At 38.8% G+C, this 288358-nt stretch overlaps 8 protein-coding genes across 15 annotated transcripts in view; 2 read left to right on the top strand and 6 right to left on the bottom strand.

Annotated features, from left to right (window-relative positions):
* The window catches only part of MYO3B (myosin IIIB), a 133931-nt gene extending 118266 nt beyond the window's left edge, over positions 1 to 15665 (bottom strand). Inside the window, exons 1-4 of the mRNA XM_070754928.1 lie at positions 15519 to 15665; positions 13744 to 13878; positions 5637 to 5741; positions 5286 to 5385 (exon numbers count right to left, since the gene is read on the bottom strand). Coding sequence (XP_070611029.1) covers positions 5286 to 5385; positions 5637 to 5741; positions 13744 to 13878; positions 15519 to 15665 — 487 coding nt within the window. The remainder of the gene's footprint in view (positions 1 to 5285; positions 5386 to 5636; positions 5742 to 13743; positions 13879 to 15518) is intronic.
* Positions 15666 to 74120: 58455 nt separating this feature from the next.
* Positions 74121 to 76992, bottom strand: LOC139159846 (tigger transposable element-derived protein 1-like). The gene is made up of 2 exons (XM_070737274.1): positions 76241 to 76992; positions 74121 to 75598 (listed from the first exon to the last, which is right to left on the bottom strand). Exons 1-2 carry the CDS (start codon positions 76983 to 76985, stop codon positions 74181 to 74183), a joined length of 2163 nt encoding a protein of 720 aa, XP_070593375.1. The 5' UTR covers positions 76986 to 76992; the 3' UTR covers positions 74121 to 74180.
* Positions 76993 to 90071: 13079 nt separating this feature from the next.
* UBR3 (ubiquitin protein ligase E3 component n-recognin 3) lies at positions 90072 to 203803 on the bottom strand. Of its 2 annotated transcripts, none has more exons than XM_070731718.1 (39): positions 203259 to 203803; positions 197188 to 197327; positions 195404 to 195562; positions 191398 to 191541; positions 190863 to 190912; positions 184682 to 184748; positions 183441 to 183571; positions 178300 to 178528; positions 176499 to 176678; positions 176153 to 176286; positions 175527 to 175613; positions 174546 to 174611; positions 174370 to 174459; positions 172278 to 172406; positions 172133 to 172185; positions 168767 to 168900; positions 165188 to 165273; positions 164299 to 164440; positions 163768 to 163864; positions 162667 to 162808; positions 162170 to 162274; positions 160408 to 160581; positions 157690 to 158150; positions 150394 to 150482; positions 146666 to 146815; positions 146020 to 146153; positions 141797 to 141907; positions 136105 to 136317; positions 134876 to 135012; positions 129164 to 129249; positions 107187 to 107292; positions 103897 to 103997; positions 100633 to 100757; positions 95122 to 95229; positions 94855 to 94980; positions 94600 to 94776; positions 93482 to 93691; positions 92913 to 93052; positions 90072 to 92534 (listed from the first exon to the last, which is right to left on the bottom strand). In XM_070731718.1, exons 1-39 carry the CDS (start codon positions 203720 to 203722, stop codon positions 92417 to 92419), a joined length of 5595 nt encoding a protein of 1864 aa, XP_070587819.1. In that variant the 5' UTR covers positions 203723 to 203803; the 3' UTR covers positions 90072 to 92416. The 2 variants fall into 2 exon arrangements, with proteins under 2 accessions (XP_070587819.1, XP_070587820.1); XM_070731719.1 differs by having other exon boundaries at positions 136117 to 136317.
* A 2098-nt stretch (positions 203804 to 205901) lies between these two features.
* Positions 205902 to 221969, top strand: METTL5 (methyltransferase 5, N6-adenosine). 3 transcript variants are annotated; one of them, XM_070731717.1, is made up of 8 exons: positions 205902 to 205987; positions 207644 to 207753; positions 208340 to 208454; positions 217440 to 217621; positions 219010 to 219092; positions 219374 to 219425; positions 219996 to 220045; positions 221844 to 221969. In XM_070731717.1, exons 2-8 carry the CDS (start codon positions 207645 to 207647, stop codon positions 221910 to 221912), a joined length of 660 nt encoding a protein of 219 aa, XP_070587818.1. In that variant the 5' UTR covers positions 205902 to 205987; position 207644; the 3' UTR covers positions 221913 to 221969. The 3 variants fall into 3 exon arrangements, with proteins under 3 accessions (XP_070587818.1, XP_070587816.1, XP_070587817.1); XM_070731715.1 differs by lacking the exon at positions 205902 to 205987 and adding an exon at positions 206544 to 206749; XM_070731716.1 differs by lacking the exon at positions 205902 to 205987 and adding an exon at positions 206747 to 207085.
* Positions 221504 to 239599, bottom strand: SSB (small RNA binding exonuclease protection factor La). 3 transcript variants are annotated; one of them, XM_070731713.1, is made up of 12 exons: positions 239499 to 239599; positions 235253 to 235327; positions 234149 to 234252; positions 232525 to 232699; positions 230597 to 230704; positions 230401 to 230501; positions 229332 to 229403; positions 229204 to 229246; positions 227002 to 227142; positions 225184 to 225370; positions 222548 to 222676; positions 221504 to 222059 (listed from the first exon to the last, which is right to left on the bottom strand). In XM_070731713.1, the coding sequence occupies exons 2-12, from the start codon at positions 235316 to 235318 to the stop codon at positions 221959 to 221961; spliced, it is 1227 nt and encodes a 408-aa protein (XP_070587814.1). In that variant the 5' UTR covers positions 235319 to 235327; positions 239499 to 239599; the 3' UTR covers positions 221504 to 221958. The 3 variants fall into 3 exon arrangements, with proteins under 3 accessions (XP_070587814.1, XP_070587812.1, XP_070587815.1); XM_070731711.1 differs by having other exon boundaries at positions 239425 to 239574; XM_070731714.1 differs by having other exon boundaries at positions 239100 to 239509.
* A 6455-nt stretch (positions 239600 to 246054) lies between these two features.
* Positions 246055 to 254586, bottom strand: KLHL23 (kelch like family member 23). Its single transcript, XM_070754812.1, has 4 exons — positions 254577 to 254586; positions 251706 to 252920; positions 249679 to 249831; positions 246055 to 246407 (listed from the first exon to the last, which is right to left on the bottom strand). The coding sequence occupies exons 2-4, from the start codon at positions 252916 to 252918 to the stop codon at positions 246055 to 246057; spliced, it is 1719 nt and encodes a 572-aa protein (XP_070610913.1). The 5' UTR covers positions 252919 to 252920; positions 254577 to 254586.
* Positions 254587 to 258094: 3508 nt separating this feature from the next.
* PHOSPHO2 (phosphatase, orphan 2) lies at positions 258095 to 264063 on the bottom strand. Of its 3 annotated transcripts, none has more exons than XR_011557281.1 (3): positions 263509 to 264063; positions 262104 to 262194; positions 258095 to 260749 (listed from the first exon to the last, which is right to left on the bottom strand). XR_011557281.1 is itself a non-coding variant. In XM_070731710.1 (2 exons), exon 2 carries the CDS (start codon positions 260725 to 260727, stop codon positions 260002 to 260004), a length of 726 nt encoding a protein of 241 aa, XP_070587811.1. In that variant the 5' UTR covers positions 260728 to 260749; positions 262104 to 262191; the 3' UTR covers positions 258095 to 260001. The 3 variants fall into 3 exon arrangements, 1 of the variants encoding a protein (XP_070587811.1); XR_011557282.1 differs by having other exon boundaries at positions 263933 to 263995; XM_070731710.1 differs by lacking the exon at positions 263509 to 264063 and having other exon boundaries at positions 262104 to 262191.
* A 24-nt stretch (positions 264064 to 264087) lies between these two features.
* CFAP210 (cilia and flagella associated protein 210) lies at positions 264088 to 280169 on the top strand. The gene is made up of 9 exons (XM_070731708.1): positions 264088 to 264252; positions 266760 to 266977; positions 267403 to 267576; positions 267674 to 267867; positions 270523 to 270679; positions 272916 to 273055; positions 277337 to 277529; positions 278517 to 278681; positions 279516 to 280169. The coding sequence occupies exons 1-9, from the start codon at positions 264186 to 264188 to the stop codon at positions 279840 to 279842; spliced, it is 1635 nt and encodes a 544-aa protein (XP_070587809.1). The 5' UTR covers positions 264088 to 264185; the 3' UTR covers positions 279843 to 280169.
* Positions 280170 to 288358: the final 8189 nt, after the last annotated feature.

Here is a 288358-nt window from a genome sequence, read left to right as displayed (position 1 = left end):
CGATGGTTTTCAAATGTCCGCTGAGATCCTTTGGTACTGCACCCAGCGTGCCAAGTACCACTGGGACCACTTTCACTGGCTTATGCCAGAGTCGTTGCAGCTCGATTTTTAGATATTATTATTATTATTATTATTATTATTATTATTATTATTATTATTATTTTAGAGGCAGCCTTAAAGAAGATGGGGGGTGTCAACCTATTTTCCAAAGCACTAGGGGGCAAGAGAAGAAGCAAGGGATGGAAACTGAACAAAGAGAGAAGAACCTAGAACTAAGAAGAAATTTCCTGACAGTGAGAACACTCAACTAGTGGGACAATTTGCCTTTAAAATTTGTGGGTGGTCCAAAACTGGAGTCTTTTAAGAACTGGACAACCATTGTATAAAATGGTATTAGCATTTACACTTATATACTGCTTCACAGTGCTTTACAGCCCTCTCTAAGCGGTTTACAGAGAGTAAGTATACTGTCCCCAACAATCTGGGTCCTCATTTTACCGACCTTGGAAGGATGGAAGGCTGAGTCAACCTTGAGCCTACTGAAATTCGATCTGCCAAACTGCAGGCAGCCGGTAATCAGCAGAAGTAGCTTGCAGTACTGCTCTCTAACCACTGCACCACCGCGTCTCTATCGTGTCTCTCTGAGTAGGAGGTTGAAATAAAGGACCTCCAAGGTTTCTTCCAATTCTGTTATTCTGTGTGTGCGTGTGTGCGTTTGCGTTTGTGTGTGTGTAAAAGGAAGGGGATTTTTTTTTAGAAAAAATTATCCAGTGTGCGTACAGTACTGTACTTGCCTCACTGGTAGATACTGTGGTTTGGATATTTTGTTTGACAGATTCCTATCGATCAGTTGAAAGAGAAGAATGATTGGCATGCTGATTCATCACCTTTCCAAGGTCACTAGGAGTGAAGATGATTGGCAGATCAATTTCAAATTCTGCTGGAGAAATTTGCAAGTGATTTTCTCTCATTTACCCTTGGTTAGTTGATTTTTTTTTAATGGCTATGTGCTTTGCTGTGTACTAATAAAGTTCATATTACATATTCCAAACATTTCTCTAAGGCTAGAGGTTACTGTATGTGAGATTTTTTTTAAAAACAGACTTAAACAATTTTTCACCAGTTTTGAAAGGGCAATAGAAGCTTTCATAACTTTCAGCAAACCGCAAATCCCCACATCCTCTGAGGACAAAAACTGAGAAGGGAAAATAGATCAGATCAATTTCCCTCTGTCCATCCACTCCCCACACACATGCTGAAATCTAAAAGACTGCTGGTTTTAGATGTGGACTTAACTGATGATCGTAAAATGAACATTGCATATAATTTCAATTTAAGCATTGGTTTTGCAAAGCACACAAATTTAACCCTGCTGTTCTGTTCGGGTCGTATGTGACCCGAAACCAAGTTTGAGTCCCCTGTAAAACATTTTCCCTGCATATCTGAAACTTGAAATTTCATGACTTTTCATCATTTCAGGGGTTCTCTCTATGACAATTTTTTTTGGGGGGTGGGGGGCTTAGTTTTTGCTGGGCAAAAAAAGTTACAAATCTTCTGTTCGGGTCACATACGACCATAGTTCCCTCTAAGCTGAGCAGTGAGCAATCGCTCACTTAAAAATCATCATCAACTCAGAGTTTTCCAAACCTGCCCAGAAGCCGAGAGGGAAAGAGTGAGAGGGAAGGAGAGAGAGAGGAAGAGAGGAAGAGAGAGAAACAGATAGAAAAAAGAGAGGAAGGAAAAGAGAAAGAAAAAGAATGGGAGTAAGGAAGAGAGAAAGAAAATCAAAATCTAGTTTGAAACTAGCTCAACTATTTAAGTGGCATTTTGATATTGATAGAGTTGCCCTATTATGAGCTCACTGTTATAGACACACAGTACAGTATTTTATTTTGAAATTCTTTCAGGCAAAACAGGGTGGGTTTTTTATTTATTTGCTTGCTTGCTTGCTTGCTTGCTAGCTTGCTAGCTTGCTTGCTTGCTTGCTTGCTTGCTTGCTTGCTTGCTTGCTTGCTTGCTTGCTTGCTTGCTTGCTTGCTTGCTTGCTTGCTTGCTTGCTTGCTTGTTTGTTTATTATTTTTTTGCCGCCCAGTCCCAAAGGGACTGCCGGTCAGACACTATACTTTTCCGCCCACCCCAAAAAAAATTAGAGGGAACACTGCATACGACCCGGACCGAAAACTCTTCATTTGAAGTGCTTATGTTTGGTCAATTTGAAAACTTTTTTCACTTGGAAAGTAGTCTGAACATTTCTGCACACAATGATATGAAAATTGAAATGAAAAAAGTAAATCTTATTGGTTTATTTTGCGGATATAATGCATGCCCCCCCCCCGTTTTTGTGATTTTTTTTCAATTTATGGATAGTTTTGCTTGCAAAATCCATTCTATTTTACTAAAGTTAGTGTGGGATTGGTAGCTTGAACATTTCTGAATATAAGAAAAATATAAAGGAACTGAAAAAAATGATTCTTATTGGTTTTTTAACATCAGAAATAAGGCCTCCCCCCCCCCTCGGCTGCTTGCATCCATTTTCACTTTTTATTTTTTTATGCTCCAAATCCGAAATATTCTTTAAAATCTTAGGCATTAATTTACTCAATTTAACAATGCTGATCATCAAAAAAATATTTGTGGGGGTGGGGGAAAAATGTTTTTTCTGGGCAAAAAAAAAGTCACGTTTACTCTGTTCGGGTCATATAGACCCAGACCAAAATGATTTTTTTTAGGTACTTGATACCTTTTCAACTGGAAAACTAGTTTGAACATTTATGAACATAATGATATGAAAATTGAACTGGAAAAATTGAGACTTATATTTTTATTTTGATCAAAAAGCCCCTCCCCCCATCCTTTCTGAATTTCGTGTCAATTTCTATTTTTTAAGGCTGAACTGAAAAAAATGATTCTTATTGGTTTATTTTTGAATATAAAACCATATTGTCTTGTACTCGAGTATAAGCCTACTCGAGTATAAGCCTATTTGAGTATAAGCATGGGGGCCCATTTATGTGCAAAATAAACCAATATGCCTCAATTTTTCCAGTTCAATTTTCATATCATTATGTTCAGAAATGTTCAAGCTACAAATCCCACACCAACTTTAGTAAAATAGAATGTATTTTGCTAGCAAAACTGTCCATAAAGTGAAGACTATTTCAAAAAAACGGGGGGGCATGCATTTCATCAACAAAATAAACCAATATGCATCAATTTTTCCAGTTCAATTTTCATATCATTATGTTCAGAAATGTTCAAGCTACCAATCCCACACCAACTTTAGTAAAATAGAATGGATTTTGCAAGCAAAACTAAATTGAAAAAAATTTACAAAAACGGGGGGGGGGGGCGTGCATTATATCTGCAAAATAAACCAATAAGATTTACTTTTTTCATTTCAATTTTCATATCATTGTGTGCAGAAATGTTCAGACTACTTTCCAAGTGAAAAAAGTTTTCAAATTGACCAAACATAAGCACTTCAAATGAAGAGTTTTCGGTCCGGGTCGTATGTGACCCGAACAGAAGATTTGTAACTTTTTTCGAACAGAACAGCAGGGTTGAAATAAATGACTATTTGTACAGTTGAAGTGCTATAAATATGTATATCACACACACACAAACACCAGGCAGTAACCACTCCCAACCCCATGACTTCTTTTATACACTCCACTCTCTAAATAAAGTATAGCTAATTTCACAAACACCTTCCCACTCTTGCTTCATTTTGATCTTGTGTTCCTCTGTGGAAATGCAACAAGGCAATTATGTGCAAAACACAGAAAAAAACCTTAAGTTTACCAATGTTATTCTCTTTCTAGCCTTTTTTCCCCCTGAACAACATTGTTTCTTTTGGCACTGATGCCGATTTCCTACAGCTCATTCTAGCAGCTAGTGCTAATTATTACCCTAAGAACATGGCACCAGATGAATAGTGATTTCTACCATTTGCTGTTGAAGGCATGCAGCCCTCCTTCAGTGGGTCGACCTCTGGGAAGGCACAGGGTGCCGTGATTGCCACATCAGAATGAAGCAACAGAGAGAAAGTTTTCTCAATGAGACGACCTCTGTTAAATCAAGATCGCTCCTTTTATTGTATTTCACTTTTCCTGACATGTGGTACAGAATAACCAATTCGCGAACGCCACATACATTAAGCCATCCCCCTACTACCATTCACTCATGCATCATATAAGGCTTCCCTTGTGGCTTCCCTATAGGTAATTAACGGAAGCTCCATTCTTTGCCTTTTCCTGGATTGTGTGTTTACTGGTGATTGAGAGTAAGGCATATATTTCCTTATATGGAAGTTAGCTATAGGTTTTCTTCATGTTGTATTTCCACATGGTCATGGATCCTGCAACTTGCTTATTCAGCCTGGATTTTGCTGCTTTTTATAGAGGAAGAATAAGGTTTTATTCGGCACCCAATTAGGCTAAAATATCACTCTTCAGCAATATTCCATTCCAAATTTCAGTGCCTATGAATTTATGATTACAACAGCTGTTAAAGAGGTTAGTAATGAAGCTGTTGCTTTAGTCCAAGTGTTTGTCCAAATTCTACTTTAAAAGGAGTATTTTTTTTACTACAGGCTCTGTGGGTGTGGCTTGGTGGGCGTGGCTTGGCGGGTGTGGCAGGGAAAGGATAGTACAAAATCTCTATTCCAACCCCACTCCAGGAGAAGGATACTGCAAAATCCCCATTCCCACCCCAATCTGGGGCCTGCCAGAGATGCAGAGGTGGGTTTCTCTCAGGTTGGACTGATTCTATGGAACCTGTAGCAGGAATTCCCCCCCCCCCCCCGCTCACCAAACTGGGAGCTATTGCCAGCTGGCCATGCCCCCAAACCAGCTCTCTCACCTGTGGCATCGCCATCTTGGTTTTGTTTTTTGTTTTGTTATTTGCTTCTGTGCATGTGCAGAAGCCAGGTTTTTGTCACTGTGCATGCGGACCCATGCAACGTGCAACACACTTGCACCCACATGGGGCGGGAGGAAGTGACACGAGGGTCAGGTAAGTTAGAACCCACCCCTGCCAGTTCTCTGAACTACTCAAAATTTCTGCTACCAGTTCTCCATAACCTGTCAGAACCTGCTGGATCTCACCCCTGTTTTAGGCCCAGAGTACCATTTTAGTTTTCAGATAAGAGGGTATACATGTTTTGAAGGCTAACTGAGAGCAATATTCTTTTTTTCATTTGCACAAAACTATTCATTTTCTGGACAAGGAAGGAAGGAAGGAAGGAAGGAAGGAAGGAAGGAAGGAAGGAAGGAAGGAAGGATTACCAAAGTCAACAAGCTTGACTCCTCCCTCTGTTGTCAGGAGAATGTTGTTCCCCTTGACGTCACGATGAATGATGCGGTTGTTGTGCAAATGTTGAAGACCCTAAGTATCCATAATAAGAAAAAAGAGAGAGAGAGAGAAAGTTTTTACTTATATATTTATATAATGTCCCTAACAGGGGAAAAAAATCTGTCCTTGCACTGTAGGAACTTCTGTCTACCATATCACAGTCTCTCAACACAATCACTTACTGCAGAAAACAGACAACAATTTCCCCCTTTTACCTGGACAGTGTGTCAGAATGGCTAAATTCCATCCTATTTTGTCATTAGAAATAAAATATGTATCCTTACCAGAAGGGCACCTCTTAAGATGTATGAGATTATTGCTTCATCCAACTTTTGCCCACTCTTCAGTAGGCCTTTGACAAGTTCTGTGACCGAGCCTCCATTACATAGCTGTCAAGGGGACAGAAGAGGAACAAGGGAAATGAAACAAGGCCTCTGTTACTCAACAAGCATGTCTAGATCATAATCCCTACAGGTGAGCAACTACTTGCACAGAAAACACAGTAATGGAAATCAGTCATTACAAACATTCACAGAAGGTATTTCCAAATAATAGCCAAGATCTATTCTAGACACTTTTGGATTTCCAACATGATATCTTCAGGGGTGAGTTCCAACTTACCATTCATTCATTCATTCATTCATTCATTCATTCATTCATTCATTCATTCATTCATTAGATTTGTATGCCACCCCTCTCCGGAGACTCGGAGTGGCAGGTACCTTGCTGCAGGTTCGCTCCCTTTCACGCCTTGTGGGTGCCCCTCATGGGTGTGCCTCATAGTTGCGCATGCCCTTTGCACACGTGTGCATGTGCAGTAATGAAAAATACAACCCAACACACACACACCAAAAAAAGCCCCAAAAAGGATAGCACCCAAATGCACAGTGCTGGAACTCGGCTTTTGCACATGTTGAGAAGGGGGGGGAATTCAAAAGAAATTATCTTTTGGGGGGGGAAGATGGTGGGTCCCATGGACCACTTCAGTGACATCATCATAACATCACCAGTGCATCACTACCAGTTCAGGGGAACCAGTCCGAACCAGGAGGAAGCCACCACTGGGCAGCTTTATTGTGAAGGCATACAAATGTGCTGATTACATTTTCTTGCATGGACAAGAAGGAAAATTAAATCTGTGTTTATTTTTAGGCAAGTTTTCTCCAAATCAGTGTCTTCAAGATATATTAAATATATTATTAGACTACAATTCCCATTATTCTACTGAAAGCTAGAGAGGCTGTGCCAGTGATCAGAGAAGGCAGTTCTAGGCTTTTCCTAGTCACCACAATTCAAGAGGGAGTCTTAGCACAGAAGCTCCAATAAGCTATGATATGGATATAAGGCAGTTTCTTGTATGGCTTTCTAGCTAAATATAACTGATATTTATTTGTTTTTCTTTTCTTTTCTTTTTTGTGATTATCTTGGATTAATAGATATTATTGTCATCTGCTAACAGGCCTTAATTTAAAATCAAAAGAAATAAAAACATTGACAATAAAAAAATAATGGACACACAAGATTGTAGTAGACCAAGCACATCTAATTCAGTATTGTCTATGTGAATTCATATGGCTGAAAGGCCACAAGAAAACATTTTAGTTTTCTTCTATTTACTGGTGGTAAATATATATTGGCGCAGTGGTTAGGACGCAATATTGCAGGCTGACTCTGACCATACAGCAAGAGTTCGATCCTGACTGGCTCAAAGTTGACTCAGCATTCCATTTTTCCAAGATCAGTAAAATGAGGACTCAGATGGGGGCAATAGGCTGTATTGTGCACTATGACGTGGTATGCAAGTGCTATTGCTAAAACTATTGCTACTTTCCCTTAGCTATGATACCAGAGGTTGAACCCAAGATATTCTGCATGTACTTTTCACAATTAATTCAGGATGCTTTTTTAATACATTGTTTTTATTTTCAATGGCTTAAAAACCTATCAGATCTGTACAGTCACAATAACTGGTGTTGTCTTTATGAATCTGTGTTTTTCAAAACTTTTTGGATGCAAAAAGAAAGAATAAGATGTCTCTGTTTTTTCTCTTCGATATGTGATGCATTTGATAACTGGGAAGCCACAAATGGGAGTCATTTGAAATGTTCGCTCTATCAGTGCTTCTGCTAGCAGGCAATATGAGATGGAGAGCACCCATATCTCTCTATGCTCAGTCCTGATGTCTATTCTGCCAAGAGCTAAGAAAGAACTTTTCAGATCAAGAGAAAAGCAACCTTTTGCAAACATGTTCACATTACTTGTATACCATGTATTTAAAGAAACGGGAGGGGGGGAGATTAAAACCTTTCTAAATGTACTTTTCTATATCATTAATCACCCACATCACTCCCACAATGATATTTTTATCCACAATCTATTTGTTTTTCTGCATTCTGTTCACTAGAAGCATACTAGCGGTAAAAAGTGCTAATGCCGTAAGCCAGAAGTATACTGTTGTGACTGGTCCACGTCTGGCTCAGCTGGTCATGGATTTCAAGGACCAGGAGGCTGATGCATATTGGTACCCTAGGTCCAGAGGTGAGCTGCTGCCAGAATGACTAATTGTGTGAAGCTCCGCATCTTTGGAATACAAATGCGGGATTATGCGCAATTATGCTTCCTGCACCTGGGCAAAAAGCAAAATTGCACACAGGGATATGCATGTGAGCACATTTCAGTGAGATTTTTTGCTTCCCAGCATGCGGGAAATCAAAAAAAACTCACCGAAACGCATCCGCATGTGTCCTCCTGTGTGCAATTTTGCTACCTGCCCAGGTGCATGAAGCATAATTGTGCTCAATCCCATACTCGCATTACAGAGCCGTGGAGCTGCGCGCAATTCCGTTCCGGCAGCAGCCCACCCCTACCTAGGCCAGTGTTCTTGTCACCTGAGTCTGAAAGGGAAAGTGAGGGGGAGTTAGAGACTGAGGATCAAGTAGAGACTGTAGCACCCCCAGTTATGGTATTGAGTGAGTCAGAGGAGGAAGATGAATTAGTGGATGAGCCCTTGTTAGACACCAGAGTTAGAAGATCTATGTCCAAAAAAGAGTATTTGAAAAGAATGGGGTCTTGGCATTAGTAGCTCTAGGGAACACTTGGTCATGCCTTGTCACTATATAAGGGACAGTATGGGGATAAGTGGGCATGGTGAACCATGTTCGTAAAAATCATGGCCGTGTGGGAGCTCCGGAGTTCAAGAAACACTTTGCTTGCAGATCACTAACCCATGTAAGCTCATCGTCATGTAATCTCATCATCTGAAAGAACCATGGAGAACTGTAAGTCTGTTTGACTGACAGAATCACTTCAAAGGAATTCCCCTAATTGAGCTTTGGCTTCCAGTCCGGGACCTGTTTTTATCTTAGAGGAAATTTAGCTGATAATACTGTCAGAATGAACTAAATTAAATTTGGAACTATTTAACCAGTTTTTTAACCTGAATGTTTTGTAATCAATATACCTTTTAAGTATTATCCTGTGAGTGTGTAGACTTTTTATTCTGATAGGTGGGTGGTCTAGACCAGTGATGATGAACCTTTCTTCCCTCGGGTGCCGAAAGAGCACGCATGTGCACTATTGTGCATGTGTGAGTGCCCACATCCATAATTAAATGCCTGGGGTGGGTGAAAACAGCTTGCTTATTTATTTATTTATTCATTCATTCATTCATTCATTCATTTATTCATTCATTCATTCAATTTTTATGCCGCCCTTCTCCTTAGACTCAGGGCTGTTTACAACGTGTTAGCAATAGCACTTTTTAACAGAGCCAGCCTATTGCCCCCACAATTCAGGTCCTCATTTTACCCACCTCGGAAGGATGGAAGGCTGAGTCAACCTTGAGCCGGTGATGAGATTTGAACCGCTGACCTACAGATCTACAATCAGCTTCAGTTGCCAGCAGTATAGCACTCTACTTGCTGTGCCACCCCGGCTTCCCCCCCCTCCCCCCCGAGTCCCTCTGGAAACCAGAAATGGCCTGTTTCCTAACTTCTGGTGGGCCCAGTAGGTTCGTGTTTCACCCTCCCCAGACTCCAAATGATTCCCTGGAGCTGTGGAAAGGTAACACCACCACCCCAATACTCTCTAGAAGCCAAAAATGCTCTCCCAGAGCCTCTGCAATAGCCCAAAATCATCTGGCCAGCACACACATGCATGTTGGAGCTGAGCTAGAGCAACAGTTCACGTGCCAGCAGATATGGCTCTGTGTGCCACCTATGGCACCCGTGCCATAGGTTCGCCATTACTGGTCTAGACAGAACATATACAACTTGTCTCCACTTGATGAGATTCTTGCACCTTTAACAAAGGGGTGGGGCCCACATTCAATGTAGGTGTTGGCTTAAATTAAAACATACAGTATATTTCTTCAAAGCTCCTCTGAGCATCTACTTACTACTGGATTCATGACAAACCTTTATGTTGGATGGAGGATACCATGCAACCTTTCTATGCAGGTTGCATCATTCTGGGGAACAAACTAGTTTTGAAACACTACATGCAACCCCTAGGCACCAGAATAATACAAGTTGTGCTTGAATTAAGTCCACAATTGAGCCCAGGATTCCTGTGGAGGAGACATTTGTTAAGTGAGTTTATGACCTTTGTTGCCCTGGTTGTTAAGTGAATCCAACTTCCCCGTTGACCTCGGCTATCAGAAGGTTACAAAAGATGATCACAAGACCCTGGGACACTGCAACCATCATAAATGTGATTCAGTTGCCAAGCATCTGAATTTTGATCATGTGACCATGGGGATGCTGCAATGGTCATAAGGTGAAAACCAGTTATAAGTCACATTTTTCTGCACCGTTATAACCTTGAATGGTCACTATATGAACTGTCAAGGACTACCTGTACCTATCTTGATTTTAGACCATGACAGTTGCCTATTCTAAAAGAAGGAACATTTCTTCACAGCAGGACAAAAGATCATTAACTATACATCTGTTGTGCACAATTAGCAATGGATCCAGAGGACGCAGAGACAGTTGAGGCACGGTAGAAGTGAACTTGTGTTCCTGGCGCCTGAGCCTGAGAGCAAAGAGGATATGTTGTCAGAGGCTGAAGAGCAACTAGGGCCTTCTGCACCTCCTGAGATGAGTGACTCAGGAGGAGAAGAGAAGCCTCTTCTTGATTCTAGAACTCACAAGGCCTATGGGAGGCAATAGTGGTTACTCAGGAGGAGGCTTACTTATGAGTAGCACTGCTGGCTACTGGGCCACACTCTGAGATTATTTAAGGCAGAGTCACATGATGCATTGGTGCAGAGAACAATGCCATTTTGACTCTTGCTGTATCTTTTGTCTCCAGCTTGTGATTTTAAAAGAACCACATTCTTGTCTACATTGTTTATCTATCTATCTATCTATCTATCTATCTATCTATCCATTCTATCTATCATCTATCTATCTATCTATCTATCTATCTATCTATTTATTAGATTTGTATGCCGCCCCTCTCCGGGCTTCCAGATAATCTCTGTAAGTCTACTATAAGGAATTCTGTTACAATCTATTAATTACTGTTGTGTTTACCTATTCTTGGAACTCTGGCCAGCTGCTAAGACATTATTAGCAATGTGGTGAAGACTTTATTAGATTTTACTTGCTTTTAGAAGAGACAGTAAATGGTTAATATTGGAAGGAAGACAAGCAGGAAACTCCAGGGTTACAAAATGAAAAGACCAACTGAGGAGAAGGGGGTAACAAATAGAGGTGCCCTTCTTAATTGACCAAGAGTCAGACCCAGTTTGAGGGACCCAATTTTCTTCTGACTTCTATCTAGTTTGAGTTTGTCCTCCCAACTGAAATATGGTTTCTTCCAGATGTGTTGAAATGCATTCTCCACTAACCCCAGTTAGATTATGATTGGTTCAAACTAGCCAAAAAGAGATGGCAATTTCAGCCCAACTTTTCTCAAGGGCACAACGTTGCAGCAGTCTGGTTTAGCTAATAGGCCTTCAGTTATGATGGATCCAGGTGTTTAAAAAGACCAGGAGCGTGGAAAATATTGCTGGTGATTTATAATCCTGGCAGAATTATGATTCCCTGGGGACAATTAAGGACATTTACAGTGCAATTTTATCTGTGCCCATATAGGTTCATCTTATTAAGTTCACATTGGAAAGAATATATGGTTTCACCAAAGAAAGCAATGAAAGCTTCAATGAAAAGGAATAAAAGTGGGAAAAATAACACTTGCTGCCCACAGATAATACTGCAAATCCTGATATACAGACTATACAGCAAGGATAGCTATGCTAACATTTTACATCTATTTTCCAACAGGGGCCAATTGTTTTTGACTTCTAAAACATTCAGAAGACAATGCAATACAATATTCTGTTTCATTGTTGTTTCATTTTCAAAGACAACTGAGATTTTTTTTAAAAAATGCAGTTTGAAGAATTAATTCAGTATTTCCCCCTTTACAGTCTAAAATAGAAATGAGGAGATTTTAATATTTTTAATAAAATTATTATTAAAGATTATAATACCAAAAAGTAATATAAATTAAAAGAAAAAGAAAGGACAAAAGAAAGGGTAGAAGATATAGAAAAGAAATAAAAGAAATAAAAAAGAAAACAAAAGTAAAGATGTAGTAAATAAAATAAAATAAATACATTAAAAAGTGGTTTTTCACCTTCAAGATTATATGCTGCAACATCCTGCCTGTCGGCGACTACTTCAGCTTCAACCACAACAACACAAGAACACACAACAGATTTAAACTTAATATTAACCGCTCCAAACTTGACTGTAAAAAATACGACTTCAGTAACCGAGTTGATGAAGCGTGGAACTCATTACCGGACTCCATAGTGTCATCCCCAAACCCCCAACACTTTACCCTTGGATTGTCCACAATTGACCCTTCCAGATTCCTAAGAGGTCAGTAAGGGGCGTGCATAAGTGCACTAGAGTGCCTTCCGTCCCCTGTCCTATTCCTCTCCTATATCTCCTATACCATTCTTCTTTTCTTATATTTCTTCTATTCTTTAATTGATATATTTTATTCCTATTTCTTCTATTCTTTCTTAGATATATTTTTCTATGATTATATCCTCTATAACCTTCATTATGTATTTACTATATGTATACCCAATATAACCTTCATTGTATAATGGACAAAATCAATCAATCAATCAAATCAATCAATAGCAAATCCATAAAGCATCATAATTTCAGCAAAAGTCCATTAAAGGTTACCAGATATATCATTTTAAACCTTGATCAAATAAACCAATATTGTATTCTTTCCTTTTATTTCTAACAATCTTTAGTCCAGTCATATCCTATCCTAAACTTGATTTCTTTTCATTTTTTTGATTGTTGTCTTCTGTATATTCTTTTCAATTATGAAAACTTTATCTGGATTTATGTATGTAGTATAATATATTTTTCCATATCTTTCTTATATCTGTCACTTGTAAATCTACTTTCAGTTTAGTCTTAATCTTGTTAGGTTAATTTCTTCTTCTTCTATAACATATTTTAGACACAATCTGTCCATTGAAACAGGTGTCTCTTTTGACATTATTAATAATAATTTATCACTCCATTTTTTAAAACAAAATGTCCTTTAATATGTCCTATATTAGAATATGTTGCTTGCTGAGGAATTTTGGGAGTTGAAGTGCTTTGCACTAGCTGAGGAATTCTGGGAGTTGAAGACCACAAGTCTTAAAGTTGCCAAGTTTGGAGACCTCTAGCTTAGAAGGAAAGAACCACAATGCACACACCACTTGCTCCAAGGCTGTGGATGTGACCAGGGGTGGGCAGCAGGCAGGACGGGATGGAACACAGTTCCACCGGCGGAAATGAAGTTATGTGCCCAGCTCCAGCTGACTATCCCCCCCTCCCATCCTCCTCCTCGGAAAGCAGCAGGAAGACCAGCACCAGCAGGAGTTGCAGGGAGTCCATTTCCTCCACCCTCTTTTCTCAACAGCTGATCAGCACCCATTTGTCTAGCAACCCAGCCTGAGGCAGGGGGCGATCTAGGAAGGAGAGCACGGGAAATGCAAAGCAAATTGTTATCCCAGACAGCAACACTGGTGAGGTTGTAAGTTGAGGACTTAACAGTTCACTTGAATGATGATGATCGTTCATGCCACTCCTACCCAGTCACTTGACCACATCCACAAAATAAGCCATATCCACAGTGTGGTGGTAAAAATTTTGGCTGCCCATTACTGGATGTGACCTCCCATTTTTTGAAGTCTACATGTCTTAAGTTTGCCAAGGTTAGAGGTCCCTGTTCTAAACAAAGCCCCTTTGTGATGGAGTGAAGTACCATAACTATCCCCACTAAAAACAAACATGCATTTAGGCCTACTTCCACAACACAACACTTTTTCTCGTTAAGATTTAGCAACGTAAAATGTCTTACCTCAAGAACAAGCCAGAGCTGTCCACCCACATACCGATCTGCCTTGTAAAACATTCCATAAAATTTAACCACATTGGGATGGTTAGGAAGAAATTGTAAGATGTTATACTCTGCTTCAATCTCCTCGTCCATGTCCTATGTTGGAGACACACAGAGCACCCATGTCATAAATATCAACTAGGAAGAAAGAGCCCTCCAATTTGTTTCCGCCAGTGATACTATCAACTCTTCCGAAAAGGCCATGTGCAATCTTCCAGCAAACGACTCAAGGAGAGTTATAAAACTTCCTACAGTTTTAGGAGTATATTGCAAAATTTTAAAATGTTAAGAGTTATTCAAGCAATAATAAAAACATGTTAGTTTGTGAGAAGTTTAGAGCATTAAAGTATTCAGGCTGTATTGTTACAGGCAAATAATAGAGGGAAAGTCTGATTTAATTCTGAGCTTCTTTGTTCAATACAATTGTTACATTCTGTACTGCAGTCACATTTTGCTAACTTTTACTTGCCTTGAACCTATATAAATGTATATACAGTAATATAAATTTAATAAATAAATAAAATAAACTTTTTACCTCCATGGAACCATTTTATGTTCTTCTTACAAATCTCCAGCTTGATTATAAGCTTTACTTATATAGTGTCATCAACCTGCACCGGTTGCCAATTAGTTTCTGGACACAATTCACAAAGTGTTGGTGATGACCTATAAGGCCCTACATGGCATCGGACCAGAATACCTACAGGACCGCCTTCTGCTGCATGAATTCCATTAGGTCCCACAGAGTTGGCCTTCTCCGGGTCCCATCGACTAAACAATGTCATCTGGCGGGGCCTAGGGGAAGAGCCTTCTCTGTGGCAGCCCCGGCCCTCTGGAATCAATTCCCCCCAGAGATTCAAACTGCCCCCGCCCTCCTCTCCTTCCACAAGACTCTAAAGATTTATCTATGTCGCCAGGCATGGGGCAATTAACGTATCCCCTTTTCTGACCATTAAGAGTTATGTGTGGTTGTGACTGTATTGTATTGATTGATTTTTAATGTTAGAAGATTTAGTCATAGTTTTTAATTATTAGATTTGTACTGTACTGTTTTTGCTGTTGTGAGCCGCCCCGAGTCTTCGGAGAGGGGCGGATACAAGTCTAATAAATTATTATTAATTTTTTTTTTTAGCGTGGTTACAAACTTGCGTTTATTTCAAGCAAAGACTTCCAGTATCTTACAAAGCTAAATATTTGAAAAATATTTTCAAAACAATATATCTCAATAAAACGGGATAGGCGATGGCGTTTCCTTATAGACATCTTTGAATAAAGCATGGCTCTTTATTGCAATACACCCAGAAAGCTGAGTAACTTAGGTGTCCTCGGATAACCTTCCTTCCCTTTGCATTCGAAAAATGTATTTGAGTTTACAAAAAGCAAAAAAAAAAAAAGCAGCAATATGATTTAGTTTTCAGAAACCCAAAACTTTATCAAATTCCAAAATGCAAGCATTACAGAATATGAGATTAGATCAATGGACTCCAGCCTTGTATTTTCCCTACTGAACAGGATTGAATAGGTAAAATTTTTTTTTTAAAAAGTTTGAATTAATTTGGGACTCAATGCAATTTTGAAATAACTGCCTTGTTTTCTATCATCGTGTGCATCACATAACTAAAGTTCACTTTCAAAACGTTTCCATTTTATCTAATCAAAATAGATGCTCCACAGCCTCTTGTGTATTCATAGTATAAAAAGCTTGTTAACTGTTTTAAATTGTGTTCTTCACTCACATTAATAGGATCTAGAATCTTCACGGCTGCCAAGCTGCCATCCTTCTTATTAGTAACTTTATAGACTTTACCATATGTTCCTTTTCCAATCGTCTCAATGATTTCCCAGGTATCTGTGGGATCAGGTAACGATTCCAGTCCAATCATATTCTGATTATACTGAAGCACCCCATAGAGTGGTTTCCTGGGAGAAATATGATAAGAAAGCAGTTGAATAGGTGTCATAGTTATAGTTAATCAGTTGATTCAGCAACTCACAAGGCTAACTTTAGAAAGCAATATCTTGGTGGCTATGATGGAAGCTTTCATAAAAGAATATTATCTGACTGTTTTGCCAAACATGTGGGCAAAATTGTAATGACATACAGAGGAACAGTCATGCAATTTCCTGCAACCATTAAGATTTGGAAATCATATTAGGTGTTTGTTCATGGTGGCTTAGTGGAGGTGGGCTTTCATATAATACTTCTTCAGAAGATGGAGGAGATGGAGACTACATCCCAAACTAGCTAACAAATGAGTTTTGGAACATTTTGCCTAATATGGCACACTTATAACCAAAGCTCAGATTTTTCCCAAGTATATTTCCCAAGTATATTCCCAAGTAAACTGATTTAACTATTGCCCATAAAATCATACATAACAATGTCCCTGTTAGCGACTAATTCACCTTTAACAGCAACAATACAAGAGCATGCAATAGATACAAAATAAAGTTTGGAGCAATTTCAGCAATAGAGTGGTCAACGCCTGGAATTCACTACCGGACTCTCTTATTTCCTCCCCCAATCCCCCAATTTTCAACCTTACATTATCTACAATAGACCTCTCCCCTTTTCTAAGAAGTCTGTAAGGGGCATGCATAAGTGCACCTTCGTGCCTACTGTCCCTGTCCTAATGTCTTTTTTTCTTTTTTATCTCTATACTTTTATTATGTTAAACATAATATAAGTATAAATACCACAATACTATACTTGTATGACAAATAAAATAAATAAATAAATAAATAAATAAATTCATACAGTTCTCTACAAACGGGGATCTTTAAACTAGAGCCTACCCTGCAAACCAACATGTACTGATAGCATCCCACCAATGATATATTATATGCAGTATACAGGACAACTTCAACAGCTTGACTTTCCCCACCTTAAAACAGCTTCCCCAGATCTACAGCTTCCAGATACACAGAGGAACAGAACAGATAATTTCTACCCAAGACTTTCCCCTGAAAAATGATGCTGAAAAAAAAGACAAACTCTTTCTTTATACTCTAAAAACTTCCAGCTGTCCAAAGAAGTTGACCTAAATCAACCATGATGTTCTTTAAAGGTTGAAAAGAATGCCAGAACCTATTTTATCTTCAGTTACAGAGAAATTTAATCCCTTTCTTAAGAAAGATGAGGCTATAGATACCATTTGTTATTGCACAGATGCACTCTCTTTGCTCCAAGCATGCTGTGCAATGAAAAGAGCTAGTCAATCTCACATTCTTAATATTCTTAAGGATTAACCTGACAGTAGAGGTACATCTGTCAAACGAACAACGCATCCATAAAACAAAAAGGGTATGGCAAATTTTTACATTATCGTTCTGATTAAGGGGTGTATCTGACAATATTCAGTCCCAATTTTTGAAAACAAATTTATTTGTTAGATTTATATCCTACCAAACTCATATATCCATTCCAGATTAAAGCAAAGAGAAAACAGAGGTGCATTTCAAAACATTCATCACATTAGAAACATTAGAAAAATGTATATGATAACACTTATGGCTTATGGTATGAGACATTTCAGTTGTAATGATATTATGGTCATCTAGCTACTCTTCCTAATCTTCTTATGTCAAATACATATTATGATTTTTTATAACTTTGTCATTAGTAATAATAAGAGCTTAGTAATAATAATAACCACCCAGAACTGGAATCTCAAACTAGCGGCCTGCAGGCCAGATGCATTACAGATGCAGGCCACGCCCATCCCAGCTCCGCCAAGGAAAAAACACTGTGACACGTCACATGATGGCAATGTGGCTCAGTGAATTTGACACACATGACCCAGAGTAACTTAGCAATATAAAAATTGAATAAATGTTAATAATCATAAAAAATAAAAACACAGTCATACATCAATATCTGTGATGCACTGGTGATTTGCCTAGTTTGGGTAATGAAACTTCTAAGAGTCCTCGGAGAGGGAAACTTCTAAGAGTCCTTGGAGAGTGTTGTGGTTAGCTCTGGCCCAGCTCCTGCCCCAAGGAATGTGCAGGTGGATGTGGGGGAGACATCCACATGCTGCAGGCCTGTTTTGCTCCCAGTGGAATCTGCCGACGAAGTCTCCTCTGCCCAAGGAGGCCTGAGTGACAGGGAAGAGGAGAGTTTGGCAGACAGCCCAGGAGGCGATCAATCATCTATATCATCTTTGGATTCTGAACAAGAACTTATGATGGACCCACGCATGCGTAGAGTGATGCATAGGAAGCAACAACTAAAGGATTATTACAAGAGAAAATGAGGCCACCTGTGGTTGGGTGGGGCTGCTGTAATTAGTGCTGCTGCTATAAATAGCAGCGTGTGAGCTTGGCCTTTGTGGAGAATTATCTGATCGTTGTGTTTCATGAATATCTTGCTGACTACGGCCTTTGTTTGTTGACTTTTCACCACTTTGAAACCAAAGCAGAGCAAAGTGTGTTTCACTTCATGGAAGAAGAAGGGCTGTGACTTTCTTCACAGCTGCAAGCTAAGTACTTACGAACTGATAAGGGATTTGTACAAACTACCAGGTTGTTTTGGGACGAGTGCTCTTTGCAATACAAAAAGAGGGCTTAGTTTATTTTGAATTTTGTGATAAAGAACATTGTTTTGAATTTTCAAATGTGTATGTGTCTGAAATTTGTACCTTTGAATTTTTGGGAGGCTCCTACCAGAGAGTCCGGCAGAACAGAGAGGGGTGGCATAGAAATCCAATTAATAAATAAGTAAATTAATAAATAAGTAAATTAATAAATATGAGAAAACAAGCTCAGTGAGCATCAAGGACCTGCACATCAATATCTGCCTTCTCTAGATCCTTTGGATAAAATACCAGATCCAGTTTAAGCATCTAGCTGACTGTGCAATGCACCAAAATAATAATGTAAAAGCCATAAGATTTTCAAAGGGTTGGGATCAGGAATGTCAATGAGGATTATCCCCCCAAGCCTCACATAGGAAGAAAGAGATCTGGTTCAGAATTTGAAATGATAAATATTGCTCAATATTTTTTCATTTAAGGTTGTAAAATTAATCAATTAATAATTCAAATAAGATATTTATTTTTCAGTAGTTTGAGTTTCCCTAAACACAGCCGTGTTATTGACAACAGATAAAAGAAAATAAAGGAAAACATGACATTAACATAAGAAGCATTGAGGAGAAAACAGAAGACCATAATGAACATTGTGCCCCTGAGCCTCTCAGTATCTAAAATAGACTGGTAGTAGCAATTGCTTCATTTAAATCTATTTTTCTCCAAGGAGTTAAAAATGATGTTAATGCCTCTCTTCTGTGCCCATTTGATCCTCATAATAATCCTGCAAATTCATTTAAGCAAAAAGGTAGTCAGTGGAAAGGAGCCATTAAAATTGACAACATACAAGGGTCAAAACGTAGGTCTTCTCAATCTTAAACTTGGATCATCTGGATACCAAGAATGGATGAGTTCAAACTGAGGCTCATTTCTAGTCACAAATCTATACTGGTGGCACACGCTTTCAATTTTTGACACTCTCTCTAACCTATTCTGTTCTTCTCAATAACATTTCATTTCTCTGGCCTTGCAGATTCATTTTCTTTCAACGCGTTTGACACAACTGACAGGAATGAGGAATGAGATTACACTGAGAAGCATCACAGATGCCACTAACAAGTGGCAATGACACACCTGCGTTTCCACAGCCAAACAACTTAAAAAGCTACATACCCATGAGACTGAAGACGACAAGGAGAAGAAGAAAAAAGCAGAGAAGAATTCCAGAAGAACACCAAAGATAAGAATGTAGCAGATGTGAAAAGAATAAAAGGGCACTGAACAGTACAAAAACACACAGTATTCATGTGCAGTGATATTTTAACTATCCTGTTTCCCTGAAATAAGTCACCCCCGAAAATAAGATATAGGAGAGGTTTCGTAAAATTGCCTAATATAAGGCATCTCCTGAAAGAAAGACATAGGAGATATTTCGTTTCACAACATTCCCGAACAGAACATATATAACATGTATTTGAAGAAAGTATAATTGTTGTACATGGAAATAATGGTACGGTAGTAGTAAGAAATTCTTGATAGGATTCACACTTTGTCTGGTTATGCTGGTTTGTGATGACAACTACTGTGTACAGTATATAATAAATTTTCTTTTTTTTTGTTCAGCAATAAATGTGAATTCTGCTTCATTGAAAAAAATAAAATGTAGCACATCTTTGGGAGCAAAAATTAATATAAGACGCTGTCTTATTTTTGGGGAAACAGGGTAATTGGTTTAATTAATAAATATACTAGTGCTGATAATAACCAGCAAAGGATAAATGGTTTGGCTTTTTTCACTATAGGAGAGACCAACAGTTCCTTAAGCTGGGACACTCTATCAAAAATCACTTCCAGGTTCACAATACCAGAGAGAAAATGAATAAATCAAACCATCAGGGCAGAATTACATCAGCATTTCAGAAGCAGTGAGTTTACAAAAGAAGATCTCCAACTCTCGTGTCTCCTACACTGTCCATTTTTCTTATTTGTGTCACACACTAGAGCAGTGTTTCCCAACCTTGGCAACTTGAAGATATTTGGACTTCAACTCCCAGAATTCCCAGCATTCGCTGGCTGGGGAATTCTGGGAGTTGAAGTCCAAATATCTTCAAGTTGCCAAGGTTGGGAAACACTGCAGTAGAGGATAAGTGTCTTGCACCACTAAGCAAGAACCAGACTATTCCTTCTGATCGACTGTGATCTTTCAGCACTAGCTTTTTAAAATGGTAGGTATTTTTATAATCAGCCTTCCAGCAGAAGAGGCATTAATAGGTCCTTAGCATCATAAGCCTTCTGGAGAGAGACAGCCACAATCCGAAATTAGTTTGGAGCTTAGTTAATCATTGAGGTTTTATTGGGCAATCTTGATGTGAAATACTAAGCATTTTATTTCATTTTAGAATCTAAAGTAGCCAGAGCAGATAGTCCCAGTATTTTCAAATGATACTCTGGTGTGCTGAAGCAGAAATAATTTTTTAAATGGTCCATATGTATAATACACAGTGATACTGAGAACATATGCGGTGCAAATTAGCTCTGGTCTGTCTTCTTTCACGAGACCAGAAACGACCAGATGCCTTGATCCAATAGCAGTAGTTAATTGTAGACATGTCTTACAGCAGAATAAAATAGCTTAATATTAATGTTGCAGTAACATGTAGTAATCTATGTGTGCATTTCTGAATGCTTACATGCATGCTATGCATTTTAAGTATCCACAAATTACATAGGACACCTTTCAATGTCTATGATTAGGGAGCTATTATATCATCCAATTCCACACACACACACACACACACACACACACACACAGAGGGAGATCTAAAACATTTAATTCAGTGTTTGGAGTAGACAGTCTTATAAAAACAATTAGGATCTTGACTACTGTAGGTGAGAAATAATAAATATCAAACGTACTGTATTTCCTTCTGAAATGATACCAGTTGCCAGACGGTCTCTCCAAAACAGCAGTCCCAAACCATATTGTCACCAGCAACTGGTTTTGTGGAAGACAATTTTTCCACGGAGGGGAGGGGAAGGAGCACACAATTACAGTCGATCCCGTACTTGTGCAGTTTTCCTTGCCTGCCACTCGCCACCAACTGTGTGGCCTGGTTTCTAACAGATCATAAACCAGTACCAGTCTGCAGCTTGGGGGTTGGGGCCCCTGTTCTAAAATATGTATATGCTTTATTTTAACATCAAAAACGTCATCAAAAAAGCACAACAAAAAATCTTTTTTCTGCGCCAGCTCAGAAAGCTCAAACTGCCCAAGGAGCTGCTGATACAGTTCTACAGAGGACTCATTGAGTCTGTCATCTGCACCTCTATAACTGTCTGGTTTGGTGCTGCAACCCAACGAGACAGGCACAGACTTCAGCAGATAATCAGAACTGCAGAAAAAACAATCACTGCCAACCTGCCTCCCATTGAGGAGTTGTAGTTTATAAATCAATATAAGCAAAATATATACATCCCCAAAAGAGGGCTGCGAAAATATTTACTGACCCCTCGCATCCTGGACATAAATTGTTTCAACTCCTACCCTCAAAATGATGCTATAGAGCACTGCACACCAAGACAACTAGGCACAGGAACAGTTTTTGCCTGAACACCATCATTCTGCTAAACAAATAATTTCCTCACCACTTTCAAACTATTCATTAAAGCTGCATTACTATTACTATTAGTTTTTCTCATCATTCCTATCCATCCATCTCCTCCCACTTATGACTGTATGACTGTAACTTGTTGCATGTATCCTTATGATTTATATTAATATTGATTGTTTCCTGATTGCTTATTTGAACCCTGACAATCATTAAATGCTGTACCTCATGATTCTTGACAAATGTATATTTTCTCTTTATGTACATTGAGAGTATATGCATCAAAGACAAATTCCTTTTGTGTCCAAACAATAAAGAATTGCTCGGACACAAGCAATTGGTCAATAAAAAATTCTATTCTATTCTATTTTGCAAAAAGAAATAATAATAATAATAATAATAATAATAATAATAATAATAATAATAATAGACATCCTGATTGTGGAGAAAAAGAAAGTATGGATAATTGACATTGCAATCCCAGGGGACAGCAGAATTGAGGAGAAGCAGCTAGAGAAATTAGTGAAATACGAAGATCTAAAAATCGAGCTGCAACGACTCTGGCATAAGCCAGTGAAAGTAGCCCCAGTGGTACTTGGCACACTGGGCGCAGGGCCAAAGGATCTCAGCGGACATTTGAAAACCATCGGAATTGACAAAATCTCCATCTGTCAATTGCAAAAGGCCGCTTTACTGGGATCGGCAAACGTAATTCGCCGCTACATCACGCAGTCCTAGGTGCTTGGGAAGTGCCCAACTGGTGATGAAATGCGAAATTCAGCATAGTGATCTCATTTGCTGTGTTGTATTGACATAATAATAATAATAGTAATAATAATAATAATAATTATTATTATTATTATTATTATTATTATTATTTATTAGATTTGTATGCCGCCCCTCTCCGAGGACTCACACACAGGCAAACAAAACCATAGTGTTGACTTTTGCTTACCCGTGCCATAGGTTCGTCATCACTGCTATAGGGGGAATGAAATGTTCTGAATTTCTCTTGAATAGTCCATTCCCAAATATGTAAGCTTTGCACAGTCCTACCACCAAGAGATGGAGACACAAAACCTGACAGTTTTTATACATACTGAAGTTGTACAGTGTCAAGATAAGAGAGAAAAACCATTTCAACCTGGGTAAAACTATCCCTTTCATCGCCTTGGAAGGAATATTTGGCCCTCTGTCAACAACTAAATAAAAATATATTCCTTGAGGATCTATTGAATTTTCAAAAAAGAAAAGGTTGTTGTGAGCCTGGAAGGAAAGAATCAACAAATATGCTGTTTGTGCAATTCTAATTTGATAAAAAGCAGACTTTCACAAATATATGGGTATTTTTCTTCAATCAATTTTTATTTGGTGATTGACAGATAGAAAATCACAATTATTCAGATTTTTTTTAAAGGAAAAACTATTGTTCTAAAATATCTAAAAATGATTATTTTATTTTATTTATTTATTTTATTTATTTTATTTATTTATTTATTTTTATTTGTTTGTTTGTTTGTTCAGTATACAAATACATAGGAAGAAAATAAACATGTGCTAATATATATAAGGGTAAAGGTGAACTTAGAGGAGAGGATATATGAAAGGAAGAGAATATATATGATAGGTGAAAGAGAAGAAAGACAATTGGACAGGGGACGAAAGGCACACCAGTGCACTTATGCACTGTATGGCTTAATGTACAAACTTAATGTACAAACTGTATGGCTTAATGTACAAACTATAGCTATAGCTATGGTCAAACAAGTAAAATCAGATTGATCTGATTAAAAAAACTTCAGATAAACAAATCTGAATGACCAGGGTGTTTAATATGGAATGTAGATAATAATTCCTGGTGCACATTTGGGTACAGGGCAGGGGACGATACAAAATTATGTTTTTCCATTGTTTCAATTATTCACCCACCACATCTGAACACAGTCTCTGTTCAATCTCTGATCTTTTGGTATCTCCCTTTACTAACAGTTGTTTGAAGGGCATTGAGTCTGGCCATAAGTAAACCCCTTCAAAGATGAAAATCCAGGCAGTAGTTTCTGTTTTAAGTAGGCCAGCTTCAGGCTGAAATACCACTTTCAAAATGCAATTTGAAAAATTGATCTCAAGAACTTGGATTGACCTGTAAGGGCCCAAATGAACCCCAAAAAGAGGTTGGACTCAGATCATAGCTGAAAAGACTCACTACACATATGTGCAGAATTCCACACTACACATATGTGTGGAATTCCTTTGGGAAAGCAAAAATATTGTAAAATCAACACTGTTTTTGTGTATTTAGGGGTAACATAATCTGTGTGAGGCTTTTGATTGCCTGTACCATGGAAAACAATGCCCAGATATGTAAATTGCTCTTTGAGTGATTATTTAGGCACCAAACATGTGCCTTAGAGCACTAAGCAAAAAGCATGATCTTAGTTTGGTCATTCTTCTCAATAATGCTCAGCAAATGTGTAAAGTTCCTATTTTATGCCAATCTACAGTATGTCACAGAAGTGACAGCACATTTACACTGTTATACATGATGTATACAGAGTTCCCTCACCACTTAGTGGTTCACCTTTCACGGACTCGGTGCATTGCGGGTTTTTGTATGCAAGCTACTTGTACTGATCACCGGCTGCCAGCAGTTTGGCAGATCAAATCTCTCTTCCTGAATCGCACATAAACAGTGGTGTGCAACAGAGAAAGAGAGAGAGGCACAAAATTCGGCCTGACTCCTCTCTCCCGTACTCCCTCTCTCTCTCTCTCCCGCGCTGAAGCAATAAGCCATCGCTTCTGCTGCTGCCACAAATGCATGAAAGAGAGAAGAAAGGCGCCTCGAGGACAATCCCAGCGTCCAATCGGAGCACGGCTCTTGCAGCTTGGGATCTGTAGTTTCATTTCATTTCATTTGTTTGAGGCTGGTTGCAACTTTTCCAGAGAGCGAGGACAGTTGTTAACCACGGCGCAAAGCTGCCCCTTTCTCTTCTTCCTGCTGCAGGCGAGGTTGAGTTCACAGGGTAGCTCACTCGCTTGCTCACCTGCCTGCCTTTTACCCTCAGAGAGAGCAGGAGATGTAGCCAGACAAAGCTACGTTTGCTCATCAGACAAGTGGGGAGAGAGCTTTGCAGACACGGAAAGGAGAAGAGCTGGCGACAGAGCGTGTCACAGACGTAGGGATTGCCCTCAAATTCAATTTTTGGGCTAATTTGTTCCCTGTACGCTACTTCACGGATTTTCATTTATCACGGGTGGTCCTGGAACATAACAACCGCGATAAACGAGGGAACACTGTACTCACTACTTGACACTGTAGCCTAGTGTCATTTCTTCTGTGTTGTCACATGAAAAGATATATTAAATATTTACAAAATGTGAGGGGTTGTAGTCACTTCTATGACCTACTGTACATATGAGAAAGTAGTAGGACATCATCTACATACAGAACAACAGAGTCTGTTTCCCAATTTTGACAGGTAAAGAGATGGACTGCAGTTAGCTTACAGCAGTGATGGGCTCCTACAGGAACGGTCAGGAACACAATTCCGGTAGCAAAATTTGGAGCTTCACCCCAGAGCACCCAATTTGCATTGAAATATATTGAAACAAAATGCATAAGCCACGCCCACAATGTGGTAGTAAAAATTTTGGTAGCCCATCACTGGGTTGCAGGAGAGTTAATATATAGATTAAAAAGAAAAGAAATTAGAAAAAACACCGTAGTCTGTCCCTCTTCTTGACAGTAATTTTATTGTTGCGGTGTCCATATGCACGTTCATCTGGAGTTTTCACATTTCATGAATATAAGAATGAGTAATCTTTTATTAACTGAGAAACAGTTCAATTCCTTCTATAGTTTAGATCTGGAGATGAAATCAAATCCACATATAAGATCAATAAACACTATGCAGAATGATGAACGATTTCCAGGGGAGTACAGTATTTCTCAACTAAATTAACTACAGAATTAAAGCATAGTCAATATTTATGGAGATTTTCAGTCATCCAGATCATGGTTGGAACTTTCAGCAGTTCCAAGAAGGTTTCATATGCATTCGCACTATTCAGGAGACGCTGAGGACACAGAAAACCTCCAATGGCCTCAACAAATCTCAGAAAGACTGCTAGTGACCAAACAACTGCAAGGAATATAAATTCTTCCATTCTCCACTATTCAATCTGAAATGAAGATGCTTCTTGGATGAGAAGCCAAACATCTTCAAGGAAAAACCAAGAAAGTCCAGTTGCTTTTTGAAAAAGCACCTTAGGGGCAGTACGGTCAATAATTGAATAGCTCCTTCCTTCCTTCCTCCCTCCCTCTCTCCCTCCCTCTCTCCCTCCCTCCCTCCCTCCCCCCCCCCCTCCCTTTCCAACCTGGAACCAAATTATCAAATTGTAATTTTCCCCCTTCCCAACAACCTTGACATTTTAGAAAAAAGGAAAAACATAGAATAGGATAGAATAGGATAGGATAGAATAGAATAGAATTCTTTATTGCCCAAGTGTGATTGGACACACAAGGAATTTGTCTTTGGTGCAGAATAGATGCTCTTTTTTTTAATGAAATAAAAGATACATTTGTCAAGAATCATGAGGTACAATGTATAATTCATTGCATATATTATATTTTCTTGCACTTTGAAATTTCTGCCATTGAAATAACAGTGAACAAGAACACACACTTCTTTATTCCATATATTTCAGTAGACCAGACACAAAAAAATGCTTCTGGGTTGGCTGTGTGGAAACAATCTGGCTATATTATATCCAAATGACTTAAAATGAAACATCTGCTTATTCTTTCATTCGTTTAGGATTTTAAATTTTGTTGCCATTATCTTCAGACAGGATCAGTAGATAAAACAACCCACAGCTACGTGAGCAGATTGTCTAAGGCTAAGCAATCTAACAATTCCAGATTGTTAGAACATCTGTGAGGTGTCATATGCAGAAATTCAAAATGCTCAGAAAATATATGAACAAATTATAAATATCTCAGGCATTCTTCTATACTCCTTTTGATAAAAATAACCCTCCAGAAGAAAACCTTGCCTGCCTCTATACTATGTGGAAATCACATTGTCTTCCACTGAACCTTTGGTCAACAAACACTGAGGGTTCAGGTGAAGCTTAATCAAAAATCAGAGTTTGGGAATCTTGTGAGCGGACTTCCAATTCCTTAACCTTTTCTTAAGCAGTAACTTTGAAAGCTCCAATTCAGAAATAGGGCATAGAAGAAATCAATTTCTTAATTTAAATTACCCTAAGGGTGGTGGGGAGTATATTCCACTGAGGAAATATTTCTAGCATTCTTCACAATCATGAGTGAAGACAAATGACAATCTGAGCAACAGGATACTATAGCTTTGGCGCCTATTTGGTCCAATTTGAGGAGTGCAGGCTTTTAGTCATTGTAGCAGCAGCTCCAATTTACAATGATATGTTTTGTTTTGTTTCTCTTTTTTAAAGAAAAGATATTAAATTTTTCTCTCAATTTTCTCCACAAGAATAGTAAATGAGTTAACTTTTTTTTTTTTTAAAGGTATGATATGGGCAGAATCACAGCTTTTATCTTTCCTTCTTTTTGCATATAGAAAAAGGAAATAATCATGCAAAACAACCTCCAAATAGCCTGAAAGGACCCAAGGTGAGCTAGCCTCTCTTCTAAGAGTGGCAAAGTCCAGTTGGAACAAATAACTTTAAATCAGTGGTTCTCAACCTTTCTAATGCCGTGATCCCTTAATACAGTTTCTCATGATGACTCCCAACCATAAGTCTAGCGCCAATTCTCCCAACAGAGCTTTAAGCTGATTGGCAGGAAGGTCAGAGGGGCACCCCCACTGTAAACGCCTGATTGGTCGGATTGTAAAAATATGTTCCAAGGCTCCAGAATAGAAGCTTTAGTTCCTAACACCATGGAAAATTTGTCTTTTCCCATGGTTTTAGGCGACCCCCTATGAAACGGTGGTTTGACTACCAAAGGATTCCCGACCCCCAGGTTGAGAACCACTGTTTGAAATCATGCCTCACAGTCAGGCCTTGAAAAAGACGAGTTCATCAAGCTCAGCCCTTTGTTGAACTGATGAGAAGTGGACAAGATAAAGAAGGGGAAAGTTCTACTCACTATAATCTAACTTCTATTACTCATTGCAAAGCCTGACTAAATCCATCCTTGCTACAAAATACCATTTTCCCCAAAATAAGACCTCCCCTAATAATAAGCCCAATTGAGCTTTTGAGTGCATGGCAATAAGGCCAAGCACTTATTTTAAGGTTCAAAAAAAATATAAGACAGGGTCTTATTTTCGAGAAAACATGATAGCTGCAAAAAGAAGTTAATGTCAACAAGGGGACACAATCTGAAGTTAGTTGGGGGAAAGATCAAAAGCAACATGAGAAAATATTATTTTACTGAAAGAGTAGTAGATCCTTGGAACAAACTTCCAGCAGACGTGGTTGGTAAATCCACAGTAACTGAATTTAAACATGCTTGGGATAAACATATATCCATTGTAAGATAAAATACAGGAAATAGTATAAGGGCAGACTAGATGGACCATGAGGTCTTTTTCTGCCGTCAGTCTTCTATTTTCTATGTCATTCATCACTCCATGTATATCCTCTTTTACAGGGTCTCCAGTCAAACTTGCAACATGGTGAACCATGCCTTTCTGAAGCCTCCCATCTTCTCATACATATACATTCATGGGATGCAGAAACCCCATGGCTATGAGATTTTCTCCTGCTTTCCCGAGGAGATGCTAGTTACAAAACCTAATGTGTTATCAGTCTTTACAAACATAATGGAGAGCAACCATAATTCCATAAATTTATCAGATCCAGACAGGGAACCTAGACTTTCTAACGACCAAGATACAAGACAACTATGCTACAATTTACACACAAATCATATTCAGCCATTTAGTGAATCAACACAAATAGTATTAAAATAACATTATGAAATTATTTACCTCGTAGTTATAGTGCTATTCTCAATTCCTTATTCTATATCGGAAGCAATCCATTTCCAGTTATGTGGGATATGAATTAGTCATTACTCTAATGATTCTATTAAGTAAATTAGATTTTTTTTTTCCCTGCAACCAGCTCAAACATTTTAGAGTTAAAGTATGCAATACCACCAAAACTTGCTGTTTGAATAACTCAGCTAAAATTCCTCAAGCTAAATAACAAACAATACACGCAAGGAAAGGAGGGTATATCTGACACATTCGTCAGCTAGTCGTTTTCATGTTTTTAATGTTACTGATTAACAGAATATCTAGCCATCCCCAAACTTCCTCAGTTTTAAGCTTGATGTTGAAACTAAATTTGATCATCTCCCACAGCTTTTCATTTCATTTGCAGGTGACAAATTAAATGACAGCGAACTCTCTTTTCTTATATGGAAATCAATTATCAGGTGAAGTTTTTCTACATCTCCCCAACGGCCATTTAACAGCTGGAACAAAACAGTTGTTGACGACCGACAGATTTATACAATCTCAAGAGAAAACCCAGAACACTACAGCACCACCATGACTTTTCTAATCAAAATCAGCCTCTCATCACCAACAAACAAGCGGGAAGCATTTGAGAAGATTGGAAAAACAGATCTCCAAAGCCAGGGTTCTGGAAAGGCCATCATTACTGATCTAATAGAAGTGACCTATTTTCCTGAAGCCAGCTTACATTGTGTCGGACATTTTCGTTGCCAAGAAAGCAGGAGACGTCCTCAGCACTTAACAGGCTTTCCCCTCTCAGGCTCCTAGCTTCCAGACGTGCCGGAAAGAAGCGATCCTTCAACGCGCCTTCCCAATTTGCCCTCCATCGCACTGCATAGCTCACTCAAGAGCCTCATCATAAAGCATGCCGAGAAACCGGTAGGGCCTCCAGCAGCTTCTGTTCATTATCGTTACAGATTAATGTGACACTAATTGGTCCTGAGCCTGATCCTTTTATTGAGTCTTTTGCAGGTATGGAGCTAGGGAATAAAAGCCACTGAGCTATTAACTGACCACGGACCAGCGCCAGCTATTTTCTTCCTTTATTTAATGCTGTCGCTTATTGCTTTCCAATCCACTATTCCTTCAAAGGTCAGCATGGTAAAGTGGCATATTTATTAGTTTCCACTTTCCAGGGGATTTCCCCCCCCCCCTTTAAAATGCTCATTTTGAAGGGAAGAAAGAAAAATAGTTGTAAATGGAAGGAGTCCTAAATGTCAGGTTGTCCTCGCTCAAAGTGAAATATTTCACTGTCAAGCTACTTCTTATGAATTCCCAGCATGGATGCTATATCATAGCATGATATCAATTTACATAATTTCTCTTCTCAAAGTGGTTTCAAATACTAATAATATGTGTGTAAGATAGACTCACTCAATTTTAAGTTCCTTGTGTGGCTGTCTCTTTTTTTCTTTTTTCCCCTCTATGAAGTGACTTATCAAAAGATGCCCTGTGTTAATATTCATAAGTTAAAAATATTTGGTAATTTCTCAGAGCTTTCATTTTGTTGTTGGAATTTTAATTCCAGAGAGACAAAAGGCAGCTCCATAAACAAATTCCTGCAAATTTCTGCCCTGCCTAAGACTGAAAGAAGATAGCAGTGGAATACTAGTAAGTAATAATTTACTTGCATCAGCAGCGAGTTGGAAAATTAAATTAAATTAAGTCAGGACTGAATAGAAGGTGGTTGGTTTATGAGATGGGAAAAGTCTAACAGTCAGGCACATTACAACCCATATTATCATTAGAAAGAGGGGAAGAAATTGCTTGATTTTGCATTTTAATGGGAAGTTGTTCCATCCATGCACTCCCAAGTCTATGAATAAACTGTAACACAACTATATGGCAAAACTTTATCATGGTAAAGTTTCCAGCTAAACAACCTTGCACCAAAAGGCTTCATATATCATGGGAAAGTGCATTTAAAAAGTACTATATTGAGTACAATTGCTTTCAAAAGCCTAGGGCAGTGATGGCGAACCTTTTTTCCCTTGGATGCCGAAAGAGTATGGGTGCGCGGATCAGAGTTCTTTTCAGGTGGGGAGGGGAAGTAGAATGTCTCACTCCTTAGCATCAGAACGTGTTAATATAACAGTGCATAAGAAATGCTAATGATCTGATGGTCATTTCAAAAAAATCCTTTCTTAGTGAGTACCTACAAGCCAAGAGGAACATACGAGCCAAGTTTTAAGTTTGTAAGTTTTACAGTTCTGGAGATTTTGTGATGAGTGAGTGGTATTTGGCTTTTATAGAGAGAGAGATTGGAAATGTATATCCAATTATGCTCAAATTTTCATTTGGGTTTTCCTAAAAATGGAAAATGAGATGAACAAGATTGAACTTAACTTTTGAAAAACTAGAAATAAGCAAAACCCAGTTGAATAGATTTACTCTTCTGTATAATTAAGCAATAGTTTAATGGTAACTGCTTACATGGACATTTTTATGCAGTAGCAGAGGGAAAGCAGGACATTTTGCCAGTAGTTTTAAGTTAGTGTAACTGTCCAAGAAACACAGAAAGGAAAAAAAGTGGGAGAACTCCTGCTAAAAATAATGGAACAACAGTAAAAACAGCAACAAAGAAAATTGACCCAGAGTTCTTTAAGATGGAAAGCCACATAAATCTTTTTTTAAACAGATAAATAAATTAGAGTCCTTTGACAATAAATGTGGCGTGATTGAGGGAGCAAAAGAAAAACAGTGAATCTTGAAATGTCGAAAACACAAGGAGTTCATTCCAAGGGAAAGCTGGAACGATGATGATGACGATGATGATGATGAGTGTAAATACTTTTTACAAGTTAGTGAGGGAATGAAATTAAGACAGATTCCATCAAAAGGGATGGACAAATAGAAACACACTAGAATATGAAAGAAAAATATAAAAGATAATTCATGCTCATTGACTGGATAATTAGAATCTAGGTTCAATCCCAGCATGAGATGGGGACAGATGGTTGTGGCACAAATGCTATGGAGAAGAAAGCTGGATGGATTTCTTAAAGAAAATGAAAACACTAAGTGGTAATTTTTATTTTAAAAAACAAACAAAGGGAAATACATCTCCTTTGAAACTCAGAGAAGCAAAACTAACTGAAGAAAGTGAAAATAAGGGCCCATTTTCCATTTACAAACCCGAGACTCCGAAACTGTAACCGGGAAAGGCAGGGAGAAGCCTCCGTGGGGCCTCTCTAGGAATCTCCTGGAAGGAAACAGGGCCGGAAAAGGTGGGGAGAAGCCTCTGTGGGGCCTCTTTAGGAATCTCCTGGGAGGAAACAGGGCCTCCACCCTCCCTGTGGTTTCCCCAATTGCACGCATTAGAGTGATACCTTGTCTTACGAACTTAATTGGTTCCAGGACGAGGTTCGTAAGGTGAAAAGTTGGTAAGACGAAAAAATGTTTCCCATAGGAATCAATGGAAAAGCGATTAATGCATTCACTCCTTTTGCCAGCTGAAGCACCCATTTTCACGCTGGTGGTATTCCTCTGAGGCTCCCCTCCATGGAAAACCCCACTTTTGGACTTCCGCGTTTTTGCAATGCTGCAAGGGAATCCCACCAGTGCAAAAACGGGTGCTTCACTGGCAACGGAAGTCCGGAGGCGGGATATCCCAGCAGCGGTGGTGGGTTCGTAAGGTGAAAATAGTTTGGAAGAAGAGGCAAAAAAATCTTAAACCCCCGGGTTCATATCTTGAAAATTTTGTATGCCGAGGGGTTCGTAAGACGAGGTATCACTGTATTTGCTTTTACATTGATTCCTATGGGAAAAATTGCTTCTTTTACAAACTTTTCTACTTAAGAACCTGGTCACGGAATAAATTAAGTTCATAAGTAGAGGTACCACTGTACGCCAATACCAGCTATTTTGTACATATTTGACCAACAAACAAACGAACAAGATAAAGGACAAGGGGCAGCAAGAAGGGGGAGCTCTCCCACTGCTACATCCTTTTCATCTCCCTCCTCCATTGTTGGCCTTACATGGCAGCAGTTTTAACTAGAAGAATCCCTGTTCTCCTTCCCTACATCCTCTCCTCCTCACCGCCCACCCCCCAGGCAAGCTGTATAGTTCTACATGGCATGCTAGAAACATACAAACATAGAAGACTGACGGCAGAAAAAGACCTCATGGTCCATCTAGTCTGCCCTTATACTATTTCCTGTATTTTATCTTACAATGGATATATGTTTATCCCAGGCATGTTTAAATTCAGTTACTGTGGATTTACCAACCACGTCTGCTGGAAGTTTGTTCCAAGGATCTACTACTCTTTCAGTGAAATAATATTTCCTCACGTTGCTTTTGATCTTTCCCCCAACTAACTTCAGATTGTGTCCCCTTGTTCTTTTGTTCACTTTCCTATTAAAAACACTTCCTCCTGAACCTTATTCAACCCTTTAACATATTTAAATGTTTCGATCATGTCCCCCCTTTTCCTTCTGTCCTCCAGACTATACAGATTGAGTTCATTAAGTCTTTCCTGATACGTTTTGTACTTTAGACCTTCCACAATTCTTGTAGCCCGTCTTTGGACCCGTTCAATTTTGTCAATATCTTTTTGTAGGTGAGGTCTCCAGAACTGAATACAGTACTCCAAATGTGGTCTCACCAGCACTCTATATACGGGGATCACAATCTCCCTCTTCCTGCTTGTTATACCTCTAGCTATGCAGCCAAGCATCCTACTTGCTTTTCCTACCGCCCGACCACACTGCTCACCCATTTTGAGACTGTCAGAAATCACTACCCCTAAATCCTTCTCTTCTGAAGTTTTTGCTAACACAGAACTGCCAATGCAATACTCAGATTGAGGATTCCTTTTCCCCAAGTGCATTATTTTACATTTGGAAACATTAAACTGCAGTTTCCATTGCTTTGACCATTTATCTAGTAAAGCTAAATCATTTACCATATTACAGACCCCTCCAGGAATATCAACCCTATTGCACACTTTAGAGTCATCGGTTTGCAAATAGGCAAACCTTCCCTACCAAACCTTCCCCTATGTCACTCACAAACATATTAAAAAGAATAGGACCCAGAACAGACCCTTGTGGCACACCGCTTGTAACCTGACTCTGCTCAGAATAGTCGCCATTAACAATAACTCTCTGATGTCTATGCTTCAGCCAGCTGCAAATCCATTGAACTATCCAGGGATTAAGTCCAATCTTCACTAATTTATCTATCAGCTCTTTATGTGGAACCATATCAAAGGCTTTGCTGAAGTCCAGATAGGCAATATCCACGGCACCACCTTCATCCAACACCTTTGTGACATAGTCAAAGAAATCAATGAGATTAGTTAAGAATAAAAGCCATCCTTCCACAGCAGAAAGATGGAGATGGAGAGATGGAAGTGTGTGTAAAACAAAACACTTTGCCTATGATAGTCTTTCTGCCAAGGGTAAAAAAGTAAGAGCTTGTCCTTTCTAAAGGATAAAGGATACCCCACTATTCCAGAATCCCATGTTGTATTTTTCCATGTTATATACAAACATAGGCAAACGTACACACTCGGGGGAAACAACGGATTATTTTGAGGTTCTCTATTTCATAGATGGGATTTCCATGAATGATGACTTCTGCCCCTCTATTTATTATGGTGCTTTTGTCCTTCCTATATCAAAGAACGAGAAGGTGATTTTCAGTAATGAATTATTCATATTCTGTGCCGTTGTGCCATTTGATATATTCTGAAATATTTAGGGAGCCATTTAATTCACTAATGATAAGTGAGCCAATTCTCAGAAGTGATAAGCTACTAAAGACCTGCATTTTTTTTAAAAAAGGGCTGTGCTGTTTTTGTTGTAGCAGGTGACAGTCTCAAAATGATGGGAATTTAGGCTTGGTATCTGTCTTAGATACAGTAATATCTAGCCAATCTTTTTTGGGTTGGGAAACTTGGCTACATCAGGCCTGTCTAATGCTGGGAGTGGAAGCCACCAGGAGATCTCAAAGTGAATGGGAGATCAGGAATTTCAGCCATATATAGAGGAAAACAACTAGAAGCTCCTATGTCCAGGAAACTTCACCTCTTAAGTCATCAGGAATCTCACTTTACATTGTGAAGACAGTGCCTTGATCAACCTATGACAAGCAGATAAAAACAAGTAGAAGCATTGTTCTGAATCATTTTTCATTAAAAAAGAACAGAACTGCGGAAATGGCCATTTTTCTCTACCAAAACAAAAATATGTTTTAGCAAGCTATATACTGTTATACTAACAGTGCAACTTCCATATTAATTCAATAAGTATTGAATCCAATTGAAATAATCACTTTACTATCTGTTCCAAATCATTTGACACAATTGCTTGTCAATTATTTTAAATAATTCAATTATTCCATTTATAGTTCTATATCTATATGTATAGTTCTAAATATAGCTAGTTCTGTATCACTTCCCAAGTCAAGAATCTCACAAAGACCTATACAATAGCAGATTAAAATAGCAGATATAATTATCAAGGAAAAGCTACTTAACAATTAAACTAAGCACAGCAATCCTTCCCCAAATGTGTGAGTTCATGCTGTGCCATATTTCGTGATCTTGTGTGACAAAACATCTCAGATTTTGCTTTTCTTACAAAATACAGACCCTTAAAAAAATTGTTTCAACTCTGATGCAAAAGAAATTCCTTCCTAAAAAGACCAGAAAAGTATTTCTTATTGTGGGATGTTTTGGTCAATTTTCCATATTCCTTATCTTTACCCCTCGCATCCTGGACATAAATTGTTTCAACTCCCACCTTCAAAACATCACTATATAGCACTGCACACCAAGACAACTAGTCTGCGGAGAGGGGCGGCATACAAATCTGATTAAACTTGAAACTTGAAACTAGACACAAGAACGGGTTTTTTTCCATACACCATCACTCTGCTAAACAAATAATTTCCTCACCACTGCCAAACTATTCACTAAGGCTGCATTATTATTGCTACTAGTTTATTACTACTAGTTTATTATTACTACTAGTTTACTATCACCAATCTCCTCCCACTTATGACTATATGACTGTAACTTGTTGCTGTAGCCTTATGATTTATATTAATATTGATTGTTTCCTGATTGCTTATTTGAACTCTATGACAATCATTAAGTGTTGTACCTCATGATTTTTGACAAATGTATATTTTCTGTTATGTATGCTGAGAACATATGCACCAAAGACAAATTCCTTGTATGTCCAATCACACTTGGCCAATAAAGAATTCTATTCTATTCTATTCTATCACTCTTATACTCCGCTTTTAGTAACCATTAACAAACAAACTGAGTTTGATGACCCCAATTTCTAGGTCTTAACCACCTCATTTTTTTCAGAACTAGTGAATTTCACCTGCAAAAGCTGATCAGATAATTAAACGATATCTAGGCCATCTCTGGCTCCCTAAATCCTGGGATCTTGGAGTTGAAAGGGCCATGTTCAACTGTCAACTGTCTGTTCTGGGCTGGGATCTAAATTAAAGCATGTGAGGTATTTTTATGTTACTATGGAGTCATGAATATATCAGCCAAATCCATTGCTCTGAATTGACTATCATTTGGGGCTGCTGCGAACCAAGACATTCATGGTTCTTTTAGAAGCCAAAGTACCACCTAGTACTATGTGTCTATGGACATTCTCAGTCATCCAGGTCATGGCTGTCCCATTAGTCTTTTTCAACAAGAAAGTCCAATTACCCCTTGAAAAAGCACCTAGCCTGAATTTTGATCATGTGACCATGGGGATGCTGCCACAATTGTGTGAAAAACAGTCATGAGTCACTTTTTTTCAGTGCCGGTAACGATCACTCTAAACAAATGGTTGTAAATTGAGGACTACCTGTAGTTGAATGGGGAATCACCTAAGAATATCAGGCCTATTTACTAGATAAGGAAGCTTTTTTAAACCCTAAAAGAAGAGTGTGATAAAACATATCCATGATGCTGTTGAGGCACTCTGGAGACATCCCAAATAAAGATTAACTGGAGGTTATCTTATGTTTTACAATATACTGCGATTCTAGGTAACATTATTGTGATGAGAAAAGTTTTAATCAATGTGTGAGGATTCAAATTGTACACTATACAGGCAGGGGCAGGCTACCATTCCCAGCCCTACCAGAACAGGCCAGGAGTGCGCCCCCACTTTCCCCAGCTTCTGCGTACACACATGTGCAGAAGCTGAATCTCATGCAAGTGCAATTTCTGGGTTTTTTCGCTTCTGCGCATGCGCAGAAGTGAAAAATCCTGGAAATGGGCGAACAAGTAAGTACCCACTTGCCGCTGTCCACCGCCATTTGCCCCACCACCGCCCGCTTGCCACTGTTTGCCTTGCTCTTGGGGCGAACGGTGGCAGCGCAGACAGTGGGGGGAGATGGCGTGAGAGGCGAGGGAGGGGCTTGCGGTGGGGGAAGGCAGTGCTCACAGCGGGGGAAGGAAGGGCTCACGGTGGGAGAAGGAAGGGCTCATGGCAGGGGAAGGCAACATGGGGCTACCTTTGAAAAATTTTCGGAAACTTCAGATCATGCAGAATGCAGCTGCGAGAGCAATCATGGGCTTTCCCAAATATGCCCATGTTACACCAACACTCCGCAGTCTGCATTGGTTGCCGATCAGTTTCCGGTCACAATTCAAAGTGTTGGTTATGACCTATAAAGCCCTTCATGGCACCGGACCAGATTATCTCAGGGACCGCCTTGTGTTGCACGAATCCCAGCGACCAGTTAGGTCCCACAGAGTGGGTCTTCTGGGGTCCCATCAACTAAACAATGCCGCTTGGCGGGACCCAGGGGAAGAGCCTTCTCTGTGGCGGCCCCGGCCCTCTGGAACCAACTCCCCCCAGAGATTAGAATTGCCCCACCCTCCTTGCCTTTCGTAAGCTGCTTAAAACCCACCTTTGCCGCCAGGCATGGGGGAATTGAGATTCCCTTTCCCCCTAGGCCTTTAAAATTTTATGCATGGTATGTCTGTATGTATGTTTGGTTTTTTATATTAATGGGTTTTTAATCGTTTTTAGTATTGGATTATAATTGTGCGCTGTTTTATGGTTGCTGTTAGCCGCCCCGAGTCTTCGGAGAGGGGCAGCATATAAATCCAATAAATAAATAAATAAAAATAAACGCTTGCAATGGAGCAGGGCAGGCATAGGTCCAGGGAAGCACCGGTGGTGTGTGCACACACGTGCACGCCCAGCATCACCACTGAAGCTAGACTACGTCCTACATTGCCGCCACCGGAACCGCGTTCTCCACCATTTAGGGTTGGGCCCACCTCTGTACACAGGTAACTTAGAAAGCCAAAGGGTACAAAAACCACTCCTTGCTTGCTCTTTCGCTCTCCACCCCTCTCTCTCACTACACACACACACACACACACACACACACACACACACACATACACACAGAGTCAGCACTTTCTTCATGGTCAAAGATGAAATTGCTGCAAAAATGATTAGTCTGGCCAACCTTTTCAGAAAAGATTCAGTAATAAACCTGTTTACCAAAATGCAAATACCCCTATAAAGCTAAGAAATAATGCACCTACCTTTCAGTTTTGTTCTTCCTTACATTAAACAAGTATTATCAGGAAATAAAGAATCCCTCATATTTTGCTCACTGGTGATTATACTCAAGTGAATTATGAAAGAATTCAGATACACCCCTGCCAATACAAGTACATATGAGTGATATTCTAAGCCTTGAGTGTTACTGTAACCTGTCTGATTAAATATTCATACTGATCTGTCATTAAGGTTAGCTAAAAGATTTTGAAGGGGGGGAGAAAGGGGAGGTCTTATAGGAGCTGTGCTAACAAAAACAAAATGGAAAACAATCCCACATTTATTTATTTATTAGATTATATTATTATACAATAGATCTGTATAAGACAACCTGGATCTATTAGAGAAATGAATATTTTATTGCAAACTTACGTAATTTTAATAGTATTGTTCTGCTATAATGATAATTGAATAAGCTGTACCACACCACCACCCAGCCTGGTGGTGGAGTCCTCCCAGCTCTGTGTACTGATGGATTTATTTATTTATTTATTTATTTATTTATTTATTTTTATTTTGTCCAATACATAATACACATTGAAGAGAAAGATATGTAATAATATAAGTAAAGAAAAGAATAGAAGAAAAGATATAAAAGTATAAGTGAACATATTTGAAAGGAAGAAAAGGTAAGGAGAGACAATTGGACAGGGGATGGAAGGCACACTGGTGCACTTATGCACGCCCCTTATTGACCTCTAAGGAACCTGGAGAGGTCAATCGTGGATAGTCTAAGGGGAAAATGTTGGGGGTTAGGGGTTGACACTACTGAGTCTGGTAATGAGTTCCACGCTTCGACAACTTGGTTGCTGAAGTCAAATTTTTACAGTCAAGTTTGGAGCGGTTAATATTAAGTTTGAATCTGTTGCGTGCTCTTGTGTTGTTGCGATTGAAGCTGAAATAGTCATTGACAGGTAGAATGTTGCAGCATATGATCTTGTGGGCAATACTTAGATTGTGTTTTAGGCGACGTAGTTCTAAGCTTTCTAGACCTAGGATTGATAGTCTGCTTTCGTAGGGTATTCTGTTTCGAGTGGAGGAGTGAAGGGCTCTTCTGGTGAAATATCTTTGGACATTTTCAAGGGTGTTGATGTCCGCGATGTTACAATGCCTTGTGAGTTGGGTCTAGGGTGGCTTGGGAATTGATAGCCATCATGACAACTATTGGCTTGCCTCAAGTTATCATGGTCCTTTCCAAAGTTTTTACTACCTCACTGTGGGTGTGGTTTATGCAAGGCACCCTGCATTTTCTTTCAACATCTTTCAGTGCAAATTGGGTGCTCTGGGGTGGAGCTCCATTTTCGCCACCCCACTGCATCTCCCCCCTCTCCATCTGGGCAGTAGCCCATTCCTGGTCCTTTCCCACATAAAGGACCACACTTTCAATCTGGTTTTCACCTTGGAGCAATGTGGCTCACAGTCTGGCACTCAATGCGCGATCCTTGAATCCAACATGATTGTCCATATAGTTCTACTGATCAGAACCATTAATAGATCATTGGTAGCACAAAATCTTAGAACCTTTTCGCTGCTGGTGTCCATGCCTAATTATCTACTGATTCTTTTTTAAAGAGGCCAATACTGATTTTTAATCCCGAGCTGAGTTTTTAGAGTTTAAGGTGTGTCCCTAAATTAAATGTTCCTAAATGTTACTATTTTGGTTATACCCTGAAGAAGTTGGGAAGTTTTCACTCCAGTCTGACAGAATTTAATTTACTGATCTTTAAATTATTCAGACTTTGGGAAGGATTGCTTTGAAATGCTGCATAAAATGCAGCTGCCAGTGGTTCAGCAGTTCAATTGCCACTGGCTCAAAGCTGACTCAGTCTTCCAGCCTTCCGAGGTTGGTAAAATGAGGACCCAGATTGTTGGGGGCAATAGGCGGACTCTGTAAACCACTTAGAGAGGGCTGTAAAAGCACCGTGAAGCAGTGAATCTAAGTTCAATTGCTATTGCTACAAAATAGTTCAAATAAACAGCAAAGGGCTTTTCGTGACTTAAGGTATCAATGCAATTTATTGCGCACTTATGATGCTTATTTGATCATTGAATATTGGTTTTAATTTTTGTAGTGGGCCCTTATACTGTTGTATTTTTCTTGATGTATTGTACATTATCCAAAATTTGCCAAGGCTGGAATGGATTGTAATAGGGACCTATTTAAATAAAGAGAATAAAGAAAGAGAGTAACAAGGAATCTCTAGCCTTCCTCCTTTTATCTGAGTAATGCACAATGCTACCAACAGAGGAAAAGTTTTGTTGCTTAGGGTTGAAATGTGGGGGGGTTTGTGCTGAGCGTGGATGTTTCATTACCGAAATTAGGTAACATAATCAGTGCTAGTAGGGAGTGGGGTTTACTCACATTTTATATTATAGTTCTGTGGTGGTTAATCTTTTTTGTAATTACATAAGAAAGTAAGAAGAGCCATGCTGAATCAGGCCAAAGCCCATCGAGTCCAGCATTCTGTGTCACACAGTGGCCCACCAATTGTCCATGGGGATCTTGAGCAGAAAGAGAAGGCAAGACCCTCCCTTTCCCCTGACTCCCAACAAATGGTACTCAAGGGAATCCTGCCTGCCTCAACCAACATAGAAGCGACACATGGACATCCTTTTCAATAACCACCGATACACTTGGCATCCATGAATCTGTCTAATCCTGCCTTGTGCATCAAAACCGGAGTGTGTATGCATGCCGGAGTGCTGGAACCTGAAAGAGAGCAGCTGGCCAGTGCTCATGTGCCCGGTGGCCAATAGCAATAGCATTTGGACTTATATACCGCTTCACAGTGCTTTTACAGCCCTCTGTAAGAGATTTACAGAATCAGCCTATTGCCCCCAACAATTTGGGTCCACATTTTACCCACCTCGGAAGGATGCAAGGCTGAGTCAACCTTGAGCCGGTGGTGAGATCTGAACTGCTGAACTGCAGCTAGCAGTTAGTTGAAGTAGCCTACATTGCTGCACTCTAACCACTCTGCCACCACGCCTCTTCCGGGTTCCAGCACACACATGCATGTACTACATGGGATGGGGATGGGAGAGGAAATCATCATCATCATCACCATCATTATCATTATCATATTACGGCTTGTCACCAAGTTGGTTATCTGTTTATCATATTACGGCTTGTCACCAAGTTGGTTATCTGTTTATCTGTTTATCTGGCTTTTTTCTCCACTTATTGGGTTATTATTATATTTTTATCCTGCCTTTTAAATATATAAATCAATAGCAATAGCACTTAGACTTATATACCACTTCACAGTGCTTTACAGCCCTCTCTAAGCAGTTTATAGAGTCAGCATATTGCCCCCAACAATCTGGGTCCTCATTTTACCCACCTCGGAAGGAGGAAAGGCTGAGTCGATCTTGAGCCTGGTGAGATTTGAACTGCTGAACTACAGCCAGCAGTCAGCAGAAGCAGCTTGCAGTACTGCACTCTAACCACTGCGCCACCAAGGCTCATAAATCACATACCTAAAACTCCTGCTTCTCATAACATGCAATCTCCAACTTATGGCAGAAAAGCTTTTTGTGGTGATACATTTCAGATTGAAAGCAAACCAGCATGTTAAAAGCAGTTTTGTTTTTTGGGGGGTTTTTGGGGGGGGGGAAGCAAATGTGCCGTGAACCTTTACTGCTTGAGAATTTGGTGTTGATTGCTGGTTTGTTCTTCCAGCTGAACATGCCGTGTTTGCATCCATTTTGTTTGTGGTCCTCCTGCTGTGTGCAGCATGGGGTTGATTACTGACCCTGGTCTCCAGGATGTTCCCATCCTCTCGGAAGCTTGGGTGATAGGATATCCCAGCCTCATCTGAAACAACGAGCCGTTCCGCTGTGCTCAAGGTCCCTACAGGGCTGTTTCTCCTTCTTCAGTCGACAGCCCTGCTTTTTGCTTGCCTTTCGTTAAAGAACAGATTTTGGAACTAGACACAATGTGGGTTTCCTCACTGACAAAATAACAGTAACGAGTCCTCTTGAGAACTTTGGCGGTCATGCTTCTAAGTCTCAGGGCTCTGATTGAAAGAAGAGAATGAACATCTTGGGAAGATTCAGGGCTTTTCTTGGAATGGCGAGGCTCGCAGTCCCTGAAGTGTCCTGTTCTTTTGTATCCCCCTGATACGCGCCTGGATTGTGTATCCCTTTATAAAAATAGCATTTGCGGTTGATCTGATTATCAAGATGTGTCAGCTGCTTCCCAGGCAATTAAAAACCGGATTTCAATAAGCAGGAGTTGCTTGCAGGAAATGCTGCAAGTCCTTGAAATTACGAGATAAAAGTATTATAGACACAATGATAAGAAATGTGACCAATGTCATTTTACCACCCAAAATAAAACAGCAGGCACCGTTTGCACTTATAATTATTAATAAAGGTTAATAAATATTAACCTTTAAAATGCATCTTAAAAGCCTGTCCAAAAATTGCCTAACAAACTCTAAACTATCCAATTATTGGATTATATTCTAATTACATATACAGTGGTACCTCCACTTAGGAACTTAATTCTTAAAACTTAAATGACCAGGTTCTTAAGTAGAAAAGTTTGTAAGAAGAAGCAATTTTTCCCCATAGGAATCAATGTAAAAGCAAATAATGTGTGTGATTGGGGAAACCACAGGGAGGGTGGAGGCCCTGTTTCTTCCCAGGAGATTCCTAGAGAGGCCCCATGGAGGCTTCTCCCCACCTTTTCCAGCACTGTTTCTTCCCAGGAGATTCCTAGAGAGGCCCCACAGAGGCTTCTCCCCGCCTTTTCCGGCCCTATTTCCTCCCAGGAGATTCCTAGAGAAGCCCCACAGAGGTTTCTCCCTGCCTTTTCCAGCTACAGTTTCGGAGGCTCGGGTTTGTAAATGGAAAATGGTTCTTGATAAGAGGGAAAAAAACCTTGAACACCAGTTCTTATCTAGAAAAGTTTGTAAGTAGAGGCGTTCTTAGGTAGAGGTACAGTACTACTGTATTCATATACTGTATATGATGCACACATAATCAGGTACACAGAAATAACTGGGCTGAAGGGTTTGATTGGCTGAGAATCAGAGTTCCTGTTCTGATTTTTTATTTTAAATCTCTGCTTTGTATTTTGTGATCTTCTCAGACTAGGGAGTCATTAGTCCAATTCTCTGAATGGCCCAATATATCATGTCTCATGGGACATTTACATTAGGCTTTGTCTCTTTGTAAGAGAATAAATCAGAAATGTCAGACAGTCATTCACTGCTAAGGCTGTGCAAAAGTTGTAAACTTCATTTGTGTTATTATTGCTCAGGCACAAATGGAAAAGATTGCCTCGCCTGAGAATAAAACACAATTAATCAATAAGTACTTATTTCTTTTGACTGAAGGTAGGGAAGGAAAGGTTAGCTCAAGGGCAAGAACAATGGAACAAAATTACTATCCAACTTCTTAAACTGAGTGACATGTAAAGACAGAAACCTCTTATTGGTGTGCCATAATTAGACTGTTACATTATTCAAAGCCTGTTTCAGGCATTTAAAATAATTAAGAATCAGAAAAAGCCATTTTTCCTATGAGGCTATTTATTCCCTAGGTTATTTATTTTGGAAATATACAGGCATATGTAAAATAATTCCCAATAAAAGCAAATGATATCTATGCTATAAAATATAGAAACATAGAAACATAGAAGATTGATGGCAGAAAAAGACCTCATGGTCCATCTAGTCTGCCCTTATACTATTTCCTGTATTTTATCTTAGGGTGGATATGTGTTTATCCCAGGCATGTTTAAATTCAGTTACTGTGGATTTACAGTACAATTTACAATACAATATAGAATAAAGTATTAAAAGCTCAATTGCAAGAAAACAGGAAACCATATGCAAATAATGCATCAACTGACTCTAATCTCCCTAGAAAGTTCTTTAAATTTACTTAAACTGGAAGTAAACAATCCAGATCAGGAGTCGGTTCCTCTCGGTTCAGACCAGATTGCCTGACCCGTTAGAGACCAGCTGGTGATAAAAGAATGCTATTGTAAATATTGTAACTTATATCAGATAGTACAAAACTATGCAGACTTTGGTAAATAGTAATTAATGATAGTTTTTTCTTCCTTTCACTATTTCTTTTTTATTACCTTTTCTTAATATGATCGACAAGACTTGTATTTAAATTTCTTAGACTTCTGAAAAGTACGGAGCAGCTTGGGCTCCTTTTTTATGTTATGTGTTTTTGTATGTGTCTTTTTCTTGTCGTGGAATTAAAAATAAATAATAAATTAATTAAAAAAGAGATCCGCTGGTGACATGATGATGGCATCACGGATCCAGTTTGGTCGGTGCCGGGCCATGAGCGCTGCCATCTTTGGGGAGGGTAGCAATTTTTTCTGTGTTTGGATGGTTTCTCCTCTTCCGCTGCTTGAAAAAGAGCCCTCGTACCTACCCTCATTTTAATAACTGACTTATTTCTTCGCCCGAAGCTGATCAACTGATCAACTCCTCAGCTGTGTTTTGGGCTGAATCCTGCTACTGAGCATGCGCGGAAGCAAAATTGTATGAGGGGACGAACACACGTGTACATGAAACGTCGCGATGTGAACTGGTGGCAAAGGTAAGTGGGACCCACCCCCGATCCAGATGGTCTTCCTTGGACAATAAACATTCCACTAGGGACAAAAATCAGCTGCTCAATCAAACATTTGATGAGCCCCAAATGGTTGACAGGAACAGCTTGGAGGTTCTTTCAGACAATCAGATGAATGAACTTTTCCATCCTTTGTCAAAATGCAACCATCTTCACCTTATTAGATTTGTGCCTGTACAATATTGTTTTATCGCTTGTTGTGAGCCGCCCCGAGTCTTCGGAGAGGGGCGGCATACAAATCTAATAAATTATTATTATTATTATTATTATTATTATTATTATTATTATTATTATTATTATTATTTTGGGTCGATGGCATAAGGCCCATAGCTGCCATTAAATTCCAATAATCCTTACATGGATACTCAGATTCTTCCAGAAGTCTGAGCCCTTGAAGCAGATAGTTTTTTGAGTGGCTGATATTTATGCCCATGTGCTGCCATTAGCCGTCTTACTAGAAATAGGTATCAAGGCTTTTCTTCCTAACATTAAATTAAAAAATCCATCTGAAGGCAGAAGAATAAGCAGATATCAAGATTAATTTCTTAAGAATGAATTCAGTTAAAAACATACTGCCAGTTGGACTAAGGCTGATGTGCCATGGGGTGAGCACAGGAATAATGAGATTTAAATTTAATAGATTTGTACAGGTAGTGCTCGACCTACGACCACAATTTCTGTTGTTAAGTGAGACATTTGTTAAGTGAATTTAGCCTAATTTTGCCACCTTTCTTGCCACAGTTGTTTCGTGAACCACAGCAGTAAATAAGTTAGTTAACCCAGTTGTTAAGTGAATCTGACTTTGCTTGGCGGAAGGTCGAAGTGTCCTCTGAGACACTACAACCATCATAAACATGAACCAGTTGCCAAACATTTGAATTTTGATCATATGATCACGGGGATCCTACAAAGATTATAACTGTGAAAAATGATCATGGCGGGGCCCAGGGGAAGAGCCTTCTCTGTGGTGGCCCTGGCCCTCTGGAACCAACTCCCCCCAGGGATTAGAATAGCCCCCACCCTCCCTGCCTTTCGTAAGCTCCTCAAAACCCACCTCTGCCGTCAGGCATGGGGGAACTAAGATAATCTTTCCCCCTAGGCTTCTACAATTTATGCATGGTTTGTTTGTATGTATGATTGGTTTTATAACAAGGGTTTTTAGCTGTTTTAGTATTGGACTTTTACATTCTGTTTTTGTCACTGTTGTTAGCCGCCCCGAGTCCACGGAGAGGGGCGGCATACAAATCCATAAATAAATAATTTTTTCAGTGACGTTGTAACTTTGAACTGCCTCTAAATCAACTGTTGTAAGTGGGGGACTACCTGTACAGTAATACCTCATGATACGAACTTAATTGGTGCAAGGAGGAGGTTCGTAAGACGAAAGGTTTGTAAGACGAAACATTGTTTCCCATAGGAAACAATGTAAAGTCAATTAATCCGTGCAACCAAACCCCCCCCCCCCCGCAAAAAAAAGGCTTTCGGCGACTGCTGGGAAGCCGCGCGGCTGTTTTAAAAGGTGACAGCCGGCCTGGGGGGCTTCCCAGCACCCCCCCGAACTCGGGTTCAGAGTTCGGGGGGGTGCTGGCAAGCCCCCCAGGCCGGCTGCGACCTTTTAAAACAGCCGCGCCGCTTCCCAGCTGTCTCCTGAAGCCGAACGCTAAAGCCGAACTTCCACGTTCGGCTTCAGGAGACAGCTGGGAAGCGGCGCGGCTGTTTTAAAAGGTGACAGCCGGGCTGGGGGGCTTCCCAGCAACCTCCCGAACCGAACCCGGGGTTCAGAAAAATTTTGCCTCTTCTTACGAACTTTGTTCGAGTTACGAACGGGCGTTCGGGAGGCTTCTGGGAAGCCCCGCCGCCCGGCTGTCACCTTTTAAAACAGCCGCGTGGCTTCCCAGCAGTCTCCGAACGCCGGTTCGTAACTCAAAAAAAGTTTGTAAGAAGAGGCAAAAATTTTCTGAACCCCGGGTTCGTATCACGAGTTGTTCGTAAGACGAGGGGTTCGTATCTTGAGGTACCACTGTATTCTCTTTCTTCTTTCTCGAGTCTTCGGAGAGGGGCGGCATACAAATCTAATTAATAATAATAATAATAATAATAATTATTATTATTATTATTATTATTATTATTATTTCTTTCTTCTTTCCTTCCTTCCTTCCTTCCTTCCTCCCTCACTTCCCCCCCCTCTCTTTCTCTCTTTCCCTCCACAAACTTCTATGCATGCTTGACCATATATTATACAGTATCCCTTTCAGATATCCCTTTCAGGAATACCCAATTTATCCAAGTTCTGGGATCAAAGATTATTATGCCACTATTCTTGAAGTCTTTCAGGTATAATTATTCCAAATAAACAAAACAAATACATAAGTCATGCAAGATTAGTCATATTGGAGGATATTGGCCTCAGGTCTTCCACATTCCCTTTCACAATGTGTGAATCTATTTCTCACGCCAAGAATGCTCTGGCTCCCCTTTTGAGCTGAGATATGTGTTTATCTCAAAAGGAGTTTGTTTTTGTCAAGGGCATAGACATCTGTCATTTAGCAGGCTTGGATTTTTTACACAGATGGACAACTTTGCCTAGCCTTGTAAAAATGTGCTAATCTAAACGACATTTTGCCATGCAAGGATGAAGATCACCTTAGCGCAACAGCCCCAACTGTCCTGTTTTCAGCTGAGTTCATGGTTTGTAGTAGAAACTGATCCAAGTTCGTTGACCTTTCTGCTAATGGAACCCCCATTCCTCCTGTCTCTTCTATCTCAGGCGCATAAATTTTGAAACATAGGGAGTAATTTTGTTGTGAGTGGAATGGTCATGAGAATTGCAGTGGACACGGAGTAAGCACACGGACACAGAACTGGGAGTTATTGGTCACTTTATTTATTAAACCTAGGACCTGCAGAGGTAAAATGAAAGAGGACCGAACTGCTGTTCCCAAAAACATTCCTGGGCAACTATGGGTGATAGCCCCCTGCTGAGCAAGGGAAGGTCCCCTTAACCTTGAACTTGGACTTGAACTTGACCCTCCCTTGCCCGCTGCCATACCCATGCATGTGGGGAGGCTCACCCACCCAGGTTGTTGTCCCTGGGCATGCGGGGGTGAGCCCCAGGGGCATCTCGCCTCCATAACCCGGGCCGGCCCAGCCTTGTAATCATGGTGAGGAGTGGCCCATCACTAATAGGTGCCCAAGGGAGGTGCCCAAGGGACATCACACAGTTGCTGCTTTTTCCAATTATTTCCGCCCCTTACCGCCTATTCCCCATGACTGAAGGGATGAGAGAACAAATTAACTTTCCAAATTCTGGCCGAATTAACCTAACCCTATTGAGAATAGATGCTGGATACCCCCTAGCTGTCCCCCTTCCCAGCTACCAGTGTGGAGTAGGTGAAAAAATGGCCATAGTCTAAAAAATTCCTACTCGACCCATGGAGGCGACCCAAGTCACACTGCATCTAAGAGAAGGGCAAACTAGGCCAGCGGTCTCACAAAAAAAAGGAGGGAGCAAGCAGCGTGCAAGCCCTTTTATACAGAGGGTTGCCGCTCGTCCCCCAGGAAGCTCGTCATGCCCTGCGACAGGCGCAGGGCATGCTGGGGAGGGGGCCATGTATTCAGCTCATGTGCCAATGTCCCCCTCCCCCTGCACACAGACCGCCAGCATCCTGTGTGCTCCCACCACCACCGTAAACGCCGCCGGCTGTTTGGTGGCCAACAGTTCCTTGTGTTTCTTCAAGAATTGTTCTCCCTCTAAAAAATATTGGCTTGGTCCCAGGGACTAATGTTGGAATGGCCAAGAGCTGGAAGCCAATAATTACGATCTAAAATTTACTTTAGTACAAGCTATATAACGATAATAATAATGAATTTTCTATGTCACTTTTTGATATATACAATAAAGAGAAAATATAAGGACTCCTATGTGGTATAGTAGTGGTCCCCAAGCTTTTTGGCATCAGTGACTGTTTTCGAAGAAGATAATTTTTCCACAGATCGAGGCGATGGGAGGACTGAACAGCCTAGATCCCAAACATGCACAATTTCACTCGCCCACAATTCTGTGGCCCAGTTCCTAACCTTCCATGGCCTGGAATTAGTCCACGGCCCTGGAGTCAGTGTCTCTGTGCTGTAGAATTACATAAAGTAAATAAATTTTCGCAAATTTTTTTCCATAGCTAAAGGGACCTCTGGTATAGCAATTTTTAATAGCAGCAATTATGAACAATGAGAAAACTAAAGGGAAAAAAAACATTGCCCTTTGGTTAAATTAGCTTTTTGAAATAATCGTACAGGCAATATCCCTTAGCCACAGAGTCAATTCAGAACAAATGAAACATTTATTTCACTCTGAATTAGCTTTGTGAGGACCTGCAGTTTTGACCAGAATAATGAAATATACTGCTCAAAAAAATAAAGAGAACACTCAAATAATACATCCTAGATCTGAATGAATTTCATTGAATACTTTGTTCTGTACAAAGTTGAATGTACACAACAGCATGTGAAATTGATTGTCAGTCAGTGTTGCTTCCTAAGTGGACAGTTTGATTTCACAGAAGTTTGATTCACTTGGAGTTATATTGTGTTGTTTAAGTGTTCCCTTTATTTTTTTGATCAGTGTATATTCTCATTATTAAAACAGAAGTTTAAAATGAAAGTGAACCATGAATTTAGTTCTTATAAGAGCAAGGAGGGAAGGCACAGGAACCACACTATGGACAAAACAGGTCAGCAAAGGAGTAAAACAAGTCTTTTTACTTTCCCCTTATTTATGTATGGTGAGGCTGGATTAGAAGGAAAGCATAGTTTCAAAGATGGAGGAAAAAATATCTAGCAATGTGCAATGCTGATGAAATTACCCTGATTCAGGGGCAGTGCACATCTGTGGCATGCATCCCACCACCAATTTCAGTTCCCCACATGCTCAGGACCACAGCTGAAGAGCTTCTCAGCTGTGCTTCAGACAAAGAATAAAGTTCGGCATTAAGATGAGGGCGAGTGGGAGGGTTTCCTCTGACATGGAGATGCTGGAAAAAAATCACCGGAAATTGCATCATCAGTGGGTTCCAGTGGCTCTGGACCTCACCAGAAGGAACCCACCACTGCCCTCATTGTTGAAAATACAAATGAACTGTAAACTCTGTAAAGAAACCAGCAATCAAGAAACGTAATGCAGTCTAGGACTTGGTGGCTTAGCAATGAAGAACCTGGAAAAGCCTTGATACATCCATACCTACAAATGCAAGGGTGGGCTGTTGCCCGGATGGAGGGCCACACTGTAGGCATGGCTTATGCAGGATGCCCTGCATTTTATTTCAACATATTTCAATGCAAATTGGGTACTCTGGGGTGGAGCTCCATTTTCGCTACCCCATTGCGTTCTCCCCATCCAGGAAGTAGCCCAACCCTGGGCCCGCCCCACTATTTGAGAAGCACTGGCTTAAGCCAATAAGGTCTGTCCCTCACTTGTTTCTTATTTTGCAAGCTGGTTGGCTGGGCCACTTAGCATCTTTGGCACAGCTCCTTCAACGTCTCAGGTCAAGAACTTTTTTCAAAATGTTATCTTACCCACTTTGAGATGCTTCATAGGGCTTGCAATCCTGAGCTGGGACTGGAAGAAAAAACAAACCAAACAGAGAGACAGCAAGCCTGGGAAAAATATTGTTGTAAGAGCATGACCGCTGCTTTGAAGACATCTGAGACCTCGGCCACTGCTCCAGCCGTCTCTCCAGCCCAGCAGCTGTGAAGGGCACGAGGGTCCTTGTGTACATGACACTTCCGTTGTAACATAGTGCCACAGCGTAAGGAGGTGGAGAGTTGACGATGAGGATTTCAGGGGGGAAAAATGGGCTCCGCTTCGGCTTCCTGCCTGTTGTACCTTTTGTTAGCCATATGCTGCATTAAACAAGAAGCACTGTTTCTTGTAAGAAATAAACCGGGAAGAGATAAAGGTTTTAATAATTAACAAGAATTTGAGCAGGGACTTGGAAATGCAATGCAGAAAGAGAGAAAGTCAAATAAAGTAGCACAACTTTAAATATAAAAAAGTTTTTCTGAGGCCAAGATCACAATATTGGCTGCACGGTGAAATGAAAGTTTTTAGTTGGTGAGGGGAGCATATTTCCAAATGAACGCACAAAGCATTGGGACCCTCCTCCCTGGGGAAGGGTCAAAATTCAAACTAATTTTTTATTTTAAAAAATTCAAACCTAAAGACTGCCCAAGGAGCGGCTGGTACAGTTCTACAAAGGAATTATTGAGTCTGTCATTTGCTCCTTTATAATGGTCTGGTTTGGCATAGCAACCAAACAAGACAGAGATTGCAATGAATAGTTAGGACTGTAGAAAAAAAAAACCAATTGCTACCAACCTGCCTTCCATTGAGGACATGTATACTGCATGAGCCAGAAAGAGGCCATGAAAATATCCACAGACCCCTCGCCTCCTGGACATATGAGGGACAGAGATATGCCGACATAAAAATCTAAGAAATGATGATAATAATAATAATAATAATAATAATAATAATAATAATAATAATAACAACAACAACAACAACAATAACAACAAAACAACAACAACAATATAATAATAATAATAATAATAATAATAATAATAATAATAATAATAATAATAATAATAATGTTCTGCCGGCATGTCCCAACCACCCGTAATTACAGGGTAATTAGTCCAGAAAGACACCCACCACACAATAGAAGGAAAACCAAAAGTGTTTATCAACAGAAAAGCAGAAAAAACTCCCTTTTAAAATGCCAAAGGGATTTTCTGATACACACAAGGCACAGGTTAATTGCAATCCAATTTCTCACCCAGTAACTGGGAAATTGAGTCCAAATTCCAAAATCCAGAAAGTCCACACACAGGCTTGAATAGGGAAACAGCAAAACCACAATCTTGACAAACTATGAATCAGATAAACTTCCACAAGGCTAAATCAGCACGCTGCTCTTTTTATCTGTAGCACTAATTACAGCAGCCCCACCCAACCACAGATGGCCTCACTTATCTCCTGTAATAATCCTTCAGTTGTTCTCTTCTATGCATCACTCTCCGCATGCGTGGGTCTGTCATATGTTCTTGTTCAGAATCCAGGGATGATAAGGAAGATTGATCTACTCCTGGGCTGTCTGCCAAACTCCCCCCTTCCCTGCTACTCACGCTTCCTTGGTCAGTGGAGACTTCGTTGGCAGATTCTATCAGGAGCACAACAGGCCTATGGCATGTGGATGTTTCCCCCACATCCACATCCACATTCCTTGGGGCAGGAGCTGGGCCAGAGCTAACCACAACAAATAATAATAATAATAATAATAATAATAATAATAATAATAAGTGTTTCAACTTCTTCCTTCAAGATGACACTATAGGGCAAGGGTGTCAGACTCAATTTCATTTTAGGGCTGCCTCAGGGTTTGTGTTTGAACTTGGGGGGAGGCCAGGGGGCATGATTAGGAGTGTGGTCAGCTTGACATCATCCATGTCAGGGCACCTGTGGTGACCCAAATGCTCTGGAAGCAGAAATGGGCTCTGAAACTCTGTTTTAGGCTGCGATAATCTCCTGCAACCCTCTGCCAGTGAAAATGGAGCTCAGGAGGCCTCCCAACTTCCATTTTCACTGGCAGAGGCATCATGGGCTAATCCTTTGCTGTTTCCAGGGTGGCCTCGCAGGCCAGATCTAAGCACCCTATGGGTCGAATCCATCCCCTGAGCCTTGATGTGGAAACGCCGTGTGCACATGCATGTGTACACACTCATCAGGGCCACGCTCCAGAAAAACCGAACCTCTGGGTTCTAAACATGCATGCTTGCCTGACCAAGCTGGCCAGCGCACATGTGCAGGCTGGTTTTCGGCACTGCCATGCATCTGAAGGGGTCACACACCGGAAAAACTGAACTTCCGGGTTCTGGAACACATGCGCATCCCACAACCAGCTGGCCAGTGTGCATGTTCATATCGGTTTTCAGCACTGCTGCACGCATAAAGGGCAGCTGATTGTCGTGCACACATGTGCACCAGAAACCTAGAAGATAAACAGGGAAGGCTTCTCATGCCATTATGGGCACGTGCGCCATAGGTTTACCTTCAGGAGTATATACAGTGTGTGTTTGTTTGTTTGTTTGTGTGTTTATTTATTTAATTTATATGCCGCCCAAATCCCAGAGGACTCTGGGCTGCTTACAGAAAAAGCAGTTTAAACCAGTGTTTCCCAACCTTGGCAACTTGAAGATATTTGGACTTCAACTCCCAGAATTCCCCAGCCAGCGAATGCTGGCTGGGGACTTCTGGCAGTTGAAGTCCAAATATCTTCAAGTTGCCAAGGTTGGGAAACACTGGTTTAAAAGAACAATTTAAAAACCCTTATTAAAAACATTCATATCCTTTGTGGCTGGATCTAAAAGAGGTTTCATTTGATCAATGGCCCCAGGACGGCCAGCAGAGCCAGGTCTTCAAGGCTTTCTAGACGGCCAGTAGGGTGGGGCCAGTACAGATCTCAGGAGGTAGCAGGTTCCAGAGAGCCTGTGCCACCACAGAGAAGGCCCTCCCCCATAGCCCTGCCAAATGACACTGCTTAGCCAACAGGACCCGGGGAAGGCCAAACTTGTGGGCCCTTATCGGTCGTTTGGAGCTGTGTGGCAGGAGGTGGTCCCAAAGATAGTCTGGCCCTGAGCCATAGAGATTTATAGGTAATAACCAACACCTTGAATTGCATCTGGAGACCGATTGAAAGCCAGTACAGCTCACGGAGAGTTGGTGTGATGTGGATGCTCCTAGGTGCACCCACAACAGCTGGCATGGTTGCATTCTGACTAGTTGTAGTCTTCGAACACTTTTCAAGGGTAGAACGCATTGCAATTATATATATATATCACACACACACACACACACACACACACACACACACATACAGTGAAGGGCTACCAAATTTTTTACTACCACACTGTGGGCGTGGCTTATGCAGGATGCCCTGCATTTTCTTTCAACATCTTTCTGTGCAAATTGGGTGCTCTCGGGTGGTACACCATTTTCGCTACCCCACTGCGTTCCTTTATTTCTGATTGCAAGTTGGGCATTATCGAAACACCTGTGGGGAATCTTAAGTCATACGCAGTTGCAAAGGGAATCAGAATGCTCATAATTTATTTATTATTTATTTATTTATTGGATTTGTATGCCGCCCCTCTCCATAGACTCGGGGCAGCTAACAACAATAATAAAAACAGCATGTAAATCCAATACTACAAAAACTAAAAAAAACCTTATTTTAAAACCAATCATACCTACAAACAAACATACCATGCATAAATTGTAAAGGCCTAGGGGGAAAGAGTATCTCAGACTTCTTATTTAATTTAATTCTTATTTAATTCTTTGTACTGATTTTCATCCAACATTCAGGAAGAAGCATTTTATTTTTAAAAATTAATATTAAAAATGGCATCAATGAAACATTGCTGTTCAGCTGTATGGAGTTTAACTACCGGTACTGTTAATTTACGAGAGAAAGGGTTTCCTAACTTCACTACAAACATACATGTCTATAGATATCCCAGATACACTGGATATCTGAAGAGGGCGAGGACATGGACAATTGGAAAGAAAAACAAATGAAGAAAGACTGGTTTTTCAACAAATCAACAAATCTTTATTTTCAAGAACATAATACTAGTGATAATATAGTAGAAACTATGATGATACGCTTTCCAAATTTCACCATAGAAATATATGATGAGTCGTGCAGTCTACAGATCTGAGTGCTGCTAGATTGAAGGAGCTGTTTACTAAAATCAAGAAATAAATACGGTAAATCTATGTTGACAAGTTTGCTGAAGGACAAGGGAAAGAAAGCAATGGACAATTGACAAAGCCATCGTCCAAAATTAACAAAAAAACCAATATACTTATAAAGCCAGAAGGCCTTTTAAGGCTATATCTGCTAAAATGAAGGACATGAGGAGAACAAGTCCTCCATTTGGTGGACATCTGCTAATTCTAATAGTACTTATATACAATGGCATCCTTTTACAGTGCTTTTACAGCAGTTTACAGAGTCAACATCAGGTATGCAGAACCAGTGGAAAAATTTTGGTCAAGTACACAGAACTGGTAGAAATATTTTAATTTTTTTCCTTTTTTTCCCCTTTTGGGCTCTGGGTATGTTTTTCTTATCACAGTAAATGAGGTTGAATGTTTATAATTTTAGAAGAGCTGTGCGTGTGTGTGTACATACACATACAGTTTATATAGTAGATAATGTATATTTTTATGTCCCTGTGTGTAATATGTATGTAAATATATGGCATATATACATACAATTACATAGTATATTTTGGATGTTTAGTAATAGTAAATAGATAGGGAAATTGTATCTCTTTGAGGCGAGGACAGGCCAGGTACCCTAACCCAAACCTTATTGTGAGTGACATCAAGCTGGCCAACTTTAAGCCTTTAAGCCGGTCACATGAATCTCAAGCCACTCCCACCTGGTCACATGGCCAGCAAGCCACACCCACAAAATAAGCCATGCCCACAGTGTGGTAGTAAAAAATTTTGGAGCCCTTCACTGGTCAGTACATTGCCCCCAACAATCTGCGTCCTCATTTTTATCCACCCCGGAAGGATGGAAAGATGAGTCAACCTTGAACCTGGTGAGATTTGAACTTCTGAACCGCTAGTGGTCGGCACAAGTAGACCATTTCAATGGCATTAAAAATCTCAGTCCCCAAAATGCATTCTGCTTTAAGCAAAGCCATTCAAAAAAATTCTATATTTTTAATACGTATCAATAAAATATCAATGGATACATACATTGTTTTTCACAACAAGTATACAAATATAAATGCAGACCTTTTCAAACAATAACAGGAGGGAAACAAAATCATACAATCTAAGAAAAGGGAGACAGATATTAATTTTAGTGCGTACTAAAATTAACTAATCTGAAGATGACCCACGTTTTCTAAAATTTGCCACACCTTGTCCTAGGGCTGCAACCCACAATTGTCAAGTTAAACCCCCAACAAACACACACACACACACCAATCCCAGTTATCCCTGGTTCTGCCCCATTCCAGTTTCAAATGAACTTGTACAAGAATGCAAAAGGCGCAATTGTCAGAGAGCCAAAGTCATATATTTAGTGCAATGGCTGAATGGAGATTTGAACCTGGAATTTATTTGATTGTTTCCACTATGTGCCCAGTAAAGTGATGATCAACATTCAAGAACATTTGGTGCAGCCCTTTCTGTTATTACTGTGCGGCTTCCATTTGCACTTGCATTTCCAATAACTATTCTCCAAAGAGTTTTTAAAACTGCTTGAATTGTTTTAATGACTCTCCCAGCTGAGGAGCACACATGTCTGAGTGTGTGTGTGGTGGGCGTATTCATCCTCAGTGTTATTTCCCAGACTTTTCACACATCTGGAGTGAGTTCAGAGGAGGGCGATAAAGGTGATTGATGGTACTAAAAACCCATTCCCACAAGGAACCAGGCAGGTATAGTTTGGGAGAAGAAGGCTGCAAAAGCACTTGCTATCCATCTTTAAATACTGTCAGGAAATGTCACACAAATGTCAGTGTTGATTTTGATTCCGTGACAGTGAAACTCATCGTTTAAAGTAGGGGTTCCTAAAGTCATCAGCTCATCAACTCATGCAGTTTCAGATAATTCACCAGCCTTCAAACTTTTATTATATGAAAATAATTTAATAAATACGACTTTAATGGTACTATGACTTAGCTTTATTGTCATTTTAAATGTACACTAATTAGCATACATTAAAATGAATTGTTGTTGCATACAGCTCTCAAAGGGTCACCACCTCCAATATACACTACATAAACATGACAAACAGACAAACAAACAAACAAATATGCATATGCCCACATACCCACATGACACAGTGAAACAACACAGCCTAGTTTAGAAGTATATATGTACATGGTGAGAAAAATAAACCTCGCGAGTTTACCAGATGGATGACATAGGGAACAAAGCTGTTACACAATCTGGTAGTCTTGCTAGAAATACTTTGAAACCTCCTCCCAGAGGAAGTTTCAACAGAAACAGGGCATAAAGTGGGTGTATGGGATCTCTAACAATGCTTTGAGCTCTAAGTACAAAGCACATATGAACAATAACAATAAGAGAAACAATGCAAGGCCATCCTTGCTGGCCATTGAATCCAGGATCTTGTCACCTCATCTTCAGAACTAGGACTATGGTGGAGCTCTACAGGAGTCCTATGGCGTAGAGGTTAAAGAGCATTATTGCAGACAAACTCTGTCCACAGCCAGTAGTTTGATCCTGGCAGGCTCAAGGTTGACTCAGCCTTCCATTCTTCTGAGGTAAGTAAACTGAGGATCCAAATTGTTGAGAGCAATATGCTGACAATGCAAAAGATATTACACTGGATATACAAATGAAACTGGGATGATGTCTTAATAATTAAAAAGGATATTGAACTGGTAAACGAAAAGAGAACTTAGGTAACTTTCTTAGTTTGGATTTATAAGAGATATATTAATTCTGAAAGATTTTGTGAAAAGGGACAAAGGAAAAAAATAAAGAAAACAAGTTCTAGGTCTAGGATTTCATTTAAAGTGGTTAAAGTTCAACTTTATTAAAAGTAAAAGGAGGGAATATAAAGTTAGTTTATTTGACCAAGGTTAAAATAGATATGTTATTATATATGGTGATTCTTAATGAACTTTTACTGTGATCCGTACTGAAGAACAAGGTATTGAGGATTTGTTTATAGATAAAACATGAGATATGAACTGAAGAGATTGTTGCATGTAAAAGGTGATAAGTTGTTAAAATTGTTTACGGTTATGACAAAGGTGAAAGTCATGTCTTTTTATATTTCTTTCCTCTTTTTTTGCTAAATTGTTTTTTCTTTTTTTCTTTCTATATTATTTTTCTTTACGTTCTGTTTTTTGTTGTTGTTCTTTTGTAGTTTGTCTTAGTCTTTACCTATTTAGCTATAAATTTTAGTGAAATTATACGGATAGGAAAAAAAATTGTAATTCAAGGTTGAACTGTGGGATTTTGATGCTCTCTGAGCTTAGTGGTTTTCTTACAAATGTTTCATTATCACACTAAGTAACATCACCAGTGCTAGCAAATTATGATGTTACCTAGTTGGTAATGAAACATCTGCCAGAAAACCACCAAACTCAGAGAGCACCAAGGAACCCATAAAATCATTGTATATACAAAAAAGGGAACACCCCTGCCCTCCAACACTACAATAAAAACTGACAAATACAAAGAAGTTAGAATGGATATACTTAAAGTAACTAAATTGTTTTAGAAGTGCTGGTGAAGAGCAAGAGACTGATAATTATCTTCCATTTAATTAGAGGAATTGGATGATTACACAATGATCTTATGATTCAGTTAAGAAGATGTGAGAGAAAGGATACTTTCAAATAACTTTGTCCCCAACTACCTTTTGTTAAGTTAAATTCAGAACCAGTATGTACAAACAGCAAAGTTACAGTATGTCTTCAATAAAACTGGTTACATAAGGGGAGGGGAGCGAAGGAGGAAGGAAGGAAGGAAGGAAGGAAGGAAGGAAGGAAGGAAGGAAGCTATTGCTATGCCATTACTTGCTGTTTTGGAATCAGCTGCTGCCGCTAACATTTGTATCTCAGTTGGATTGCCTGGAAGCAAGCAAGCAGAAGCCACCCCATGTGACAGAATGACTCCATCAAGTTCTCCATCCAGATTCCAACTGTTTAAATTAATTGTATCCTGCAGAGCTGTGCAGACTCTGCTCAGCAGAAGAGGTGCCTGCAAATGATAAGTGTTGTCTGGCTGATAGGTTTGCAATGTGTTCCAATTGTTTGATGATGGTTATCATGGATGGGGCCAGTCCTAATGCAAGAAGTAGAAGTGGAACTTCTGGGAATGTCCCAGTTCTCCTTGGTTGTTCTTGCTGTTCCTGTTGGTGAGAGCTTTGAACCCAAAGCACATTTTTCCCCCAATAGTGTATGTGATGGAATTATCTACGAAGGTCTCCAATTAAAATCCTTTTATTCTCTACAGGCTCGAAGCGAGCGGATAAACACTTTCACTGTAGACGCGAGTTAACAGAAGAAGCGCGTAAGACAAGTAGCGCTTCTATTTAAAGACTTTCCCTCAGCAACAGCCGGCGGCTGACAGCTCTTCCATTTTGGCGCCCTCTACAGCAACCAATAGGAAGCAGGTAAACAATGCCTATGGTTTCTTTCAATTCTGCTTAACAACTCTTGTTTAACAAGTTAACCCAGATACAGAACATTATAGAACATTACAGAATTTACAGGATTTAACACCCCTCCCCCTTCTGGATGATTTTACAGGTATTATTCGGACAAATAAGTAACGAAGTCTTCCAGGTGAGGCGGTCTTCGTGAGGTCCGATCTGACCGTCTAGGGTCGCTCATGACTTGTGTGTCCACCGACGAAGATGGTTCCTCTCGTCCCGCAGACGCATTGCTTCCATGTCCAGGAGATGGCAGAGCAGAGGCAGCGCTGGAATGGCTATTTCCCCCAGGTAAGTCCCAATCAACTGGTTCCGGGTTCCTGCTAGCCCTTGCGAAATTCCCTGTGGGGAGGGGATGAGTGTTATCTTTATGTCCTTCACTCTCGGCTTTCTCCACTCTCCCCCTAATGTGGTCAATGTGCCTCTTCCAGAGGCGGCCATCTAGTAATTTGACCATATATGTTTTGGGACCTGTTTGATCTTGCACAATGCCACTTTCCCAATGCTTTCCCGCATCAAAATTTTTAACATATACTTTTTGTCCCACAGCCACTGATCGCTCAGGCATTAACACATTGTCCTGTTTTAATTTGATGTAGGAGGGGTGCAGCCTATCAAGGGGGGATCTTAACCTTCTCCCCATTAACAACTCAGCAGGGCTTTTCCCAGTAGTCAGACTAGGCGTTATGTGTTGGGTCAGCAAGAACGTATCTAATCTTTCCTGGATGTCACCTGGAGCTGACCTCTTAATGGCCTCTTTGGCCACGCGAACATAACGTTCTGCTGCTCCATTAGACCACGCTGCGTGGGGCGATGTGAGTGCATGCCGGACTCCAAGATCAGCTAGGAACACTTCAAACTGCTTAGATGTAAATTGGGGCCCATTGTCTGAGACTAATATGTCTGGGCACCCATGCGTTGTGAATAACTTCCTTAATACATGTATTACTGCTGATGATGTGGTAGATGTTAATAACACTATTTCAAGCCATCTTGAGTACGCATCAATCACGATTAGAAACATATTATTCCCCACTGGTCCGGCCAAATCAATGTGCAACCTAGACCATGGCCCTTGGGGACTGTCCCACTGTGCAGGGGTGGTTTTAGGCGGGTCTGGTCGCGTTTCTTGGCACTGGCCACATGTTGCCACCCAGTTCTCTATTCCTTTATCCAAGCCAGGCCACCACAAATATCCCCTTGCCAATGCTTTCATCCTCACCACCCCTGGGTGTCCCTCATGCAGCATTTTCATAACCCGAGGCCTCAGGGCAGTGGGAATAACTACTCTCTCCCCCCAGAGTATGCAGTCATGCATAACCGATAGCTCCAGCTGCTTCGTTTTGAATTCTCCTACTAAGGGATCGTCCCCATTTGCTGGCCAGCCTTTCAGAATGTAATTTAAAATCCTGCTCAAAATCTTATCCCGCCTAGTTTCCAATGCCACCTCTCTGGCAGTGACCACAGGAGTCTTATCTAATTCAATAAGGAGCACCTCTGATGCTGGCGCTGGGTCTTCTACTCTCTGTCCCAATGGACAGCGACTAAGGCCGTCTGCGTGATTAATAGTAGATCCCCCTTTATGAATGAGCTTGTAATCATATGCAGCTAGAAAAATAGCCCACCTGGACATACGGGGAGACATGAAAGGAGGAGTCGGCCGTCCTGTGGCCAGCAGACCCAAGAGAGGCTTGTGGTCTGTTACTAATTGGAAAGGTCTCCCTAACAAATAATGGTGAAATTTTTTCACCCCAGCTACCAATGCCAAAGCTTCCTTGTCAATCTGCGCGTAATTGCGCTCAGCCCCAGATAACGTTCTCGAAAAATAGGCAATTGGCGCTTCCTGACCATTAGGAAAGATATGGGCTAACACTCCGCCCACCCCGTACGGAGAAGCGTCGTATGTGAGCCTCAAGGGAAGTGTTGAGCTGTATTGCACTACTAAGCTATGGGACGACAAAAGATCTTTAACAGCATTAAACGCCCGTTGTTCCTTCTCACCCCACCGCCAATCAGTCCCTTTGTGGAGTAGCCTATGGAGCGGTTCAGCTGCGGAGGCTTTCTGTCTTAGAAAGACAGCGTAAAAATTTAATAGCCCCAAAAAGGCTTGCAGCTCCGCCTTACAAGTTAGGGCAGGGGCTTCTTTAATGGCTCTCACTTTTTCTTCCGTGGGGTGAATGCCCTCAGCATCTATACGAAATCCCAAGAATTCGACTGATGGGGTTCCCCACACACATTTTTCTGGTTTCAGCCACAAACCCTTGTCTCTTAATCTCGTGAGCACTTGTCTAATTCGACTATGCAGCTGGGCAGAGTTGTCACCACAAATCAATATATCATCAAAGTAAGGGACCACCCCATCAAGGCCCCCCAATAAGCGCTCCATCAACCGTTGGAATATACCAGGAGCAACACTAACCCCGAATTGTAGGCGCGTACATTTGAAAGCACCCCTGTGCGTTACAATAGTCTGCGATAAGGCAGTGGCTTCGTCTACTGTTAATTGCTGGTATGCCTGGGCAAGGTCCAGCCTCGCGAAGATTTTCCCAGAACCTAATGTGTGCAACAGCTGTTGCACTACTGGAATGGGATACGAGTTGTGCTGTAGTGCCTTATTAATGGTTGACTTATAATCTGCACAAACTCGAAGCGACCCATCTGGCTTTAGTGGGGTTACAATTGGGGTTTCCCAGGGGGCATGTTCCACTGGAACCAGTATGCCTTGTGCTTGAAGTTTAGTTAATTGCTCATCTAGCTTACTGAGCAAGGGCAAGGGCACCCTGCGAGGTTTTAATCTAACGGGAGGAACAGCAGGATCTAAAGAAAAAGAAATAGGAGGCCCTTTAAAGGTACCCAGACCAGCACGGAAGACCTCAGGAAATTCAGTCACAAAATTAGGGACAGTAGAACATGTCAATTTGTTAAGACCCGTGACTGCTAGCCCCAAAGGTGCCATCCAGTCCAACCCTAGAAGGGAATGATTAGCCCCGTCCACAACTAACAGGGGGAGAACATGGTGCACATTTCTGAAGGTTATAGGAACCCTGGTTTTACCCAAAACCCTAATAGGGTGACCCTGGAAGTCATTGATAGCAATGTCCAAAGGTTGCAAATCATCCCGTGCCAAACCTGGTACATACAAATGCAATTTATGCCATGGCATTAGTGTATATTTTGAGCCTGTGTCCAACTCCATATGGCACGGCTGATGGTTTAAGAAGAGGGGGACAACAATTTTATTAGGGGCAGGAGGGTAAACTCCAGAGCCACTGAAAAAGCGGTTACCTCTGGCATTCCAAGGACGGCGGTAACCCCGTCCTTGTGGCCGGAAAGGACGGTAGGCTCGTGGAGCAGCAAAGGAAGGCTGTTGACCTTGTGGGGAAGAGATGTCATCTGGCAAGGCAGCTCGGCAAGCGGCGGCGATGTGGCCTCTCTTCTCACATCTGTAGCAAAAGGCGTCCTTAAAGGGGCAGCGAGACCGTTGATGTTGACCTCTGCACCCGGCGCAGGCAGGAAAAGTTGATCGGGCTTGTCTGTCTGGCGGCCCTCGTAGGTAGCAGCAGTGTTCATTGTAGTCCTCATAGTCGGAGAGCTGAACTTCAGGTAGGCGGCGAACCGAGGCACGCTGAGTGTCTGCTATCTTAAAAACAGTTTGCAGCTTGTCATTGGATTTTAAATCAGCTGCTGCAGCCTCAGCTACCTCAGCTGTCTGAGCAGCCTTAATCACGTCTTGTAATGAGGAATCTTCAGTTGCCAAGAGCTTATTCCTTATGGTGACGTTCCGCATCCCAAAAATAAGGGCGTCTGTCAATCTCGCTTCAGGATTGTCAAATTGACATTTCGCCAAAATAGTGCGCAGCCGGGTTGCGAACTGGTTAATCGATTCCCCATCCGATTGAGACATACGTGAGAACTGGTGCCTATAAACTATTGGCGGCTTAGTCGGCTTAAAATGGGCAGCCAATTTTGTTTGTAAAGTAGCCCATGGCACAGAATTAGGAGGGTCGGGATCTGTCAAAGTCCCGGCTAATTCAAATATATGCGTGCCGCAATAATTCAAAAATAAGGCACGTTTCCTGCTGTCCTCAGCAGTATGCAGACTGGCAGCTTCCAGAAATATTTCAAATTTAGCCATGTAGGCTGACCAAGTCGACCTTTCCGGGTCAAACAACTCCGGAGGTTGAATAAGTGAAGGGGTCGACATATTGATTTTTTTCCTAAAAAAAAATCACCGCTAAGACCCTCGTCGCCAATGTAATAACCGAGAAACACGGTCTCCAATTAAAATCCTTTTATTCTCTACAGGCTCGAAGCGAGCGGATAAACACTTTCACTGTAGACGCGAGTTAACAGAAGAAGCGCGTAAGACAAGTAGCGCTTCTATTTAAAGACTTTCCCTCAGCAACAGCCGGCGGCTGACAGCTCTTCCATTTTGGCGCCCTCTACAGCAACCAATAGGAAGCAGGTAAACAATGCCTATGGTTTCTTTCAATTCTGCTTAACAACTCTTGTTTAACAAGTTAACCCAGATACAGAACATTATAGAACATTACAGAATTTACAGGATTTAACAGTAGACTTATTTATTTATTTATTTATTTTATTTGTAAACAAATGCAAGGAAACAGGACACATGAAAAAATGGCACAAATATGCACACACACACCCTTAGGGAACCTCTTAACAAACATTCAAGGTCCATGGTAGACAGTTTAAGGTAAACTGTATGGGAGTTAGAGAAACTAACAAGAGGATCAGGTAAAGTGTTCCAGACGTTTACTACTCTATTGCAGAAGTCATATTTTCTGCAATCAAGATTAAAGTGGAATACATTTAGTTTGTATCTATTGATAGCCCTAGTGTTATTGCGGTTGAAATTAAAGTAGTCGTTAACAGGTAGGACATTAAGGTAAATGATCTTGTGTACTAAGCTTAGGTCAGAACATAGACAGCATAGTTCAAGGTTATCCAGGCTTAAAATTTCAAGTCTACTGGAATAAGGATTAGTATTGTGAGCAGAAGAGTACTCTTCTTGTAAAATAGCCCTGGACCCTCTCTAATGTGTTAATGTTTGAAATATAGTGTGGGTTCCAGGATAGGTCTGGCAAAGGTTTTGTATGCCCTAGTTAGAAGTATAACTTCTATAACTTCTATAACTAGAAGCATATAAATCCAATAAATGAATGAATGAATGAATGAATGAATAACATTATCAGAGAGAAAACTTCATAAAATAAGATTGACAACTCTTAATCCCTTTTTAGCAATGTTGTTACAGTGAGGGGCCTTAGATCTTTTGAAATGAGTACACCAAGCTCCTTGACAGAACATGGGTCATTTTTTAGATTGTTTCCATCCAGCTTGTATTTGATATTCTGATTTTTATTGCCAATGTGAAGGCCTGAGCATTTGTTAACAAAGATTTCAAGTTGACCATTCAGATACATGATATAGGGCGTTTTGTAGGGTAGTAGAATTGTCTGTGGTATTAGTTTTACATTGCCAGCAAAAAGGACGCAGCTGCTTACAATATCATCACAAAGGTCATTTATATATAGCAGAAATAGTGTTGGTCCTAGAACACTGCCTTGGGGAACACCACTATTAACTGGTGCATTTCTAATTTTAACTATTTGTTGCCTGTTTGATAGGAAAACAGCTATCCATTTGTGCAAGGATCCAGAAATGCCATAATAACTTCATTTTAAAAGAGGTTTGTCCTGTACCACAGAATCAAAAGCTTTGCAGAGGTTTATGTAGATTGCATCTATTGCTTTCGTCTGGTCAAGTTGAGAGGTCCAAATGTTTTTGCAATGTATGAGTTGCAGATTACAGCTTGATTTTCCCCCCCCCCCCCTGGAAGGAGAGTTGTATCTGTGTGCAGGTAAATTTAAGTGGACACCAGCTGAGAGGGAGAAAGTGGGCAGGTGATATCTCACCTCCTTCCACATGAAGAAGTCATCTGAACAGCATGAGACTCTGGATGCATTTACCACAATTATCTCTGCAGAGACAAAAGTAAGATGCTGGCTTTTTGTCATTAACATTGGCAGCTTCAGTAATACCACCCGATAGCACCTTCCAAACATGGTAATGTATTCAAAAAGAAAAGTTCAATGTCATGTTAGCCTGGTAGGAAGCCATGACTCAGTTTTTTCCTGAATGCTGTCACTGCAAGGAAGGTCGACATGACCTTACACAGTGTATCAAACTGCAAGTAGGAGGTTAAATTTTAAAAAAAAGAAATGGCCTTTCTGTAAAGTGTTTTACTTTGTTAGTTTTCTTTATTTTAAAAAATGAACTCATTATACATGTAGAAAGATTTTATTTTTCCCCAACTTTGCAAAATCAAATTAACATGTGTATACATTCCAAAATTACAAGAAACACAGCCTTTCAATAAAACAAATCTTTTATACTAGGTATATAATGCCCAAATCAAAGCTACTTACATGAAGTAGTAAGTGATGTGGAATTTTAATTATCCTGACATCTGTTGGGAAATAATGATGTCAAGAATGTCCTTCCAGGAAATTCCTGTCTTGTGTTGTTGACAGTTTCTTCCTTTTCCTTTAGAGAGTGTAGGAAAGCTTGAAAGTATTGATTAGCATTGAGTTGATATTAACCAATAGTGAAGATTTAATTGAGGAGATAAACATGGCAGGAACACTAATGGAAAGTGACTGTATAATGTGGAGTTCCTGATTTTTAAAGGAAGCCAAAGATAACTATTATTATGGAGACAGCGCTAATGATGGGAAAGGAAAGAGAAGGACCAGCAGTTAAGTTGGACAGAGCCAGTTTCAACAGTGATGGGTGTACTCTTGGAAAATCTGAAAGATCAAGGGACAGATTGTCATATAGAAAATCTATCTATGTGGTTGTTAAGACTCAACAGCAATTTGATGGCATGTAATCTATCAATCAAAAGTTGGTCCTAATCACTTATCTAGGATTTTCATAGACTTAAGAGCAAGGATAAACGGGATACTAGGGTCCAAAAAATAAGTGTCAGAAGTAGACATGAATGCAAAAGGGGCAAATATCATTTGAGATTACATCACTAAAAAAGTTTCCTTTAAGACATGGGTTCTCAAAATACGGCTGGCGGGCTGCATGTGGCCCGCCATAGCCATTAATCTGGCCCACTTACACCATGAGGCTGCCCCGCCCACATCACCCCACCCACCCTTCAGCAGAACCAGGACTTGCCTTTGGGAGCTGGAACTGAAAGGTAACCTTGGCTTGCAGAATGCTTCGGTGGGGGGAGGATGTGAAAGGAGCCCCCAAAACAGGTGAAAACAGCCCGTTTTTGTTCTGCCTATTTTTGGACTGCAGAATGCTACTGGAGCTGGAAGGGTGAAAAACTGGGGGCTGGTGAAAATCAGGAGGTAAAAATGGTGGAATCTTTTATATTATAGGATGGAATACACAATATTGCTTCCAGCAGCAGGCAATATTTATACCTGAAAAAATGCTCCACGTGGAAAAGAAAAAGAACTAACCTTCGTCTAAGTTTTAAAGCACATCTTTAACATATCTGAGAATATCGTATCTTATTTGTATTTGAGCCATCACTACAGTATTTCTGTTCCTGTTAAGTCTGTATAACCAATGTAAAACTCTGTAAAAGAAAGATTTTGTAAATACTGTTCCTAACTATGAATAAACCTTGGCCGCGTCTGATTGGCTAAGACGCACGGCCGTTTCTTTTAGGCGCGAGCCTTTAAAGTATAAATAGGGCTGTTTTGACACTGACAGCTCAGATGCGTTCCTTGCTGAAGTCACTTGCGGAGAGCTGAATAAACGGAACCATCTTGTACTCCGGTCTGAGTCTCATTCATTTCACTGGCGACGAGAGAACGAAGAATCCACGAGTCAAGCATGAATAACCTCCAGATCGGCCGGGCTCCCGACTACTTCGACCCCGAGAAGTCGTCCTGGGACGCCTACATGGCGAAATTTGAAATCTTCCTAGAAGCGGCAGGAATGGGAGAAGCCGAAGACGACAGGAAGCGGGCGATCTTCTTAAACTATTGCGGGACTGAGATTTTTGACCTCGTCCAAACGCTCACCGACCCGCTTCCAGCTAAATTTGCCAAATGCAAAAAAATGTAAGATATTCTTAATGTTAGCATTTGAACACAAATTTTTAAGATGGAAAACATTATTTTGGAGTAAGCAAACGTAGAAACGTTCAGTGCACCTCTGGGGGGTGGGGGGGGAGAAGGAATGTAGATTATTAATAGTTGACCATACAATTTTGCAGCTAGTGTTTGTAGATAGTCTTTACATCATTATGTAATAAATGTATAAATGTATAGATAAGAGATAATTTATAGATAACAGATACATTTATTAAAAATATGATTAATGGGGATAGCAAGTAGAATGGTTTTATTCGTGATATACCGCAACCCATAACAGGCACATGAGGCTGTGCAACTACATTTTATGCAGCTGACCTTGGGACTATCACTTTTCTAATGAAAAATATTATATTCAAACCGTTGGGAAAATCCTTCCAAAGACATCATCATAGCTTTGCAAGCAGGCAATGCTGGAACTATGTGATTCTTTATAATGAGTTTCATTATACATTAAAAAGGTGGAAAATCTTTTGCAAATGAGTGGAAATTAACTTCTAGATTAAATTACATTGGTAATATATCTGATTCCTCATGCATGAACCGAAAACACTGAAGCTGCATTTCTGAGTTCTTCCCATGTTCCTCTTAGCTGTATCCTGTTTGCTATTTCTGTTTTAATTATATTCTTTCCAAAACATTTCTGTTTTAATTATCTTCTTTCCAAAACATTTACCAGTAACCTATTGATAGAGCTTCCCTCTGATTTAGGAACAATTTTCAAAGAATTTTTAATAGTCCATGCATTAGATGGGAATCGACAGCACACTTCAAGGACTTTCTCATTACAGAAGGATGGAAGTCACTCCCTAAATTCCATTTTTGATGTTCTTGACAAGAACTGGAATTAAAAAAATAATTTCTTTTGTCCCCAATTTCTGTTATATAATCCCAGGGCTTGAGTTCTGGAGCACTCCTCCATGGATCACTTTTAGACACCTTATTCTTGAACTTTTATTGAATGACATTTTCTTCTATTGTCTACATTTGACAAAAGCGCAAGTCAAATAAACAGATCTTTTTTCTGGCACATTTGCAAATTGTTGTCTTCTTAAAGGGCATGTCTTCTACAATCTGATTGACAGGAGTGTAGTTTAGCCATACAAATACCTGATTCTCAGTTTCTAATGTTTTGGTTAGTAAATAAAAGTTTCAGCATTTAATGTTGCTAATCCATACAATTTTGAAAGCTTTGAACATTTCCCAGGTTAAGAAAAGTTCAATAGAGCACATCAAGTTTGGGCCCCAGCTTTTTCTGATGGGTTAGTTAGTTTAGTTAGTTAGTTAGTTAGATAGTTAGTTAGTTAGTTATTAGATTTGTATGCCGCCCCTCTATTAGAGGGGTTAGACAAGGCAACATCTTCAAGATCCATCAGTTTGATTCCACTGATCCAAGATAATCTATTTCAGTCTTCCCAGCTGTTTGAAATGTGATATACAGTACAATACTCTGCTGCTAAAGTTTCCCAAGTTTTCTACCCTACAACTTCCTTGACATTTACCCATATTAATTTCCATTTATTATTAAGCTGTTCAAATATTGCTAAAATCTGTTACCAAAGGGATTTAGATTTAACCCAGCAACAGATCCCTCATTCCTTGGAATGACTGGCATTAGCTTTCAAGACTTTTTCAGAGTTATTTGAGCACTCAGCCAAAGATCCATTGCTTGAAAAACATATATATAGGTAGTCCTCAACTTACAACCACAATCGAGCCAAAATTTTCTGTTGCTAAATGACAGAGTTAAGTGAATTTTGCGCCAGTTGTTAAGTGAACCAATGATGCTGTTAAGCTAGTAACATGGTTGCCAAATGAATTGGACTTTGCTTGTCAGATTGCAAAAGTTGATAACGTGACCCCAAAACAATGCAACTGTCGTAAATATTTGTCCATTGCCAAGCATCTGAATTTTGATCACGTGGCTAAGGGGCGGCTGCAGTGGTTGTAAGCCCAAAAAACAGTCATTAAGTCCTGTCAGTACCATGTACTTCACTGGTTGTGTTTGTCAATATATGAACTAACCAGCAACGTATGTTTGGAGGAATTAGTATGTTACTTTAAGGGCTAGGGCTGCAATTAGCCATAAAAAGGGGTCAGATGCCTTGCTCTCTGTGGTTGTTGGTTATTGTCTTGCTAATGCTTGCTATTGCTCTATTGCTCTTGCTAATGTTAATTCTCTCATCTCCCTCTCTGCTAGTTTTGTCTATGTGACTTACGGTGGTACGTCTATCTATAAAAGTCTCTACCTACGAAATTTTCTAGATAAGAACCGGGTGTTCAAGATTTTTTGGCCTCTTCTCAAGAACCATTTCCCACTTACAAACCCAAGCCTCTGAAATTGTAACCGGAAAAGGTAGAGAGAAGCCTCCCTGGGGCCTCTCTAGGAATCTCCTGGGAGGAAACAGGGCCGGAAAAGGCGGGGAGAAGCCTCTGTGGGGCCTTTCTAGGAATCTTCTGGGAGGAAGCAGGTCCAGAAAAGATGGGGAGAAGTCTTTGTGGGGCCTCTCTACGAATCTCCTGGGAGGAAACAGGGCCTCACCCTCCCTGTGGTTTCCCCAATCAAACGCATTATTTGCTTTTACATTGATTCCTATGGGAAAAATTGCTTCTTACAAACTTTTCTACTTAAGAACCTGATCACAGAATGAATTAAGTTTGTAAGTAGAAGTACCATTGTACTTGCTGTGTGCTAAATATTGCTGTGTGCTAATATATTGCTGTGTGCTAATTATTGCTGTGTGCTGATATGTTGCTGTGCTCTAAATATTGGTCTACTTATGGTATTATATAGAACTGTGTGTTCTGAAGGGGAATATTATTGGTTAGTTGCTGTTAGGATGTCTCAGTGCAGCCTTGTACGAAACCATCGACATACACACAGCAGAGTTATTGCAGTGGTGTAGTTGTGTGATCCAGCCAGTAAAAGACACAGACTTAGTATTTAACAAAGTATTATTTACATATAAGTGGTCCCTCGAGTTTCGCGATCTCGATCTTCGCGAAACGCTATATCGCGATTTTTCAGCAATTGCTACCATCTCGTTTTTCGCGAACGCTATATCGCGATTTTTAAAAAAAAAATTTTAAAAAAAATACGTGCTTGGCGGCGCGGAACTAAAAGCACTATCTGCGCATGCGCGATCTCTCTCTCTTTTTTTTTTTTTTTTAAATGGCCGCGCATGCGCAGATGGTGGAGCGACGGCAGTTCGGAGGCTGGCAATGGTTACTTTCCATGCCGGCCACCCCCCCCCCCCCGCAGCGCCTCCGGGCTCCTCGGCGCTACAACCCGCCCGCCAGATTCGCCCCTCTCCCCGATTCGCCCCGTTTTTTTGCCCTCCCAAGTTGCTATCTCTCCCCGATTCGCCCCTCTCCCCGATTCGCCCCGTTTTTTTGCCCTGTCCAAGTTGCTGGCTCTCAGTGAGAAGTCTTCATTTTGTGATTGCAAACTTATTTTTTTAACGGGGGGTTTGTCCTAGCCAAGTTGCTGGCTCTCAGTGAGAAGTCTTCATTTTGTGTTTGCAAACTTATTTTTTTAACGGGGGGTTTGTCCTAGCCAAGTTGCTGGCTCTCAGTGAGAAGTCTTCATTTTGTGTTTGCAAACTTATTTTTTTAACGGGGGGTTTGTCCTAGCCAAGTTGCTGGCTCTCAGTGAGAAGTCTTCATTTTGTGTTTGCAAACTTATTTTTTTAACGGGGGGTTTGTCCTAGCCAAGTTGCTGGCTCTCAGTGAGAAGTCTTCATTTTGTGTTTGCAAACTTATTTTTTTAACAGGGGGTTTGTCCTAGCCAAGTTGCTGGCTCTCAGTGAGAAGTCTTCATTTTGTGTTTGCAAACTTATTTTTTTAACGGGGGGGTTTGTCCTAGCCAAGTTGCTGGCTCTCAGTGAGAAGTCTTCATTTTGTGTTTGCAAACTTATTTTTTTAACGGGGGGTTTGTCCTAGCCAAGTTGCTGGCTCTCAGTGAGAAGTCTTCATTTTGTGTTTGCAAACTTATTTTTTTAACGGGGGGTTTGTCCTAGCCAAGTTGCTGGCTCTCAGTGAGAAGTCTTCATTTTGTGTTTGCAAACTTATTTTTTTAACGGGGGGTTTGTCCTAGCCAAGTTGCTGGCTCTCAGTGAGAAGTCTTCATTTTGTGATTGCAAACTTATTTTTTTAACGGGGGGGGGGGGGTTTGTCCTAGCCAAGTTGCTGGCTCTCAGTGAGAAGTCTTCATTTTGTGATTGCAAACTTATTTTTTTAACGGGGGGGTTTGTCCTAGCCAAGTTGCTGGCTCTCAGTGAGAAGTCTTCATTTTGTGATTGCAAACTTATTTTTTTAACGGGGGGTTTGGCCTTGCCAAGTTGCTGGATCTCAGTGAGGACAGTTTTAGTTTGTGATTTCCAATTTAGTTTTTAAGCAGCTTTTTTGGCCTTGCCAAGTTGCTGGATCTCAGTGAGGACAGTTTTAGTTTGTGATTTCCAATTTAGTTTTTAAGCAGCTTTTTTGGCCTTGCCAAGTTGCTGGATCTCAGTGAGGACAGTTTTAGTTTGTGATTTCCAATGTAGTTTTTAAGCAGCTTTTTTGGTCTTGCCAAGTTGCTGGATCTCAGTGAGGACAGTTTTAGTTTGTGATTTCCAATTTAGTTTTTAAGCAGCTTTTTTGGTCTTGCCAAGTTGCTGGATCTCAGTGAGGACAGTTTTAGTTTGTGATTTCCAATTTAGTTTTTAAGCAGCTTTTTTGGCCTTGCCAAGTTGCTGGATCTCAGTGAGGACAGTTTTAGTTTGTGATTTCCAATTTAGTTTTTAAGCAGCTTTTTTGGCCTTGCCAAGTTGCTGGATCTCAGTGAGGACAGTTTTAGTTTGTGATTTCCAATTTAGTTTTTAAGCAGCTTTTTTGGCCTTGCCAAGTTGCTGGATCTCAGTGAGGACAGTTTTAGTTTGTGATTTCCAATTTAGTTTTTAAGCAGCTTTTTTGGCCTTGCCAAGTTGCTGGATCTCAGTGAGGACAGTTTTAGTTTGTGATTTCCAATTTAGTTTTTAAGCAGCTTTTTTGGCCTTGCCAAGTTGCTGGATCTCAGTGAGGACAGTTTTAGTTTGTGATTTCCAATTTAGTTTTTAAGCAGCTTTTTTGGCCTTGCCAAGTTGCTGGATCTCAGTGAGGACAGTTTTAGTTTGTGATTTCCAATTTAGTTTTTAAGCAGCTTTTTTGGCCTTGCCAAGTTGCTGGATCTCAGTGAGGACAGTTTTAGTTTGTGATTTCCAATTTAGTTTTTAAGCAGCTTTTTTGGCCTTGCCAAGTTGCTGGATCTCAGTGAGGACAGTTTTAGTTTGTGATTTCCAATTTAGTTTTTAAGCAGCTTTTTTGGCCTTGCCAAGTTGCTGGATCTCAGTGAGGACAGTTTTAGTTTGTGATTTCCAATTTAGTTTTTAAGCAGCTTTTTTGGCCTTGCCAAGTTGCTGGATCTCAGTGAGGACAGTTTTAGTTTGTGATTTCCAATTTAGTTTTTAAGCAGCTTTTTTGGCCTTGCCAAGTTGCTGGATCTCAGTGAGGACAGTTTTAGTTTGTGATTTCCAATTTAGTTTTTAAGCAGCTTTTTTGGCCTTGCCAAGTTGCTGGATCTCAGTGAGGACAGTTTTAGTTTGTGATTTCCAATTTAGTTTTTAAGCAGCTTTTTTGGCCTTGCCAAGTTGCTGGATCTCAGTGAGGACAGTTTTAGTTTGTGATTTCCAATTTAGTTTTTAAGCAGCTTTTTTGGCCTTGCCAAGTTGCTGGATCTCAGTGAGGACAGTTTTAGTTTGTGATTTCCAATTTAGTTTTTAAGCAGCTTTTTTGGCCTTGCCAAGTTGCTGGATCTCAGTGAGGACAGTTTTAGTTTGTGATTTCCAATTTAGTTTTTAAGCAGCTTTTTTGGCCTTGCCAAGTTGCTGGATCTCAGTGAGGACAGTTTTAGTTTGTGATTTCCAATTTAGTTTTTAAGCAGCTTTTTTGGCCTTGCCAAGTTGCTGGATCTCAGTGAGGACAGTTTTAGTTTGTGATTTCCAATTTAGTTTTTAAGCAGCTTTTTTGGCCTTGCCAAGTTGCTGGATCTCAGTGAGGACAGTTTTAGTTTGTGATTTCCAATTTAGTTTTTAAGCAGCTTTTTTGGCCTTGCCAAGTTGCTGGATCTCAGTGAGGACAGTTTTAGTTTGTGATTTCCAATTTAGTTTTTAAGCAGCTTTTTTGGCCTTGCCAAGTTGCTGGATCTCAGTGAGGACAGTTTTAGTTTGTGATTTCCAATTTAGTTTTTAAGCAGCTTTTTTGGCCTTGCCAAGTTGCTGGATCTCAGTGAGGACAGTTTTAGTTTGTGATTTCCAATTTAGTTTTTAAGCAGCTTTTTTGGCCCTCATGTCCTCCTTCCATCCCTCCCTCCCTCCCTCCCTCCCTTAAAAAGCACTTAAGCAATGACAGAATAAAAACCCCCAGCCCTCACCTGTGTTTGAATTTCATTCATTCACTCAGTCATTCATTCATTCTTCTCTATGCCACTCAGTCCCAACACTTTCAACCCACAAATTACCATTTCCCATCCCCTTAATGTACTGTACTGTACCTCCACCTGTACCTGTACTGTACACATTTAATAACACACTTAGTCATCCTGATAGAAATAATAAAAATATTTATTTACTGTACATTTTTTTGGGGGGGGGGTGTAAGCATAACTAGGATAAATCGGGATCTTCTTCTATCACCATGTCTACAATGGACGCTGCAGGTGATGGTGTGACAGACCTCGCGGTTTTCGTGACAAACATAGTTATGGGCAGTTGTTGGCGCTTTTTCTTTTCCTTGGCTAACATGGCTCTGTATGGTGCAATGATGTTGTCAAGGGAGGCCTTAAATTGTAAAGAGCGAGTCATGTGGGGATCCCAAAGTTCCACCATACGTTGGAGATTTGCAGCAGCTCTGTTCATTTCTGCAAGCCGCTCAAGCGTTAGGCCAACATCTTCTTCTTCCTCAGCTTCTTCAGCTCCCTCCTCTTCTTCACTCACTGACCTGGTCAGCTCCTCCAGATCTTTGTCTGTCAGCGGTAGGCCATGCTCATCAAGCAAACCATTGACTTCCTCTGGTGTCATGTCAACGAAGCCTTCTCCACCCACTGCCTGTGCCAGCTTCACAGAGTTCTGGACTGCAGCATCTTGAATTTCTTCGGGAGCAAATCCCCTGTGAGCATGCACCACTTCTGGCCACAATTTCTTCCAGCAGGCATTCATTGTCTGTGACTTCATATCCACCAAGGCACTCTGAATGTTCTTCAGACAAGATGCAATTGTGTACTGACGCCAGTAGGCCTTCAATGTGAAGTTTTGATCAGCTTCCATTGCTTCCACAATGCTTGCAAGAGAATTGCGCATGTACAGTGCCTTAAATGCGCGGATAACACCTTGATCCATCGGCTGGATAAGCGATGTGGTGTTTGGTGGCAAGAATTCGACTTGCACCCCATCACGTTCATGTTCCAGGTGATCATGGCCTCCAGCATTGTCCATTAGGAGAAGCACTTTGAAATCAAGTCCTTTGCCAGCCAAATACACCTGCACCTGTGGGATGAAGCACTGGTGAAACCAGTCCCGCGTGAGGGGTTTTGTAATCCATGCTTTAGGATTATGCATCCAGTACACTGGCAATGAATTCTTATTTCTGTTCTTGAGGGCTCTTGGATTTCGTGACCTATAGATTAGCCCTGGCTTCAGCAAAAAGCCTGCTGCATTCCCACACATGATCAAAGTCACCCGATCTTTCATGGCCTTAAAGCCAGGGGCTTTGGCTTCATCTTGCATCAAGAAAGTCCTTGAAGGCATCCTCTTCCAGAACAGGCCTGTTTCGTCCATGTTGAACACCTGTTCTGGAAGGTAGCCCCCTTCTGCAATTAGGTCTTTAAACGTGCGCTGGACAAAGTTTTCTGCTGCACCTGTATCTGCTGAGGCAGCTTCTCCGTGCAATGACACACTCTTCAGGCCATAGCGCCGTTGAAATTTATCGAACCACCCTTTGCTTGCTGTGAATGTGGCTGGGGCTGAGGCTGAAGAAGCAGAAGATGTTGACGGCTGGGGGTCTTCAGGGTCATCAGCGCCTTCACCTACAGAGAATGACAGGAAAGGGAGAGAGAAGTGACTTGAATGAAAGCATACAGTCCTTCCCTCCATCCCTCCCCCTCTCCTTTCTCCCCTCCCCCCTCCTTTATCTCCTTCTTTCCATCCTTCCCCCCTCCTTTCTCTCCCTCCTTTCTTTCCATCCTTCCCCCTCCTCCTTTATCTCCTTCTTTCCATCCTTCCCCCCTCCTTTCTCTCCCTCCTTTCTTTCCATCCTTCCCCCTCCTCCTTTATCTCCTACTTTCCATCCTTCCCTCCCCTCCCTCCCCCCCTCCTTTCTCTCCCCCCTTCCCTCCCTCCCTCCTTTATCTCCTTCTTTCCATCCTTCCCTCCCCTCCCTCCCCCCTCCTTTCTCTCCCCCCTTCCCTCCCTCCTTTATCTCCTTCTTTCCATCCTTCCCTCCCCTCCCTCCCCCCCTCCTTTCTCTCCCCCCTTCCCTCCCTCCCTCCTTTATCTCCTTCTTTCCATCCTTCCCTCCCCTCCCTCCCCCCCTCCTTTCTCTCCCCCCTTCCCTCCCTCCCTCCTTTATCTCCTTCTTTCCATCCTTCCCTCCCCTCCCTCCCCCCCTCCTTTCTCTCCCCCCCTCCTTCCTTTAAAAACACTTAAATATAAAAAACACCAGCCCTTACCTGGGTCTCCCCCATCTGCATCTTCAAGACGGTTGTACAATTGCTGCGCCTTGGTTCGGATAGTGTTCGTATCCAAAGCAATGCTTTTTTTTCTGCAGTCTTCTACCCACACAGACAAAGCAGCTTCCATCTTCATAAGGCGTTTGTTTCTAGGCGTCACCATTCTTTTTGCAGCCTTGTTGAATGATATCAGAGAAGTTTGCCTTATCTTCTTCTCATCTTTCTTAATGTATCGCACAGTCGATTCGTTGATCCCATAATGGCGACCAACCTCTACATTACACTGTCCCGCTTTCAGCATGTCCAACAGTTCAATCTTCTCCTTGATTGTCAGCATCTTCCGGGTCTTTTTAGCATCGCTGCCTCCACTACGCATGGAACGTTTAGGTGCCATCTTCAGAGAAGTCTTCACAAACACCTCCAAGACACAGATCCAAGAAACAGATCCCAGACACAGATCCAAAACACAGATGCAACACACAGCAACACCAAGACAGAGATGCAAGAAACGACTCGAAGAAACGGCTCGAAGAAACGGCTGCAAAAGTTGCAAAACTTTCAAAGCAAAGCACTCTGAGCAAACAACACTGATTGGCCGAGATTTCTGCCCATCAGCAATCTCAACGCTGATTGGCTGAAAATTTGCTGTATCACCATTACCGGGCAAACTGATTGCAATGGCAAAGCTGATTGGCCGAGATTTCGGCCAACCAGCAATGCTACACGTCAGTTTGTGTGACGTCATCAAGGCAGGGCCAAAAAAGGAAAAAAAAACCCCGTTAAAAAAATAAGTTTGCAATCACAAAATGAAGACTTCTCACTGAGAGCCAGCAACTTGGCTAGGACAAACCCCCCCGTTAAAAAAATAAGTTTGCAATCACAAAATGAAGACTTCTCACTGAGATCCAGCAACTTGGCAAGGCCAAAAAAGCTGCTTAAAAACTAAATTGGAAATCACAAACTAAAACTGTCCTCACTGAGATCCAGCAACTTGGCAAGGCCAAAAAAGCTGCTTAAAAACTAAATTGGAAATCACAAACTAAAACTGTCCTCACTGAGATCCAGCAACTTGGCAAGACCAAAAAAGCTGCTTAAAAACTAAATTAGAAATCACAAACTAAAACTGTCCTCACTGAGATCCAGCAACTTGGCAAGACCAAAAAAGCTGCTTAAAAACTAAATTGGAAATCACAAACTAAAACTGTCCTCACTGAGATCCAGCAACTTGGCAAGACCAAAAAAGCTGCTTAAAAACTAAATTAGAAATCACAAACTAAAACTGTCCTCACTGAGATCCAGCAACTTGGCAAGACCAAAAAAGCTGCTTAAAAACTAAATTGGAAATCACAAACTAAAACTGTCCTCACTGAGATCCAGCAACTTGGCAAGACCAAAAAAGCTGCTTAAAAACTAAATTAGAAATCACAAACTAAAACTGTCCTCACTGAGATCCAGCAACTTGGCAAGACCAAAAAAGCTGCTTAAAAACTAAATTAGAAATCACAAACTAAAACTGTCCTCACTGAGATCCAGCAACTTGGCAAGACCAAAAAAGCTGCTTAAAAACTAAATTGGAAATCACAAACTAAAACTGTCCTCACTGAGATCCAGCAACTTGGCAAGACCAAAAAAGCTGCTTAAAAACTAAATTAGAAATCACAAACTAAAACTGTCCTCACTGAGATCCAGCAACTTGGCAAGACCAAAAAAGCTGCTTAAAAACTAAATTGGAAATCACAAACTAAAACTGTCCTCACTGAGATCCAGCAACTTGGCAAGACCAAAAAAGCTGCTTAAAAACTACATTGGAAATCACAAACTAAAACTGTCCTCACTGAGATCCAGCAACTTGGCAAGGACAAACCCCCCGTTAAAAAAATAAGTTTGCAATCACAAAATGAAGACTTCTCACTGAGAGCCAGCAACTTGGCTAGGACAAACCCCCCCCCGTTAAAAAAATAAGTTTGCAATCACAAAATGAAGACTTCTCACTGAGAGCCAGCAACTTGGCTAGGACAAACCCCCCCGTTAAAAAAATAAGTTTGCAAACACAAAATGAAGACTTCTCACTGAGAGCCAGCAACTTGGCTAGGACAAACCCCCCGTTAAAAAAATAAGTTTGCAATCACAAAATGAAGACTTCTCACTGAGAGCCAGCAACTTGGACAGGGCAAAAAAATGGGGCGAATCGGGGAGAGGGGCGAATCGGGGAGAGATAGCAACTTGGGAGGGCAAAAAAACGGGGCGAATCGGGGAGAGGGGCGAATCTGGCGGGCGGGTTGTAGCGCCGAGGAGCCCGGAGGCGCTGCGGGGGGGGTGGCCGGCATGGAAAGTAACCATTGCCAGCCTCCGAACTGCCGTCGCCCCACCATCTGCGCATGCGCGGCCATTTTTTTTTAAAAAAAAAGATCGCGCATGCGCAGATAGTGCTTTTACTTCCGCGCCGCCACTTCGCGAAAAATCGATTATCGCGAGGGATCCTGGAACGGAACCCTCGCGATAATCGAGGGACCACTTGTACAACACAAAGTAGAAAAAGATAACAAACCACACACAGCCGCACACAGCTAAGAATATCTCAAAGTAAACTCCCCCCACAGGGAAAGGAACTGGCGCCCTCTTATGACCAAACCAGTCAAAGCTCTTAAAGATATACTGTATTACAACTTTACAGTTGTAAACTACCATTGGCAGTTTAATACATGGCAACCCCAAAACAGGTGAGTACCATGTACTAACAGCTGCTGTATGTATAGAACTGTATATTCTGATATCTGGTTTGTATATGATTGCTTGACTTTGATATATATGTAGTTGACTGTTTACTGATTAATCTATTGTATACATTGTAAATAATATATATATTCTTACTTATTAGTCTATGTTATTGGCTGAACAATTACCATTACCACATATACTGTTTTCAGTTTAGTATTCTAACATTGGTTATAAGCCGAGTGTGGAATGCTAACAAGTTCCTTTCTTTAATGTAACTTCAGACAGTCACTAAATGAACTGTTGTAAGTTAAGGACTGCCTGTAGTTTTTGAAGTCTGATTTACTTCAGAATAATCTAGGCTGCGTTTTCTAGACTATATCTTAAAATCAATAGAAAAGGAGAGAGGGGTTCTTTGGAGGAGGAGGGTGAATCCTAGTTCATTTAAGTTGAGCTGTCCACAAACTGCAGAAGACTAAGAGCTGCCATGGTAACTTCTTTGTGGGGACATTGTGAAAGACAATTTTCTTACTTGCTTTGATTTCTCCCCCTGCCTGCTTGCCATTCTTTGCCTTGGACAATTGCCAACACTTTCGACCGAGCCAGATTTCTCAGTAACAATTTTATTTCCATTCTTCTTGTCACTGTACATTGTGATCAAACACTTTTCCAGGTTGTCAAGCTATTTATTGCCTTTTATGTAGCAAACCAGTACAAAATCAATATAGAATGGGACACGGAATGAAAGGCACAGTGTCTTCCTTCTCCATCACACATTGTAAAGAATGTCAAAGCAAATTCTTAATTTTTTTCTTCTGGATTTGATGGAATGATGGGTTATCATTGACTCGGCTCCCGACCCTACCCGAATAAAGGGATCATGGGTCGTAAAAAGAAAAAAATGGAATGGTGGAATTGTAATTTTTAATGATTGTAACAGACTAGAACTAGAAACTTTCACATGTCAGGTCTTCCGATCTTTAGCTGAAAATATTAGAAGTAGATAAATAAGTTTTAGCAACTAAAATAATGTGACAATTCTCAGAAAATTGTGCTGGCAGTCAACTTCACTGTCTATGCAATGGTACAGATGATGTGCATGCAATGTATATATCCCAGCGACCAATTAGGTCCCACAGAGTTGGACTTCTCCAGGTCCTGTCGACTAAACAATGTCGTTTGGTGGGTCCCAGGGGAAGAGCCTTCTCTGTGGCGGCCCCGACTCTCTGGAACCAGCTCCCCCCTGAGATTAGAACTGCCCCCACCCTCCTTGCCTTTTGTAAACTCCTTAAAACCCACCTTTGCCGCCAGGCATGGGGGAACTGGGATATCTCCCCTGGGCCTATACAATTTATGTATGGTATGTTTGTGTGTATGTCTGCTTTAATAACAGGTTTTTTAAAATGTTTTTTAAATTATTAGATTTGTTACGAATTGTTTTATTGTGTTGTGAGCCACCCTGAGTCTAAGGAGAGGGGCAGCATACAAATCTAATTAATAATAATAATAATAATAATAATAATAATAATAATAATAATAATGTTATGTGGTTAATTTGCTCCAAGATACATAAAACAAATACATTTGCTTTACTTTACTACTTTAGTATTTGGATCCAAAGGTCCAAATACTAGAGATTCTGAAGTCGAGAGACTCCGCTCTTTGATTTTAACTCACTAACCAATTATGATCTGGTGGTAAACAAAACAAAAATAACATATCCCTCCCCTCTTTTTCTCTCTCTCCCTCCCTCCCACTCCCTCTCTTCCTTTCACCCTTTTTGTTTCTGCCTTTAAATCAGTTTCTGACTGCTAGTGATTGTTTGGACTAATCCCTGTAATTTTGGGGGGGCAGGATTTTGAAAATGGCTTGGCCTTGCCAGCTTCCTAGGGCAATGAGAGAGGGACTGGCCCAAGGTCACTAAGCTGCCTTTGTGCCTAAGGCTGGACTAGAATTATCAGCCTCCCAGATTGTAGCTGGTGCCTTCATCTCTTCATTAATCTGTCTCTTTTTGTTATTAGAATATGAATGATGTATCTATATGAAGGTGAGGCACCAACTACCATCTATAGACAATGGTTCTTTGTGAATAGTTTTTGTTTTTTAAAAAAATATTTTTATTGGTTTTGCACATTTGAAAACAACATAAAACAAACATAAAACAGTGCACAGTGCATGGGCCCATCACCCGACTGACAATACCCACCACCACCAATTAGGGGGTTCAAATATTTACTAGTTTATTTCTTTTATTTCCTTAGCTCTAATTTGCATTTGTTTACTATTCAAAGAGTGATTGGAGTTTATTTTTCACATTTTCGTCACATATTCTACTCAACATATAATCTTTCACCTTATTCCATCGTACCATCAGCTTCTCCAATTTGTTTTCAGCGAATTTGTTTAATCTTATTTCCTGTGAATATAGTTTGTGAGCAGAGATTATTTTCAGCCTTCTTGAAACAGGAGCTATAAAGTGATTTTTTCCTCCCCTACCTTCTGTGAGCTAGGCAGAGGCCCAGGAAAGAAATAAGATTGAGAAACAGTTTATTGTAAGTTTCATAGTTTTACTTTTGGAGGGATGGTTGCTTAGTAGTTCAAATGCTAAACCAGTCCCCCCCCCCACTTTATATATTAAAAAAAAAAATTATAGCTTGCAACACAGTACATACGGCCCCCAGTAAAACAAAGATATAAATAGCCTACTATGGATGGATGGGTTGGATTTTATACATCTGAAATGATTTAGGAATTACAGTGTTCCCTCAATTTTCATGGGGGGTGCGTTCCGAGACCGCCCGCAAAAGTCGAATTTCCGCGAAGTAGAGATGCGGAAGTAAAAACACCATTTTTGGCTATGGACAGTATTGCAAGCCATCCCGTAACACTTTAAACCCCTAAATTACCATTTCCCATTCTCTTAACAGCCATTTACTCACCATTATTACTGGTACTCACCATTGAATAAGACACTTAGTGATCCTGATATTTATAAACATAATTATTTATTAACAATTTTTTTTTTGTTATATATTTGCAAAAATTATTAGTTTTTGACGTATGACGTATGATGTCATCGGGCGGGAAAATCATGGTATAGAAAAAACCCCACGAAGTATTTTTAATTAATATTTTTTGAAAAACCGTGGTATAGGCTATTCGCTAAGTTTGAACCCGCAAAAATTGAGGGAACACTGTAATTCCAAATAAAGGCTGACAAGAGAGTAATGGGAATGAAACAGTATTAAATAAATAAATTAAATTATCCTGATCCACAGCTGATTGAGGCTACAGAGGATGTGGGTAGCTTTGTTTGGCTTGTACGAGGTAACCAGCTCTAACAGGTCCACACACACACACTGCCCAAGAAAGCGTAAAAAGGCCAATCGTCTAAATTGGGACAGCTCGCACTCATTTATAGTTGCTATGACAACCAGGCTTTCATATTCGAGACTGTGACATTCCAGGAGCAAGTTGGGCTTTGTGAATGGAAGTACGCATGCCCTGCCAATACATTGCACTCTACAATGTGGAGCTGAAGGTCGAAGAGGGAGAAATCCACCCAAATGCAGAGGCAATAGAAAATAATGCTAACAGGATCCCAGTGAGACGCCACCCCCCTTCCCAAATGCATTTTTAACCTGGGAATTGGCTTTACTATTAATAACGTCAAAATGCTTTCTGTGTGTCATTTTTCTGCAGCTCACTGCAACCTGCAACTTATTCAAACTTCCCAGAGCAACCTCGCGGACTTGCCTGGAATACTGTAAATGTGCTGCAGTGCAGGTCTCCTGACTGCCTCAATTTTGCATCTGACCTGCAAAGTGAGGCTAATTTGGTTAACTTTGTTGTCATTGCACCGTCTACAAAAAAAATTAAACTCTCTCTTTCACATTCTATTCAATTGGACTGAAAACCCCGATATTGCATTAATATTGCATTCTACAGTGAAATTCAATATAGGGACTGCCCTGGGATAGAAGCAGTTTTGGGGCCTATTTGCCCTTGTTTTTATTATCCTGTACCGCCTGCCAGATGGTAAAGGTTCGAAAAAAGGGTGCCCAGGATGAGATGGGTCTTTAAGAATGTTTTGAACTTTCTTAGAGCAGTGGGAGCTATAAAGCTCTTCCAAAGAGGGGAGAAGGCAACCAATGATCCTTCGGACAATGATGTTTTGTTTTTGGTTTTTTTTATATATATATTTATTGATTTTATCAATATGGTTACATAAAACAAACATAAAACAGTGCACAGTGCGTGTGCCCATCACCCGACCGACAAAAACCATCACCACCACCACCAATTGTGGGGGGGTCAAATATTTACTAGTTTATATATATATATTTCCTCGGCTCTACTTTGCATTTGTTATTATTGAAAGAGTGATTGGAGTTTATTTTTCACATTTGCGTCACAGATTCTACTCAGCATATAACCTTTCACCTTATTCCATCGTGCCATCAGCTTCTCCAGTTTATTTTCATCAAAATTGTTTAATCTTATTTCCATGATTTCAAAATGTATGTGATCCGGACAATGATGATAACCCTTTGGAGTGCTGTCCTATCTGCCACTGTGCAAACCATACACAGGTGCAATAAGTAAAAAGGGTCTCCCATGGTGCAGCTGTAGAAGATCACCAGTAGTTTTTCATTCAATTGTTGTTCCCTGAGAACTCTCAGGTAGTGTAATTTCTGCTGAGGCCCTTTTGACCAGTGATGCAATGTGAGTGTCCCAGGTCAGGTCCTCTTTTATGCTAATACCAGAAATGTAAAACTGACCACTTTCTCCACTCCATTTCCATTGATAAGCAAAGGCTGGATGTCTGATCTATTTCTTCTATAGTCCACTATAAGCTCCTTGGTCTTATTAGTGTTAAGGACCAAATTATTGTCTCCACATCACAGCAATTGGTCCACTTCATCTCGAATGGAGATGAGTCCCACCGCCATTGCTACCCTGCAATGTTGATTTCTTTTCGGTCAACAATGATGTATTACACACACACACACAATATGTACACACACACACCTCAACCTAGAAAATGCTGACCCTCAGCAAAGTGTCAATAGTTCATTGAGATATTGTTTATAATGTCAGTTTTGGGGCTCCTGCTTAGCCACAGAGTGTTCATTGATTATATATTAGCCTTTATTCCACCTGAAGGGAAGAGTTGAGGTGACATAAAATTGGAAAGAGAGGGGAAGAAGACAATTGGAGGGGGGAGGAGAGAAATCAAGATCAATTCTTTTTTAAAAGAATTTTATTTTTTCACAAACTTTACATAAACATCCATACATATGCCATAGTATCAAACATACATAATTATACATTTCTGTCCAAAATGCCCAAAAAATATCCTCAATTTGCATCTTTTGTACTTTTATCTGTTTTCTTTCTACATTCCATACTACTCCTTTCCTTCTATCTCCCTCTCTTCTCTACCTTCTTCCTCCCTCCCTCGTTCTACTTCCCTTCTCCCTCTCTCCCCTTCCTTTCTACTTCCTCTTCCTCCCTCTTCTCCTTCCCTGAGTACATCTAATCATAATCCATTTTATAGTTAACAGACGAGCAACTCAAAACTCTAACTTCATTCCAGCATTGATGCTACTCTTAAACTTATATCTTTTCCTTTATCCATATTTATATATATATTATATTCTTGTAGGTCAGACCTGGGCAAGATGCGGCCCGTGGGCTGGATGCGGCCTGTCCGCTGTCTGTGACCGGCCCGCGGAGGTGAATTATTAACTTAAAATTGGATAAAGGAACTTTCCAGGATCATAATGTTTCATAATATGGAATTATAGGGAAGTGACAATGACCAAATGATTTTAGTTTTTTCATTTAGTATCTGTTACCAGCTTTTTCTGCACAGGGAGGGAGGGAGGGAGGGAAGGAGGGAGGGAGGGAGGGAGGGAGGGAGGGAGGGAGGGAAGGAAGGAAGGAAGGAAGGAAGGAAGGAAGGAAGGAAGGAAGGAAGGAAGGAAGGAAGGAAGGAAGGAAGGAAGGAAGGAAGGAAGGAAGGAAGGAAGGAGAAATGGAGGGGGGAGTAAGGAAGAAAGGAGAAATGGTATTACTCTGGAAATATAAAACTATTAAATATGAATTTTTCTCCCCTTTTATGGAAAGCAAACAAGTTCCTTGATAGATAAAAATAGAAGTAGAAAGAAACTAGACAACTTTAGGATTTTTTTAAAAAAATGAAATAATCAGGTAGCATTATATGAATTGGATGAATTATTAACTTAAAATTGGATAAAGGAACTTTCCAGGATCATAATGTTTCATAATTTGGAATTATAGGGAAGTGATAATGACCAAATGATTTCAGCTTTTTTCATTTAGCATCTGTTATCAGCATCTGTATACTATATACCAGGGGTGGGCAATTAATTTATAATTATAATATAATTATAATATATAATATAATATATAATTATAATTTATAATTATAATATAATTAACTCAGTTCTACCCAATAATATACAGTACTGGGTAGAACTGAGTTAATTATATTACTCCGGCCCTCTAAAACCATCCCAATTTTTCATGCGGCCCTATGGCAAAATTAATTGCCCACCCCTGTTCTAGGTATATCTACTGTTATTCTAATGCTGCCTCCTTACGTCCTATTTTTGTCAACTGGGTCTACCACAATTAATTTTCGATTTTCTTCCAAATTAAGCGCTATAGCTTATCTTCCAGACATATTATCTCTTGTACCTCTTAATTTTAGGCTGTACTCCTTGCTTTCCTCAATTTAAATCTTTACTCATTTTTTGAAAAAAAATCATTCTATCATTTCTAAATGCTCTAAATTTCTGGTCTCTTTTCCCATTTCATATCTCCCTTTCAAATTTATTATTCAATTTTTTATTTTAACTCATTCTCCATATTTAAATAAATTCTAATCTTATCACTACACTTCAATCCTTGGGTTAATAACATTACCAACTTCCCAATATACAATAATATTGTATTACATATTATTTAATTATCTAATTATCTCTACAACAAAAAAATCTAATTTATAAATTATATAATCTTATATAAAGACCTTTAAAATGATAATTAAACAGAACTTATAACATTACAATTTCAATAATTATCTAAATACTTTTCAACATTAAATCAAATTTTTAAGTTATACAAATCTTATATAAAAACAAATATTACAAAGAAAAGTAGTAATTATTCAAATTGTATAACCTTCCAACAATTAACCTACTATAGCCTAATTTATTTCCCTTTTCTTTATTTTTTCCCTTTCATCATCAAAACTGAATTCAAACCATCATGTATCAATCTAATATAAAATTATTATTCACTTATAAAAAACCCTAATAATAATAATAATAATAATAATAATAATTTATTAGATTTATATGCCGCCCCTCTCCGAGGACTCGGAGCAGCTCACAACAATAAAACATCATATACAAATCCAATGTTAAAACAGTCTTTAAAAAACCCCTGTTAAAACAGTCATATAGCCCAAACACACCATTCATAAAGTCAAAGGCAGCTAAGGATATATCAATTCCTCCATGACTGGCGACATAGATGAGTTTTAAAAAGTTTGCGAAAGGCAAGGAGGGTGAGGGCAGTTCTTATCTCCGCGGGGAGCTGATTCCAGAGGGCCGGGACTGTCACAGAGAAGGCTCTTCCCCTGGGTCCCGCCAGACAGCATTGTTTCGTCGATGGGACCTGGAGAAGACCAACTCTGTGGGACCTAATCGGTCGCTGGTATTCGTGCAGCAGCAGACGGTCCCGGAGGTATTCTGGTCCGATGCCATGTAGGGTTTTATAGGTCACAACCAACACTTTGAATTGTGACCGGAAACTGATCGGCAGCCAGTGCAGGCTGTGGAGTGATGACGAAACATGGGCATATCTGGGAATGCCCATCGCAGCCGCATTCTGCACGATCTGAAGTTTCCGAACATTCTTCAAAGGTAGCCCCATGTAGAGAGCGTTGCAGTAGTCGAACCTCGAGGTGATGAGGGCATGAGCGACTGTGAGTAATGACTCCTGGTCCAAATAGGGCTGCAACTGCTGCACCAGGCGAACCTGGGCAAACGCCCTCCTCACCACAGCTGAAAGATGGTTCTCTAATGTGAGCTGTGGATCAATGAGGACGCCCAAGTTGCGGGCCCTCTCCGAGGGGATCAGTAATTCCCCCCCCCCAGGGTGATGGATGGACAGATGGAATTGTCCTTGGGAGGCAAAACCCACAATCTGACCAATCAGGCATTTACAGTGGGGCGTGTCCCTCTGACCTTCCTGCCAATCAGCTTAGAACTATGTTGGGAGAATTAGTGCTAGACTTATGGTTGGGGGTCACCACAACATGAGGAACTGTATTAAGGGTCATGGCATTAGAAAGTTTGAGAACCCCTGATCTAAGCCTTCTTCCTTTCTATTAACATTTCCCTTTTCATCCATTCTCTTTTGGTCTCTCAAAAATTTCACTTCTTGTAGGATTTTCCTTTAGAACCCCTTCTCTTAACTTTTTCTTTTTCTTTCTTTTATTTTTATGCAAATAACTTTTTTCCAATTTTCTTTTCTTCTTTTTGAATTTATTATTTCTGTAAGTCTGTTCTCAATTCCTCCCAGTAGAATTTTAGCTATTACAAATAACTTTTACTAAATGAAGTATTTCATAAACAAAGAAACTTCATCTTTATTCTCTTCCTTCTGTATTCAAAATACACTTCATACTAGCACATTTCTTGTTCTCCCGTTATCTCTCCTAATTACATTCCTTTTGCATTCCTCCCAGCCTCCTCCGTTCACCAAGATTTATGTACTCACAGCATGATTCAAAAACAGCAGAAATGACTAGAAAATAACACAGAATGACTTTGCTTGCTTGGGAGCTGAACGGGAACACCTTCCATTTTTGTTCTACAACATTGAAACTCCACCCTTCTTCCCCACTGACCCCCTGACGTACCAAATGCATCACTCCAGTATTTAACCCATTCCTCCCCTTAATATCTTCTTCCAAACACTTGTTCATTACGTTTTTGGACCCTTCTGAATTTAGGATCGACCCAGCGAACGTCTGATTCTTCCTTGCTAGATTCTGGACTCATAGCAACATCCTGTGGCTGGCCTCCCACCTGTTCTACTACCTGTAACCCCGGGCCCACCACTAATTCATAAACACTATCTGTGTCAGAGTCCTCAAGTTCTTCATCATCCTCCAACTGACCAGGAGTATGTACAACACTCTCTATGGTATTTCCAATTGCTAGATAGCCATTCACTCCATTTGAGTCTCTTTTGTCTCCTTTTAAATTTTAAATTTCTTTTTATCCTAAAATTGGCCAAACACGCATCCAGCTTCAGCACTTCTCCACCTCTCTCCAGCACAAATGCTTAGATGTTGTCACCCAGGTAATCCACAATCTCTACATTTCAATTATTCCGATCATGGCCGTCCCAGCTAAAGACAATAGAATCATCTTCCATAGCTGCTGGCTGACAGCCTAATGCTGCCTCCCTGGGGGAGTAGGGAGTTGCAAGCCCCCCTCCAGACCACCAACTGATGCCTCTATTCTTCAACGCCCCTCCAGGGTGAATCTGATCTGGTTCCAATTCAAGTCCAGGTCTCCAAACAGCTGGGATTTGGGTTTCCCATAGATCATGGAAGACACCCGTAGTGCTGCAATGTTGGCCATCAAGATAAATTCTTAGAGACAGGCTTCACATCTTGCACTAAAACATGGCTTATATACACATCAAATTTTATCGAATGGATCTCATTTGGAGAGGTTCATGTAGCATCCTTCATTAGAACCAAGCATTACACCTCAGCAAAAATGACAGGTTCTAAATAAAGCTGAGGCCATCTTTGCCTAGAAAGAGAAGGCGTGTATTTGCTCCATTCGTTTTGGCAGGGGTCTGTTCTATAAGCCTATTGTTTGGCTCCCTACCACCACCACCACCAAAACCTACAACCTGAGCTCTCAATATTTTCAACAATTGCTGCATAAGATTTTTTAAAGCCAAAGTTGGATACGTTTTATATGGTCTTAAACTACTCAGCTAAGAGTTAGTGCAGTTGAATAATACACTTCTATTAGGAGCAAAAAACAAATTGGAAATTGGAGGGAGCTTTCAGGCTACACATGCCACCAAAAAAATCCACCTAACTCCTACGCCTCCCCCCCCCCCAAAAAACCCCAAATTGTAACTGCATACATTCTTAGGAAAAGAAAAATAAGAAAATATTCAACATTTCTATTGTCTAAAGAATTTCCATTTTGTATGTTCATTGGATCAAAATTATTGCCCTCAAGAATCTTTGAAAAAGCATGGGGGGAATGTAAAAGGAACTTATCATTGTTCTGTTAAAAGTTAAGTGAAAGTTATTTATTGTTATTCAGAATTACTGAATTTCCAGCTTAAATTATACTAGAAAACTCCCTGAAAAAGCCTATTATAATTGATTAATACAGGGTGTTGCAGACCCTCCAAGTGATGGGCAGGTTTGTCGGTTTGCAAGACACACTTAACATCCTCACTTTTCTAGAGTGGTGTGAATATCTGCAAGGAAAAATTGAGGTTAGGTGAAGAATACTGGCCACAGATGGGCTGCGCTGACATCTTCACATAATATGTGCATAGGGTATTTTTTATTATATCCTGATTTCTGAAACTGTATATCAGCATTCCTCAATCTTTCCGGCTTAGCAGGCCAGTGGAGCTAGCATGAGGAGATGGATCCATGGAAGTGCATTGCTTTCACACATGCAGCTGGTGCACATGTGTGAACTCACCCACAGCCTGTTCCGAAGAGGCCACAGCCTGGCACCAGACTGCAGACTGAGGGTTTGAGACTCCTGCTGTATATGATATGGTATTTTAAGTGTTTTCTTCATTCATTTCATCTTAAAATATAAAATGAATGATTATCCTTGAGGTACAAACAACTCTTATTTATTACAATTCATAATTTGAAAATGGGAAAAAGAAACCCGGAAATGTGGATAGGACTAACTTAAAATTGATCAACCTTCAATCTTTCATGCAAAAAATAAAAATAAAAAAGGAAACAAAAGAAAAGGAAAAGGAAAGGAGAAAAAGAGGAGCATTTACTCACAGATAATGACAGTAGGCTTTTATTAACATATTTTACAATATTGATTATGGTAGTTTTAGTTTTACATGTCCATTCTGTTTCTACAGTAATGTACTGTACTTAGATTTCCATTCATACAAGTTATCTCACCAGAACGCTGGAGGAATAATAGCAGCAGCAGCAGCAGAAGCAGCAGCAACACACACACACACACACACACACACACACACCGATCTAGCTTGGACCTGTTATGCTCTCCAAGTAATGTTAATAAAGCAGATTTTTAAGAAGTTACGGGAGGAATCCAACTTCTGTTTCAGCAGCATGCAGGCAAATTTCAAGTAGGATTTCCAAACACGTGTCTTGTCTTTTGTCTTTAAAATAACCAGTGACTTAATGCACTAGTATCAAAATAAACATTGTGAAATACCAAGGTTTTAAAGTTAAGGCGAATGATTTTACTTCACAGCCATATACACAATCAAAAACATTCCATTTTAAATAACACATTTTAGTCATTTTCTGAAAACATTACCCCTTGTGAAGTTTCAAATTATACAGAGAATTCCTGTCCTTGTGTTATGCCATGAGATGCCCAGGATATTTCATCTTATCCTCATAAAATGGTTAGGTTCTCATTGGTAAGCAATGCAAAAAGAAGAAAGGAGGACCAGGAGAACTTCTGATGTATTGACAAAGGAAGTCATATTTTAGACCAACCCACCCACCCCGCCCCGCAGTAATGATGGAACAATATACAGACCTATAGAAATACTCCCAATATTTGCATTCATGTCTTTGTCTACACAATTTTTGATAAAATATATTGCCAAGTGCTATATTTTTCTAAAAACCGAAAGAGCTTTGAAGATCCTTATGCAAATAATCCCATAGCTTGGCCCATGTGCTTTTCTATAGCTGAAGAGAAAGCAGCTTTCAATCAAATGCAAGGCTTTGTAATGAGAACACTTCTTAAAAAATAGTTTCCAGGTAAAGGCTTTTCTTTTCCCAGGAAAAAATTATGTTTAAAATATGTAAATGTCACAAAAGCCTGACAGCATTGTTTGAAATTGTCAACTCTGCAAGAAAGAAGAAAAGCATATTGGCAGTGAAATATCAGCATTGAAAAGTACTGCCTGCCTGTCTGTTTCATTTTTGGCAAGGATGCCCATTCTGGCTGATTTCAAATTCCTCAAAACCAAAATGTCCTGGTCTTGATTTCTACAGCACGAAGGCCTGCTCACATCCTCCCAACCTGTGTTTAAATCAATTTGTGTAACCAGATACATAGAAGGACTCCTTTGTGTAATCTAAGAGTCAAAGGCTAGGAGGGTCAAAGGGAGGGGGGATGACTCTGCTGAACATGGCCTTGTTCTGAAGCCTTGACTGCCCCACTGCCGTCTAGATCAAAGCATCCTTCCCTTGAGATGCAAAGGGGGAATGGTGAGAGATAGGAACCATTTGAGCACGGCCATCTTGCAAATTGCTTAAAACTCAATGAAGTTTCCAAATAACAGCCCACTGGCAAAACACTCATGACGCCTTCTCCTGTACCACAAACCACCTTACCAACCCGAAAAAGTCACCTAATGGAAATGAGATGAAGGGCATGCTTGGTTGGGTCAGTGTCTGACCACATGGACCATTTGTTGCATGTACACAGACAGCTGAATAGATGTCTTGGGATTTTTTTGTAATTAAATTAACTGAAATGTCAGACACAACATTGTGTACACATTGTATTATATTCAGAGTGGTAAACTACTTATTTTACAGCTATTTCACTAATCTCTGGAGTGTATCTATGAAATTCCTGAGAATGAATAAGGTTTTCAGCAATGCCTGAAACTATTTCAATAGCTCTCTGGCAATAAGCGAAATATTTTCTAAAAATCGTTTAGACATTTCTATACAATTCCACAAATTGAAAGTGTTACAACTCTTACATACTTACAAATGCATATTGAGCAAAATCTTAAAACACAAAGAAAAGAGAAAGGAAAAAAAGGAGCCACGTGTTTAGCAGGTGTCTACAAATATACAGTTCATCAGCACAATCAAACCACCCCAATTAGGGAAAAATAAAACACTCAATGGCCATTTGGTGGCATTTTTAAAAGTACAATTTGTGCTTGTTTATTAGTGGATTAGAAAGCAACAACTATAAAATTAATTTAGATTCCGTATCAAATCAGGAGAACTAATTCTTTTGTGTTTTTAAATTACCAGCACCCAATTAATATAGGGCTTTGTTTCATGACCTGGCTTCATGCTTTCCCAGAGAAGGACTGGGTTCCCATTCCCTTAAAGCAAAAGCTAACCAAGGAGCAAATTAATAAAGGGGATGTGACAGCACAACGGTTAGCAACCTATAAACCATTGTAATGTGGCCCCCATCGTTTATTGATGTGATCAAAAGTATGCGATACCCACTGCTGCTCCAGCATTTTGTATCTTTCTTTACATATATAGAGTGGTTTGCCACGCCTGCAAAGAAAAAAAATATCAGAAAAATAGCAAGGCTGATACAAGATAATTGGCTATTTTAAAACACCAACCTCCAACTATGTATATCTGGGGCTAAGGAAACCCAAATTATCTTTCAATAGCTCTTATTGGTAATCATTGTCTCAAGTTGGTTGGTTTATTGCACAATTTCACTTTGGCCCACACCCCATTTTCCACCAGCCGCCACAGAATCCTGTCCATGTGCTACCCAAGAATGTGATATTTATACATGCAAATATGTTTTAATATAAAAATAGACCCAAGCTTTTACAACAGCTTTCATTTTTAAACTCTGTTTAAAAATAAAAGCTTCCCAATACAGGCAAAATGCCTGTTATCCATGTTTTTAAAAATTACCTGAGATCTCTGTCCTCTTCACCATGAGCGTCCAGGTAAACAGAGCCCCAAAGGCAAAACCGATGACCACGAATTATGATGATTACAGATGCATTGATCAAAAGAAAGATACCCGTTCCAGCTCCACAATTTTGTGAGTGCTAAAATGTTATTACAGAGCAAGGGGGGAAAAATAGATGACATTTTTTGTGAATGCAATTACAACAAAGAGGGAAATATTTTGCTTTAATGAATAAAACTGCATCATCTCAGAACAATCTTATCCTTGCCTCTTCTGCATCTGTAGAACAGCTCTTCTGACTTAAATTATGAACATATTTATGAGCCAAAATATATCTTATTATCAAAGGCAGGCATGCATGTTATAGACGATTTAGCATTAAAAGAGAAACTGTCTTTTAGACTTTTAGCAATTGAGAAAGAGATTTACCAAAAAATTATTTGTTTTTTCATTCTTTCCAAAAGATGCTTGATTGAAAGAAGCAATTCATCTAATGCTAATTATTAAAAGTATTTTTCTTTCTAAAATATTGTTTGGCAACAGAACAGTCATTTTACTTGTCTCTTACCAAGACACATTCACAGAAGCTCTGCCGTTTGCAGCACAGTCCTTTCAAACACACAAAAGCACCACAAACTAAACAAACTGCAGGATCTTTGGGAACTTTGGAACAGACGAAACAACTCTTTCTATGATAATACTGAAAAACAGTATTATAATTTTCAGGCAATTGTAGGAGGTGTGGTAAATCCCAGGTAGCTTTTTGTATAAGTAAGACCTGAGGGGGAAAAGAAATAAAAAACAAACAAAAGAAAGTTAAATAGTATCTTTATGTGCTCTGGATATGAAATTGCTTCCTTGTGAAAATAAGTTGGCATCTGTTTGACTTTGTCAAGATAAAACATTTTCAAGTATGTTTCTGTAGATAAAGGAAAAAAATGGCCCAATGACCATCTGGATGACCAGGTCATATGAGGCCAAATACATTCTTCCAGCTCAGTCCCTGCTTTGGGTTTTCAGAGATACTTAAGGGGTTCTTTTCAGAACCATTACCTTCAGAGGAATTAATATTCCCATTACTTTGTCTTTTCATTCAACCCAATTTAAATCTCTTTTTGGACTGCAGATCTATTTTATTTTTAAAAGGTGACTTTTTCTTTCCGAAAAATACTCTTTGTTATGTTATTTTTTTCTCTTTTGCTTTACACATACCGGTATATTGTGCGTAATCCCCAATTAAATAACTGTAGTTGAAAACAAATGTGACACTGCAGTATATTCAAAGCAAAAATTGGCTTGTTTTTTAAAAAGGTCATTCACTATACATGTAACTAGTACCACATTAACCCACTGGCTAAGTACCCATTTCCCCCAAAATAAGATATCCCTTGATAATAAGCCCAATCGCGCTTTTGAGTGCATGGCGATAAGGCCAAGCATTTACTTCAGGGTTCAAAAAAATAAGACAGGGTCTTATTTTCAGGGAAACACACTATCACATTATATCATAATGTTTCCCATTGTATCAGGAGTCTAGTAGCATTTATTCTGATTAACACATTTTATTAAAAGCCATGAGCTTTCATAAGTTTCAATATCTGAAGAACATCTGATGAAGTATGACGCAGTCAGAAAAGATGCTACCAAGAGTTCTCCTGATGAAAACCTGAAAAATTGTTTACTTACCTTGACTTGCGTTGGATTCTTGTCAGCAAATGAGACCAATTCTGAACACCACTGGGTTATAATGTCAAAGGCTGGCACAGGCCAGTCAAGGCAAGAGGCACTAGGAAACTCTGGTGATTGAAAAGAAGATGGCAGCAAGCCCAGGCAATTGGCAAGAACAGTAAATTCTTCATCTTCCTATTAAAGAAACAAAACAATCAAAAAGGGAAAGAGCTAGGTGGGATATACTCCAAGGGAAATAAAATTCCATAATACCTGGCAGCTGGGTAGCTCTCCTCCAAAGAGGTGGTGCTGAAGAAGGCTGGTTATCCTGAGGAATGGCAGGCAGAATTGCTGCAAGTAAGTCTCTATGGAGCTTGAGCACCAAGCACTGGAGCTATCCTAAATTAAAAGAAATACACAAAAGAGTTGACTTTATTCTAACTATTTAGCTGTTGAACTGATAACCCCCCACATGCAATTTCATAATGAGGCATAGTTGGCACTAAAAAAGCTTGGCCATACGATATACGTATACTATACCATATCTTCAGTTTCCTCTTCTTCTTGTTCATAAACCTTCCCTTTGAAAAGTTCACTGATCACATGGCTGAGTAACACCTGGCAAGACTTTTCTGCATTGATCTCGTTCTGTAATTAAGAAGAAATTCATCATCAAATGAGGAAAAATAAATAAATGCAGTCATTCCCACAAAGGAGTCTCAAACCTAGATAAACATTTCAATGCATTAATAAATAATCCCCACCAAGAAGGGTTCTAGTATTCCCTTCTGTAGGGAATGCAAATCTTCTGCATATGTAAATATGTTCCCTACACGAGAAACCAAGTGTTTATATACATCAAAGCACTCACAATGCTCTAGACTGGATAATAAATTGGGTGGAAGGCTGTACATCCTAATTTTCTACAATAGGATGTCTTACGGACAAGTCAATGGAAGCTTCTTTATTCAAATGTACAAAAAAGAATAATGTACTTAAACCAAATTCAAATGTGAAATCTATTTTTATTTCATCGGGAAGCAACATTTTGATTGTAGGTCAGAACATTTGCATGTACTGCCTGGGTGGTAAGAAGCATAATGACCTGGAAAAAAGTTAGATTAGAGAGCCCACTTTGCATAGAGTAGCACCAGCAAGCTTGGGATAAAACCAGACTTTCACTCTGCTTAAGGCAGACTGCCCAAAATATACCATATTTTTTGGAATATAAGACACACCAGAGTATAAGGTGCACCTTAGTTTTGGGGGAGAAAAATAGGGAACAGAATCTGCTTACAAGGTATTCATCTGGCTAGTGTCCTTAGTCTGGTCAGCTTCAGCACATTATTTTATCCCCTGGTTAAGGGCTTAAAAAAGAACTTTATTCTGAGAGTAACAATGAAAGAGCTTGCAAGCGATAAGAGCTGGGAACATCATTAGCACCTGGTTAGGGCTGGAAAGAAACTTATTCGGAACAAGTTAGAGCAATGAAAAAAAACCTGCAAAGACTTAGGGTTTTGAAAACATTATTTGCAGAGAGAAACAATGAAAAAGCCTGCAAGGTAAGATCTGGGAAGATCATTAGCAGCTAGTTAAGGCTGGGGGGGGGGGGGCGCATACATTCAGAGTATAAGACGCACCCAAATTATCAGCTTCTTTTAGGAAGGAAAAAGATGCATCTTATACCCCGAAAAATATGGTATTCAAACTGTGTTATTGTTCTTACTGTTTGCCTCTGGCATGAGTAATACAACCAAAGTTCATAACTTACTCTACAGCTTACTAACTTTCTGAAAAGTATTACTGATAGCTCCAAATGAGTAAAGTCAGGATGGATGGAAATGAAAGTAGCTGGGGCATAACAACGGATGGTTGGGTTATTGGGATGTTGGAGCAGCCATCGGCATCCATGTAAAAAAAGGGCAGAGACTTAATAAGAAAAAAGAAAAAAGTGAAAACCTTCTACTCCATCCACCTACATATTACATTAGAGTAGTATTCTTAAAAGGTCATGGCTCTCCAGCCCTTGGATATTTTAAAAGCTGAGTTGTGAGTAAAAGTTAAGTGGCAACATCTGATGTGGCATGTCTGCAACATTTATTTGTCCATGGATCCAAACATGCAACAAAAAATGATTGCATTCACACAAGAATTCCAGAGGAGGAAATGGTTGCCATACACTAACTAATCACTCCTACTTTGCGTTGAGTTTCAATATTCAGGAATGTTCTATTGGGAGGGGGGAGGATACCTTTATGATACTCAGAATTCCCTTTTTTGAAGCATGGTTTGAAGCCAATTTGATTGGGAGGGACAAACAAGGAATATAATTCAGATATAGCAACATACAAGTGCATTCAGAAAGTATTCAGAAAGTATTTTGTCAATTTCGTTATGCTGCAACCTCATTCCAGTTATTGAGATTCATTTTTTGGACATTAATCTACACCCAATACCCCGTAATAACAAAATGAAATAATATCTGTAAATATATTAAAAAGAAAAAACTGAAATATGACATATTTAGACTTTTCACTCTTTGTCTGGAGCACCTTTGGCAACAATTACAGTCCTTTTGGATATGACACAACAAGCTTTGCACACCCGGATTTGGGCATTTTCTGCCATTCGTCCTTGCAAATCTCAAGCTCAATTAGGTTGCATGGTGACTGTCGGTGGATAGCCATTTTCAAGTCCTTTCAGATATTTAATAGGGTTCGAGTCAGAGCTCTGGCTGGGCCACTCTAGGACATTCACAGGAGTTCAGCCACTCCTGAATACTTTCTGTATGCAGTGTATATAGTTACTGATGTTTTGCTGCTATGGATACAATCCACATGGGAGCAATCAGGTATCTTGCATCAAAGTTTACTATTCAAAGTTGAACTTTTGTTAAAATTTCTAATAGTAGCACAATGGCCAGGATAAAAGCAGTAATGTAGCTACTTTGGTTTATTTCAAAGGGCTTCAATACTTATCACCTACTGTTATTTCTGCCCAATCAGACAGACTGTTCAGTGAACAGCTAATGTCCTCAAAGCAAAGCATATTAGTCATCATCCAGACAAAGAACTCAAAGTTTAAAAAAGCTTTAAAGGGCTTTCTAGATCAGTGTTTCCCAACCTTGGCAACTTGAAGATATCTGGACTTCAACTCCCAGAATTCCCCAGCCAATATCTTCAAATTGCCACGGTTGGGAAACACTGTCCTAGATATTTCTTTAGAAACAATGTAATAACAATGTAAGAATTTAAAAGGTTTAAGTAATTTTTTAAATTATCATGATAAGATCTTAAAATATTTCAGAAGTACAGTATTAATCTATTTGTCCCTTGATTTGTGGGGGACAGGGGGTCATTTCTCTCCTGCAATCACAATTTGGGCAAACAAGGGAAGGCAGGGGCAGTCCGGAGGTAGTGGTGGGCAGGGTGGGCCTGGTGTGCTGAGGTCCATGGGATGACATGACTCTTTGAACAACAATATAAAAAATAATCAGCTATATCATACACCATAGGTAAAGGTCAAGGTTCCCTCGCACATGCATGCTAGTTGTTTCTGGCTCTATGGACAGTGCTGAGCTCTGTTTCTAAGATGAAGAGCCAGTGCTGCCTGAAGACATCTCTGTGGCCATGTATATAGTCCCAAAGGGTGGCCATGACTAAACACTGAAGGCACACAGAACGCTGTTACCCTCCCACCAAAGTAGTCCCTATACTTGCATCTTTTATGTACTTTCGAACTGCTTGGTTGGCAGAAGCTGGGACAAGTAACAGCTCACCCCATTTCATGGCACTAGGGATTTGAACCGCTGAACTGCCAACCTTCTGATCGACAAGCTCAGCGTCTTAGCCCCTAAGCCACCACTTCTTCCCCTCCCCCCCCCCCCCGGTACTTTCATACAATAATCTATTTAATTCTAGACAGCAGTTATTTATTTATTTAATTAATTAATTGATTGATTAATCAATCAATCAATCAATCAATTAATTAGATTTGTATGCCACCCCTCTCCGCAGACTCGGGGCGGCTATTTTAAATATATGTTCAGATAAATCAAATCTACTCCCTTTATTTTCTACAAAGAAGAATATATTGAATTACCATATTTTTCAGCGTATAACACACACCTTTTCAGCGTATAAGACACACCTTCCCCCCACACACACCAAATGTAGCCCCACCCAGCCTCTCAAACAGATGTTTCAGGGGCTGAAAAAAGCCTTCAAATGGAGCTTTCAGGGCTGAAAAAATGCTCTGAAACAAACGTTTCAGAGGCTAGGGGAAAATCCTCTGAAAGGGCGGTTACAGGGACTGAAAACAGTCTCTGAAACTGAGGTTTTGGAGGCTGGAAAAGCAAGGTGCCGAGTTCACAACCAACAAACCTATGGCTAAAGTTCACCTCTGGGAACAGCTGTTTGGGGGTATTCCAGGAGGCCATTCACCCACCAGTCAGCTTTTTTCTTATTTTCCTCCCGTAAAACTAAGATACAACTTACACTCCAATGTGTCTTGTAGTCCAAAAATACAGTAATTATGTGAAAGACTAAAAAGCTGGCCTATCTCCAGTACACAGCTACAGTAGCACCATTCCAATTACATTTGTAGAATTTAATCATTTACAGTGAATAAAGAGGTCAAGGAATATGTGTTGAATGTTTAAACCAAGAGTCACTTGATTGAGATGAATGTCGAAAGAAATTGATTAATTGATTGACTGATTCAGTATTAGAAACATAGAAACATAGAAGTCTGATGGTAGAAAAAGACCTCATGATCCATCTAGTCTGCCCTTATACTATTTTCTGTATTTTATCTTAGGATGGATCTAGGTTTATCCCAGGCATGTTTACATTTAGTTACTGTGGATTTACCAACCACGTCTGCTGGAAGTTTGTTCCAAGCATCTACTACTCTTTCAGTAAAATAATATTTTCTCATGTTGCTTTTGATCTTTCCCCCAACTAACGTCAGATTGTGTCCCCTTGTTCTTATGTTCACTTTCCTATTAAAAACACTTCCCTCCTGAACCTTATTTAACCCTTTGACATATTTAAATGTTTAGATCATGTCCCCACTTTCCCTTCTGTCCTCCAGACTATACAGATTGAGTTCATTAAGTCTTTCCTGATACGTTTTATGCTTAAGACCTTCCACCATTCTTGTAGCCCGTCTTTGGACCCGTTCCATTTTGTCAATATCTTTTTGTAGGTGAGGTCTCCAGAACTGAACACAGTATTCCAAATGTGGTCTCACCAGCATTCTATATAGCGGGATCATAATCTCCCTCTTCCTGCTTGTTATACCTCTAGCTGTGCAGCCAAACATCCTACTTGCTTTCCCTACTGTCTGACTGCACTGTTCACCCATTTTGAGACTGTCTGAAATCACTACCCCTAAATCCTTTTCTTCTGAAGTTTTTGCTAACACAGAACTGCCAATACAATACTCAGATTGAGGATTCCTTTTCCCCAAGTGCATTATTTTACATTTGGAAACATTAAACTGCAGTTTCCATTGCTTTGACCATTTATCTAGTAAAGCTAAATCTTTTACCATATTACAGACGCCTCCAGGAATATCAACCCTATTGACTCCTATATGTACATTTTAAAATAAAAATGGCAGTAATGCTATGGTGTTGCATTAATACTTGTGCAATGAAGCATTACATGATTTATCGCTTATGAACATTACTGTTTCTCAGCCCTGCACAGAAGAGCAGTCTTCTGTTTTCCTATCTCAGAAACTAACAGACCTATACCCATCTTTCTAACTGCAATTCTTCTCTTCTGTATTAACAAAAGGAAGGCATCATAGTCTTTAAAGGTCTATGCTTCAGCACAGACATGGATCATGGGGCACAAGTTTCAAGACATTTAAGATGCGATCCTGCTTTTCATTCAACCCAAATACTCCAAGACTAATTAAGACAGGCTTAAAGAGTAAAGTACTGCAAATTCCTAATTTCAACAAAAACATTTGACTGGTGCTTAACTAAGAGATAACTACCTCCCTGGCACCTTTCTTCAGATTTTTATTAAATAAACCAACCTTTTCCGGAGATCCTGAATTCATCCATGTCATCCTGTCCTCGGGGCTGCATTTCACAGACAGTGCAACTAGAGCTTGTATGTACAACAATGTGAAAAGCACTTTTGTGATACAGACAAAGTGTTCTGTAACAATAGAAAAATATCATTAGACATTCGCTGGCCTCACATTTTTATATATTAAAATATGGTCCCTAATTCATATGGTCAATAAATCTGCAAGTATTTTTCCCAGATGAGCAATCAAACATCAAGACAACTGTACTGCTGAGACAACCATTTTAATTTTAAGCTTGCTGGTTTAAATCAATGTTAGTTAATCAGATATGTTTGTGTTACAAATTTTAGTATGTTATCTCGCTATTCTGTACTATTCATCTTTGTTTAATCTGCAAGTCATATGAGTAAACTGAATGAGGCAATATTTCTTGCACTGTCTGAATAATTTAAGAAATTTCAGAACTTTTGCCAAAACCATGTTAAAAAAATATATGATTGCCTTTTAAATTGCCCTCTCCTTCCCTAATAACCCTAACCCTCTCCTTCCCTAACCCTCCCCTTCCCTAGGGTGGGTGGGCCAAGTCCAGATGCCGGGCCCCTCCCCTTCCCTAATAACCCTAACCCTCTCCTTCCCTAATAACCCTAATGCTAACCCCCCCTTCCCGAACCCTAACCCTCCCCTTCCCTAGGGTGGGTGGGCCAAGTCCACATGCCGGGCCCCTCCCCTTCCCTAATAACCCTAACCCTAACACTTCCCTTCCCTATGAACCCTAACCCTCCCCTTCCCTAACCCTCCCCTTCCCTAATAACCCTAACCCTAACACTTCCCTTCCCTATGAACCCTTACCCTCCCCTTCCCTAAACCTCCCCTTCCCTAGGATGGGTGACTCAAGTCCAGATGCTGGGCCCCTCCCCTTCCCTAATAACCCTAACCCTCCCCTTCCGTAGGGTGGGTGGGCCAACTCCAGATGCCGGGCCCCTCCCCTCCCGTTCCCTAATAACCCTAACCCTAACACTCCCCTTCCCTAGGGTGGGTGGGCCAACTCTAAAATATTATCTGATCGTAATAATGAGATTTTGTCCCTAATAATCAAGATTGGTAGTTTAGACCAAGAATTCTCATAATTGGCAGCACAATGAATAAACTGCTTAATTAGAGTTATTTCAATGATAATGGAACTAATGAAAAAATGTGTAGTTTTTTGTTATCTATCCCTCAGAAACACCTAAGCTTAGTAATGTGCAAAGATATAATTATAGATATAATTCCATGATAATCCAAGAAAACTAACCATCATCTTTCAGAATTTGTCTTCTAAATATTCACATAATCCAGATTGTTTTGAATGTTACTATACAATTTTTTAAATTTAACATATTTCTTGAAGCACTGTAGCCAGAACTGAAAAAGATATGAACTGAATGATATCACAGCATATTTTATGGTTATCACTATTCTATGCTATGTTTCTCATAATTTGATTTAAATTGGATTGGCTTTCCTTCCACAAATAATACATGGCATAATGCTGATCTGTGCTAAGCTAGCTTGCTAAAGTGTTTGTGATTCTAACTTTCTGAACTATAGCCTTGATACGTTAATCCTTGGCCATGCTGGTCAAAACAAATGAAGTTGTAATTAGGCATCATCAGAAGGAGTAGATGTTCTCCACCCATGCCTTGAATACTGTATTCTAGAGTTGTTCTTCTTCCAAAGTTCTACATCTGCTACCGAGATGTAGAATTTAGGAACAAGCTTCCATACAACCTTAACTTTTTCTTATTTCTCAAATTGCCCAATTTGAGGTTTTCTTCCTATCATGTTATCTTTATCTCATTGACCTGTTTAGTTTCCAGGCAGCTGCCATGAACGCATTTAAAGAAGAGCTAGATTAAATAGGATGCTACTCACACTTCCAGTGTGAACCTGTCTATATACATATATGCTAAATGTATGAGTGTATGACTCTCTCTGCATATGTCTCTCTCTGTGCGCATGTGTGTACAGAGACACACACAAAAACTACAGTAATTACAAGAAGATGCACTTATGAATGGAACTGGATGGAAGGGAGGGGATTTGGGATTACGTTTCTCCCATAATCCCAAACTAAGATTCCTCTACTCTGCAGGTGCTCATAGCACAGACATAAAACTATTCATTAGCCTTACTCTTAACTGCTCATTCTAGACAGCCCTGAAAACAGTTTCCCTGATGCCTTTCATGTATTTTTAGAATTCATGAGAACTGCAAACCAATGAAAAATACTTTCCAAGTAAAATAATAATAATAATAATGAAAAAGCTCCTCTACACTGAACAGATTGTTAAATATTGGTATAATTGTTATTTTTATAAAAAAAATCTGAATTCTGATGAGCACAATATCCATCATTTGCCTCCTTATTTTTTTAACTTTAGACAAGTCTTATTTCCATTTATTCATACCAAAAAAAGATTCTTGCACAGCTGATTATGCCTTTAAAAGAACTCAATTGAGGTATTTAAAAAATCAGAAGAGTGAAGACAACAGCATGTCAATTGACCCTATAAAAAGTAAAATGTTCGTTTATATTGTAACAAAATAACAGAATGTGTCCTGTAATACAGTTGTTCAGAAGAAATTAGGTCAGCCTTTTCAAAATCATAAAATTAAAAGCTTTCAAAATATGCAGTAATAAAGAATTCCTGCTTCCTTCAAATTTCAATAAAATGTTTGAATATACGTACATGCATCAACCGTTACAAATACTATATTGTAGCAGTTGCCATTGTGCCAAAAATGGTAGTTTGCTCATAAAAATATAAAAATATTCATCCCTCTCCACTCTCCATCAATCACAATTCAATGTGAAATGTTCAACATGTTCGGCAAACAAACTTGTTGTGAGCCGCCCCGAGTCTTCGGAAAGGGGCGGCATACAAATCCAAATAATAAATAAATAATAAATAAATAAATAAATGAAGAAAAGTCAAAGAGGAAAAACCTTTCCACGCTCCTGCAACTCAAAGAATTTAAAGGAATTTTTGAGCCTTGTGGTCTCCCTCCATTCTCATATGATAAAGCTGAGAAGAGAAGACTTCCAGATATGGCTGCCAAAAAGTCACAACAATAATTCTGCCTGCTGCCAACTTCTAGAGATAAGGTAAAGTCATTCCTAAAGCATACCAAGCAAATAAGATTAATTTGCTCCAATTGTCAAAAAGAGAGAGAGAGAGAACTTACTGCCCTCTGTCTGTTATTTATGTAACTTTTGTAATGTACCTTTGCGCAGTGGCTGGGGCATGGTTAAGATCTGGATAAGCAAAAGAGATGGGACATCCTTATAAAGCACTGGAACCTCTGGCTGATCCTCACTGGACATCCTGACAAAAATACACGCAGTTAAAATCTACATTACTTTTCTCCAGATTTAAATGCATTTCTCCATCCGTTGATATTCGATTCTAAGTATCAAATAGAACAACACTGTTTAAAAATAAAATTGGAAATATTTGGACTGAGACAGAATTTATTTCACCTTGATTATTTAATCCTATTTGTGACACGTGAATAAACAAAATTAAGTTTGAACGCAGTGGGAAAGTGTTATTTAAGCACACTGCAATAAAACAAGAAAAGATGGAAAGAATGAATTGGCAACAGACGAATGCAGATTCAGAATAAAAGCACAATATACCATATTTTTTGGAGTATAAGGTGCACCTTTTTCCTCCCTAAAAGAGGCTGAAAATTCAGGTGCATCTTATACTCTGAATGCAGCTTTTTTTTGTGAGGCTTTTTCCCCCAGCCCTAACTAGGTGCTAACGATCTTCCCAGCTCTTATCTTGCAGGTTCTTTCATTGTTACTCTCTGCTAAGAATGTTTTCCAAGCCCTGTCTTTGCAGGTTTTTTTCATTGCTCTAACTTCCTCCAAATGTTTCTTTCCAGCTCTAACCAGGTGCTAACAATGTTCCCAGCTCTTACCGCTTGCAAGATCTTTTACTGTTACTCTTTGCGAAGAATGTTTTCCAAGCCCTAAGTCTTCGCAGGTTTTTTTCATTGCTCTACTTGCTCAGAATTTTTCTTTCCAGCCCTAACCAGATGCTAACAATGTTCCCAGCTTTTATTGGCTTGCAAGCTCTTTCATTGTTACTCTCTCCAAATAAGGCTTTTTTAAAGCCCTAACCAGGGGATAAAATAATGTGCTAAAACTGACCAGACTTAGGATGCTAGTCAAATGAATATCTGGTAAGCAGATTCTTTTCCCTATTTTCCTCTCCAAAAATTAAGGTGCGTCTTATACTCCGAAAAATACGGTAAGTACTGGGATGGTATTACAGAATGAAACATAGAAACATAGAAGTCTGATGGCAGAAAAAGACCTCATGGTCCTTCTAGTCTGCCCTTATACTATTTTCTGTATTTTATCTTAGGATGGATATATGTTTATCCCAGGCATGTTTAAATTCAGTTACTGTGGATTTATCTACCACGTCTGCTGGACGTTTGTTACAAGGACAAATTGGACAAATGGAAAAACCAATATGTGAAGTAAATCAAAGCAAAAACAAACACATGAAGCAAATTGTACAAGCAAAATTTGTTTAGCTTATAAAATGGCTTCCTTGCTGATTCATCAAACCTGCTGTAAAAAAACACTCAATAAAAAATTCAATTCATGGTTACATGAATGTCCCATAGGCATTCCAACTTTCCAAACTTAAAAAAACCCTAATGGATAATTATGTAAATGTGAACACAAATGTTATAAAATAGTTATACTAAATAGGGATTGATAAGCACATTAAAATGACTATTATAGTACTGCAAATAAAATTAACTTAACTTATATTTTTACATGTATTCAATGTTCTCAATAATTGCCAACATTCATTTCTCTTTCAAGAATATTTTAACAGGGGACTAAACTTTCATAAATCAAACAGAACTTGATCTTCACAAAAACAAATGAGCGAAGTAAAGTTTAGTTCCTTCACTAGAAGTGAAAGAGTAAAATTCTAGAAAATGCCACTTTAGATAAGCTTCTTTAGTTTATGTCGAGCATCAGAGTAAATTAAGCCTTAAATCTGCAATGTCATATATTAAAAGCTTAAGCAATTTCTTCATCGTGATATGGAAGCTGTCCTTTAAAAGTCTATTTGCGGTATAGAATACCTACTCTACTAATCCCTTCAATGCCTGTGAGACAAGCTGATAAATATACTTTTGCAATGCACCCATAGAAGCAGTTAGTGAGAGAAAAGCCCTAATGTTTTTCAGGGACAAAGACCAGAATTATTACATATTGAACAAAAAATTGCCAAGTTGGTTTAAGAGCTTGTGGATTCCAAATTCAAAGAAATTGAAAACACTGCTGGGAATCATGGCTGAACAAAAAAGGCGGGTTTCCTCATTGCTGACTCAGATTTCCAAATACAACCTATATAAATAAACTATGGCTACCACAGAGCTAATAAGAGCCAGTCTGATTTAGTGGTAAAGGTAGCAGGCTAGAAGCCAGGAATCTACAAGTTCTAGTCCTGCATTAGGCATGAAAGTTGGCTGAGTAATTTTGAGCTAATCATTCTCTTTCAGCCCAAATTCTTGAAGATTAAAAGGAGTATTGTGTGTGTTCACCATCTTGAGTGATTTATAAAAATGTGAAAAATAAATACATAAAGAAATATTAAAAAATAATAAATAAGTTCAAGCCACCTGCCAAATCTATTTCATTTATTCTAAATTCCATGCCTTTTCTGATTTTCTGAGGGAAAGAGTACACCTCTAGTAAAAAAATGGGAATGATATGGTGCAATTCAAGGGCCATGCCACATGCTAAATAAAAGCATCCCATTTAATGGGCTTAAGTCTCACAGGTTTCCCATATACTGTATGTTCTTAGTTATAGAGGCTAAAGTTCAAGGAATTGTTGAGAAGAATGCTCATCTACTCAGGGGGGAAAAGAAAAAAGTAAGAGAGGATGGTAGGAATACCATGGAGATTTAGATGGGGAGGGGAAACAACAGCCCAATTTTCTTTCTGGTCAAGAGTGCATTATGTGACTAGCCACACCTACCATAGTGGCCATTATGTGAATATGCAAGAGAGTAGCCATTTGTCTGAAGAATGATTTCTAATTTTAAAGCATTCTCTTGTGGGGTTTTTTTAAATAAAACAATGAGCTTTTGAACAAACCACAGTCACTCTTGAAATAAAGTTCGTCATGCATTTGGCCAATGCTTTTTCTGGGGTGTACGTAACATGCTTCAATTAATCAAGGAACACAAACAATATTGCTGATATTTACTGATATATGGGTTATTTGAAGTCTGGAAGGCTATTTTAGGGATTGTACTACTGTTTTATGCATCCCGCACTCTGCACCTAAGGCCAAGAAAATGCAAAACTAATTTTTGAATAATGACATCCTAAGGGAATTTTGGATACCAGTTCAGAAACTGTAGGCAATGCTTGAGATTGTGGTTGTTTATTTTTAAACAGCATTGTAAAACAGGATTATTGACCTTTCCTTGATTAAAACAAGGTGAATATTAAAATGTCTGTGTACTTACTCCAATTCTTCATCCTGTATCAACCGTGTCAGTTTCTTCCATGGATTGTAAGCAGAATCAATGCTATAGAGTCTCATATGCATAGCCAAAACATGAAACAACTGATCTATAGAAAGAGAAATGAAAGGATTTATTTAGATGAAATTTCTCCATTTTATATCCCTTTGAAAATGTTTATTCAGCATTTTTTATGTTTTCTTAAAACAACTTCCTTAAGCCCTGATAGTCCGCTGGAACTAGACTTGGAAAATTAATTCCAATCCTAGATACAACAATGAAATACTACTGCCACGATTGAATTTCTTTGGTGCTACAGGTGAACACTTTAGGGGTTTCAATCTGTTCTACTTACAAGATTAGGGGTCACCATCCCCCAGTCCACAGACTGTTGATGGGCTGCAGCCAGTTCAGAAGCAGGCTACGGAAGTGGTGTGCAAACATGCACAAAGCAGAATTTGTGAAAGTGGTGTGCACATACATGTGAAACCATCTCCTCTCCCTCCCCCCCCCCCCGTTGCCACTACCACCAATCCACCAAGGGGGAAAGGTTGGAGATTGCTTAATTTTACATATTAAATTCTGCTACTATGTTTTTGCTAATGACTTTGAGATTCAGAATGGGACCACTCGCTGCAGAACAACTCAATAATTCAATTTAGTTATTTAAAATAATAAAAAAGCAATATTTTTTCTTATTCACATTTCATTTGGCATCCTTTCTTTAATGATTCTATTTCACTATTACTTCGATATTAGTGTAACTCTTATCCCATGGAGAGTTGTCCTAGGTCCTTGAGATTTGCTTGTCACTGTCTTGGATGACAGGTCACTGTCATTGCTGTCCAACTGCCCGGGCAGGATTTGAAATTGAATGTGCTGTATCACATTTAACTGATTATTGTACTTTACTTAGTTCATCTCATCATTGCACTAGCTGTATTGTTCTAGCACTGGGTTTCAAGGTTGCCAGTTACAGATTCCCCCCCCCCCCATTTGTGAGGAATATAACAGTCCACATTGAAAAATATCCTTGCTATCTCCACGGGGGAAAGCTTTAATAATTAGAACCTCGCTAGTGGGTTTTTAGTTTTAGTTCATGCTTTACTTTTTAGGCTTGAATTAATGTAGTAAGTTTAGGACTAGGTTACTCACAAAGTTTATTTTAGTTCTTGATGTTGCTATTCATTTTATTTCTGAACTTCCTTACATTGCCTTCACCTCTTTTTATTGCTAATCATTGTGTTAGTTGGAAATTCAAGTAAGATACTAACACAAATTACCAGGGTTAATGAATTGCACACACAATTATTTGAAAGACCTGCTGTTTGGCTCACTTGATTCCATTATCAGTCTTTTGCTACTACCATGTTGTAGAAGAGCCACATCCCAACAAAGAGCTTTTTCCCACTTGACCTCTTTTTGTTTTTTGTTGGTTTTTTGGGGAATAAGATTGCATTTGGAACCGAATCACTGAAGGTTTAAAAAGCATTAAAAATGCTTCTTTTTCAAGGCCCCCCTGCACAGTTCCTTCAAAATCAGTCATTCATTAGTCCGATTCTCATGCCACAGACCTTTTAGTTTGCACACTTAGTTTATATTATGATATAACTGATTGTAATGTCAGGACACCTTTTAAAAATTCTATGTTTGTACTGCACGTAGTTATACATCCATAAAAAGTCAAATCCTTGACTTCCGTTTGACCTTGCAGCAATATCAGACATAAGAAAAGGGTCTCTGCATTCCCTGTGCTGATTTCCCCTTATTGGTGGGCTCCGAAAGGAGCCAAAGTTGCCTTGTAGGAGCGGTGAAGCAAAGAGGGGCACTCTGTGAGTCACAGTTCTCCTGTCTGACCCGGAGTTCTTTTTCCCTCTTAGCCATGGCAAGGAGAAGAGACAGCCTAAAGATGGCTGCCAAAAGCAGGAACAATTGAAGAATAACTAAAACAGGTGCTGGAATGAAGTAGGTGAAAACTGACTGGAACTTGGGGGGAAGATTTCTTTTTGCCTTAAAGGTACACCAAGGAATATTTTAAAACTATTTGTTCAGAATTATTTGTCAAAGCGGCGTCTAAGCATTCTGAGAAACACCAGACCAGCAGGGGAAGACACAAGAGAGAAAAATAATATATTTTGAAATGAATAGAAAATTGGACTCTTAAATTAGGAAGATGTGGCACTGGGAATGCATTTTCAAATGCTGAAATTATTTACCTACAAAATGTATTCTGCTTTGATCATTGATTTATAACTAAAATGACAATTGGTGAGTGGTAATACTGAAATTTAAGCTGAAAGCACCACCTGCTGACTAATAGAAAAACTTATGAGAAGGACTATGAAAATATTTACTAGATTATTCCCAACTATCCAGGACTACTGGAGATTTAAATATGAAAATAAGAAGCTGCTTAATTAAAGAGATCCCTGAAAGATGTCTGATAACCTCTGGGACTATTCAAATGGAACTGACTGTTTACCTTTGGGATATAAAGAACTATGATTAATGCACCCCTTGAAGGGCAGCCTAAGGACGGAATAAATAGCTCTTGGACTGTGGAACAAAAGTGGAATTTTAAAAAATAAAATAAAGTGCTTTATAAGGAAGAAACAAGTACTGTATAACATTGAAGGAGATGGCGTTACTTTTCCAAAACACAAAAGACATTATGGAGAAAGGATTTAAGAAGATAGGAAAAAATTGAAAATGCTATACAAGGGATGATGAGCAAAGATCAAGATGCCCAGGAAAGGGGGGAGCTAACTATAGAAATGGAGAAAAGACTGAGAGGAAGGACCAGTGAATTAACAAAAAAAAGATAAGAAAGAGACATATAAAAATACTCAGATTAAAAAGCCAAGAAGCAGATGTGGAAAGAGGTAAAGATTTTAGCAATTAAAGTATCAAAGCAGACAAGAGATGATGGATAGATGATTTTTCATTTTTGGTGTTTTTGATTTGTTTTCTTTTCCCCTATCTTTCCTTTCCTGCCCCCTTTTTTTGGTAGGTAGGTGGCATGATTAGAAATTGGGTAGGATAGAAAGAAAATGTTTTTTTAAACAAAGGATGACATGATTAAAAGAATAAGATAGAAATAAGAGAAAAGCAGAATGTTAGTGCATGGATTGTTTGCCTATTTTTAATTTAATTGAATTTACCTATGGTAATCATTGTTTTTATATGTTGTAAGCCGCCCTGAGTCCTCGGAGATGGGCAGCATATAAATCCAATTAATTAATTAATAAAATAAATATACTGTACAGTAATACCTCATGATATGAACTTAATTGGTGCAAGGAGGAGGTTCGTATGACGAAAGGTTCGTAAGACGAAACATTGTTTCCCATAGGAAACAATGTAAAGTCAATTAATCTGGGCAACCAAAAAACCCCCCGCAAAAAAAACGGCTTTCAGCGACTGCTGGGAAGCGGCGCGGCTGTTTTAAAAGGTTGCAGCCGGCCTGGGGGGCTTCCCAGCACACACACCCCTGAACCCCAAACCCGGGTTCGTGGGGGTGCTGGGAAGCCCCCCAGGCCGGCTGCGACCTTTTAAAACAGCCGCGCCGCTTCCCAGCTGTCTCCTGAAGCCAAACGCCAAAGGCGAACTTCCGCGTTTGGCTTCAGGAGACAGCTGGGAAGCGGTGCGGCTGTTTTAAAAGGTCGCAGCCGGCCTGGGGGGCTTCCTAGCACCCCCCCGAACCCAGGTTTGGGGTTTGGGGGGGTGCTGGGAAGCCCCCCAGGCCGGCTGCGACCTTTTAAAACAGCTGCGCTGCTTCCCAGCTGTCTCCTGAAGCCAAATGCCAAAGCCGAACTTCCGCGTTCGGCTTCGGGAGACAGCTGGGAAGCGGCGCGGCTGTTTTAAAAGGTGACAGCCGGGCTGGGGGGCTTCCCAGCAACCTCCCGAACCGAACCCGGGGTTCAGAAAAATTTTGCCTCTTCTTACGAACTTTGTTCGAGTTACGAACCGGCGTTCGGGAGGCTTCTGGGAAGCCCCGCCGCCCGGCTGTCACCTTTTAAAACAGCCGCGCAGCTTCCCAGCAGTCTCCGAACGCCGGTTCGTAACTCGAAAAAAGTTCGTAAGAAGAGGCAAAATTTTTCTGAACCCCGGGTTCGTATCACGAGTTGTTCGTAAGACGAGGGGTTCGTATCTTGAGGTACCACTGTACTTTTATATAATAAATAAGAGCAATAAGAGAAAATATGGAATAATTGAATAATGATAGATTGCAACTTTATATAAATATATATTATTATTAGAAATATATAAGTAGATTGAAAGTAATTACTATTATAATGCTATCAGTTTTATTTGTATTAGAACATATGACACCCAGGTGACACACTGTTCACACATTGATATATTTTTTTTAAAATAATATATATATATTTTTTTAAAGCCAAATCATTATTATCCATGCTTTCGCTACATACCAACAAATGGATGTACAAACAGATCAGCCAAAATCATTTTTGCTATTTATTTTGATATATAGAATATAGTCCAGCTATGCCCACAGGCAAGTCTAGATTATCTCATAACTTTTATGCAACCAAAGCCCACATTTTATTCTCTGTTAAAAATAGAGGTTCAAGAGGAGCTAAATAAAACAGGATACTTAAGGTTTAATTTTTGTTTGGATCTACAGATCCAGGCTGATATAAGAATTACACAAAATGAACGCAGGGAAATAACAATACTTCATATTTCCCTTTCCATTTAAATTAGGTTATTTCTCATTCAAATCTAGATGTGATCACAATTACTTAATAGAAGGAAATCCCATGAACCGTTTTCAACTTTTCCCCCCTATTCCCATCCAGGGGTAGTCCTCATCTTACAACAGTTTTAGTTCAAAGTTACAACAATATTTTAAAAAGTGAGTTAGGACCATTTTTCACTCTTATGACCATTGTAGCATTCCCATAGTCACAGGATTTACCTTCGGATGTTTGACAACTAGTTTATATCTATGATTGCAGTATCCAGAGGTCATGTGACCACTTTGTGTGACCTTTTGACAAGCCAATGAGGTTTCACTTAAGTGCATTACTAATTTAGCAACTATAGTGATTCACTTAACAAATGTGGCAAAAAAGTCATAAAATGAAAGAAAACTCCCTTAACAAATTTCCCACTTAGCAGCATAAATTCTGGGCTCAATTGTGGTTGTAAATTGAGGACTACCTATATATTTTGATTCAATTTTAACATACTAAAGCCAAGGGTCTATATGCATTTTACTAGACTGTTTCTTTCAAAATAGTGCAATACAGTGATCCCTCGAGTTTCGCGATCTTGAGTATTGCGAAACGCTATATCGCGAGTTTTCAACCCGGAAGTAAACAACACCATCTGCGCATGCGGGCCTTTTTTTCTATGGCCACGCATGCGTAGATGGTGGAGTTTCCCGCCGGGCAGATAAGCTGCTGGGCGTCTTCCCTGGGTCTTCCCCCTCTTGCCCCGGTAAGACCCCCAGCGGCGGCGCGAGCAACGGCGTGGGCGGGGCTGGCGGCACGCGCGGGGACATCCCAGCTCCGCTTCCCAGCTGGGAAGCGGCCCCAGCAACGGCGTGGGCGGGCGGTGCGTGCGCGCTTGGGGAAACCCCAGCTCCGCTTCCCACCTGGGAAGCCGCCCCAGCAACGCGCGCGCTTGGGGGACATCCCAGCTCCGCTTCCCAGCTGGGAAGCGGCCCCAGCAACGGGGTGGGCGGGCGGGCGGTGCGCGCGCTTGGGGAAACCCCAGCTCCGCTTCCCAGCTGGGAAGCTGCCCCAGCAACGCGCGCGCGCTTGGGGACATCCCAGCTACGCTTCCCAGCTGGGAAGCCGCCCCAGCAACGCGCGCCGCGCTTGGGGACATCCCAGCTCTGCTTCCCAGCTGGGAAGCGGCCCCAGCAACGGGGTGGGCGGGCGGGGCGGTGCGCACGCGCTTGGGGAAACCCCAGCTCTGCTTCCCAGCTGGGAAGCCGCCCCCAGCAACGTGCGCGCGCTTGGGGACATCCCAGCTCTGCTTCCCAGCTGGGAAGCGGCCCCAGCAACGGGGTGGGCGGGCGGGCGGTGCGCGCGCGCTTGGGGAAACCCCAGCTCCGCTTCCCAGCTGGGAAGCTGCCCCAGCAACGCGCGCGCGCTTGGGGACATCCCAGCTCCGCTTCCCAGCTGGGAAGCGGCCCCAGCAACGGGGTGGTTGGGCGGGCGGTGCGCGCTTGGGGAAACCCCAGCTCCGCTTCCCAGCTGGGAAGCCGCCCCAGCAACGCGCGCGCGCTTGGGGACATCCCAGCTCCGCTTCCCAGCTGGGAAGCCGCCCCAGCAACGCGCGCGCGCTTGGGGACATCCCAGCTCCGCTTGCCAGCTGGGGAAGCGGCCCCAGCAACGGGGTGGGCGGGCGGGCGGTGCGCGCGCGCTTGGGGAAACCCCAGCTCCGCTTCCCAACTGGGAAGCCGCCCCAGCAATGCGCGCGCGCTTGGGGACATCCCAGCTCCGCTTCCCAGCTGGGAAGCCGCCCCAGCAACGGGGGGGGCGGGCGGGCGGTGCGCACGCGCTTGGGGAAACCCCAGCTCCGCTTCCCAGCTGGGAAGTGGCCCCAGCAACGGGGTGGGGCGGGCGGGCGGTGCGCGCACGCGCACTTGGGGAAACCCCAGCTCCGCTTCCCAGCTGGGAAGCCGCCCCAGCAACGCGCGCGCGCTTGGGGACATCCCAGCTCCGCTTGCCAGCTGGGAAGCAGCCCCAGCAACGGGGTGGGCGGGGCGGGCGGTGCGCCGCGCGCTTGGGGAAACCCCAGCTCCGCTTCCCAACTGGGAAGCCGCCGCAGCAACGCGCGCGCGCTTGGGGACATCCCAGCTCCGCTTCCCAGCTGGGAAGCGGCCCCAGCAACGGGGGTGGGCGGGGCGGGCGGTGCGCGCGCGCTTGGGGAAACCCCAGCTCCGCTTCCCAGCTGGGAAGCCGCCCCAGCAATGCTGCGCGCGCTTGGGGACATCCCAGCTCCGCTTCCCAGCTGGGAAGCCGCCCCCAGCAACGGGGTGGGCGGCCGGGCGGGCGGTGCGCACGCGCTTGGGGAAACCCCAGCTCCGCTTCCCAGCTGGGAAGCTGCCCCAGCAACGCGCGCGCGCTTGGGGACATCCCAGCTCCGCTTCCCAGCTGGGAAGCGGCCCCAGCAACGGGGGTGGGCGGGCGGGCGGTGCGCGCTTGGGGAAACCCCCAGCTCCGCTTCCCAGCTGGGAAGCCGCCCCAGCAATGCGCGCGCGCTTGGGGACATCCCAGCTCCGCTTCCCAGCTGGGAAGCCGCCCCAGCAACGCGCCGCGCGCTTGGGGACATCCCAGCTCCGCTTCCCAGCTGGGAAGCGGCCCCAGCAACGGGGTGGGCGGGCGGGCGGTGCGCGCGCGCTTGGGGAAACCCCAGCTCCGCTTCCCAGCTGGGAAGCCGCCCCAGCAACGCACGCGCGCTTGGGGACATCCCAGCTCCGCTTCCCAGCTGGGAAGCGGCCCCAGTAACGGCGTGGGCGGGCGGGCGGCACATGCGCGGGGAAACCCCAGCAACGGGGTGGGCGGGCGAAGGGCGGGCGGCGGTGGAAGTAAAAACACCATCTGCGCATGAGCAGATGGTGTTTTTACTTCCGCACCGCTACTTCGCGAAAAATCGATCATCGCGAGGGGTCCTGGAACGGAACCCTCGCGATGATCGAGGGACCACTGTATATTATTAGTTGGTATCCGTATTTTTTTGTTGTTCCACCCAAAAAACTGGTTTTTACTTTCTCTTTGTTTTATTTATTCCCAGTTTCTAATGTGTTCTTTCCCTACCACTTGTAGAGGCTCTTAAAATGCCACATGTAAATATAAATCCAGAAGGAATTAATTTATTTTCTACAAATAGACAATTATTCATAGACTCTTGGGAGGCCCAAACCAGCTCATGCTGAAGTCAGCTGCTTCGTGTAGAGCTTGAAGGCTGTAATTAACTTCTTGGTTTGCCAAATAATTGTAGGCATGGATGACATTGGAACTAAGTGCTGTCACCTGTTTTCTGAATCACCAGCAGTGAATTAGGACAAAATGAGCTCCCATTCAAACTGGCAAGAGATGTTTAGTGAACATTCATTCCTTTGTTCTTTGGCCTGTATATGTTTATATAAGTAATGACCCCCACCTACCCAGGCTAAAAAAACTCTCCTTTGGAAATGGTAATGGTTGTAGCTGTAGAACATAAAACTGTATTTAATGGGGGTAGGGAGGGGAGGAGACTCTTAGACCTAGAAGACCATCCATGCGAAAGGCAAAAGGGAAGGGTTGCTGTTTTTGCTGATGCTCTTTCTTCTACAGAACTTTGTTGCCACCTCCCTTGGCAACTTTAACGTCAACTCCTAGAATTCCCAGCCAGCAAATCTGGCTGGGGAATTCAGGGAGTTGGTCGTCAGGCATAAAGTTGCCAAGGTTGGAGACTCCTATTCTAAAGGGTTCTTCTAATCTCTGGAAAACAGCCTGCTTCAGTTTTCCAGTCACAAAACCTGTCACCGGATGGGGAACAATTATATATACCACTCCATATTGGTTCAATTATACAGTGTTCCCTTGATTTTTGCAGGTTCGAACTTCGTGAAAAGTTTACACCACGGTTTTTCAAAAATATTAATTAAAAAATAATTCGCTGTTTTTTTCCCTATACCACAGTTTTTCCCGCCCGGTGACGTCATATGTCATCGCCAAACTTTCATCCGTCTTTAATAAATATTTTTTTAATAAACTTTAATAAATAAACATGGTGCATAATAATCTAAATGGTTGCTAAGGGAATGGGAAATTGTAGTTTAGGGGTTTAAAGTGTTAAGGGAAGGCTTGTGATACTATTCATAGCCAAAAATAGTGTATTTACTTCCGCATCTCTACTTCGCGGAAATTCGACTTTCGCGGGCGGTCTTGGAATGCATCCCCCGCGAAAATCGAGGGAACACTGTAGTACCTTAAAGCAGAGCTTGGCATAACCACAGACTGATGTGTCTTTTCTCTGGCTATTTGATACTACAATTTTACACACATAAATTCCCAGCAATTTTTGTCTGCGTTTTTTCTAACAAGCTAGCAAATCATGATTTGCAGGAATGGTACAAAAATTCTAGCATATGGCTAGAAACCTCTTATGAGACCAAGTAAAAACTAGTTTGTTCACTCAATACCATCCACAGTTAATATCAAATAACTTAAAGTATAACTCATTCATATTATTACTATTATTTTTGTGGCTTGATATTACAAAGGGGAACAATGATCAGGGCCACTTCTACTTCTGTTATTGTTATGAGAGCAGTAGTGGCACTGTGGTTAGTATGTAGTACTGCAGGCCACTTCTGCTGACTGCTGCTGACTGCAATTTGGCAGTTCAAATCTGACCAGGCTCAAGGTTGACTCTGCCTTCCATGTTTCTGAGATCGGTAAAATGAGGACCAAAATTGTTGAGGGCAATGCGCTAACTCTGTAAAACCCCACGGAGTAAAACCCTGGGAAGCAGTATATAAGTCTAAGTGCTATTGCTACTATTCCAAACAAACATTGCATGTTGCACACTAAGAAAAAAAACATATTGACCTGTTTCAAGGTAAAATATGCAACTCTCAATACCATGTCCTGCAACTACCAAACAAATCCAAATTGTTGTAAATAAAGAAAACACATACATAAATTAAATTCATTCATTCTTCCGTACAAATTGCATTTACCTTTTTCTTAAAATTTTCTGCAACTTAATATTAAGGTTTAAATTATTGATGGAGCCACTCTTAAAACCTAAAGGCACTTATTTCTAAGTACAAATGCATAGAATTCCATCGGACGGTTATCTTATGGTTGGCTGGCTGGAGAATACTAGGAGTTGAAATCCACAAGTCTTAAAGTTGTCAAGTTTGGGGACCCGACTTACATACTGATTCAGAATAAACCTGTATTTAGTTATACATGACCCCTAAGTAACATAATATACCAAGAAATGTTGCAAGTGAGACCAGGTCTAACATTTGCTTGTGAGATATAGAAGATCTAGCAAGCCCTACTCAGATTACAATATTAGTACCAAAATAGTTTTGCCTAGAGTCCATATGTATAATTGTTATTAAAAAGAAAAAAAAATAAAGTTATATAATAACTTTAAACAAAAATTTAAAAACATTGATTCATGCACTATGTAATTTCATTTTTTCTTTCACCAAACAGAGGAAAAAAGTCAAACATTGCCCCCTAATGGGAACATAGTACTAAAGAAAAAGGGCAAAAAATCTGCCTTCTTTCTTTAAAAGTACTGAATTTGCAATTCTAAAAAAGCATCTATACTTTTTACTAAACCATTAGCATTAGCACTTCAAGTCAGCTAGATGGAAGTTAACAGTGTTCACATCACTAATTTGTGCAATTTTTAGATGAAGATTACACAGGATATTCATCTAAAAATAAAAAGCTGTGTGGTCTTTAGTGGACTCAGCTAGACTAACAACAGATGTTAGATATTTAGAAATTCTTACTGCCATACTATTTTTTCAAGCAGGCCTAAAAAATTTTAATTGTACTTTTATTGTAGAGATTTTACTGTACTTTTAAATTACAATAAAGCCAGTAGTTTGCCAAGTTAAAAAACAAAAGCAATACAACCACACAATTAGATACATCTACACCAGGGGTGGGTCCCTCCCTGTTCGACCAAACTGGTAGCGAGCTGCCGGTGACATGACGATGATGTCACCAAACTGGATTGGTTGATGCCAGTCCGTGAACACCACCTTTTTAAAAAAAAATTTTTTTTTAATTTAATTTTTTTTCTTCTTCTGTGCATGCGCAGAAGCCGAGTTTCCAGCACTGCACAAATGTCACCATTTTTGTTTTGCATCGCTTTTTTAAAAATCAGGGGTTTATGCACTGCGCATGCGTGTGCGCACCGAGGCACAGCTACATGATGCTGGAGGAAGCGAACCGGCATCAAGATCAGATGGAACCCACCCCTGATCTACTAACATATAACTGCTTAGTCACCACTTTGAAACAGAGATGAGCACCACTCTGTACAGTCAGCTACCACTAGGAATCTGCAGGAAGTCCTTTTACCTATACTAGTCCCTTCATTCGGCACTATTGAAACTTAAAATGGACACTGAAAAAAATGTTTTTAGAAGAATCCTAAAAGCTGTTAAGATGTATCTTGAAAAAGTCCATAACATTTCTACAAAGTGGAATAAAACAGCAACAAATGTGATAAATATAGCAACCAATAAATCCAATTAAAATATCAAAGTAACACAGTATAAATGAGCAAAAACCATCTACCATTTTTGGTCAGTATTAATTCTAAATGACACATATAACATAATCCTTGTAAATAATCTGCTTCTTACTCTTAATTCTCTTCTTCCCATCCCTTTACTATTAAGATTAGCTAATGGGCATCCATGCAGTTTTTATGGAACACAAGACAATGCTGCTTAATTAATGTCAAATTTTATCTGGGGCAAAAGTAACAATATTTTGGTGTCTTTAAATTTCAGTCACCAGCAACAGCACAATAGTAGCATTAGTTTGTTACTTAGGAGAATGAACTTATATGGTTTTTGGCTTTTGCGTATAGTGGTATTTATAGGGTGGTCTTAATTATGTTACTTAGTCATATGTAAAACTAATTCAATAACACTCTCTTACTTGAAGGTCTGTAGCTTTGGGCAACAGACTTTACAATGATTTTCAAGAGAGCTGGGATTAGCATGAGACAAGTACAGCTTTGTGGAAAAAGCCATTTACCTATTATCAGCCTTGACCTAATAATATAAACTTTGAGTGATTGCAAAAAGTGATTAAAAATGGAATTATGGAGGCTTAAAGGATGAAAAAAGTTGTTTGACTTCAACCTAAACCACACTATCATATGTAACAAAAAATAGATTTTTCCATATTTCAATGTTTGAACTTTTAAAAATGCATGCTGCACCACTTAGCAAAATTAAAAGAGAAACTTTAAATTAGAAATTAAATTAAATTAAATTATTTAATTAAATTTCAAATGAACATTCACAATCATTTGTTTAATTTCAAAAAAGCATCTCTCTTTTACATTTAAATGTTCATAATTTGGATTCTGTAGACTGCTTTTATTCTTTAATTATAATTAATTTAGTCTTTTATTCTTTAATCTTCTTCCTTCATACGTGTAAATGAGACAAAAGTCAGCTCCTTGAACATCAGGTAGCTAGACAGACAAAAAACAACTCTGATTTTGCAATTATTCCTATAGAGTTTAATTGTTTGCTATTATCCAATATTACATTATTCCCAAGATATGCAATATAAAACATTTTATTATACATTTGTATAATAAAATATTCAAATGTAATACAGTGATACCTCGTCATACAAACTTTTCGAGATACAAACACGGGGTTTAAGATTTTTTTGCCTCTTCTTCCAAAGTATTTTCACCTTACAAACCCCAGCTGCCGCCACTGGGATGTCCCGCCTCCGGACTTCTGTTGCCAACAAAGTCCCCATTTTTGCGCTGCTGGGATTCCCCTGAGGCTCCCCTCCATGGGAAACACCACCTCCGGACTTCCGTGTTTTTGCGATGCTGCAGGGGAATCCCAGCAGCGCTAAAACGAGGGCTTCGCTGGCAACAGAAGTCCGGAGGTGGGGTTTCCCAGCGAGGGGAGCCTCAGTGAAATTGCAGCATCACAAAAACATGGAAGTGTGGAAGTGGGGTTTCCCATGGAGGGGAGCCTCAGGGGAATCCCAGCAGCGCAAAAACGGGCGCTTCAGCTGGCAAAAGAGGTGAGTTTTGGGCTTGCACGCATTAATCACTTTTCCATTGATTCCTATGGGAAACATTGTTTCGTCTTACAAACTTTTCACCTTCCAAACCTCGTCCCGGAACCAATTAAGTTCATAAGACTTGAAAAATCTTCAAGTCAAGCTCAGCATCTGGTTTTTTCATGGGCACCATTAGATTCAAAAGTGATTTTACCTTAATATGCCAAAAAAAAAGAGTTCCACAATCAATATTGGTTGTGATAAAAGATCCTGTGCTATGATTTCATCAATGCTGGAACCGGAGCTCATAAATCACAAATATATTCACCAATGTGACCCCAAATGTTTTAGAGATTACTACATAATCTGTGGAGTCCAAGTCCAATTAATTAATCCAAGTCCAATTAATAAAAAATAAGAAAATAAAATAAGAAAATGCAAGTTGCGCTACAAAGAATTTAATGGCTTATACCGCTGCTGTAGGACTGGTGTATTGAGTCTGAACTAAAGGTCACCTAGAAGTCTGGCTGCAGCAATTTCCCTCAAGGTGAAACGTCTTCAAAACCAGCTAATAATAATAACAACAACAAAAACAACAACAGAGTTGGAAGGGACCTTGGAGGTCTTCTAGTCCAAACCCTTGCTTAGGCAACAAACCCCACACTACTTCAGACAGATGGTTATCCAACATCTGCTTAAAAACTTCCAGTGTCGGGACATTCACAACCTCTGGCATGATCTGTTTTTGACAAACCCATGTTGGCTTTTCATTATTACTTTGTTTGCTTCTAGGTGTTCGTTGACTCATTGCTTGATTATCTTTTCCAAAATCTTCCCTGGTATTAAAGTCAGGCTAATAGATCTGGATCTAGTTTTGTTTTGTTTTGTTTTTCCCTTTCTTGAAGATGGGAACTACATCAGCTTTTTCCAGTCCTCTGGCAATTCCCCGGTGCTCCAGGATCTTTGAAAGATATAGTTTAGCAGTTCTGAGATCTCGTCTGCCAGTTCCTTCAGAACCTTGGGGTGTAATCCATCTGGTCCTGGTGATTTGAATTCGTCTAGGGTGGACAGGTGTTCACTCATTATTTTCTTCCCTATTTTAACTTGTGTTCCTAATGTTTTTTGTGATGCTGTTTTTGATAGGTTGGACTGTTTTTTTTCCCTTTGTGTAAAGACAGATTCTAACATGACTATATCAATGATTAAAAGTCTGGCTGATCCCAGAAAGCTGCTGAATCTGATAAAGGACACTCCTAGCCGCAGTCGTCATTTGAGCCCATAATGGCTTAAATGGCTACACAGGTGGCATGTCCAGCCATATCCGAGGGCACATGAGGCGTTGCCCTATTTCAGTTCTAGTGAACATGCGAATGCTAGCCAACTGATTTTCGGCCTTTTGGAGGTGGGAGGCCATTTTTGCCCTCCCCAGGCAGCTTCAGAAAACCCTCCTCCAAAAGCTGCGCGTATGTGCCAAATGGCAGAATGCCAGAGCCGGACTGCCCCGCCAATGGGATGAAGTGAAGCAATGTCAGTCACTTCCTGGTGGCAGAGTTCAAAGGGTCCGGCAAGGCAGCTATGAGGGCATGCCAAAGGTAAGGGGCTGGGACACCAACAGGGCTGGAGTCAATCTGCAAGTGTGTGACAGGCAACTCCATTTTGCCTGAAACAATGGGTGTTCATTGGGTTCTGGAACCAGGGAAAGGAGAAAAGGAGTTGAGTCTCTCAGCAAGGAGAGCAAGATCTGAAAGGCAGGTGGGCCTGGCCATCGTCTTCCCTTTCTCCATCGGCACCAGGTGCTCACCAGAGCCTTTCGGATCTTGCTCTCCTTGAACAACTGTGGTACAGATAGTCAGGCAGGCAAGTGAGCTGGCCAGCGGCTCCATAGAGAAAGATATCATACCAAAGGCAACAGAACCTGCGAAGAGTCGCCTCTCTGGAACAATCAAAGGGGTGCTGGGACCAGGGCCCCAGTTTGGTGGGTGGGGAAAAAGTGGCTGGGACTAGGGCAAGCATGGCAGGTGGGCCCAACGGCCTGCAGAGCAGCCCAGAGCACATTGCAGAGGGGCCACCCTCCAATGGAGCCCAGCCCAGGCCTTTTGGGTGGGGAGGCTAAGCCCCTCCCTGCCTCTATTTTTAGCTATTTTAACTGTGGTGCAGGCAGGCAGGCGAGTGAGCTGGCTAGTGGCCAGGCACACATAGAATAGATTAGAATCGAATTCTTGATTGACCAAGTGTGATTAGACACTGTTTGATACATATGCTCTCAGGGTACGTAAAAGAAAATATACATTTGTCAAAAATAATGAGGTACAACACTTAATAGTTGTCATAGGGTTCAAATAAGCAATGAAGAAACAATCAATATTAGTAAAAATCTTAAAGACACAAGCAACACGTTACAGTCATAGAGTCATAAGTGGGAGGAAAAGGATGATAGGAATGATGAGAAAAAACTAGTAGAAATAGAAGTGCAGACTTATTAAATAGTTTGACAGTGTTGAGGGAATTATTTGTTTAGCAGAGTGATGGCGTTCGGGAAAAAACTGTTCTTATGTCTAGTTGCCTTGGTGTGCAGTGCTCTGTAGCGATGTTTTGAGGGTAGGAGTTGAAACAATTTATGCCCAGGATGTGAGGGGTCAAATATTTTCCCCACCCTCTTTTTGACTTGTGCAGTATACAGGTCCTCAATGGAAGGCAGGTTGGCAGCAATTGTTTTTTCTGGTTCATGTGCTCAGGGAAGCAGTAGCAGCAGCAGCAGCAAAAGCAGAGAAAAGGACAGGGCATGCAAGGGAATCCCGGGAGGAGAGCACGTTGCTCCTGTCCTTCCATCCTGCAGTTGCTGATGCTTTTCTGGGATGGCGGGGCTGCCCACTAGAAATGCTGGGAACTGGCTTAGATGCACAGCGGCAGCATTTGCTGGCTGGGTGGCCACCTGCCCTGCCCTCTGCTCCTTCCTCAGCTCGGTGGCAGCAGGCATGGCAGGGCGGGGCAGGGCTGCCATTTTTGGCACACAAGAAAAAGCTTTGCCATCACTGATTTAAGCACTCAAAAAAAAAAAAAAAGATGAATCCAGAAATATCTCCAGGGAGTGCTTCTGCTCCTTTCGAACCAATGTCTTCTCTTTTTCTTGTTTCTGAGAATACTGAAAATACATTGTGTTCCAAATCTCAGCTATGCCTCGAGGATTAAGCTTTATATAGAACCATTCAGACTGACATTTAGCTCACTGTCCTTTTCATAGTGTCTCAGCATCAGTAGTTGCATTAATCATTCCTAATTTTACCTCCCAACACACAGCTGTCCTCTTACATCTGCTTAAACAACACTTGACCTATTTGCTCCTACATCTTCAAAGACACCTGCTGCTATAAGACTTCATCTGAAACATCACATTTCGTATTCAATCAACAAATTTTGCAGTTGTATGATTAACACAGAACACTGTGTTCAGACCCAAGACAGACACTTCATTAACCAAAATTCAAGGATAGAATGAGAGGTGAGGGGGAATAAAAAGATACAAGAGTTTTAATTGCACTAGGGAGAACAACAATATCTAAATATCAATAAATTGCACGCAATGCTTCTTATTGATCTAAGCATAAATGTACTACAAACCTTTTTAACTCTTAGAAGAAGATGGGGTGAATCTGCCAAATCAGAATGAGGGCTTCTATTCATTATGTCAAGTATAGTGGTACCTCTACTTAAGAACTTTTCTAGATAAGAACCGGGTGTTCAAGATTTTTTTGCCTCTTCTTAAGAACCATTTTCCACTTAAAAACCCGAGGCCGGAAAAATTTCCCAGGAAATTTGAGAGCGACACGAAAGCCCGGCCAGTTTCCTGCCATTCCCCCTGAGTTTCTCTCTCTGTATGGAAGGCAGCCTCGCGCCGGGTGTATGGGAGACGCATGCTCCTCATTGCCACCTCAAAGTCTCTCTCTCTTTTTTTTAAGCCTTAAAGTTTTGGATTTTTTTTTAATTCCCCTCACCTCACCTTCTTCCTCCAGCAGCGACTGTCCTCCTCCTCCTCTTCTTCCTCCTCCTGCTTCCACCCAAATTCCAAGCTTTTATTTCTTTCCTAATGGGTTTGCACGTATTATTTGTTTTTACATTAATTCCTATGGGAAAAATTGCTTCTACTTACAAACTTTTCTACTTAAGAACCTGGTCACGGAACGAATTAAGTTCTCAAGTAGAGGTATCACTGTATACTGAGAGGTAAACAACTACTATAGAGATTTTTTTAGCGAAGTGCTAGATTTTTTTTTAATCCCAATGACATCCTGCATTATCTTCCAAAGCCTCTGGGTAGGCTGTGCCTTGAATAAGTAGGAAGTGAGAAAACAAAGAAAGGAAATTAGCCTATTTTGGATGCAACAGTAACAGTAATTATGCGATATCATGATTCCATGTACGAAGGTCTTCTGTATTTCTCAAGCAAAGAGCTATACTTGATTTTGAGGAGTAAGCTAAGAACTATCGTCCCCAAAGAAAAGATGGAGACAGGACAAAACTAAATATTTATTTATTGGATTTGTATGCCGCCCCTCTCCAGAGACGATTATGCTATCGATAATGCCGAAACCTCCCACATTTTCCCCCTAGAATTATTTTGACCCAATGGCCATGCTTGGTCTTTTGGGTGGTGTGCTGGGGATAGCAATACAATGGAAGGGTAGGCTACAAAACATAAAAAGCAAAATGGATGCTATATTTATGTAGCTGCAATGCAAAGTTTTATCATTTTTTTTTATAGCTGATGAACAAAAAGTATTACGTCATTATTTAGGTAAACCAACAAGCTGTATCTGCCTGTATGCTCGCCTTCCTTTAATCAGCTGCAAAATGATTAGACCAGTGTTTCCCAACCTTGGCCACTTGAAGATATGTGGACTTCAACTCCCAGAATTCCCCAGCCAGCAAATGCTGGCTGGGGAATTCTGGGAGTTGAAGTCCAGATATCTTCAAGTGGCCAAGGTTGGGAAACACTGGATTAGACGTTCCCAATTTTAGTACTATTACATCTGAAGTATTAGAACTGTTTAAGATACCTCTGATTCATTAATCATGATTATAGGCTTATTTCAACAAAGCACTTTAAATGTGACTTCCTGATATGGCCTTTTCCAGATATTTTGGACTATAATAACCAGTGGCAATAGCCACCATGACCAATGGCAAAGGAATGACACGAATTATATTCTGAAATACAACTCATTATGTTAACGTGTCAGATAGTAAACACAAGTGACTTTTTAGTTAAACTTTGTGTTTCCTCATGTCTTTGTGAACCCAAAACAACCCACAGATCGGCATTTCCGGAAACTGGGTCCAGTACTTCAAACCTATGTATGTCTCCAATTACCCAAAACACAAACTGGGATAAATCTGAAGTCTGGGTTATATAGTTAAGCACAAATTTGGATTACTGTATACCATTTTCCTTCCAGGGTACAATTTAACCAAGTAAGTCAGGATGACAGTGAAAATAGTTCTTCCAATCAAAAGATTGACAAAACAAATTATCCGTGATATAATCCTGGATCAAAGTTCTGACCTTATTCAGACAAAAAAGAAATTATTATCTCTCCTAGTTATGTCTCAAAATTAATACAATTACTTGTTTAAAGATTAAGAATGTGTTTCTACATTTGTAGTTTTCCTCATGATCTCTCTTATGTCCTAGGATTTGCATTTATTTATTATTTATTTATTCAATTTTTATGCCGCCCTTCTCCTTAGACTCAGGGCGGCTTACAACATGTTAGCAATAGCACTTTTTTAACAGAGCTAGGCTATTGCCCCAACAATCCGGGTCCTCATTTTACCCACCTCGGAAGGATGGAAGGCTGAGTCAACCTTGAGCCGGTGATGAGATTTGAACCACTGACCTTCAGATCTACAAGTCAGCTTCAATGGCCTGCAGTACAGCACTCTACCTGCTGCGCCACCCCGGCTCATTTTATTACCTAACTGTGTAGAGCAGAACGCTGATTGGTTCTCCCCAGCCAGAGCTCCCTATTTAAACAGGAGCCGTTGGCTGGACAGTTGCTGAAGTTTCACTTACACTAATAAAGAGCTGTTTTCATTAAGCCTGCTTCCTGTCTCTTAGGTACCAGAACTCAACATTGGCAACGAGGATGGGATACTAAAGAGCAGCTACGAAGCAAGCCAGCTTGGCTGAAAGGGAAGCGTAGGACATTTTAGGCACCTAATTCAAACAGCCGACTAGCAAGCTGTCATGTCATCTTTCTATTCACCGACTCCGTTCAATCCTACCAAGGAGAATGGGGGGGTCCTACATGACGAAATTTTGCTGCTTCCTTGAAGCCAAAGACTTTCAAGGCCTCTGGGATAACAGGAAGCGAGCAATGTTCCTGAGACATTACGGGCATGAAGTCTTCAACATGGCTGTGTCCCTAGCGGAACCGACGCCAGTGGAAATGCTCCCATGGCGATCACTTGAAAATCTACTACAGATACACTATGCTCCGGTACCTTCAAAAGTGGTCAGAAGGCACGAAAGAAAGATTTAAAGTAGCTAAAATATTATAAGTTTGACCATGCAAAAAATTAATTTGAAATTGTATCATGTGGTAATAGTGAATATGTTATTACCAAAGTAATCTGTTATTTAAATTGAATTTGGAGAACAGATATGTAAAGCAATGCACGATTCAATGGCCAAAAATTTTGAGGCATAATGCTGGAGCAATGGGAATACAGCTGGGCAAAGAGTTTAAAATTTACCTTGAACTAGTATTTAAAATAATTTTTGCTGATATTTAACACCTAATGAATTGTCAAAGATTTATAAAGATACTTCAAATGTATCTTGGAAATAAAAGCATGTGGAAGGAATTTTCTATTAACTTTGGTAGACTTGTGACAAAGTAAAGAAATAGTAGGATAAGAGTAATATTTTAATATAGAAAATTATTAATATAAATACATAAATTAAACCCAAGATTTTTATTCTAGGGTTAATGGACAAAAAGCCTAAAAATATTTGGAACTTTGTTGCTAGAACATGATAGAACAAGAAGATATGGTCAAATTAACAGCTTTACTCAACAATAATACATATAACTATCTGGAACTCATTTCTGGATTTTGCATTTTGAGATAGAAAAAAAAGAAACCATGACTTTGTGATTTACTGATTAGGCAAATGTTTTTGTTAGAGAAATGTCTAGTTAGTTAGTTAGTTAGTTAGTTAGTTAGTTAGTTAGTTAGTTAGTTAGTTAGTTAGTTAGTTAGTTAGTTAGATAATCAGTCAGTTAGTTTGTTTGTTTAATTTGACTTCTATGCCGCCAAATCCCAAAGGAATTAGGGAGGCTTACAAAATATATAATAAATACAAAAAAATATGTGAAATAAGAAGGCTAGTATATTGTAATATATTCCTTTTACTGAACTGAAAAGTTAATGCTTTTTTCCTTTCTATCCTTCATTTTTCTCTTTCCCTTTTCCCACAATTTTCATTTTCATTTTATACTTTTAATATGTTTAATAAAATTATACAGTGGTCCCTCGATCATCGCGAGGGTTCCGTTCCAGGACCCCAAGCGATGATCGATTTTTCGCGAAGTAGCGGTGCGGAAGTAAAAACACCATCTGAGCATGCGCAGATGGTGTTTTTACTTCCACCGTCGCCCGCCCTTCGCCCGCCCACCCCGTTGCTCGCGCCTGGGGTTTCCCCGCGCGCGTGCCGCCCGCCCGCCCACGCCGTTGCTGGGGCCGCTTCCCAGCTGGGAAGCGGAGCTGGGATGTCCCCAAGCGCGCGCGCGTTGCTGGGGCCGCTTCCCAGCTGGGAAGCGGAGCTGGGGTTTCCCCAAGCGCGCGCACACCGCCCGCCCGCCCACGCTGTTGCTGGGGCCGCTTCCCAGCTGGGAAGCGGAGCTGGGGTGTCCCCGCGCGTGCCGCCCGCCCGCCCACGCCGTTGCTTGCGCCGCCGCTGGGGTCTTACCGGGGCAAGAGGGGGAAGACCCAGGGAAGCCGCCCAGCAGCTTATCTGCCCGGCGGGAAACTCCACCATCTACGCATGCGTGGCCATAGAAAAAAAGGCACGCATGCGCAGATGGTGGAGTTTACTTCCGGGTTGAAAACTCGCGAAATAGCCCTTTCGCGATGCTCGAGGACGCGAAACTCGAGGGATCACTGTATTATCAACATTGAACTGAACCTGGCAGAAGCCATCTTGCTATTTCCTCAGTTGCCACACAGAAAGGGGAGGTGGTTGGAATGCCTCACTAGACCACAGAGAGCTTTCTCGTGAGAACCAAGGTCACCTCCACCGATAATAGATAAGATTGGAAAAGGAGTGCCTAGATAGCCAGCCAATTGCCTTAATTGGCCAACATGACCTGTGACACTCTGGGATGGGTTTATTTCCTATTTTAATTATACTGAAACTGCTGGAACTATTCAGAGTTGATTTCCCTTTAACTCGTGCCAATATGACGTACTCAATAAAGAAGTCCTTTAAGGTGGATTTAATTCTCAGGAATCTGATTTGCTTGAGTTCATTAGTTTGAACCTTGACATATATTAGATAAAACAATACTGTGGCAAGATTTTTCTCCCCTTTCCCAGCAAACTTCAGCACAATGTTTGTGTATGTAATTCTGTTGAAGAGAAATTTGTTTCTCTTAATTATCATATTAAGGGACAGATAAATGTGACTGTCAGGGCCAAGTGACTGTGGTAAGACATGAAAATGTGGATTTTTCTCTTTCAAAAAAAGTGAAGTTCAGTTAGGAAAAAGATAAAAAGGGATACATTTTTAAAAAGTATATAATTAAAGGATGTTTTTTATCCATGTATTGATGAGTCAGCCAGCTACTGTTCTGTCCCCTTCTTATCCAACAGAGAGCAATTTCAAAGTCAGGTTGAAGATCAAATAATACCTAGCAAACAAAAATCACCTCGTTTTCTTGATCAGTAATTCAAGGAGTGTTTTTGTTAAGGATTATTTCACGTTGGAAATTTGATGTGCAATTTATATTCAGCAATGTTCTTGATTTGTACAGAAAGCACTTTCTTGAGGACAAAGAAACTGTACAAAAGTTTAAGCAAGTAAACAACTAATGGATACAATCAAATTTTACAAAGATTGCTTGAATTATTTTAAGTTGACTCTAATAAGAATAAATTAAATAAAATTAATTTAGATAAAATTAGCTAAATTATATAGACTCTAGATGTACATACGTAAACAGGATCTCTTTCCAGCTGTGCTTGCACCCCCTAGGCACAAGTTGCCTCCCCGGTGAACCAGTTCAAGTTCCAAGTTTGTCCTGAATAAACATAAAGGGAATAGTCTTATTTCAATTAACTCATCAACTCACCATCCAGTTATATCATTAAATTACTGCCCAGCTTCCCACAGCTCTTGACCTTGGGGGGAGGGGGGTTAAAAGGGCAACTACAAAACTGCTGCTTTACGCTGCATCCCCTAGTTCAGGGTAAAGGTAGTCCTGGTGGCTCAGTGGTTAAAGTGGTCAGAATGTAGCATTGCAAGGAGACACTATCCACACTATCCACGATCCTGATGAGGCTAAAACTGGACTCAGCCTTCCATTCTTCCAAGGTCAGTAAAATGAAGACTCAAATTGTTTGGGAAAATATGTAAATAATGCATCAACACTGTCCAGAGAGTGCTGTAAAGTGCTCTGGGGCAGTGTGTAAGTCTAAATGCTATTTCTAAATCCTACAGGGTGCGTTCCAAAAGTAATGCAATTGAATTTCCTGCGCCACTCCTATTGGTCGGAGTGGGACTGAAGCACTTGGAGTAGGTGAGGGCGACACTAAGCTTTGCCGCGAAACTGGTCTCAGTGCTCTCCAAGCTGTGGAAGCGGCAAGATGTCAGTTATTGTAAACCTCTGTGCGCCGACCATGTCACAAAAAAAATGGAATCGGAAATTTCAAGTGAACTTTTGCAACGTATAGAATTTAACCTTATTATTTGGACAACGTCATCACTGGTGATGAAACCTGGGTTTTTTGAATATGACCCAGAAACAAAACGCCAAAGCTCTGAGTGGCACACCGACCAGTCCCTCAAGCTCAAAAAGGCAAGAATGAGCAAATAAAAAGTGAAAACAATGCTCATTTTCTTTTTCAACAGTAAAGGAGTGGTCCATAAGGAGTTTGTTCCTCAAGGACAGACAGTTAACGCTGCCTACTATGTGGACGTGCTGGAAAGACTTCGAAAAAGGGTAATCAAGACGAAAAAAGACATCTCCGCTCCCTGGCAACTCCATCACAACAACGTGCCTTGCCACAACATGCTACGAGTCTGCGAGTTCCTGGTCAAACACCATGTCCCAACGCTGCCCCATCCCCCCTATAGTCCTGATGTCGCCCCAGCAGACTTCTTTTTATTCCCTTGGATTAAGGCAGCCCTGAAAGGAACCCGTTTTTCGTCCATAGAAGAGATCCAATCAGCCATGACGAAGACCTTCTGAGAGGTCCCTGAAGACGCCTTCCAGGGCGTGTACTGGTCATGGCAGAGTCGCTGGAAAAAATGTGTAGAGGCCCAAGGACAGTACTTTGAAGAATTTTAAGTGGTTGTGCAAATCGGTTCAATAAATTACTTTTAAAAAAATAATTGCATTACTTTTGGAATGCACCCTGTATTATCAAGATAAAAGAAATTTGGTACCCTACAAATGTGGACTTTTAACTCATCCAGCTGCTGTACAAATGAGTGGCAGATGGTAACTGAAATCAGGAAACATTTGCTGGGTACCAGATTGCCCATCCCTGAGATACAGCATAGCTAATCCAAATAATGTAAAGCACTTGGAAGGATTTCATTGAATATAAACTATTTTGCAAAAATTCCAGTGGCATATGTCAGGAAAGAACTCTTTTTGTACAAAATGTTTGTTAAAACATATTCACATTACTAAAATAGTAGCATTTCAAATAATAATATTCCTAAGTTTGCAGCTTATGTCACTATTTTTTTTTGAAGGAATGCTTTAATCCTCCTTACATTGAGAAAAAGCAATTTAACAGTGAAAATGTTTGGGCTCTGAGCTCCATCTGGTTGCTGCTGATAAGGCCAGCCACATGACTAGGGAATTTTCCACTCTTCAGGCAATTTGCAGCACTCGCTGAATTTCTAAAAACTTAACAGCAAAGCTGTGACACAGATTTCATATTAGTGAACAGGGAAAAAAAAGATGCAAATCGCACCTTAGATCACTAGATGAATATTAAAATATTTATTTCCTGAAATCTCTTCAGTTTTCTTTAAAGGAATGGTAACTCACTGTTCCATAGAAAGAGAGATTATTGATCCCTGAAAAATAACAAAAGGTGGCCCCTGTCCTTGAAAAGCACTGCACAGAAAGAGATGAGTGAGAAGGGGAAAGGAAAACAAAGCTTTTTCAAAGAAAAAATAAACAGGGCTATGCTCTCTCAACTGAGCTCATAAGAGTGGCCCTGCTTTAGAGGTGGGTTCCTACCAGCTCAGACCAGTTCTATAGAACTGTTAGTAAGCTGGCAGCCTGGGTTGCCGGAACCAGCAGTGACCCAGGCCTGCCTTGCCCTTGAGCCAATTCTCTCAGTGGCACCACACATGGGGGCATCTTGTTTTTTGCTTCTGCACATGCATCGCGTCTCCGCGGCATTAGCAGAATCCGGAACCCACGCCTGCCCTGCTTTCTGTCATTCTCTCTGCTGTTGTCAAATGGCTGTTAGACGTTAACTACGGGAGAACAGAGCTTGGGACGGTCCATTTTGCCCTGTGTTCTCTTCAGTCCTTTTGCCTTCCCCCCAAAAAGCTTTCTTCTATAATCAGAGCAACATATTTACACGATAATTTCTGGATATATTTTTTTTCAATACAGTAGATCAGCTGTGTCAAATTTGTGGTGTCACATTGTCATCATCATCATCATCATCATCATCATATTATTATTATTATTATTATTATTATTATTATTATTATTATTATTATTTATTAGATTTGTATGCCGCCCCTCTCCGCAGACTAGGGATGGCTCACAACAGTGATAAAAACAATACATAATGACAAATCTAATAATTAGAATTTAAAATAGCAATTACCGTATATACTCGAGTATAAGCCGACCCGAGTATAAGCCGAGGCACCAGTTTTGCCACAAAAAAACTGGGAAAACTTATTGACCCGAGTATAAGCCGAGGTTAGAAAATGCAGTGGCTACTGGTAACTTATAAAAATGGAAACCAATAAAATTACATTAATTGAAATATCAGAAGATTACATGTTTTAGAATATTTATTTTAAAGAAAACCAGTAAACTAGCTCTGTAAATTTAAAACAGGATTCCTTCTCATCATCTCATCATTAATTGGATTTACATTATTGTTCTGTTTTTATATATGCTGTGAGCCACCCTGAGTCCTTGGAGAGGGGCAGCATACAGATCCAGTTAATTAAATAAATAAATAAATAAATAAATAAATAAATAAATCTGTATATCCAAACAGAGCTTCAGCATTAGCTGCTGTGAGGTTATTAGCATAGAAAACCAGGTAGGTAGGTAGGTAGGTAGGTAGGTAGGTAGGTAGGTAGATGATAGATAGATAGATAGATAGATAGATAGATAGATAGATAGATAGATAGATAGATGATAGACAGACAGACAGACAGACAGACAGACAGACAGACAGACAGACAGACTAGTGAGACAAGCAAAACTTGCAAAACACAGACAGCTCTTGTGGTTTTGTATCCTAAATATGCAGGTCCTATTAAGAATCAAACTCATTTTTAAAATATGTAAAATGCTTCCCCTCATACTTGTTAATTGAAACTTGCTCTCAAACCCACTTTATAAAAGGCAACTTTTAAAGATCCACAAACACACTTTAGGAATTCCTGTCTAGCTCTTGCCTTATTAGTTCCTATCCAAGCAAGGATAGCAACTACCACAAAATACCATTTCTTAAACAGTTTAAATCCTTTCAAAGGAGGGGGAGGAGAATCTGACAGCAGGGGGCCTTTTTAATCCAACTAAGGGCAATGCAGAGAGAGCAAGGAATGGTTACTGTAAACCTGTTGACAAATACACACAGAGAGTAAACAAAAAAAAGCCTCTGGGTTTCAGCAAGAGGTAGCTGGCTTTTTTCACGGTGGGGGGGAGAGGGGGCATACACACACACACGACCTCACCGGCTTTCCATTGCTTTTTTCCCCTCTCGGTTGGAGCACATGGCTGGCTCCTTTGCTTGAGCCAGGGAGAGGAAGAACCAGCCCGACCCCTCCCACAGCTCCTACGGCAAGCGAGAGGGGGAAAAAGCTGGTGCCTCCTCGCTCTGGCTCAAGCAATGGCGCCCTCTGGTGGTGACTTTGTCAATGACCCGAGTATAAGCCGAGGTTGTGTTTTTCAGCCCATTTTTTGGACTGAAAAACTCGGCTTATACTCGAGTATATACGGTATGCATATAAAAAATCTAAAAGAGAAACCACAGTAAATAAAAACTTACACACAGTCATATTGTGCACAGAAACTACATAGGCAAAGGGAAAGTGTCTCAATTCCCCCAAGTTTGACGACAGAGATGGGTTTTGAGGAGTTTATGAAAGGCAAGGAGGGTGGGGGCAGTCCTAATCTCTGGGGTGAGCTGATTCCAGAGGGCCAGGGCTGCCACAGAGAAGGCTCTTCCCCTGGGTCCCGCCAGACAACATTGTTTAGTCGACGGGACCCAGAGAAGACCAACTCTGTGGGACCTAACTGGTCGCTGGGATTCGTGCGGCATATGATATATCATCCAGCCCAGGAGTCACGAATTTGACTCCTCCTGCAGTAGAACTATCCCTCACATCTATATAATGATTTTGAATGTGTGGGACCAACTACCACTTTTTTTAGGATAAACAAGTAATGAAACATTGAACTTTCCAAAACATTTCTAGGAGCATTCTTATAAATTTATATATTATTCAGATAATGAAAACTATCCTGTACTTAAAGCACTATAAACTCATTCCTGGTATTCCAGCACTGTTAACACGTTTTGTAGAATTCATTTTTTCTTTTTGCAAAGGGTTGGAGTATCTGACCTTTAAAAGATGTGAAGTCCAATCACACTAAAAAGAACTTTTTGAAACCTTTTAAGAAAAATCGCAGTGTATGAATAAGTAACAATAACACACACCCCTCAATAAAGTAATTTAGTTCTTATTATTTCTACAAAGGTCAAAGTGTACAAGCATTCATCAGCTTAGAAAAATCACGGTTCTTCATAACTTTACTGTCTTCTTGAAGGCTCAAGAAAAGGTAACTATCTTCCTGAAATACTCACATGCATTAATAACTCTGATGTATCATGGACAGACTATGTGCCCTGAGATATTCTACTGACTTTCAAAGTAACTAGCAGTGTCCAAAAAAAAAATATCACCATGGCAAGAAAAGTAACCAAGCATGCATTCTAATGCTATAGCCTAAGAATTAATAGAAATCGGAATTTGCAATTTTAAAAACTGAACATTATCAAGCTGCAATTGTGATAACAATATATATTTTCCCTGCAATTGTATCTACCCAGGGAAGATTTTCCAGAGTCAAAGGAATCTTTAATAGAATCCTCTGAGACATACTATACAGCTGTTCATCTTAGTTACCAGAATCTTGGGTGACTCACAAAAAGCAATAAAATAAAATAAAAACTATACAAAATATTTGAACAATACTTTGAGGATAAAATAGAAAAATTAAAGAAAGTGTCCATGACACAGTCTGATAAAATTCTTCTGAATGGTTTTCAGTTTTTATTACCAAAGTTATGTGGAAAATGCTTGGTAAGTTCCTCAATTCCCGTTTATTCATTGTTGTGCCCACATTTCCTCATACCCTAAACTTGTAGGTTGAGGATTGTCCATTAAGGCAACTGAAGCAATCTTTAGAATAGTGTTTTACCCACCTGGCTACCGAGTACATGAAAAGAAAATCATTGTCTGGTGATCCAGGAGTCTTGCTGTAGTCAGTGTATTTTTTCTGGGTAGTATTTTTGATATCTTTCATCACTGACTCCATTTCTTTACTTAAATTGGTTTCTGACTGTTAAAGAAAAGAGGACTTGAATTTATTTAGCAAAATGAATATTAATAATAGAAAAAACACAGAGAATGAGTTCTGCAAATATAAGGCAATGAACTATTAAACAGAACTATACAATATTACATTACATCTTAACAGAGGGATGCCCAACAAACTCTTAGCCATTCATTAAAGTATTCATTGACAGAGAGGTTTTAAACAAACACTTCCAACATGCTAGCCTTTCATTAAGATTAGATATATTAATATTTTATTGTATAATTGTTTTTGAAATCAGCTCAAATGATAGAATATAAAACAAACTTCACTTTAATTAAAAATAGGCTATATTCTTTTAAAAGTTAAGCAGTACAAAGTAAAAAGAAATAGAAAAAAACTAAAAAGTCAGACCATATTAATCAGTATTGTAATATCTGCTCAAAAATATGTAATTGTAATTTATTTCCAGATAGATTTGGATTAATTGGAGCCTAAAGCTTATAAATTAAAGTGTATTTTTAAATGTCAAAATATAAAAACTACACATAAAAGTTATGATCAAATGAGTAATCTATAATGATGAACATTCTAAACTGGAAAAGTTTAAATAGCTTTAAATCATAAATATAGTCATTTTTGAACTATTACAACATTTTTTGAAATATGATTTAGTCCTATAGAAAGCTGAAAAGCATGGATTTAATAATCAATAAACACTTATATTACAATGCAACAGCAAAATTCTGAGATAGTCATAACTTTATTTTAAAGGTGATATAATTGAATTTATCTATTTGAAACTAATTTTCCTGAAATGTTTACATTTAACATAGAACTATATTATAAGAATTATTTATGTTTGTTCTTTTTTTGTTTGTTTGTCTTGTTTGTCGATATGTGTTGATTTGGCATTATTTCAATCTACGATGTATACCATTCATTTTGTTTGTGTAAATGTGTATATATGTAATAAAAAACTTTTTCTAAAAAAAAAAAAAAGAAATGGTAAGACAATGTTCGACTTTTTAAATTTTACCAAACAGGTGATGAATTATGAGGAGAGAAAGAGAAAGAAAATGGAAAGACAAATTAACAAGGATCTTTCTGCCTTACACTGATGCTTACTGGGAAAGTTCCCAGCTGCTCTTGAAGTTCTTCCACTTCCTTGATGAGCTCCTGCATATTCTTGGTACTATGACACTGATAAAGGTTTCGCTCTACATTGTTGCCAGGATAACATGGAAGGACGCTGTTGGCAAACTGCCTACACAGAGGACAAGTAAATTCTCCCTTGTCCACAGCAAAGCCCTGGAGAACCTGGTCATTCTAAAAGAAACAACAAAATAAGTGAATTTCGGAAACAGCAAACATTTATAACTAACAATTCCAAAGGAAGCAATGAAGACTGCTGAAAGATTGTTAGTACAGGGTACATGTGTGTTAGGGTTTGCCATTGTAAACTGCATATTGTAAACTGTACCAAACTTGTACTGAAAGAGTTAATGTGCACTTAAAGGGTTAACTTGTACTTGAAGAGTTAATATTCAAGGCTGTTTTGTCACTTCCTCGTTGAAGCTATAAAAGCTCATTATTTTGCTCAGTCACTTCCTTTACTTTACTTTTGCCTGAGACGGGGAAGTTGTGTTTAAGCTTCGTGCTTGTATAAGCTTTGTGCTTTTATCTATATTGTATTTTGCTCTGTGCTAATCTTGTAATTGCTCAGTGCGTATTATTCTGTATTTGCTTCATGCTTATTCTGGATTGTTTATATTTTGTTTATATGTAAATAATACTTATTTAACTAAGTCTGTGTCTTGGTTTTATCACACATCCACGCTCTGTTAAAATTCTCTGCTCGGTATTGTCGAAGGTTTCATAGCCTAGCTAACCGAGACAAGCCAACAAAGATGATAGGCTTACTTAGAAATTTTAAAAATCTGAAATACACACAGTCCTCTTAATAGTCCCAAAGGTGCTTTTTTTCAAGAGGTAACTGGACTTTCTGGAAGAAAATCCAATTGCCTTTTGAAAAAAGGCACGTTTGGCACAACCATGACCTGGATGACTGAGAATCTCCATAGACAATCCTTTTAAAAGTTTTTGAATTTCATCATAGTCTAAATTTGGTAATAGTCCATACATACAAACTATATTCGCTATAGGATTTTAAAATAATTAGTTATTCATTTGCATCCCATTCTTAGCCCTGCTTGGTCATGTTCTTAACAGTTAACATCTGCTCATTATTATCAGTGAAGTTGTAGATGTCTTAGTCTTTGGATTCCAGGTGGCCACCTGGATTAGTCCCTGCGGTTTTCTCTTGCAATTTTTTCGGAAGTGTTTTGCCCTTGCCTGCTTCTTCCCAGGGCTGAGAGTGTGTGACTGGACTCAGGGCGTCTAACTGGCTGTGTATATAAGGCAGGACTAGAACTCACAGATATTGGGGTTTTATCCTGGTGTCTTACCACTATACTGAACTGGCTCTCAAAGCCTCGAGGGCTGTGCTTATTCACTCCTAAAGTTCATCTCTTTGTTTCTTAAAGGCTCTTGTTAGAACAGTGGTGTATGTGCACACCCGCATGTATGTCAGAAATCACGCATTAACAAGCAGTCAGAGTTTGAACTGGTCAATGGCAGGCACAGTAAGGATTAAAAATGCTTCTGATTCTTCCCTAGATGCTGCATTAACATTAATTTATTTTTATTTTTACTGTATTTGTATCCTGCCTTTATTTTTTTTAATAAACCAGACAATGAACATATCTAATATTCACTCCATCTGTTTTTTGCACTACAACCCTGAGATGGATTATTCAGCCTACCACAGTAGTTTAGCATTAGGGGCATTGGGAGGGGCTGTGGGTGAGAAGGAAAGTCATTAGACACAGCAAATTCCTTTCTTCGAGCCAAGGTCACCTTTTGCTCTGCATCAACTGAAAGAAAAGAGGAAGTTTGTTTTAATCCCTGCCTCGGATTGGGTCTTGTGATGGACTTGTGAGGGTGTAGGATGAGCCTTAACCTGGGTGGATACTTGGAAGACCTTAGTATCAGAATTGTATGTTTGGGATGAAGATGGCGTGATCTAACATGGCTCTGTTAATAAATCAGACCTTGAGTGGCAGAATTGGACCGGAACTTGATTTATTCCTCAGATGTTATTTGGGGAGCTCACATGGGTTAGACTGACAGAAAGTGACCGGCCAGTCACCCATCTAGCTTTCATGCCTAAGGCAGGACTAGAACTCACACTCTCCTCATTTCTAGCCTGCTGCCTTCACTCCTAGATCAAAATGGCTATGGACCAAATATTAAGGAAACTGAATACAACAACAACAAGGACCTTGGAGGTCTTCTAGTCCAACACCCTGCTTAGGCAGGAAACCCTACACTACTTCAGACAGATGGTTATCCAACATATGCTTAAAAACTTCCAGTGTTGGGGCATTCACAACTTCTGGAGGCAAGCTGTTCCACGGATCAACCATTCTGACTGTCATGAAATTTCTCCTTAGTTATAAGTTACTTCTCTCCTTGTTTAGTTTCCACCCATTGCTTCTTGTTATATCCTCAGATGCTTTGGATAATAGCTTAACTTCTTCTTCTTTGAGATACTGGAACACTGCTATCATGTCTACCCTGGTTCTTCTTTTCATTAAACTAGCCATGCCCAGTTCCTGCAACCGTTCTTCATATGTTTTAGCCTCCAGTCCCCTGATCATCTTTGTTGCTCTTCTCTGCTCTCAATATCCTTTTTGCATATTGGCGACCAAAACTGAATGCAGTATTCCAAGTGTGGCCTTACCAAGGCCTTATGAAGTGGTATTAACACTTCACGTGATCCTGATTCTATCCCTCTGTTAATGCAGCCTAGAACTGTGTTGGCTTTTTGGGCAGCTGCTGCACACTGCTGGCTCATATTTAAATGGTTGTCCACTAGGACTCCAAGATCCCTCTCACAGGTACTACTGTTGAGCAATGTACCACATATACTGTACCTGTGTATTTTGTTTTTCTTGCCTAAATGTAGAACCTTACTTTTTTCACCATTGAATTTCATTTTGTTAGATAGCGCCCATTGCTTAAGTTTGTCAAGCTCCTCCTGTATTTTGAACCTATCTTCTGGAGTGTTGGCTATTCCTGCCAGTTTGGTGTCATCTGCAAATCTGATAAGTTCCCCATCTATCCCCTCATCCAAGTCATTGATGAAGATGTTGAAGAGTACTGGGCCTAAAACAGAGCCTTGGGGTACTCCATTGCATAGATCCCTCCATATAGATGCAATTTCATTGAGCATTACTACATTAAATATGTTTTAATTCAGATTTCATTTAAAAACCATCTGTACACCTTTACTTGGAAAAATAACTACATGCTTACATGTATTGCCACTTGGGCAATATTCAACATAGTTTTCAATTTCTCAGCTTTTAACATAGCTTCAGACTAGACCTCAAATCATATTGGTGGAAGGGACCATTGAGGCCACTAAATCAAAGCCTTGGGCAATAGGGCAATATCAAAATTGAAGCATCCTTTAGAGATGGCTATCCTGTAGTTTCTATGTGATCCAAGGAAGAAAGATCAATCAACATTATATGGAATCAACTCCCCCCGGAGATTAGAACTGCTCCCACCCCCCTTGTCTTCCGTAAACTACTTAAGACCCACCTATACCGCCAGGCATGGGGGATTTGAGACATCTTTCCCCCAGGCTCCTTATAATTTATGTTTGGTATGTATGCGTTGTTTGGTTTTTTAATTATGATAGGGTTTTTAGTTATTTTTAATATTAGGCTTGTGCCATTATAATATTGTTTTTATCGTTGTTGTGAGCCGCCCCGAGTCTTCGGAGAGGGGCGACATACAAATCTAATAAATTATTATTATTATTATTATTATTATTATTATTATTATTATTATTATTAATTTGATCTACTCTTACTGTTAGGTGTTTTTTCTCCCTATGGTACAATTGGATCTGCCCTCCTTTAACCTAAATTCATTATCTCTTATCTCAGGGATGTCAAACTCGCAGGCCGCAAACCTCACACGTCACCTATGGCCACATCCTTTTTAGCAAAGGGGGGAAAAGTTGTGCCATATCAATGCCTTGACGACACAAGTTTGACACCCCTGCCTCATTCATTCATTCATTCATTCATTCATTCATTCATTCATTCATTCATTTATTTGATTATTTATTTAATTCGACTTCTATACCACCCAATCCCGAAGGACTCAGGGCAGCTGAAACTGGAATGAAATAAAACATGTGATGACCTTCTTCTCTCTGACATGCTTCCATGTATTTGAAAAGTGCTATTATATTTCCTCCCTCATCACCCACATAATCTTTTCTTAAGTATAAACATAAAGTATCCGGATCTTTCCATTTGCCCCCATCAGGCTTAATTTATATTCCCTATTAGTCTCATTTTTTAATTTGTATTGTTTCAATTTCACAGAATCCTTGGAATAGTGCCAGTACTGGACATAGTACTCAAAATGGAGATCTAATAAAGAAATAATAAAATGTGTCTAGGGGAGGGGTGTTAAACTCGATTTCATTGAAGGCTGCATTAGTTATGTTTGACCTTAGGGGGAGTTGCCAGGGTGGGCATGGCCAATTCAACATTACTCGTGTTGGGGGTACCTGTGGTGGCCTCAGTGCTCTGCCAAGGAAAATGGGATCCCAAGCTCTGTTTCCAGCGGCAATGGCCTCTGCCAATGAAAAAGCACTCCCGAGCTCCATTTTCACTGGTAGAGAGGTACCGTGGGCCAATCCTTCACTGTTTACAAGGCAGCCATGTGGCTAGATCTAAGCACCCTGCGGGCCAGATCTGGTTCCCAGGCTTTGAGTTTGACACCTTTGGTCTAGGAAATTCTTTTTCTGTTGTTGCAACCTAAAACAATATTTTCAACACATTGCTAACTCATATTCAATTGAAATTAACTACTATACCAGATATGTATAAGGTATCTTTCCCAAAGTTGTGTCTCTTGGAAATTTCATAGACATTGCCTCATATCTTCATTTAATTTATTAATAAAAATATTGAAGAATGCAGGACTCAGGACTGAAACTATCAAGATATGCTATGTTTACTGCATTCCCACAATCTATAGTAAAAGTTACAAAGTGTAACTTTGTAAAAGTGTACGTCATTAAAATGAGGTAAGAGTAGGCTGACAAGACTTGAATAAGCAGCATACTTTGTGCATAATTTAAAAAAAAAATTCTTCACTTTAAAAAACATTGAAACAATTTAGTTTGTCTTCTGATCCTTCTACTTGCCCAGAGATACCATCAGTACCATATATAACCTCCAATACAATAAGTTTATTAGCTATGTTTGTTTGTTTGCAATTGTTTCTATACAGAAATTGTACAAGTTACAAGCTAAATTAATTATCCTGCATTACATTCTTCTTAATTTTAATGAGTTACAATTTGCATGAATAAGAATATTTTCCATCCTATTAAACTTCATGTACAATTTATGTTTCATATATTTAGTTTTAGAAATGAATATTTTAAAAATGCAATTAGCCATATTAATTGGATAAATTATAGTGGAGAGTATTTTTACTTCCATATTACAAAACATCACTACTGAACCTTTTAGAAAATCTATATTGTTTATGAATTGAATAAAGTACTGTAGAATATTTATAAACATGGATCTTATATATTAAAATTTTCTATAAGTTCATTGAGATTCCACTAATGTCTACTGGAAACTTGTAATAATGTAATAATTTAATGAATCAAACATTATAAATGAAACATTTCATTTTATCTTACCCGCAGAGATTCCATATAGGATTTGTGACAATCTATGTGTAATGTATGGCCACATGTTTGCACATATACACCTCCTTCCCAGCCAATTGATACTGATTGTAGACAAGAACTCTAAAAAGTAAAACATAACATTTAAGATAATGCACATGGATTCATTATTACTTCAAAATATAGGACACTAATTCATTAATATATTCATATTTTTATTAGTGCGCAAGAATGGCATAAACACTGTTAAATCTAAAAATGACTGTTGAAGTTACTAAATAATTGTATTGTATTATGAATGAAAAGAATACAAATAAATACAAACTACAAAAAATAAAACGGTACAGTACAAAACAATGTGAAAAAGGGAAAAGGGAAAATAAAAAAGTAAATAAAAAGACAATTTTAAAAGCTTATCACCATTTCTAAATACAACATAATTTTTCTTCAGGCCCATAACTCATTTCTTCAGTTTAAAAAAAATCCAGCTTTGTCAATCATTCTGTCAACAAAAATTTAGCAAAACAACCACATATATTGATTTTACTCTTTCAGATCTGCTCAAATAAGCCAACCTTTCATTCCTTCCCTATATTTTAATAATTTGTTTCTTATTTTAACCTCTTCAAAATGAGTCCCACAGCTAGTTTTCATTTCTTTTTTTTAAAGCCAGAAATCTTTCACAACATTTAACAGATTTCTTTTGCATATGCAGTAAATAAATATACTCTTGTATATCCAGTCTCTAACAAAGTTCTTCAAGAACAGAGCTCTTTTTCCAGTAATAAAAAGTTATCCAAATTAGTTTCCTGTTTCAATGATTGTACATCTCTTTGATGGGATTAAGTTATCTATTAGTTCTACTTGTGTGCCCATATCCTTCTCCATTTCTTACTCATTGCTTATCACATTTAAGTCCTCCTTCAAAATAATTTCAAAATTACCTGTTGCAACTAATTCTTGTTCTACAACTTCATTACAACATGCTCTGTACATCTTGTTAAGAAATCTGTTTATCTTATCAATTCTTTGTTAGACCAATATCCCAAAACCTCTGTTACAGATTTTTGCTGCATTCTTTTCTTTACCCTCTAGCTCCCTCTAGTATCCAACATGCAAGGTTCCCTTATCATAGAATGATCGTAAACAATTGCCATTTCCCAAGGAATGTTTTTTCCTAATAATTAAAATCTAGAATTCCAAATTAGGTTGTTAATTTCCAAAATCCACCTTCCAAGTACCCTTTTGCTGCATAATACAAAAAAAATATTTCCAAAATTTTTAAAATCACGTTTATGCTATCTTCTTCTAAGGAGAAGAACCTTGAGCTGACAAATACAGATATATGTCTTTACTAGGCTAAAGGGGGATGTTACTTCTTTATTTTCCTTTTTTCTTTTTCTTTTTCTTTTTCATACCTTGCCAGTCTAAAAGGTCTTAATCTTTTAGATTAAGACCTTTTAATCCAGTACAATTGAAAAAAAGAAATTGAAAAAGTGATTAACAAACAATGGTTGGCTGAGGTTAATGTCCATAATAGGCTGCATTATGAGGATGAGGTTGGTGGAATCCTGATTCCTAGCCGTTCAACTCATAAACTGATCACAAAGAAATCTGCTCATGAGTGCCGACTTCTAGAGTCACTTGGGTAATCTCAACAATCTTGCCTCCCTCTAGAGCAGACCTGGGCAAAGGGCGGCCCAAGGGGCGGATGCGGCCCGCTAGCTATCTGTGACTGGCCCGTGGAGGTTGGATGGATGGATGGATGGATGGATGGAAGGGAGGGAGGAAGGAAGGAAGGAGAAATGGAGGAAGGGAGGAAGGAATGAGGGAAGGAAGGAAAAATTCTCTTTCCATACCCTTTTGCAAAAGTCCAATAAATGCTCATTTTTTAATTGTTCATTGGTTTCATTGGCCTTTCCAAGAAATTTAAAGCAAACCCCCCACCCCACCTCTCAGGGGGGAAAAGGGAAGAGGAGGAGGAGGAAGAAGAGGAATCCAAAACTACTTTCAGGCAAAGCCTCTACTATGTTTTCTCAACTGACAATGTAGGTCAGTTGAAGAGAGGCAGCTGAAAGGAATATTTTGAAAGAGAAGTAAAGAAGAGCCCAAAAGCAGAAATAAAAGGCAGAGAAAATCAGAGAGACAGAAGCTTCTCTCCATCTGGAGAAGGAAGGAAGGAAGGAAGGAAGGAAGGAAGGAAGGAAGGAAGGAAGGAAGGAAGGAAGGAAGGAAGGAAGGAAGGAAGGGGTGGGCAATTAATTTATAATTATAATATATAATATTATATAATATATAATATATAATATATATCTAATATAATATAATTAACTCCGTTCTACCCAATAATATACAGTACAGTATTGTGTAGAACTGAGTTAATTATATTAATCCAGCCCTCTAAAACCATCCCAATTTCTCATGCGGCCCCATGGCAAAATTAATTGCCCACCCCCGCTCTAGAGAGATTCAACAACCTAGATCCAGCATCCAGCCACAATTCTCCTCATAAATGCCCTCACAGGAAGCTCAGGCATGTTAGTTATAAGTGTTGTTACTACTATAGAAATTAGCCTAGCAAACATTATATGATATACACTAACAGCAGTTTTATTTGGAATACTATTCCATTTAACATTTTAAAAATAAATTTGTAACTCATTAAAATTATCTCTTGAAACCTTCCATAATAATTTTAATTATATGTATTACAATAATTATATGTACTGTTAAGAAAATTAGCAACAGGATTTGTTTTTACTATTCAGAACATTTCAGCAGATAATTCAAAGCATTTCAGAGGTTTACATTTTTTCTGGTAACTGAAATAGATTTATTTTTTCTCGCTACGATTATTTTAGTAACTAATCTTCTAGAAAGCACAATCATTTGAGCCTATAAATATTAATGCATAGATTAGTTTAAGTTTCTAAAGAAATTGCACAAGAGATTCTATTACAGAAATAATTAATGTAGTTCGATTAAATGTTGACATATTGACTCAAAGAATAGTTTTTCCGTAGTATTTCTCCAAGATAATAGGTCCTGAATCGAGATTTTTAAATCTCTCAATAGTGTATTCGCTGCTACTGTAGTTGAGTCCACCTACACTGTTGGTGTTGATTATTTATTTGTTTGTTTATAAGTCCCCTTTGATTTTACAAATAACTCAACCTAGTGAACGCATCCAACACATCTTCCTCCCCCTATTTTCCCCATATCAAAATCAAAAACCTAGTGAGGTGCTTTGAACTGAGAGAAAGTGACTGGCCCATGGTCACACAGCTGGCTTTCACAGCCAAGGCGGGACTTGAACTTATGGGATGTTGCTTTAGACTAAATATTATAGAACTTTTCCAAAGACTGGGTTTGGGAGGGGGGGGGGTTGCATAATATATCCAAAATATAATGGTTTGTCGTTTGTGTCTTAAGTGACAAATCTAGATTGTTTTGTTCTATGATACATTTATTTATATTCCTGGCTATCAATGGTCTTCTTGTTCTCCAACCCTTCTCCAACGCTAAAGTTCAGAAGGGTTTATAGGTTATATCCTGCTTTTTTTAATTCCAACTTCTGCATGTGTAGCTACATCCCAAGAAAGTGATCATCTAAATAATTCTAACTGGTTTGGATATAGACCCCTGAACATCTTTTCCAAGGCCTTTATGGCTGCCCAATCAAGTGCAAATCAGCTGTATATTTCTTGACAACTGATTCCTTTACTGTTGATAGTGGGGCCCCAAAAGCTGACATTATCCACTGTTCTATGTCAATGTTAATGCTGTTTTAACCAGTTCCAAGGCTGTTTGTTGTATTGCTGTCATTAGTTGGGTCTTTATATTTAGTTGTGCTCCTACCTTTTCAACATATTCCTTGATTTTCATTACTAGAGCTTCCTGTTCATTTGCAGTCTTTTGCATTTTCAGCTATCAAAAGGGGGTTATTCAGCTATTAAAGGAGGGTTAGTGCAGGTTATTTATGTTTGTTCCTCTAACTTTAAGACCACAGTTACCTTTTTCCAAACTGGCTTGTCTCAACATAGACTCAGCATATGAGCAGAACATAATGAAGCAGGCTGAGTCTAAATCAGGAAAGGAGTAAGACAGAGCAAGATTTCCTTCAACAAAATCATATTTACAAAACTTTATAGCATATGCACTAGTTCTAAATACAATTCATTACAAGAAAAATAAATGGAATAGTTTTCCACTATACAGCTACAAAATCTACATACATCTTTAAAGAATTGTTGTAAAGTTGCCAGGCGTGTTTCATATACTGCCGCACAAGTATCATTAGGATATATTTGTTCCTTTTCAGTTGTCGGTAACTTCTTAGGCTCAGTAGTATTACGGCACTGCCCCAAAACTATGGAAAGAGAGCAAGAAGTGGGGGGGAGGAGGAGGAGGAGAAAGAGAGAAGATATTTACAGCATATTAGAAAACAGAATTAGTGCATCCTGTCCATGCAGAGTAAGTAACTTAAAAGAATCACAGAACTTTCTAAATAGCTAGCACTGTTCAATCAAATTTCTTGTATTCCTATTATATTATCAAGAAAATGTTAATTTTATTTCAACAGACAATTTATATTAATGCTTTCCTATTCATTCCCAATGGAAAATGGAATTTCCCAATCGAAAATTCAGTACATGTTGTACTCTTCAAAATAGACACTGGTACATTTTATTTAACCTAATGTTTCTGTTCTCTAATAAATGAGAAATTTGATAATTTATCTCTGCATATAAAGAGCTATATTCCTTGCCTCTCTTTCTCCAATTAGTTCCTTTGCAGTACAGCTGCAAATATTCTCAAACAAATGCATTCTTCATCTCATTCATCTGTTGGTGCCACAATAGTTTGATTTTGAAGTCATACCTGAAGAAGCTTGTAAGAGAACAACTAATCCTATTGGTCGCTCTTCAGTAGAAGGGCCACTTTGGCCACAAATAACACAATCATAGATAGCTTCAGAAACATGCTCTTCTGCTGTTGCAATCTCCATAGCAGGATCAGCATCTGGTGATTCTAAGGAATGGAGAAATAAGACTGTAAGTAAACATTCATAATGCAATAATAGGAAAATTAATTATAATTTGAACCATTATGTGAAATTTATTGCATTGGCCCTCGAGAATGCCTTTCTCTGGTCAGACTTTACCAGTGTAACACACAATCCCCTTACTTTAAAAAATATTTGTTGTAACAGGTAACCTCTTCTGCTATAAGAACAGCCTGGGAATAATTCTGCATATAGTTTAATTCTGCAACACTGCAAAATTTATTTATTGGGTTTTGCAACGTATTAGACTTAAGTTCTAGCATACAGCCTGAGTGGTCAACCAATCATAACTTAGTTTTGATCAACCAGATCCCAGTTTTGAGATCCCAGCACGTGAATTGCTACAATGAAAACCGAATGCTAATGTCAATGCTGAAAAATAAAATTCAATTTTGACGTGGACTTTGTTTCATCTTACTTGCTTATTTACTGGGTTACAGTCTCACTGTCTGATACAGCCTGGAGACAATGACCTTGGAGAAGATCCTCAAAAGTTCAACTAATTAACTCTGACTCATTGTTAATGGCTTCAGGGATCTGCTGCCTTTAGGATTTGTTCTCACAGAGTGACTAACAAATGGAATGACTAACTACAGTAAGCCTCCTTAATAAAAGCCTGGAAATGATGTTTGCAAGAGCCCACTGTGTGATCTTCCCAAAGGACAAAATAACAAAGTCATTTGAACAGTAGAGCTGAAGGATTGACACTGGTGCAATAGAACCTTCAAAGGTGGGTGGCTGAAGCTAACAGGATAAAAGAAAAGCTTTGTAAACTCCATCCAACAAAATGGAAGTTGGACCTATTTTTGTAAACTCCATCCATTGGTGCAACACAGTGGAAGAAAAATGAAATGAAATGAAATGACTACCGAAACCATGAACTCATGGTCTCCTTGTTTTCTAGCCTGGTGCTTTATCCACTAGCCCAAACTGGTTCTCATTTTACACTAAGCATTTTAAAAAAAATTAAGCCATAATACTCCTGTATTTAAATTAACACTTTGAATGCCCAATATCTTTCAAACGTTCAGCTAAACTTAATATCATGTGTACATTTACTTAATCAGCTGAAGAAACTTCAAGACAAAATTCATAGCATTAATTTTAACAGTAATTAATTGTTTTTAATTATCTATTTTGAGAAGTGCCCATTTAGTAATCCAGAGTTATTCTTCTTTGGCAGCATAGCACTGTATACACAATATATCGCCTCTGGTCTACCTGGTATTCTAATGAATAAAAAAATAAGTATACAGAATAATTACTAATCATTGCAGTTTGGGGAATCAAGAGAACTTTTAGTGTTTGTGTGTGTGTGTGTGTGTGTGTGTGTGTGTGTGTAAAAATAAAAATTAAAAAAAACCAAGGAGCCCTGGATTAATAGAACAAACATAGACCTTTGCTGATCCTCCAGACTTCAATACTTAAATGTTTCCTACTTTCATATCTCCTACACTTAAACTGTGAAAACTGTTAATATTCCAAAAGGAAAAAGAGTTTACAATGTGTAATGGGAAGCAGAGCTGCCCTTGTGGAACTGCTGCATTCAGATGATTCCCAGAATCAGCGTGCTAATGATTGGTTGGCCTAACATACCATGTGTATTCTCAGAAGACCGGTACAGGCTATTTATGTTCTAAAACTGTGCCGTGCGGTTTCTCTCTTTCTCACCTTCAACTTTTCAAAAAACGTCATTTCAGAAACCGAGTGTGCTGAATGATGCAGTTTTAATAAGAGAGGGGAATTCTACCTACAGTACAGTTTGAAGGGTATAGTCTTCATGAATTCTCAGAGAACTAAAATCCACATATTAATTTTACTGAAGGGTTGTTGTTTTTTACTATATCACATGTGATCAAGTCAGACAGATTTGAAGGTCATACAATTTTATGCAAAGTGATGCAATTTTTCCCTCAGAACAGCTGTTCCATTAGGCATCTCTACAGGCATCGTTCACGGAAGCAAAGCAAAAAGTAGCCAGCCCTGAATTATTATTATCAGTATATGCTGCTTTGCCTTATAACAACTTAAGGTAATAAATATTCATCAATTTCCTGTCCAAAGACCTAAATCAACCACGATTAAGGAAAGAGCAAAGGAAATCATTGTATGTTGAATAAGGCTCCTAATGCAGTTTTATTGGCGCTCGCTCTCTCTCTCTCTCTCTCTCTCTCTCTCTCTCTCTCCCTCTCCCTCTCTCCCTCTCTCCCTCCCTCCCTCTCTCTCTCTCTCTCTCTCTCTGTCTGTCTAGGACTTGCAGATTCCTATTGGCTTCCCTACTGAACTGAACTGAAGGGATTGCCGTCGCTAAGTATTGTGGTCATGGGATATAATGCTCTATCACTACATTGCTTAATGGCTGAAATTATGGTCACAATTGCTGTTGTAACTTGAGGACTATTTGTACAGGTAGTCCTTGACTTACAACAATTCATTTAGTGACTGTTCAAAGTTATAAGGTCACTGAAAAAAGGGACTTTTAACCGTTTTTCACATTTATGACTATTGCGGCATCCCCATGGTCACATGATTTATATTTGGATGCTTGATAATTGACTCACATTTATGATGGTTGCAGTGTCCCAGTCATGTGATCACATTTTGCAACCTTCTGGCAAGGAAAGTCAATCGGGAAACCAGATTCACTTAATAACTGTGTTACTAATTTTAAGAATTGCAGTGATTCACTTAACAAATGTGGCAAAGAAAAGTCATAAAATGGGGTAGCACTTAATAATAATAATTATTATTATTATTATTATTATTATTATTATTATTATTATCATTATTATCATTATCATTATTATTATTATTATTATTATTATTATTATTATTATTATTATTTATTACATTTGTATACCACCCCTCTCCAAAGACTCTGAAGACTTAACAACAAAACATTTTGGTCTCAGCTGTGGCCGTAAGTTGAGGACTACTAGTACATATTTAAAGCTAACAACCTCAGTTACTGTATCTGGTCATGCGCAGGAGCAATGAAAGCCTTGTATTTTACTTGGAAAACTACAAATTTTAATATTAGCAGCATTACGGAGATGCCACCTCAGTGGGGACTCATTATCACACATTCTGCCACCCATCTAATTCAAATATATATTTACCTGAGTCCATGAAAATCTCAGGAGAGATGTGGTACTTTTAATATATATAGCTGAGCAGTAATGAATGTGTCCACGCTAAATCTGAAGTATCCTTGTCGGCTTCAGATGCAAATATTACAACAAAATATAAAGACTTATTCCTTTTTTCAATGTATGTTTAACATGGAAACAAAACTACTGGGATAGCTAATAATTAAAGCAGAGATTCATATTCATTATTTACAGGGAACCTCATTTTGAATGTAAACAATTATTTCCATAGTTACTCTTACCTAGATGTTCTAAAATGGAATCTAAAGAGAAGATACTATTTTGTTCAGTTCAATCTAAAAGAGGTTCTATTGTCCATCATTTGCCTTTTAACTTTGCTTCCCAATATCAGGAACAATGAACAATGAACAATGCAAACAGAATAGAAATCTTACCAACATCCATAGCAGTTTCCATAAAACTTTTCTGCCTTGATGCAAACTCAGCCAAAAGCTTCTGTTGGCGTTCCCTGGCCTTTTGTCGTCTAGTGAAATAAACAGAAGGAGGATAATTATAAAGTAACTATTGACATTTATTTATAAGGTCTATTTACAGATGGATAGGAGAAGAAATTCTTATTTGCCCCCTTCAAATATGAAATATCATTTTGCCCTGAAGTCAGTTCAGTGTCTCAACTTCTCTTTTATTGCTTTCTCTTCTAGCCTGCTAAGACAAAAGGAGTCTAGGATAGAAGCAGAAAATGGGAGGTTCTTTATCATTAACTGGTTTCAGTTAATAAGTAATTCTTATTACCTGTGCATTACTTCTGAGAAATCCAGAAAATGACAAATGTTTTAAGCTCCAAATAATAGACCAGCTGAAGGTCTAACACAGTGGTTTCAACCTTTTTCTGGCATCTCTATAAAATCCTGAGGCCTTTCCCCCGCCCACCATGACATATAATTCTTATTATTCAAAAAGTTCTACTGATGCGGAGGAAGCCTAAAAGGCCATCAACTAGGTTTAAACAAGGTTCCAATTGCCCCCATTAAGAATGAAATTTGCCCCCCCCCAGTGGGCCATGGGCCTCACGTTGGGAACCAAGGGTCCAACAGATCAAAAGAAAAATACATGATATTTTGATTAGCAAGCTATTTGAATATGTGTTGAATGATAAACAATTAGACAAATATACTGTATAAGTGGATTGAAATTGCATTCAAGGGCAGTAATCAATGGTATCTTATCAAACTGGAGTAAGCTATCAAGTAGGCCACAAAAGCTGGTCATGAGATCGATGTTCCTCAATATTTTTACCACTGGATGAAAAAATAAATGATATGATTATAAAAACTACAGTCAGCACAAAATTTGGTGGGATGACTAATGCCCTAGAATCCTAGGATACAGGATTCTACCTAAGAACACCTCTACTTATGAACTTTTCTAGATAAGAACCGGGTGTTCAAGATTTTTTTGCCTCTTCTCAAGAACCATTTTCTACTTACAAACCTGAGCCTCTGAAATTGTAACCAGAAAAGGCAGGGAGAAGCCTCCATGGGGCCTCTCTGGGAATCTCCTGGGAGGAAACAGGGCCTACACTCTCCTTGTGGTTTCCCCAATTGCACGCATTATTTGCTTTTACATTGATTCCTATGGGAAAATTGCTTCTTCTTACAAATTTTTCTACTTAAGAACTTGGTCACGGAACGAATTAAGTTCGAAAGTAGAAGTACCACTGTATATGGCTTTGGAAAGGCCTACACCACCAGCTAGAGCATAAAAATGTGAATGGTGCTGGTCCATTGAATCAATAAGAATCAGACACAATAAATTAATTGTGATTAATTAATCAATCACAATTAAAGGGATATCATCTTCATCCTCATCTGTTATCAGATTCAACATTTTGATCAGTGCAAGAATCCCCAAATTATTCTGAAAAGAAGGCCCTCCAGCCTCCATTTGAAAAGTTTCCATGATGGTGCATCTGTGTGTTTATCACTCTATTATTCAAGCTATTCCATTAACAGCTATTACCATCAATAATTTTTCCTACTACTCAGGCTAAATATCTTCTTTCTTTTTTTTTCACTTTAATCTGTTGATCGTTCTCTCAATTCCAAAAAGAATAAATCCACTCCCTCTTGTCACTTTAAGCCCTTATAGATCCCTATCGGATTTCGATTTACCATAGTCTTCTCTTTTGGTAAGTTAAACATACAGTACCTCTCTCTTTTAACTCCTTAAACCAAAACAGGTTTTGGTTTCGTGTCCATTTGTTACCCTGTTAGCTCTCTTCTGGTCCCGTTCCAGCCTTTCCATATTTATTTAAAGTGCAGAATCCAGAACCAGGTAAAATATTCTAAATTTACTGTTTAGAAAAATTGCAAATATCATATTTTTCGGAGCATAAGACACACTTTTTTCCTTCCTAAAAGAGGTTGAAAATTTGGGTTTGTCTTATACTCTGAATATAGCTTTTTTCAAAGCTTTTCTTCCCAGCCCTAACTAGGTGCTAATGATCTTCCCAGCTCTTGCCTTGAAGGCTCTTTCATTGTTACTCTTTGCAAAGAATGTTTTCCAAGCCCTAAATCTTTGGAGGCTTTTTTCCATTGCTCTACTTGCTCCGAATATGTTTTTTTCTAACCCTAAGAAAGTGCTAATGATGTTCCCAGCTCTTACCGGTTTGCAAGCTCTTTCATTGTTACTCTCTCCAAATAAGGTTTTTTTTTTAAACCCTAACCAGGGGATATATTTTATTTATTTATTTATTTATTTATTCTTTGTCCAATATACAATACATATGGAATGAAATAGACATTAAGTAGTATATATAGGGATAGTAAGTAAAAAAGAAGAGGAGTGGATGAGAGGGAGAGAATATATAGGATATATGAGAAAAGGAAAGGTAATTGGACAGGGGACATTAGGCACATCAGTGCACTTATGTACGCCCCTTAATAATAAATAAATAATTTTCTGATTGGAGCATGTAAATATAATAATCTGCTGAAGCTGACCAGGCTAAGGATGCTAACCAGATGAATACCTTTGAAATATCTGAAAGACTGTTAAAGTTGTCTCATCCTAACAGACACAAAATAGTGGACTCTCCTCCTCTAGATGTCTTAATAGACACTGGATGGTGACTGTTTAATTTTGGATTCTTGCACTGAGAGGAATAGGTTTAATTATCTAAAAGGCACCTTCCAACTATGTAAGTGCATGTCACATAATTCAAAACAATATAGAATATAATAAAACATTGAATAAAATAAGAACATGTTACATAAACATTAAAAAAAACAGTGCCCACAAATATGGAATAGTGCTGTTGTGAGGTATTAAACAGGGAGGGGGCTAAATATGTTTTCAGAACATCAGTAAATTGTAATCCCTCAAAGGAAACTTATATCAAGAATATGAGACAAATTCATGTTTTCTCAAGATTTCTCTCTCTCTGCTGTGCCTTTGTTAAACTGGCTAACTGTAAATAGAGACCCTTAATAAGAAGACAGAAACAAACTGACAGAATCAGTACAAGTCGGTAATTTTCCGCAATGCCCCAAGGGGGTCCACACAGAAAGACTGAAAGTATTACAAAGCAACCCAGAAAAATTCTTTTCTGTGCCTTAGTTCCTATGGCAACAAATTCTGCGGGCGATGCCAAGTTTGCCTAAGATGAATAAGCTAGAAAATAGGTCATCAAGCCTCTTTTTGCCCGGTTTTTCTTCTAGCGTCAACAGCAATAGCTGAGCTTCTCAACTCCCCGGCTGATAGATGGCCGTTGCGGGCAGCACTGACAGATAGAACTTTATTGTGATTCATGTTCAGTGAAACAAAGCAAGCCACGCTAGATATTTATATCTGTGCAATGATTTTTACATACTGCAAAATATTTAGCACACATTGCCAGAACCTATTTTCTATTGACAAAGGTCTTCTAAGAACGTCTGTACAACATGCTCCAATCAGAAAATTATTTATTTGTTTGTTTGTTTGTTTGTTTCTTTTGTTTGTTTGTTTGTTTGTTTGTTTATAATTGGACTTATATACTGCCCCTCTCCGAGGACTCAGGGCGGCTTACAGCATATAAAAACAATAAAGTGCTACAAAATCCAATTAATTAAATAAACAATCTAAAATCCCCAGTTTTCTTAAAAAACAGTCATACCCATTCAAACAACAGCCCTACAAACATTTATCAACCAGGGGGCTAAGATCAAATTGCCCCAAGCCTGGCGGCATAAATGAGTCTTAAGACTCTTGCGAAAGGCGAGGAGGATGGGGACAGTGCGAATCTCCGGGGAGAGTTGATTCCAGAGGGTTGGGGCCCCTACAGAGAAGACTCTTCCCCTAGGCCCCGCCAAACAATATTGTCTAGTTGACGGGACCTGAAGAAGGCCAACTTTATGGGACCTAACTGGTTACTGGGACTCATACAGCAGAAGGCAGTCCCACAAGTAATCTGGCCCGATGCCATGTAGGGCTTTATAGGTCATTACCAACATTTTGAATTGTGTCCAGAAACCAATCAGGAGCCAATGCAGTCCACGGAGTGTTGAAGAAACATGGGCAGACCTAGGAAGGCCCATGACTGCTCGCATGGCTGCATTTTGCACAATTTGTAATTTCTGAACAGTCTTCAAAGGTAGACAGAATTGCAGTAGTCGAACCTCGAGGTAATAAGGGCATGAGCAACTGTGAGTAGAGACTCCCTGTTCAAATAGGGCCGCAACTGGTGCACTAGGCGGATCTGGCAAACACCCCCCTCGCCACAGCCGAAAGATGATGGTCTAAGGTCAGCTGTGGATCGAGGAGGATGCCCAAGTTGTGGACCCTCTCTGACGGGGTCAAAAGTTCCTCCTCAGAGTAATGGATGGACAGATGGACGTGTCCTTGGGAGGCAGAACCAACAGCCACTCTGTCTTGTTGCAGTTGAGTCAGAGCCTGTTAACACCCAACAGATTCCAGACACTGGCACATTACTTCCACTGCTTCACTGAGTGGACATGGGGTGGAGATGTATAGCTCAGTGTCATCAGCATACTGATGGTAACTCACCCTGTGCCCTCTGATGATCTCCCCCAGCGGTTTCATGTAGATATTAAATAAATAAATGCTTTCGGCACCCAAGGAAAAAAAGGTTCACCATCTTCTATGAAGTCACTGGGAGCCAGCACTGACTCAAAGGCAACAAACATACACAAAACTATTCCTTAAAACTCAAAAAATACAAAATCAATTTTGTATTTTAAAGTTGAAGGCTAGATTTAATAAAGATGTTTGAGGAGACTGGATTTAGACTTGCTTTGGCAGCAACACGTTGTCTTGATATGAATCTATACATATTCACAGTCTACAGACCTTCATGCCTTAATTTCTATTCAGCAAGCAATTACGGAAGGTTCTCACTTAACGGCAACTGAGACCCAAATTTCCATCACTAAGCAACACAACATGCCACTTAGCCATGGAAATTCTATCACTTCACGCTGTTGTTAAGCAAATCTGCCATGTCACATGGTCGTACTTTGTAACTTCTTGCTGACTTCCCCACTGACTGTAAGAAGCTAGCAAAGGTAGTCACAAATGGCAATCACGTGACTATGAAGATTTTGCAACCGTCATAAGTATGGTAACTGATTGTAGCATTTGTTTAGCTCCATTATAAACTCAAACTGAACAACTGGTCATTATGTGAAATCCTCCTGTATAGTTTTCAAGGCCAATTCTCACATGGTATTTCTTGATCAGCTGAAAAAAAAAGGCCAAAATGGCTCTAGTAAGATACCATTCCTGGTGTAGTCATAATTTGTTACCATAATATGTTCATATATAGGCAACCACCTTAAAAAGCTCTTGTACTTTGCTTATTTTAACCAGATGTATCTGTTTCTGATTCATCGGATTCCTCACTGCATGCTGAGCAACTTCACATTCACCATGTATTTATTTCTGTTCCAGTTCAGTAGACATTTAGCTCCACAAGTCTTGACAGACCAGAGCCAGTTGCCGCTGATGTTCACATGCCTTTCTATATCCTTGCATTTTACTAGATGCTCATGTGGTTAGCAATCGGAACAGACATAGGATTTGACTTTAACTGAAATATTATGTAGAGGTGAATTTATTGTCTTTGTTTTTAACTTTAGCTTCACTATATCTTGTTCTGTCATTCAAAACTACAAAACTGCCAGGCACAAATAACCAGGAACAGGAATTGTGTTCAAAGCACTAAGAGTTTATTCTTGCCAACTATACTCAAGAATCTGAGTAATGGTCCAAACTAATTTGGCACCAGATAAGGGTCAATGGAATTCATGGGTCTCTTATGGCTGCGCAATGACTCCAAACTGATTACACATTGAACTCTGCCCTCTAACTCAGCTTGCTCATCCCCTACAAAAACATTTCAAATGTTTGATTTTGCTCCTAATTAATGAAATCACTCACCACTAGATTCAGCAGTGCAGGGTTCAGTGACATTAAAAGAATAGTTATAGTGAGATAACTTGTAGTCTACTATCATGCTGGGTTTAAGAAACTGTATTCCATCTGGATCTAAGTATGCCATTAATATTTTGTGGGAAAGGAAGGAGTTTTGGTTTTATCTGCATATTCTCAGAACCTAGTATGCATTAAAAATATTTTAAGAAAATTTACATTTTATTATCATCTCAAAAAATAAAAAAATACAAACTGGAAGATGCACTGTATAATAATAAATAAAATAAAATAAAATAAAATAAAATAAAATAAAATAAAATAAAATAAAATAAAATAAAATAAAATAAAATAAAATAAAATAAAATAAAATAAAATAAAATAAAATAAAATAAAATAAAATAAAATAAAATAAAATAAAATAAAATAAAATAAAATAAAATAAAATAAAATAAAATAAAATAAAATAAAATAAAATAAAATAAAATAAAATAAAATAAAATAAAATAAAATAAAATAAAATAAAATAAAATAAAATAAAATAAAATAAAATAAAATAAAATAAAATAAAATAAAATAAAATAAAATAAAATAAAATAAAATAAAATAAAATAAAATAAAATAAAATAAAATAAAATAAAATAAAATAAAATAAAATAAAATAAAATAAAATAAAATAAAATAAAATAAAATAAAATAAAATAAAATAAAATAAAATAAAATAAAATAAATAAAATAAAATAAAATAAAATAAAATAAAATAAAAAAATAAAAAAATAAAATAAAATAAAATAAAATAAAATAAAATAATAAAATAATAAAATAATAAAATAAATAAAATAAATAAAATAAATAAAATAAATAAAATAAATAAAATAAATAAAATAAATAAAATAAATAAAATAAATAAAATAAATAAAATAAATAAAATAAATAAAATAAATAAAATAATAAAATAAAATAAAATAAAATAAAATAAAATAAAATAAAATATAATATAATAAATAAAATAAATAAAATAAATAAAATAAATAAAATAAATAAATAAATAAATAAATAAAATAAAATATAAAATAAAATAAAATAAAATAAATAAAATAAAAACATAACAAAATAATAAAATAAAACAAAACAATGAAATGAAATGTTAAATTAGAACCTGGCTTGTATTACCCACGAGGACGTTTCTGCTCACAACCCACTTTTTTAGAATACTTTTTCAAACATAAAATAAGGCAATATTAACAGTTTGAGAATAAAATAATACCATGCTCCTCTTGTCAGCATTTTTAAAAAATTACCTTTCTTCTTTGTCCAAAATTTTCTTCTCTGCTGGACTAATCTTTTTGGGTGGCACCGTTGGAGTTACTCTTCTACATATTTCTTCAATAATGTGTTTGTTTAATCTACTTTGAAAAGCAGCTTTTAATAAAATCCTTTCCACGGCAGTCATTCCATCGCCATGAAAATATTTTGGGTTTTCATGATGAATTGACGTATCCATGTCGTCCAACCAAGGAGGATAGTAGGAGTTCTGCTTGCCTGACAGTTTATGGTGAAGTTTAATAAGCAAAGACAATATGCTTTCTTTGATTTCTAAAATAGCTGTTGTTAACTGGGGGGTTGCACCCGGAGCAGACCATTTCATTGACGATTTTGGTCGAGCAGCCTGACTGGCTTCAGTAGTATTGCGATTAATTATCTCCTGAAATTTCTTTCGACGCTCTGCAACCAAACTGAACACTTGTGCAGTACCTGAATTCTTGAAAGGAAAACATAAACGCTGCATTAGATGGCAAAAGCCACTTTTTGTAAAACATTTTAGCAGCAACAGCAAAACGTATCAAAAAGATTCTTATTTGTTATTTTAGTTTAATCCAAAATGCAATGAAACTGACAATTGAAAAATACTGTAATATTACACATGCATCCTTTTACATATAATGTTCATATGTGATGTAGAACCATAATGTGGTATGCTTGTGCTCGCTTTTGCATAGAATGGAAATTAACTTGTAATAGTAAAGCAGTGTTTAGTTGTGAATCAAGCCATAATAGTTTGTTAAACAATGCTTAACAAAATTAAAATTCCAAAATGCTAGCTAAGCATTATATGCAAATGCAACCTAAATGAATGACATGTTCTGTAAGGTTAAAAGCCTCCACTGCTACACCAAATAACACAAGAGAAGGGTCAAGGGCTCTTTATCCCATCTTCCCCTTTTGGAGCAAACCTACATTTCAACTGACTTAATTCATAAGCTAAGCTTTGACTGTATAAAAATGTATCTGCATTTGTGTGCATTGTTAAACATGGTTTATTGAAGAAACTAAAATACTATTCAACGTTTGGGTCATTATACCGAATTGCAGGACCAGAAAGATATCTCAAAGTTCCCCAGCCATTGCATAGCTGCTGAATAATTTATAGAGGAACCCTTTGAATTGGAGTGGTAAAATCAGCTGCTATTTTTGGATGAGCTTCTTTTTTAAAAAACCTAGATTTGATAGCATGGACAGGTTTGCGTTCAATGTTTCGTGGGGGATATAGATAGAATTTGTAAACAACTCAGATTCTTGAGGAGGTGGTACATAATTAAATGTAATAAATCCCCTCCAACACACATTTTCTGCTATTTCTACTCTTCTTTCAATACTAAAATATTAGCAGTAGAGAACTAGAAGTATAATTATTTACAGTAACTTGGTCCTGAATGCATATAAGGATTAGAGCAGAAATAGGGTTTGGTGTTAACTTATTTGTTTGTTTGTTTGTTTGTTTGTTTGTTTGTTTGCTTTGTCAGGTACATATTGGTGGTATACAGAGATATAACTATGTTTATATACATGATACTAAAAAGAGAGAAACGTTAGGACAGGGAACGGAAGGCATGCTGGTGCACTTATGCACGCCCCTTACTATCCTCTTAGGAGTTGGGAGAGGTCAACAATGGATAGTCTAAGGGAAAAGATTTGGGGGTTAGGTGATGATACTACAGAGTCAGGTAATGAGTTCCATGCATCAACTACTCACTTACTAAAGTTGTATTTCCTGCAGACAGGTTACTTTAAGTAACTGCACGTTTAATATTCCAAAATATTTGGAATGCTTAAGAAAAATTCTAGTGATGATCTGAAGAATCAAACTCCATGCTATATACAGTATTTCACAAGAAGTTGTATGTCATAGTAATATGAGTTTTTTGCAACTCTTAAAAACACTAAAGTACCTACTTTCCTTTTAGTAGTTTTTTTAATCATAATCTCAATTCTAAAAAATATATAAAAATAAAATATAGGAATGCATGTTCATTTTACATAATAGATTATGGTTTCATACTTTTTCCATCTGAGAGGTAGCAACTTAAGTATGAATTAGTTATAAAGCATTTAAACAAAGCAATATGTTCATGAACATGAATAATTTTTCAACTCAAATTATTTTTAACAGTACCAAAAGCCTATGTTCATTCAGAAAAGAGGAAATTAAACAGCAAAATTATTAAATATTAGCAATATTTCCAGCAAAAATTCACACATGTCAAAACAAAGCAAGTTGGCATATATTCCACTAATAGGTTACCGGTATTTATTATTTCTGGCAGCTCATATATTGAACTTAGGACCAAACTAAAGGATTACACTCATATATCTTTTAATACAACCATAAGAATACTTCAAGGGCTACTGTGCCTCAGTATTTCAAAACAAATACAGAAATGCCATAATGTTAGGGTCAGCATAAGGCAACATTGCATTAGGTTTACGAAATACACACAAATCTACCTCTCTCTGGAGTCCTTTAGAGCGCCTGGGATTCTGATAAGTTGGAGGAAAAAGGAGGCTATTAAAAACCTTTTAGTATCATATTGCTAAATACCAGATATGTAAAAAGGGACAGAGAAAAATATTTTTAAGCAAAGTTTACTTGAACCCCCTATAAAAAAATTTAAATCTACGATGAACTTAAACATCTAAAATTACAAAAGTAAGGGAAAAAATAGAGGTTACAACTTTACCTGAGAGGTTGCTAAGCCATCAGAGCTTGTACTTGCAGGCGGTTCTCTTTTCACCTCTGGTGCCGTCTCTGGTACTCGTACCCGCACATAGTTAATAAAGTGACGCATGTTCGACACCAAATTATTCCCTGGAAACCAGCTATCATGGCAACGTTCATGGCCTCCCATGGAATCCTAGTATATCAACCATAACACATGAAACTGATGGTCAACATTGTAGGATTCAATTGGCGAAAATAGTAAATATATAAAAATTAATATCAATTAGATAGATAGATAGATAGATAGATAGATAGATAGATAGATAGATAGATAGATAGATAGATTAGATTAGATTAGATTAGATATAAATATATAGATATAGATATAGATAGTAAAAAACCACTACTTTTCTATTTAGCATATAAGTAGTTTAATAGCAAATATATATATATATACAGACCAATATCTTGGTGGGGGGAAATATGTTGAAGATAAAATAGAATTTATACTTATTCATGTTGTGCAAAATATTTGGAAAGACATTCTTGTAGGAGTTATGTCACCCAAGTAGCCTCTTATCAAGGCTACTTCAAACGTTTTGAGAATTGTTCAGAATGTGCTTCTCTTGGAATTGCTAACCAAGTGAAGTCCCCAAATGGGTTGCATGACCTTACCATGTATCATCTTGCTTTATAAAATGCTCAGAAAACCTGTGTACCTAATACTTATATTACATTCCAGGGTCACATTATTATCATGGATTTTTCTTTTATCCTATTGTGAATATTATATCATAGCATTTTGTGTGTTCCAGATTATTGTGATATGTTCAATGCACTATTTTTAAAATCCTAATCTACTATTATACATAAATGACACCCAAAAAAATTAAGATAGCAATCCTATGAAATTCATACTTCCATATACCAATGTCAGCAATACATATTCTTTGTAACCCTTCAAAGAGACTTGTGATTTACTGCTATTCCTTTACTATGCCTGGTAAGTGGAGAAGAAATAACTTGCACAAAATTAGCTTGGCTAAAATATTCATTTTTAGCTGACATGTTATATTACTTTTCCTTTGAGCTCACCTTCACCCTTTAAATCAATCTATATTTACTCAATGAGAGAAACATAAATCTCTAAAAATAAAATGCATCACAAAGGCAAATACTAGTATATATTGGAGATTTCTCATGTTGCAGAACTAGAACTAAAATCACATCATCCATACATACAAATAAGATATTAATAGATGTGGGTAGCCCCCAATCTTTGCAAATGGCACAATTTTGTAGGAATGTTATAAAAACCTATCCCATAATAATTCAATAACATAGAATATAGAAGCTATAGAGAATATAGGTTGACTTGAATAGAGATCAACAAAAGTGGCAGAAGAAAACAGAATGGAATGGCTGAAACAGGAGAATGTATATATAGATGAATGAAGGAATAATGTAATTTTTTTGTGTACAAGTAAGGACACTTTCAGATTCACATTTAACAATTATTTTTAATATATCCTCACAATTGAAGGTTTAATTTCTCAATAAGAGAACTTAAATCTCATACAAATGAAACTGAGTTTTCAATACAAGTACAGATAATCTTTAATATACGAAGAAATACTCAGTAGACAGGAAATATGGCAGAATATAAAAAGAAGGGAAAATATGGTATGGAGTAGCTAGAAGCCTGAAAAAGGTACAACCCTGTACCATTTCAATGCAAACTCATTTATTTTTTATCTAAAACGCTTTTAATTAGCACTTACTTCTTCATCAGATTCCTGCTCAGAAGAATTCTCTAGTCCCAATTCAATCAAATATAAAACCATACAAAGGACATGTTCTGACAAATTTTGATGATCCATTAAAATCTAAGACAAAATAAAAGAACAGGGTTTCTTTACTCTCTATAAACTTTTCAATTTAGAATTCAAGGGAATAAAAACTTCCCATTCAGAATTCAATACAGTATATGAGTGAATGTTACAAAAAACCTCAGCCACAATAAGAAAAATCCTTTTATCGTAAGATTTTTTTTAAAAAAGAACTAACTGAAAAAGTACATATACAGTATTCTAGTAAGCTTAAATATATGTACTTTTGTCCAATTTTTCCTTTGGAAATACAATGAAAAAGAGGAAACCTGTAAAGGTTTTGTACTGCATTATATGTGTAATAAAAAATATTTTTCACACAAAACTTAAAACAGTGTTGAAAGTAAATTTTAGTTTCAAATTCTTTATCCCAGCCTTTCCAATAGTACCTTGTAGAGCAGAGTGAAGAGTACAATGTGTAAAGTTTTGCAATGCAAGAGTTTCATGAGTCCTTTATAACTTGGGTGCAAATGTGTTCGTTTCTTGTAGGGAGGCCAAGGATTTCCATGGACTTTTCCACTCTGTTTTAAACTGTAAAAGACAGATATTCTAAACTAAATAATCTTTACCTATAAAAATGAAGATTAACTATACATTTGAATTTGGACCACTTTTTAAGCTAAGGATACAATAGTTGGAGTGAAAAAAAGAATGGAAGACTGAGGAAAAGGTTGACTTCCAATCTGATTTTACTTCGCCTGAAGAAACACATTATTCAATTCACTAAAAAATGAAAAGGTTATATATTTGTGAAATATGGCAGGTGATACATCATTTTGACATATCATTTCTAAAAACCAAAGAAATAAAAACATAGGCCAAATCTAGCTCAGAACCACAGATTTCATAATATTTTTGCAGTATATAAAAAGTATACATATAACTGCTATGTAACACCCTAATAAGGGAAAACCTGTCATAATCTCTAAATAAAGCAAGCTTTTCCCTGGCTAAATTGAAACTGTATATAAATATTGATCAGATTTTAGAGCTTATCCACACAATGGATTTTCTCTTGACTATATTCCAGGCACAATTGATTCAATATACAATACTGAGTCCTACATATATTCACACATTATTTCTGTGGTGCTTGATTTGAACACAAGAAATATCTCACTATATTTAAAAACAACTCGCAATTCACCCAGATTGGGCACTAATGTAATATAGCAACCATAATTATTGTTACTATTTCTGATGCAAAGTGTCTATTTTCATGAATAAACAGGATACTGCTACCAACAAACCAGTGTTAACAGATCAATTTAATGTTCAGTCATTAGTTGAAGATGGTCAGTTTTAAATGGTAAGCAAATATTAAAGGAAAGGGGGGGGGTTGCCTCTTTTAATTTTTTTGTAAGGCACCTAAACAGAAAATTAATTAATTCAGAGGGAGGAGGAGGAGGGAGGGAGAGAGATTCTAAATAGTCAACATATTTCTGTTATATAAATCTTCCTTTTTATGACTCAGAATATATTCCACTTACAATGCAGTGTATCTATCCATTGCAGACTGTACATCTCTGCGATAAACAGTTCGGAGAATTACCATGACTGGATCAAATTCCTCATCCCAGATCTCAGCTGTTAGAAAGAGTCAGAACATATTTAATATTAAATGACTATTTTATTATCATAATTTTATAATTCATAATGTGCACAAACTTATAATTGTGTGCTTGCAATATATGTATGTAAATGTCTGTATTTGTGTGCACACATATGTATGTATGTGTATGTATACTTTATCACAAACTCCACTATCACAACCTTTCTTCCCCAAGATTAAAACTGAGCAATATTATTCATTATATTGTTTTTTACACATCAAAGGACACCATGTTTCTTTAAATCAAGTGATTAAGAAAGCAAAAGCACCTATCATTCAAACATACATCATATACTGTAATTAAAACTATGTAATTGGTGTTAAAAATGAAATAGAAGTATTTCTGAACTTTGTAGGGTGCTTAAATAAATTGCAAATGTACAGTATGCTAAAATACATTTTATCCTACCTTTAGGTGTATACATTCCTTGCTGCATGGAACCCCCTGCCTCAAATACAGGGGCTTTAAAATCAGCCACAGCCAACAGCATTGATTCGAAACTTAAACTTCCAGGAATAATGCCACTTTTAGGATTTGGATTTTCTGGAATGTTATCATTTGGTTAAGACCAATAGCAATCCTTAAAAAGATATTCTCTGCAGAAAGGTTCACCTGTAAACATTGTATTTTACTGTTTAGAAGGAAAAACCTACTAACAGTACTTTGTGAAAATGCTGACATTCACCACAAGAGGTCTCTATTAGATCAGTGAAATTTGAATCCCATTCTAATTTTTACATTTTAGTCTTTTGAGAATTATTGGAATTAAATTTGTAGTACATCTTTAAATAATAAAATTTACATTGCTGGAAGAATAATGGTATACTGCACTCTTCTGGTTCTTTGTATACATTGCATAACTTTTAAACAGATTTATGTTTTAAACTATCAATTACGTAAGATATATGCTTATTTGTCCCCTCTTCCCTCTATCCCTACTCAGAATTCAAGGCTCAACTAAAACAAGGCACTTTACCTAATGCCAAAATATACATGGGTCTTAAATCTTGTGTCACTTCTTTAGAAACAAACTGTAAAAAATCAAGGATAAAGTGTGATAGATTTCTTACATCAAAACTAGAAAGACTTTCCTTGCTGATAGCATTTTGCCAACGTGGTAATAAAACAAAAGTTTAAACTTTATTCCAAGCTTTATGTAAAGCTCAGCCACAAATAAGGATTAACCTGATACAGTTAACACATATTCAAAATATTTTATTTGTAAAACAAATGAGAGCAAAATGCAACAGAATGCCTGAAATCATAAATCAAGTAATTTCATATAACACAAGGATATAAGGTCCAGTAGAGAACTATGAGTTCTATCATTCATGCAGAGCTGAGCTACCATTTCAGCTCTTAAAATCTCATCATCTGTCATCCCTAGAAAAAATTGATAGGGAAATTAGTATGCTCAAAAACTAAGAAATAAAATATTTGAGTTTACTATATAACTTTTCAATTAAATGATACACCTGTTCAAATGGCCTAAAATATATTGAAAAAATCCAAGTATAATACACGTGTATGATATTAAAAGCCCAGTTCTACGTAAGAGACCTTAATTAGACATTGAGTCCCATTGAGTCATATAGCTTTATTTCTGGATTACACATACCGTATATACTCGAGTATAAGCCGAGTTTTTTAGCCCCAAAAATGGGCTGAAAAACACAGCCTCGGCTTATACTCGGGTCATTGACAAAGTCACCACACGAGGGCGCCATTGCTTGAGCCAGAGCGAGGAGGCACCAGCTTTTGTCCCCTCTGGCACGCCGTAGTTCCTCTCCCTAGCTCAAGCAAAGAAGGCAGCCATTTGCAATGGTGAGTCGGATTAAAAAGGCCCCCTGCTGTCAGATTCTCCTCCCCCTCCTTTGAAAGGATTTAAACTGTTTAAAAAATGGTATTTTGTGGTAGTTGCTGTCCTTGCTTGGATAGGATCTAATAATGTGTTATGAGGCAGAGCTAGACAGGAATTCTTTTTCTATCTGTCTATCTTTCTATCTATCTATTTTTCTATCTATCTATTTTCCTATCTATCTATCTATCTGTATCTATTTCTTTCTATCTATCTATCTATCTATCTATTTTTCTATCTGTCTGTCTATCTTTATATCTATCTGTCTGTCTATCTATCTATCTATCTATCTATCTGTATCTATTTCTATCTATCTATTTTTCTATCTAACTATTTTTCTTTCTATCTATCTATCTATCTATCTGTATCTATTTCTATCTATCTATCTATCTATCTATTTTTCTATCTGTCTCTGTCTATCTATCTTTCTATCTATATCTATCTATCTATCTATCTATTTTTCTATCTGTCTGTCTGTCTGTCTATCTTTCTATCTATATCTATCTATCTATCTATCTATCTGTATCTATTTCTATCTATCTATTTTTCTATCTAACTATTTTTCTTTCTATCTATCTATCTATCTATCTATCTGTATCTATTTCTATCTATCTATCTATCTATTTCTATCTATCTATCTATCTATCTATCTATTTTTCTGTCTGTCTGTCTATCTATCTATCTTTCTATCTATATCTATCTATCTATCTATCTATTTCTATCTATCTATCTATCTATTTTTCTGTCTGTCTGTCTGTCTGTCTATCTTTCTATCTATATCTATCTATCTATCTATCTATCTATCTATCTATCTATTTGGTTTTCTATGCTGATAACCTCACAGCAGCTAATGCTGAAGCTCTTCTTTGGATACACTTATTTGTTTGTTTGTTTATTTATTTAATTGGATTTGTATGCAATCCCTCTCCAAGGACTCAGGGTGGATCACAGCATATATAAAAACAGAACAATAATGTAAATCCAATTAATGATGAGAAGGAATCCAGTTTTGAAGGATTTTAACTCTTAGGTTTTAGCTTTGTTCCTGATCGAGCTACTTTTTTTACTTTTTAATTTATTGTTAATATTGTTAATTTGTTTACCCTCTTTTAAATTTACAGAGCTAGTTTACTGGTTTTCTTTAAAATAAATATTCTAAAACATGTCTCAATTAATGTAATTTTATTGTTTTCCATTTTTATAAGTTACCAGTAGCCACTGCATTTTCTAACCTCGGCTTATACTCGGGTCAATACGTTTTCGCAGTTTTTGTGGCAAAAATTGGTGCCTCGGCTTATACTCGGGTCGGCTTATACTCGAGTATATACGGTATTTAAAATACACAGTAAATTAACATTCTCCTCAATCTGATGCCAACATTCCAAAAGTGGGGGAGGGGGAAGCTACTTATCCAGTGGGAAATTCTCTCCAGATTTTAATTTCAAGTTACCATCAGTTACTAGTTACTATACAATTATCCATTGTATAGTTAATACATTATAAAATTATTGACTTTTTTAAAAAAAAAAACCTTAAAAATACAGACAGTATTTTTTAAAAAATAGAAACTTAAAAAGCAACTGTATTTTAGGTATATTGACTGTGCAGATTAGATTTAATTGCTATATTTATTGCACCTTTTGTAATGTTTTTTATTTGTTTTCATTTGTTAGTGGCCAAGATACATGTTTCAGAGAGCAGTGATACAAATTGAATAAACTGATCACATGTGCAATTGCAATGTTGTGTAAACTTTTGGTTTACATATATTTTAGGTTTTTTTTAATAATTTCTATCCCACCCTCATTATGCTGGTCCCATGACCGTAATAAAAATTTGACTGAGCTACCCAAACAATCAACATTTACCTATTAACAATAAATCCCCGCACAAGTCACAATACTTCAAAAGAAATTTTATGAATACAGCATATATTACAATATAAGAATACAATCTGATGCAAATGCATCTGATCATTTGTTTCAACATAAGCTTGAATTTTGTTAAATCATCAGAAATGAACTGTTTCCTTAATAAAGACTAGGAAAGATAAAAAGCTCAAGAGCAAACACTAATCATTTTGCCATTACAGATTGTTTTTTCTAACTGACACTAGATGTCACCCTTCCATGGAAATAAGTAGGACAAAAAAAAGGCAAAGTGTGTGTGGGTGCGTGCGCACATATGGTTTGGAGTTGGTGTAGAACAAAATAATCCTGGCTAATTCCGTTGAATTAGCAGGTTGAACTAGAGAAAAGTTGGCCGTATTGTGTAAGGCATCCTGGAAACTTCAAAGGTATCGGTAACAAAACAAGTTAAGTAAGGAGAACAATACTTCTATCTTTATACTTAACAGAGACTGTTGAAAATATTGAATTAAATGAAATAATTGATTTGATGTAGTATTTATTTATAAAAAATTATTTACTTCCCATCTTACCACAAAGTTAAATCTGGGCAGCTTACAATCATGAAAGATAAATATAAATATACTAATAACCTAAATTTAAACAAGCCAATTGCTATGATCTAATTAAAGACGAGAGGCAGGGCAGGTCGGTGGGAGGTGGGATCTCTTGTTAATTAATTAACCACTTCTATTGTGGTGTTCCTCCATTGGGGGCCCAAGCTAGAATAAAGCAACTTTCCACAATTCCCCAGTTTATTTAATAAAAGATAAAGAATCAAAACAATAATGCTACACATACCTGGGAACTAGCCCCATGAAATATAATAGAACAGAACGTCTGCCAATGGGGCACTCAAATTAAGAATTACATGTTGGCTTCTGTAACTATGCCTTGAATATAGCAAACATTTGTAAAAAATAAATAAAATAAATACAAATGTATATTTAACCAGGTTGCAAGAAATAAGAAATAAATTGTTATTTAATAATTAGCACCTGTTGTTATTATTAATTATCTGTCCCCACTCCAATAAATCAAAATTCATTACGCACACCTGCATAAATAAGCTGCTAAAACTAAAGCATAGAAGAAAAGACTCCAAGTTCACCTAAATGTAAACGTAGACTTAAAAGAATGACAAGAAATGTTAAAGCGCCTTCTAACATTGACCTCTCATGCTCCGAATCTAGCACTGTATTCTGATGTTGGGAAGCCATTGTTAAGAGATCGACCACTTTGAACCTATAGGGATAAAAAAGAAAACAAAAGACAAGTTCAGAACATAGAATGTATGGGTTTAAAGAAACCTTTGAATTCACGTGATCCAAAAATCTATTATTGCTAACAACATGAGAGGATTATGAAGCAGTAGAAAATCCTACTACAGTACCCTCATGCTATTATATAACATATTCTATCTAGACATTCTATAAAGAATTAGGCCCCAAACACCATTATTAGCTCAATTTGCAAACTTTCAGATAAGCATCCTTTTCTAAAGCTTCTTGGACTTATCTTGTATTTTCCCCCATTGTACTCTAAAGAAAATGGAACTCGCTGACATACCTTGAAGGTTTTTTCCAATTTAGTGTGAAGAGGGCAGGTATGGGCTAAACTTTCCTAAAATCTACAAAGGCAAGATAATTACATAATTCTTGCCGATTTTCTCTCGTTAGCTTTTTGCCATTGCTAAGAGCAAGAAATTTGAGAGGAACCTCTATGAAAATACTCTGAGCAAGAAAAAAAAATCCAGCCTAGAAGTTAGCTATATTGTTAAAGAAAATTATAAGTCAAAATAACATTGGGATACGTGCTTTCTACCAAACTAAGAGACACCTTCTGACCTGTGTACTATTTGATGTTTTGAGGCACCCAAGTATAAAATACTGATAGTTGTCGCTTATCACTGCCTTGTTTAGTGACTGTTCAAAATTACTACAGTGGTTTAAAAAAAAAAGTGTGATCAATCTTTACATTTATGACTGCCAGAGCATCCTGGTTATGCAATCATCATCTGGGTATTTCACGACCAGTTCACATTTACAACAAGTCGCGTAATTGCAATTTGCATGATTCCTAACCAGCTTGTGAAAGCAGAGTTCATGGATAATATGGAAATAAAACTGCAAATTCTGGTAATGTAATGTCTCATTTAACATGGTAATTTACGTAATGACCAAATGGGAAATGATGTAAGTCCATTATGGTCATGTGATTTTTCCATCTTAGTAACTTAGGGAGAGTTGCTCATCCCAATTGTGTTAAGTGAGAAATACCTCTACGTAGAACCTATGTAGGAATGTAGCCAACTCCACTAGATTGTAAACAACCTACGGAGTCTGTATGGGAGAAAGAATCAATGATGAAGACTGACATCCAGAAGATCCTTTAGAGACATAAAGATTCCAGCCCTGAAAAACTCTAGTGAGGAGGGATTTGTGAGGAATGTTTATGAGATGGCTACAACCATCGATGATGCAGTGACACGAGTTTCTGACTTAAGAAAATTCTTCTTGAAAATGGCATCAGTTGTTGTTTTGACTGTGGAAAGTTCCATAAAATGGAAACCCCTGGATACATTATTTTTGTGTTACCCCAGAATGAATCTGTTAAACAAATTCCAAACCATTGCACAAAGGAAGACTTGAATGAGCCGGTTTCTGGTTACATAAATTTGAAAATAAGTAGGAGTTAGGTACAGGGTGATTCCTTAATAGGAGGTGGAAAAAGAATGTCAGCAGATGTACAGGTGTATGAGATATGCAGGCGGGGCTTCCAATTACCAGCCGCTACCAGCATGCCCTCTGGGATTGTTGCGGGCGCATGCACATCCATCCAGTGGCGCAGGATTTGGCTTCTGCACACATGAAGCCAGTGAAATCTCGCTCAGGGACACTTTTGCGTGCAAGATTTTGCCAATTTTCAGCGATTTCTTTGCTTCCACGCATGTACGGAAGCAAAAAAACACCAAAAATCAGCAAAATCTCATGCATGAGAACATCCTCATGCGAAATTTCCTTGCTGCGTACACACAGAAGCCAAATCTCACATGTGCATTCATCAGGGGCGCGGAGATGCGTGCACATCTCAATTTCCGCCACCGGAACTCCGACCCCAGCCGTACCAATTGCAACCCATTACTGGAGATATGACAGACTGGGGAGGGGGGAGATGTTGCCTAGAGAACAATCAGAGGATGGGTACAGGTGTATAACAGGCAGTTTAAAAACTGCGAAAGTTTTTTCTCCCTAACTTAAAAGACTGTAAAAAGAGACAGTGGGAGATTTGCAAGATTCTATTAAAGTAACCTTAGATTAAAACAGAATAGCTCATCAGGTCGTGTTTTCTGTCTGGTCTACCTGGGCAAACCGACAGAGATGTTCCCATTTGTTTTGTTTTCAATGGAGGAATAGCTTTCTGAATCTTTACAATTATTTTCCCTGTTAAAGAAATATCCTTTCTAAACAGTCCTCTAGGTGAATTATTTTCTTTGAAATGTTTCATGAGAAATTATCTCAGTAAATTATCATTTCTCCACTGGGGTTTCATGGAACTCTAGAGTTCTGTGATAGATAATGATTAGAAGAAAAAAGATGATTTTTTTTAAACCATGCACCATGCAATGTTAACACTCACAGTAATGGGAATCAGTGGTGGGTTGTTACTGATTTGCCCCAGTTTGGGCGAACTGGCAACAGCAGCGGTGGGAGGCGATCTATGCTTGTGCAGAAGGTCTGTGCATGTGCAGAAGGTTCTGTGTATGTGCAGAAGTGCCATGCACAAGCAAAGTAAGCAAGAATGCACACACGTTCACAGTTCAGAACCGGTAGCGAAGGTAAGTAAAACCTACTACTGGTGGGAATCTTTATCCACCGCAATTCAGCTGCCAGCTTGATGCTTTAATGTAGTTGTAATGTAATGTAGTTGAGGGAGCACTCTACTCTGAATGTTTACAATTTGCCTCTCTTTTCCTCACATCTATACAGTTTACAATTTTAAGAATTCATTTTGTGGATATGTTAATTGGATGTAAGTTTATTGCAAATTGGCTTTTTCTCTTTGTTAGCATACGAGCAGAATAAGTACAGATAGTTCTCGACTTACAATCACAATAGAGCCCAAAATTTATGTTGTTTTGTGAGACGTTTTAAGTGAATTTTGCCCCATTTTAAGACCTTACCAGCCACAATGAATCATTGTAGTTAGTAACACAATTATTAAATGAATCTGGCTTCCCCACTGACTATGCTTGTCAGAAGGTCACAAAAACTATTCATGTGACCCCGGCACCATCATAACTATGACTCCATTGCCAAGCATCCAAATTTTGATCATAGGACCATGGTCATAAGTGTGAAAAACGGTCATAGCACTTTTTTCAATGCCATTGTAACTTTGAACGGTCACTAAACAAACTGTTGTAAATCAAGGACTACCTGTAGATTCCTTTTTATACAAAATTATAGCATCTTACCTTTCAAAAACTGAGGAAATAAAATAATCGGGGTCAAGTCGAGAAGCACAAACCTTCAGAGGAAAAGCACACATACACATGTTAGTTATCATATTCAATTATGTACTAACCCTAAACGATGGAGTCAAAGACAGCATTGACCTACCTGTAACAGATAAATGTCAGGATCAATCATAGAATTACAGAAGTGAGACTGCACATATGTCATGGCTTGTCCTTTAATCTGCAGGCCGTTCCTTACCCACATATTACTATGAATTTCAGAAAGGCTTGCCTACCAAATGTGGGGGGAAAAGGAAAACAATTTATTATATTTCATAATTGTAGAAAAACATGTGATCTATTGACTATGTGTGTTATTTTTATTTTCTGAAAATACATTCTTATATTGAGTTATGCAGTTTTTGCAGCCAATCTCCATCAGAATTGAAACCTATCAAAATATTTAGACTAATGGCAGAAAAAGACCTCATGGTCCATCTAGTCTGCCCTTATACTATTTTTTGTATTTTATCTTAGGATGGATATATGTTTAACCCAGGCATGTTTAAATTCAGTTTCTGTGGATTTACCAACCACGTCTGCTGGAAGTTTGTTCCAAGGATCTACTCTTTCAGTAAAATAATATTTTCTCACGTTGCTTTTGATCTTTCCCCCAACTAACTTCAGATTGTGTCCCCTTGTTCTTGTGTTCACTTTCCTATTAAAAACACTTCCCTCCTGAACCTTATTTAACCCTTTGACATATTTCAATGTTTCGATCATGTCCCCACTTTTTCTTCTGTCCTCCAGACTATACAGATTGAGTTCATTATGTCTTTCCTGATACGTTTTATGCTTAAGACCTTCCACCATTCTTGTAGCCTGTCTTTGGACCCGTTCAATTTTGTCAATATCTTTGTTCTTTTTAAGACCACTTACACTATCTCAAGAAAGTAGTAAGATATTTAAGTTTATTTTAATGCTGTAGTACAATTATTACCATCTTCAGCTCCTAGAATAAATTTAAATATTCAATAAAATAAAACAGTAGTCCTAATAGCACCTTGCCTACCTTTCTTGTATTTAATTTCCTTTGAAAATTTTATCTTGTTTTTGTTCCTTGTAAACTTGCATTATCTAGCAATTTGCCTTTCTTTACTATGCTCCTTATGAACATAAATATACACTGAAACATAAATGCTTTGAATAAAATGCTTTGACATAATGACAAGAGTTTGATAAAATATATTCAAGTTGGAACAGCTATACAGTAAAACAATTGCAATTTAAACTAAACAATATACAGTAGTACCTCTAGATACGAGTTTAATTCGTTCCAGAATGGAGCTCGTATCTGGAACAAATGGCTTTAGACTTTGTTTTTCCCCCCCCGGAGATAACCAGAAGCAAGGATTCTTGCGCCACCTAGTGGAAGCTCGGCTCGTATCCCAAATTTGAGCTCGGGTGTGGAACAGAAATTTCGCTCCCATCGTGGCTCGTAACTTGGAATACTCGCATGTGGAGCAGCTCGTATCTAGAGGTACTACTGTAGTCTTCCGAGCTTTCACACTTGTGCTGGAGTCCATCCTCAGGAAATTCTCTCTAGCAAAGTGTGAGCTGTTCTGCGTGTGGCATTTATATTGCCTGTTGTACCATACACAGATAGACAGAGCAGCTTATAGTCTGTGTGTGATACAGACACACAGAGTAGCTCACACTCTGCTAGAGAGAATTTTCCTGAGGATGGGCTTAAGCACGAGTCCGAAACCTCGGAAAACTAAAACTCTGGTCCCAGTGAACTGATCCAGATTGGATCCTGCAACATTATCCTGGGACACATATACAGTGGTACCTCGACATACGAGTTTACTTCGTGCCAGACCAGAGCTCGTATGTCGATCAATTGGTATCTCGAATGAATGCCTTTAGACTTGGTGTTTTTCACGCCGAGATAACTGGAAACATGGAAGTCTTGCGCCACCTAGTGGACGCTCGGCTCATATCCCGAATTTGAGCTCAGGTGTCAAACAGAAATTTTGCTCGCGTCTCAGCTCGTAACTTGGAATACTCGCATGTGGAGCAGCTCGTATCTAGAGGTACTACTGTATTCACCTTATTTATATTCATATAAATCAACCGCTTCCAATAACTCCTAGGCAAATTGAATACTCTGTCTATGAAATTTCATCAGTGATCACTATTTGACACCTCTTAAAAGTTTGCATAATAGAGTGCTGAGATAAGAAAAGATTTACCTGAATTTGAAGTGGATGAACCATTAGTTTCATCAACATCTCTTGATCTGGAAGAAGAGAATCTAAATCTAGCTCTTGACATTTAATAGCCTATAAATAAAGTAAGTACATATTTTATACGCATGTAATCTACTTGTAGAATGCCCAATTTTACTCTGCAAAAATGATTTACCTACCTTACTCAAAAACATAGCATAGTAGCGATGCAATGGGAGATGAAACGTAACCTGATTAGGAGTAGGCTGCAAAAAAAGGACATTAGACCATTAGTAAGAAATTCAACTTGGGGATTATGGGGGTTTTCTGGACTTCTGAGGAAACATTCATACTCAGAAGTCAATTTATCCTGAAAGTCAAGGTCACTGAGTCCCCACTTATGAAAGTTTTCTGAAACATTCAATTCATAAAATTACCTCAAATGTCTTTGAGGTAATCAGTAACATAAAAATGAATTTGAAGGGGAAATCTGATAATGATAAATGCCATGTAAGAATAAGTTTTGGGGGGGGGAAGCTTTGGGAGTGCACTTGTCATTTCATTAACAAAGATCCTTTACAAATTACACAATAGGAGTCACAGCATCTTCTAAAACGATCTTTGGCCTGCAATGTGTAACTGCTCCCTGCATAGCTAGTCCACAGGCTCCAATTACAAGCATATTATTGGTTTACTGAAATATTTTTTTAATAAACTTTTTATTGTTTTTCTCCACAATACATCCATACATATACCTTAATTCTTAACAAAATGCATAGTTATATATTTCTATTTAATAGTACATGGACCATTATCATACTGATAACATACATTATCATGCACCTTTTATACATTGATTACCCGCTTGTTTCCCTATTTATATCATATCACTCCTCATACATCACTTGGTTTATTCAAATATTGACTGTCTATGTTTTTAATTGAATATTGAAAATAAAAATCATCTAAATTTCAGCCTATCCCAATGAATTTATATTTTAACATATTTGTGACAGTAGAAAATTTTGAACTGCACAGAAGAAATATCAAATGTGAACTGGTAAACAAGAAATGTAGGCTAAAGAAAAAAATCAGTACATTTAATTCCAAAATTATATGACAATATTCTATGGTATAATGTAATGTTCAAATATCAAATTAAATGTACAGGATATACTCACCTCATCTATAAAGTTGATTGCATCGAACCAGTCCTGAAGTGCTTCTAGGCAGTATCTAACAACATTTTGTGTGTACTCTTGCGTCTCCTGAAGTGAATTACAAATGTTGCACAGACTGAAAAAAACAAAGGCTTGTAGCACTTCCAAGACTAGTAAGGTAAACAGGAGGGTTGCAACTTCCATGTTTCTTTTTTGTTCCCCTAAAGTGCCTTGTATTTCCACTCATGGGAAGATTAAACAGAGAGGTGGGGTTTTTTTTGTTTTTTTGCCATTACTTCTCACCTAACAGTGTCTGGAAAGGTTGTCCCCAAAAAGGACCTTCTGTACACTATTGTGGATAGGGAGAGGGACTTCGCATGAAAAGTGGGAGGGTGGGGAAGACACTTTCTCTGCTTCTCTCAATTCTTTCCAGGAACAGAAAGAAGATTTGCATTTAAAGGAAAGCCCAAAACCAATATAGGAATCAAGGAAGAAAGCAAGAAAATGTTACAGATTTCAGGAAAAATAAGAAAGAGTTATACATTTTCCAGGAAAACCACAGACTTGACACATTTGACACATACTGTTTTTTAAAATATATAATTATAAAGATCCACAAGAGAGAGAAAAAACATAGCTCGACTTACCCTGATTTTGCAGTGTGACAGTAAGCCCCACATTGGTTGAGCACAGGCCTCAAGTTCAGCAGCAAAAGCAGCATAGTATGTTTGGGATTCAAACTCAACATGTTCATTAAGTTCTCTTTTATTTAAATTCATGCCTTAAAAGATCGAGACAACATTGTACATTTTACCTATGAATAATGATTCATTTTTCACACTATTCAATAAATCTACTGCTAGCTATTTACAAAAACTGTTTTAGCTTTTGAAAAATAATCATGATAACCCCCCTCCATATGCTTTAAAATGCTTTATCAAACTGTTTCTCTATTTTAAAAAAAATGGTATAATCAATGAAAGCATCACATACCTTGAAAAAATGACACAAAATTCATCCATATTACCAAAAGCTTATGATCTTCCAAAAATTTCTTAGCCACACTTTGATGCGAAAGGATATTAATAAAGTCACTGACAAGTGGCCAGTAAGTATTGTTTTTTAACAGTGCTTCCCCACAATTCACAACAACATGTAAACTGTTTTCTTCATCTAAAAGTAAAGGCAAATGTTAACAATGTGTTAAAGACATAATAGTTAAATAAAAGGCCACATATTAAGGACATCTGGGAGACAGAATACATGCTGTTATTCTACTTCAGTATTGACATAAAAATAATAGTAAATTCTCTTGGAACCAATCAATGAATGGGATGATTTAATAACATTTTTCCCAGCATTACTTCAAATGGGAGAAGAGGGAGTAACCACAGTAATTCATAAGGGTTGGTGGCAAAACTTGACTTATCCTTGCTCTATGATGGCCAATATTCAGACATCATCTCCAATAAATACTAGCAATCGGAGAAATGTTTGAGATGATCCCCAAAAGCTACATTAGGATTGGTGATAGTAAGAGGTATATACAGTAACGGGCAGCCAAATTTTTACTGCCACTATGGGTGTGGCTTATTTTGTGGGTGTGGTTTAATGCTCATGTGACTGGGTAGGAGTGGCTTGCTGGCCATGTGACCAGGGAGAGTGGCTTGAATGATCATCATGGTTCAAGTGAACTATTAAGTCCTCGACTTACAACCTTACCAGTGTCGCTCGCTGGGATGACAATTTGCTTCGCATTTCCTGCGCTTTCCTTCCTGGGTCACCCCCCCCCCCCGCCTAAAGCTGGGTAGTTAGGCAAACAGGTGCTGCCAGAAGCATAAATGCTGCCAGCGCCGCTTTCACCCACACCTTCTGCTTGCACCTCAGGCGGGAGGTGGCCATGTGAGGCTGGAGGGGAGCCGGGCAGGAGAGAGGAAAGCTCGTCCGAGGCCAGGAAGGAGGAAAGAGGAAAAAAGCAAGAAGAGCAGACGCAGCAGCAGCAGCAGAGAAAAAAAAGGAGAGCCGAGCCAAGACCAGTAATCCAGGAAGTGATAGCCGCCAATCAGCTGGAGCTGTGCACACATCTTCATTTCCGCCGGTGGAACTGCGTTCCACCCCGTGCTGCCTGCTGCCCAACCCCGTATGTAGCTGAAAGCAACATCTTAAAAAATCCACAGACTTTCTATATTCCTATCTGAAAAAGTGTGAAGTGGACAATGCTGAGACAGAAGTTGCTATTGATAATACTTTAGTAGAATGTGGTTCTGCTTTCGGTATAGCAACTTCATCAGGGGTGAAAAGGCATGGGCTACAGATATGAGGAATATGATGAAAAATAATGAGATTATATTACAGCCACATTTAGCCATAATCTCATATCAGACTTCCGACAGAAGAAAATCCCTTCCCATCAAAATCAATCTTCGTAATTTGGTGATGTAAAGCTACTGCCAGGATAATTTGGAAACCTATTCATAGAAACCAGAGCTACCAGGTGTTTAAGCTTTACAAAGGAAATGGGATAATAAGCTGTGCCTTCATGTATTTGTGCAGTGGACTAGAAAATAATCCTTTTTACTTGCTTAAAAGATTTAACTAGAGAAATTGGATCGCTTCATTGAAAGTATAAATGTTATAACAAAACAGTATCCAAGTCTTTTATATATCCTGACCACAATAAATGATGGCTTTCTATTTCCTTAATTCCACCCAGCATGGATTTACTAGAAGTAAAATCCAACCATTTTGAACAGCATTGTGAGAAAAATTATCATAAAGCGGGATACACACTTACCTTGCAACTCACTTTTAATAAGGCAACTCTCCATCATATATAGAAGGACAGTAACCATAATATCAAGTAGTTGGCATTCCTCTGTTACTTGACGTGCTAATTCCTCATTGCTGAATAGCTGGACACTAATGTGTACGATTCTATTAGACATGGTATCAGATTCATGGCTTTTCTTCAGTGTTTTCATAATAAAAGCATAATGCTGCACAAATGTTTTTGTAAAAGCAATCTGTAATGTATAAAACAAATATTAGTGTTACAATTTGCTCTTTTCATATACCGATATGTCACAGTATGCATGTACTGTATGTATTATTTCAATTATTTTACACCAATCTGGCTAATTTTGAAAGGCTTATAAAAATGAAACTTTGATAATAAAAAAAATCAGCAACTCAAAATGCAATGTTCACAGCACAGTTTCTCAATGAACACCACATAATTCATTCTATCCTTAAATTCCTACCCACAAGCTTTTCACAAGTTCATAGAAAAGGAGCCAACTTCAGCTCAAAGGTCACGCGGTTGCACAGAAAGGAAGCCATGATGTCCAACTCTGGATGAGGCAAAATAGATTTGATTAAATGCTACAAATAGATAGTTGCTAACTGCTGATAAGCATCTGGGCAGGGTTGTGTTATCCTTAAAAGAAGCAATTCTGGACCAAGACCCTCTTTTGGCTGCTGTGCCAGTTGTGAACCTACCTGGATCAGAATAACCTGACTTTTGTCATTCATATCTTTATTATCACCCATCTAGACTTGTTGAAACACGATGTACAGTATATTGTTCTGCCTTGGAAGACAGCTTATGAGTTACTAGTACAACTAAAAGTAGCAAACTCATAGCGGGAAAATCCTGCCAACAGAATTACATCTAAATTAAAGTCATTAATTTGGGTGCCAGTGCTTCTGAAACATTATCTTTAAAACCCTACAAAGTGTAGACAAGGCTGTAACAGACAATGCTTGTCAGCTAAATATATTCATTCAATCATTAGCCAGAGGAGTCCATCTCAAAGTCCTCTCTCTTTGTGAAGAAAATTAGGTGTAAGCAAAACAGCCGCGTGTCTTCACGTGTAAGTACGCTTAGACTCCACTTTGTTAATATTCCATAAACAAATCAGTTTTATTCTATTTAGACTTTAGCCTCAGCTCACTGATTACTAAGGGTGTCTGCTTATCTTTTTAATTGCCTTTTTAATAAGCTTTTTGTCCTTTTTATTTTTTCTGTTTTGTTTTGCATGTTTGCTGTACACTAGCCAAGGTCATTTGGAATTGTGGAAAATTATACAGTAAATACAAATTACAGATAAAACAAGAGAACATTAATCTTATACAGATTAAGTTGAAATTTATTAACTATAATGAAGTGCCTCAGGATGCACATATTGATTTAGAATAGCCTCTGATAAAACTAAATTAGATAAAATGGAGAGATAATAGAGAATATAATTGTTCGGTCTCTCTCCAAATTATTTCTCCCAGAAGCCCAACCATGTATAAGTTGAACTCCCTCTTAGGTATATTTTGGCACCTAAAATTCTCTGTTTATTTATGAGGTTATATGATATATAACAGTGATGGCGAACCTTTTTTCCCCTCGGGTGCCGAAAAAGCATGGATGAGCGCGATCGCACATGTGCAATTGCCCACACCAATAATTCAATGCCTGGGGAGGACCCCAGAGGTCCTCTGGAAGCCACAAATGCCGTTTTCCAACTTCTGGTGGGCCCAGTAGGCTCCTGTTTTGCCCTCCCCAGGCTCCAAAGGCTCTCTGTAAGCAAAAAACACTCCCCCAGAGCGTCTGTGCGAGCCAACAATCAGCTGGCCGGCATATACATGCATTTTGGAGCTGAGCTGGGGCAACGACTCACGTGCCAGCAGATTTGGCTCTACGTGCCACCTGTGGCACCCATGCTACAGGTTCGCCATCACTGATATATAACATTTCAACAAAAAATAGAAAAACATTTTAAAAACAGGGAGTTAATAAAGGATAATGGGAACAAAGAGAATAAAGATTACATTAATATAGCGGGACTGTACAATGAGCAGGAAGATAACAAATGCTTTACAAATAAACAAGAAGTAATAAAATTCAATGGATTTAGTTAACTGGCTAGCAGAATTTTCAACAGATGGATCCTGGTACACTAAATTACAGTGCATTATACATGTTACATATTGAGAGGGGGTTTTTTAAGCCAAAAAATTGTGGGGAAAGTACTAAGCAGCAATTTTACTTTAATGTATTTTTAATTAATTATTCTAAGTAAGGACTTTCCATATTATTGCTAAGAATCAATACCAGAGCAATGTGTTATAATCAATTAAAATATGCCTAAAAATGGGTTAAATTGTTAAGCAGATCTCATATGAAGATACTTTTCTATACAGCTATTTTCTTCACATTTCAATTGTGCGTATAGACTTAAATTTTAAATATTACAAAAAATGACAAAGTCTATACAATTTTGTATGCACATGTGTGTGAATTCCCAAGCAATATACCGTAAGTATTCCTAGAATTTAGAGTATTAGAGATATAATTCTGTAACTATGAAAGTCAAGCACAGAAAATGTTTTCATAGCTTAATGCATTGTCAAGAACCCATGTCATATCTGATTAAACAATATGCTTATAGTTTCCCCAAAATCTCTCACATATTATTATTATATATGTATATATATTTTCTTGGTATATTCGGGTTTCTTCCCGTGTAGGATTTGGAAATTTCTGGCGACCTTTCGACGAGGTCCCACTGGTCATCTTCAGGCTGGTGTTTCTGTCCTTGTTCTAGGGCGAACACAGCGAGGCCTGAGCTGCCTTCCTTCTATAAATACTGGTGGCTGGGTGTGGTTTGATGGCTCAGCAAATTGCCTGCTGTATAGAAACTTCCTGGTGAGTCAGTGGGGTGACATCTGGGGTCGTTGTTATAGCTGAGGTATGCTGATTAGTTAATGGTTGTTGATTAAGCGTGATATCCTGAGTAGTTGGAGCTTGCAGGCTACTTGAGGCTACAATCAAGCAGCCTGCAAGCTCCAACTACTCAGGATATCACGCCTAATCAACAACCATTAACAAATCAGCATACCTCAGCTACATCAACGACCCCAGGTGTTACCCCACTGACTCACCAGGAAGTTTCTACACAGCAGGCAATTGCTGAGCCATCAAACCACACCCAGCCACCAGTATTTATAGAAGGAAGGCAGCTCAGGTCTCGCTGTGTTCGCCCTAGAACAAGGACAAAAACACCAGCCTGAAGATGACGAGTGGGACCTCGTCGAAACGTCGCCAGAAATTTCCAAATCCTACACGGGAAGAAACCCGAATATACCAAGACCGTCATACCTGTACCCGTGAAAATCTACGAAAACACATATATATAGATATATGCAGTTATATATATAAATACATTACTATTATTATTATTATCATTATTATTGTTGTTGTTGTTGTTATTGTTGTTGTTGTTGTTATTATTATTATTATTATTATTATTATTATTATTATTATTATTATATTAGTTACATATAACTAGTAAAAACTCATCAGGCTTTTATCATTCAATAACAAGGTTTTTTAATGATGTCAGAAATGGGGCAGTTGGCTTGACTGGGCAAATCAACGGTCAGCCTTCCAAAAGAGGAAGACTTTCATTTATAGTTCACATTTAATAAATCAAGCAGACTAGTGCTCTAGAACAGGGGTCCCCAACCACCGGGCCGCGGACCAGTACCGGGCCGCGGGGCATGTTGCACCGGTCCGTGGAGTCAGCAGCTGCCGGCCCTCATGCCGCCACCCCCTCCCTCCAGCGCTTCGCCTCCCGCCGGGCAAGAGGCCTCGGGAGGCAGGTTCTGCCGGCCACAGGACGATGGATGGGACAGAGGGGCGGGAAGGACCGAGAGGCTCAAGCCTCTTTTGGCTTCTGCCGCGGGGCGCTTTTGCGTTTTTGGCTGGGGGGAGGCAGGAGGGCCAGCCTGATCCCCTCTCTCCAGCGCTTAGCTCCCTCTGGGCAAGAGGGCTTGGGAGGCAGGTTCTGCCGGCCACAGGACGATGGCGGGAAAGAGGGGCGGGAAGGACCGAGAGGCTCAAGCCTCTTTTGGCTTCTGCCGCGGGGCGCTTTTGCGTTTTTGGCTGGGGGGAGGCAGGAGGGCCAGCCTGATCCCCTCTCTCCAGCGCTTAGCTCCCTCTGGGCAAGAGGGCTTGGGAGGCAGGTTCTGCCGGCCACAGGACGATGGCGGGAAAGAGGGGCGGGGAGGACCAGCACCCCCATGCTTAATCCTGCCCCCAACCACGCCCCTTTCCGCCCCCACTGGGCCATAGAAAAATTGTCTTGCTGAAACTGGTCCCTGGTGGAAAAAACGTTGGGGACCACTGCTCTAGAAGAATAAGAGGCACAAAGAGGGCCTTGCCCAATCTATCCAACAAGGAGGCCTATGTGATTTCTCTTAGATCATCTTATCTATAATACATTTTAAACAAGTTTTGAAACCAAACAGTTCTACTCAAAGAGATGCATACTGTAGCTGGTTAGATGAGGTTGAGTGTACTGATTTTATCCAAATACTGTACGATACAACCTTTCTTTAGGTTTCATATTTTCCATCATTTCCAATAAGTTCATTTGGGTTAATTTGCTTAATTTGAAATCTTCCTGATGTACAACAGTATTTGGTTGCACCACTAGTCCTCTGTTAAGTTCTATATTTCTGTTTATGTGGAGAATGATACCATTATTATTTTTTATTCTTCCAAGAGCTGGCCTGAAAGAAGATATTTTTGGTAGAACTGGTTAAATAAACCAAGACGTTCACTGATATTAACTAATCATAATTAATTTTAATGGGTACTCCTTGGAAATAGAGCTCTACCAGTGAGATACTGTATTTGAACTTCCAGCCAACTTATAACATTGTTCAAAATAGTTCTGACTCCTTTCAACACTACCTCGATATTTTAAACTACTGCAATTTAGTTCATATCATTTTCTATTCTATTTTCTCTTAGTATTCTGAATATTGTATTAAATTGTTGAACTTTTTCTTCTAACAATGGCCTTAGACTACTATAAATGATTTCACAAATCATTGTAAGAATTGTCAGGACAAAAGAAATAAGAAATACATGAATACCTTATAATCCTGATCTGGAAGCATGTTGAGCAAGAAAGTTACCATTTTCTGAGGAAATTCATATTTTATTGTCCAAAATAATAATTCTTCTAGAAAACATTTATGCTTCAAAACATCCATGATGGAGTGATCTGTAGAAAAATAAAAATAAAAGCTAGATGGAAGGGTTCATGGAGAACAGACTTCAAAACCTATCAGGATATTTTTGAGACAGACACCAAGATCTCTTGAAAAGTCCATATTTTAGAACAGGGCTCACCAACCTTTTGGGCCTCAGGGATCACTGGTGGGCCCGGAATAGGGGTTTATCCTCTATCCTAGTGCTTCTTGACCTCTCAGCAGGTTTTGATACCATCGACCATGGTATCCTTCTGCACCGGCTAGAGGGGCTAGGAGTGGGGGGCACCATGTTATAATGGTTCACCTCCTACCTCTCCAGTCGGTCAGAGTCAATTAGACAATGTCATTTGGTGGGGCCTTCTCTGTCGGAACCCCGACCCTCTGGAATCAATTCCCCCCAAAGATTTGTACCCCCACCTCCTTGCCTTCCGCAAGATTTGAAGACTCATTTTTGTCTTCAGGCTTGGGGCCCTTAGATTCTGTCCCCTAGCTGATGAATGAAATGTGTGTTTGCTGGTTTAAATGGGAATGATTAATTTTTTATGGAGGTTGGGTTTTTAGATTAGCTAATTTTAAACTTAATTGGATTTAGGTATTTTGTATTGTTTTTATATGTTGTAAGCCGCCCCGAGATCTTGGAGAGGGGCGGCATATAAATGAAATCAATCAATCAATCAAATGAATGAATGAATGAATGAATGAATGAATGAATGATTGAATGAATATTTAAAATCCCACAGACCACTAATATGAATTTTTAAAAAGGTGAATAGTATTTAGTGCAATATAACAAATGCAAATAATTTTGCAAATTACTTGCTGGGGCAAGTAATGGGAGCTCACCTCATTGTGCAAAGCTCAGGTCTTGAACCCAGGCTATATATAATTCATTCATTCACTCACTCACTCACTCACTCACTCACTCACTCGTCCGTACACACACACACACACACACACTTACTAATATGATATTAGAGAAGCAAAAGTTACATTATACATTATATCTACATCATAGATTTTGAAAGTACATTCACCTTCATCCATGGAAGCTCAAAATTACCAATTGAATAAAACGTGGTTGTAGACTATAAAGTATCCAACAAACAATTTACTGTATATACCTTTGGTGGTGGTACTTAGTTTCACTCTCTTGCACTTTCCCACACCTTGGTTACCCTCATGGTCTTCCTGAGATAAAGAGATTGAAAATGGATTAACAGAGAAATCTAACACCAGATCTATTATACTGTGCTAGGATGAGATATGAAAATAGACTCCCCCTAGGAACATTACTTTACTACCATGTTATTAAAAAACAATTTTCAGTATTTCAAGCTAATTATTAGTATGTTATTTATTGGCAACAGATTATAAAAACATATTCTTCATCAAAAAAACGTATACAGTAGTCTCTTTTAAATTCCTTCTGTTTAAATGTCCTTCTATTATGGTTATATCACTTTGGAATTTTTATCCCACATAAACTGTCTTTAAAGAACTACTAAAATTCTAACCTAAGATTGGAAACCATAATTAATGAGAAATTTGCCAATAAAATGGGAAAATAATGTAAGAGGTATTATATAAGAGTTATTTAAATCATAAGCATATTTGTTTAGAAACAAATAGTGTTTGATTATAAAACACTCAATTAGAAACATTTGCAAAAGATCACAATTATTAGAAAATGACTGGAAACATTCAAAGTTTAAGTACTATTAGAAGAATCTGAAATATTTTCTCATATCCGAAGTATTTCCCAATACCTAATTGTTATATAGCACAAGATATTTCTTCCATCAACAAACTGGAAGTCTATAGTGGATATTAAAAGTCTATACACTCCTGTTAAAATGCCAGGTTGTGATTTATCTTGGTTTGATGTTTTTATATCTCAAGAGCCTGACATTTTAAACAAGGTGTGTACACATTTTATATTCATTATATATAACGGCAACCTATTGAAATAATATAATGGCATTCTGCTGAATTAAAATCCAATTAAATATTTATCTTCCCTTCGTGACAATAATAATTGTCATGAAGGGAAGATAAATAATAATTGTCATGAAGATTGATGGAAAATATAATTATTCCTAGAAAGCTACTGACATTCACTTAAATAAATTCACTACATAAATAAATATCAAAGGAAGAATAATTAACTTTAGAAAGGTACGTTTTTTAGTGATTGCTTGAAGCTGCACCCTCTCTGATTCTCTCGTATGATATATTACAGGGATCCTCAACCTCTGGTCTCTGGACCAGCATCGAGCCACAGCATGCCAGAAACCAGGCCACATGAAAATCAAAGCCCCATCCACGGAATGCAGGTAGTATTGAAACCATGCCCCTTCTGGTCTCTGGAAAAGCCTCTCTCCTGGGAACCGGTCGCTGATGGCCAAAAGGTTGTGGGCTGCTGATATACTATATATAATATCTACATTACTGATATATAAAAACAGGAGCAAAAAAACCTCCTGATATATAAAAATAAGAGCAAAAATTGAAATATACCAATATCATAAGAAAATAAAGGCATCAGATTTATTATTTACACTATCCTTACACTATAAAAGTCGAATAAATAAATAAATCTTTAATTTCATCTGAGCAGAAAAAGCTGATCTTTTAGATCTTAGCTGTATAGATTTACATTTATATATAAAATCTCTAAGAATATGGATTTGAATTCAATTGAGTTTGCTCTAAATTCTCTTACCATGTATATTTGGGGTATATATTGGATACATGGAATTACGGGTATGGGCATGCATGCACACACACACCCACACACACACATTTTTGGCACACAAACCAAAAAAGTTTCACCATCACTGGACTAGGCTGTGACTTTGGTCATATCTAAAATATGGAGAAAGGGAGGGTGCAGTCTCCATTTTGTTTGTTAGATTTATTGAAGTGAAGTGAATTTATATGCAACCCTTTTTCTCCTTTTTCTCCAATACAATTAGGCCTTAGAAAATGAGGAACATAACAGCAAACCGAAATGTAATAAGACTAATACTGCATTATACTTCTCTGATTCATTCAGGTTTGGTTCATAATCCTATTCTAGTTTTGTGCAAAGACCTTGCCTACAGTGGGATGTACATAAACTGACTTCAATATGGCTGAAATTATTGCTGTTCTCCAAAAAAGAGAAAGATGGTGAAATACATTTACAGGGTGCGTTCCAAAAGTAATGCAATTGAATTTCCCATGCCACTCCTATTGGTCAGACTGGGACCAAAACACTTGGAGTAGGTGGGGGGGACCCTAAGCTTTGCCGCGAAATCAGTCTCAGTGCTCTCCAAGCTGTGGAAGTGGCAGGACATCAGTTATTGTGAGCCTCAGAGACGGGCGGCATACATATCTAATTATTTTTATTATTATTATTGTAAACCTTTGTGCGCTGACCGTGTCACAAAAAAAATGGAATTGGAAATTTCAAGTGAACTTTTGCAACATATAGAAATTGAACCTGATTATTTGGACAACGTCGTCACTGGTGATAAAACCTGAGTTTTTGAATATGACCCAGAAACAAAACGCTAAAGCTCTGAGTGGCACACCGACCAAGCCCAAAAAGGCAAGAATGAGCAAATCAAAAGTGAAAACAATGCTCATTGTCTTTTTCGACAGTAAAGGAGTGGTCCATAAGGCGTTTGTTCCTCAAGGACACACAGTTAATGCTGCCTACTATGTGGATGTGCTGGAAAACCCCCGAAAAAGGGTCATCAGGACGAGAAAAGACATCTTCGCTACCTGGCAACTCCATCACGACAATGCGCCTTGCTACAATGAGCTACGAGACTGCGAGTTCTTGGCCAAACATCAGGTGGCAACGCTGCCCCACCCAACCAATAGTCCTGACGTCGCCCCAGCAGACTTCTTTTTGTTCCCTCGGATTAAGGCAGCCCTGAAAGGAACCCGTTTTTCATCCATAGAAGAGATCCAATCAGCCGTGATGAAGACCTTGCGAGAGGTCCCTGGAGACACGTTCCAGGGCGCGTACCGGTCATGGCAGAGTCACTGGAAAAAATGTGTAGAGGCCCAAGGACAGTACTTTGAGGAATTTTAAGTGTTTGCAAATCTGTTCAATAAATTACTTTAAAAAAATAATTGCATTACTTTTGGGACGGACCCTGTATCTTATTGCTTCTACAGAGGTGAATGGCTACCATACAGAACTCTGAAAAGGTTTCTTCTATCAAAGAACACTATCAAAGAATTATTTGAAAAACATGATATTCCTGATGTTCATAGGAAGTCAATACAATAGTGAATCATTGCTTTCATGTTCTTACTTTTTTTTCTCTTGTGATATAAATTAGTCATTCATATTCAAGCACCCTTAACCTGATATCAAAACAAGAATGCCTGTCTAATCTCAACCTTATTATTATTACTTTTACATAAATAAAGCAGGGAACATAACTAATACTCTTTCCTTCTCCTATTTTCACAACAATTGGGAAATTGGTTGGGCTCAAAAAGAGAAGGAGGTTGGGCTCAAAAAGAGAAACTGATCCAAAATCAGCTTTCATGCTTAAGGCAGGACTATAACTCATTCTCCTGGCTTCTAATCTGGTGTCTTAACCACTAGACCCAACTGGCTCTCATTATATTAATTTTGATTTTCCTCAGGATATTGAAAAGTGAAGACCTGAAGGAAGGCATAAAGCATCCATTGATACAATATTAACCTTAGCTAAAGAGATCACAGTATTCAGTATTTATTTTTAAGCAGAAGTGTTAAATTAAGCAGATGCAATCCTAGGAGCCTAGTATCAAGTAATTTATTTCAACAAAAATGAGGGTGTGGCAGATGTTAAGATTAAATCTAATCTCTTGCTTCATATTCACTAGGCATAATAGAAAAGGGATAACAAAATATCAGTTTCCCTCCCCCCCCTACACCCCCATTCCATATAGAATCTCAACAGATCTACTTAGTTCTGGAAAATAGAACCCCAAATTAGGTTTGCTTGAAAAGCTCCTACAATGGAAGGGACTTAACACTAGCACCCAAACAGTCTCAGTGGCAGTACATAGGATAGCTGAGTCTGCGTACAGTACCACCTTGGAAAATTCATGAACTGGGAGAGCAAGTGGTAACAAGGTCAGCCAATGAATAGGCATAGCAAGTAAGTCAGCCAATGGGAGCTAAACACTTCTGAGTCTGTGCAGAGAATCAAAACTGAAAACTTAAGCTTAAAGCTGGGCGTGGCTCAGTATACTCTTCTCTCCATTCATTCTGAACTCAAAGCTTGTCTGCTGCTGGAAATGAAAATGTTTGTAACTTGCTACATTGAAGAAATAATCTTTTGAAGGGAACTGTGAATTTGGGTCTTCAAATACAGGTTTCTGAAGAATTAAAATTGAAATACTATGTTGATAGTGATAATGCAAATGATTAAAAAAAACAGAAAGTCCATTTCTAGGTTGTAGTATTGTTTGGAAGGAATTTAATTGGTTGGAAATCCAGAAACCAAACAACTGTTATCATTTCAACCGCAGAGGCAGAGTTTATTGCTTTGTCTGAACTCTATTCAGGGGTAACCTGGTATGTACAGCTGTTACAGGATTTAAATGTAAAGGTAAATAAGCTATAACAGTGTATGAAGGTAATGCTGCCTGTATTAAAATGTCAACAGGTGACAGAGTAAAGAATAGAAGCAAGCATGTGGACATTAAATATTGTAATGTCAAGGAAACCATAAAATATAAATGGATAAGCTTGCTTCACTGTTCTTCAGAGGACAATTTTATAGACATAATGACCAAGCTATTAGGTGGAGTGCAACATGGAAAGAATATTAAATTAATTGGATTTATACCTCTTCCAGTCATGAAGGGAGGAGTATTCATAATCTGGGAGAGCCAATGGTAACAAGGTCAGCCAATGAATAGGCATCGCAACTAAGTCAGCCAATGGGAGACTTCTGAGTCTGTGCAGAGAATCGAAACTGAAAACTTAAGCTTAAGGCTGGGTGTGGCTCAATCCACTCTGCTCTCTGTCCACTCTGAACTCTGAACTGAAAGCTTGTCTCCTGCTGGAAATGAAACTGTTTGTAACGGTTGCTACGTTGAAGAAATAATCTAGTTGCGGTATTGCATATATATTATTATGTTTATAAAGAAGTTAATGAATCCAGCTGAATCAGTCATCTGTGTGTGCTTCTGGAAACTGAATTTTTATGCAACATTTATTTTGAATTCTGGATATAGTTCATTGTACTAACTCTGTTTATGTATGTTTTAAAGGTTCTTAACCATTCATGTAAAGACAAAATAGGAAGGTGAGCTCTGTACATAGTTGCAACATACAGCATTGTTTGCTTCCAAATGTAGAAACTACATCAGCTAAATCTCTTTTGACCCTAAGCCAGAAGGCTAGTTCCTGGCCAGAACTACAGAGAGAATGATGCTTCAGCAGTTCCTTTCCCCATGTTTTCCCTTTTATTTCTGTACTACACAGATAGATAGGTAGGTGGGTAGGTAGACTGGCTTCTCATAAAGAAGCCAATCCAGTAATTATTCAGAATATACTGTAAGAGTTGTGAGTGACCTTGGAAGTCTTCTAATCCAACCACCTATTCAAGCAGGAAATCCTTTAGCATATCAGAAAAATGGTTATGAAATCTCTTCTTAAAGGTTTTTTCTTGTTCTAAGAATTCCTGGTTTAGAAAACCGAATGTATATTAATGTCAGGATTCGTTTTTCTTTACTATTTTTACTGAATACATTAAGATAAATCTGGTTTATAATGGTCAAATGTAGAAAAAATGTAACAGATCACAACAATGTAGAAATATGCATATCATCTTCTCAGTAACACCGATTAAAATCTGTTTTATAAAAGTAAATATACATGATATTAAGCTAGCCTATTTTCAGAAGTTAATATTAACATCAGTGGTATCCAAACCATGGCTCTGGATAGCTAGCCATGTGGCTAGCTATAAGATAATTAAAAAAATATAAAAATAAGGGAAGTTTGTTATTTATATTTATTAACTACATTATATATTATGTACAGTATGTACTCAGGAAAATTCTTCTTCACCCAATGAAGCCAAGGGCAAATTTTAAAAAATGACAATCATGATACTATAATTCCTAACATTGTCAAAATTCATTCAACAAGTGTAGTAATAACCATTTTCTTACTGGAGGTATTTTCAGCATAAATAATCCTATTAAATAAATTTGTTAGCAAAGCAAATATGATGAGGCTCATGGTATCTTAATTTTTGTCACACAAGATTACATTTTATTTTATTCTGAAAGTCTCACCTCATCTGTAGAGTCACCTTGCCCTGAAGCTGGTGTAGAACCTGCAAAACCTTGTGAAATTAAAAATTAAAATATCCTTTGTAATTCATACAAAACTGGAAAATATTTTAAAAACAAACCTACTGTTCTTCTTCCATACAAACCTACATTAATTCTTTAGAATCTGAAATTAAAATCTTGCTAGAAAATGCTAAATCTTTAAGTGATACTTGTGATTTGTTACTATCTCTAGAATGGAACACAAATGTTGCTAGTATTGAAATGTCGTCTTACCACAATAACTATTCGTAATGCAAAATGCTATATTTTCTAAACTTATTGGAAAAAGATTCTAATATTTCCCATTATTTAAATTAGTATTAAAGAATGAAGATATTCCCCAATTTTGAAAATTGAATAAGGATTCTGACACACTTTTTTCTCCCTGCATTTGTGCAGTTTCAGGAATGTTTTATAAGTCACTTTAGAAGTTATATGTTAACATATCAAAGATGGGAATTCTTCCAGTTACAATTAAAAGTATTTTTACACAAACCTTGAACTACTGAAGCGCTAGCTCCAGCTGCTTGATCCTGCATTCCACATACAAGCTTATCTTCAGCAAATGTCAGTCCAGAACCTTTCAAAGCTATAAGGTATTTTTCATGGCTTTTCTTTGAACATGTATTTTCTCCACCACCTTAAATATATTTCAAAGATACAAGTTCACTCCAAAGACCTATCTTTACAGGATCGTACAGACTAAAAAAAATTGGCTAACAGACATTATAATGAATGGTCCTTATGTACTTTACAGAAACTATGGGATGGGATTGGTAAATATACCTTCAAATAATGCTTTCCATTCATAAATATTATATTTTCCAGCATTCAGACTGCAATGCTTAATAATAAATTTTTATTCCTCTGTAGATAGCACATTCAGCCTCTCTCTGACATGTGAATACACCAGAACTAAAAATCAGCCAGACGCCAGCCCATCCATCTATCCTTTTATTGTGACTTTTCACATTAATTATCAAAGGTTGAACATTTTTCCGTAACACCATTCCAAAATTGGGACTATAAACTTGGTTCAAAATTAAGACCAATATGCCAGCACTGGTGATATCTTCATGAAGTGAAAAAGTCTATTTACAATTGTTTAATTTGGTTTTGGGAATGCTGTTTTCTTTTTCAACCCTAGAATGCCGTTAAAATATTCTTATAATCAGGAAAGGCGTTATATAAATCATATAAAAGGCAGTAAGGGGAAATTCTAAATAAGCTTGTAAAATACTGAAATTCTGCTATCGTGATGGACTCTAAGGATAGCATACACATATACGTGTTTGTGTGTGTCACATGTTTTTGCTGAATTTGAATAGATATATATATACGTACGTACGTACATATATACATACACTGTGGGGGGGAAGTATTGAGTCAGACACCAGTTGTGTAAGTTCTCCCACTTAAAAAGATGAGAGAGGCCTGTAATTGACATCATAGGTAGACTTCAACCATGAGAGACAACATGAAAAAACACATCCAGAAAATCACATTGTCTGATTTTGAACGAATTTATTTGCAAATTATGGTGGAAAATAAGTATTTGGTCACCTACAAAGAAGCAAGATTTCTGGCTCTCACAGACCTGTAACGTCTTCTTTAAGAGGTTCCTCTGTCCTCCGCTCATTATCTGTAGTAATGGCACCTGTTTGAACTTGTTATCAGTATAAAAGTCACCTGTCCACAACCTCAAACAGTCACACTCCAAACTCCACTATGGTGAAGACCAAAGAGCTGTCGAAGGACACCAGAAACAAAATTATAGCCCTGCACCAGACTGGGAAGACTGAATCTGCAATAGGCAAGCAGCATGGTGTGAAGAAATCAACTTGGGGAGCAATAATTAGAAAATAAAAGACATACATGACCACTGATAATCTCCCTCAATCTGGAGCTCCACGCAAAATCTCATCCCATGGGGTCAAAATGATCACAAGAACGGTGAGAAAAAATCTCAGAACCACACTGGGGAAACCTAGTGAATGACCTGCAGAGAGCTGGGACCAACATAACAAAGGCTACCATCAATAACACACTACGCTGCCAGGGACTCAGATCCTGCAGTCACTGTACTCTCTAAGGTACATGGCTGCGCGGCCGCACAGCCGCACACTCCAAAACAACTTCCTGCGCAGCCTTTTCTAAGGCCGCACAATGGGAGGGGCGGATGTGCCGGTGCCCAGCCTCCCTGCCCCCCACCCCAGGCGCCTCCGCCCCCCTCGCGCCCCTGGCCTCCCACTGCTGCCCGCCCGATCCGCTTTCTCCTCCTCCACCTCCTGCCTTGAGGCGCAGCTCCTCCCTCAGCGATGGCGGCTGCGGCTTCTCCTCTTCCTCATTTGGCCGCTAGTGAAGGGGCTGCGAGAGGAGCAGGGCAGGTGTTCCCGAAGCACTCCCAGGCTATGAGAGGGTTTTCTCCATCCCGCCCCTCTCAAGTCGCAGCCCCTTCGCTCGGAGTGCTTTCCCCGAGCGCTTCCGATACTCCTTAAAATAAGAAAAACCTTCCACGGCCTCCAGAGAAGAAAGGAAGAGAGAGAAAGAGAGAACAAGAGAGAGAGAGAGCAACAGACCGAATGAGGTAGAAAGAAAGATAGAGGGAAAGAGACAGAGAGAAAGACAGATAGCAAGAGAGAAAGAGAGAGAGCAACAGCCAGAGCCAGATAGAAAGAAAGACGGATAAAGTGAGAACAAGAGAGAGAGAGCAAGAGGGGGGAGAGAGAAAGAGAGAGAGAGAGAGAGAAAGAGAGAAGAGTGGAAGGGAGAGTGAGTGAGAGAGAGAGATGGTTTTGTTTTATTATTAATTTGTTTTAATAAAAAAGGGTATTTATTTGTTTATTTATACATACATACATACATACATACTTTTATGCCGCTCCGTCCCAAAGGGACTGCCGCTCAGACACTAAACTTTTCCGCCCACACCGAAAATAAATTAGATGGAACATTGCCTGCAGTGCCAGATGTGTCCCCCTGCTTAAGCCAGTATATGTCCGGACCCATCTGAAGTTTGCTAGAGAGCAAACAGAAGAGTATTGGGAGAATGTCATATGGTCAGATGAAACCAAAATAGAACTGTTTGGTAGAAACACAACTCGTCATATTTGGAGGAGAAAGAATGCTGAGTTACATCCAAAAAACACCATACCTACTGTGAAGCATGGGGGTGGCAACATCATGCTTTGGGGCAGTTTCTCTGCAAAGGGACCCGGACGACTGATCCGTGTACATGAAATAATGAATGGGGCCATATAACGTGAGATTTTGAGTGCAAACCTCCTTCTATCAGCAAGGGCACTGACGATGAAACGTGGCTGGGTCTTCCAGCATGACAATGATCCCAAGCACACTGCCAGGGCAACAAAGGAGTGGCTTCGTAAGAAGCATGTCAAGGTCCTGGAGTGGCCTAGCCAGTCTCCAGATCTCAACCCTATAGAAAAACTTTGGATGGAGTTGAAAGTCCTTATTGCCCAGTGACAGCCCCAAAACATCACTGCTCTAGAGGAGATCTGCATGGAGGAATGGGCCAACATACCAGCAACAGTGTGTGGCAACCTTGTGAAGACTTAGAGAAAACGCTAGACCTCTGTCATTGGCAACAAAGGATATATAACAAAGTACTGAGATGACCTTTTGTTATTGACCAAATAAGTACTTATTTCCCCCATAATTTGCAAATAAATTCATTAAAAATCAGACAATGTGATTTTCTGGATGTGTTTTCTCATGTTGTCTCTCATGGTTGAGGTCTACTTACGATGTCAATTACAGGCCTCTCTCATCTTTTTAAGTGGGAGAACTTGCACAAATAGTGTCTGACTAAATACTGTTTTTCCCCACTGTGTATATATATATACAGGGGAGGCACTGTTGATTCTGCATTTCCATCCCTTCATATGTATTTGTCATGTTCTTAGCTCACTGACTACATTCTCAGATTGCAGTAAGGCACAATTTGCTTATTCTTTCTTGAATAAATTACAATAGATTAGTTTACACACTAAGCCATTATCCATGGTTTAAGCTTCAAATATGTGGGTCATTGACACTCTTAAGCCAAAACAAAATAAATGTTATGACAGTGCAATGTGTGAAGCTAGTTCACTACTTTTACTTCTATCTTCATGGACCAACTTGTTAGTTTGAGCAGAAGGAATAATAATATAGTGTTATAGGGGAACAATGACACATTTACTCTAAGAAAAAGAACAGAGCAATGTAGTATATATTCTATTTAAGAATTGGTGGAAGACTGCCTACAAAACTTTTTAAGAACCAGTTTCTAAAATATCTGAACTATATTAGAAGCATAAACTAAATCCTAAAAGCACTTCAAATATATAACATTTTTCAATAATTAAAATAGCAACAGATCAAAAGAATGTGCAGTCCATATCAAAGTAAAGTCTGCTTCTCTTTTAGCAGATGTCCTGATCTTAAAGCATAAAAACATGGTTAATGATAAAAGCTTCTTCAAGCAAAATAAAACAACTTACCAGAATTAAGACTTTTATAGTACTGCTGATTGGTCAAAACCTGAGTGAGGACTGAACGCATTGCTCCTCCCATTTTTGTCAGATCTTCCAGAAATGAAATGTGGGGTTCCAACATCTGAAGAACTTTGTGAAGTTCTTTTTCTGATGGCAAATCAAGAACTGAAAGAAGCCAAGCAAGAATTTTGCACAAAATTGGGTAAATGGTTTTAACTGCTTAAAAACTACAGACCGGCTATTATTTTGCCAAATAGAACACACCATTCTTACAACCACAACTTGGATTGTACAGGCACCACATACCACAATAACAAGTATTTCCTCAATAGAAGTCTCTTAGTGTAAAAAGGCTTGTAAGTTTCTAGCCTAATGAGATGACATTTTTAGATATATATTTAATGTTTCTGTTTGGGCAACCAGTATAAGATCACAGTTCCTCTTGGCAAAGCATACACAATCTCAGCTGGTAACGAGTCATTTCTCCCAGTTTTCTGAATATTAGTATAGATGTTGCTATATTTTTTACCACCAAGTCTTCATGTGGAGTTAGAGAGTTCAGCCTGACAGTATGCTTCAGCAAATCAGTTTCTATTGGGTCATGTACTATTGAGGCAGCAAGTAAATTTTCAAAGCTGATAGTTAATGGGCAAAGGAGGCAGGGCTGAGGTGATGAGCAGTTTCTCACCAACTGTTTAGCAAACATAAAGAAGCAGAGCCAAAATGGTAAAATAGCTCTTGCCAGTAGACTGTTGGTATGCATAGGGAGGTAGGAATAAAATGGCAACTGGATTCCAGCCCGGGAATGTGCAAAGACCAGCATGTCCCTGATGAAATTTAACCACACTTCATAAGGTCTTTATGTCACTAGAACTGGTGACTTCACTTGAATTGGTTTTGGATAACAGATTATTTTGATGTAGGACAAGTTGGATTCCTGCTAAGTTAGGCGGGGGGGGGGGGGAATTAATTTTGGTCCTCTTGTCGATGTCTGATATCAAGGAATGGATAGGCAATATCTTACTAAGACCTCAGTGATTTTCCACCATTCAGTCCTTTCTGAAAAGGCAAAGCCAAAAAAAAATAACATTGGAGAATTTATCCTCCAACTTCAAGGATACCTCAATAGTTTGTTTTGTCCACATATTTTGCATCATCTACTTGAAACCATTTACAGAAGCCACAAGGAATTTGAATAGAAGTAATACTGATATGCATACATTTTCACACAGAAGTTCCAAGAAGATTGTGACAGAATAATAAACCAGTTTCACGAAGTAATTTATTTGCTTTCCTTCTATGTTTAGCATAAGATTGTGGTTATTCTTATAAGGTTTGCACCCAAACAGGACTCATTTTCTTGGTTTTGACATTCTCTTCTATCTGAAATAGCTGGAATTCGCTTTTTTTCTTCCAGTACTTCTAAAAACTTTTAAGAGTTGTTTAAACGGGACAGAAGGAAAAATAGCTTCAAGGGGGTCCACAGAACCTAGCAACATTAAATTCACTTAAAATATTTAGTATACATATTTCCTTCAAACTTTGGCAAAACCCATTTGCAAATCACAAATTACTTTCCTAGAAAATATTAAACTTTTCTAGAAAATATTGATACCACCATCAAGTTCATGTTGACACATAGTGACTATATTGGTATTTTTAATGATCCTGAAAATAAAAAGGAATATAAACTCCAACCCATCCAGAACAAATAAAACAAAATTAAATTTATTGGTAGTGATAAAAATTTGATTTGTGACATAAAACACAAATAGTGATATTAGGTTTACCTGGCTCATTATAACCTTCTCTTAAGTACTGAATAAGACAGAAGACGAATTGTGGAAGAACTAGTTCTGACATTACCAACAAATCTTTTGGAACAGATGGAACTTCTGAGCTTGATTTTATTCGATGCCTTTTGCAGAACCTGTAAATAAAGTTATTCAAAATTAAATTATCACAGTTAACAAAAGTATCTATTTTATCTGTAGCTGTCTGACTCCCAAAATGACTAGCCAGATTAAACTAAAAAACAATTGATGTATGTATATGTGCATAAATACAAAGGAAAGTACAAAAGCTAAAAACCAAACAAAGCAAGACCATGGCTGAACGGGGATTCCACAATTCTCCTGTCCCCAAGGCCTGAGAGAAAAACTAGGTCTTCAACAATTTCCTGAGGTCCTTGCACATACAATTCAGAAGTTGGAAAACAACAAAGGATGCCATACAGAAGAAAGTAAGAAACTGTTCTCTATTGTCACAGAATGCAAAATTCAGCACAATGGAGTCAAGTTGTAGGAAAGCAAATTCTAATGTAATGTTAGGAAGAGATCTTAACCATAATGCCAAATAGATGGAATGCAGCCAATTACAGGTATTAATGGAGTTACAATGGCAATTGGACCTGGAATTTCCATCACTAAGTAATATGGTTGTAAAACGTAATGCCCCATGACTGCATTCTGACAGTCCTGGTTGTACCTCAGGACCAGTGGATGGGAGCCATGGGGGAGGGCTGCAGGCAGACCCTACAGAGCACAGGCAGGTGGATGAAAGAGTGCCACGGGTAGGCATTATAGACCAAGGGTGGGTGGAAAACCAACAGGAACAGGAGAGACTTGACTTCCTAGTGGCACAGTGGTTACAGTGCAGAATTGCAGACAAATTCTGCCCAGAGCCTGGAATTTGATCCTGACTACCAGAAAGTGCTGTAAGGCACCATGGGATGGTTATATAAGTCAGAATGGTATTACTATTGTTATTCTTGCCAGCTCCCACCTTGACTTTTGAAATTGACTTTTGAGTTCATGTGGGTTCCAGAACAGGCACATGGCGAGCAAACCATGTGAGCTTCTCCTTTGCAAGGAGAAAACATAGATTGGGTCTATGCTTCTTCTTATACCATGTTCTTTATGTGCCTAAGTGCTAACATTAACAGGCTTTGTCCTCTCTTTCACAGATGCTACAAATAGTCCTCAACTTACAATCACAATTGGGCCCGGACTTATGAATCAATACACTCATGTCGTGTCATTACATTGTGATCACATGATTGTGGGAAGTGGGATGTGGTTGTCATAAGTTCAAATGTAGGTCATAATTGAGTATTTCAGAGGCTGTCGTAAGACAAACAGCTGTAAATTGAGGACTATGTGTTTATTTTTATTTATTTTATTTATTTATTTTGTCCAATACATAATACACATTGAAGAGAATAGATATGTAATAATACAAATAAAGAAAAGAATAGAAGAAAAGATATAAAAGTATAGGTGAACATATTTGAAAGGAAGAAAGGATAAATGAGATAAGGAGAGACAATTGGACAGGGGACGGAAGGCATACTGGTGCACTTATGCATGCCTCTTACTGACCTCTAAGGAACCTGGAGAGGTCAATCGTGGATAGTCTAAGGGGAAAATGTTGGGGTTTAGGGGTTGACACTACTGAGTCAGGTAATGAGTTCCACGCTTCGACAACTCGGTTGCTGAAGTCATACTTTTTACAGTCAAGTTTGGAGCGGTTAATATTAAGTTTGAATCTGTTGTGTCTCTCCATTTCATTCCCATTGATCTTAAAAAGCCCCTTAAGTTGCAAGAAATTAAGCATTGCAGACGATAAAGCTGAAAGTTGAAGAATGGGGCCATGTGCATACAGCCCTACCCTGCCTCTCTTTAGCCCTTCCTTCCACAATATATTTCAGCTAAAATCTCAGTGGAAAAGAGTTAATGTCACTGCTTTCCAAAACATTAGCAGAAGAGCCATCTTGACCTTGAAAGGCAGTTGTAATGGAATTCTCTGACCCGAGAATGAAAACAATGCTTCTAAAATACAGCAAAACAAGGACAAATGGACATTTTTGTGGTTTCAGATAAGCAAGTAGCATTCTTCCCATTACATCAAGATTGCTAGAAGGCAAAAAAAAGCACAGCCCTAATATACTCACTCACTACACACAGTTTTCAAGATTCTATCATCTCACCTCTTTGCTCATTCCAATCAACCCACCTCCTTTTGAATTCTTTAAAGTCCTACTTCCTGGATTGTGAGCTGCCATAAGGGGTTTGACACATTGAATTTCTGAGCTACAAAGTATAAATGACTGTTTCTGGTCACCTTCCCATAGCAACCTGAGCGGAAGCATTCCCAGCCTAAGCAAAACAGGTGGGCAGAATCTACCTGAAGTTTTGGAAGCAGAATACTTTGGAGTACAATTTTTGAATTTAAACCAAAACTTATTTTATGTTTAGTATATGTTTTTTCCCAGATACAAAGAGCAAATAAAAAACCTTTTATTGTGGGTAGATGTACACGCATGCACAGATATTCATTGAGCAAATTTTTGTTCTAGTGTGGCAAGTCTTTTTCTAAATATGAAAATCGTTTTCAAGTAAAAATCTTAGTTTGTTTTCCCAAAGTGCTAAAATACAGGACAAAACATTTACTGATTCATCGTGCTGCTGTAACTTCCATGATTCTTCGGATATTGTAGTCAGGTAACAATATACAACACAAGAAATTTCACTGTTACTTTAACTGAAAATACTTCATAAATTATTACTTACAATCTCAATGACTGGGTTCATATAATATTCAAAACTATAAGCAATCACTTTATGTATTACAATGAGATGTGAACCTTTTCCACAAATCTGAAGACTATTATTATAACATGTAATAATGTTTTAAATAAAAAGCTTGCCTACTGTCCTGTGCAACTGCTTGTACATTAAAATAAAAATGACTAGGGCCCAGAGATATCTTTGCTTTCTCTCTTCAAATTCATACTAGTAACAATGGGCAGCGTCTGTAACACTGAGTAGTCAACACTTGAGACTTGTTTACATACTGACATACTTCAGAGTTCATGTATCTAAATACTGACATGGAGGCAGAAGATAGGATGACTCTATCACATGCTTTCTCTGTGACAAGAAAAATTGGCAGCATTCAATCATCTCATCCTGCCAAAAAAGTATTCAACTGAAAATATGCCCTCATAAAAACTTTACATCTACTATTATGTCAGCATCACCAACAATAGCTCTACTCAACATTTGACTGCATTATTTACTTTCAAAAAGGAAATGTCCCCCATGTGTTATCTCTTTCAATGCAGTTCTCTGTATCATTTTATGTCAGCTCTTTTCTCAAGCTATTTTATTATTCCCATCTATTTTAACTATTTCCTCCATTCTTTAAAGTACCGGTAATCTATACTTTTTAACTTTTTTTCAAGTACATCCTTTAATTTATCCCATTGGCCCCCCCATTACTCTTTATATTGTATTAGTTAAAGCACATGTTGTAAGCCGCCCTGAGTCCTCGGAAAAAGGTGGCATATAAATTCAATAAATAAATAAATAAATAGATAAATAAATGTTGGAGAATAATTTGTTTTGGTAATTTGCTTGAATATTATTTTGTCCCAGGATTTAACCTGGACATAAATTAGAAACAAGTCTTGAGGGCAACAGCCTGTGAGCCCAGGTCTCCTCTATTTCCTACTATAAACAAGAGTTATTTGGCATGTGGGATTTTTCCATTTCTCAAATGTTAAAAATGAGCCCTAGCATAGATCTTCTATTGACAATTTTATAAAGCTTCCTAATAATATAAAATTCATATGGAAAGGTTAAAAATATAATTATACTTAATCTCTATCAGTGTTAATAGTATATGGAGTAATAGCCATGGGCATTTTGGGGAAAGCATAGAAAACTATATGGAAACTTTTATAACTTGCTGACCTGTAGCTTGCAAGAAGGATACTACTAAACAAATTCACATAATATATTTGACCCTACAATTTTCTGGTTTTAGGTACAGAACCATGAATTAATTTACTGGCATGGTGTAGTCAGTCCAGCCAGACTAAAAAGAAATAAAAGAATAGAATTGTATCTTTAATTAATAGTATATTTTGCAATCTCATACATAAAGGCACAAATCAGGAAATATGGAGCCACATTATTCTGCCTTCTATCATGTTTGTGCTTTTGTTTTTATGGATATACTAATCATATCAGACTTTTATCAGCAAAATCTTATAGGCCTTCAGGGGCTAAGAAAAATGTCCCAAGAGTTTGAATTTGGGTGGCATAAATATTGGTACCTAACTTCCGTGTCCAAGAACTGATATTTTCTAAAAACTTATTTAGGACTCCTTGCTGAAGTAAGGATTATAACTCACAACAAAGGTAGCCTGTATAACAAATGTAATCAGTTTTTGTAACAAATGTAAGAGTTAGGTTTTCTTTAAAGACAAATAAATTTGGTTGTTCTAAACTGGCTTCATCATGCCCACAAAATTTTTGCCACAATATATAAGATTCTACATAGAGCAGTATCTATGATGTTACATAGGACATATGAAGTTAGGGGCTTATCCCTGATTCAACACATAGTAGATGGACATGGAATTACAGGTAGTCCTCGACTTACCACAGTTCACTTAGTGACCGTTCAAAGTTACAACCTCACTGAAAAAAAGTGACTTATGACAGTTTTTCACACTTAACAACTGTTGACATATCCCTGTGGTCATGTGATCGAAATTCAGGTGCTTGAGAACTGACTTACATTTATGACCATTGTAGTGTCCCAGGGTCATTGTGACCTTCTGACAAGCAAAGTCAATGGGAAAGCCAGATTCACTTAACAATCGTATTACTAATTTAACAACTGCAGCTATTCACTTAACAACTGTGACAAGAAAGGTGGTAAAATGGGAGAAAAATTCACTTAACAAATGTTTCACTTAGGAACAGAAATGTTGAGCTCCGTTGAAGTCTACCTGTACTAAGATAATTTGTACCAAGAAAAATTCCTTGTGTGTCCAATCACACTTGGCCAATAAAATTCTATTCTATTCTATTCATTTTTATTTCTATTTCATTCTATTCCTATTCTATCCCAATATGCCTTAGGGCCAGATTATTTACGGGACCGTCTCCTGCCACATGCCTCCCAGAGACCAATTAGAGCACACAGAATTGGCCTCCTCCAGGTCCCGTCAGCCAACCAATGTAGACTGGTGGGACCTCAGGGGAGAGCCCTCTCTGTTGCCACCCTGGCTCTTTGGAATCAACTCCCACCTGATGTCAACACTGCTCCCACCCTGCTGGCTTTTGGTAAGGCCACGAAGACCTGGCTGTGCCAGCAGCCTTGGGGACCCTAAATTAACACCAATTTGACCACCTGTATAAATATGACTCTGCATGAATGAGATGTATGTGTGTTGTTGGGTCGCTCTGTTATAAGTTTTTTAATTAGGATTTTATTATTTAGATTGTCTTTTTCTCTTGACTTCTTTTTATTGTTATTTGTAATTCTACATGGTAATTATATATTATTGTAAGCCGCCCTGAGTCCTTTGAGATTGGGCGGCATAGAAGTCAAATTAAATAAATAAACAAACAAACAAATATTCTCTATTCTATTTTCTATTTTTCTATTCTATTTCACTAGATGGGCAAAAAAAGTACCCTGTCTTATCTACTAAGAGTGCGATCCTAAAAGCAGACATCCACAAAAATGAGTTATTACAGTCCCAATGAAGTACTGTAGTACCATGGTCAGCATAGGTGGCTACTTCTATCCAACTTACAATCCACCTGTTCCTCCGGATCACAGCCCTGTCATACACGGTTGTCATTATTTCCTTATTTGTTTGTTTTGCACATGTGATTCCTTCAAAGCCAGTTGGGGGGAAAAGGGAGAGAGAGGAGAGGGGGGGGCAATTCGGGGCTCATCTAAACCCCACACACACACTTGGCTTGGAGCCCCCTCGGGATCTTCCCATTCGCAAGCCGCGGGTGGGGTGGGCAGAGACGTTTCCACTCGCGATACTCACCCGGCTTCCCGCATTACGTTGCCGTCGCCGCAGTCGCAGGCGCCCCCCGCCTGGCTGCGGAACATGTTGTAGTCGTGTCCGGCGTGCTCGCCCTGATGAAAGCACTCTGCGCACAGGCTCATGCAAGGCGAGATGCCACAAGTCCGGCAGCGGTAGGCCACGAAGTTGGCCGTCCACACCAGGCCGCAGAGCGTGGCCGGGTCGTAGGCCCTCACCGCCTGCACGAAGCTGTCCCACGGCTCGCCGCCCGCCAGCAAACAGCGGCACCAGCCCAGCGCTTCGGACACCGCCTCGGTGTCATCGCCGCTGCCTGTCAGGGGACCCAAGACCCGCTCCAGAAGCGCTTGGAGCTCTCCGGCAGCCTCGCTTTCCTCGGCCGCGGCGGCGGCGCCAAGGGCCGCTTTCAGGCGCGCCGCCGTGGCCCGCTTCTCCTGGGTGCCCCCTCCAGCCCCCGCACCCGCCATGAGGGCGGCCGAGGACGTCCCTCCAACCGAGCTGCGGGCGGCGCAAGCCCTCCTCAGACTCCGGCTGGGCTTCTGCTTCCCTCACCTGCCTCCCCCTCGCCTTTCCCCTCCCTTCCCTCCTAGCGGCGCCTCTCGCGATAGCCGGGAAAGTCAGCACCCCGGCCGCCTACAGCTCTCTCGCTCTCTCGCTCTCTCTCTTCTCTGCGCCTCCACCTTCTGCCACAGCGCTGGGCGGCGTCGCCCGCCGGCTTCTGTCATGGCTTTGGCCGCCCGAGAGCCCAGGTCTTCCCGACGCCCCTATGTCCCCCTCCCCGGGTGAAGAGAAAAAAAGAGAAGCGGCTGCTGGCGCCCGCGTTGCCAGTTTGTCTCGTTGGACGAGACCCTCCATCTCCAGCGGCTCACCTGGAAGAGCCGGTTAAAAAGGGGTGGGTCGGTGCCCCGTCATCGGATGTTTTCCAAAGTGAATTGCTGGCCCTTTGACTGGACTTAGAATAACTTTGAATTCATTTGAATGTACATTAATCGGCATACATTAAAAATGCAATTACAGTACTTTGCATACAACTCTCAAAGGGTCGCTCCGCCTCTAATATAAACAAAAACATGACTGGATGGATGGATGGATATAGTTGATAGATGATAGAGAAAAGGGAGTGGAGAAGATAGATAGACAGGCAGGCAGACAAGCAGAATTATGCATGTACCCCACATATAAGGATTAGTCTAGATTAGATCTCTTGAGGTCCCTTCCATCTTTATGATGCTTTGCTCTATATTTTCGTTTAAGAGAGGGGCGATGCTGATGTGAGGGAAAGCAAAAACGAATAAGCATTATTTTTTAAATCTCTTAGTTCTTCCTGCGGGAAAATGCTGACTCCTGATAAGCATTCATCTTCCAAGAGATTGAAGCTGAGATCACCAGTAGCTGTAACTTTTAACACAGAGAAAGCAGGAGGGAGAAATAGAATAGAATAGAATTTTATTGGCCAAGTGTGATTGGATACATAAGAAATTTGTCTTGGTGCATATGCTCTTAGAGTACATAAAAGAAAAAGATACATTTGTCAAGAACCATGTGGTACTTGATGATTGTCATAGGGGTCAAATAAGCAATGAAGAAACAATAAATGTTAATAAAAATCTTAGGATACAAGCAACAACTTGCAGTCATACAGTCCTAAGTGGGAGGAAAAGGATGATAGGAATGATGAGAAAAACTAGTAGAAATAGAAGTGCAGATTTAGTAAAAAAAAAAAAAAAAGTCTGACAGTGTTGAGGGAATTGTTTGTTTAGTAGAGTGATGGCGTTCGGGGGAAAACTTCTTGTGTCTAGTTGTCTTGGTGTCCAGTGCTCTGTAGCGACGTTTTCAGGGTAGGAGTTGAAACAGTTTATGTCCAGGATTCGAGCGGTCAGTAAATATTTTCCCCGCCCTCTTTTTGACTCGTGCAGTATACAAGTCCTCAATGGAAGGCAGGTTGGCAGCAATTGTTTTTAAAGCGCTGTATTTAACAAAAGGTCCGGTAAACTGAAGAGAAATGTCATCACGGAGATTTGGGGAAACCTAGAGCTGCAATTCCAGCGTGCTTGTTCGAGGAATGAATTTGGCCCTGAGCAAACTTTAATCCACGTAGAAAGGAGCGCTTGATACGCACGGAGACACACTCCGTGAGCAGGGCATCGATTTCAGAGGCGCTTTTCTCGCGGTTACCAAGTTTCACCTTCCTTTAATAAATGCGATCCTGTTACGCATTGATTATGGCTGGGTGGAAACTTAAAAGAAACAGGACCAGAAGCACTTAAGGATGAAGCAGGGCACTTCTCCAGACTTCTTAGCTAGCAAACTGTTGCTAAACAGTCAACTAGCAGGCACTTTAGACGCCTTTCCGATCGGAAAGTTTCTCCGAGCCAAAGGAACAAGTGTCATCCATTTCTAGAGAAAGTAGAGAAAGTGTCTATTATATACCCACAGAGCAAGACTCCCCCCACCCGCCCCCCAGACAAGCTCCGCTGTACTTTTATGCCGTGCGCATAAAACGCACAGGGAAAGCCAAAGAATGTGGAAATGCAAGACAAGCCTTGATGAGGTGAGCAGGAAATAAAATGCATAGTTTTAGGGCAAATGGAAACGGCAACCATGAAAAATAAACAGTTGCTTAAAGACGCTGTGTGACCGCTAGGAGTCGAAAATGACTTGACACAGAAGGCGTTAAAAACCCTAGAACAACAATTACTGCAGGTTCAGCATTGTTTGATGTTTAGATAACGGTAAGTTTACGAGCATAGTCGTATGCAAGATGACTCACATTTAAATTGAAGGGTTTTTTCTAGGGATTGAGAGGGATTGCACCGAGAAGAATCGAGTCAAACCTGTAAGATCATGGAAAGTATTTACTGAATGATCAGAAATGGTGTACTAGCAGGGGTGGGCTACTGCCCGGACGGTGGGTGGAAACGCAGTGGGGTAGCGAAAATGGAGCTCCACCCCAGAGCACCCAAGTTGCACTGAAAGATATTGAAAGAAAATGCAGGGCGTCCTGCATAAGCCATGCCCACAGTGTGGTAGTAAAAATTTTGATAGCTCTTCAACTGTGTACTAGGGTCTCCTGCTTGGACGCGGGCGGGAGTTGGACTATTTGACCTACAAGGCCCTTTCCAACTCTTATTTTGTTACTGCCGATTGATGTGTAAGTAAAACCGTAATGCTGCGCATTGCGTGATTTATTTCTTTAAAAGTCCAGGGAAATTAAGGATAATAGCATTGCATAACAATTCTCCGAAACCGAACTTCTTTACTTTTAAAGTTTTTTTCCCTCCTGGGTAGACGTGTCCAAATTGAGATCCCGTCAGCTCCGCTCCTTTTCTGTAGTTCTAGGATTTCCAGGTTAATGGACCTGGAGAAAAAGATTCCCAGCGCTCTGTTTTCTGGATGGGAACTAAAGGCACGGAACTTTGTTTCCTTTGTTGGGGGGATGGATTACGTTCCTGCACAAAGCGGAAATAGTTGATCGCTGAGAAAAAGGCAGAGAGGTAAATGTGTTTTCTATGTTTCCAGGAGGTGAAAATTCGAGGAAATCTTGCGATTATTTGCATAAATAATTTCTCTACTTGGATAAACAGATAAAATAGTTAATTTAATTTGCCTCCTGTATAAGGATGTTCAGGAAATTTACTCCAGAATGGGGGGAAAACAGGAAATCATTTGTTTATATCCATTAAGACACTTGGAGTCTACGCTCGACTGGAATACAATAATCCTCAAGATTAACTTCAGTTCATAAACTCAGAAGAATGAAGTTGTATCTTCTTAACTCCTTAAGCATCTGTATCTTCCCAATTTTTCCCATTCATGTCCATCTGAAAATTGTAAGGTCGTTACTTGGGAACATTTTTAATTTTCCTATACATTTTACCATATATTTCTTCTATTTTTATTTATATAATTTTTATTTATTGGATTTTTAATCTGTTTTTCTGTGATGTGTAAAGTTAAGCAACACTAAATTTTGAGCATAAAAATTAACCGACCCTCCCCCCGTCTTGTTTTGCATTTCAAAATAATATCTTGTTAGTATGCATTTAGTTTAGTATGTTGTATTAATGCAGTCCTGGTTTGTGGAGCATAATTTATAGCTTAATGTAATGCAGATCCAAATTATTAGTTTGTTGTAAAATGAACCAGTTTATTTGTTGGATGCCATTTTTTCATCTGAGGGAGATGGGTGGGTGTGTTAAGAATTATGAAAATAAATGTGAATACCTTTTGAGTTTTATTGTATTTTAAAGTGTATGCTGAGTTTAAAAAAACATTTTATTGAGATTATACAACGAAAATTAAAACAGACTAGGAAACAACCATTAATATTTGTGTGTATGTATTCATTTTTCCCTTTATGTAACTGATTATAAAACTCAAATTCTAAGTATGAAAAAGTTAAAACTTAAAGAACTTGAGAGTTGTTTGCAACAAGTTGATGTCTTTGAGAATCCAAAACTCCTTCTTGAACAATATCCAACTCGGCCACATATTGCAGGTAAATTTTACTCTTCGTTCTGTCATATATATATAGTGTTGGTCTACCATACACATTCTAACCGCTAATTTTAAATTAAAGTATATGTTCTTTATGTAATATAATAATGCTGATTTTTTTATTCCAAGAATCTTAGAAGTTGGGAATTTAATATTCTGATAAAGTCTCCTGTATAATGAATGCCTAATAAATTTATTTGTTAAATTCTTGATTAGATTCTCCCCTATACGTTTTCTATCTATAAAAATCGGTACTTGGGTGAAAACTTGAGCTCAGGGAAGTAACATATATCGTTCTCAATCTACTATATGTTTATATTTAAGGAATGCCTTTCCTTGGAAGCCTTGGAATTTCACTTATGTGAGCCACTAGAATTTTTTTATTTGCCTTTTAGACATTGTAGCCATCTTAGTAGGTGTTATACTATATACTGTTATAAAGTTTGCTGATATATTAATTTATGGATGAATAAAATAAAATGTTGCTTGAATGAAGAAATAGATCAGATGGCCTTCATTCACCAGAGTTTGTTTAGTATAGTTTGTATTTGCTCTGAACCTGTTGCCTATGTGTCTTTATTCTCCAGCATGTATGCTTTATACAATTCATAATACATTTGATGATATTGAAAACAAGATTGTGGCAGATCTTGGATGTGGTTGTGGCATACTGAGCATTGGAAGTGCCATGTTGGGAGCAGGGTAAGAAATTTATTGCTTTTTTAATATTAAACTAATGAGGAAGGATGAAAACCAAGGGTACTTCAGAACAAAGAACGTCAAAACAAGGAGCCATCTCATCTCTAAATAAATCCATCTAAATAGTGCTGGTAGTTTTAGAATGTGATTGTTGCATGTTTTAATGAGTCATGAGTAAAGCTAATCAGAATCAGATTACTAGGAAATTTCTGGGCTGTAAACTAAACTACTGTATATATATATATGTATGTATCACATGTTTTTACTGATTTTTATATATAGTTTTATATATATATATATATATATATATATATATATATATATATATATATATATATATTCAAATTCAGCTTAAACATGTGACATATATATATATATATATATATAAACTACATTGCCCTACTACATTGCCCCCAATATATATATATATATATATATATATATATATATATATATATATATATATATATATTATATATATATAACTTCCCAGAGTGAAATCAAATTATCAATTCCCTCAAAATCAAAATCATACATACTTAAATTCTATATTAACTGTTATCTCTCCCTAACCCTACTACTTTCACACCCAAATCCATTTAGGCTCTTTATACTAATACAAAATCCTAAACTATTCATATACTATTTGAAGTTTTTTTGAGTGATATTTGATTTGAATATAATCAATCCATTTTTTCCAGTCCAATATGTATTTTTCGTTCGAGTGATCCTTCATGTAGGCCGATATCTTCGCCATCTCTGCTAGATTCATGACCTTTATTGTCCATTCTTGAATTGTGGGTAACTCTTCCTTCTTCCAATATTGGGCGATCAAAAGTCTCGCTGCTGTTATTAGATTCAATATCAATTTAGTCTCTGTACTTATACAGTCTGTGGTAATACCTAATAAGAACAACTGTGGTACAAACTTCAATTTTTTCTTAAGAACATTTTGCATAATCCACCATATTTTTATCCAAAATGCTTTTACTTTTACACATGTCCACCACACATGAAAGTAAGTAGCGTCCATACAATCACATCGCCAGCATTTAGGCTGTATATCAGGATACATACTAGCCAACTTCTTAGGATCCAAGTGCCATCTATAAAACATTTTATAAAAGTTTTCTCTCAAATTTTGAGCTTGTGTGAATTTAACATTTCTTACCCAAATTACTTCCCATGTATCTAATGTAATCGTTTCCTCAAAATTCTGTGACCATTTTATCATACAATCCTTAATTAATTCTGTTTCAGAGTCTTTTTCTATAAGTATATTATATATTCTTTTTATGTGCTTTGGGCCTTGGGCCTTAATTTGTTTTATTAATTGTCCTTCCTGTTGTTCCATACCAAGTCTTTGATCCTTTTGCCATCTATCCTTCAACTGAGCATATTGAAACCATGTTTGCACTAATCCTTCTTCTTTTAAATCATTCAAAGATTTTAATTGTAATACTCCATCAGTTAATTTCAATAATTCCTTATATGTTACAACATCTTGCCTTTGTTCTATACTAGTATTCTCTATTGCGTGTCTGGGCACCACCCATATAGGTACTTTATAATCCATTATCCCTTGATATTTTCTCCAGACACGCAACAGAGCATTCCTTAGTACAGTGATGGGCAACCTTTTGAGCTTGGTGTGTCAAAATTCGCCAAAAAACTGAGCATAACTCGGGTGGTGTGTCACCTTGAGAAAAAAACATAATTTTGTGATATTTATAGTTTAAATAACAAATATTCATAATTATCTTTCTCTCTCCTTCCTGTCATTCTCTGCCTCAATCATTTTCTCATTTCTCTTTTTTTTCTCCCCTTTATTCTATCATTTCTCTCCCTCTCTCTTCCTATCTTCTCTCTCACACTCTTTCTCTCTCTCTCCCTTTCTTTCCTTCTCTCTTCCTTCCACTTTTTTCTCTTTCTCTCTCTCTCCCTTCCTTTTTTCTCTTCCTTCCACTTTTTTCTTTCTCTCTCTCTTTTCCTTCCTTCCCCTCTTCCCCTCCCTCTCTTTCTCCCTCTCTCCCTTTATATTTATCTCTTCCTTCCTTCCTCTCTTCCTCCCTTTCTCTATCCCTCTCGTTCACTTTTCTCTCTTCCTCCCTTTCTCTCTCCCTCTCGTTCACTTTTCTCTCTTTGGCGAACCCCCAAACTGTTCAGATTCAAGAAAAAGCTTATCAAGGGGGGTGGGGGGTTGTAAAAATCTAGTTATGAGCCGCCAAAGGAGGAAGCAAATGGTGCGACGTCCACGCAGGTTTTTTTTCCAGACTCTCTTTTTTGCGAGCCCGGCATGATTTTTTAAAATTACAAATTAATAACCCGGAAAGGGTTTACCTTAGCACCGTCTCCTGTAACACCGTTCTGGAAGGCGAGCAGGGAGCAGAGGGGCGAGGGCAGTGTTCCCTCTAATTTTTTTTCGGGGTGGGCGGAAAAGTACAGTGTCTGAGTGACAGTCCCTTTGGGACTGGGCGGCATATAAGTATAAATAAATAAATAAATAAATAAATAAATAAATAAATAAATAAATAAATAAAGTGTGGGCGTGCGCTATCACACATGAGCGAGTTCTTGCATCTATAATTCTATCCTTTCTATGTCTCCCTCCCTCTTTCCTCCCTCCCTCCCTCTTTCCTTTCTATCTTTCTCTCACCCTGCCTTTCTCCAAGCCCTTCCTTTTCCCTCTCCCTATCCTACTACCCCTCACCCTCCTTTCTATCTCTCCCTCCCTCCCTCTTTTTTTCTATCTCTCCCTCCCTTTCCTCCCTCCCTCTTTCCTTTCTATCTCTCCCTCCCTCTTTCCCTTCATCTCTCCCTCTCTCTTTATCTCAATTCCCTCTTTCTCCCTGGGCTGCTGTGCCTGCCCTGCAGCCCCACCACGGACGGACTGCCTTAGCATCGGCGCCCCCCCCCCCCTACACGCTGCAGCTGCCGGACCATCAGCGGCACACACACACACACACTGCGTTTCTCCCTCTTTTCCTTCATCTCTCCACGCACACGCTGGCAGCACACACACGCGCGCGCACACACCCCACACACGCTGCGTTTCTCCCTCTTTCTCTTCATCTCTCCACGCACAGGCTAAGCTCCCGGACCATCAGCGGCACGCACACACGCGCACACACACACACGCTGCCTTTCTCAATCTTTCCCTCTTTCTTTCTTGCTCTCTCTCACTCTCTCTTCCTTCCTATCTTCTCTCTCTCTTTCTTTCTCTCTCTCTCTCTCTCCCTTCCTTTCTTCTCTCTTCCTTCCACTTTTTTATCTTTTCCTTCCTTCCCCTATTCCCCTCTCTCTCCCTCTTTATATTTATGTCTCCCTTCCTTCCTCTCTTCCTCCCTTTCTCTCTCCCCCTCCTTCCCTCCCTCTGTCCCCCTTTTCTCTCCCTTCCCTCCCTCCTTCTGTCCTCTCCTCTTTCCCTCCCTCTCTTTCCCTTCTTTCTCTCCACATCTCCGGCGTGCAGCTGGCTTTGCTGACCGGCACAAGTCTCAAGCCAGCTGCCCCGGAAAGCCAGGAAGGTCCTCCTGCCCCCCCCCCCCCGCCGAAAAAACCCCCGGAGGTCTACCGCCACCAGCCTGAGCCTCCCGTTGCTCCACTCGGCTTCGCTGTGGACCTCCGTTGTGTTTTCGGAGGGAGGGAGCGGCGGGAAAGCCCTGTGCTGGCCAGGAAAGCTGGCTTTCCGAGAAAGCAGCGCGCTTTCTTACAACTTTCTTACAACTCTTTCCTGGGCAGGGGGAAGGGAGGAGGCCTGCAACCCCTCCCCTCGCTCCCAGCGGCCCCTGCGAGCCAACCACCGTTTGATGCTTGGCACCACGCCAATCAGCTGGGAGGCGGTGTTCTCGCCCCTCCCAGCCATCGCAAATATCGGCGGGGGGGAAATCGCCCGGCCTCTTAATTAAGGGGAGAGGAAAAATAATAATAATTGCGGTTGCAATTGCACTCCCTAAAGCTCCCTGTTTCTCCGGCGGCCGCGTGTCACCGAAAATGGCTAGGCGTGTCAGTGGTGACACGCGTGTCATAGGTTCGCCATCACTGCCTTAGTACATGGCTCTTGAAAGTCCTGTCCACCTTTTGATTATAAACCAAATATGCATGCCAGCCATATAACAATTCATACCCTTCTATATTCAATATCATTTCATTAGTTAAATTTACCCAGTCACTTATAGCTACCAAAACTGTTGCATCATAATACAATTTCAAATTAGGCAATTTTAGGCGACCTCTTTCTCTCATATCCTGCATTATTTTCATTTTTATTCTGGTTTTTTTCCCTTGCCATACATATTTATTAATTCCTCTCTGCCATTCCAACAATTTTGACTCATTTTTAAGTATTGGAATCATTTGAAACAAAAACAAAAATTTAGGTAAAACATTCATTTTGATTACCGCTATCCTCCCCAACAATGATAATTGCAATTTTTTCCATTTATCCATCTCTATCTGTATCTTGGACCATAAAGTTTCATAGTTATACTTATATAATTTTCCATTGTCTACTGAAATATAAACCCCCAGGTATTTTACTTTCTTCACAATCTCACACCCAGTTGCCTTTACCAAACCTTCTTTTTGATTCCCTGTCATATTTATTGTTATCATCTTGGTTTTCCCCACATTAATTTTGAAACCAGATACTTTTCCATACTCCTTGATAATTTCCATTAATACCTTAATAGATTGTAGAGGCTGTGTTAATGTTACCACCACATCATCTGCAAATGCACGCACTCTATAATCATGGTGTTTAACTTTAACCCCCCTTATTTCCTCTACTTTACGTATTTTATTTAACAACATTTCCAAAGTTAATATAAACAATAACGGTGATAATGGGCAACCCTGCCTTGTACCTTTACCAATTTGAAAAGAATCTGTTAAATTCCCATTAATTATTATCCGTGCAGTTTGTTCTTTATATATTGCTTTAATAGACTGAGTAAAATATTCTCCCATTTGCATCTTTTGAAGTATCTTTTCCAAAAATTGCCAATTCAATCTATCGAACGCTTTCTCAGCATCTAAAAACATTAGCACCGCCGGAGTCTGAATATCTCTCCTAAGATACTCCAATATATTCACAATTTGTCTAACATTCTCTCTCATCTGTCTACCTTGTATAAAACCTGTTTGATCTTTATGTATTATCTGTTGCATAATTGGCATCAGTCTGTTAGCTAAAATTTTTGTAAAGATTTTATAATCTATATTAAGCAGTGATATAGGTCTATAATTCTTAGGCTGAGTGTGATCTTGATCTTCTTTTGGAATTAGTGAAATATAAGATGTTTTCCATGATGGAGGGATCCTATTTCCTTCTTGTATTTTATTAAATAATTCTTTAAGTGGTTCTACTATCTCATCCTGAAGACTCTTATAATACACTGCTGTCAAACCATCCGTGCCTGGTGCTTTACCTATTTTTAACTGTTTAATTGCCAGTAAGATCTCCTCTTTAGTTATATATGAGTTTAATTTCTCTTTTTGTGCTTCGGGGATTTTAAGAGTGCACTCCTTATCTAAATATTTATCTATGTCAGTACCTTGTATTTTGTCTTTTGTGTACAAATCTCTATAAAAATCTATAAAAGCCTTTTTAATCAAATCCTGTTGAAATACCTCTTTACCTTTATATAATACCTTATCTATTGTTCGCGTTTTTTGCTTTTTCCTTAACATATATACTAACCATCTACCAGGTTTATTGGCATTACAAAAATTAATATGTTTTGCATATTGCAAGTTAGTAGCTACTTGGTCTGAAACCAACATGTTAAATTGTGATCTTAATAATGTAATTATTTCTCTAATTTTCTTATCTTCTGGGTTATATATCAGTTCTTGTTCTTTCTTTTTAATTTCTTTTTCCAATTCCTCTTTTTTTTGTTTATGTTTCCGTCTATAAACATTATTCTGGTTTATTAATACCCCCCTCATAAAGGCTTTACGTGCGTCCCAGACCATATCTATCGTTGTTTCCTTTTGCATATTTAAGATAAAAAATTCCTTCATCATCTTTTTACATTCCGAAACATTCCCATCATATCTAAATAAATTTTCATTTAGACGCCACGTTCTCCTAGGTTTCTCTCCCGTTTCCAACTCCATCCATACTGGACTATGGTCTGAAAGCGTTCTTGGACAAATCTTTATCTTCTTAACCCTAGAACAAAGATCATTTGTTATTAGTATAAAGTCAATTCTTGAGAATGAGTGATGCCTATCTGAAAAAAAAGTAAAATCTTGTTCTTTATCATTCCTTTCTCTCCATAAGTCTCTTAATTCTATATCATCCATCATATCAAAAAACCTTTTCTTTATTCCAGGATTTTATATATATATTTATTCCAGGATTATATATATAATATATATATATATAATCCTGGAATAAAGCAAAGGTAATGATGACAAGCCACTACTACACTGCCACCAAGAAAAGCTACATGGTTATAGCAGTCAAATTGGATCTTTGCCATTCAATCCAACTACAGTTAGTTCTTGCTTAACAACTCATTGCTTAGTGACCATTCAAAGTTAAGGTGAATCTCCCTGAGCTACTTACAACCTAGTTCCAGAGTTCTGATGGCTATGTACAAACAGACTTCTGCATCAAATGATATTTTGGGTGTTTGACAACTGGATTGCATTAAGGGTCATTTGCACCATGCCACAGTCTCACAACTGCAATTTTTGATAGTTTTTGCTATTTTCTGATACAGTATTTACTTCTGGGTTGGCAAAAAAATTATTTATTTATTTATTTATTATTTATTTATTATTTATTATTCATGGCATTAGACCAGAATATCTCCAAGACCGCCTCCTGCCGCACGAATCCCAGCGACCGATTAGGTCCCACAGAGTGGGCCTTCTCCGGGTCCCGTCAACTAAACAATGTCGGTTGGCGGGCCCCAGGGGAAGAGCCTTCTCTGTGGCGGCACCGGCTCTCTGGAACCAACTCCCCCCGGAGATTAGAACTGCCCCTACTCTCCTTGCCTTCCGTAAACTCCTTAAAACCCACCTTTGCCGTCAGGCATGGGGGAATTGAAACATCTCCCCCTGGGCATGTTTAATTTATACATGGTATGCTTGTGTGTGTGTGTGTCTGTTAGTTTATGGGGTTTTTTAAATTTCTAAATATTTTAATTAATTGCATTATTTATGATTTGTTTCACTTGTTGTGAGCCACCCCGAGTCTTCGGAGAGGGGCGGCATACAAATCCAAATAATAAATAAATAAATAAATTTTAAAAAATGCCTATTGAATAAACCCAGTGGCATTTGCTTGACATCTTAGACTGTGAAATTAGGCACAATTACATGCCTGTGATTCACACTGACACCACACTTAATGACTTCAACGAATTACAAGTAGAATTTGTAGGACTACCTTGATTTATTAGACACATTTCTAATTAACAATGCAATGTAGTTACTCATATTATTTGAAACAGAATGTGCATCTGAAACATTAGTAGGCTAATGATAAATTAATATCAATTAATAATATCAGAGATATTATAGGACACATACTCTATAGTTCAAACTTTTGTTTGCTACTGAAATACCATCACATGAAAAATCTTTCAAAGATGAAATCACATTGACTAATTGTTCAAAATTTATTTATCTGATATTTAGAAATCGAATAGTTCATTTTCCCATTAACAAAAAACAGTATTGAAATCACAAGACTATTAAAATTAATTTTAAAATGGATGTTTAACAGTAGAAGTTGACATCACCGTTCCCCGAAAGCTGTGCGCGTGCGCCCCCCCAAATTACCCCTGCGCGCAACCTTTTTCACGGCCTCGCGCTCCCCATCCCCCTGCCAGCCCGCGGGGGGGCGGGGAGGGGAGGTGCCGGCAGCAGAAGGGAAGGGAGCCGCAGCCGCCCCTGCCTCCCCACGGTGCCTCCGGCCCCCTCGGCCTTTCGGCGCTGCCGCCCGATCCGCCTCCTCTGCTCCTCCGCCGCCTCCTGCCTTTCAGCGCGGCTCCTCCCGCACCCGGAACACATGCCCTGCCCGTCTCACCTTTGCCGAGAGCACTTTCGTCCCGGGCTCTCAGCATAGGGGTTGCAGGAGAGGCGGGGCAGGCGTTCTCTCAGCGGAGGCCGGCGAAGGTGATATTCAATGTCGGGGGCACGCGGGCAGTTGCGTGCGCTACCTATCCCCCTGCTAGCCCACTCAGAATATTCAAAATAAGAAAACCTTCGCCGACATTGAATATCACCTTTGCCAGCCTCCGCTGAGAAGAACGGAGAGAGAACGAGAGTGAGTGAGAGCAACAGACAGCAAGATAGAAAGTGAGAAAGAGAGAGAGAAAGGGGGAGAGAAAGAGATAGCAAGAGAGAGAGAACAAGAGAAAGAGTGTGAGAAAGAAAACAAGAGAGAAAGAGTGAGAGAGAGAGAAAGCAAGAGAAAGAAAACAAGAGAGAGAAAGTGAGAAAAAGAAAAAGAGGGGGAGAGAGAGAGAAAGCAAGAGAGATGAGAGAGGAAGGAAGAGAGTGAGAGAGATGAAGAAAGCAAGAGAGAGAGACAGAGAAAGCAAGAGAGAGAGAGAAGAGTGGAAGGAAGAGATAGAAATGATAGAAAAAAGGGGAGAAAAAAGAGAAATGAGAAAATGATTGAGGCAGAGAATGACAGGAAAGAGAAACAGAGAGAGAAGTGACTTGATTTAAAACATATGGTAAAAGCACTTGAATAATAACAGAGAGAAAAAACCAGCCCTCACCTGTTTTTATTAATAGTTATGTTTTTGGTTTTGCTGGTTGATTTAGTTTTAATAGTAATGGATTTTGGGGTTTTTTAATTATTAATTTCTTTTAATAAAAAAGAAATGCCATCCAGTCCCAAAGGGACTGTCACTCAGACACTATGCTTTTCCGCCCACACCGAAAAAAAATTAAGAGGGTACATTGGTTGACATGTTTTAAAAGTAATATGTGCTGCTATAATTCTCTTAATTTTATTTTCCCCAGGTTATGTATAGGATTTGATATAGATGCCAGTGCACTGGAAGTATTTAACAGGAATGCTGAAGAATTTGACCTTACAAACGTTGACATGGTGCAGTGCAATGTATGTTCTTTACCTGACAAAATGTCCAAAACATTTGATACAATTATTATGAACCCTCCTTTTGGAACTAAACACAATAAAGGTTAGACATTTTTTTCCTTGAATGGGAATGAACTTCCTAAACCTATCTAATTTTATTTATTTTGCAGCATTTCCATACCGCCACATTGAACCAATACTTCCTTTTCCGTTAGCTGTCATTGTTGTCTTTCACCTCAGACATAATATAAAGAAACATTCTGCATCCCTACCTTCAAACCTTTATGCTGGATTTGTTACATTCTGGTTCATAGTAAGCAAGGTTAACTTATATCTTATCCCTGTACTTTTTTTTAGACTGTGTTCCACCAATCCCCCAATTCAATTCCTTTATATCCCTAATTTTATCTGTCTTAAAACAAATATAACTTCTATTTTATAGATATGTTTCTACAATAACAAATTTTCTTAAATTACATGGTAATATTCAATTCATGATTTTTCAAATCCTGCAATTGCAAAACATTTCTCATATAAGAATATAATTTTACGGAACTTTTATTGGGGAAAAAAATTGAACAAAATGATCTGTTTCCTAGTCTGACAAATTATAGAACACTACATTCCATTCTATATTTAAAATAAAAGCATTTGATGTTTTAGCATGTTATAATTCTTTAACCAGTTATGTATTTATTAAGTACACTTATTTGTGAGATTTCTGACAGAAATCAAACCTTGATCTCTGATGTTAGAGCTTTAATTCAATATAAGAAATAGTTGAAGCAATATACCTAAACAAAGATGGTTATGTAACAGCTAAATTGTTTAAACTGATCAAACATTAAAACATACTAATCAGGAATGTTTAAAAATAAAATTCAATTTGCCATCTGTTGAGAATAGGGTAAGTACTGAATATTTAATACAGGTAGTCCTCTATATACACCAGTTCATTTAGTTACTGTTTGAAGTTACAACACTGAAAAGAAGTGACTTATAAGAGTTTTTCCCTTACAACTGTTGCAGCAATTCCGTGGTCACGTGATCAGAATTCAAACACTTGGCAACTGACACGTATTTATGATGGTTGCAGTGTCCTGTGGTCTTAGGATCATCTTTTGAAATCTTGTCAAGCAAAATCAATGGGGAAGCCAGATTCAATTAACAGCCATGTTACTAACTTAAGAGTTGCAGTGATTCACTTAACAACTGTGGTAAGAAAGGTCATAAAATGGGGAAAACTTCACAATTTTGGAGACAGTTGTGGTTGCAAGTCACTGTTGTACTTAAATCAATTAGGCACCTAGCAGTGAAATAAAAATGTGTATTCTCCAAGCTAGACAATATACAGTGTCAACTGTATTATCAAGCTTTTTGCAACACCGAAAACTTTATTTTTGTAGGTGATATTGCTCAAGGCTACTGAGAAATTAGAAATGCAACTGAGTAAAAGAAAGGCTTAAAAGTTTTTAATTTTAATTTTTATAGGTATGGATATGGCTTTTCTCAAGACAGCTGTGCAAATGGCAAGAATAGCTGTGTATTCCTTACACAAAACATCAACTCGACAAGTACGTCTAAAGTTTGTCCTAATACCCATTCTTGAAACCGTAAGATTAGAAATTTTGGGTGTTCAAGAATCACAAGATGCTGAAATCATGTATCCTGGAATAGCTTAAGACATTTTATTAACAGCATATTCAAGATCTATTACAATTAAACTTTTTATAATACTCTACAGTTTGTCCATAATCTAGAAGTTTAGTTTTCAGGAGGGAGAGGGAGGGAGGGAGAGATCAATCTCAAAATCAAGAGAACTTCTAATATCTTTCATTCCCTTTCCATGGCTCAGCATATTCAGAAAAAAGCAGATGAATGGAATATAGGAATGGAAGTTGTAGCAGGTAAGAACAAGTTATTATTGTTAAATTCAGTTTAAAGGCACACAAAGTTTCTGTTTAAATATTGACTATCTTTATATAGGATACCAAATACCTTTATAGAAGCTGTTTTAAATAGCATGATAAAACATGTTTTATTTACTTTTAATTATTTTAGTCCATTGTTTCACAACAGTTGTTTCTTTTGTCCTTTTTAAAATATACAGATCTGAAACTATTGTGAAAATAATTTTATTAATGGTATCTTAAATATAGGTGGTATTTGCTTTATTGCTCTATCCTCCATACTAACCTACCCAGGCTTCATTCTGTGGGGAATCCAGAACATGATACCATGGTGTTTCGAGACTGAAGGATGCCAATGCTAATGCATTTGCTTTATAGAAAGTTGATCTAATTGAACTGTTGTTACTCAACAAGACATAAGATAGTTTTATATAATGAAAAGCATGTCCAATAACCCAGTGACAGATATTCAAAACATACATACATGTATTAACTGTTTCCAGCTAATATATTTCATCATTTCTCAAATGTATGATTTTACATTATATTTTTAAAATTCACTTTTAGAACTGAGATATGACCTACCAGCATCATATAAATTCCACAAGAAAAAATCAGTAAGTATTAGGCCACTTTTAATTAAGAGTAAACCTATTAATTTTTTGCTAAATAACAGCTAATCATATGCTAATCATAGAAGACAAAAATGTTTGAACTATGTTTCTAGGTACATATATATAATCTAGTAGCGAAAACAAAATTGAAGATCTAACAAAAAAAGAGCCATTGGAGTCCCTTATTCTAGTCAACAATATGGAACCTATTTTACTATACATTCTTCTCTTGCTGATGCAATCAAATGTGTGGCTCCTAATCTTTCGGTGACAGGTTGATGTGTTGCAAGATAGATAAGGAAAACTTACAAGTGAGAATCCCTACTCAGAAAAGATTGGATGTTATCATGGTGTTTTATCAGAAATAATAAAACCAGCAATACTAACCTCATAAAAGGAATGCAAAGCTGGAGTGCGTAATAACAATTACTAGGAGCATCATGTTGTAAAATCACTGCCAATCCATATGGGTAGCAAAATTATTAGAATGCAGTATTATGTTTTATTTGCATAGGCATTCACTCTTGAAAGAATATGGCGTTACTCATTTAAGTTAGACTGTACCAGACCAGTTCACATAAATAGGGTGTAAAATTCTGCAGGATTTTAGTACATAAAGTAAAAAAGATACTTTGGAATATGCAGAAACACACATTTAGCACATGTCTGAAACTCCTTAAGTCAAACTCACATTTTGTTGGGATCTTATACAAAGCAACTGTGTGATCACAGGGGAAAAAAGCTACATATTAAGTATTTGCAGACAGGTATAAACTGAGCATCTGGAGAAACCCCAAATTCATTTCATCTTCAAATTAAAAGGCCTTATGTTGGGAAGAAGAACAGGAATAATATGGATCTAGTTAGTTCAACTTCAGCCCACAAATTGAAGAAGGATCACAATTATAATAAATTCTCAGATTAGCACATTTACTTGTGGAAGGTGCAAGTTAGAAATTAAAACTGAGATTTTCCACATGTAGAGAAGCATAGAAACAATGAATATCTTTTGTTCAGAATACATTACGATACTATCTTTTAGGGTCTCTAAAATAAAAGTTGTTATGGGCAGGATGTATTCATGATTGGCTTTACTAGATCAATTCCCTTGTTCCTTCATCACATAATGTAATCACATAATGTAAACTTTCTTTACAGATATTCTTAGTTTATTTTTCTAGCTACCTACTGAGATTGCTAATTGGGAACCATGTGTTTTTAACCTGTAGATCAATTCATACTTTCTTTTTTCAACCACTGCATATATAATAAAGTAGATTTTTAAGGATTGTTTTTATGTATTAAGAGATGTATGAAGAGCAGAAGCTACATTTAGACACCTTTGCACTAAAACCTAAAGCAACATGTTTATTGGCGTAGACACTTTGTCATTGTCATACAAAGAAAAATATATTTTGAGAAAATTCTAGTGCAACACTGAAGACAAGTACAAAATTGGAGTTAGGTGCTCATGATAACTCTACATAGTTGCTTTATTTTATTTATAGATTTTTTTCCTTCCAATAAACTAAAAGGTAGCATTACAATTTGATACATCTGGAACTGAACACAAAGATTCAAAATATGTGAATACACAAGACACTGATACTTATTTCATAAACGCTAATCAAGAAGTTTTGTACATAACAGATATTAGGATATAGTTCTGAGTCTTCAGCCTTTTCTTTCAACCTAATTATAGGCTCACTCATCAGATATTTATTATAAAAAACCTGCATGTTAAATTAGCCACTTTTCCAAGAAAGAATCTCAAAATGTAATTTTCTTTTTTGTCTTACAGGTAGACATCGAAGTAGATTTTATCAGATTCTCTTGTGAGGAAAAAAAGATGGATGGAGGAATGACTTAAGAGTGTATTAAAATAATACAAATAGCATTAAATGGTTTTTGAAGTATTACAACTGAATTCCAGAACCATTTTCTGTTTTTAGCTGTTTGGCAGCTGGCTCTTCTTGCTTGTCGTCTTCAAGTGGTCTTTTCTTGGGACTTGCTGACTCTGTAAAATTGAGTTTTCAATCATAGTGGGCCACAACAATCACAATCAGACCCTACAGTAATAAGTCAAGTAGTGGCAAGCTGGTTTATATTGTATTATATATTAAATGACCCCACAGTCATTTAATTTGGTCTCTTTCTCAGAACAGATTACAAAACTGCTTACATTAACAAATTGGAGAGAACCACTAAGGAATAGACATTCCTATCTTATGCTATGTGTGGGGAATCTACCCATGGATGTGAAACCCAGCTTTCATCATTTACGCAGAACATGTAATCTCCAAAAAGATTTGTGGCAGACCTAAAATAATGGTTCTGAATATTATAAACAGTTTCAACTGGCAAGTTTTCAATAGCTTACAGAATTCTGTTTTGGGGAATAAACTTCTAAACATCTAAGATTAACACAGAAGCTTCGACAATAACTTAATAGCCCACCATCATAGCCTGTACGTTTTGGTATCTTGTTCCACAAAAATACATCACCTGTGATATTTGCATCCTCACCCTCCTCTTCATCTTCACTTTCAAATTTTGTTTTCTTGCCTTGGAATTTCACTTTTTTGTCTTGTGTGTCTTGTGCTCCCTTGCCACCTTTACCTTTGCCTTTGCGACCTGGCAAAAAAGGGTATGTACAGAAATAAGATATTTGCACTTGTAGAAATTTATTCTTCACAATAAGAGGGAAGACAATCTTATAAAATAGCCCTCCTCAATTTGGACCAAAGGTAAAACTACTGTTTCCATAATTCCCAGCCAATACAGCCTATATCCACATTAACTAAATGTAGAGAGTTGTCCCTTAGTATCTCTTATATTAAAAGGAGTGCTCACAGTGCACAATGGAAAAATGATTTAGTGATTTCCAGATATACATGAATAATGAACACGGATGCTTTCTATGAATTACAAATTATTATTGTCTGTGATCTGGTGTATGGAAATAACGCAGATAGGTTGGCTCTCATTTGTTTTCTCTTTGTGCATTATTCAAGATGCATGGAAGCTCTTCTCTAGTGTGTACAATTCCTAGTAAATACAATGACTCTTCTAATAATCAGTTCATTTGTTAATCTGACTACTGAGATAGCTGCTGCTCTGATAGCAATAAATTGATATTAAGAAGATATTAAACATGTTTTCCTATATTATGGCAATGAAGAACGTGCACTATCTGGCATAGGTTAGTTACAGAATTTTTCTTCTTAAGATTTGTATATTTCTAATTGTTACAGCTGGTGAAATGCAGAGCACTATTAGCAAGATACTGGGATTATCAATGAAGTTTACCCTTCTTCTCTAGGCATTCTACTAACAAAATGGTTTTTAAAGGATTATCTTTGTAAGAAGGAGAGGACTTAGAAGACTAAATAGTAGAGTTGTGTATCTTAAAGGAGTGGAGGAAAGCCAACTAGGAAGAAGGGTGAGTGCCTCCTTTTTTTAAAAAAAAAAGTATTTTATTTCAGTTTTCGACATCAGCCGAAGCTTAGAATGTCTGAGTGTTTTTGACGCCTTCCATCCTGTAATTAACCTTCCAAAGATCTATGCAAGAGTGCACTATGCAGGTAAGGACATTTGGTGGTAGAGCTTTTTAAAAGTTCTGGAAAGATTTAGACTTCGTTTCAGCGAGGCTATTCTGTTAGAAAGGAACTATGCCTTGATTATTAACAGCTAGATAATTTTTGAGATCTAATATCATCTGAACCAATGTAGAACTATTAAGATTACTGATACCTAAGACATTAGTCAATTATTCAGATTTACTTCATTTCCTTAAAAAAAACAATGGCTGGTCTTGAAACCATTAAACCATTAGATTTATAGAAGAGGTTTTATAGGATAACCCCACTTTCTGGGTGATGTGTGAAAACAGAGGTATATATTTCAATCAAATATTTTTGATTGCTATCATGGACTGGTAACAAAAGACTTTTCTAGAAATCACAAAAAGTGGTTACAGTCACATCCTGAGGTCTAGATGTAAATTATAATTGTTCCAAGATCTTTTTTGGGTCAACTGAAGAACATGAACAAAATCAACTATGTATCTGAAAATGGAAGGAACCTTGAAACAAATCCAGACTCACAAACACACACAAAAATCTCTCTGTAATGAAAAATGTAATGAAAAAAGTAACTAATTTTCAATGATTGGAGAATATGGCTGCTCTTTTTAAAAAATGGGAATTGGTTGTCCTAATAATTTAGTATATGCAAGAAATTCTGCAGTTATTTCCTGCATAAGAATATTGCCAAGAATTTGATATTCTACATCTTTTGGGCAGAGGATATTTTTAAGGAAAAAAAATTGTGGGCCAATTGATGATATCACCAGAAAGCTATATCTGAAATGTTTATCCATTTTTAAAGGAATAGGTATTTAAAAGCAAAAGCCATCCAGAGGCTTTTTAATGTCTCCATATAGTATTAAAAATTGGTTTGCTGGTCAAGGATTACCTCCTTCAGTGCTACAAAGTCAGGCTACTCAAAAGCAAGGACTTTGGTTGGGTTATAGAGTTCAGATCATCACCATTACCAATTTTTCCCTCAGCCCAATAACAGTTGGTCTTCTAGAGGACTCTCCTTCCTTTCTTTGTCACCACTGTGGGCAGACTGCTCTCATGGTTTATTCTGTATGCATATAAATCTGGTCCTTTTCAGAGCTACTGAAGACAAATGGAGCCTTCTTTCTAACACACAAAGATGGGCTTGCTAGATCAGAACTCCTCTCAGAAGAAAACAGTCCATTTCAACAATGTAAGTATAACTTACAGTAAAGATTAAATGATAAATAAATGCCTTAAAGCAGTGGTTCTCAACCTAGGGGTTGGGACCCCTTTGGGGGTCGTACAACCATTTCACAGGGGTCGCCTAAGACCATGGGAAAAGACAAATTTCCCATGGTGCTAGGAACTAAAGCTTCTATTCTGGCACCTTGGAACATATTTTTACAATCCGACCAATCAGGGGTGTCCCTCTGACCTTCCTGCCAATCAGCTTAAAGCTCTTGGGAGAATTGACACTAGACTTATGGTTGGGGGGTCTCCACCACATGAGGAGCTGTATTAAGGGGTCGCGGCATTAAAAAGGCTGAGAACCACTGCCTTAAAGGAACAAATCACCTTTTCCTCTTTTTTTGTTTAACAACTCCTGCTGGCTCTCCATGATTTTCCTCAGTGCTTCTTTGGCCACATCTCCTTCGAGAACTTCCCACGTGACATCTTTCTCTCGCAACTGTAATTTCCCATTATTAGCTTCTTTGGCTTTATCCAGCGCACCTTTGGCACTGCTCTTGAACAGAATGATACCCTGTATAGAGAAATATAATTTGAATCACTGCAGGCATCATCCAGCCATTTTCATCCTCACAATGCGATATTTGCAATGGACAATTTCCTGGGCAAAGGATAGTTCTGAACCCCTATGTGGTTGCTTCCAGCCATCAGCCAGAAAATAGCATCTTCCTAGAGATTTATAGCTTGAAGCAACAGTGACTGGGAATTAGAAGCTTCATCTTACTCTATGGAACTCAATATGTATATACTGTGACTCATTTAGGGCACAGATAACTGTCTTAGGATATTCTTTGACAAATGCAGAAAGCAGAACCTACAGAAAGCAACATACAATCTGAACATTTCTCCCTAGTCCTTGAGATACTTGACTCTCTGACTACAAAAGGAAATTAGGCATCAAGGAATATATCAGCAGGGAACAAATTACTGCAGTGAGCAACTTATCTAGGATCTAGAATTTTCAAAGCCATCATTATTTAGCAAGCAAGAATGTCATCTGCGTTCAGCAGTATTGCTAGGAATTGTTTCCTTAGTGAATAGTTTTTAAAAATACCACATTTTTCAGAGTATAAGACGTACCTTTTAACTCTCAAAGAGAGTGGAAACTTGGATGTGAGTGTAGTCCATCCAATCACCCCCACTATTTGGCCTCTGCTTCCCATCAATTTACCTCCTTACAGCAAATAGCAGAGCTGATTAGCAGAAGCAAATGATCAGCCTCCCAACCAGCAGCTGATTGTGGCTGGAGACAGACCACTGCTGAAACTGAAAAGAAACTAGCTCTAAGGGAGGGAAATTGCTGGCACAGAGGTAGAATTTTATTTTTGTGTGCTAATCAGACTGCTGAAACTGTATGCAAGGAGGTAAGTCAATAAAACTATAAATGTCTATAGAATGTTCAAATGAGTAATTTTTTAAATACTGCTTTATTATTGATCTAGACAACTTAACAAGTGAAGCTTTTTAAAATAAATGTTTGCTCTGAAGAGGCCCAGTTCTATTGTATTGTCTTTTAAATAGCAGAGAATAACTATACTTCCAGAAAGCCACATCAATTTTAATAGCATCCGTACAAGTATAATCTGAAATGTAAGTGTCCTGTGTTAGTATTAAGATAAGGCAGTTGAATTAAACCCTGACTTAGTCATGTTTACAATAGATCTATTTAAATAATTGGGAGGAGTTAAGTGTGGTTACATTTTAAAAACTTTCTGGCATTAATATACTGCCATAATACACATTTCTCAAATTCTTGCACATTTCTCAATTTCTTTGCTATTTCTATGAATCAGGTACAGATGCACAAAAATACACAGCAAACAGTGTATCATGTGCTGTTTGCTGTTTGGCAAATTGTTGGCAGGCAGAGGCCTTTTTTTCTTGTTTTCCTCCCCCAAAACTAAATGCATAGCAAACAGTGTATATCATCTGTACTGTTTGCTGGGAGGCAAATTGCTGGCAGAATTTTTCCCCCTTCTTTTTCTCCCACAAAACTAAGGTGCATCTTTACCATTAAATTTAAGAGATGAACAATAATAAAAGAATTTGTAGGTTCTTGCTTCAAATTATGCATATTTAGCCCTGAAAAAAAAGTGCCATCTCTCTGCTTAACATTTCATCATTTATCAGAGTAACTCTTCTGACCTCTTTTGCACCCCTGACAAAGTCTATCCACTTGATTTCACCATGATTTGTAAAAACAGCATGGAGGTCTTCTCGACAAGTTTGATCTTCCAAGTCACCAAAAAACTTCAGCAGGCATCCCTGTTTCTCTGCCAGGTATTTCTTTTGAATACAAAAAAGGAGAGAATGTGTAAGATACTTATTTATGTCCTAGATGATTTATTGGGTTTCAGACTTTACTGGACTTCGGACATATCTTTCCATCATTTCATCAATAAAGATGTATCCAATAGAAGGAGCCATCTTGTCCCAGTTACACTGACCTCTCTCACCCAATCAGGCAGGGAGTGTTATGTTACAGACCCCTTGTGTTAAAGAATGTTGATTGCTGGGAGCTAGGAAAAGTGCTGTTGTTCTCATCCTATAGAATATCTTGCTCTCTTGAGGTAAAGTTGGCTCCCACTGTTTCAGCTTGCTGGAAGAATGTAAAACCCCGGCTTTGCCAAATGGCATAGGAATCGAAGAGTGGCACACAACCCTGGGGTCGGCTGGCAGCTTGAGGCTGCTCTCACCATTTTTAAAATTGTCTTTTAAATTTTGCTCTTATTTTTCACACCTTTTTACCAATAATTCTTTTTTTAAACTGTTTCCTTTATATGTTATCTATAAACTGCCTGTTAAGATAGTAGATGGGTGGTATCCAAATTTGATACAAGGGTTCCCTACCAAGTGAGATGAATAATAGGGATCTACTGTCCTACCTAGTGGGAAAGTGACCTGGAGGCGCATGGAAATATATTCTCATAGAGCTGATTCTCCAGACATTCCACACCCCAATTCCCATAGAAGGTAGTTGGAACAATCCTGGTTTGTTCTATAGTGCTTTTCTGAATATTCCCATTGCCTGTAAGTTTGATTGAACACAGCTATTTTTTCTAGGCGATGTGCTTCGTCCTTGCTTGATAATGAAAACAAAATACTGTATGCGGAATATCCACTGAAGTAACATTGTATTCATCCCATGAATATTTAGCAATAGCACTTAGACTTATATAACACTTAAGTGCTTTTACAGCCCTCTCTCCAAGCAGTTTATAGCAACAGAATATTTCCCCCCAACAATCTGGGTCCTCATTTTACTGACCACAGAAAGATGGAAAGCTGAGTCAACCTTGAGCCGGTGAGACCCGAACTGCCAATTGCAGGCAGCTGGAAGTAGCCTGCAGTATTGCATTCTAACCACCATGCTACCGCAGCTCATTTAATAGCTTATATGAAACATTCCTCTGTCTGAAGATTTATTTCTTAACATTGGATCTCCAACTGTTAAAGAGTAAAGTCCCGATGATCATCTTTGATAATGATATGAGTTGAAGACCCACAACATTTAAAGAGCTAACCTTAGGAACCATTGCACTAAAAGACTGGAAAAAAATATTTTACATCATCATCTTATATTCTAAGATTCTGGCAGTCTGGGAGCAGAATTGGTGGGTTTGTTTAGCACAAGGTATGGCTATTAGTCAAAATCACAATAAGGTACAAATGAAAATGAACACGTTTTGCAGTTTGCTAGTTCTCGGGGAATAGAGCTTTCTGCCTTCAGTGTCTTTCAAGTCTGAAGAAGTAAAAGGTTGTCTTCAGCCTTCCCAAGCTGGAATTTTTCAGATAAATTACACCAAAACACTTGTCTGATGCAACATACTAGTTATACAACATGGACAATGTAGCTCAACAGAGTTTCTGGGTGCTAAATTGGGGGAAACAGTCTTATTCATATAACCACATACATTCTAGGAGCCTTTGCATGTGATTTGATTGCCTTTGTCAGGACGGCCATTTTCACAGAATGAGTGAGCCATCCTTCTTTTCATATACTTCATTAGAATCATCCTAAACCCAGTAAAAAGCCTTTTGGGGTTTATTTCTAAAAGAAAACAATATCTATCAAGGTTCATGTCTATCAAGGAATTTTACTTTATTGGGAGAATTGTATTGGATACCTCCTCCGGGGTATATGTTTTAGAATTGAGCCTGGTAAACACATAACCATTAAAGGCTGTTGATTTGAAATATCCATCAAAAGTTTTCCCATTTCCCTTAGTTTCAGGAAATCAGATTGAGATTAGTCTAAGCAATTTCCTCTTTATTTTACCACTGTAGTCTCAAATATAGCCACCATCAGAATGGACCATACAATCAGTGAAATCAAAGGGAATGTACCATTTCAGCTTCTTCAGCATTTTTCTGTTTCTCTTCCTTCTCCCTGTTATAAAAAGAAGGAAAAGTCAGATAACAAAACTCGGCCACAAAAGCTGAGACTAAATTTCAAAATTGACACTGCCACTCACAGTTTAGCCTTTGCTTTTGCTTCCAGTTTATTCTTTTTCTTCTCATCGTTCTTTTTGGCAAAGTAATCTTCCCTGCACAGAATATAAATCTAGTTAAGCATATGCATTTGGGATTACTACTGAAAAGTACTGAAGTACTATGAAATCTTCAGGCTACAATTTTAAAACATTAATCAGCATTAATACCCAATCTTAGTTTAGTTGGCAATTGGTGCCAATTGCTATTGACAGACCAATCTTAACCTGCAAATAAAACAAGAAAGTACTCAATAAATCCCAAAGGTGCTTTTTCAAGAGGCAACTCAACTTTATGCCTCGAAGACTTTTGCTTCTCATGCAAGAAGTTTCTTCAGCGATAGATATCCCCAACCCATGTCTTCAATAGGTTCTTCCAAAGAAAAAGAAAAGGAAGCCAACCTCACTGTATAAAATGATGGACTCTGTTTACTAGCATACTCTTGTTTACTAGCATACTCCATTGTATACTCTAAATCCCCTTCCCCAAAATCAAGCTCTTCGTCTTTATATCTTCAGGTCAAAACTATATTTCCTTCTTCAAAATAAGTCCCCACAACACATATGTTTACGTATACTTGGTGGAAAGAAAGGAGGTTCAGAGACAAAATATCTTCTTTAAACTTTGTAGAAATGCATGGCACCCATTGTATACTCTAAATCCCCTTCCCCAAAAATCAAGGTCTTCGTCTTTATATCTTCAGGTCAAAACTATATTTCCTTCTTCAAAATAAGTCCCCACAAGTCAATCTTTTATTAATTTAATATTATCTATTATTATTTTCTTTTATTTTTATAAAATAAAATAAATAAGCAGAAAGTGCTGGAACACTATGGAATCAAAATCCCTGTGTCATCTTCTGATGCAAGGAAAAAACTCTAGCTAATTGTGGGAAGGAAAATCCCATGCAATAACACTGTAAAATAATAAAAATAGCAAGATTTTAAAAACAAGCCTTGAAGACAAAAAGTAGCTCCCACACACACACAAAAATTTGAACACTTACATGAAGCTCATGTCGAAATCCAAATGCAGAACTGAAATGATACTTACTTAAAGAGCACAGTCAACTCTGTGTCCTTATATCTTTGGTTTGCTGTCCCAACGAACTCCTTGGCAGATTCAACAGTATCAAATACTGCAAAGATGGATCCCTGGATTAAGGAAAAGTAGAACTGAATCTCATCTTGGGATCCGATACAACCTTACAAAATTTAGAGTTAACAGAATTCTGTTCGAAGGTTATTACCTTAAATGTTTTCTGGAGTGTTCTCCTCATCTGAATGTTTTCAACTTTGCCTTTACTTTCCAGCCATTCTTTGATATCATCTAAAGTTGCATCTAATGGAAAACCTTTCTGAAAAATAAACGTTTAAATCTCATATTTAAGTTCAGTGTTTTACAGATCTGTGCACTGCAAAAAAAAAAGTTCCAATATTATATGGAAGCAATAAGTGCTTTTAATGTGGTTTGTTCTCCATAATCAATTACTGAGTTTGTATTTAAATAAATAAATCAGAGCAGAAACCATACAACTTTCAGCAAAGGCTTCAGATTTAAATAAAACTCACGGTTTGGAAAAATAAAATTTTCAACAATGATAGTATACTGAAGACCAAGAAAGGTCTTCTTGATAGGGAAAATGGAAGGGCTGCAAGTTAGACCAAAAAAATATTGTATGTATTTTACTACAACAGTGGTCCCCAACCCCTGGTCTGTGGACTGGCATCAGGCCATGGCATGCCAGAAACTGCTTCACACAAACAAGCAAAGCTCTATACACGGGATGCAGGCAGCAAGCAAAACCGGTCCACAGAAAAACCTCTCTCCATGGAACTTGTCTCTAGTGCCAAAAAATTGGGGGCTGCTGTACTAGAAGGTGCATCTTTCTTAAAGATGGGGAAATGGGCTGAAAATTTTTAACTCAAGCAAGTAATGATGAAAGGGTACTATGGTACCTATGTCAAGAAGTGAAAATGGTTATTTTTAACAACATGCTTCTTACCACTTTCTAAAAGGATGGGGGTTGGTTATGGTAAGAGAAACATAAAAGTTGAATATGGGAGAAATGGGGTGCTTAAATAAGGTCAAAGATTAATGTTGGGTGAATGAAAGAATGCAGAATGAATACAAAAATAGTTTGAGGTACTTTGCTCAGCTGGAGAAAATGAAAGAAGCTCAAAATCCAACCAAACAAGCAGATGGAATAGGAAGTGGTCACGAGGAAAGGGAAGACTAAGAAAGAATGATTAGAATTGATGAAATCCTCAGAAAAAAATAAGTTGAGGTTTAAAAAATAATAGTAAATATATAAATCAGTGTATAGTATAGAATAGAATAGAATTTTATTGGCCAAGTGTGATTGGACACACAAGGAATTTGTCTTGGTGCATATGCTCTCAGCGTACATAAAATAAAATATACATTTGTCAAGAATCATGTGGTACGACACGTAATGATTGTCATAGAGGTCAATAAGCAATGAGGAAGCAATATTAATAAAAATCTTAGGATATAAGCAACAAGTTACAGTCATACAGTCAACATGGGAGGAAATGGGTGATAGGAATGATGAGAAAAACTAGTAGAATAGAAGTGCAGATTTAGTAGAAAGTCTGACAGTGTTGAGGGAATTATTTGTTTAGTAGAGTATGAAAGGGAAAGCAGAGATACATTAAAACAGAAAGGTATAGAAAGAGATACAGTGAATAGGGTCTGCAAAAAAAAAATTAGCTGTTTCCTTTTCTTATGTTATGCCATAAGCCCTCACTCCTTTTCTGCTTTACATACTTATCCTGCAATGAACACCAATACAGGTATGTATCTAAATATACATACATCAAACTAAACAATTTGAATCATTTATCTAATACATAATAGAGAAGACCAGAAAAATAAGAATTTCTTTTCAGTGATTTTAGATTATGACGCCTGTAGTAATTATAAACATCCTTTGCTGAAATATAGGACTGCTTTGTGATATGAAGTAAGTTATCAGGAGTCATGCGAGTTACTGAAAAAGCAAAGGCGTATATTATCAATTTATAGGGTGTTTTACCACACATCAACTACTTGCAGGTTCTTGGGGCCCATAAACAGAAAACCCTGATGGAAAAGGCAGAGTCAATCATATCAAACTTGAAATCCACAATACTCTAGCACCACCAATCCACTTACAATATATATAGATCTGCTTTTAATTGCATTCTTATATTGTTCGGTAACTTCAGGCAACGGTTTTTCTGGAGATCTTCGGATTTTAGTCTTATCTTCACTAACTTCCATAAGTTCAGACTTTGATTTCTTTAATGCCTCAACTATTACATCAAAATCTTTCGTAAGACGATTCAGCCTACAAAAGGGAAGATAAAGAAGTCGTTTTTATTATTTTGGCTGCCTCAGTCAAGTGTCTTGTGACAGTCACACATCTGCTGACATTTAAATGAAATGCATGCAGTCTCTGCAATTAATCCTCTCAATGAGGGTAGGTGGGAAAATGGAATAGTACTACCCTCCCCCTCACAACTTTTTCAGCAGTATATTCCAGCAATCTTACAAAAATATCTTAGCTTCCTGGATGGCAAGGTCCTGAAAGAATAATATTAGCTTTTAACTATTTCTCACTCTCTTCAATTATTTTAAAATATAAATATTTCTCGGGGATGTGTGTGTTTCAAATCACATTTGCATGTGTCTTTCACGACAGCAGTATACAGCTTCTGCCAAATTCTGGGAGGAGATCCAGGCTCCCACAGGAGGACAATATAAGCTCCAGAGTTCGTAACATCAGCCAACCTACTGATTCTTATCCCTAGTCTGGACTTACTTGTCCTGCCCATAAAACGTCCCTCATGGGAATTGACACAGACTCAGGATAGTGACCACTTCGTGAGCATCAGGAGATCTGCTCTCTACCCTCCTCCTCCTAAAGTCCACAATCTATTCACCCCAAGGGTTGTTTTATCTGAGCAGTCTGTTTATAGCTTCTAATTTATGTGTCCATGGTGTAAACAAATCACAAATTTAAATTAAACTACAATATTTGATAGAAATCCAGTTTAAAAGGAACTAATGGATTGACATTTTGTTGCATCTTTTCTATTACCATCAACTTTCCCAGAATTATACCATTCACTTTTCCTTCTATATCATACTTCAAATTGTTCCAGAAAGCCACCTGCTGCCTCCATCAGTTTCCTTAAATAGGCTTACTTTAATATCGAAAGCACAGAAGTAAAAACTTACATTTTTATCTTAAGCAATGAAAGTACATACAACTTTTGAGATTTAAACAAACTTCTATAAGTATCATTATAGACATATGAGAAATATATCAAATGTAAACATTTTTCTATGCCATGTAAAAACCCACTGAGTATATTTTTATGTCTTGAAATATCGCACTGTACTGAAATAAAACAGAATTCTTAATAAATGCCCTCATTCCATGCAGGGAAAAAAGTGAGGCATGTTTATGCAACAATAAAAAAAAGTTGGAACAAAAATCTGCTTTAACAAGTGTTCCCCTGTGTAGGTATAATTGTTTTTAAGGAGAAAAGCCACAGGAGATATATGGCCAGATATTTCAAATTATACTGCAGAACCACACACACACAATAAAAACTGCCAATTTTCATTATTATGGCAACTAATAAACATGAAATACTTAAAACTGACACAATGAAAAGTGCTATTTTTCACAGAGATTTAAAATCAAATCTAGCTTAGAACATGGGTTTCCTATAAAAGAGGGGAAGCTCTTCTTTTCTTTACAAAACTATAAGCCCACTATTAGCATTACCTATTGAATTTGATTATTGTTTCCAAAGTCACCCAGCCATCATCCGATTTGATCTTCTCTTGAAGAAACTTGTCCCGGGGTAAATTGTGGTCACCAAAGTAGTACTGTGGAAATAAATAAGAACAATACAGGCGTCAGAACCCAAAGTATGACACTCTATTGCTTCATTTATTCAGTTCTAGTTCCCTTACTGCAAAAGCTTTTTGCCTGTCCCTTACTAAGAACTTATTTAAAGTTACAACGACACTGAAAAAGGAGACTTATGACCCTTCCGCTAAGGTGTAACTACTACAGGCTCATGATTTGGACACTTGGCAACTGGGAAGCATTTGTGATGGTCGCCTTGTCCTATGGTCATGTGACTGCCATTTATGCCTGTCACTGCTGATGTCTAGCAAGCAAAATCAATGGGGAAGCCAGCAGGAACTTGTAAGTCACTGCATATGACATATGTCGTCACACTTAAGGACCCACAGTGATTTAAATAAAGACCACTACCTGAACTGATGTCATATATTGTTGCGGTCGTGTAATGTTTCACTTAACAATCATACCATTTAGTGATAGAGTTGCAGGTCCCAATTGCCGTCAGTAGGTTTAGACAACTGGCACTCTGAGCTAGCTTAAAAATTCATGTTCTTCTTAGAATGTAAACATTGACATGAAGTAGTTATCCTAATGATTGTTGTATATTATAAAGCAGGGGTTCTCAATCCCCCAGGCTGCGGCCAGTTCAGAAGTGGGCATCAGCCCACCACTTGCATGGGCCAGTTCTCCTCCCCACCAGGCTGCCAAGCCATTAAGGTTGGGCATCATTGTTATAAAGCACTACTAGAAGACTTGAACATGGCAATAAGTATGAAAATAACAAATTGAGCTATATTACCAATTCCAATTGTTTAAAATGGAAAATTCTTTTTTCAGAGTGTCACCTCTGATCAATTAGTTCATGCATTTATAGGATAGCCCTTATAGTAGTTTAGCTATAATGTAGATCAATCTGTCCCAATCTAATGTACTTTGGACAAATTGGATTATATACCCCATTATCCAAAGCCTTACATTTGCACATTATCTTAATATGCATACTAGATGTATTCATACCTCAATTTGTTGACAAACCTTCTTTTCCAAATCAGACATATTTTCACTATCTCCGTTTTCAGCCATTTTCACTTCCTGCAATCAAAGCAATATTTAGAAACATTGCATATTAAAACCATGAAGACCCCTCTTTTTTAGTACATCTTTAATCTTTTAGAAAGATATTTTTCACTCTATCTGCACTGCTCAAACCAGTCACATTGAAGAAAAATAATTAAAACGAAACTAAAAATAAAAATAGCCTTGGCATATAAAATTAGACACTGTCACACAAGAATAAACAGTTTGCTGACCCAGGAAAGTATGAACCCACTGGTAAAAAATAAATGTGCCACATGACAAATATAATCATTTGTTAATTTGACCTTTAGAGTGGCCTAAATGTCTATAAATATTGCAAATCATATGTATGTTGAATTATTGAATTGAATTACAGTGATCCCTCAAGTTTAGCGATCTCGATCTTCGCGAAACGCTATATCGCGATTTATCCACCCGATGACGTCACTCTCTTCCTTCCTTTCTCATCTTTCTTTCTCTCTCTCTTTCTCTATCTTGCTTCTTCCTCTCTCACACTCTCTTCCTCCCTCTCTCATCTCTTTCTTTCCTTCTCTCTCTTTCTCTATCTCTCCCCCTCTTGCTGGCGGGCGGCGGGCGGGCGAGCGGGGGCATCAGCGAGGAGCCGGGGTTTCCCCTTTGCGTGGGCGGCTGGGAAACCCCGATCTTCGTCTGCTCGCTGCTGCTGCGCCGAGCAGATCAGCTGCTGGGCGGCCGAAGGAACCTTCCCTGGGTCTTCCCCCTCTTGCTGGCGGGCGAGCGGCGGGCATCAGCGAGGAGCCGGGGTTTCCCCTTTGCGTGGGCGGCCGGGAAGACCCAGGGAAGGTTCCTTCGGCCGCCCAGAAGCTGATCTGCTCGGTAGCGCAGCAGCAGCGAGGAGCCGAATCGGGTTTCCCCTTTGCGTGGGCGGCGGGGAACACAAACTCCACCATCTACGCATGCGCGGCCATAGAAAAAAGGGCGCACATGCGCAGATGGTGTTTTTACTTCCACAAACCTACATCGCGAAAAATCGATTATCGCGAGGGGTCTTGGAACGGAACCCTTGCGATAATAGAGGGATCACTGTATTTCAATGTGGCAATTGAAATAAAATGTGCTTTGGTCCTTCTCTTGGGAAAGGTATGTAGTTGCTAAATGTACAGTGATACCTTGTCTTACAAACTTAATTCGTTCCCTGATGAGGTTCATAAGTCGAAAAGTTCGTAAGACGAAATAATTTTCCCCATAGGAATCAATGTAAAGGCAAAGACGGGCTACAAGAATGGTGGAAGGTCTTAAGCATAAAACGTATCAGGAAAGACTTAATGAACTCAATCTGTATAGTCTGGAGGACAGAAGGAAAAGGGGGGACATGATCGAAACATTTAAATATGTTAAAGGGTTAAATAAGGTTCAAGAGGGAAGTATTTTTAATAGGAAAGTGAACCCAAGAACAAGGGGACACAATCTGAAGTTAGTTGGGGGAAAGATCAAAAGCAACATGAGAAAATATTATTTTACTGAAAGAGTAGTAGATCCCTGGAACAAACTTCCAGCAGACGTGGTCGGTAAATCCACAGTAACTGAATGTAAACATGCCTGGGATAAACATAGATCCATCCTAAGATAAAATACAGGAAATAGTATAAGGGCAGACTAGATGGACCAGGAGGTCTTTTTTTGCCGTCAGTCTTCTATGTTTCTATGTATTAAGAGAGTCAGAAATCCAATAGATTTTTAATGTCTTTTTTTCCTACTTTTAAATTTGTTTGTTTATATATATTTTCATGTGTGTGTGTGCGTGTCACATGTTTTGGCTGAATTTGAAAATTAAGGGAGACTAGGATAGACCTATTTCGGCCTTATTTTGGCCTCATCAGCTAGCCATACCCTCACTGGTATTTGAGCCTGCCACCTTTGCCTTGTAAGGCAGAGAATTAACCTCTAGGCTACAGTATCCAATCCCTTCAGCTCTGTACCAGGGAAGGGTTACATATTTTTGTGTCAAATCACCCTGGTATATACACCCTGTTCGCCTTAGAACAAGGACAAAACACCAGCCTGAAGATGACGAGTGGGACCTCATCGAAACGTCGCCAGAAATATCTACACAGGAAGAAAACCAAATATGCCAAGACCTTCATACCTGTACCCGTGAAAATCTACAAAAACATATATATATACACACACACACACACACACATTCTGTATATATAATCATACAATGGAAACTTTAATATTAGATAATCAATTTAAGATCAAAATCTCTATTATACAGGTAGCCCTCAACTTACAACATTTTGTTTACTGACCAAAGTTAAAATGACATTGAAAATATGACCAATCTTAGATAAAATTGTGTATTAACATACTTGTTGAAGAATTCTGGATTAACCAACAGTTCCAAGGTATCTAATTAAGCTCATTATTTGCCATGGACTAGTCATCTCACCTTAATATTTTATAATGACCATGTACATGCAAAGATTATTATTTCAAGGTTCCAAGTTTGGTACCCACCAGTTACCCTAAGAAAACCTATTTAACAGAACAACTGTTTAGAATCATTGTTAGATAAAGTCTGTTACTAACTCCTGTTCAATTTGTAATAAACCCTCTACACTTGCTACTGCTTCCATTTTACTCAAAATTGAAAAAGGGCGAAAAGTCAGCACTTAAAGAGAAGCTGGCACTCTACTATTCTCTTACAACTATGTGCATTTCAAGTACAGGAGTAATCTGTCCTTTACACACTCCATGTGATATAATAGCACAACATTCTCACAGTTCAAACCAGGTGAGATCTCCTTCTCTCCTGTGGAGAATCTCGTGAATACACACAAACGATGGTTCCAAGGAAGAAAACGTTGCACTTTATTCTTCCCCAGAGAGAAATACAGTACTCTCAATCCAAACAATCCTGTGGCTACCTGCAAATCTTCAAAGGATCGAACCCGAAACAACAACGTGGAGATTCCACCGCCTCCTTCGGCTCTCCGTATATTAGCGCAGCTTGATCACCCCACAGGAAGCCTGAAGATCTCGTGAACCCCAGGAGTCATACCCCAGTAGCCCCCAAAGTTAATACCATCAGGATCCAGCCATTAATGACATGCATGGTTTCTTTTAACTGTTTTAATTGTTGGTTTTAAATTGTCTTGAAGAGTTTTTAAGGAGTTTTAATATTTATTTATTTATTTATTTATTTATTGAATTTATTACATTGTTTGGGGGGGGGCTGGTTGTGAGCCACCCAGTCCTTTGGGAATTGGGCGGCATACAAATCAGGGGAGGGGGGGGGGGAGGGAGGGGGAGAGAGAGGGAGGGGGAGAGGGAGGGGGAGGAAGGGGACGGAGGGAGAGAGGGGAGGAAGGGGACGGAGGGAGAGAGGGGAGGAAGGGGACGGAGGGAGAGAGGGGAGGGAGGGGGAGGGAGGGAGAGAGGGAGAGGGAGGGAGAGGGGAAGGAGGGGGAGAGGGGAGGGAGGGAGAGGGAGGGAAGCAGGGATAGATAGATAGATAGATAGATAGATAGATAGATAGATAGATAGATAGATAGATAGATAGATAGATAGATAGATGATAGGAGAGACAGAGACAGAGAGATAGATAGATAATAGACAGACAGACAATCGGAGAGATGATTGATAGGGGAGAGAGAGAGAGATTGGTTATTTGAATTTATTAGCCGGCCCAACTCCAATGGACTTCCCTGTCCAGTATCAACCCTCCCTCACTCACTCCGCCCACTGTGTGTCCACTACAGGCCCCGACCAAGGCAAAAAAAAAAAAGCGAACCTGCGAACTCACCCAGAATACAGAACGGGGGAACGCGGTGGCAGCCTTAAGGAAACTCCCCGTTTTGCAAACACCCCCCGTCCCCCCAAATTCCGCGAGTTTCCCTCGCCGTCGCTACCACTACGGATATCTCGCTCACGTGGACCTCATAGGACCGTATTCGTTCATATGTAGTTTCCCCCTCCGCTGTGAACACCAAGGAGTCACGGCGCACGTGGAAACCGACCGACTCCGCAGCCTGGAAAAAGGGTGAAAACGGAGCGGCCGAAAGCCTAACGGTCGGGAAACGGGGTAACGACGGCAGCAGGGCGGAGGGAGGGAGGGCAGCCAAACCGACCTGTGAGAAGGAGCGTTTGCTTCCTCCACAGGCTTCTTTGGGCGGCAGGCCGCGGCGGCAGTTCAGGCTCCTACCTTTAAACGCCGAGGTTTCCTCGCCGGCCAGCCCAGCAGCCAGTGCGACAGTAACCACACCTCCTTCCCATCCGGACCCACGCGGGTTGGGTTTCATCTCCGCCTTTTTACTCCTTTCGGGAGGACTCGGCGCCCTCGGGGAGGAAAACGTGCGACCGGATGCAGATTCGAATCTTCCGCTCCTCCGGATTCGCTGCCGCTCGAAGGATTCTGTCAGAATGTTTCCCCGGCGCTTGGCGGGATTTTTTTTTTTTAAGGCCCGGCAGAAGGAATGGAGAGAGAGGGAAACCTCGTATCCTTAATGTCTGTGGAGATTCTCAGCCATCCAATGGTCACGGTTGTCCCAAAGGTGCTTCATCCCCCCCCCCCCCACGAGGCAACTGGACTTTCTTTGGGGGGTTTTTAATTCCTTGAAGACGTTTGGCTTCTCATGTGAGAAGCTTCACCGGTTCAGTTCTTCAATTCAGAACTGAAAAATCTTCATGGATGAACTTTCTTTTTTTCCCCTTGAATACATTTCCTTCCTTCCTTCCTTCCTTCCTTCCTTCCTTCCTTCCTTCCTGCCTTCCTGCCTTCCTGCCTTCCTGCCTTCCTTCCTGCCTTCTTTATTGTTGTATACGGCTTACAACAACTAAAAACAATACCAAAACAGTTTAAAACCCAATTCAGACAGTCATACAATCCTATTGTGGCCGGATCTAAAGATGTATCAATTAATCATGGCCCCCAGGCCTGCTGACAAAGCCAGGTCTAAGGCTTTCTGAAAAGTCAATAGGGAGGGGACAATAGGGATCTCAGAAGATAGTTGGTTCCAGACAGCCGGTGCCACCACAGAGAAGGCCCTTCCTCACGGCCCCGCCTACCAACACTGTTTAGCCGATGGGACCTGGAGAAGGCCAACCCTGTGGGCTTCTCTGGGTCCTGTCAAGGAAGCTTCTTTGATTCGGTTCTTCAATTCAGAACTGAAGAAGCTTTTTGGATGAGAAGTGAAAATGTCTTTAAGAAAAAAAAAAAGTCCAGTTGCCCCTTGAAAAGGCACCTTTGGGAATTGCACATCTTAGTTTTGGTTTGTCCTCTAAAAGACAATTTGTTGTATTCTGTCATCGCACTAAGACTAAGGCTGCGGAATAAGACAATGTACACTAGTATGCCACTTGTTTAGGCTTGGCTTGCTTTCCTGTGCTGAGTGAATCCTACATTGTGGAGTATAAATAACAATGTATAGAATGCCCAGGTGTTTGTGGACCTTATTTGTGGAACTGAAAGAGCTTCTTGGATGAAAAGTGAAAAGTTTCTAAGAGGAAAAGAAAAGAACCAAAGTCCAGTTGCCTTTTGGGAAAGCACCTTTGGGACAACAATGACATGGATGATTGAGAATCTCCATAGACATCCAGATACTTGTGATTTATTCAGTACTGTATATCATAAGTCAAGCAAAATGTGATTTAGTGTGAGCTCAGGGACTGGAACTTTTATATAGCTGCTTCATGCACTTAAGTAATGAAGCATGTTTTTATTTATTTCAGTTATCTGGGTTAACATTAGGCACTGAGCTAGAAACTGAACTGAGATAAGTTCATCCAACACACTACAGTACTCTAAAATAAAATAGAAGCAGTATAACTTTAATAATAATGTGTATATATGGATGTAGGTCTGTTTAGAAATGTTATAATGCTTAAAATGTAAAAATCAATAAAAACATAGAAAAAAATAAAACATAAGCTAGTTTGTGAGATAATGTGTCCCGCAATGTGCAACGCAGGATGGCTTAATCTTTCCATTAGAAGGGTACGAGGGGAAAAGTGCACTTTGTCTCCCATAAACAGTTTCTATTTCTCTTGAAGTCTGGACAAAAAGCTGCACAACTGGCTTCAGGATCTTGAATTAATTTTGACTACTTCCATTATCATAAACTAGGATTAAACATTTTACAGATTCATAGAAAAGTTAGACCATCCTCTTTAGTGGTCTGACAGGTTACCTGGGAGATCCTCTTAGCTTTTTAAAAAAATTATGGTCTTTCTGAGGTTCTGATGCATGGTGCAAATTGGGCCTTCGCTGCTGGAATGAATGGAGAGCAGCTACTTTAGACAGGATCATGGCGCAGATATTCCCTGCTTATGAATTCTGAATAATTCCCTAATTTCCAGAGGAAATCCAGAGAATGAAGTAGTTCAAAGGTAGCTGCTGAAGAACAAAGAGTGAACTCAGTGGTACAGGATGAAATCCTTATTAAAGTTTGTCACCACTTTGCAAACTGCACTTATATGCAAGTAGTCAGGCAATTAAGTGATTTTGTCTCATTTTATGATTTTTTGCCATCTTTGTTAAGGAAACCACTGCACTTATAATGTGAATCATTTTACAAACCCAATAGATACCCCTTTAAAATGAAAATATCTGCAAACATAATTATAACAATGGAAAATATTTTTCTGTCAAAATTTTGTCTGAAAATGATCACATCCTTCAGCTAGGATGATCCCATGAGAAATACAGCTTGTCCTCAAGTTCATTGATTCATTTAACAACTGTGTTGTTAACTTAATAACAGAAGGGATTCGCTTAACAAATGTAGGAAGAAAGGTTGTAAAATGAGGCAATATTCACTTAACAAATACCTCAGTCATCAACATAAACTTTGGGTTCAATTGTGATCATAAATCAATGACTACCTGGTATTAAACAAGAATTCCTTTCCAGGCAGAACTGAAAATGTGACATAATTCTAAAACTGGAGTACTGTACTTTGATATACTGTCCATATTCTTATTTTATTATGTGATTAATATCAACACATAAATCCTACAAAAGTTTCTTTTTGTTTATTACAATCAAAGAGCAATACAAATTGCACTTTACTGTACAAAATACAAATTACAAAAACAAATAAACATCCTTAGTACAAATTAAACCCCCAAATTAAACCCCCTTCTTTGTAGAAAGCAAGGCAACAAAATTTTGCAACTGTACAATTTCATCTTTCATATCAGACAGTAGCAAAGGAGGCAGATAGTATACAAGAACCAGCATAACACTTGCTAAATGTGCCTACCTGTAATAAGGGTAGAATATTAAGACATGGTTAACTGACCCCATCTCTTCAGACCCCATGGAGAAAGACATTGTGAAAAAAGGAAGGCCTGTGTATTGGTCATGTAAACCACTGAAGGCATCACATCAAAACACACTAATGTGCCTACCTTTTTTTTGGCATGAGCAATTCAATATAGACAATTTGCCAAATTATCAACTTATTTAGATTGCCAATGATTAAGACCTTTTTATAAGTCTATCAGTCTGCAATGTCCCATAGGTACTGTTGAACAGTTTTCCTTGCTTCCAAAAAGTTCAACAGTAGTAAAAGTTGGTAAGTGTAGGCCTATACCAACCATCTTCTGCCCTGCGTCATATAACCTATTTAGAGAATCAGAGGGATAAGGCCAGATTGTTGATATTTCAATCTGAGGTAGTACTGTATGTAACTCACTAACTAAACCTGAGTCTCCATTGTTAGCAATCCTGATCATATGTCAACACTGCAGGTACTGCTAGGCACTCCCAAAATAGCATGCGACAACTGAGTTTTAATTAATTCCAAAGGATGATAATCTTTACAATTGTAGAGTTGTGCCCCATATAATAGATGGGGATGATTTCCATTAAATACTAGGATTACAGGTAATGCTCAATTTGTAACAGTTCATTTAGTGACCATTCAAAGTTACAATGGACCTGAAAAAAGTGACTTAAGACCACTTACAACCTTTGAAGCAACCCCATGCTCGTGGTCAAAATTCACATGTTTGGCAATTGATTCATACTTATGACCATTGCTGTGATCCAAGATCATGTGATCACCTGATAGGGAAGCCAGATTCACTTAACAATAGGACTCTATTTCAGCCCACAATTCCACCACATCTTGGAATAATATGTTGTTCTCCTACCTAAATGGTCACTTCTTATAGAACCATTTCCATATCTACAGTAAGTTACAGAACATCATTCCCCCTCAAGGCATGGTTGGCTTCCACCCTGAAAACATGGTTGTGTCAGTGGGCCTGGGAACCACCAATGGAGATGGTGATGGAGTAGATCAAGTGCTTGATTTGATTGTATTGTAAGCTTCCCGGAATTGGCTATGTGGGAGTTGGGCAGCTATATAAATTTGCTTAATAAATAAATAAATAATAACTTACCATTTGGGCAAAAAGGCCTTTTCACCCGAATTTGGTATCCCTTAAAATAACATCAGGGGGAAAAAATCCTATATCCTCAGGAGGAACTAAATTGGCTTAAAAGAGGGTAGAATAATTTGGCCCCATCCTACTATTGAAGTCTCATCCTAAATAACATAAGCACACTGGCTGAGATTTAGCTTGATAACTAATTGGCGGTATTAGGGGAGCAAGTAGATATTTATTGCTTATCTCCCTTAAGTTTAAGAGGCAGGATAAGGCAAAATGTTCACAGGGGAAGAGCTTGTATATCTTCACCTCTATATTTAAATAAACAAAATAAGCCAGTTACCTTACCACACACAGGTCAGGACTTTCCCATGTTCTTTAGTATTCCTTTAGCATTGGTATTATAATCACAGGTCATAAATCAATGCACATCTCCTTCATCACATAGTTTGTAATATCAGAACTTCAAAGGATTTATTGTAATTCAAGAATGGGGCAATTGCATATGTGTTTCTTGGAGGGTTTTTTAATGTACAGTGGAACCCCGACATAAGAGCTGCTCTACTTAAGAGCAACTCGAGATAAGAGCTGGGAGGGGAGAGATATTTTTATTCTACTTACAAGCCCAAATTCGAGATACAAGCGCCAAGGAGCTGTCTCCTGAAGCCAAACGCTAACTTCCGTGTTCGGCTTCAGGAGACAGCTGCGAAGCGGCGCGCGTGTTTTAAAAGGTTGCAGCCGGCCTGGGGGGCTCGGGGGGGTGCTTGCAGCTTTCTTTCTTGCTCTTTTTCTTTCTCTCTTTTACCTTCCCTTCCTCTATTTCTTCTTTTCTTTCTCCTTCCCACCTTCTTCCCTTCACTCATTCCTCTCTTACTCTCCCCTTTCATAAGTTTCCTTGCTTCCTTCCTCTGTTCCTGTCCCTTCCCCCTTTCTTTCTTTCTTTCTTTCTTTCTTTCTTTCTTGCTCTTTTTCTTTCTCTCTTTTACCTTCCCTTCTTCTATTTCTTCTTTTCTTTCTCCTTCCCACCTTCTTCCCTTCACTCATTCCTCTCTTACTCTCCCCTTTCATAAGTTTCCTTGCTTCCTTCCTCTGTTCCTGTCCCTTCCCCCTTTCTTTCTTTCTTTCTTTCTTTCTTTCTTTCTTGCTCTTTTTCTTTCTCTCTTTTACCTTCCCTTCCTCTATTTCTTCTTTTCTTTCTCCTTCCCACCTTCTTCCCTCCCTCCCTTCACTCATTCCTCTCTTACTCTCCCCTTTCATAAGTTTCCTTGCTTCCTTCCTCTGTTCCTGTCCCTTCCCTCTTTCCTTCCTTCCTTCCCACCCTCCGTCCATTCATTCACCCATTCCTCTCTTGATCGCTTAAAGCCGGTCCCTGCTGCAAAAAGGGTTGGGGACCTCTGTCCTACAGGATTGGGTGCCAGAGAAGTTGAACATATGTAAATTTAAAAGTTTAAGAAAGTTTACAAGTTAAGTGAAAGAAACTTCATTATTCATTTATATGTACATGTACATTTCTTCATTAAAAACATGTCTTTCTGCATAATTTAGACTAACTTTGTGAGTTTTTTGAGGGCTGGAACCAATTAAAATTATTTACATTAATTCCTATGGGGAAAAGTCGTTCGAGATAAGAGCTGCTCGACTTAAGAGCCCAGGTCCGGAACGAATTAAACTCGTATCTCGAGGTACCACTGTATATTATTGTTCCGAGTTTAAATCGAGCAGGATTGCATAGTAAGTAGGGTAGATTAGCCATTCCTAAATAGACGCCATCAAGGAGCGATGTACTTTAATAACCCACAGCCACAGAGTAGAGATTATAAATGTGGTGGTCCATCACCCCCAGAAAGGACCAGGCTGAGAGAGGCTGTGTTTCTAAAAAAAGGTACTGAGCTCCAGAAAAGGAACAATAGCAGATTTTCCTCAGAAAGAATAATCTCTGGAATATCTTGACCCTCAATGCAAGATTGGTATCCACCATTTTGGCCTTCCGAAAGGATCTGAGGACCTGGCTCTGCCAATGGGTTTGAGGCTCCAATGTGGGCATGTCATTCCAGAGTTAGTGTGCATCTTGCTCTGCCACTTTGTGTCAATTTTAAATCAAATGTGTTACTATTTATTGTTTTAATGTTTTATATTGGTGTTTGTTGATTGCAAGCCACCTAGAATCCCCTTTGATGACAAGGACGGCAATAAATATTAAGCAGTTTTTGAATCTGACACATAATCATTGTAATATTACTTGTAAAGCAGAGCAAATTAGTAATATTAATTAAACTGAACTGTGATATTACTTATCTTATAACCTATAACTGCTGCGCTCCTGAAAGACATTTTGGAGGCAAATTGTTGTGGTAAGTGGTGGCTTATGTTGTAGTTCCAGTCACAGAAGTGACATTTTCCTCATCGTATAGAGTGTATACAGATACAGAACCATGGGAACGCATAGCACTAGGAAGATTCCCCACAATTTCCCATTTATTACTTTCAGGATCATATTTCTCAATGTTCTGCAGGTATGACCCTCTGGAAGAGGAATAGCCTCCTGTCACGTAGATATATCCATTCATGACGATTGCGCTGCCTTCCATCCTTCTTTCTATCATATCAGCCTTTTGAGTCCACACATTTTGCTCAGGATCGTAACAATCTGTGATTGTCGTCTGGCCACCCACAAGATACAGCTTGTTTTTCAACGCAATGGAACATAATCCATACTCTATAGCAAAAGAGATGTATTATTAATGTTGTCCATTATATTTTGAAGAATTTTTTTAAAAAGAAAAGAGGCCTGCCAATTGACGGAAGTAGAATCTTCATCTAAACATTCTAATATGGTTCTCTGTTGATTCCAAGAATTTTGGATTTAGATTATGATTGGTAGCCACATTTTGCTTAACTGAGATAAGGAAATGTATCTATTTACTTATAAATAGATATACAGTGATACCTCGTCTTACAAAAGCCTCATCATACAAACTTTTCGAGATACAAACCTGGGGTTTAAGATTTTTTTGCCTCTTCTTACAAACTATTTTCACCTTACAAACCCACCGACACCGCTGGGATGCCCCAGCTCTGGACTTCCATTGCCAGCTTTGCTGGCAATGGAAGTCTGGAGGTGAGGTTTCCCAGCAAGGGGAGCCTCAGTGAAATTGCAGCATCGCAAAAACACAAAGGTCCGGAGGTGGGGTTTCGAGGACTTTGGTGTTTTTGCGATGCTGCAATTTCACTGATGCTCCCTTCGCTGGCAAACCCCACCTCTGGACTTCCGTTGACAGCGAAGCGCTCGTTTTTGCTGGGATTTTCCTGCAGCATCGCAAAAACACAGAAATCCAGAGGTGGGGTTTCCCATGGAGGGGAGCCTCAGGGGAATCCCAGCAGCGCAAAAAACGGGCACTTCGGCTGGCAAAAGAGGTGAATTTAGGGCTTGCACACATTAATCACTTTTCCATTGATTCCTATGGGAAACATTGTTTTGTCTTACAAACTTTTCACCTTAAGAACCTCATCCCGGAACCAATTAAGTTTGTAAGACAAGGTATCACTATATTCTTCAGAAAAGGGCTTCCACATCATTGTATAGGAAAATCAGTAATAATACATGTTATCGCAAAGAAGTTGAAAATAGTATCGGTGAGGGCATGAAAAAAATGAAACATAAGTACAAATGCTACAAAGTAAAGAATAAAAAGGGAAATAAACAGAAAAAGCAAATTGGGAATCTACATATACAGTGGTAATGAGAAATTCTAACTATTTAAATATGGATATTTATTTACTCTTTGTATCCTGCCACACTCCAAGGACACATAGTGATTTACAACATCATAACACAGCCAAACATATTATGAAAACAAAAGTAAAAAATCACAGATTATCAATATTATTAAAATATTAAAATAATCAACCCCAAAATCACAGAAATGTTATGAGGCATCCCGAATGGCCTAAATCTTAACTTACATTTAAAATTCTTCTAAACAGCTCTTCTGAATACTTTAAGAAGGGTGTCATATTTTCCTGGTACTACAGTTGGAAACATTGATTTCTAGCAAAAATATTATGTGAGGGGAAAATTTTCAAAATACACGAAACTTATGAATTAAAAAAGTAAATTTCAGATAGAGTGGAAATTCTGTAGGTTGCTAGGTCAAAGCCATATAAGCCGCATAAATCCCAGCAGCCGATTAGGTCCCACACAGTTGGCCTTCTCCAGGTCCTGTCGACCAGACAATGTCGTCTGGCAGGGCCTAGGGGAAGAGCTTTCTCTGTGGTGGCCCCGGCCCTCTGGAATCAGCTCCCTCCAAAGATTTGAACTGCCCCCACACTCCTCACCTTCCACAAGAGCCTAAAGACCTATCTATGTCTCCAGGCATGGGATAACTAGTGTATCTCCCCTCTGACCATTGAAAGTTATGTGTGGTTATGATTGTGTAGTATCGATTGTTTTTAAGGTAATGGGTTTTAGTTACACTTTTTTAATTATTAGATTTGTATCTATATTATTATTATTATTATTATTATTATAAGATTTTATTTGTCAAAACTAACATTTTGAACTGTACTCAGCAGCCTTTCAGCATTACTGTAAGGGTTGAAAAACAGATTTCACATGATAATAGATGGATGGTTGCAGTCTGTATCTGTGGAAACTTTTAAGTAATCCTCAGAGCAGTCCCATGGAAAACACATTGCAAAAATCTAGACAAGACATGATGAGGACACTAGTGTCTGTCATCAGGAACTTTTTCTACAGTATACCAGTAGAATCTGGACAGATTCTCCTTGAAAAATACCAGAAAGGTGTTTCTTTCATAATTATTTGCATGTTAGCAAGGACGCCCACAACTGTATACTTTCCTAATTATCAAGAGATGTTAATTCTGGAGTCTTGATTCACCATGGGCTTTTGAAAAAGAGCAAGATATAAATGAGGGTCCAAGACCATGTCCCCAGTACTGTTAGGGTTTTTTTGTACAGGGGCCAAATTGATATACAGTAGTTATCATTCATCTTACATAATAAAGGTTTTTAATTGTATTTTAAATGTAAGCCATCGGAGATATCCTGGATTCAGGTGATTTATAAAGCTATTAAGTAGTAAGTAAGTAAATAAATAAATGGATCGACTAGAATGGAAATAATTTTCCACTATAATCTGTTGTACATACTCCTGGTCAGTTGGAGGATGATGAAGAGCTTGATGACTCTGATACAGATAGTGTTTATGAATTAGTGGCAGGCCCTGGGTTACAGGTATCAGAACAGGTGGGAGGCCAGCCACAGGATGTTGCTATGAGTCCAGACTCTAGCGAAGAGGAGACAGACAATCGTTAGTTAAATTCTCACTTCAGAAGAGTTGAAAGGCGCAGGGAGTAAGTGTTAGGGAAAAGATATTAAGGGGAGGAATGGGTTAATTACTGGAGTGATGTATTCATCACGTCAGGGAGCCAGCGGGGAAGAAGGGCGGAGTTTTCAATGTTGTAAATCTATCATGGGACGTGTGTCGTTTTGGCTCCGGAGTGAGTTATCTTATTCTTTGTTATTTCACAGCTATTCCTGGTGCTTTTGAACTAAGCTGTATAGATATAAATCTTAAGATAAGGGAGGAGGCATGAAGGAAAGTTTGTGCGCTCTACTTGCTAAAGATAAAGAGAGAGGAATGTGACAGTCTGTATTGTATTTTGAATACGGAAGAGAGGAGAAATAAAATTGAGTTTTTTTGTTTATGAAATCCTGCATTCAGTAAGCGTTCTTTTCAATGTAACTAAAGTTCTACCCGAATGCAGAACATAATCTGGGAAGGGGGGGGGGGTGTTTCTGTGTGGGTAGTAGGCAGCCATATATCCTGGATGCTTTAATTAACTAGGAATTGGGCTCAATTATCTAAATGTCCTTTTCCTTCTCTGTGACTCATATGTTAATACTTTCAATGGGAGAACAGGTCTACATATTTATTTAAATTGTCTTGTAGGAGCAAAACTTACCTGGGTATGAACTTGTGGTGATTATACTCCATTCATTAATATCTGAATTATATGTTTGAATTTTATCATAAGTGCAACTTCCCCGATAACCATAATGGCCTCCAGTGACATAGATGACTTCATTCAGGACGCAGGCAGTGGCATTTCCAACACCTATATAGTAATACTGAATTTGTAAAAGGCTTATAAAAAGAAATAAATATTCAGCACAATTTCCATCAACAGGCCATTAATGTGATGCGTGCACACTGCTAATAAGATAATACACATACAGATGTGTCCATCATCCAACATGTCCACCCTTTGATAACTAATGTGCAAAGCACAGAAAAGGGGTGCTGGTCTTACCTGAATGCTTTTTTTTAGTGGATTGCTGGATAGTCCAGGAATGGGGTTGCTACAGTCTGATCTGCCTAGTTACTGAGTCTAATTTTTTCGGCCAATCCTCCATGCCTCTGCACATGCCTGAGTTTTTGATGAAGTTATGGCTGAAAAAGTGGCTTACACATAATGTTATAGGATTATGACTCCAGACCCCAGGAGCTTTCTTTAGGGTCGGACTGGACTCTCCTGCAACCCAATGAGAAAGGTGTTCAGGTAAGACTAAGCCCCTTCTCCAGTATAGTTGTGGGATAGTCTAGGAATGAGACATACCAAGGCCTGGAATCCCCAAAGGGCAGATAGCCGTTGGATCTGGAGCCCCCAGGGCTAAGTGGACCTGTTGTAAAACCTGCCTCCCAAAGGAAGCCTCTGCAGAAGAAAAGACATCCAACCTATAATGCCTAATCAAAGGCTAGGGGATGGTCCACATGGCCCCCCTGCAGATATCCTCGAGGGATGGTTGTGTGGCCTGTGCAGCAGTGGTGTGTTTGTGTGGTTCCTTTTCACTTATTAGCAAAAATATGTAGATATATATATGTATAAAATATGTAAATATATAAATGTGTGTGTATAAATATAAAAATGTGTGTGTGTGTATTTAGGCTTATTAGACTCTGTGTGTGTGTGTGTATGTTTGTGTGTGTGTGTGTGTGTGTGATGTGTGTGTGTGTTGAAAATTAAGGGGAGGCTAGCCTTGTTCTGGCCTCATCAGCTAGCCATACCCTCTTACTGGGATTTGAGTACTGTATATATATGAGAGTGATTGTGTGTGTGCGTGTGTGTGTGTGTGTATGCATGTATGCATGCATACACACACATTTTTAAGCAATTGAAACATTAATTAATGTCTTGGAATGGAGTTCCTGAGCATAGTCAGATAATAAGTTTTTAGAACTACTATACCAAGTTTTCCTGTTGCATAGAAGTCTCTGTAATCAATCATATTTTTAACATGCCTGTATTGCTTAATTATTAATACAATCTATTGTTTTTGTATCAGAGTCTCGCCATGGGATGTTACTGAACATATTGGACTAGATGACCTGTAAAGTCCCTTCCAACTCTGTTAACATATTAATATGTTAATATCCAAGTGTACCTAAGTTGGCTTTATAAATCCATCATAAAGTGTTTCAAGATTGAATTACTCTTCAAAGTCCTCCTTTGGTAAATAAAAAAACTTTATCTTGAGAAGGGAGAGAAAACATGTCAGCCAAAAAGTTCATGTGTATAGGGTTTTTTCTAACAATTGCATTTTGCCCAGAATCATGAGATAGAGGGATAGGCAGTCAGGCAGGCAGACAGACAAAATATAGAAAGACAAAGCTTCTTGTTCTCCCTACTAGAAATACTCTTGTCCCTTGAGAATTAACTGCTATAAAAATGCTAGGAAATTGGAAAGGATACCATCTGTCTTCCACACTTGATGTGACATCTCTATTTTCTGAGGTTGTTCACATCATTTTCAAAATGCCAAGTGTGGCCACTGATCCCAAATGATAGAGGCATTTATTCCAACCAGACCTTAATGTCCTATTAGTACCCACCCAAAGCAGCCCAAAATAGAAGTGAAAAACAAGTAAAATAGAAGTGAAAAACAAGTAAAAAGTACATGCATGGCTCAAGTTACGCAGCAAGTCGATTACCTTTAATCATGTTGGCAATGGGGAACCATTTCTTTCTTAAAGGATCATAGAATTCCGCTTCTTCGGCCGGAGCCCCTTTTCGATAACCTCCCATAGTATAGATACAGCCACTTAAGGTAACTGCACAGTGGTAATATTTTGCATTAAGCATGGGGTGACCTTCAGTCCATTCATCAGTTTCAAAATTGTATATCCACATTAAATCAAGGGCTTCTATATTGTCTGTTCTGTAACCTCCAGTCACGTAAACATTGGGTCCCAGGCTTGTGACTGCATAACTTTCTCGTGTGTGATCTGGCATATCTGTTCCCTGGACCCAAACATTATTTACTGAATCCCATATATGCACTTCAGACAAAGGGTGCCAGTAATAGCCCCCAATCACATACATAATAGTGGTAGATCTTTTTGCAACTGCTCTTGGCTTGGGGCTCAGTACACTGCGTATTAGAGATTTTATTTTATTTTCCTTTAAATGGCATGTCTTGTACAAGCTGAGGGCTGATTTCAAGTACATTTCATCAAAATCAATTTCAAGGCACCTCAGCAGATCATAGATATATTCGATCCTGCTGTCCACCTCATAGGCAATCCACTTGGCAATGGGCTCTACCATTGCTTCTTCTTTCCATATATCAAGTTTCTTTCTGGAGAGAATGAACTGGAGTTTCTTGTTGCTAATCTCCAGAAATTCTTCTCGTCTCCACACTTCTTCAAATCTGGACAATATTATCCTTCTGGATTCCTTCTCCAGCTCTGAACAGACATGGAATTCTGCAAAGGAGTGCATCCCTAAACAATTGTCAACATCTAAATGTCTGATGAGAAACTGCTCACAGGCTTTTTTGACAGAAGCAAACTGAAGATGATCAGCAGCTTGAAGGAGGCTTTGAACATTTTGTTTTGTTATCTGGATCTCTGATGTGTATGTGTACATCACCAGGGATTCTAGTATTGTAGGACTGAAGAAAGAAAGATGAATCTGGTCCTTTGACTTTTCTTTCATGTCAGAGGTAAACATGGCTTTGAAATAGTTGCTACAAGCAGCTAGTACAGCTTTATGGCAATGGAACAGCATACCTGGTGCACACTGAAGGGTAATATCAGTGAATAACCCTTCAAGATAGAACGTCCTGAATGCATCCAAAAACTCTATAGGATGAGATAAGTCTTTGTAATTATAGGTATATTCCCCCTGCTCAATCAGTGCCATCACTGGAATAAAATATCAGAAACAACACGGTAATGAAGTTCATGTACTCATTCCTCTCCGTGTCCACTCAGATATAAGGCTTTCTGAATTTAATGGTAGAATCTTTTTGCAAATAATTTACCACTAATGCTCACATAAAGATACAATTTTTTAAAAAACCAAGCATATCAGATCAAGAAACACATCAGGTAAGAAAGAAAATGCAAAGCCACCAACAGAAATACATTCCCTTGCAAGAAAACCATCCAGAAATAATTAGTTTTCAGTTATTAAGCTTCACTGGTCTCAGTTCTCCAAAGGTTCATAGAACTGCCTCAAACAACTGGAACTTTCTTTCTTGCTCTCCCAAGCAGTACCTCATCTGCTCCAGAATTTGATGCCAGATAATTTGATGCCATCAAATTATCTTCCAATCAGGCTCAAATTTTCAATGACTAGTCTCCCTAACTTACTTAAATGGACTAGAGAAAAGAAGAGTCCTATTATTTTTAATAGTAAGAATTCTACACAAATCACATATGTGCATGCTATGTTTTACACATGCATAATCTGTGCAGATTTCTTATTATAAACAATGCATATATATGTGAGCTAATATATTTCAAACATTACAAATGTACAAATGAATCCGATGTAAATTTTGCAAGCCAGGATACAGTGACCCTATTTAAAACAATAAAAAGATATAAATCCCACTTAGTTGGACTTAATGTATTAATAAAAATTGTTCATAATTTTGTTAAAACGCCCCATTATTAGATTTAGGACTGCTAATAATGTAAAACTCACTTTAATTTTGAGTTCCAGACAAAAAGTGTATTTTCTATTTTTATCATGTTATCACCCTATTCTATTTGCTTATTTTAATCACCGTCATTCATTCAATTATTTCTTCCACAAACCTCAAACTATGGCATTTACTTAGGCATAGATAACCATGTAAGTCCAGTCCAAGTTTACTTTTAGGAAAACAGACACCTAACTGTGATGTTTTCTTAGGGGTAACAATATATTTCTCAAAACTAAGCCCGGTCAACTTCAAAATAGCCTTATTTTCAGGAAAAAGGGGATATAAAGCTAGATCATGCGGCACCTCGCTAATCCCACAGGGGATTTCTCGCAACACACACGAACACAATGCAATCTCTTTGTGGGTAATTAAAAAAAAAATTTTTTTTTGAGAGCAGAAAAGCAACATTTGGAACTTTTCACTCTACCCCAAAGCGGCACGAACAATAAACCGGCAGCAGTGAAGAAGAAAACGGCACCGACCGAGATGTCTGCAATTTTCGCGGGGCGATGTAGGCTTGGGAAATAGAAAGTCGACGTGGTTAATCCGAAATGATTTTTAAAAATCCCTCTTTAGGGGGGAAAAAAAAAAAGCCTTCTACACAGCTGTGGTCGCCCGGCATAGCGCACCCTCAAGTCGCCAGCCACTTCTATGGCTCGTCTCGACCCATTCCAGACACTAGAGAGTTCACCCTAATAAGGCTAATCGCGGTTATTTAGCCTGGGAAAGCTACAATCCCCCTTCGAAAAATAATCCAGTCAGCCGCGGGTCCTCGTTTCTTCGGCGGCTGTCATTTTACGTAGGGCAAATTCTCTATCCAAAAGCGTCGTCGTTTGGCCACCCCGCATTTGCTTAAAGACTCACCCACCTGCTCTCCAAACTGGGGTGACAGGCAGAGGCAGCGCTGGGGCTCGAACAAGGGAAGGAGAGGCTTGCAAAAACCTGAGCGTGAAGGGGGAGGAGGAGGAGGACGACCGTGGTACTAAAAAGGCAAATTACCCCGAAGCGACCCCCCCCCTTGCTAGGGGTCGGTCGTGGGGCATTGTGGGAGCGCCTTCCTTAGCATATCGGTATCCTTGTCAAATTCCCCCCACCCCGCGCGTGGAAATGAAAAGGGGGGGGGGATTAAACGGGATACCGGGGGGCGCAAAGGCTGGGGTTTTTGGTCGTTCCGCTCCCCCCCCCTCCCGCCTTGCTCCGTTCGCGCCCGACCCGGTCCGCCAAATCTGAGGCGCGATTTGGAACAAAGGAGGGAATAAAATTCAAGCGGGGCCTTTGGACGGAGCAGGTTGCAAACTTTTGAGGGAAACGCGGTTTGCGCTTGGCGGCAAGGCTCGGCTTGCAGCAACCCGCTATTGGAAGAAGTGAGGGGGGAAAAGAAGCAGCGCGGGATGAACCCCGCTAGCAATAATAATAATAATAATAATAATAATAATAATAATAATAATAATAATAATAATAACAACAACAATAACAACAATAATAATAATAATAGTTTATTAGATTTGTATGCCCCCCCTCTCGGAGCAAGTCCCTCCGCGGTATCTTTCTTGGAGAGGGAAGGGCTCGGTTACCCTGTTGACTATCTTTAGAAGAAATGCAGCTCCTCTTCGCTCCCGTAGGCTATAGAAGGAACAGATGGAGAGGCGAGTTCCTATTTTGGTGCCTCAGATGGCTCACCGCCGGCCCCCACCTCCTCCTCACCCGGCCAGGCCCCTCTGTTCCCAACAAGGGCATCCTCAGCTTCTGCCGTTCAGCTCCCCTCCTTCTCATCCCCAGAGAAAGCTTTGCCTGCTGCTTCTGGGCCTCATGTGGTTGGGGTAGGAAGCAGAGGCCTTTATTTCTTCCAGGGAAAGTGGAAACAATAGATTTGCTTATCCAGAGCTCAGAAGGGGGATGGGGAACACTCATGGGGTATAAAATTTTATTCCCCTTTTGTTCCAAATCGTGGCTCAGGTTTGGCCAGTGTCGGCTGGCTGGACTGCATGGGAAGGCCTTCTCTATGGCGGCTCTGGCTCCATGGAATCAACTCTCCCCTGAGATCTGCAGAATCCTCACCCTCTTGGACTGCCAAAAGGTCGTAAAAACATGGCTTTTCCAGAAGGCCTGGAGCCAGTGAATGGTTCTATATTGTTTTAAAATTAAGGTTTTTTAAATAGTTTTATTGTTTTTATATTGTTGTTTGCCACCCAGAGTCCATAAGGAGCTGGAAAGCATGCAAATCCAAATAATAAATAAATAAATTGCTCTATCTCCTCTCCCTACCCAGCCACTCCCAGAGATGCTATCCAAGCTGTGATGGCAATTTGCTGGTTATAAAGCCTTTCTAAACACCTAAGTACTGTAGTTCGTGGTCTATTTGGGTAGGCAGTGGTTAAGGCATCAGGCTAAAAACTGGGAGAGTGCGAGTTCTGGTCTTGCCTTCAGCACAAAACCGGCTGCATAACTCTCAGCTTTAGACTCTCAATTTTAGAGAGGAGATAATGAGGAACTACAGAAAAAATTTGCCAACAAAACTGCAAGGAATGTGGTTGTTGTTGACTTACAACAGTTCGTTTAGCGGCCATTTGAAATTACTGCATTGAAAAAAGGAGCCTATGGCCATTTTTAGAACATAAGAAGAGCCATGCTGAATCAGGCCAAAGCCCATCGAGTCCAGCATTCTGTGTCACACAGTGGCCCACCAATTGTCCATGGGGATCTTGAGCAGAAAGAGAAGGCAAGACCCTCCCTTTTCCCTGACCCCCAACAAATGGTACTCAAGGGAATCCTGCCTGCCTCAACCAACATAGAGGCAGCACTTGGACATTTTTCACATTTATGACTGTTGTAGCCTCCCATGCTCACATGATTTTACATTTGGATGCTTGACAACTGACTCATATTTATGACAGTTGCAGTGTCCCCAAGTCATGTGATCTCCTTTTGCGACCTTGACTATCAGTCAATGAGAAAACCAGATTCACATAACAACCATGTTACTAATTTAACAACTGCAGTGATTCACTTAATGAATGTGGCAAGAAAAATCATAAATTGGGGCAAAAAATTTCTCACATCATAATCAATTTGGGACACAATTCTGGTCATAAGTGGAGGACTATCTGTAGTCTGCAATGGCCTGGATCAAGACTGACTTGAAGCCATCATTACCCCCAGTTGCCTCTTTCCATGACAACTACAGTCTGTCAACCAAGTATAAAGGACAATTATTTTTCTAGTTTTCCTATCTAAGGAAGACTATGACTCACATCTACACACATAATAGATATATAGCCCTGATGAATTGTACCAAAAAAAAAAAAAGTGGGGCAAAGTAGTTTACAAAATTGAATAGATTGCCGAAAAGCCCCAATTCTTGCCATTCTTTTTGGAAAACAACTGAAAAATTTACTAAGCAATATAGTGTTGTAGGGATATTATTTTCCACAGAATCCACATTTTTAATTTTTTAAATTATAGTAAAAAATAATAAAGAAAAAAGCAAAGCATGACTTTTTTTTTCTTTTTGACATTGTATATACCTTCAACACCACCATCATAATCTATAATTCTTGAACAATTCCAAATACAAGTACTGGAAATACTGAAAGAATGTTAAGAGTTAAATTTGGGATAAACCTATGTCAACTGTCTATGGCAATGCTCAGTCATTTTCCTAGGAAAAACAAAATCCAGTTGCCTTTTGAAAAAGCATCTTTGGGTTGAGAGTTGTTTCAAGAATCCCCAAGAAATCATATAACACATCGGAGAAATAACAACTGTTCAGAATTTTGTTCTGAATAATACTGTTACATCAATTTCTTCCATTTTTTTCTGTTAATCCTACTAGATTTAGCAAAGAGGCATATTTCAGGTCCCCTTTATTAAACAATGTTATCTTGTTGAAAAAAATGCTTTTTCTCTGACAGTGCCCACCTTCTGGAATAGCATATTCGTAGAGATCTGGTTAGTCCCAAACCTGTTAGCCCTTCATAAGGTTCTCAAGACCTGGCTGTTTCCTCAGACGTTTGAATCAGAAGATTGGGAAAGCACTGTTGTTGATAATGAGTTTAAGCTCAGAATGTATTATTTCCTTCAAGAATCATGAGATAACATTTATAACTGTTGGTTTTTAACCTTGTATAGCACCCAGTCACTGCTCTGAGATGGAGCAGCAATATGAATTGTTTCCATAATAAATAGAAGAACTCTGATAGACTGATAAATCAGTCTAAAATGAATGCCCATTGGTTGAAAGCACAAATTATAATCCATGGGCCAAGGTAATTGTTCAAATCAGCATTCACATTTTTCAAATAAGCAGATATTTGGACCATGTAATAGGGTCCTCATCTATATTGGAAGGAGTGCAATATAAGCTTCATTAAAACTGAGGGAGAAGAATTTGTGAGAAAAAGCTTTAATATATAGTATATCCCCAACAGAGGAAGAAATAGAAAACCAGTGTTCTTTTTATACTAATCAAGTAAACATCTGTTAGGTCCAATACAGTATGTTGTTTCTGTTGATTTATATAATGACTATATTCTACAGTTAAGGCAAAATATTTAACAGGTAGTTTCAGTAATAAAATATTTAATTGTTATCTTTATAAGCATACATATTAAATAAAAACTACAAATGAGATAAATTAATTGTTATTTTAAATAGTACACATATTCCAAAAGTTTTAGTAGGCACATAGTATTTCAAAGAATAACAAGTGAAATACGGATTTCTAAGCAAATTAAATGTTCACTATATCAAATGTACTCAGTATGAATTTTAGCAGACAGTTAAATAACCTATTCATTAAGACCAACATAAATTAATATCTGAGAGCTAGCGAATATTGAGCTAATCTTTTAATCTTTTCCTTTCATTAATTTTAAACTAAAAAAATACATTATCCATATATACAATTCCACATATTGAACCAATTTTCACACATTCACTTTTCGCAAAGGCTAAAAAGACCAATACAAGTTATCAAGTTATCAACTGCTTATCAAGTTATGCCCTTTCTCAAAACTTTCATATATAACTTTCATATTAAGAGGAGTTTGGCAGCACATTTTCTAACTAATGAATTTTATTAAGAGGCACAGTCATGAACTGGGTTTCAGCTTATGAAGGCTTATGCCTCTTAATAACATTTACTTGTTGAAAAAGACAATGTCATATTTTTTGCACATAGCCTAATACAATCCTCCTGTTCCAACATCTCCATATTTGTAACAAAATTACATAAAAAGATTATACCTCACAAGTATTAGCAAAGATAAATGTGGTGCCTTAGTAATAGATTGAAGCAGTGATTTTATCTTTGTGGCACTGACATATTATACTCTTCATTTTACATAATTATTTTTTGTAAGGCTTCAGTTCTATGTAGCTTACTTAGGAATAAATCCCACTGGCCTAGATTAGGGAATACTTCTTAGTAAACATGCACAGAATTGAACTGGATTCATATAAAGTATTTTGCTTATGAAAGGAAATACATCTTTCTGAAATATCTCATTTGCATTCTTATGGTTTATTTGTAGATAAAACACTTCTATAGACTGTTAAATCAAATAGTATTAAACAATATTCAGTATTGCCTACATTTATTTGTATTGGTGCATTACCTTTAACCAGATTGATTGATGTAAAATATTTGTTAAATAAGGGGAAAATGGCTATGAGTTTATTTTTATTTATACATTCTTTCAGTTTGATACCACTAAACTGCAACCAACTGTTGGTTACAAAAAATAATCTGGATTGCTATAGTTTTACAAGACTATCAGAGTAGTATTCTTCAATTCTAAAAATACAGTATTTTGCTATTTTTCTGAAAAGCAGCAAATGACAGCAATTATTTGCCACCCTGATTCTGCTTGGAGAAGAGCAACCTATAAATCTAATAAATAAATAAATAAATATTTGAGTGGCATTTCCACTCACACAATGAGACTTGCTTCTTCTTCCTCTTTATTGGTAAGAACCAATTTGAATGTATAATAATGCCACAGGCCAAATGGATGCCCAATATATAATTAAACAAAACTTACCATCATGTATTATAGAACAGACCTTAATAGTTCATCTGAAATGACACAGATGACTATTACATTTAATAATAATTTTGGCATCTGCTTCATTAAATTATTCATACTACTAACTGTATATTGATTTTGTACAGGAAAGGGAAGACAAAATGATGTAAACAAAATGTGATTTTTCTAATATCCATAAAGAAAATGTTTTACTATGAGAAAGTCAAGACTGTAGCACCAATTTGCTATTGTTAGGATAAATGGGAACTATTCTTTCATAAGCAATTCTAAGTAGGCAAGAATCTCAACACCAGAAGACCAAACAAGAACGGATGCTTCCAAGGGAGCAAGATCCTGAGCTAATTGAGAAATCATATTCTCCAAAATATAACCATGGCGTGGCATAACAACATCATTCTTTTTTAAACACATTACAGGACACAGATCATTCCCCCCATCACCTATATATACAATTTGTGAGTATTTAACTCTTGATGTTAAATTGCTTTCTAAAAATTCTTCTAAAACTTTCCTCTTACACAAATTTATGGGGCACTTTGTACAATCATGGATATGATAATTCTGTACGGAAAGATAGCCAAAGCTATCAAAACTTGCAGGGTTTGTAAACACTTCATCGAACAGTTGCAAAACATTTGCTGCTTTTAATATCCAGTCAATAAAGACAGTATTGGAATCTGATATAATTATGCAATCAAAAAAGCCTTTGTGTTTGCCAATAAAATCTAAAAGATTTATCATTCCTGAAGTAAATGGAATTGCTGTCATAGTCCTTTTCATATCTTCTTCTCTTACTCCACTATCTCCCAGATATCTAAAAATTCTGTCCATGTATTCCGTCCAGTGTCCCTTTTGATAGGAGTTTTTTATTTCATCAGGAAGTTTTGAACCTGGTGCACATTTAACAATCCAGGTATCACTGTTCTCATCTACAATTGTATGATCAAAATCAAAAACCAGTAGAAATCTCATTGTTGTTGAATATAAGTATAATCTGGAAATGAGAAAAATAGTTTAATTCTGAATGAAATAAATCATTTATATGATATATTTATATTTTATAGCCTTAAAAAGAAAACTTTCAGCTAGAAAAATACTAAGACATATAAAAATCATGCATTATACTTCTAAAATGTATATCAATACTTCTTAAAAGTTATCTTTCAAAGAGGGGAGAAACCAAGTTATATACCTGTGATAGCAAACCTATGGCCCGTGTGTCACAGGTGGCATGCAGAGCCCTCTCTCCGGGTACACAAGCCGTTCCCCAGCTCAGCTCCACTGGGCATGCTGGCTTTCTGGTCTCTGCTGCACATGTGTGAGGCGCATTTGTGAGACTTGTGCATATGCGTAGGGGCAGGACATGCATGGATTAGGTCTCGCATGCATGTGGAGGGGTGGGGTGAATGCGGGGGATCATGCACGCATGTACAGAGGCAGGGGAGGGCAAGACTTTGTGCACACATGTACGAGAGGTTGCGCGCGCATTGTCTTGTGGCTGTGTGTTCAGACACTTTTGGCATGCAGCAACGAAAAGGTTAGCAATCCCTGCTATATACTATTATACCAAGTTAGTTTGTTGCGTCATTTGAACTGAACAGCATTTACATGCAACAAATCCTGGCATATGTTTCAGACACTATGTCCACATTATGTTTTCACATAATGTGTTAGCTGTAAATAATGCAGGAAGTTAGGATTACTCAAAGCATTTCAATTTTCATTTTATTCCTCTGTATATGATATTTATATTGATTTACCTTAACTAACAGAATATACAATAAACTGCAAAGTACTGGTAGACTCACTTAATGACCAGTAGTTAAATAACCATTTGAAGTTATCATGACACCCCCCCACCCCCAAACAAAAGTTAATTATAATCTATCCTCAAAGGTAGGACTAACACGTACCACACAAACACATCCACACCACAATCACGTGATTGCATTTTGGGCACTTGACAACTGTCACACATTTATGATCAGTTGCAGTTTCCAGCAAAAAAAATGCCCATTTAGGAAAATGGATTCACTTATTGACGTTATGGTTCATTTAACAACTATGGTGGCTCACTTTATGACCAATATGAAAATGGTTGTAAAATCAAGACAAGTCACATGATTTGCTTAACCATCACAGTAATGTATGATCAAAATTCTGGGCTGAATTGTCATTAAGTGAGGACTACTTATATATGGTAACATATAAAGTAATCAGTCAAAAAAAATTCAAAGACAGGATATTTAATTACATTATCAAAGAGTATAGAACTGAGAGATAATGAGAGATTTATATAGATTGCATTTTTTTTAAAAAAATTACCACAATATATCAATGATACTCACTGGGTGATGTTTGAAACTTGAATTCATTGGAATAAATCAAATAGAGTGAATTTATCTCAGTTCTTCCAGAAAATGACTGCAAGCCACTTAACTGTACAGAGACAGAGAAGAAAATGTATGTTCTTATTCTGATCTGGTTTGAATGAACCCAGAAAGATGCTTGCCCTGTGTGTTTTACCAATAATCTTTGTGTAAAGAGACAATGTAAAGAGGCAATGTAAAGAGACAAGATTTGGCTTAGATAAATTGGGCTAATATTAACCTGTGAAGTTTGTGGATAAACAAAGAATACCACAATGTAATAACTATATGCAATACAGTAAAGGGGACTCTATTATCAAACGAAAGCCAGATTCTACACATAAGAATATACAGTAGTACATAGATTTTAGATATTTCAGAAACATTAACTCTCTGAATTCATTTTTAGCATGGATTTTAAATGCAAGTGCTTAATCCAACCAGTTTTCATCCAAATATGTTGGAATAACAATGGATGTCAACTATTAGAGCTAAAAGACATTCATCATCACATTAACATGTAGCTGACTTTATGGTCTCCTTGTATGGATTTTTCCTTTTCAAAAACCTTGGCTAAAAGATAAGATTTGACCTAAAAAGCTTCAATTGTCTTTGAAATTCACCAAACATGCCTGGACTCCCATATCCTGTCATGTAATCATTTTGAAAATGCTGTAGCACAAGACCAAAGCAAGCCAGAAAAGAAATGAATGGGAAATTAATGCAGCCCTGAATCTGACTTTTTTTTTGGCTCTCCCTGGAAATAAGCAAAGAACAGAATGAACATCTGTACTCTCCTAAGTAATGTACAGATACTGGAGTATTTGCTTTTTCTTTGATGAACACTGAGAACATACCCAAAGACAAATTCCTTATTTTGTTCTGTTTTATTCTATACATTTGGTTGAGCAATACCATTTGCTCCGGCCAAGAAGGAAAGAATGTCTTATTTTAAGAGTTATAATTCTTTTTAACTGTTGTATGCCACCCAGAATCCAGAAGGAGTTGGGTGGCTTGGAAATCTAATAAATGAAATGAAATGAAAAGAAATTTACATTTTCTTAAAAAATAAACGTTTAGTTATAAAATCAAGGCAAACGCTTGTCCTATTTGCAAGCCCCGAACAGCTTGGCAAATGCGCACTATCAGAGAAGCAATTCATCTTATTCTGTAGGGACAAGACGGGTGGCTAAAGTCAGAAATAGCCCAAAGCTTTAGCAGACGGAAGGGTCAGCCAGGTGAGAATTCAATGCGGCAAAAGGCCACGTTTGCAATCGCTAAATTAAGGGAGCTGTTATTCCGCTAAGCTTTTCCACTGCCCGCAGAGGTCTACAGATAAGACATTTTAAGGTTCATTACGGTCTCTTTTACAAAAGCCACCAACCGCTTTGAAGGCAACCCGTCAAGCCGTCGGATGGCCCCTGAGCGGGGAGTCTTCGGGAAGCAAGGCGGCTGCCAGGGACGCCGTGGGAAAACGAGCCGCCAGCGACGCGCCGAGGCTCCTCGCGCGCCCAGCAGTCACTCATCGCGAGGCAATTCCAACGGCTCCGACCAGGAGGCCAAAGCCGGCCCGAGGGCTTCGCCTGGGCCACCGGCCCTGAGGGGAGCTCCGCGGCAGACCTATTTCCCTCGGAGGAGGCAGCCCCGTCTTCCGAGTGCTTCGGCCCAAGCCCGGGCAACGGGGCGAGAGAGCGAGGCGGGGAGGGCAGAAGCTGTCAGCCTGCACAATATGGGAGGAGGAGAGAAAGAATCCAGCCGGCCGTAGCCCGTAAAAAAGAGAGCGAGAGACAGCCGGAAAGGCGGCCTACCGGTGTCCTACTCGACGCCCGAGCCGACTGACTTGCCCTGCGACGTCTCGGTCACGCCAGATCACGTGACCGCCCAAACAAGTCTCGCACCCCTCCCCCCTTCCGACAGCAGACCGTCGCGTAACTTCGCCAGTCAGCCGTTCCCCCCCCCCCGCCGGTTGCCTGGCAACCGCCGAACAAACCTGGTGCCTCGCGCTGCTTTCGGTGGTTGAGCCGTCTCGGGGCTGCTTCTTCCCCACCCTTCCCAGCTGCCATGGGGGCGATGTTTCGCCCCGAGGTGCGATTCGGCAGGCGCAAGGGGCAGACGCGACAGGCAACGCGTGAGTTTCTGGCGGGGAGGGTGAGAGGGAGGCTGGAGGGGCTCTTGGTGCTTTCTGAACCTGGTTGTTTTCTTGCAGATGGAATGGAATAGAATAGAATTAGAATTGCAAATAGAATAGAATAGAATAGAATTCTTTATTGGCCAAGTGTGATTGGACACACAAGGAATTTGTCTTTGGTGCATATGCTCTCAGTGTACATAAAAGAAAAGATAAGTTTATCAAGAATCATAAGTTACAACACAATGATAGTCTGGATACAAATAAGCAATGAAACCATATTATATGCCTCATTCCCCAAACTAGGTAACACCAACAATGTTCAATCGCATGCGAGCCAGAACGCAATCTCTGTCCAATTAATTAATTTTTCCTCAGTCTTTGTTCTGCCAGAGTGAGAAAAACATGATTTTTCAGACTTCTTTAAGAGGACCTTAAAAGCTCACACAGTTCCACAGAATATTGCATAATTAATACTGCATTGATATTAAGTATATGACATTAAGTGTTGTACCTCATGATTCTTGACAAATGTATCTTCTATGCTATGCTATGCTATGCTGTGCTATGCTATCCTAATCTATCTATGGAATTCTGGGAATTGAAATTCACACATCTTAAAGTGACCAAGTTTGAAAACCATTAGTGTAAGTCAACTTTGTTTAGCTATGAGGTAGAACAACCTACTTTTTGCATAAGCTATTGACTAAGGCCTTCGACTGAATTAAGCTTTCCCCCCCCACCTAATGGATAATATTGCAGCCATGCCTCCCAGTTATACCAGGTGAGAAGTTTCAAATTGATGTAGTGTATAGAAAATAGACCACTGAAAGTACTGTAATTCCTTTTCTGTTTCATGTTGATTCTATATGGAATGTACACCCTTGTTTCTAGAAAAGTACATAGAATTTCCTGATGAAAATAAGATCAGCTTACTGGTTGCTTTTCAAATTTCCTTCTATGCTCAGAGCTATAAAATTGAAGTTATTTATCTTAGTCTGATTTTTTTTACATATAAAAAACCTGGCATTTTAACAGGTATGTAGCAGTGGTGGGTTGCTCTGGGTTTAACCCAATTCTCTGAACTGGTACCGCCGCCGGCAGAAAGCTCCACCCACTCACCCATGACTCTTCTGTGCATGCACAAAAGCGTTGCGTGCATGAGAACACACACAAACCAATAGCAACAGGTTTTAGAACCCACTACTGGTAGACTTTATATCCACTGTATCAGTACCATTGATCCTTGTCCATTGGGGTGGAAAAGCATGACATATTCTCTTTCCCCCCAATGCCTAGCCCAGTGTTTTTCAACCAGTGTGCCACGAGACATGGTCAGGTGTGCCGCAAAGAAGGAAGCTCAGGTTCCGGTCTCGCAACTTTTTGCTGAGAGGGATAGACAGAAAGAGAGAGAGAGAGAGAAAGCAAGAGAGAGAGAAAGAGAGAGAAAGAAAGCAAGAGAGAGAGAAAGAGAGAGAAAGAAAGCAAGAGAGAGAGAAAGAGAGAGAGTGAGAGAGAAAGCAAGAGAGAGAGAGAAAAGAAAGACAGAAAGTAAGAGTGAGAAAGAAAGCAAAAGAGAGAGAAAGAGAAAGCAAGCAAGAGAGAAAGAAAGCAAGAGAGAAAAGGAGAGGAAGGGAGGGAGAGAGAGAGAGAGAAATGAGCAAAAAGGGGAGGAAAAAAAGAGAACGAGAAAATGATTGAGACAGAAAATGAGAGGAAAGAGAGAGCAACAAAAGAGAGAGAGAAGTGACTCTTGATTTATAGCATATGATAAAAGCACCCAAACAATAAGAGAGAGAAAAAACCCCAGCCCTCACCTGTTTTTGGAAATGGTTCAAGAGTGTGTATACATACATACACACACACACACACACAAAAGGGGGGGAGGAGACAGGGATGGGAAAAGAGAGGAAAGTGTCTTAGGGTGTCAGTTTGGTTGGTGGTGTGCCCCAGGATTTTGTAAATGTAAAAAATGTGCCGCGGCTCAAAAAAGGTTGAAAATCACTGGCCAGCCTTTCCTAGTCTGTTCTTCATTAAATCTTTTGGGACAAAAATACCAATGGTTGCTTCTGATAATATTTGATATTTAATTATATAACTTGGTACATACATAATTTAGGCATAGTTGAAGACTCCATTGTTAAGAAGTAAACGTTTTATATACATGGGCATGTATGTATTTACTTGATTTTTATCTCAGCTTGATTTTTTTTAAGTCATTCAAAATGATGAATATATATAATACTGTTTTCACTTCCTACCCAGCCAGTTTTTATGCCTAGGGCAGGACTAGAATTAACAATTTGCTGGTTTCCAGGCCAGCATCTTAACCACTGTACCAAACTGGCTCTAATGTGTATGTCTAGAATTTATAAACCACCTAATCTGTCACAATGCTGAGTAGTTTATGAAATAAGACAATGAAAAACAAAGATACACATCTTACAAGAGTTTGGGCACTCATTCTAACACATTATTTATTTAATCTATTTTTCTTTCTTGCCCAGCAAATGATGAAGATGATGTGGTGCAGGGACTATTTCTTCCAGCGGGAGTAGATCTTCACCAGATAACCATTTTGCCCAAAGCTGAATGGCAAAGAATTCAAGACAGTCTCACTGTTCGTGCAAGAGAAACAGCACGGATTCTTGCTGAAAGGAAAGCACGAAAAGATTTGCATTTAAAATCTCAAGCACTTGTGAAAAATTGGCCCCACACTATTGCAGTAAGAAGAATCTGTGAATGCTAATGCTTTCAATTTCACTTAAGACATATCTGTTCACCAGGGTTTTAATTGGTATTACTGCTTATCTCTGTAGTAGCATCTGAGGGCCATTGCTACTTTCATCAGAATTATGAAAGCAGCATCTCATAGCAAGCTCTGCCCTTTGGGGAGTTGGAATTTTCTAAGGTAGAACGTAACATACTAAGTTAGAATACGGTTGCATTCTGTCATCAGAATTGATGACAAATATGAAACCGAACAATAGAGAACCCATCACATATTGGTAAAATTATCACCATGAGAAGGATAAAGTTCCAAGAGACAGTGATGTTATTTTATTCAAAAATGTGTATTGTTTATATCTTTAAAAGGTACCTACGTTTCTAATAGTATCCCTAATAAGATTATTTATATTTTCATCACAGGGTATATCACAACAAAAACTGAAAAACAAAGAAGTGCGGCAACAGAGAGAGGAGGAAGAAAGAAGATTGATTGATCTTGAAGAAGCAAAATACCAAGCAAGGAAGCGAAAAGAGAAAATAGAACAAGTCAAATTGCAACAGTATTATGAAAACGATAGAGTGAAAAATTTTAATGTAATATGGACTACATTTTCTTCTTCTTGTTAATGTTTGGCCAAGCTGTAGTGTAGAAGTGTAGAAGACTATTAACTCTTAAACATATATTTTACAGAGAGCCTTATTATATTCTGAAGTTTTGAAGGAAAGAGATGCTCAAATTGAATTTAGAAAGAAACACAAGGATTTGTACAAACGCAAGATTGAAGCAATAGAACAGGAACGTCTAAAAGCTGAACAGTTACAAGAAGAAAAAGATAAAATAGAGCACATGAAGAGACTGCAAATTGCTAATGATCACCTGGCACAGTAAATATAATACAAATATATTCTCTGCCAAGTAAAACTTTCTCCCCCCCTCCCCCCAAAAAACAATATGAAATTTAAGCTGTTTAAATACTTAGGGTTTTTTCCTTATAACTTTTCTTATAATATGTCCTTTTCAGAAACGTTAATGATAAAACAACCAAACCAAACTTCCATTCAGGCACCTTCTAAATGAACAGCTTTTGCAGTGATCAGGATCCTCTTGTGTACATAGGCACCGATCATACCAGTCTCTTTCAGGATACACAATTTTAGGTGAAATGCAGAAAATAAACAAGTACTGTACAGATAGTTCTTGACTCACAATCACAATTGAGCCCAAACTTTCTGTTGCTAAGTGATACATTTGTTAAGTGAGTTGTACTCCATTGTACAACCTTTCTTGCCCCAGTTGTTCATGAATCACTGCAGTTAAGTTAGTAACACAGTTGTTAAGTGAAGCTGGCTTCCCTATTGACTATGCTTTCCATTGACTGCTTCTCAGAAGACTATAAAAGGTGATCACATGACTCTGGGACACTGCAAGTGTCATAAACGTGGGTGGAAAATGGTCATAAGTCCCTTTATTCAGTGCCATTGTAAGTTTGAATAGTCACTAAATAAACTGTTGAGAGTCAAAGACAGGATATGAGAGGGGGGAAAAGCTAATTACATCTAGCTAATTAGGATAATTAATTATCCCTATAGTCTTCCCTCTTTGCAAAACCATGCCTACGGTATATAATGCTTATATGTTGTCTTTTCCTCTTTACATTTCTTACTTTTCTTTTGTATGTCCTTTTGTTTTACTAGACGTTTCCCTACATACGGTCTCATTCTCATTGCATTCGGTTTACCCTTCTGTTTTTCTTGACATATACTACTTTCATTTCCATGTAACACAATGGGCAGAAAAATGTCCATATGCCCAGTTATGTTCGCTTTTGTGACTAGTTTACATTGTGTGAAAGAGACCTCATACAGTATACTTCATTTAACAACTGCCTTATACAGCGACTATCCAACAATGAGGGTGATGACAAGGTAACTTTGCAGACTGCTTGAGTTTTCTTGTTCAAACATTTTCACTTTCCAAAAATTTTAATTTGAGAATGCTTTGTATTTTTCTTGCCTTTTTTAGCCTTAACCATTCCTTTCTCTCTCTAGCAACATTATTTGCAGCTATATTCCTCCCAACAGATGCATATGGTAGAATAATTTTCTCATTTCTTCAATGTTTTCAGTAATAATTCACTTACATGTATTTTTCTTCATCATGCCATGATTCCTATTAGCATACCTCTACCAATTCTGTGGCACTTGGTAAAATAATTATTCCACTTCATTGTAACCAGTTTTTACATACTCTTTCTGGGCGATTTAATTAATTTAATTTAATTATTATTTAATTGCTGGGCGATTTAATTATTTTAATGTTTTTTTTCACACACAGGTGTTTATTTTCTACTCTAGTAATTCTCCAGTTGTTTTCTGTTTAATTTTGTTCCTTCCCTGTTTATTTTTCCACCAAGATCCTCTCTTGGCATTACCAAACAATGTCCTCTCCTTCAGAACTCCTTAATTTTCTTTTTCTCAACATTTCACCACTGGCAGATTAATCACTCTTAGATTCAGATACCTCATCTTCTAACAGTTTTTCAAGATAAACAAATTATGATTTGAGACTCATGTTCATGATACTTCATCCACTTATTCAGAACAATTATTTTGAAAATTACATATTCATTAATCATCATTCATTAATGGATCTTCAAATAGCCTAATAATTTTTATTATCTTGTTTCCCCCCAAATAAGACATTCCCTGATAATAGGTCCAATCAGGCTTTTGAGTGCAGGGCAATGAGGCCAAGCACTTATTTCAAGGTTCAAAAAAATATAAGACAGGGTTTCATTTTTGGGGAAACACAGTATGTTCAGACTTTGTTCCTGTCCATCTAATTATGTTATCTTGCACAGTAACTGATTCATCAGAAGCATTCGTTTACAATGTTGGACAATTGTTCCCCAAACTCATTTTGATGCTGTTCTTATTATGAAACGCTGAAGCATAATAAGTAGATAACATAATGATTTTCATGATTTCGTATATACACACAGTAGTATAGATGACATCAATTTGCTTTTTCTAAAACATAGCTTTTTCATTCAAAATTCATTCATACTTAAACCTACAATTTGACTTCCATGCTGCATTCATCAACTCCAAAGGATTAGCTCATAATCTTGAGTCAGATCACTTGTATCCTTCCCCTCATGCTTTTTTACCCTTTATTCTTTTCACATTTCCAATTATACTCTTCTATATACCATGATTATCCACAGATGTATCAGTGCATTATGATATAAACTGTTCATTATGCTTTTGACCAACTTTGAGATATAGAGTGTACTAATGCAGAATATGCAGAATTTTTTTCTCCCTGCCAAAAAATTACTCTTCTCCCAAAAATAACTTGTTAGGAACTTAAAAAGGTGCAGCCTATCAGACCGATTGGCCCCAAGTAGTTTTGGAGATTTCAACATCACTTTTAAAGAACAAGGAATCTTGGTGATAATTTGACTGAAAATTCAGCAATATTTGGAGAACAGTAGATTCTCTATTCCTGCTTAGCTCATTCTCTTGATGTGTTTTTAGGATAAAGGAGCATGAATGCTTAGCAAACATAAAAATGCTAGAAGAGAAAAAAGAAAAGGAAGAACTTCAGGAGTTGACCAAGTTATATTATTTGGAAATGGAGAAAAAAGAACAAGAAGAACGGGAAGAGAAGGTTAAACGAAGACAAGCCCACCTGGTATGTTGTGAGAAACTGGTAACTTTGGTAGTTATTTGCAAAGTAGAGATAAGAAACTGCTGCCTTCCAGATATTTAGACTGACAATTCCTATAATCCTTGATGATCATAATGGAAGCATAATCCAAATTATGATGCCTATCCCAAATGAAAGAACACTTCTCAAGTACTCAAGACTTTTAGGGGTGCTGGTTTTGAATATTCTTATGAGTTTTGAATGTCAGGTTATTCAGACATTCTTTTCTAAAACTGGAAAAAGGGTGCATGATCAAAGGCCTGCATTTTGGAAAAGGGAGAGATTTGAAACATCAGACATTGATTAAATAATCAGGGAGCCTTTTGACAGTAATATAATTTATGCCATAGATTGAATGATGGGAAATACTTTGAACTACAATATCCAATCCCCTGCTTGCTACTAAAAAGATAGTTTCACCTTCATGTTGGCACCTGTTTGCTTCATGTCAGATTTGATCAGAAGATACGGTAATATAGTTTCTGAATTTGACTGAACTGTGTTGAGCTTTAGATTTGCTGCCAGTAGGGAAAAAATATAAATTTAATTATATTTTGTCAGGGAGTTGCTCTGCAAATGCAGTTTCTAAAATCTTATATATGTGTGAAATGGCAATTTTATTGCTTGCTTCTTTTTTGCAGGGGCAGCATATCTTGCAGACTTCATTGAAGCAGCACAAATATTTTTAGTTCTCTGAGTTTAGAAATGCATATTATGCTTCATGTTCTTTCCCCCCTCCTTCCATAATGAAAAGAAGAACTGAGAAGGGCATCAACAAAGGCCATGGAGCATTAGCATTTTTTTCTGACTACAAAATGTATCATTATTTCACCATTATATCACCTTTGTTCTGATACACCAAAACAACTCTACCTAACTCTTTAGCTAGCATGGAGGGCTATTTCAAGTGGTGTTGTGATCTTGAATTTTACTTGAATTGACATATTTTGACATGTTAAATTGTGAGATGCAAACCAGAAAATGTAGGCAGATTGTAATGGTTTGCCTGTCTGATCATATCAGTATCCAGGCATGTAAGATAAAGCGAGAGATATTGGCTTGATGAAAGCCTCTACCATAACTTTTTCTTGTGCCCAAGAAAATAGAGACATGGAAACACTCTAAGAAGTGAGAATAGTGTGCAGACACAGCATGGGGCTAATCAGATTTTAAAGCATTCTGCTGTTTTCCTTTTGATCCCATCTAAAGCTCCAGTTATTTAAAAGGCTACACTTGTTTGGTTTCCTGCCTTTCAGTTCTGAATACCTTTCAGAGGTGTATTTGCTTGTTACTTTCAAGATCCTAAATTAATTTTTTTCTCCCAGTACCCTTTCATTTTCTGGATGAGAGGATACATTTTTTTCTCACCCTCCATCTTGAAATAGCAACAAAAATACCATCAGCTGAGCAAGGCAAGGTCACCTAATCGAAACAACTTAGTGGTGGTCATAGTAAGAGCAATAGCACTTAAACTTACCGAAATATACAACTTCACAGTGTTTCAGCAGTTCACAGAGTTGGTATTGCCCCCAACAATCTGGGTCCTCATTTTACCACCCTGGATGAAAGGCTGAGTCAACCTTGAAAATTGAACTGTTGTCAATTGGTAGAATGAGCCTGCAATACTGCATTCTATGTACTGTGCCACCATGGCTCTTATAGACTCAATCTCCAGTTCTTTTTTGCCCTTCAGCAGTAATCTTTTTTCTCACACAAAGTTTTAAGGACTAGAATCTTTCCCCACATTTGTTGTGAGGTAAGATCTTCTAAAGCTCTTCTCCTTTAGGCATCTGCTATTATAACAATTTTAAATATTTTTTTTTTAAAGTCTCCAAAAGTCTCTTAATTATAAGTCCTCTCCTAGCATTCTTGATCCTTTCTTCTCTCTATCCCACTCCCTGTGGTTTCCTGTAATTATCCAAAATCTTTCCAACTTTGATTCAGCAACTTTCCGCTTAAATTTGTCTTTGAGTTTTGCTTGTTATTTTTAGAAGAATTCAAATTTTCTATCTCCATCAGAGTGAAGGATTAGGTTAAATGCATGAGAGTAAGAGTTATGCTGGAAGACTTGAAGTAGTAGTAAAGAAGAACTAAACTAACTGTACGTAGAAACAAAGCAATGCCATTGAAAGCTGCAATTCAGAGACTCTTTACCTAAGAATTGGGAGAACAAGAATTTAACAATGAAGTCAATGTTTAGTTTTGTCTGATTGTTTTAAAGGCATATGTTGCTGACCTGGAAACTCTCAAAGCTATAGAAAGGCGAAAAGAACAAGAAGAGGATGAGAGAATCCGAATACATCTTAAAGCAAAGCAAGCAATGGATAAATTGAAGAAAGCAAAAGAAGATGAGTTAGACAGGTACATGAAAATGTTTACATTAAAATTCATGACAAAAAATAAAGATACATTTTTCCAGATAATTATATACCTTCCTGTAGAGATTCTATTACAGGTCTCCTTAATATGATAAACATGTAAACATGTTGTAGCAAGTTAACCCAGTCATATGATAAACATGTGTATTTTCATTTCATCAGCATGTGGTGCTCTCAACTTAAATTTCATTATTACCACTAATCAATCTTATTTATTTACCGTATATACTCGAGTATAAGCCGACCCGAGTATAAGCCGAGGCACCAGTTTTTGCCACAAAAACCTGGGAAAACTTATTGACCCGAGTATAAGCCGAGGTTAGAAAATGCAGTGGCTACTGGTAACTTATAAAAATGGAAACCAATAAAATTACATTAATTGAGACATCAGTAGATTAAATGTTTTAGAATATTTATTTTAAAGAAAACCAAAATTAGCTCTGTAAATTTAAAAGAGGGTAAATGAAAGCAATCTGGTAATAACAATAAAGTAAAAAGTAAAAAAAGTAGCTCAATCAGCAACCAAGCTAAAACCTATTTCTAAACCTAACCCAGGGGTCTTTAAACTTGACAGTTTTAAGACTAGTGGACTTCAACTCCCAGAATTCCTGCGCCAGCCATGCTACCTCAGGAGTGGGAGTTGAAGTCCACAAGCCTTAATCTTTCCAGGTTTGAAGACTTGCATTTCTAACCCTAACCCAGGGGTCTTTAAACTTGACAGTTTTAAGACTAGTGGACTTCAACTCCCAGAATTCCTGCACCAGCCATGCTACCTCAGGAGTAGGAGTTGAAATCCACAAGCCCCAATTTTTCCAGGTTTGAAGACTCTTGCATTTCTAACCCTAACCCAGGGCTCTTTAAACTTGACAGTTTTAAGACTAGTGGACTTCAACTCCCAGAATTCCTGCACCAGCCATGCTACTTCAGGAGTAGGAGTTGAAGTCCACAAGCCCTAATCTTTCCAGGTTTGAAGACTCTTGCATTTCTAACCCTAACCCAGGGCTCTTTAAACTTGAGTTTTTAGAAGCCTGGAGAGAGTTCATGCTGTTTCCCTCCCCCCCCCTCTTTAGCTTGCTGGCTGGCTCGTTGGCTTGATCTCCCACTCCTGATCCTCCCTCCTCCTCCTCGTCTCCCTTTATTGCCCCATGTGTTGTGCAGGGAAGCAGATTTACTAAAGAGATCCACTTGGGACCGCAACAGGGAAAGGAGGAGGTGGAGAGCCAGAAGAGCCCACAGCTGCGTGGGAGGAGGAGGAAAGGAAAGAGCTGCCCTCCTCCTTCCCTACCAAGTGGATCTCTTTAACAAATCTGCTTCTCTCTCCGGCTGGAGGCTTCTAAAGCCTGGAGAGAGTTCATGCCGTCCCGGTCCCTCCCACCCTTTAGCTTGCTGGCTCTCTCCTCCGTCTCCCTTTATTGCCCCATGTGTTGTGCAGGGAAGCAGATTTGCTAAAGAGATCCACTTGGGACGCAACAGGGAAATGAGGCGAGGAGAGCCAAAATAGCCTACAACCGCGGGGGAGGAGGAGGAAAGGAAAGAGCTGCCCTCCTCCTCCTTCTCCTCCTTAAATCTGCTTCTCTCTCCGGCTGGAGGCTTCTAAAGCCTGGAGAGAGTTCATGCTGTCGCCGTCCTCCCCGTTTAGCTTGCTGGCTGGGCGCCCTCTTGTGGTGATTCGGCGCCCTCTTGTGGTGACTCGAGTATAAGCCGAGGTCGGGTTTTTCAGCCCATTTTTGGGGCTGAAAAACTCGGCTTATACTCAAGTATATACGGTATTTGATTTCTATGCCGCCCTTCTCGAGGCGACTCAGGGCAGCGTACAACATTAATATAACAATAGATAAGAAATCTATTATCTCTAAAATTTGAAAACTTAGTAAAAAAAACATTTAAAAGACTGCATGGACATTCATCCAATCCAATCATATCTCATATCGGCCAGAGACAGTCTCATCAGTCACGGCCCCAATGCCTGCCAGCAAAGGTAGGTTTTTAAGGCTTTGTGAAAGACCAGGAGGGAGGGGGCAGTACGTATCTCCGGAGGAAATTCGTTCCAGAGGGTTGGGGCCACCACAGAAAAGGCTCTTCCCCTGGCCCCCCCCCAGTCGACATTGTCTGGCCAACGGGACCTGGAGAAGGCTGACTGTGGGAACTAACTGGCCGCTGGGATACATGAGGCAGAAGACGGTCCCGAAGATAATCTGGTCCTAAGCTATGTAGGGCTTTATAGGTCATAACCAGCACTTTGAATTGGGCCCGGAGATCAATTGGCAACCAGTGCAGCTTGCAGAGTGATATTGAAATGTGGGCAGATCTTGGTAGTCCCACTATAGCGCACGCAGCTGCATTTTGCACAATTTGTAGTCTCCCAAGTTTTCAAAGGCAGCCCCATGTAGAGCGCGTTGCAGTAACCAAACGTTATTTTAATTAAAGTTCAATTATAAAAGCAGGTTAAATTTTTTAATTAAATGATTCCAGCATTTTAAAATGCCTTCCCATTACTACATCTTTCCAGTTTGAGTGTCCAACTTTCTGTATGTTTAAAAAAAATATTATTATTATCTCTTTACATCTCTTCTTTCTGGTCTAGTGTTTTCCTCAGAATGCTTAGCTGCCACTTTAACAAATAGTTCTAAATTCATTGAGGTTAGGTTTTAAGCGAAAAGGAATCTACACCCTCAGTTCCAGTCACCATTCACCTACTTTGCTCCAGCTCCAGTCTTAGTTGTTCCTCAGTTGTCCCAGCTTTGTAGCAGCTATATTTAGGCTGTTTCTTCTCCTCACTGTGGCTGAGGGAAAAGAAAGCCCTGGGCCAAGCAGGAGATGCAGCTCTTCGCAACCTTACCGGGTGCCTGTCTTTGCTTCACCATACCTTTCGGAGCCCACTGACTGGGAGAGCTTGGCATGGGAGTGGAGACCTGCTCCGCCTGTCTGATGCCACTGTGACATCAACTGGAAGTTCCAAAAAGATTAATTTTCTGAACCTTTTAGTATATGATAGATAATGGCTTGGATTCCATTGAGAGGTTCCTTTACCTTGGAGTTTCATTCACTAAGTGCATTATTGATTTTCCTCCTGCTCACTGCTCCTCTGGGAAGTCCATGAATGATCGAGGAACTCTAAGGAATATGGTATCAATAGCATAAAGGATGAAGAAGAAATGAAAATTGAATTTAAATTTATTTCACTAGTGCAAGGACCTCATGCAGTCAAAGAACATACTATCCAAAATCAGCTGCATTGGGATGGCACTGTATATGGTAGTAGTCTATAAAAATTGGGAGTTAACACAAAAGTTCTTTGTTTAGTTAGGACATCAGTATCAAGTTCCCGAGACATTTGTTTTGTTAAAATCATTCTTCTCCAATCTTGGTCTTACATATATGTAAGATTATGACCTTTACCGTCCTGAACATTGGCTAAGAAAGGTAGATGTTGTACATTTACATAGAGTATCTGTGAAAAGCATCAAATTAAGAAAGCAAACTCCTTTCATTGCTAAGGCTTTACTGGTCTAATAAATGTCTGAAGTAAACTGTAAAGTTGTATCTCAATAATCCACCTTCATAATAATTTGTATGGGGAGGGTAAAATAAAATGACTAGCTAAACTCATATTCTCAACAGTTTCCAGTCATCTCTTCTGAACAATTGTACTGTTAATTCAGTTTCTTTTATCAGAGCTATACCTGCTTCATAGCATACAAGAAAACAATCTGTGATTCATTGATATTTCTAGGATTGCAGTTGGGAAGGCCTGAAAACAAGCACGGCTGCTTTTCTGAGTTGCAAACAGGTGCTGCATTCATACATTCCAAAGCATATCTTCTGATTCACATCCAGAATGCTCTACAGCTCAATTTTATGATTTGTACAGTAGAAGAATAATTTGTTTCTGGTTTAAAACTGGAGAGATTTGTATTGATATATAATTATTGTACAAATAAGCAACCACTCTTCTCTTTGCCAAGCCACTCACAAGAGACTGTGCTTTGTAGATAAAAAGCTGCACTTCACCCGTCAGTCATCTATACTGGTGGGTGAAGAATTCCTTATTGTCATTCTCAGAATGGTATGTTGTCCTATTTCTTGAAAGAGACAGGAGCTGTCTATGTCAAATGGGTCTTCTCTCTTCTAAGTAGTAAGTGCCTTCTATCCAGTGTGAAATTTAATTAAGGTATTTTTCAGACTGCCTTCTAGCTGGTGTAGAATCAAAGTGATACTTCAGATTCTGCTAGCATGCAAGGCAGTAAGCACTGAACTATTGCAGATTAATGGAAGAGAAAAGGGAGAGGATTTTTAATCGCCTTTTAGCGCGGATGAAAAAAAAGATGGGTGATGAAGATGAGCGTATTGCAAGAGAAATCGCAGAGAGAGAAGAGGAGGAAGCTAAAGAGGAGCAAGCTAAAGAAGAAAAAATCCAGGCTGATCTGAAATCCATTGCAGAACACAGAATCAACGTGGTAAGAAAAAAAATCCAGGTTACTTGTATTCTTTTTGACATGTTCCACTATTTCATAGTTATCAGCTTTTAAAATTACACTCTTCCAAGTGTATAGTGGAGACCTGTCCTTCTGAGCACCTCGTATGGAGCAAGTTTAATTGAAATACAGTGATACCTTGTCTTACAAACTTAATTGGTTCCGGGATGAGGTTCTTAAGATGAAAAGTTTGTAAGACGAAACAATGTTTCCCATAGGAATCAATGGAAAAGCAATTAATGTGTGCAAGCCCAAAATTCACCCCTTTTGCCAGCCGAAGCACCTGTTTTTGAACCCCACCTCCAGACTTCCGTGGTTTTGCGATGCTGCAGGGGAATCCCAGCAGGGGAATCCCAGCAGTGCAAAAACGGGTGCTTCGCTGGCAACGGAAGTCCGGAGGTGAGGTTTCTCAGTGAAGGGAGCATCAGTGAAATCGCATCATCGCAAAAACATCAAAGTCCTCAAAACCCCACCTCCAGACCTCTGTGTTTTTGCGATGCTGCGATTTCATTGAGGCTCCCCTCGCTGGGAAACCCCACCTCCGGACTTCCGTTGCCAGCGAAGCGCATATTTTTGCACTGCTGGGATTCCCCTGCAGCATCACAAAAACATGGAAGTCTGGAGGTGGGGGTTCCCATGGAGGGGAGCCTCAGGGGAATCCCAGCAACGTAAAAACGGGTGCTTCGCTGGCAAAGGAAGTCCGGAGGCGGGGCATCCCAGCGGCAGCAGTGGGTTTGTAAGGTGAAAATAGTTTGTAAGAAGAGGCAAAAAAATATTAAACCCCAGGTTTGTATCTCGAAAAGTTTGTATGATGAGGCGTTTGTAAGACGAGGTATCACTGTAATGGCATTTCCTTTCAAGTAGAATGGGCTGCCCAAGGTATTACAGAATCAGGGCAATTCTAAATAATTTTGTAGCAAGTTTCAGATTTTATTATTACAGGATACAGATAAGACTGTATCATTTCAGATAAAAATGAAAGAACAAAAGGAAAAAGAGGAGAAATTGGAAGATCAAAAGACACTTGCTGGACTGATGGAAGCAGACCGGATTTATCAAGAACTGGAGAAGGATAAGATACATAGAAATCATTGTGCAAACTTAAAATTGCAAGAAGTCCATGTTGCACAGATAGTAAGTATACATATTATAATATGTAGAAAGTATGTCAACTTAATTTCTGTTCAGTCCTAGAAGGGTGAAAGGATACTTCTGTATCAGGTTTCATATCAAGGAAAGCTTTATTTCCAATTTGGGTTGTGCAAATACATTAAAGGAAACTTCCCATCCTGTCAGAGAACGTAACAGCTATAAAAGACCAGGTAAAAAAATATTCCATATCAGAGTAAGAGATCTCAGAAATATGTTTTCTTCCCCATCAAAGAACCCCAGGATTGAATTAATTCAAACAACGTATAGAGAAAACTCTCCTTTTCATGTAATTTTTAGAGCACTATAAATGTTTGCAGATTATTATTTCTAAATGGTAGTAAATTTTGATCATCTGAGGGACTTATTTTGGCTGACATTAAAAATAAACAACAAAGCATAGCCATTATTAAAACAGTGTTTACAATCTTGCTGGCAATCCATCAGAAGTCAAAAGTGGATGACCTTGTGACTTAAATTGCAAGACGTAAGACCCTGATACAGAAGCTTTAATTTCTTATATTTTGCATTCAAAATGACATAAAGAATTAACAGTTTAATTCTCTTGTATTTCATTCATTTGTGCAAGAACACATTTTAATTGCAGCCTATAAAGCTAATCTCAAAATGCTGAAAAGCAAATTTGTTTGTAATATGAAATTGCATTTATATGTTCGATATGCAAATTGATTCTTTTGCTTGTTTTTTTATACTGCATTCATGTACTGGGCTTGGTTCAAAGAAAAAAAGATTTCCACAAGGATTAGCACACACATATGGTATACTGTACATTTTTAAAATTATTTTTTCCTAATATAGGCTGAAAATATAGCAAGAGCAGAAAATGAGAAGCAGCAAGATGCTGAATATGTTAGACAGAGAGAACTGATTGCATTATGCAGGGAACAGGAGTTCCAGAAGTATGGAAATAAAATAATTGATGAACAATCTAAGACTACTCAGAATCTCTACCCACTTCTCAAAAGACTGCATGAAGGCCATTGTCGCCCAGCTTATAGTGAAGATCAACACAGTGAGGAACCGGCTACTCAGCTACCCTACATAGGCGAAACAGCTCAAGAAATGAAGCTATTAAATGAACAAAATTATGATGATACTAAAGCACGATTAGGATTTACATGGTAAAAACATTTGGAAGGATCAAATAGAGTATAACATCTTTTTCATAAATCAAATTGTGAAAAAGAATAAAAAGGAAGAAGTTTATAATAAAAATTGTACCTTGATATAGCTGCCTTTGCAGTGAAGTTCAGAAAACTATTGATACAAAACAATGTACAACGTTTTCAAGCAGAATGAAAACTATGCAAGGTTTTTAAAAAAGAAATATAATTGTAACGAAATTCAAATTCATAATTCTAGCTTAACATTTTGCTTGTAATTTATGAAAGAAATTACTTGCTGATTATTTTAAATGTTTCGGTTGGAAATAAAATGTGGTTGACCCATTGACTCTTCCCTTCCATTGACTCTTCTTTGTATTACTGTATGATTGATACCTGATTTTCTACTATAACAAATATTCAGGATGGAACAAAATTTAGTAAGTACATAAAATGCTAATGTCAGTCAGTGATTAAAAACTTGGTAAAAAGATATTTCTCTACATATTTTCTAAATGACTAAAAATAACTCCCAAAAGAATGCATTCTACTGCCTGGGAGATACAGTATATATTATTATTATTATTATTACGTATTAGATTTGTACGCCGCCCCTCTCCGAAGACTCAGGGTGGCTCAAAACAGTAATAGAAACAATATAACAGTGAAACAAATCTAATATTAAAAATAAAACATATCTAAAACCCCAGCAATTTAAAACCATACAGCACACACATACCAAACATAAAAAGCCTGGGGGAGGATGTCTCAGTTCCCCCATGCCTGGCGATAAAGGTGGGTCCTGAGTAATTTGCGAAAGACAAGGAGGGTGGGGGCCGCTCTAATCTCTGGGGGAAGTTGATTCCAGAGGGCCGGGGCCACCACAGAGAAGACTCTTCCCCTGGGGCCCGCCAAATGACATTGTTTGATTGACGGGACCTGGAGAAGGCCAACTCTGTGGGACCTTATCGGCCGCTGGGATTCGTGCGGTAGAAGGCGATTCCGGAGGTATTCTGCTCCAATGTCATGTAGGGCTTTAAAGGTCATTACCAACATTTTGAATTGTGACCAGAAACTGATCGGCAGCCAATGCAGGCCATGGTTATAGAAAAGTCTTCGAGTCTCTTTCATGCTACAAAGTTGGCTTAATCTCTCCTGCATAGAACTGCACCTATTAGTAACAGAAGTCACCTCATAGGCCCAAAGACCTACCATTACCTTAGGTCATCAGTGCAGATCTTTTGATAAAACTATAATATGATCTGAGAGCCTCACAGTAGTTACGCTAATTGCAATATTTTGCAAGAGTCTTCCAAGGGTAGCCCCGTGCAGAGTGAATTATAGTAGTTTGGATGTGATATCTTGTCAGTTTTGACCAACTCAGAAGTTTGTGCATCACAGTTGCAGTCTGTAAATTTCATTTCAATGGAGCATCAAGTAATCCCAAACGATGAAGTTTTCTTTCACAGCAAATACAATCCATCTGAAAAGGGCTAAATTGGCTCAATCTCCGAGTCCAATAGCACTGCTGCCTTGCCTGCAGGGGTGAAATGCTACTGGTTCGGCTTGGTTCTGGGTGTACAGTGATCCCTCAATTTTCGCGATCTCGTTCTTCGCGAAACGCTATATTGCGATTTTTCCCACCCGATGACGTCACTCTCTTCCTTCCTTTCTCATCTTTCTTTCTCTCTCTCTTTCTCTATCTTGCTTCTTCCTCTCTCACACTCTCTTCCTCTCTCATCTCTTTCTTTCCTTCTCTCTCTTTATCTCTTCCCCTCTTGCTGGCGGGCGGCGGGTGGTGGGCGGGCGAGCGGGGGCATCAGCGAGGAAGACCCAAGGAAGGTTCCTTCGGCCGCCCAGCAGCTGATCTGCTCGGCAGCACAGCGAGGAGCCGAATCAGGATTTCCCCTTTGCGTGGGCGGCAGGGAAACCCCGATCTTCGTCTGCTCGCTGCTGCTGCGCTGCCGAGCAGATCAGCTGCTGGGCGGCCGCAGCAGCAGCGAGCAGACGAAGATCGGAGTTTCCCCGCCGCCCACGCAAAGGGGAAACCCTGATTCGGCTCCTCGCTGCGCTGCTGAGCAGATCAGCTGCTGGGCGGCCGAAGGAACCTTCCCTGGGTCTTCCCCGCCGCCCACGCAAACTCCACCATCTGCGCATGCGCGGCCATGAAAAAAAGGGCGCGCATGCGCAGATGGTGTTTTTACTTCCGCAACCCTACATCGCAAAAAATCGATTATCGCAAGGGGTCTTGGAACGGAACCCTCGCGATAATCGAGGGATCACTGTACTGATAGCATTGGCTGCTGGCGGTTTGGAGAGTCAGTAGCAGCAGCCATGCAAGGCTCTGCCCACCTGCTCGGATATTGCCATTTTTAAAACCCTATGCGCAAAGCATGTGCATGCGTAGTGATAAAGCTTATATGATGGTGCATGAGTGAAACGCCATGAACAAGGTGCAAAGTGCACGCATGCAAATCACATGCTTCCAAACTGGTAGGTAAGGTAAGTAGATTTCATCACTGCTTGCCTGGATCCAATTTTAGCATGTTTTCCCTTGTTCAGCCCATTATTGAACTTAGGCAACCTCAATGATGCAATGTTATCTGAACCATTCAAATATTTTTAATAAAAAAAGTTGAAAGCAATGTACTACTGGAAGAAACTAATAGATTTTAAAACTTGAGTAAAATTGGATGTTCACTAATGCTGCCAATTGTCCTTATATCATTTCCTGTCAGTATGACAAATTAACTTATGCATCAAATATAAATTTCTAGCAGTCTCTTACACGATAACCTCTCTGATTGCATTCACTAACAATCAGATTTAGAAGAAAACTTACTCTGATCTTTCAGTTGGCTTTCAGCTACTGTTTTTGTTTCCTTTAAGAGTTCTTGCAGTATTCGTTAATTTTACAATCTTCCATTTTATTTTTGGTCTTTTTTAAAGACTAGCTGAACTTGGAAAAAAGGACTACATTCAAATGTTTCAAATTTCTGCTAACTTATTCCAGTTCCTCCAACACAACTCCAGAATCCAATCAGAAAAATAGAAAGATATTGTCCACCTGCAAGAGTATTTATAAAATGTCCTATTCATAGAAACATAGAAGACTGACGGCAGAAAAAGACCTCATGGTCCATCTAGTCTGCCCTTATACTATTTCCTGTATTTTATCTTACAATGGATATATGTTTATCCCAAGTATGTTTAAATTCGGTTACTGGGGATTTACCAACCACGTCTGCTGGAAGTTTGTTCCAAGGATCTACTACTCTTTCAGTAAAATAATATTTTCTCATGTTGCCTTTGATCTTTCCCCCAACTAACTTAAGATTGTGTCCCCTTGTTCTTGTGTTCACTTTCCTGTTAAAAACACTTCCCTCCTGTGAACCCTATTTAACCCTTTAACATATTTAAATGTTTCGATCATGTCCCCCCTTTTCCTTCTGTCTTCCAGACTATACAGATTGAGTTCATTAAGTCTTTCCTGATACGTTTTATGCTTAAGACCTTCCACCATTCTTGTAGCCCGTCTTTGGACCCGTTCAATTTTGTCAATATCTTTTTGTAGGTGAGGTCTCCAGAACTGAACACAGTTCTCCAAATGTGGTCTCACCAGCGCTCTATATAAGGGGATCACAATCTCCCTCTTCCTGCTTGTTATACCTCTAGCTATGCAGCCAAGCATCCTACTTGCCTTTCCTACCGCCCGACCACACTGCTCACCCATTTTGAGACTGTCAGAAATCACTACCCCTAAATCCTTCTCTTCTGAAGTTTTTGCTAACACAGAACTGCCAATGCAATACTCAGATTGAGGATTCCTTTTCCCCAAGTGCATTATTTTACATTTGGAAACATTAAACTGCAGTTTCCATTGCTTTGACCATTTATCTAGTATTCATTGAGTTAAAGACCAATTTAAGGAATGATGGTATAGTCCGATTAATGCCTACTTATAAAATAAACTCCATTTAATTCAGTTTTATTTTTATTTATTAGACTGGCAATCTGCAAAAGTCTAACTTGCATAGTTGTAAACAGTATGAAAACAAGAAAGCAAAATGAGCATAGAAATGCCAAGCATTTTGCTACACAGATTTTGCTTCATGAGCAAATATCAACTATGGTGATAAAAGAGTATAACAGCAACTTTAAGATTCTCAAAATACTTTTAATATACAAGTTACATGTTCCATATGAAGCATTCACATTTTTTACACCTTTCCGAGATGAGAATTACAAACTATAAAGCTGTCCAAAAGCATGATTTTCTACTCTGCAGGCAAACCAACAGTTATGTTATCCAGAAAAAGAACGTTTCAACAGACTGATCATAGAACCTTGCAGACTGCCACTTGGTACATTGTTGACTAAATACAAAGTCTTTATTGTTCAGTTACAGTAAAAAATACATTTAAGTGAACACGCCAAAATTAACAAACATTCTTCTTTGCAATTTTACAGAAATATATGCAAAATGGGCTATATGTAGTTAAAATAATCAAAACTTCTACAAACATGCACTGCATGTTGCAAAATCTATAATCAACTTTTTAATCAGTTATTGCAATCATTTTAAAGTTTCCCTCCAGTATGTTCTGTATCTTTAGAACTGATTGCAAACCGTTATCCCTTTCAGATAGAGACACAAATAGCAAATCTAAAATTCCCACAAAGAAGACACAAGGTCCAATGGACACGTCTTGCTATTGACCTATGAAGAAATAACTTGGAGAGGGCAAGCAAGTCTCCCGTGTAATAAATTGCCTGCTTTTCCAACTAATATTTCTACAAATTATTTGAAAACCTATCTATTTCTGCTGAAAGCAGGGATTTTTTTTTTACTGACATACAACTAAAATGCTTGTTACTGGCTTAATTTTAAAAAGTTTGTTGTGTAAACAAACTCATTGTCACTCGTATATTAGCTTTTGCCTGTGCATCTTTATTTGTTTATACAACTGAATAGTATGTATTTACATTCAAAGGAAAAAATGCAGGAACCATGAAAAAGAAAAAAGAATGTAATCTGTTAAAAGTGCCTTCACAAAACTATATTTGGATTTTTCTATAACAAGATGAAAGTTTTTTCTTTTATGTTCTCAATGAGGAATGTTGAAGACTAGGCTCTAATTTAATTGAGCAAGACCACATCTGCAATGGGAAGGGGTCACGTGACTTAGGCAAGCTGTTGAACGAGCTACAAGTAACCTCTTTATTTATTCTTCCTGGTTTCTGTGCAATCCCAGCATCTGGGAAAACAGGAAGCAGATTTACCCAGAAGCAGAGCTCATCCCATTTGAAGAGACTCAGAATAGACAGGCCTTACATAAACTGTTTTACAAATGGATGTGGAGAAATGGCAGGGATAGAAGAGAATTCTCCTCATGTAACTCTTAACCTTTGTATTTCCAAGTGTGAAATACAGGGCTTTTGCCTAAAATTTCTCTGGGCTGCATTCTTAAATTGGGGTCTGATACTTTCCCATATTTATCTAATTGTAGAAAAACACAAGAAAGACTTTTACCGTATAAAACTAAAGCATGACAGAGGCCTGTTTTTCAAAGTCAGAAATTCCGCAATCATTTTAAAGTTTAAAGTGGAGAGCAACTTTTTGACATAAGCTCTAGATAGCTGAAGAACCCACTTCCCAACTTTTAGTATTAGATGAAAAGTTAGAATGGCTGAATATGAATCACAGTTGGTGTCATCTTTCACATCAATCTCTATGAAAATCAACCAAATCCCAAATTTTGGCAATATAGAAGGCAACAGAAACCTCACACTCTTAAGATCATTGCCAAAAACACCAAGGTAGAAAACACTTAACATATATGAAAGGCTTCAATAATTGAGGGAAAGTAAATAGTTATGAAGGTGAAAGAATCTGCAGCAATACATTTACAACCCTAGCATCTCAACTCTGGTGTAGACACTGCTAAGGTGTTGCTACCAGTGAGACCCTTGTTAACCCATTAAGTATCTGGATCCCAGGAGTGACCTATATATAGCAACACCAAACTGACTTTGGAAAATAGGATTTAGTGTTTTTCTTTTTGTGCTTTCTATCTGAAAAGCCAAGTAACTCAACTTTTTGAAACTTCAAATTCTTGCAAACTTACAGAAGGGACAATCTAGAAAATATTTATTGATAAATGATGACAGAACTTTATGGTACATAAGAATTTCGCTTAATCTGTAACATAACTTTAAAATATAGTGAATGACATGACTTAGTGTAAAACAAACACTTCACAGATATGAAAGGCTTCAATAATTGAGGGAAGGTTCTATAAGATGATTTGGGATTTTTTGCATGAAGAAATTATTTCTGAGCCCAAATCTGTGAATTGCTATTGCAGTGAAACAACTCACTATTAGTTGCAGGACCAGAGCACTGGTTCCAGAACACTTGCCATCTGGGGTTTTTTGGGGAGAGGTGTGGCAGGGTGGCGCTATAATGGTGCAACTGAAATACTTAAACTAGGGTGAAAGTGATAAACACAAACACACAGTCAAAGATGCTGCTGTTTTTTGCTGCTGCAAAAAAGCTGTTCCAGATGCCTATGTTATCATAAAAATAATCTCAGGACTTTCCTATTGCACCGCAGAATTGTATGACAGAGAAATTTTCTCTTTCATTTTAATGCACAACAACATTAAGGTTTCTTAAAGCATTATGTGGAGAAAAATGCAGTTATATCTGTACTTTACTGAATTCTGCAATGCAGTTCTACAAACAAGTAAGTATACAAAAATGCATATGCATTTATGAAAATGCCAAAAATGCACATTAGATAAAATTGCTTGCAAAAATATTTATACTAGGCAAAATTACTACAAAAATACATATATAATCAGGAAAAATGTGTACGTTTTTGTGTACTCTTTAAAAATGTGCAAATTGATATAGAAATGGGATAAAAGACACTTACAAGACTTAGCGAATATGTCCTTTCTTCGGTCGGATCTTATTTGCTATGTTTTTGGCCTGTGTCATCATTCTTATAAAGCACTACACTACATACATTTTGGGATCTTGATGTAATACATTAAATATTGATTATACAGAATGATATTTTTTAAAGGAAGGTGGATGGATTATATTTATCGACACTGCACACAGCAAAGAAACAACTGCTAAATTTAAAAGACAATCAGTCTTGCTAATAATGCCATAAGGGTGTCCTGATCGAAATTTGGGATCAGTCATTATACGTAGCAGTGACTCCTTATTAAATTGTAAATTATGGCCTTTCAAATACAAGAAAGAAATGTAGATTTAAAACCAGACTAATTTTTATTTTATCATAGGTATTGGGCCCCTACATGAAGTTTTATACAAATTTGATTATAAATTTAAAATAAATTGAAGACCCAGGGAATGTTATCTGGAAGTGTCATGCATATGACAAGTGTTTCTACAGTAAAAAAAGCCAAGCGTTACTTACTATTTTGATTACAGATGTGTTGCTTCTGAAACACGTAACACTCTTCCCCTTAAGTAGAGCTAATGACCAAACAGCCCCATAATAATTTCTAGTCAGCAGTTTGAAAGTTTCTCTTACTGTATTCTTCCAAAAGATCTTGGTGACAAATCTATGCTACAAACCTGGTTTATTTTTAAAAAAAGATTTTTAAAATTACCCCTGATAGCATGTTAATTGTATCATTTTGACCTTTGTATGAAGGAATTTCAGTTGTGGAAGAACCATTTCAAAGTAACTGGCCTTTCATGAAAATTAGCAACTATGATTTTGTACAGAAAACAAATTAACCACCCACCAACACTTTAAAACCTAAATATTTTGGTTTCTACAAGGAACATAGTAGATATAACAGTATTTTCCTTTAGGTAAATTCCTCTACAAGATTATTGCAACAATGATGAGGAACATTTTTACTCTACAATGATTATCATTATGTATCTAATAGGACCTTTATACACTTAAGAGGAATAATCTGATTGATCAAAACAATTTTCTATGATTGTCTCTTGTCCACTTCTCTACTGGGCAGGTAAACTAATTCTTTCAACTTTTGTAATAGGAAAACTCAATTGAAACAGTAAAATATCTAGTCTTGTATTTAATATTGCAGTAGTTTAGATAGCAACTGCCTGTAAAAATAAAGTTTTAAACCAGACTATCACCTTAGTTTAAATCTTCAGTCTTAAAATACCATGGAAATTATTTTCCAGGTTTACATTATCTAATTGTGCTTGATGATATTAATATAGGCCATGATTAACGCTATACTACATATTCTGCAATTTGTAAATATGGCCCTGTAGGGTCCGATTGATGACAGATCAAAAAATACATGTAAAATTTTTGCAGAATCCATTTTTTTTCCATTAGGAAGAAAAAACACCCCGATTCCTACTTCTAATAAAAGGAGATCTAAGGGGAAAAAGGTACAGATGTATTGTGTAGTAAATGAATATTACTATTTAATAGAAGACACATGTGCTGTTGTATTTGGTAAAAACAAAGAGGGGAACAATATTTGAACCTACAGCAGGAAAGGTGC

This window comes from Erythrolamprus reginae, chromosome 1, assembly GCF_031021105.1.
Source record: "Erythrolamprus reginae isolate rEryReg1 chromosome 1, rEryReg1.hap1, whole genome shotgun sequence".
Lineage (NCBI taxonomy): Eukaryota > Metazoa > Chordata > Lepidosauria > Squamata > Dipsadidae > Erythrolamprus > Erythrolamprus reginae.
The sequence above is the reverse complement of the archived record's forward strand: the minus strand, read 5'-3'. Positions and strand labels throughout refer to the sequence as shown.

Bases quoted from the DNA above. Each gene is read 5' to 3' on its own strand.
- LOC139159846 (XM_070737274.1), bottom strand. From the start codon at position 76,985: ATGACGTCACACAAACTGACGTGTAGCATTGCTGGTTGGCCGAAATCT. The intron at 75,599-76,240 runs GTAAGGGCTGGT...CATTCTCTGTAG, and splicing joins TGCAGATGGGGGAGACCCAG to GTGAAGGCGCTGATGACCCT.
- UBR3 (XM_070731718.1), bottom strand. From the start codon at position 203,722: ATGGCGGGTGCGGGGGCTGGAGGGGGCACCCAGGAGAAGCGGGCCACG. The intron at 176,287-176,498 runs GTATGTGATGCT...CGATCTTTTAAG, and splicing joins TTTTGTGTCATTTTTTCAAG to GCATGAATTTAAATAAAAGA. The intron at 163,865-164,298 runs GTAGGATAAAAT...TCTTTCTAACAG, and splicing joins AGGAATGTATACACCTAAAG to CTGAGATCTGGGATGAGGAA.
- METTL5 (XM_070731717.1), top strand. From the start codon at position 207,645: ATGAAAAAGTTAAAACTTAAAGAACTTGAGAGTTGTTTGCAACAAGTT. The intron at 207,754-208,339 runs GTAAATTTTACT...TTTATTCTCCAG, and splicing joins AACTCGGCCACATATTGCAG to CATGTATGCTTTATACAATT. The intron at 217,622-219,009 runs GTTAGACATTTT...TAATTTTTATAG, and splicing joins TGGAACTAAACACAATAAAG to GTATGGATATGGCTTTTCTC.
- SSB (XM_070731713.1), bottom strand. From the start codon at position 235,318: ATGGCTGAAAACGGAGATAGTGAAAATATGTCTGATTTGGAAAAGAAG. The intron at 230,705-232,524 runs GTAAGTGGATTG...TTTATTTTTCAG, and splicing joins AAAGCAGATCTATATATATT to AAAGGTTTTCCATTAGATGC. The intron at 230,502-230,596 runs GTAATAACCTTC...TCCTTAATCCAG, and splicing joins CACTCCAGAAAACATTTAAG to GGATCCATCTTTGCAGTATT.
- KLHL23 (XM_070754812.1), bottom strand. From the start codon at position 252,918: ATGGCACTGATTGAGCAGGGGGAATATACCTATAATTACAAAGACTTA. The intron at 249,832-251,705 runs GTAATCGACTTG...ATTACTATATAG, and splicing joins CATTGCCAACATGATTAAAG to GTGTTGGAAATGCCACTGCC. The intron at 246,408-249,678 runs GTAAGTTTTGCT...CTTTTGCTATAG, and splicing joins CACCACAAGTTCATACCCAG to AGTATGGATTATGTTCCATT.
- PHOSPHO2 (XM_070731710.1), bottom strand. From the start codon at position 260,727: ATGAGATTTCTACTGGTTTTTGATTTTGATCATACAATTGTAGATGAG.
- CFAP210 (XM_070731708.1), top strand. From the start codon at position 264,186: ATGGGGGCGATGTTTCGCCCCGAGGTGCGATTCGGCAGGCGCAAGGGG. The intron at 267,868-270,522 runs GTAAATATAATA...ATGTGTTTTTAG, and splicing joins GCTAATGATCACCTGGCACA to GATAAAGGAGCATGAATGCT. The intron at 278,682-279,515 runs GTAAGTATACAT...TTCCTAATATAG, and splicing joins AAGTCCATGTTGCACAGATA to GCTGAAAATATAGCAAGAGC.